The sequence below is a fragment of the Phoenix dactylifera genome, chromosome 6 (assembly GCF_009389715.1).
Source record: "Phoenix dactylifera cultivar Barhee BC4 chromosome 6, palm_55x_up_171113_PBpolish2nd_filt_p, whole genome shotgun sequence".
In the NCBI taxonomy this organism is placed as follows: Eukaryota; Viridiplantae; Streptophyta; class Magnoliopsida; order Arecales; family Arecaceae; genus Phoenix; species Phoenix dactylifera.
In genome coordinates, this window is record NC_052397.1 from 3,866,966 (window position 1) to 4,140,076 (window position 273,111).

The following is a 273,111-nucleotide window of genomic DNA, read 5'->3' on the forward strand; positions in this document are numbered from 1 at the left end:
GATGCTGTCTTTCTGTATGCATTGGCTCCTGTGAAGCCATCCTGTCCACTCGTAAAGTGCCACTTTGGCAGTCATGTTTCTCTTAGGTGCCATGGTTTAACAGGTCATACAAGAGCAGATGATATCATGGACTTGCAAAGCTAGCAGAAGATTTGCTGCCTGCAAGATATTAGTTTCCTGCCATATGCAATGGAAAGTAGAATCTAAACACTGCTCAAACTCCTAAATGTCAATAAAAGGGTGTAATTTTGAAAGAATGATTCATCTAATGACCAAGCCACACCTCTGCTGCTTTTAAAGTCCTTGACTCTCGGAGTTAACCACATAAAAATTGGTGCAACTTCCTTAGGTGTGTGATCCTTTACTCTAGGAATTGGGTGTTTGTGGCAGAAGCAGAGAAAAGTAGAGTTGCTTGCCCAGAAATTACTAGATGCATCCCCTTCTCCAAATTTGTGGATACCTTCTTTTTTTTTAAAAAAAAATAAATAAATGATAAAAATTGTTTCATAATATATATTGGTCATGACTTGGTTGAAAGCTTGGAGCCATGCCAAACTGCACTTGGTTTGTGTCCCACAGTGAACCACTTGCACTGAATTAAATCAGCTGATATGTCCAAGCATTGGATCTCTATGGTATGCATGCATGTATTTGCATGTACGCATGCATGTGCATGCACGTGTGTGTATGAGAGAAAGAGAGAGAGAGAGAGAGAGGTTGGCTCAGCTGGTTTCATCTCACGAAGTGTAGGAAAGATAAGTGCCAAGACAAACATGTTCACTCTTGACCTGTAGATATAACTCGATTCCATATCCAAACGCGTGCACCATTGACAAATGGATTTAAAGCTGAGGTACAGAAAACTGGTTCTCCAGCTACCCATAGAAATGTTATATCATTGGTGATCAACTTTTTTTTATAACTTTGTAACCTTATATTTGGGTTTTTATTTGACTGTAAAGTTTTTATAAAGTAGGTCCTGAGAGAAGACCTAAATGTCGTGGAGATACTGCAGTTGTTGCTTCATTTGGAGGTTTAAATTTCTGCACCTACCCATCGATGTTGACCTTGTCCCTTCATGACATCAACTGATATTGATTTAAAGTGTAAAGAAGAATAGAAAGGGGTTGGAAAAAAAAAAATCAGAAAGAGACTAAGAAGAGGAGATTCAGAAAAATCTTCAGTAGTTTTACATCAAGAAGAATAATGATTGCTAGAAAGTTGCATCACTTGGCATGTATACGCTTACTGTTGATAGATTTCGTCTTCAAATTGCTATGCTTTCAGACTAAGTTAAGTTAGCAAATCTTCCATAGACACCACTGACAGTAAAATGAAATCTGAATGATTCTTTTGATTGTGCTTGAAATCCCTTGCAAATCTTGCTGATGTGTACAAGTCAGGTACAAGAAGCAGATTAAAATTTTTTTATGACTACAAGAAGTAGACTAGAAATTTTTTTTTTTTATGAGTAATTTGAAATAATTTGGCTGTGAACACATCAATTAATGTAGCACCTATATTGGACCTACGCATGAGGTAACATCTTTTATTCTATATTCCTCTCAAAAACATCTTTGTTCCCATATGCCTCAAGCCAAACCAAAGAAGAGCTTCAACTTTCACGACCCTACATTCATAGCCAATTGTGGAAAGAAATTGGCTGTATTCAGAATTTGCAAAAAGTTAGACTTCAACACAGACTCTGTACAGATATTTGCACCTTCCTAGTGCCAATTTCATCAATTTCCAAGAATCAAATCTGCTCAAAAAAAGAAGGAGAAGAAGAATTTCTTAGAATCAGATCCAGTGTTTGTCACAGTTAAGATTATCAGCTTACTAAAATGAAGGAAACCTAGAAACAGTTGGATCCTGTAGGATCCTCTGAGCCATGTTTATATACATGAGGGGTCAAAAGGTCTAGACAGAGGTCCATTAGTCAAACAGATTGGTCATGATTTCACCAGCCAAGATTTAATACTCACAAAAAATAAGATTATGTAAGTATATTGCATTTGGTATGACTATTTCTATGCAAAATCAGATGGCAGGCCAACTGCAGCTTTAGAAATCAACTCCGTTGCTAACCGTTATCTTGACTACATATAGATGTAATTGTTTTCGTTAGACCGATATGGCAATACAAACACCACACAACTTAATTAAGCATATATATTTTAAAAGGGTCTTGTTTTTCAAAAATAAATTTTAATAGTGAAGCAACAGGGGATGATAAAAGATCTTCATGCATGCGAAGGCTACTAGTTTAATCCTGCTACTGGAGATTCAAACTACACCAAATCCATAGGCATTTAGGATAAAAGCATCGAAACCTCAAGTCTAAAGCATTTTGATCTCTTCTTAGAATCCTAGGCTAGTTCTGCAAAATGGTGCATTCAGGGTTCGCAAAAGAGTCAGATTCATGCACCGGACAGGCACAGGCCAGGCCTAATCCTACAACTTGACCTGCTTTAGGATAGGCCAAAATTTTTTAGCCATGCATCTGGAAATTGATTTGGATTATTTGACTCAACAGCACAAAGAAGGCCACGTCTAATTCTCAAGGGCTGGAGTATTTTGTTATACACTACTCGGGTTTCGAAGACTTTTGTCTAAATAAAATTGCCAGTTCAATCTGCTGCTTAAACCTCTTGGTAGATATTATCACAGGCTTTGATTTGAATCCTAGCTGAGAAGTATGTACTTTGAGTTTTTGATCCTATCTGCCGACTGGAATGGATTTTAAGAAACAAATTAACTATCTTCATTTTGGATTCAAGTAAAGATGATGGTTGGATCAAGCAACAAAAAGTACTCTGGCCTTCCTTTGACTTTAGGCCAAACAGATCCTCATCTATACGAACTCGATCGAACCTGAAGTTATGACTCCTGGATTCATCCTTCACACGACCTTCAATCAAGTTGCAAACATTCTCCTCAAAAAAATCAGGCTGGGCATGATCAGTCAAGAGCGGACCTTTTCTGACCTCGCAAAAATTAATTCAAGAATCTGGATTTAACTCCTTGGACTTATACCCGGTCGAAAGCACGCTTAAAGGAAGATCATCCTGACGCAAATCCATTAAATTGATTCAGCATAAAATAATGGACTCAGAGCTAACTCGAATTAAACATCCATCCAACTAAACTCAGATCTGCTCGGCCCCACTTGCTGCTCCAACCTCCTAAATAAGTCATAGATTTTATTCGAAGCCACAAACGTATATATCCTGACTTGCTACCAAAACCACACGAAGGAAAAACACGCAAGTCACGAGCTATAAAGAATACTGAGGGGCAGGTTCTCGCTAATAAAACATAGAAAGAAAATTTCAAGAAGACATTGGTTGGTGCTCGGCGCTGTTCCATGTTACGTAGCCTCTCTCTTAAAGTTAATCCTTGTAGTTAATTTGAGTCCTTTTGTTTAATTGGTGAACCTTCAACATTAGATGATGCACCCCATTAGAGCAAGGTCAAGTTCTAGAAGCTATAGCTCATCCCTTTTTTATTGTGGCTATAGTCTGCAAGCTACGTGCAGCGAATCCGTTGAAAGGGGCATATAAAACATGTTTAAAACTTAGGGGCCGAAAGACACAGATAGGCCAAAACTTCATCTAAAGTTCCTTTGTTCAAACCACCTAATTTCTTTGTCTTTACACTAAAACGATAAGCTGTCTCTTCCCATGGATGGATGTGTCATCCGTTGCGCAACAGCAGAAGAAGGTTCTAATCTTGGTGGCCTGTCCATGTCTGAAATTCATTGTGGAACAAAATCCATATTTGTTTAAATTAAATGTATATTATAGCATTTTCAATCATTCAATATTTGTTCGTATGAAAATAATTTAAGGAGAATAAATTCCTTGCCATTTGAGTAGAGTCTTTAATTTCGTTCTTTCTTCTTTTTAGATGTCGATGATAATGTTGATTTTAGTGTAAAAATTTTAAGTCTAACATGTACAACTTAGCACTTCCTTAGATGGTATTGGGGGGCTACAATTTGGTTGGGGGTAGCTTCCAAGGATGGGAGGAGTATATAGTATCTCAAGTTTAATATTATAACTAAATTAGCGCATCGATTTATGAAATATATCATGCCTCCATCATCAAACATAACTATGATGATGATGCGATCGATATAACTAATACCATATCGCCAAGTATAATTCAAATTAAAAAGATAATGCAGTGAGAGATATATTGTTGAAATAGACCCTCTACTTTACCATCTTTTAGTATGCATATGTAGTATGAAACCCGAATTGTTAGCATACAACCATGTTTACCTTTAAATGGTTTAAATATACAAATATTGTCAAGAAGATTAGAAACTCTTGCATGCTATTTTGGTTGTATGGAAAGTACGCACAAAGCGCATAAGGAAAAGCCAGTTTGGTAAACTGGCCTTGAAGACCAAAATCTCATTCGTATCTTTTATACTCTCCAAATTGTTTTGTGATTGCCAAAGAATGAAAGGCGAGGGTCAGCAAAGACATTTCCCTCAAACCCATGAAGAAGGAACGATTATATATTTGGTAAGAGTAGTTGGTAAGCTCTGAATAATTGGCTCCCACTTCCTTTTTAAGTCTTCCATCCTCTCCTCCTCCTCCTCCACCCAATGACAACTTCAACTCCATCTCCCCAACCTCCTCGCCTATTTTGAGGTGACCATTTATCAAACACTTAACAACTAAAATCTCCTCAAAAACTTTGAAGCCAAAGAAGGCACTTCCACAGCAGCAGCGGCCATTGCTTCCGCTTATATATCTGACCAATTCGATCGCCCGTGATCGATCAGCGCTGCATGGATTGAGCCGGCAGGGAGAGTTGCCGGCTTAATTCGACATGTCCCGGAAGAAGTCGAAAGCTTCATGGTGGTCTCTCCTGGCTTCATGCTTCGGGAGGGGAGACGAACTCTCGCAAATCCGGGCTAAGAAGCTTGTAACGAAGCAGAAGTCGCTCCAGAGGCTGTCCTTCTCCGATGTCAGCCACTCCACTGGCATGTTATCTCCTGAGGACCTATCAATATCTCTTGTTGGATCCAATCTCTACGTCTTCACGCTTGCGGAGCTGAAGGTGGCGACGCAGGGCTTCTCTATGAGCAACTTCCTTGGCGAGGGCGGGTTCGGCCCCGTCTACAAGGGGTTCGTCGACGACAAGGTCAAACCCGGGTTGAAGGCCCAATCAGTTGCAGTGAAGCTCCTGGACTTGGAGGGGGGGCAAGGCCACAAGGAATGGCTGGTGAGAACTATTTTTTACATGGCTTTGGCTCCTCAAACCATTTACGATTTTTGTTTTTCGTGCATATGCCATCTCGTATACTGGTACAGAGTTTGGTATTGAAATGATGAACCTTGGAGATCCTGATGCATTAAAATCATGATTTCAATCTATTAAAAAGTTGATTCTTAGTATATCTGACATGATTAATTAAATGGCAGGCCGAGGTTATATTTCTCGGGCAACTGAGGCATCCCCACCTCGTGAAGTTGATCGGTTACTGCTACGAGGAAGAGCACAGGCTACTGGTCTACGAATTCATGGCTCGAGGCAGCTTGGAGAACCATCTCTTCAAGAGTAAGCCACCCAACACTTTGAACATTCTCTCTTCCAGTCGCCATCTAGGTTTGGTAGGGCTCTTGATATAAGTTGTTCTAGTGCTCGTATGACATATCAGTATACATCATTAAGTTCTAAGGAAAAGTATGACACAATTTAACTATTAAGCAAGCTAGACCCATTCGTTTCTTGTCCATTTTCTTGGAATTTGTAGTTATTTTATTTCTTATTATTATTATTCAAGAAATATGGTGGGAAAGGAGCTCTTTGTTTTTATAATTGTTAACAGCGCATGGACTGAAAATTGTGCCTATTGCTGAGTCATAGTGCTTTTGAGAGTTTAGTGGGGTCCTTTTGCTTATTTTTATATGTTTTTAGTAAAAGTTTTAACGAGTGGTAACGTGTAAATAGATATAACTTTGCGGAGTCTCATTCCATCAGTTTTTTGCCCGGCTGCATGAATTCTGGAATAAAAAAGAGAGAGAAAGAGAGAGCTTCTTGAAATAATTTGTGGATTTGAAAAGTTCAGAGAGACGTGGGTATGTCGACAGCGTTTGTGGGCAAACAAATACCAAGAGACTGGCCACGTCTTTCCCACTATCGCGTGTGTGTGTGTTTTGAGCATGGCCACGTTTCCGTATTTTAAGGTGTTTAAGAGCAACATGTCAATCTTTAGGTTCTTTTCCTTGCTCTCATCCAAGCCTCCTCTCTCCATATTTGTTTTCTTTCTTCATGCCTTTGAATTTGTACTGGGGATTCTTCTTTGATGCACTATGTTATGATGTTTTCTTCTTAGTGCAGTATCGAGCACCACCCCATCATTTGCAAGAAATAATTTTAGAAATATCCATGTCTTTTTCTGAAATAGTGAAAAATATTCATGTCAGAAATGTGGGAGAAAGCCTTGTAGATTTTGAACTCCAAACTTCCTCCCTGTACTCCATTTATCCAACAGGAAGTTTTCTTTTGATCATTTATTGTTACCACCAAAACCAGACCCAGTCTACGGTCTAACCTTATAGCCTATGGTCAAGAGTCCACTTCCAAACTGGATATATGCTATGTTAGTGGGAAAACCCTAGTTGGACACCGACATTAGGCTTCACAATTGCGTACAGCCACGGGTAAAAGAAATAGCATCTAACTTCTTCACTTCATGATGGTTGATGAATTGAAGTCTAAAGTTGATCGTTACCTAGATATTAGTCCATGTCATCATGGATACTAAGACTAAGGCGTGGGATGCCGTCTTACCTACATCACTTGGAAGACACAGGAGATAATGGCATCTAGAGCTAACAAACTCTTAGTCTTTTTGAGAGAGAACAAAGCTTCTACATCTTTCTTCCTTTCTTTTTTCATTTTTTTTTGCTACGACAGGTGATTTACACCATAAAGTACGTCCAAGAGAATTAGAAAATAAAATATTCTGAGTTTCTGTATCTTTCTTAAGCATTAATCATAATTCATAGCTTAAGTTTCTATGAGTTTATTACCTCATGTGCAGGGTTTTTTGCTCCTTTACCGTGGTTAACACGGCTAAGGATCGCCGTCGGAGCTGCCAAAGGCCTCGCCTTTCTCCATGAGACTGAAAAGCCGGTGATATACCGAGATTTTAAAGCTTCAAACATCTTATTGGACTCGGTAATTCTCTTTCGATATTCTCCTTTCTCCTCTCAAAAATCACAGTATCAAGTTCTAATCATGCTTAGAAAATTAAGGTTTTGCCTTTCCAAGCGGCAACTTGATAACCAGAGTGGTGAGAACAGTCAACTTGGCCGAGTCCGGTTGGCAGGGTCTGACTGCATATATATTAGAAAATTCTGCAAACGTAGAACCCAGGGCTAATGAGAACGATGGAGGCCAACTCGAGCACTTAGTCTCACCTTTATTCAACTAATTAACATTGATATCTAACCATATATAACTATTTTGAACTACAGCACTTGAAAACAATCATCACATCATGAACTCCTCAGAAATACTGAAAAAATCATATAAATCAAATTAAATTAGCCAAGTCATTTTATTTCAAATGTTTTGACTTTTCGCTCTGAGTATACCAAGGTTTGACAGGTTCATAATTCTTATCCAGCTCTTTCAAACCTTCAGCCATCGTGCAACTTATGTTTTGAAATAAGCAAGCCTTACATTTATAAACTTAGCATATGGATACTTCTACGGTTTCCACTGCCTTGACCATTCTTGTCCTTGAGATTTTTTGTTGGATATGACTACAAAATTTGAAAACTGATGCAAGGATCAAAATATGAACCAACGTAGCAAGAGATGTTATTATAACGTTCAGATGCAGGAAGCTAGAACAATTTTGACAAACATAAGGATAACCACTAAAATTTTGGTTTCCATGTTTTCGTGGCATAGTGAACCATGCCATGCTTTTAGCCAACTCCAATCTGAAAGGATTTGCCAAAACGCTGGCTTGATGTTTGACTTACAGATTAACTACCTTCCCTCGACCAAACAGAAAGAATAGACATCAAACCTGACCTTCCAAGCCTCATCCCTGGAGCATTAATTGGCATCTATCAGATTGGAAACAATCACCAAAATATGAGCTAAGGTCATGGCTGAACTTCAGTGTAAATATGTCTGTGTTTGGTCAGGCTCTGCTTCATGATTCTTTTTAAAAGATAAGAACCGGCTCCATTAGTAAAGCTTAGAAATCTTCGACTGCTTGCAGTTCAAATATACTTTTGAAGTACTCCATATATTTTACATAACCTCTGCTTTAGTGAAGGTTAAGATCTCACCATTTGAATGACAATATGCTTAATAAGGACATTCTTGAATAATTCTTAGGACTACAAAGCAAAGCTCTCAGATTTTGGACTTGCAAAGGATGGTCCAGAAGGAGATGATACCCATGTTTCGACCCGGGTCATGGGCACGCAGGGCTACGCCGCACCAGAGTACATCATGACAGGTATGCCACAAGATGCAGCCTTCAACATGATCTGGTTCCCTTCTTGGTTTAACTTTGCACGAGTTCTTGATCAACTTGCTTTGTTATTAGGCCATCTCACAGCAAAGAGCGATGTGTATAGCTTCGGAGTTGTGTTGCTTGAGCTACTGACTGGGAGGCGGTCTGTCGACAAGAGCCGGCCAAGCAGAGAGCAAAACCTTGTGGAATGGGCGAGGCCATGTCTAAACGATGCACGGAAGCTAAACCGCATCATGGAGCCCAGCCTCGAGGGCCAGTACTCCACCAAGGGCGCCCAGAAGGCAGCTGCTGTGGCCTACCAGTGCTTGAGCCAAAACCCAAAATCCAGGCCTCAGATGTCAACCATTGTCGAGATCCTGGAGCCTCTCTTGGAAATGGATGACATAACGATTGGCCCCTTTGTCTACACAGTATCAGCAGAGAATGGTAATGAAGAGGACTCAAGGAAGACAGAAGCAACAGAGAATGGACAGCACCACCATGGTCACAGGCACAAGCTAAGGTCCCCCAGGTCTGGGAGTCGCTCTGAGACCCTTTGCCGGGATGTAGGCAATGCGCTGTACAGAAACTCACCAAGACACCTTCGAGAGAGTAGAGCACAAATCACGACAAAGGAACTGTGTTGTACATAGAGAACTTTAGATCATCTTGCTTGATATCTGTCATTCTTTCTGATAATTTGAAATGAGATATGGGGTTTGATTGGAGCGTAAGACTCTGCTAAATAAAACCGTGGAATTAGTAAAGCTCTTGAACGACCAGTCAAGAAGAACAAGAATGCTTAACATTAGGAAATGATAATGTAGTGGTAACCAACATGATCTGATGATATTTTCCACTGGGTGCCTTTGTGCTTACTCTGACAAACTAATAACAGGACATAATTGAGTCCTATGGTGATTATAACTTTAAAACATAATGAGAAGTACCCCAATGCACATGTTTTCTTAACTCTGACATAATAATATTTATTTAATCATTAATATCTTTCCATCTTCTACAGCCTATGCTTTTTGTTTGTTCTTTCCTTGCTTTATCACTAAAGCACTTCTTATGTAGAGTCGAACAGAACAGAATAGGACTGATAAAAGGATATGGCTATTTTTGCCACTTCAACAGAAGTTGTTCGAACGAATACAAGAGCACTACATACTCGATTGCATTGATGCAGGAGGGAAGTTGATGACTTTCATATCAAGGGTACTTGAGACTGGGTTAACTACATATGATAGAGGCATGGCGTAACCATTAAATTCCCTAGATAATTTTATTTAAAACAAACAAAAATCTCAGAGAAATTTAGGGGAAAGAATCAGTGAGAGTTTACTTAAGTTGGACCTTCCACGTAAAGCCGACAAAATATAACTGCAATACTGTTCAATGTCTTCTCATAGTTGGCATTTTGTGCAATCCTTCCAATAACAGGATTTATAAAGTAAATTTTCCCTTAAGACTCAAAAGTGATGACTTATGGCAATTATACCCACAAGAACACTCCAAAAGCGCCTTTACGAATAAATTTTGACATCTTCATCACAAGACTATATATCATTCCAATATTTTAGTGAACCTTAATATGGATCAGTATATAAACTACAAAGTCATCAATCTAGGTGTCGTCTTACTTGATATCTCTTCATGTCAAAAATGTGAAAGTGCTCACCTTATTTTACGGCTATGGGAAGAATATTGGGTAGTACAGGTGAAGTTTCGGGAGATGATGGCAGAAATGCAAGTACCCACCCAAAGCAGCTGAAATAATCCATCTGGCATGGTGCCAAGCAATAAACAACAATTTAAGACCTTGGCGGACTCCAACTGCAACACACGCAAAGAAATGGTCTCCTTAAGCCACAAACATTTGCACCACCTCACTGTAAACACACCCATAAGCAACACAAAATAAAGAGATAACATAAGACTGCTAAGCATAAGAACAATAAATAGTGGTGCATGGTGACCCTATATCATCACCATGAATACCTTTTGATGGCATCAAACCTCATCATCGCTCTGAATTTAATTTAATTCAGCTTCCTTAAGCTCCTTATCACCATTTCTAAGACCTCCTTAAGAAACTTTCAAACAAATTGCTGTTGGTCACAATTGACGCCCAAACATCTTCCTGATTTCAACCCTATCATCTTCTTCTGGCGAGACATACATGGTTCTCTGTTCATGTCAATGTGGCTTTGGACAAATCCTTCCTATATTATCTTCAACTATTTTCCCAATACACCCCACTATATCCAATAGCGCAACCTAGCTAAAATCTGTCAGTCAAAACTTCCCATCAAATCTTATTGATACGCAACGACCAATTATTGCACAAGGCTCTAGAAGTAATCTTCACCAGTTTTTCCCAGCCTATATACTACTTTAAACCTATCAATTTTTGCATGAGAGAAAATGTATTGCTTCAAGGCATTGCTTAGCATTTACTGGTGTTGGGACTTCAGAGATATTTCTATGTACGATCTTTACTTATATAGGCAAGAAAGGTACTTGATACAATTCTTTTTTTTTTTTGAGCACATTGACAGAATTTAATTTTACGCACTGTTTCAAAGCAAATCTTTTTATCTCCAATGTCATAAAATAACTCACATAATTCACAAATAAACATCACCAAGTGACTTACACTAACATACCAACAATCCATGCATCCATGTCCAGAATAAAGTCATAAAATGATTCATCGTGGCATTTGGAACAGAATATATCACATAAATGACACCCCAAAATAATGGAAGTATATAGGCTAATCTCCTTCCTTTATTGGTGCTTTATTTATTTATTTTTTTCCTTTTGTGTATGTCTGTTCCTACTCAATATGTTGGTTTTTTTTACCCCTCCTAGAATAACTAAGGAAGGAAGGTTCAAATCATACATTTAATTTCGGTGAGGCAAATTCTCAAACAAGTTGTGCTCAAACCGATAAAAGTATCGAGAAAAAAATCCCTTCGTCCCTTCCTCCTTACTGCCCACTCAAGATAGTAAGAATTAAATTAAATTAAACAATTAGATTTCCAAAAATAAAATATCGAAAAAAATATAAATAAAAGGAGGGAGAGAGAGAGAGAAAGCATGTACCGACCCCGCAAGGAGAGGGGAGGTCCGGTGGCATGCAGAACTAGCCGGTGCTCGGAAGGCAACGTTTTAATTTGTGAGAGAAGAGCTCCATTAAGGTACCGGACGGTGACGGAACATCATCGCTAAGGATGGAAATGGAATGCGGTCTGGGCCCCTCTACGCCGTGCCCTATTAGAAAAAGTAGCCGAGCTCAAGTGAACACCCACCAAAATGAGGTTATAATAAATTTAACTAAAATCTAAATTCTAAAGAGATCCAAAATAATAAACTTTAATTAACTCTTTTAGAAGTTATAATCTTTTTTTGCAAGTTCTTAGAATTTAGATATGCTATTTTTTTTTTTTTTGAAACTTCCGAAATCTTTTTCTTGTTGAATTAAATTTTTCTATTACATGTTGATTTTCGATAGAGCTTAATTATGATTATATTTAGAATGAAAAAATCTAAGGATAAATCTTTACTAGAATAATTTAATTATGATTATTTTTAGAATTAAAAACTAAACTATTGTTATGTAATTTAAGGACAAGGATTTAAGGAAAAGCGATAGCTTAAACTCAAGGTCTAATGTTTTGGAGTTTGGAGGTTATGTTACTAGTTGTAGGATTGGAGGGCGTGGTTCGCACGCATGAACATGCGGAGGCTGTATCTTTTGTATGAAAGAATGATAAATTTTCGTTCACAACATTGGCTATTGGATTGCATGCTATATAGATCTTGAGGCACTCCGAATGTTATGATTCATGCATCTATACAGATCTCGAAGCGAGCATTGCATGAACCAATGGTGGACTCGTGCAAATGAAGGTGATATAACCCCCGTCCATTGTAACTTCTCCAGTGGGCAACCCTAAAGCTGGGCTCACTTGCAGTTCTAACTGGATGGAAAACCATGTGAGGCCCTATTAAGTTGTACAATTTTCTTGTTTTCTAGATACTTTGGACTTGACGTTCCGAAGATTCTCCATCTCTGAAATTATGGCGTCAAGAGCAAACTTCCAGTTGGTGTTAGTCCTTTTTGCCTTTGGTCTTGGTCCAAACTCTGAGTTTGTTTGCGGCCTGGACCAAGAAAGAGGCCAGGACCAGCAGAGAGGAGTGGGTGGTTCCTTCCTTGGCATCCACCTTTATTCTTCAGTCTGGGCCCCATGCATGAAAGAGCCAGAGCCGACCACATGTTCGAAAAAGACAAACTCAAAGCTTTTTCCAAATTTCAGAAAAGCACAACTCTCAACGGAAGTAAGTAGGATTTGAAGTCATTCTCCTTAATATAATAATGAATAAGGTATGTGGATCCAAATGATAAACTCACTGTGAAATTCCATAATTAGTTTAGCAATAACAAAGGGTTGCGTATAGGCAATTCCATAACAAAAGAGGAGCAACTAGAACCCTCTCTTCTTTAACTTACACATTATCTACGTACAATTTTTTTCGCTTTACCTGCCATTAATTGGCTAACCATGTACAGGAAACAGTGGTAATTTTATTTAATAAGTTTGGATCGGTTGCAGGCTGTGAAGAACCTCCACAACCACAGTACGCTGCAATCCATGCTTGAGAGGCAATCCCATGGACCGAAGCATGCTCAGCTCCCGCATCCAGCTTCTACTGTACAACTTCCAACTCCTTCTGTATTGGTCTTCCTTCTATTCCCATCAACACCTGGTGGACTCCCCATGTATATTGTCAAGAATAGCTATCACTCCGATAACGAAGGCCTGGTCGTAGCCTGGTTGCACCACCACATGGTAGAAATCCTTGTTTGCCATCGTCTCCTTCAGACCCACCTAACCCAAAAGACGAACAAGCTAAATTACTGTCTGTCTCATGGTTTGTACTGTGCACACGAATATTGCATGGTTTGCTTACCTGGGCAACGACGTTCCCTCTTCGATCCATGATGGTGCAAGCCCTCTCGCTGAAGGATCCCTTCACTTCAAAGTTCCCATCTTTGCCATTCTCCTTTGCATCAATCGAGATCTTTATAGCACTCTTCGTCAGAAGACGCGATTTCGGCTCTCGCAAGCTAAAGACTAGCTTGCTTGGTCTTTCATAGTCCATTAGGTAGCTGTTCCATCGGTTGTGAGCACTTAGTGCTTGCACGACGCCTCCCTGAGAGTTTGAAAGAGCTCAGTGCATGGAGGCAACAACAGTAACGAGAAGAAGGAGTAAGAGTGATCACCTTCTTACGAATGAAGAGTACCGGAGCTCCATCACCATCTCTTAGAATCAACTCTCCCTTGACGCCGAGGATCCCACAGCCATCGACCGAGAAAACCACTTTCTGGTTAGAATTCATGACCACCAAGCCGCCTCCGTTCACGATTTGAGGCCGCCTCCTCACCATCAATGTAGTCTGGGAGGAGAAGCAATAGATCTTGCTGACAACCGGTGTAATGTTTGTAACTGCACCCATGCCTCCTTGCCTCAGATTGAGATAAAAACGACACTGCAGGCCAAGGCTTATATTGAGAGTTTAAGGGGAGGTTTGGAGAAGAAGGCTTCCTCCTTGTCCAAATGGTTGGCGCGCCTATAGGAGGCAAAAAGAGTACCTTGACCATACTAAAGACTGATATCAGTGGAAGAATCCTTTGAGTGTGGAGAACTCAATGCGCCACACTAGCAAGTTTGTAAGGGTGGGCAGTGGTTTTCTCCACACGAGTTCGAGAAAATTTCTATGAAGTTAGAGATGTTGTGGAAATTGGTGGCTCATTGAAGAGAATATTTCTACTTGCAACTGGGTGCAGCACAAAGTAGCATCTTTGAAATTTGAATGAGGTTGCTTTAAGGTACCAACTACCTATCATATTAAGAGAATCCCTTTGAAAGGAGCCTAAAGGCCAAACTTGCTTCGTATATTGCTACCATATTTGATCGCTTCAATTATTGCATAGGGATACTTCTATCATTCCAAACTTAACATTTTGGGTTTTAATTATCCATAAGTTCTTATTTTCAGATAAGGCTTCATTCTTCGTTTCTAGCTTTTTTGGTTAACCTCATAGAAATTATTCCAGTAGCAAAGCTTGAACATGTATCAATGATTTTTAAACATAGTTCATTGGAGGCCTAAAAATTCATCAATTGGTTACCAATTTTAATACGGAGACTTAGGAAGCTTCCACATCACAACGGCATTGAAAAGACTAGTTTGTATAAATCCTCAGAATATCGCATCCAGTTTCGAATTCATAGACATATAATATATTTACTAGGTGTTTTTCTTTTTTATTTATGGGATATGGAGGATTAAGTGTCCAATCCTTCAGTACAAAAGAATTATCATTCTGGGGCTGATTTCCTTATGTTTTCTTGATCAATTAGCAGGTTCTTTTTATTTCACTATTTTTTAATGAATAAAGCATCCAACACCCAGACTCAGGATTGGATTCACACACTCGCTAGACCTATAGCAGACTTGGTTGGTGATCTAATCTGGTTAAATTAAACCCAAACCCATAAATTTAGATCCTAGACATGAGTCAAATAGATCTGTATATCTAATGGCTTTTTAGTTCAAAAAGTTTAAGCATACTAACACGTAATTGGGCAGCTTTGCATTTGCCTAACACTAAGGAATGGGGAACCTAGAGGGAGAGAATAAGAGTGTTCCACCTAACAGTCAAATAGTCTTAATTGCGTGAGATTAGACCACTTGATAACATCTGTTTGCTTGAAAGAATACCTTTCGTAACACCCTCATTTTAATTAATACATAAGAAAGATGCTAGTCTATCAAACTGGTAAAGCCTTTAGAGGTTGTACTAAGTGATTTGAGATTGAATCCTCCTGTTCACCCAGGTTTAGGGAATAGGGGCATTTGAAAGAAGGCTACCTACCGTTATATAACCCATTGCTTACAGTTCCTTTCTACGTGTACAAAAAAAAAAAAAAAAAACGCATGAGAAGAGGAGGACTTGAAACCTTTACATAATGAAGATTTGATACTAGTGGTTGAGAGAGAGAGAGAGAGAGAGAGAGAGAGAGGTATTCGCGACAATTTCTTTTCCAAAGTGAAAAAGTTTTACACAGTACAAGAACCCAATTAAGAACATAGGTCTTAAAAGAAAAGGATTCCATCCTTTTTTTTCAATGGCTGATGATGGTAGTCTGCCGACCAAAAGAAAGATCATGGACAACGGGTGGTGAATGGCCAAACCTTTGATTATTTCTTTATTTTTGGATGATTATTGGTGTCTACACTGTTCGGATTGTTGGTGAACTCATTCAGTTGAAAAAAAAAATTATTAAAATATTTTTTATAAAAATAATTTATAAAAATAGTATATTTGGTTGATCATAAAAAAAAAGGGGCACATATCAAAAATGAGTTAAGTTTGATTAAGCATCAATTTTTTAAAAAAAAATTATATAAAATACACATGATATCCATAATGAAAAAAAAAATTATTCATAAATTTTAGTGTCCATTGGAAAGAAAAAAACTCCAATTCTCCATAAAAAAAGCTTTTTTATTTTCTCCATAATTTTTTGATAAAAATGTAATCTTTTTTATAAAATATATAATTTTTTTTAATTCCAATCTGATATTTTTTTCTCTTGAAAGTATCGACCACTGTAGACTCTGAAACTATAAGATAGTCATTGTTGTCGCAAGTGACAAACATATCATGCTTTCTTCTGGTGATGGAACAAAAACATTAATGCTCAGCGAACTTCCGCACAAGAAAACAGAGGTCACCCATGGTTCACTAAAATTTCTGGTATAAAGCCATAGCATGGCCTCGTCAAAATTTATTGCTGCTGTCATTTGATGCAATGTGGTATCATTCAAGCCCCGATAAATAAAGTTAATATATATATATATACACACACACACACATCACTGCTGTTTTTTTTTAGTCCCATTGGTTTCTCTTTTGAAAAAAGAAAATTCTATTATACCGTGAGGCTGAAAACTATGCCGGAAGAGACATTTCAAGTCAGAACAGATCATAAAGTATATAGCATAATAGATTGCTCAAATTTTTGACAAAAAAGTACACAGCAGAATGTTCCATTTGATGGAACTTAATAACCTCGGTTACCAGGACATATTTGGATACTGGATTGTGTTATTAGGCGACAGAAATAAACTTTCCATTTAGAGTTCTTAATTGGAAAATGGTAGCATATAGGAGAGATACAGGGGTGGTCACCAAGGCTTGGCATCCATTAATTTGGGTAATGTATTCTGCTAAAAAAAAACATTTTAACTCATCTCTAAATTTTAAGAATAATAAATTCAATGATCTTTAATGCAATTTAAAATCCTTCTTAACTCACTACCTGGTTAGCCCTTTTTCCGGTGTATATAGCTTATCACCAGATAATAATAATTTCATGTCGCTCTAACAAATTATTTAGCTATAATTTGATATGCTGATAGTGCAGGCTCCAACAAATTTACAGCTCTATATGACTGTATTGGAGATAAGTATTAAATCGATGAAAAAAGATTAGCCTAGGTTTATTTAAGTGCACCGTACTATATTTGCTCGGCCACACACCATTCATCTTCTATATCCGAGTCTTCAAAGGATGCCACATTGATGAATGGTGCCTTCATGCATATGAATTTTAATAAATTATAAATATCATAAATTTAATATATGAAGCATAGAGTGGCGTTTGTGATCAGGGATCAGAATTCTGAGTTGATTGCCGCAGGGAGCGTCGAACCTTCGAGGTATCAGCTTTTGGGGCGAAGCTTAGGAAAGCGTAGAAGGGACTCTTCTATGCGAGACGTGTGCTAGAAGCGGAGTGCATCATCTTCAAGGGGGACTCGGCCAAGATGATTGAGCGCATCCTAAAAGTAGGGTTGGCTGCTGAGGAAGTGTTGTGCATATATTTCATAAGACGAACAGAGCTGCTAATTGGGTTGTCTTATTTGCTGCCCACCATTCTGAAGAAATCTTCCGGATCCAACATGCTTATGTCCTCCACTATTGTGTAGTTTTTTTCTATTGATTCAGCTGGTTGTGCTCATGGTAAATTAGTGTGAGCAGCCGATGTACCAAAAAAGATATGAAACATGTCAGCAAATCTTATGGCAATACCAAAGAACCTTAGCAGACATTCACGGAGAGATTAGAAAAACCGAACCCTTGCACATGAACTTGACCTAACAATTCATAATTAAATACTTAGACAATTATCTTCTTACTGTAAGAAATTAACAAATTATTCATTATGGAAAGATATGCATGAGTTATTCTACTTGGGCAAAAGACTAAGGGCTTGTTTGGTTCGCGGGAAGCATTTTCCCTCTTAGAAATATGATTCTTGGAAAAAAGATTTCTAGGAAAAAAATGCCTAGGAATGTACTTTTGGCATGTTTAGTTAAACATGGAAAAGTGACAGATTTCCAGAGTGCTTATATTTGGTTGACCATCCACTTTTCTGTGAAAGTTATGTGTAATTCCTATTATACCCTTAATAAAGATTAGGTCTTTAATGCCTCTTTAATAATGAAGGGCTATTTTGGGAAAAAATAAAGATGGAGTGATTCCCAATATTTCTCATGGAAAAGACTTTTTCATGAAATGTGGGAATCATATTTCTATGAGAATACAATTTTTTCATCTTTTTTTTTTGAAAACTTCAACCAAACAAGGGTATCTCATTATTTTTTTCATTGACCATTTTTTTTTTTTTTTTCACGCGAACCAAAGGGCCTGAAGGTGACAGAGCTTGGGGCAACCGCGGGCGACACGTGTTGCTGCCCCGGATGCGTTGTTTTTAACTCCCATGCACCTGGCCGGACGCGATGGCACGTCAACCGGACCAACTGTCGAGGTCTCGTGGGCCCCAACCGCGACCGCCCAAATATTGTTTGACGGTGGGGCCCACGAGGGGGCGAAAGAATCCTGGCCGAATGATCTCGTGGGTATGTGTACCAAAAAAAAAAGAGGAGATCTCGCGGGTACCCTACCCTATGGTCTATGGATGCCCCTGCCCAAACACCCGCGGGTCTTGTCCCGAGGACTTGTTTTGGAAGCCGGATGGTGATGGGAAGGAACCGCGTCCCCACGTTGTGACTCGGGGGTACTTACTCATGTCTTGCGGGGGGTAATGGCTTTGGGGTACTTCCCCGCTGCGGATCGCTTGGAAAAGTGCCGAATCTAAAATCCTATGCATTGAGGTGACCTGCTTGTATGGCATCTAGCCCTTGGCATTTTGCATCAACCAAAGAAAGAAATGGAACAACAAAAGGTTTTCCGTTCAAAGCAAAAGAAAAAAAAAAAGGTTTTCCGTATGGCATTGATGGCTGTCTGTAGCAGTAGCAGCCACGAACCATGAGTGAGGTATCTAATAGAAAATTACAGGATTTCACTGGCAGGTCGGTTCTTTCTGGAACTGCTCATGTAATTTCCATCCTCCTGTTCATTGAAAAACATATTTTTTAGATGGGGTTGTTGATGTTAAAATTAATATACATATATACTTTGAAGTATTATTTAAGTTTTTTTATTTTATACAAATACTCAAGCTTATGTATAGCTAATATGGGTCTAAATATAGACTCTTATGGATTCTCATAATTTTTTTTTTGTTTATGCCTCGATATTATTATCAGATTAAAGATATAAATTCATTTAAATTTACTTAAAATCACCACAATTGATTCATGATCAGCTTCAATCTAATGCTACAATGGGTCGGATCCACTCTGATATCGTTTATAATAATCTAAGATCTTATTCAGAAAAATTAAATATTATGTATTATTTATATTTTTTAGTTCTGTATAAGTATCTAAGATCTATTCAGTGCATAGTTAAAGTAGGACTAAATATATGCTCATATGGGATATAACTATTTGCTCGTCAAACTTACTTAGATTAACTTATGGTTATATGTTTCTCTCTTCCCCAACCTTTTTTGATCATGTCCGAGGAAATCATGTTGTGCTGCTAGCTTCTATAACTACAGGTCATACAGATAGGGGTTGTTGCTGGAAATTGGACCCGGGGGGCAGTCTTCGGTCGAGGAGAGGGAGCGGCGATGAGTTTCTCACGGCGGGGCGGCGGTCCGTCGGCGAGCGGCGTCCTCCGTCTGGGGCGGTCGGAGAGAAGGGGCGGCAGGTCCTCGTGGCGAAGCGGCGATTCCGTCAGTTGGCGGCGTCCTCCGTCCGGGTGCCTGCACACGAACCGGTGGCCGGGTTTTCCGGCGCCGGCCCTCCGACGCTCAAGTCAGGGAGGGGGCAAATAGTGTAGAAAGGGAGATAAATAATGTCTGTAGAGTGTATCAATCTTCCAACCCCCTCCTGAGAGGCCAAGGCTCCCTTTTATAGGCGGGGGTCGGTTTTACCTGCGATGTAAACAGGGCGAGGCCGTAGTACGGCTCGGCATGTTGTTCAGGTCGGTTCGCATGGTCCAGGCGAATCATTGCTCTGATGTCGGCGGTGAGGGCGTCGTATAACCCGAACTAGCACGCTGTCAGACGATTATTGCATTGGTGTCGGAGGTATGGCCGAGATCGGAGACTTATCATAGTTGACTAGACTCTGCTGGGCTGATTTGCCGTGGAGAGCTGAGAGTCCGTAGATGACAGGAGCCATGCGCATTTATGGTGGAGTAAGCCGGAGATCCGCATTTATTGTGGAGTAAGCCGGAGATCCGCATTTATTGTGGAGTAAGCCGGAGATCCGCATTTATTGTGGAGTAAGCCGGAGGGTTACAGCGACCATGCCGCAATAAATGCCAGAGGGGCGTTAGGGTATGGTCCTCGGCCAGACCTCTGAGGCGCACGGCCGTAGTAGGTGGCTGACAAGAGTAGACCTCGAACATCGGGGTTTTTCTTAGGTCGGAGGTCTCGAGGTCGGGCGTTCCGAAGTCGGACGCCGACTTCGACCGTCCGGGGTCGGAAGTTGTACGGTTTCTTAGGGGCATTTATGTCATTTGGGAAAAAATCTTATTCCCCCCAACACTACCCCCAACTTCCGAGTTCGAGCGACTTGTGGGCTCGGACGTGGGAAGTAAAGTCTGTCACTGAGGTTGGGGGGCGAGTCTCGTCCGCCCCCTTGTGCTTCTCGGAGCTTTCATGGTGAAACCTGCGCCCTTTGGCGTCTCGAGGCTGCTTTATTCAGTGAGCTTATGATGAAGCTCGTATCATTACGCTTCTTGAAGCGGAGGTGGCGTCTCTTGAATCGCCAGGATCGCCTTACGGCGGATTAATGATGGGGGTCCTCGAGCTCGTCGAGGTGGTGCCTCAATCCCGTAATCGAGGCTTCTCGCTCATTAATGAGTGTGCCGTTACGGGGTTTAAAACGGACACGCGGCGTGACCCAAGGTCGGACGCTTCCGATTTCGTGTTACTGGATCACAATTCCGGAGAGGTGGAGGCCACATCGAGGCTCCACGTGTCCCAGATCTTATTAAATGAGGGGAGCGGGGCGGCGTCCGCTCGTTCCTCAAGACGATTTGATTTTGCAGACTCATGATGAGGCCCCGAGATCCGACGGGACAACGCTTCGATTTCGTACCCGATTTATTAATCCGGAGTGAATACGGTGCCTCGGCTTACGAGGTCGACACGTGGCGCAACCCGATCGGGGGATGGGAACCGACCCCATCGATCTGGGCCGTCAGGGGGGTCTATATAAACCCCTCGAGGTTGCCCTAAAGGTCTTGTTTGGCTGCTTCTTATTTTCGTTGCCTTTCTCCCTTGCTTCCTTTCTCAACCGAACCTTGCCGTCGGTGCCCGGAGCGATTTCCGGCGATGTCCAGTAGGTTTTCACCCTGTTTTCACTAGGGTTTCCTCTTTTGTTCTCCTCCCCAGCTTCCATTTTCCGCTTTTTTTAACTTTTATTTCGTTCTTCTGTGGGAATGGGTTTGGGTCCTGAGGAAGTGGGATCGAGCCTGTCGGGGGAGGAGTTGGAGCTGATCCGCTCCCGGTTCTTCTTCCAGCCCGGGTTTCGTCTTGAAACTGCGGGGCCGGAGGACAGGGTGACGCAGCCGCCCCCAGGTCGGATCACGGTCTACCGCGAGACACTTTGGGCTAGCCTGCGTTTTTTCCGCCCACGAGTTCGTGAGCCAGCTGCTGGCCGAGTACCAGCTCGTCCCGGCGCAGTTGGCTCCGAACTCATGGAGGACCATAATCGGGTTCTTGTCCCTGTGCCTCGGGCACGGGATCCCGATCTCGGTAGGCCTCTTCCGCCGGTGTTTTCTGTTAAAGAAGAACCCGGCGGATGCAGGGTGGCTATACTTCGCCTTTCGGGGCGGTATGTCACTCTTCCAGGGTGCCCCTTCCTCGATTCATGAGTGGAAGGGGAAGTTTTTTCTTCCTGGCGTCCGAGGCGCCTTGGGGGTTCGACCCGAGGTGGGGGAACCCTCGGTTGAAGACCCTCAATAAGCTCGCCGAGCCCTCGAGGAGGGAGCTGAGGACCCTGGACTCCGTGCGAGCCCTCGGGAGGGGCAACGACCTGACCGAGCTCCTGCGGGAGGACGCCCTAGCGAGCGTAGGTCTGAGCTCGGCGCGCCCCGAGGGTAAGGGTGGTTACATTCTTTTATTTTTTCTTCGTTCTTTGCTTTTACTGTCACTGGTCTGACACTTAACGAAATTTTGATTTCAGATATTTCCCGCCTGCCGACCAGCAACACATCACTTTTCTCTCGCCTGAGGAGGCGAGAGGCCGAGGCCGGGGGAGCTAGGCCCCAGCCCTGGAAGAGGGCGAGGTCGGACGGCGCCTCCAGTTCAGCCGGCACGAGTGGCCCCGAGGCGGGGGCCCCTGCAGCCGACCCGAGGCGGGAGCGGGTCGTTAGTGATGCGGGCCCGTCGGCCCCTCCTTGCCCTGCCCCCGTTGCCCAGCGGGGGGAGTCGTCCATGGCCCCGCAGCAGCCAGAACCTGGGCTTGCTCGAGGCCCCGAAGCGAGCGGCTCCGGGACCTCGGGCCCGGTCGTGCCGAGCTCTTCCCGGGCTTTCCGAGAAGAGTCGGTCGAGCCGGACTCCCCTATTCCCGAGGGGAGCTCGGCCTTTCAGGATGCCGAGGTCGCGCGCTCCATGTTGCGGCGTGCGGTACTTCCAGCGGACCGGGCCGTGTTCCGGAATGTTTCGCTGGAGGAGGTCGTTGGCAGCGCTTACTGCAATACCGCCCGGGTAAGCTTCCTTCTTAATTTCCTTGAGTTACTAGCGTACTTGTGTGCTTTTCAACTCACAATACCCTCGTTTCTTTCTTTTCAGCATATTCTCGAGCTCGACACCTTGGCGTTCATCGCCCACGGGTGTCGGAAAGAAGTCCGACAGCTCGGCCGACAGCTGGAGCCGGCCAAGAAAAGAGTCACCGAGCTGGAGGCGGCGTTGGCCGCGGCCGAGGCTCGGTGGGCGGCCACCGAGGCTGAGCGCCTCGCTATGGCGGAGGGGCTCGGGGAGGAGAAGGCCGCCCACGCCCTAACCAGGTCGGCCTTGCGCGGCACGGAGGCGCGCTTAGGGGAGGTCCAGGCCGAGGTCGCGGCGCTCAGGTATGAGGATGGGGTCTCCCGCCTCCGAATCGAGCAACTTGAGGCCCGGAAGAGGAGGGCACTCGAGCGAGCCGAACATGCCGTGGAGCTCTTCAAGGAGTCGCAAGAGTTCCGCGACATGTTGGAGGAGGAGACAGTGGACGGGTTCCTCCAAGGTTTCGAGAACTTCCGGGCTCAGATGCGCCGGTACTGCCCTCAGTACGACCTCTCGACGGTCCGTCCGAGGGAGGACCTGGGCCTGGGGTCCGACGTGGAAGCTCTCCCCGCCATTTTGACATCCGAGGCGGGGATATACGAACAAGACCCCGCCGAGCCTTCGACGGGGGCGGCCGAGGCGGTTGGCACCATAGAGGCGGCTCTGGCGGCCGAGACGGACGCCGTCCCGGAGGCGGTACCCGAGGCCCCTGCCCCCGACCCCGAGCCTGTGCCGGCTGAAAACCTCGAGATCATCAATGTGCCGGACGACCCCCCAGACGTTGCTCCCGCCGCTTAGGACTTAGCGTATTTTTCCTTTCTTTTTCATTGTATCCGAGGTCGGCTCTTAAATGGTCGACCTCCAATTTTGTAATCGGCCTTCGGCCTTCTGTTAATGAAAAACACTTTCATCATTATGTGTTTGCCTTTCTTTTTTGTTGCGAACGAGGCTAGAGCCTTAGCTAACTGCCTCGACGACCTCTAACTTCACATCTTAGTTTTCGGGTTGCTTAACGAAGTCGTCCCCTTTTCCCGGGCTATGTCTTAGCCTTCTCGGGTTCCAGTCATTCCGACCAAAGGAGCTCCGAGTCTTAGGTTTTTTAGAAAATTCCTCTAAGTCCCATAGCTCGAATCTAAGAATCGTGGAAGTCATCACGTTTAGCCTTTAGGGAAATCCCAAGGCATCGAGGTCGGGCCTTAGCCCTTCAAGTAAGACCGGACTAGGTCTATGCCCGCTGCTATTCGGAGATTTCAGTCGGGTTTCCGAACTTAACTCCGAACCCCTCGTAGGGAGCGCGGGCTAATAAGTAAGTCATCGTCGAAGGTTTTCGTAGTTATCGTTCTCGGACTCTGCCGAGATCTCGGTGAGCAAGGCTGGGATTTCCAAAAATTGCCTTGGTATCCATGTTTGGCTGATACACTCGTGGTCGGGACCACTTTCTCAGCTAGATGTCGGAGTTTATGTAGAAGAGCCGAGTTGGGCCCTAATTTATGAAGCCTTCATACAGATTGCGGAGACTTGACGAACGGAGCCTGCATAATGTAGTTAGGGGGTCGATCTTAAGCCGACCCATTGGAAAGGCCCGACTTTGGGGCGAGATAAGACTCCAACGTTGGGATTCCGCTCAACAATATGTAGATAAAATTTAACAAGGAGGGCGTCTAGCTGGATGTACCTCTTGCATTCTCCGAGTCACGCTTCGCATGGTGGAGTAGGTTGCTTCCTTTCCTCGTTGACCTCCGGAGTCATTTTGACTTAAAGGGGGGCTCGGGTTTCTCACGGACCCAACAGCGCCCACCGAGGTTGAGAGGATTTGGCGAGGCTTTATTGAATTGTAGCTCTCTGCGAGGTCGAGGGAGTTTCAGACCCCATGGTAGGACCTCGGGCGCCTCAACCTTGGTTGAGGGATCTTGCGTCAGGTCGGCGAGTCCGTGGACGCTTTGCTGACCTGTGGTGCCTCCCGTGGCCGAGGGAGTTTGGGACTCTACGGTCGACCCTCGGGGCATCCCGACCTTAGTCGAGGGATCGTTCGTCAGGTCGGCGGGTCTGGGCACGCTCTACCGACCTGCGACGCTTTCCGAGGTCGAGGGAGTCTGGTTCTCTACGGTCGACCCTCGGGGCATCCCGACCTTAGTCGGGGAATAGCTCGCTTCGGGGATCGGGGATCGTCGACCGCTCCCGGGGGTCCACGTCGTGGCGCCCCGGGTGGAGCCACCCTTTCCACCCCTTACGGCTTCTTCCCGAGGTCGAGGGAGTCTGGTTCTCTACGGTCGACCCTCGGGGCATCCCGACCTTAGTCGAGGGATCGTTCGTCAAGTCGGCGGGTCTGGGCACGCTCTACCGACCTGCGACGCTTCCCGAGGTCGAGGGAGTCTGGTTCTCTACGGTCGACCCTCGGGGCATCCCGACCTTAGTCGAGGGATCGCTCGCTTCGGGGATCGGGGATCGTCGACCGCTCCCGGGGGTCCACTTCGTGGCGCCCCGCGTGGAGCCACCCTTTCCACCCTCACGGCGCCTTTCCGAGGTCGAGGGAGTCTGGTTCTCTACGGTCGACCCTCGGGGCATCCCGACCTTAGTCGAGGTAGGAGAACGAGCCGAGCTCGTCTGGTCAGAGAGGACCGTGCTCATAGATGGAAGTTGATGGAGAATGAGCCGAGCTCGTCTGGTCAGAGAGGACCGTACTCATAGATGGAAGTTGATGGAGAACGAGCCGAGCTCGTCTGCTCATATCTTGACGTCTCGAGCATCCCTATAGCCGGGGCATCCCGACGAACCGGGGCATTCTGACCTTAGTCGAGGGAATTTCGCGCCAAGTCGATATTTCGTCGTCCTGCGATTCTTCCCGAGGTCGAGGGAGTTTGGGACTCTACGGTCGAGCCTCGAGGCATCCCGATTTTGGCCGGGGAATCTGAGGATCACAGACGACCCAATATTAGAAGAGAATTACAGCCATCAAGATAAGAGAATTGTTTGCAAAAAGGAAGCTGAGTCCATTGTCCTGATTGTCTTGAACCCCTAGGGGTTTTACTGGTAGTACATTCGTAGATTCTCGGAGTTCCAGCTTCGCGGGATCAGGGTCCCCTCTAGGGACTTTAATTTATACGCCCCTGGTCGTTGTACCCGGGCGATCTGATACGGCCCCTCCCAATTTAGGGCGAGCTTTCCTTGCTCAGTCGGTTGAGAAGCCTCGGCTCTCCTGAGGACGAGGTCCCCCACTTTGAAGAGCTTGGGCTTGACTCTAGAGTTGTAGTATTGGGCCGTTCGCTGTTGGTATCTCGCCATGCGGACCCGGGCAACCTCTCTTGTCTCTTCGACGAGGTCCAAGTTGCTCCTGAGCTGGGAAGAATTGGTGTCGGGGTCGTAATGCTCCACCCTTGGAGAAGGCAGGCCGATCTCCAACGGGATGACGGCCTCAGTGCCGTATGCTAGGTTGAAGGGGGTCTCTCCCGTGGGCAGTCGGAACGTGGTCCGGTACGCCCAAAGGACATTGTACAAGTCCTCGACCCACTGTCCTTTGGACCGATCAAGCCTAGCCTTGAGCCCCTGCAAAATAGTGCGGTTAGTTACCTCAGTTTTTCCGTTTGTCTGGGGTGAGCGACTGAGGTGAAACGGTGATCAATGCCGAGCTCAGAGCAAAATTCCCTGAAACGAACATCGTCAAATTGTCGACCATTGTCAGATATAAGGATACGGGGTAGCCCGAATCTGCAGATTATGGACTTCCACACGAAGTCTCGCATCTTTTGCTCGGTGATCCGGGCGACGGGTTCGGCCTCGACCCATTTGGTGAAGTAGTCGATGGAGACGACCAGGAACTTTCTCTGTCCGGTGGCCAGGGGAAAGGGCCCCAGGATGTCGATCCCCCATTGGGCAAACGGCCAGGGGGCGATGATGGAGGTCAGCAGAGCTGAAGGTCGGCGCTGGACATTGGCATTTCGCTGGCACCGATCGCACTTCCGGACGAAATCCGTTGCATCCTTCTGGAGTGTGGGCCAATAATATCCTTGTCGCAGGACCTTATGGGCTAATGCCCAACCCCCCAGGTGATTTCCGCAGATCCCTTCATGGACCTCTCGGAGGGCATAGTCCGCCTCGGAGGGGCGGAGGCATCTGAGAAGGGGAGAAGTAAATGATCGCCGGTAGAGTCTATTCTCGTATAAGACATACCGGGGGGCCTGGCGCTTGATTCGGCGAGCTTCCGTCTCGTCGTGAGGTAGGGTTCCGTCCTGAAGGTAGCAGACGAGCCCATCGATCCAGCTTGGCTCGGAGTCGATGCACATGGTGGGCTCGGGTTCCTCCGTGCTGGGGATCCGAAGATACTCGAGCGCTGTTCCCTTGGGAAGCTCGCTCATGCGGGAGGTTGCCAATTTGGATAGCTGGTCTGCCCTGAGGTTTTCCGCTCTGGAGATGTATTGAATATTGAAAGAATTCAGGGCAGATATGAGTTTCCGCACCTTTTGGAGATACTTTTGCATGGATGGCTCTTTAGCTTCGAAGTCTCCTTGGACCTGGTTCACTACCAGCTGGGAGTCGCTGAAGGCCGTCAGGTCTTCCACTTTTAGTTCTTTTGCCAGCTTGAGCCCGGCGATGAGAGCCTCATACTCGGCCTCATTGTTCGAGGCCGGAAATTCGAGGCGCAAAGCTTGCTCTGCCACCACTCCGTCTGGACTGGTGAGGATGAGTCCGGCCCCGCTACCCCCGAGGTCGAAGACCCGTCCAAGTGCAGGACCCATGGCTGCCTCGGGGCCTCCTCTAAGGATTCGGGTGGCCTCTCGGGGTCGTCCGGAAGGGTGCACTCCACGATGAAGTCGGCGAGTATCTGAGCTTTGATAGCCGGCCTGGGCCGATATTCGAGGTCGAATTCCCCGAGCTCGACCGCCCATTTGGCGATCCTCCCCGCACGATCCGACCTCTGCAGTATTTGCTTCATAGGCTGGTCGGTCAATATAGCTATCGTGTGGGCTTGGAAGTAAGGCCCGAGTCTCCGAGCCGAGATGATGATAGCGAAGATGGTCTTCTCAAGTTTAGAATATCGGGTCTCAGGATCCCTGAGAACCCGGCTGGTGTAATAGACCGGCTTTTGGAGCTTGTCCTCTTCCCGGACGAGGACTGAGCTTACTGCAGCTGGGGAGACAGCCAGATATAAGTAAAGGACCTCGCCTTTCTGGGGCTTGGTGAGCAGCGGGGGAGAGGCCAGAAGGCTCCGAAGCTCTTCAAAGGCCTGCTGGCATTCTTCTGTCCACCGGAAGTCTTTCGGCCGTTTAAGGCTCTTGAAGAAGGGGAGGCATCGCTCGGCTGACCGAGAGACGAACCTTCCCAGGGCGGCAACCCGCCCCGTGAGCCGTTGCACCTCCTTAACTGTCTTTGGAGGCGACATCTCTTGCAGTGCCCGGATTTTCTCCGGGTTGGCTTCAATTCCGCGCTGGGTCACTATGAAACCCAGGAACTTGCCCGAGGTGACCCCGAACGCGCACTTCGCCGGATTGAGTTTCATTTGGTACCTTCTGAGTTTGGCGAATGTCTCGTTGAGATCGGCTATGTGGTGCTCCGCCGCTCGGCTCTTTACCAGCATGTCGTCCACATAGACTTCCATGTTCCGGCCGATCTGGTCTTTAAAAATTTGGCTGGCCAGTCTCTGATATGTGGCCCCAGCGTTTTTCAGGCCAAAGGGCATCACCTTGTAGCAGTAGGTGCCCTTGTCGGTGATGAAGGCCGTCTTCTCCTCGTCTTCTGGCGCCATTCGGATTTGATTGTACCCTGAAAAGGCATCCATAAAGGTTAGCAGCTGGTGTCCTGAAGTGGAGTCGACGAGTTGGTCGATGCTCGGGAGGGAGAAGCTGTCTTTCGGGCAGGCCTTGTTCAGGTCGGTATAGTCCACGCACATACGCCACTTCCCGTTGGCCTTCTTTACGAGGACTACGTTGGCGAGCCAGTCCGGGTAGGAGACCTCCCGGATGAAGCCGGCCCCGAGGAGTTTGTCCACCTCCTCAGCCGCAGCTCATTGTCGTTCCGGGGCGGAGCCTCTTTTCTTCTGCTTTACAGGCCTGCTGGTCGGTCTCACCTGGAGTCGGTGGACCATGACCTCAGGGTCAATTCCTGGCACGTCCGCGGGCGACCAGGCGAAGACGTCAGCGTTGTCCCGCAGGAAGCTGACGAGGCAATCCCTCTCGCGGGCGCCGAGGCCGGAGCCGACCTGCACAGTTAGCTCGGAAAAATTTTCTTGTAGTGGGATTTGAATAAGGAGCTCACCGGGCTCTACTTGCTTCTTCCAGAGGGTGTCCCTCGCATCGAGGGTTTCTATGGGCAGCGAAGGGCCCATCGGGTGGTCCGGCGCCTCGGCTGGTTGCTTTACTGTGTGGGCCGCCATGTAGCATTGCTTGGCGACCAGCTGGTCTCCGCGGACCTCGCCTACTCCTTGGTCGGTGGGGAACCGCATGAGCAAATGGCGAGTTGAAACCACGGCTCGAAGGGCATTTAGCCCTGGGCGCCCAAGGATGGCGTTGTAGACCGAGGGCAGACGGACCACCAGGAGGTCCATCCTCACTGTGCTCTCCCGGGGGGCGAGGCCGACTGTGACAAGGAAGCTAGCCTCACCTTCAACCGGGACTGCATCTCCGGTAAACCCAACCAACGGGGCATTGACTCTCCGGAGGTGCCCTTCTGTCAATCCCATTTTTTGGTAGGCATGATAATACAAAATGTTGGCTGAGCTTCCATTGTCAACTAGGACACGCTTTACATCAAACCTATTTACAATCATAGAGATGACCACAGCGTCATCATGGGGGGTTTCGACCCCTTCTAAGTCCTCATCCGAGAACGAGATGACTTCACCAGTACGTGGGCGCTTCGGGGGTGCTCCCAGGGCGGCCGTTCCTGCCGAGGCCCGCCCGATCATGTTGATGGTGCCGGCGATGGGCCTGTTGTCGCCCGGATTTTCGGTTGGTGCGACATTCTCCGCCGGCCTCCTTCCCTCAGGTCGGTTCCTCACGAACCGGTTGAGTACTCTCCGTCGGATGAGCACTTCTATCTCATCCCGGAGTTGGTAGCAGTCCTCCGTGTCGTGCCCACGATCTCGGTGGAAGCGGCAATACTTCCTGGGATTCCGGGGGAATCCCGTGTCTCGCATAGGAGGCGGGGGTCGGAAGAAGTCCTGACCCTCGATTTCCATCAGGATTTCGGCCCGGGGAGCGTTGACGGGTGTGTAGTTCTCGTACTTTTCCGGGTACGTCCGAGGCCGTGGTGGGGACCTCGGCCGAGGAGGGGTCCTTTGCTGAGATCGCCTCTGCTGTCGGGGCGGACTTCTCAGTCTGGAGAGGTTCTTCTCTCGGCGGGGGGATCGGCTCCTTTGTCGGCCGCGCTCCTCGCGGCGTTTCTTCTGCTTCTTGGAGGCGGGCTCAATTGCCCCCCGCCTGGATGCAACTGCCTCCTCGGCCTTGGCATACTTCCGGGCTCGGGCCAACATTTCAGTGAAGTCGGCCGGGAAGCTCTTCTCGATGGAGAAGAGGAATCGGTAGGAGCGAACCCCAGTCTTCAGAGCCGACATAGCCATCGACTGGTCTAGCTCGCGAACCTCCCATGTGGCGGCGGTGAAGCGGTCCAGGTACTCCTTGAGGGGCTCCCCCTCTTTCTGTTTGATGTCGAGGAGGGAGTCTGACGTCCGTCGCTGGCGCCGGCTGGCAGCGAAGTTGGTGGCGAACTGCCTGCCGAGCTGCTCAAAAGAGGACACCGTATTCGGCTTCAGTCCAGAAAACCAAAGCCGAGCGGTCCCTCGGAGGGTCGCTGGGAAGGCCTTGCAGAGCATGGCCTCCGAGGACCCTTGTAGGGCCATGAGGGCCCGATAGCTCTCCAGGTGGTCGAGAGGGTCAGTCGTCCCGTTGTAGGGTTCCACCTGAGGCATTTTGAACCTCGAGGGAACCGGCCCATCCTCGATCTGGCAGGAGAAGGGGGACTTGGTGGTGAACTCAAAGTCTCCCTCTTGTCTTGCCTTCTTGCTGTGGAGCGCCGCAATCTGACGCTCCAGATGCTCAACTTTCCGGTCGAGCTCCCCCACCCGTGGGATTGTCGCTGTGGTTTGCGCCGGCTCACGGTGATCTGGGGCTGACTCTGCCTCAGAAAGTTGGGGCCTCCGATCGAAACCTTCTCCCGGTAATTTCCTCCGGGGAGAAGCTCGTTCTCCGTTGTTGGCTCTAGAAGAGCCATGCAAGTTTTGGCTTGGGAAAACCGGGCCGTTGGGGAGACACTCCGGCGGGGCCTGAGCCCGTGGGGGGAGCGTAGGTAAGGCTTCCTCGCGCCGCAAACTCTGAACGACGGCGGCCAGGGCCTGGACTTGCTGTACCAAGGCGTCGAACTGTTCCGGCTGGACCAGAGGAACTGGGTCAGCCGGAGTTGGAGAATTCTGGACAGAGTGTCCAGGGCTTTGCGGGGGACGCCAGGAGATGTTAGAGGCTCCCTTACTCCTCAACTTCATGACTGCTACTCGGGCCCTTCCTCTAGCGCCAACTGTTGCTGGAAATTGGACCCGGGGGCAGTCTTCGGTCGAGGAGAGGGAGCGGCGATGAGTTCTCACGGCGGGGCGGCGGTCCGTCGGCGAGCGGCGTCCTCCGTCTGGGGCGGTCGGAGAGAAGGGGCGGCAGGTCCTCGTGGCGAAGCGGCGATCCGTCAGTTGGCGGCGTCCTCCGTCCGGGTGCCTGCACACGAACCGGTGGCCGGGTTTTCCGGCGCCGGCCCTCCGACGCTCAAGTCAGGGAGGGGGCAAACAGTGTAGAAAGGGAGATAAATAATGTCTGTAGAGTGTATCAATCTTCCAACCCCCTCCTCAGTGGCCAAGGCTCCCTTTTATAGGCGGGGGTCGGTTTACCTGCGATGTAACAGGGCGAGGCCGTAGTACGGCTCGGCATGTTGTTCAGGTCGGCGCATGGTCAGGCGAATCATTGCTCTGATGTCGGCGGTGAGGGCGTCGTATAACCCGAACTAGCACGCTGTCAGACGAATTATTGCATTGGTGTCGGAGGTATGGCCGAGATCGGAGACTTATCATAGTTGACTAGACTCTGCTGGGCTGATTTGCCGTGGAGAGCTGAGAGTCCGTAGATAACAGGAGCCATGCGCATTTATGGTGGAGTAAGCCGGAGATCCGCATTTATTGTGGAGTAAGCCGGAGATCCGCATTTATTGTGGAGTAAGCCGAAGATCCGCATTTATTGTGGAGTAAGCCGGAGGGTTACAGCGACCATGCGCAATAAATACCAGAGGGGCGTCAGGGTATGGTCCTCGGCCAGACCTCTGAGGCGCACGGCCGTAGTAGGTGGCTGACAAGAGTAGACCTCGAACATCGGGGTTTTTCTTAGGTCGGAGGTCTCGAGGTCGGGCGTTCCGAAGTCGGACGCCGACTTCGGCCGTCCGGGGTCGGAAGTTGTACGGCTTCTTAGGGGCATTTATGTCATTTGGGAAAAAATCTTATTCCCCCCAACAGGGGCGTATGCTACTCTCGCTTCCTTTGATACGCCGAGTGTGAATTACAAAAGCTCGCAGGTTTGCTTGCAGGTGCTCAACTAAGCTTGGAAACAAATTAAGGATTGTGATGGCTCTTTCACGGCCGCCTCCTTATACTATTTTCGAACTTCCAGAGAAATCAAGTGGAAAAAAACATCATGTCCGTGGAAGCTCAAGGGCTCTACTTCATTGGCTGGTTTAGAGACTGATCTTGTTCTTAATCTTTTTCTTGAATCCTCTCTATTATTTCCTTTCCTGCTTCTATATTCCGATCCTTGCTTTAAGGTCTCTAAACTGTTGTCTTGTAAGCAGCTCCATTAACAGACAACTTCCCGTTACTTCCTGCAAATATCACTTGTACATTAACTTTGTTCATCATAAAAGCTGGGCGGTTATTCGTTTCCCTTAGCACAAAGAAAAAAGAACAAAAAATTATGGTTCTAAATTAGTGAAGTATTAAATTCAAAGGAACATTCCTTTTTCCCCCCCTCTTATAGCAATACGAATCCTGGAAGTCATAGAGGGCAAGTCCTCATGAATGAGATCCAACCAACTTGGCAAAGCAACATTTTTGTAGACTTCTCCATGATCTCCAATTTCCCCCTTCTTATTTCTCTTCTCTCGTCCTGCCCTCAATCTTGATTCCCGCCTCTTGTGAACTATGTCATCTTCCCCACCCCTAAGTCATTCCCTGTCATTCCATGGATCTTATCCTTTTAAATGACTTAAGATCAGGGAGGGAGGGAGCAACAAGGATGACTAGGTTAAACCCTTCTCTCTCCCCTTTATCTTGGTCAATCATGAAACCATTTGCAGCACTTCATGGTCTCCAAACATGCCTTCAACTTTTTCTTTGCAAGCCAATTGCCATTCATGTAAATTATTCTGTCCATCACAATTCCAATTAGATGGATAGATCAAGGTAAAGACTAAGGGTGCTTTACAAAAGCAGGCAAAAGAAGAACAAGGAAACTTGGAATTGAACCAAAGATACGATACTATTAATCGAAACCAAAGCTTGTACCAAGAGGTCCATTCCAACTTAGACATGAGCTGCTTCTCATATCATGCAGACCTTCCTTCATAATTTAATTTCATATTGAATGGATGTGGGTTTCATCATCAGAGACCATAAAGTCAAACTAGTAGCGGCATGACGGTCGTCTGTGCTGAGCTCAGAGCTACTTGGAAAGGCATTACTTTTGCGAGGCGCGTTCTGGATGTAGATCATCTCCTTCTCGAGGATAACTCGACCACGGTGATTGAGTGGATTCGGAATCGGAGAGGCGCTGCAGAGGGAAAGGCACTGCTCTACGACATCTGCAGACTCCTAGGAGAGTGTGGCTTCTACATGGCCATGCATGTCTATAGGGAAGCAAATGGTGCGGCCGACTGGGTTGATTCCTTTGCTGTTTACTATTCTGGTGGTTTTTTATCGGAAAACTAAGGCTCTTTGCCGGAGCCCTTTAGTGAACTACTGTTTTTTTATAGCCACATTCATATTAGTTGCGTATGAGCCACCGTTGTACCAAAAAGAAGGAGAATAAGAAGTAGGTTCTATTGGTTTCCAAGGGTATCAACTTTTCATGCTTTTGCCCTCCTATGCATCAAAAAAGAAAAAAAAAAAAAAACTTAGACGTTAGGTGGCGCGGATGCAGTATGCTTGTGTGTATTTTTTGTACGAAAAAAATAATTTATTTTTTTTTGGGATGCTGATTACCGGATCTGGCATTTTGCAAATATCTCAAAACACTCCAAACATTCTAATTTATTTGTCTGCACAGATCTTAAAGTTGCTATGGAGCTAGCAGCCAACGGTGAATTTGGAGGAAGGTGAATCCTTCCATCACGCGAACGATGCAACCTCTGTGCGTGGTGGTATAGGCCTTACTCTCCTTGGCTTCGCGGCTGCTGTTGGAACAGTCGGCCAACCGCAACCGACAGCTCATACGCGACATCCACGTGCGGTCTGCCAGTACAGCGGCGCGTTCCCTCCCTCCCCCTCTTTTTTAAGCACACTCTCTCGCTCAGTTACCAAAAAAACAAAAAAAAAAACACGCTCTCTCTCTCTCTCTCTCTCAAACTTAGTAGATTGGAGAGAGAGAGAGGGAAAGTGACGCGGTGCGCTGCATCTCTTCGGTTCCTCAGCCACGCTTTTTGTACGAAACTGGCAGGCCCATATTGGGAAACCATGATAATCTCACCCACCCTTCTTTGCCTCTACTTTCCATGCTGTTACTGCTGCTGCCGAAGCGAGGCAATCAAGGGCCCTCGATGCGAGGGGAGAAATAGGGGAAGAGAACGAGGAGAAGGCTGGGGATGGGCGGTAAGCCTATCGCGCTGGTTCCCGTCCTCCGCAGCTCACCGCTTTTATTTCCATCCCTCTCATGCCACTCTGCTCCACTACCGTACCGGCTGACGCTGCCACAGTTCGCTGCCTCGCGGGTGCAACTTACCCCCGCGCTCGAGGCACCACCCCCTGGCCCCTGCGTCGAGACTCGAGCGCTTCTCCTGGCTTGATATTTAGACCCCCGCTCTTTTATTATTATCCACGCTCCTTCTCGTTTTTGGTCTGGGCTTCTGGGTGGCTCGGCACTGGCCAATGGAGGCGGCGGCGGCGGCGGGATCGGAGGCTCCGCCACCACCGGCGCCGCGGTCGCCGCCAGGGTACCCAGACCTGTGCGGGCGGCACCGGTTGCAGGTGGAGGTCCAGATCTTGAACTGGGAGATCGGATTTCTTGGGGTAATGTGGCTCCGATGCTATTGTTTTTAGTGGAGAGTTTGCATAGTTTCTTTGTTTATTTGTTACCGGGCGGAACTGTGATTCCAGGTGTTGTCCAATTTACTCCTTTTCTACTTCTTCTCAAGTTCTTTTGATACCTTATAATTAAATGCGCCACCCAATCCGTATTGTTGGGTCTGAAGAAAATTTTCCAATTTATAAGCTTACAATGTAAGTTTGTAAACAAATTACAGACCAAGATCAGCTTTTGGAAGGTAAATAGTTTGTTTCTTTTTTCATTTTTCATTTTCTTTTTTGCAGTTCACCTTTGTTATCCACTAAAAATTTGTTTTCTTCCTACTAAACATTCTTGAAAACCTTCAGACAATTAAAGTCATGTCTGCAGTTTAATAATTTAAGGTGTTTTGATATATCAAGTTGTTTAGCGGCTTGGTATTGAATGGAAGGTGGAGGAAAAAAGGCATTCTGTTTTTGTTGTGTTAATCTTCTAAAGAGTGATGAAGATTGCTAGAATGGTTCATCATGGATTGGTGTTTTGTTTTGGTAGATTAATTCATGTTAAGGACATAGATTGTGATGATCGTGATTTCACTTAAAGGCTATGAGATTTCGTTGCTTATAGTTTAGAAGATTGCAAACAATTAGCTTTTGTGACATTGAAGCACCAAGAAATTTGCAAAAAATTCCATCATCATTCTTAATGTCTATGGAGGTCCTTCTACTTAATTTTGCACCTTATAATTAGCATATGCAAGTGTTGGATTGTTGGTAGCAATTGAAATAATATTTCTTTTTCCTTTCAAAAAAAAAATAAATAAAGCAAACTTTTGTGGAAATCATTTGCCGGTTTTAAAGGAGGATGCCTTATTTGTGATTGTGGTGGAGTAAGCATTTCACACATATTATACACAAAGAAGTGCTTTACTCTTCTGTTTTTCGTACAACTAAAGTCAAAGTCTATTTATACATCATAATATTTTGTCTCCTTTGCAACAACAGAAAAAGTCTCATAGAAAATTTTGTTATAAGCAGGAAGAGTTGGAATCACTTGAAGGACTTCAGTCTGTCTCTGGATACTGCAAAGAGTATGTTTTATAATTTGTTTCCCTTCAATTTTACATAGTTTCCTGCATTTTGTTATTCAAAAAAATTGTAAAACTCAAATTGATGATCCAATTGAGTTCGAAATCAAGACTATAACAATATTATCTTTAGCAAGCTTACTGTGCATGTATGGGCCCTAACGAAGAAATAGCTGCCAACCTGCCATTGATCTCTTGCTTTTTGGTGGAGGGCCAAGACCTGCATTGACTTGATATCTGTTGACAAATGATGGTTTGAACATTTTCTAAATATTTTTGTTAATGAAACATTAATACAACTCAAAGTCAATTTATAAACAAGAATGCACCACATCATGTAGAGTAAATTTATGAAGGTCAAGCAATTTTAGAATTTGCAGCAAAGGATCAGTTAGAGATTCAAAACAAAGTTAAACTACAGGTTCTTAAATTTTGCCAAGGAAATCAAGTTTTGTTAGGCAATATGTCTTTCTCTTTTTCTTTCTATAAAATAAAAATTGCAAAAATTGTTTATTGATTGGCACATTATGTACAATGATATTTTGGCAGGGTCAATGAATATGTGGGTTCACATGCGGATCCATTAGTACCGCTGTATGATACTCTGACTTCACTTTTTATCTTCAAAGGTTTATGGTTATCATATTTATTTGTTTATTTATTGTTGTTAAGCAGAACTAAGAAGAGACGCAAATCCTGCCGCATTTGGAGGTGGCTTTGGTACTTTCTGGTTCTTTTTGCCTCCTTGCTCGATTTCTATCTAGGCTTCTGAAATTCCTCACTAATCTCATGCAGACAAATAATTTATTTCCCCTGTGACTAAATGAATATGTATAAAACAAACATTGAGGGAACGAGATCAGACACAGCTTAACTATTAAAGAAAAACTGCAGAATATCATTTAGTCTATTATCAAGGAACGATGGAAATAAAATAATTCTTGCATTTTTAAAATAATGCAACATTTATGTATCAGCATCATTCTGTAGTCCTTGTCCTACCTTAGCTTGGATGGTAATCCTCTTGCAAATAACAAACATTAGACTGGAATGGCCAGCTGTGTCTTGCTGCTTTTTACTACCATATCAGACGAAATCCATGCTTCAAATTATGTTTCTTGCTGGTGCTCCTTGCGGGTCACATGCTTTCTTGGTCTCTCAAAGTTATCTAATACTCGTTAAAGCTAGAGCATACACTCAATATATGTGGAAATTCATGTTAGGTTTAATGATTCTAAGGATAGAGGGTATTATAGTTATTATCAGATGTTGTTCAGTTTTCTCTATTCATGATGACCAAGAAAGTATCTATGACTTGTCTAATTTTGTTCCTTCACTAACAGGCTGACAGGACATCAAATGTAAGCATCCTATCATTCATGAGGAATGAAATATTGTCAAGATGAAGTTAGGTGTTTTATGCAAAGATGCAAGAATAAATTTTTACCCATCTAGTATGGATATACAGTCATTTATCAAAGAGATCATGATGACCAAGAAAGTATCTATGACTTGTTTAATTTTGTTCCTCGCTAACAGGCTGACAGGATATCAAATGTAAGCATCCTATCATTTCATGAGGAATGAAATATTGTCAAGATGAAGTTAGGTGTTTTATGCAAAGATGCAAGAATAAATTTTTACCCCCTCTAGTATGGATATACAGTCATTTATCAAAGAGATCATTTATCTTATCTACATTGACCATCTCAAGAATTCAGGGTAGCTGGTGTTCTAGTGTGTTAACTAAATATCAGTTTGTTGATTTAAGCTGATCTCTGTCACTCTAACAAATCAGTAATAATTCCTGGGCAAATAAGATTCTAATTTTGACTATTAAATTGTTAAATAGAACATACTTGTGTGCGGGTGGGTGTGGATGTGTGACACGTGCATGCATGCTTGTGTGATAAGAATAATAGCCAGAATAGTTACATATAGGGCTCATTCTTTCTATGCGGTGTTGCCCCTAGAAATCTTGCTGTGCCACTCAATCCCAACGATGTCTTTTGTTTAACTAGTTTTTGCAATTGTTGTCTGGGGTCTATTGCTGACAAATAATGAACCAATAATTGGTTCATTATTTTTGTCAGTAATAGACCCCAGACAACAGTGGGAATGCAAAAACTAGTTAAAACAAAACAAACATCGTTGGGGTCGATCATTGACAAAATAATGAACCTTTCCTTCAAAAAAACAAAACAAGAATGGCAAAATAATGAATGAAGTCTCTACCTATATTTTAGGCTCTTATTTTTGCTCTGCATGCGCCCTCACTCTCTGCAAGAATGCAGCTGATAAACGAGTATTGGTTCACTTATGTCACATATTTATAGCCTACATATTTAATCCATAAATTATTTTCTGCATTGTAAGGGATTTTAAGTAAATTTCTTAACAAACTTGACTATAATTAAAATTATACATCACCCCATGGTTATCAAAAACGACCAGGAATATGATTGAAAGGATGGATCATCAAATATTATTTTTGAAATCTTGCAGTAAGACTTGCTGAAAGTTCGGTATGGGCTAACTGCTAGTGTAGTAAGTTAATTCTATCCCTGGCTCCTAATTGTTATTTGCCACATTTGCAGACAAAAAATCAGTCCGTCTCTAACTTTGGGGTGATCTTCTAATGTTTCACGTTTGATTAACATGTTAAGAACTATGGTTAGGCCAAAACAGTTAGTGCCTACCGACTGAAATAAGGATATTCTCCTTGGTTGTTGAACTATTGAATCCTTTGCTTCAATAATCAACAGTCGATGTAATATCCATTCCTACTTAATAAAAATCTTGCTCCGGCCAAGCGTATCAGGGATTGACCAGACCTGAACGACCTGATGCTGGATCATATAGTTACCATTTTTCAGATGATGCTTGAACTGCTACCATATTAAAATTATTTTTGTTAATTTGAAAATTTTGAGTAATATTGCTATCTAATCTACCAAAGTCATGTCATTGATTTTAGTTGGTTTCCTTCATATTCTTTTTATTTAGCATTACCTTTCGGGTTTGTAGTTTATTTATTCTCATATGCTGACATCTAAATCATGGAGGTTCCTTATGAGCAGGGCAAAGCTTTGTTTCAACATGTCATGGATTTGCTGCTTCTGTGGGTGCCCATGCCCGCAGAGAAGACCAATCTGCACTTGTAGGCATGTAAAAAACTGCTGTTGCCGCTGCCGCCATTGTGGATGTCCCAACAAAAACTGTTGGAAAGCTTCTTGTTGCAGACCATGTTGCAGCCTTCGAAGCCTCTCATGCCCTGAATGTTCTTGTGGCTGTGTTTGGTCCTGCTCAAAATTCACAGAGACATGCTCTTGCCTTAAATGCAGCAGTACATGTTGTATGAGCAGATGTCTATGTGAATAGAGGCAATGTCTTGTACTTCTTTCTCACCTAATTTATCAACTTACAATATATAGTTCTACTTGAATTTTGAATAATGATTCTCATCATAAATGTCTTCTATTCTCCAGTCTCATCACATTTTGCCAGAGTTAGATGAGCTGTTTCTATTCCAGACCTTGTATTTTCATCATGCAAAAGTAGGATTCACCTTCCTTCATGCGAATCCACCATCGGATCATCCACTGCTTGCTTTGAATCCGTATAGTGAATGATCTAATGGTGGATTTGCATGAAGGAAGATGAATCCTTCTTTCACGAAAGATACAACCCGTTTCCATCAGAGATGAGCATCAGATAGACAGCCTCATGTTTTGGGCATGTTCAATAATACCATTACTAGGGGCATTTTCCTTTGAACACGAGACACAGGGACACCATCTACGCTGCGGTTGTTTTTCTAAAAAATATATGACTGGTAAAAATAATGATTAAAAAGCTAAATTTTTATAGAATGTAGGTCTCGACTTCTATGACAATTTTATTTTCAACCATATCACTTAATTCCGGCTTTTTTTTAAAAAAAAATATTTTGATGGTCCAATTCAGGATTTAAATAATGGAATTTGATCATGGTGTCGCTAGATAGATACAGTGAACCATTAAGGGCCCCAATCTCTATTTACCTGACTAAAAAAAGCATCTCAGGTCCAACCCATCCAGGTCTACCTTTAGCAACCAAAGTACTTGCATTATGATCAATCGTGATTTACTTTGTCCTGATCTCGCCGAGAGATCATAATTTATTTCATTGATTTCCCTTTTTTTTTTCATTTGCATGTCTCAAGTCCTGAAGGCAACCTATTCCCCTGTTGCAAGCTTACATTGAAATTGCAGCATCTGACATGTAGTAGAGGAATTTGGACATTGTATCATGTATGCATGTTGGACCATGGATATAAAGAGGGGGTTAGCACGAAGAAGGTGGTGGAACAGGAGGAAGCCATGATCCATCAACTCCAAGAACTTTGGGATTCCAAAAATCACCTTGATGGATGCAGTCGGTACCCTGCACCTCCCGGCATTCATCAATCTGAACGCACGATGACCAGTCTTAAACAGTGTCCATGATCCGCAGGCCAATTTTTTCCACGCAAGCGAATTCAGTGTTTCAGAATCTATAAAAGAAACTCACCTCAGACAGAATTACAGCTTCAAACACAGCACAAGATAATTAGCTGTATACTCAAATCACAGAATATATGATACATCCCTGTAGATTTGTATAACATATAAAATTAATTCCACGAACAATGACAGCAACAACAACAATAATAGACAAATCACTTTGATTGTTTTTAAGCTTAACATGCAGACCACCTACTTTTAGATGAGAATTTTAATCAGTAACAAATACAACTCAAAATCATCGGTGTTTTCAATCGTGGCTCACACAAATTTAAGCAAGTCAATTAGAGAAATGCCAGCAGTAATGCAAACTAAAAGGGCATTTATCAGTTTCCAATCAATTCATTCACCCATACATGTCTGCATGCTTGCAGATGAACAAGCAGTACCTGTTAAAAAGCATACACTCTTCTGTGTCTGCATGAGAAAAAGGCTTTCCAAATAGCTTAAAGCAAATATGGGGCCACTATGGTTGCAGTTGTAATGCAACTCCATTAAGCTATCAGTTTCATGCTTTCCAGCAACTGCCTGATACTTTGCATAGATTCTCTTTGTCAAGCAACTAAAAGAAACATCATCCTACAACTTGAATTAATGGCAAATGAAGCGAAATAACTCTATTCCTGCATCACACTCTTCAAACAGAGATTAGGTAGAATATTTGAACGGTAAGTGTGAGGAAATTCGAAAAAGCAAACATTTTTCACATCTTCCAAGTATAGGCAACTGGACTCCGCACTTTGTGCTGCTTGTTACTCCAAGAAATCCAACCAAATGCTGCATTCTTTGGTTTCCTCCTTTCTTTGATGCAAATATAACACTGTACTTCAGCTTCTGGCCTACATGTTTGAATATTAGTTTCGCGGGCTTCACTGTCACGCTAATATTTTCAGGCCCCGTTATTTCACACTGTACACAGACCCAGCGGAGCCGACATTTGTTAGCTCCCGTCTGTACTTCACAACCTTCCTTGATTTCTTCTCGAAGATCACTGAGAAAGATGGATAATTGAGGTCACCTGGGTTCGAGAACCTCCTCGAGCAGGTGACGTTGGGCCGCTTGACAATCACTTGAATGTGTTGGATGGTGTAGTCTAAGGAGCAAAGAAAAGCAATGTAGTCATCAGTTGTGATGTCGTAGACAAGGCCGGGGAGAGAGCCTTCCGGGGATCCACATGTCCAGCACCAAAGGCGAAAGGGTGGCAAGCGAACCACCAGCAGAATCGCGGAGGGGGGAATTGGTGTTGTCAATATTGTAAGCAGTAGTCGTGAGAGCAGACTTGATGGCAGCCGGACTCCAGTCAGGATGCGCTGCTTTAAGCAGTGCAGCAACCCCACTAATGTGCGGGCACGACATAGAAGTTCCTAATATGTATTACAATGGATCACAAGTCATAACACAGATAAAAGTTTGAAAAGAGTAGCATTTATCAGGATGACATGGTATATTTTATATATAAAAGCACATTGCACATTATACTTGGCAGCTTCTAACTTGAATTGGTATTTGCTTAATGTGCCTCTCTTCATGCGAGGGGTTCAGTATACTTTCCTACTTAGTCTAGTGTCGGGAAGCTGCCTTGACAGGTAGCTTCTTTCATCAGCGAAAATTTGTGAGGCACTGATAGAATGTGCAGTGTCTCATATCATGTGCAATTTCGTAGCATTATCCCTTATCTCTCCTCTGGTCCTGATATATCCTGTCCTCGTTCACATTAAAATTTTGAGTGTGGACACAGACCAGTAATGATCTAAGCAGGTTGGGTAAATGAAGATGAATATGGAGGAAGACTGTTTGAACTGAATCTGTCAAGGATATTGGAAGTTATTTTCTTAGGATAAGCATACAGGAGGAAGTTATTAGCCAATTACACTTATCGAGACTAATGTAACATATTTTGAAACATTATAAGATTAAAAAGTAAGAGTAAACTTCAGAAATGGATGTTAAATTATGAGTTGGGACCGGGATCCTCTGCAATGCATGTTCTGCACCACAGAGGGCTGCATAGCGCTAGATAGCCACCATGTCATCCATCTCGGTGATGGACGGTTGTTGTTTAGCTTAGGACATGCCATGTTTGGCACCGAACGTGCCCTGTTCCATTCGTAAGAAAAATGACAGCCGTCTATCTCCGAGATGGATGATATGGTGACTACCCAGGGCTATACAACCCTCTGCAGTGCAGAACACGTACCGCAGTGGATCCAAACTTGCTCATTCATTTTCCCTGCATCATTTCTCATCTGTTTGGCAGCCTTGCACAACTCTACACCAGCTAGCAGATGGTTTAATTCGACATCTCGACCTCGATGATCCACAATCTATGTTGGATAAAACGATAAGGAGCAATTACTGCATCCTATTTGAGGAAAGAAGCATTCACAGTTTAATTGAATGGCAACCTACTAATATAAGATACTGGAAGGTCTTTAGAGAGTGATTGGCTCATACTACTATGTAACTGGATGAGAGTATCTGCAAAGCCAGTTAACAAGTGATAGGCATGTGATGTTCCTATATAGGTGGGAATATCAAAGCTTCACTAGTTTCCAAAGAGTAACCAAGTGATAGGCTGGTGAAATTCCTATATGGGCTGGAATATTAAAGCTTCAAAAAAAAAAAATCAAACCCACAGTTGATGTTGCTAAAGGTAAAGAGAAACTTTCCATCAAGCAATGGGACATATCTTTTGGAAGACCTCAAGGACAATAACATTTTTCTACAGATGATGACGATGAAGAGAGGACTTCGAGTTCAACAGGTCAAAAATTGCAGGATTCTGATATTTACAGTTGCTTGCTTTTGAAGTTGGTATCACCTACTACTCTTTCATTATCTCATCCTCTCTGAATAATACAATATAAGCAACATTTCTCCTATTGTATGACACAGCCAAATGGTGAATAACACACGAATAATAAATAGACAGAAGGTGAAAGTGGCAAGCAAAAGAATTGGACAGTACTTAAAAAGTAACTGGAATATTGACATGCTCAAAAACAGTGCATATTAGTTTTTCAATCTGGCTTTTAAGAAAGATGAGAAAATTTCCAAGATACCAAAAGCTCTAGCTTTCTGATATTTTAAAGTTAAGATATTACGAGATTTATATACTTTAAACAACTTTCTTTGATCCCCATAACTGTTAGTAAAGTTGGTAGGCACCTCATTTCTAAAGGCTTGCTTTTCAAGAGAATCTTATTTTATATATTGATCGACCAGAACTTTGCATTAAGATGGAGTTGGCTATAAACCGTAGTTGAGAAGACGATAAGGGATTGAGCACAGATTCTTATGACAATTTTCTAAGTCAAAATTCACTCTATACAATCATGGCCAAATTTTTAAACCAAAGTTGCATCAAATAACAAAGGGACTATGCATGAATTAATCAGCTTTTGATTGGTAGCCAAGAAGCCTAATTTCTTTGATATGATCGAAGGAAATACACAGGTGCTAATCAAAACTAGACATATGACACATCAATTAATAATAAATCATCAAAAAGAAATTAATATTGAATTGAGTATAAACAAAGATTGAAGAAAAAACATCATGTATGCTAATTGATATATAAATATATATACGTATGTATGTATGTATTTGATAACGTCAAAAAAATCGAAGAGTAGAGATTCAGAAAGTGGACGAATATACCGGACATAATGTTGAAGGCTGTTCTACGGTCATCCTTGGTCAAACCCGGTCGGCCCGATAGACCCGGACCACCCGGCCAATATGTTGACCCCTGGCCCGATGAAGTCCGGCTTGAGTATCTCCGGCACCACCGTGTTCGTCCACGGGAGCTGAACGCCGCCACCACCGGTGACGGCCGTACCCCGAGCACCGTCCCGCCGAAGCTCAGCACCCCCTCTCGGCCGAGGATCCCTCTTCACGTACTCCCTTATCTTATCCCCCACCGACTTCCCCACCGCCACCGCCGGCAGCAGGTGGCTGTCCGCCACCAGCTCCTCCCCGTTCACCGCCGTGTTGGCCAGTATCATCCCCACCCCTCCTGCCGCCTTCACCACCGCCCCCTTCTGCACACGTGCGGTGATCCCCCGGTCACAGAAGACCAACTTACCTCGCACGTACGACGGGTCCAGTGTGCCCGCTAGGCAGAGCTTGCTCGAGTTGTCCTTACCCCCGCCGTAGACCATGGGGACTAACTTCTTCCCCATTCCCTTGCCGCTGTACAGCGACACGCCGGTGTACCGCGCCCCGGAGCCGAGGCGGGCGAAGGCCGGGAAGTCGCGGTCTAGGGTTCCGGCGCCGACGGTGGCGATCCAGGGGGCGGCGTTCGCGAGGGTGCCAGCGCCGGGGCCGCTGTTGCCGGCGGAGCAGGCGACGAAGACGCCGCGCTCGGCGGCAGCGAAGGCGCCGACGGCGATTGGTGTCGCGGAAGTAGGGGGCGGAACCGCCGCCGATGGAGAGGGAGAGAATGTCGACGCCGTCGGTGAGGGCGGCGTCGATGCCGGCGAGGATGTCGGATCCGAAGCACCCGGAGGTCCAGCAGACCTTGTAGGCGGCAACACGGGCGCCTGTGGCCATCCCTCGGGCTGTGCCGGCGGCGTAACCGAGGAGGCTGGCGTTGGCCACGGGGAAGCCGGCTGCGGTAGAGGCCGTGTGGGTCCCGTGGCCATCGCGGTCGCGGACGGAGGCATACTCTTTGGTCCGTCCGCCGGCGCGGCCGTCCTCGGCGGCGACGCCGGCGCGGAAGCCTCGGGAGAAGCTCCGGGCGCCGATGAGCTTGCGGTTGCAGAGGGAGGGGGGGAAGTCGACGCCTGCCTCGCAGGCACCGCGCCAGCGTGAGGGGACGGGGGGAGGGAGGCGACGGCGGAGGAGGAGAAGCTGGGGCTCTCGGGCCAGACGCCGGTGTCGAGGACGCCGACGACGACGTCCTGGGAGGCGGCCTCGACGGCCTGGATGGGGCGGGCGGCTGGGGGGGCGAGGCCGAGGAAACTGGGGGGAGCGCGTGGTGGTGAGGGGGAGGCGGGGGTCGGGGTGGAGGTGTAGGACGGCGGGGGTGGCGGCGGAGGAGGGGGAGGTGGTCAGGGAGGAGACGGGCGGCGAAGCCGTTGGCGGCGGCGGAAGTAGGAGTACAGGAGGTGGCGGTCGGGGTCGATGGCGAGGGACTGGAGGTGGGCCCGATACCAGTGGGCGTGGGTCGGGTGCACCGCTGGCCTGTGAGCCGGGTTCATGTACACGATGTATGTCCGGTTACCTTGGACATGTGTAGCCGAAGAAGAGAACAAGAAGAAGACTAACACCAGTGTGACTAGATCCACAAGAATAGACCTCAAATAGAGGAGGCCATGGTTGGAAGAGGAGGAGAACAGAGAGAGAGGGTATCAGAAGGTCTAGTTAAAGGAGAACCATAGCATGGTACTCACTGGAAAGGCTGTGAGATTTTGAGTGGTGGTAGTAGAAGAAGATGAGAGGGAATGGTATTGGTTTTAAAGAGAGGATGGTGGCTTTTTGTTGAGAGAGGAGTGGAGAGGAAATGAGTGTTGCTTGGAGTGAGGATGGCGTGGGTCTTTAGAAGTTAAAAAAAAAAGAGGAAGAGCATGGATCTTTAGGGTGCACGATGAGTAGCGTGCAAAAGATGAGATTAAACTTATTCTGGTGGGAGGTGAGGGGAATTTTTTTTATAGAGAGGGGAGTGAGGAGCGGAGAAAGGCGAGTGGGGAAGTGTGAGACAAAGAAAGGAGAGTGGGGTTGTCGAAGGGAGGAAAGCAATTGGTCCTTTGGAGAGTCCCTTTTGCTGTTTCTGGGGGAGAGGAGAAAGGCGATGCTTCTTCTCCGAGCTTTCTGCTCTGCACTGCTCTGCTCTGAGACTGGAGCAGCCTCAGGAAAGAGCCCATTGAATGTTTGAATTGAAACGGATGGATAAAGACGGCAGCAGGATTGGCCTCGGTCAGACCATTGTTGGGTTTCAAATCGGGGGATGACTTTGAGAGCCCTGGCGTTTGGCATATTTACTAAAATGCCACTTAATTCTCTACCATTTTTTTAATTTATTTTCATGACAGATATCCTGATGCCACCCATTCAACCGCTCTATTTGCTTTCGGGACACGAGTGATATGGGTATCTAGACATTCTGCAGAAAGCTATAGGTATTATACAAAAAGAGGATGCTCGACACCAGCCCTGGCATGACCTTGGATCCATTAGATAACAATCACCAAAATTCCCTTCAAGCTGAATCTGATCGGCCCTAGTACAGGTGAGCATAAGAGATGCTCTCCTAGATTGCCCTTATCAAGCTAGAGTTGGGGCTTCTGATGACAAACCCAGCCGCACCTCTTCTTCCATCATCCACTACATTGCCATCGAAGTTTACTCTGAGAAAGCTCGAAGGATGGGGGCTCTCAGGTAATAAATATCGCCCAAGATGCCATCAGAGCTAAATGAGAGCCCCAGGTGTCACAATTCTGATTCCATCAACAATCTCAACATGAGCATGCTCTGCTGCATAGATAAGCACCACATCTACTATAATCCTCACGTTCTGTCGTCTGCCCTCAAAGACTCACAGCATTTTTATTCAATTAGCTATGATAAGCAACATAGGCGCACCTGCTACCACTAGCCAAATCAGCATGCCTCCTCACGGACTCCTTCAGGTAATCAAGAAAAGCCACAACTAGGATAGGAGATTGCAAAAAATAGTAGATTGCACTTATCAGGCGCCACACTAGGACTGCCCTCAAGCATCCAAATAGAATATGCTCCACTGATTTCTCTACCTTTGGGCAGCTATCATAACTTGGGAGAGTCTCACCCCTCTTTTATAGAGCACATCTATGGCCAACAAACTGCCCCATGCTATCTTCCATAGAAACAAAGCGACCTATGAGTGGATGTGAAGTCCCTACGACCAACTGTCATCAATCGATCACGACATTGCACAGCTGTTCAAGATTAGAAACTCTTACCTTGGACCGGCAAGCCGAACTTTTAGATGCTTCTGTCCACTCTACCCAACCTCGGAAACTACGGGGCTAAGACATCAACAGCAAGCCAGGCAGTAGGAAACTCTTACAACTTGGGTTTGAAGGTAGATTTTGACAAATCGAAGAAGATTTGGACCCCTTCTGAAACAGAGAATAACGAATGGCTTGATCTTTCACCTCTGGTGCTTTACAAACTCAACAAACTACTATGGTGAATTTCTCTCCCTACCCTTAAATTAGTGATTTTTTATATTAAATATTTTTCTTTTTAAGAGGAAGAGGGAAAATTTGTATGTATTATAATTATGCAGATGTAGATTTTTCGAAGTTGCAACACCCAAAAATCAAAATCAAGAATAAATCTTAAATTTTTTTTCTTCCTTTTTTTCAAGAAAATGCAGAGAGGTTTAGCCCTTCCTAATGGAGAGATTCTTTTTTTCCTTAGCCGACAAGGCTTAGATTTATATTCCAAAATTTACACCCCTCCATTAGAGCTTGGGTTAGCGTCTTTCAGTTGTAGAGTTTCATCCTATACTCGGAGAACACAAGGCATGAAGAGAAAGTATTGTTTGATGTCTTCTTGGTCTAGGTCATCACTCGCATAGTTTAATATTTAAACTTACCTAGGGCTATCTATTAACAATTGTTCATGGTCAAATTGGATTGGACTCCGTTCAATCTTTTTTCTCGGAAACAGCGGTTGTTGGTCAGCCACCGAATGAGAGCTTCATTGTGCTTCATTGCAGTATTGAATGGACCAACCGCCGCCTTAAAACATAATTGCATGCAGCAGTGGGTACAGTAAAGCTTTCTCAACGGCTACTATTCATCAGAGTGAAAGGAATTAATGAGGCGCTCCTCAGAGAAAGCTACTGGAGCAGTCATTTTGTGCACTTTGATGCATACAATTCTTGCCTAATTTATTTTATATAAATTATTAATACTATTTTATTCTTTTTTTAATGCGAAAGAAGTTAATAACATGGTAGCTAGATTCATGCCAAATCTATGTAACAACTTAGGACCTCACCTAAAATGACTAGGTGTGTGTTTAAATAGGTTTGGAATATGAATGGGCCAGTTCACTAACAAATCTATTTAATAGGTTGGGTTTATATTTTCTATCTTTACTTGTCTAATATTTTTTCGTGATTTAAAAAAATAGATCAAGTTAAAACTGTGTCAATCCAAGCCACTAAAGTTGCCAACCTATTTATAATTCATTTTAAATGTTTTTGTTATAAATTGAGGTTGGATTAACTTGCCGTCACAAACCCGACTCGGCCCAATCTGTAAGGATCTGTACGGGCGTATATATAGTTTCACATCAATTATTCGCTGAAAAGATCTTGGATAATTATATAGAACCAAATAACTCAAATAATACCTTTCAACTAGATTTTTTGGATGAGATCTTAGATTGTGATAAAATGATATCAGAGCGGATCTAGTCCATTACCTATGCAGCCTAGAGCGCACTACAACAAAGTATATTTGAGCTGACCGTGGTTTTTGTAATTAGATTTGAATGGATTTGGATTCTTAGCCTGGCGAAAATATCGAAGCTTAAATGAAAGAAATATATGAGGATTGGTGCATATGTGTGTTTAGTTCTATATCGATTATTTATTGAATAAATTTTAAATATTTATATAGAATTAAAAAATTTAGATAATATCATTCTGTTTTATTTTTTTGAATGAGAGAATATGATAATTGCTGCCTTCGATCCTCAGGCCTAGAGCGTCGAGGCGAAGCCTTTCATAATTGGGGTTCAAGGGGAACGGTTGTGACCATCTATTGCTCCGGAACATTTGGGCTATGGTGAGGGTTGGTGGGGGCCTTTCAGGCCAAGCAAATATACCGCGAAATCAATGAAACTGCGGATTGGATGGCTGCTTATGTAGCTTGTCATTCCGGTGGTACCTTGTGGACTGGAGATGGAGAGTTGCCTTTAGTACTCCGAGATATTATATTTTTTAATATTATTGGGTGCATTCTTATCCGTCAGATATGTTCCATCCGTTCTAGCAAAAAAAAATTAAAAAAAAAATAAAGCCTTTCGTAATTTAGATCCAAAGGGCTGGGTAATTGGGCCATGGCAAGAGGGAGGCGTTGGGAATTTAGGCTTGCTGCGTTGGGGTCCACCGCGGATCCGGAAGAAAGCAGCGCATCATGCGACATTAAAATATGGCACGCACCTCCGCAACTTTTCTTTTTTATCCCCTTCACCTTTTGAAAAAGAAGAAGCCTTCTATATTTCACCTGCATTAATTGGCAAAAATGCAATCCATCCCGTGCTTCAATTAGCCAGAAAAAGCCTCCCCACCAGAGGCATGCTTATAAGGCGGGGTGTGAGAATTCCTTATTTGGGCACTTTTGGTTCGCGGAAAAAAAAAAAGAAGAAAAAAGAAAAAACAAGAAAGTAATAACATGTTTTTATTTGATTGAAGTTTTTAAAAAAGAAAGATGAAAAAGTTATATTTTTATGAAAATATGATTTCTATATTTCATGGAAAAGTCTTTTTCATGAGAAATATGAGAAATTTACTTTTCCATTAGGCACGAATCACTCCATTTTTATTTTTTTTTCCAAAAAAGCCCTTCAGCATTAAAGAAACATTAAAGAGGCATTAAAGACGTAATTTTTATTAAGGATATAATAGAAGTTATACATTACTTTTCCAAGAAAGTGGATGGTCAACCAAACATAAGCACTTTGAAAATTTGTCACTTTCCTATGTCAACCAAACATGCCAAAAGTACTTTTCTAGGCATCCTCTTTCTAGGAATCTGTTTCTCAGAAATCATATTCCTAGAAGGGAAAATACTTCTCACGAACCAAACGAGCCCTTTAAGTTTGTGTCTGCTCGAAGATAGAAGAGTCTATCTATCATGCTCTCATCGAGTGTCCGCGAGCTAGCCAAATCTGATGGTCCATCCTGACCCGCAATAAGAGTGGACGTCGATTGCGGACTTCCTATGCTACCTAGAGACTTCGGTGCTGGAGTCTGAACTTGAGGAGAGGGAGATATGGACTGCCTATCTGGTCTACTACTACTAGTTGGATAGGAATGTTCGGATCTTCGAGAACGGCAACTCTCATTCGAAGGTGGTGAACAGAGCCTTACTGCATGCGGCAGAGTTTCTTGATACTATTGAGGTATCACCTGTTGAGTTAACTAGAAAAATTTGGAGCCCTTATTCTGCTCTTTTAGCATCTAGGGTACTTGTTTCCTGGGTGTCCCCACCTCTTAGCTTTTTCAAGGTGAACTTCGATGGCAGTATCAACGAGGAAGGGAGCAGTGGAGGTGTGAGATTCGTGATTAGAGACCATAACGCTAGGTTGGTGGCTGCGGAGGGTGGCGGATCTTCGACACGTTTGTTGTCTACATCGAGCGTAGAGCGGTATGGGAGGGCATTACCTATGCGAGGCTGGTGTTGGGCGCGGATCGTACTTTCTCGAGGGAAACTCGAACACAGTGATTGAGTAGATCCGTGGTCGAAGATGTGGTGCAGATGAGAGGCTACTGCTTCACGATGTCCACAGATTTCTGGGAGAGTGTGGCTCCCATCAGGCCACGCATATATATAGAGAGGTAAATGGTACTGCAGATTGGATTGCCTCCTATGCAGTTTGCCACTCTGGAGGTTTTATTTGGGCGAACCATTGCCTGAGCCTTTATGTAGTTTTTTATTTTCTGATTTTATTGGCCATATTCATATACGTCGCGTGAAAGCCGTCGTTGTACCCAAAAAAAAAAAAAAATATGCTCACATTTGTCATGACAGAAATGCAAATTCCATTGAAACAACCATTCTTATTTTTGATCTTACAGTATTTGCACCACTTTGTTCTTTTTTTTTTTATTGTGATTCAGATACGCTCCAGCGCGTAAATTTAAATTGTATACTCAATAAGCGCATAAATTCATCATAAAAATCCATGCATGTTCATTTTAAAAGTATATGCATTCATTATTTTAAAAAAAAGAAATTGTGCATTCAACTCCACATGGGTAGAGTATACCTGTTAGGAAAGAAGGCAGAAGCATCCCGTACGGTGTTTTTCACCTGGGAGCCTCTACTTCCGAGTTTCCTTAAGGTCAACTTTGATGGATCAGTCCTGAACGGTGGCACGAGGGGAGGTGCGGGTTTTGTTATTCAGAACTCGTCTGCCAGGGTTGTGGCTGCTGGGGGCAATCAATTATTTGACACTTTGGTTCCGAGTGCGGAGCTAAGAGCTGCTTGGGCAGGCCTTCGCCATGCTCGGTGCATGTTACAAGCCAAGTCCATCATCCTAGAGGGTGATTCAGCCACCGTTATCAGTTGGATTTGGAGGGATCCAAGAGGTAACGGTTGTGACCATCCATTGCTCCGAAACATTTGGGCTATGGTGAGGGTTGGAGGGGCCTTCTAGGCCAAGCATGTATACCGCGAAGCCAATGGGGTTGCGGATTGGGTGGCTGCTTATATAGCCTGTCACTCCGGCGGTACCCTGTGGGCTGGAGATGGGGAGTTGCCCTTGGCACTTTGAGATATCCTATTTTTTGATTTTATTGGGTATATCCGTGCTCATTAGATATGATCCACCCATCCTAGCAAAAAAAAAAAAAAAGCAGAAGCATCTAAAAATTTCATGTTAGGAAAAAAATCCAAATATTAAAAAATAGGAGTAGACTGAACTTTACAAAATCTATAAGAAAGTTTATATAATTTTTTGTTGTTGAGGAATAATAAAATATTTAAATAACAAATAATAATTACAAAGCCATAATGTTTTGAGTGCTGTTTATGCGCAAGCAAAGAGTAGTTCACCAGGTTCATGAACACTGACTTAACAACTTCATAATTAACCAACCTGCTATTTAGCAACAAATCTATATGTTTTGAGGGGCATGTACCATTGCTCACGAGAAAAGAGGGATTTTGTTTTTTTATCTTGAAAAGGGGAGATTTGATCCAATTAATTTTCTGCTGAAAGTAACAAACCACTTGCCTAGCTGTGTGCCATCCTGTATTAGGCATTTGGGGCAAATTAATTCTGTTTTGCATGAACTATTTCTCAAGATTATTTGTTATTTTTTCATCATGTAGTATATAACTTAATCCCGTAATTCTAAAGCAGTACTGGTAACTTTGTTTTGACCCCGAATTGAAGATAGTTTTGTTGCAAGTTTTCCTTTTAACCTTTCATACACAAATATGTCTTCATACACAAATATATATATATATATATATATATATATATATATATATATATATATATATATATATATATATATATATATATATATTGAAAATAATATAAAACTCTCTCATCATGTTGGATTGATATAACCTAACTTTTTTCTAAAAAATCTCACTTAGGAACGAAAATTGTGGACTAGGTGTCTGCTTATGTAGCTAGTCATTCTATGGACTGATGCTAGGGAGTTGGCCCTAGCACTCCGATGTATTTTATTTTTTTATGTTTTTGGGTGCATCCATACATTCATCCGCCTTAGCAGCAGCAAAAAAAAAAAAAAAAAAAAAAACTGTGGATCGGAAATTCTATTTAATCATAATTTTGAGTTCTGACAAATATATACCATGATATTGAATAAGAGTTCCTACACCGTCTCAGCTTTTCTTCTCAGCTTTTTAAAACCACAAAACTTTTATGTTGGAGGAAAAGAAAAATGGCTCAAGAACTATATTCTGTAACAAAGTGACAAGCTCATTAACCTTGTCTTCACTGGATATACAAATAATAATTATGCTATTGGAATGACTTTTAGACAAAAGGCAACCCGGCCTCAAAAAAAAAAAGAAAAAAAGAAAAACTTCTGCTATTATACCAGCCATTTGAAATGCAACGGCTAGTTTTCCCCAGGATAGCGTGGACCCAGCCTTCACTGCACAAGTGCATTGCACGCCAAGTAAATATAATCATAAAGAGATGTGGGAAAGCTTGGAAGGTTCCATCACGAATTCTTTTGAACGAAGAGACATAGGTACGGCCACTAACAGTATAGAATGATCACATTCCTCGAGTGCCAAAGCCCTTTTTGAGGTGGCCTCTGCCATGAATGAGATAAAGGGTTTAAGTGGAGGTAGGTCTTTGCCACCCACATGCTCTCCTTGAAGTTTTCTACGTTCTTATAAAGCTCAGGTGGGATCCAAATGCCTCTTTACCTCTCTTTAGGGGATAGATCGATCCAATGGCTTTCACTCCAATGTGTTCATGCTACCTGTTTCTGACCAATGTGATGCTGCATTCATGCAGTCCTCCACTCAATCGATATTAATTGAGCACTACCAGCGAAACCAGTCAATGACACCCAAGTGTGTGATATGTAGCTGATGTGGGACAATTATCTTTATCATTATAACATCAAATTAGATCATAAAATAAAATATATTAAGTAGGTCAAGGTCCTCAAGGAGTCGAAAAATTATACGATCAATATATGTGTGTATATATATATAGCACGTTTTGATGCTGCATGTTAGTCTTTCAAGTAATTTTGCTATCAAATTGATGAACGGCGGCTGTCAACAATGTTTATCCACTCTAAGATATTATTGCTTAAACATAACTTTTAATTTTTTAAAATAATCTCATTGCTATATCTATCTGTTCTCAGTTATGGCAACCTGACCATCCTAAAGTTTTATAGGACCACTCAAGTAAATTTTGAGAGGCAACACTGCTCAAATCCTTGTGTGCTAAGCTAATTTAGCAGACAACCAAGCTGGGCTTGGTGTGAGATATGCACTCTAACTTGTAGTATCACATGATTTGTCTAATGTGACTTGATAGGACCAATTGGTAGGCTAACTAGGCTTTGACACATGAGCTCATAAAGATATATTGCATCCTTAATGAGACAACATAGGCCATAGTAAACAACCTAAGCATCACTAATTTTATTTTAGTCTTTGAAGGACCTTCACTTGGCATCTTCTTAGCATGCCTCGTTCCTAGCATGTGGGTTTGGTCCAAGCGCACAGGCGGATCCACTTGCAACAAACAAAAAAGAAAAAGAAAAATTTAAAAGCTTACACATATATCTTTTTAACATAAATGCTCTGGATCTCAGCTACAATACAAAGGTTTCTTGGATTAGGTTTGCCCCATCGGTCTCACCCTTTTACATAGCAATCAGTAATTCTCAGTTTAAGTGCTAGATAATATATTTCTAAATATATGGATTTAGATAAATTATAGCACCTGTAAATCTACCTTTTGTTTCTTTTTCTCTATTTAATAGAGTTGCTTAGAGTGTTCTGGGATGTATTGTTTCTTGATTTGTTTGGATGTGTCTGTACTAGAGTTGTATAAATCATCTGTTTTAGCAAAAAAAAAAGTTAATAAATTCTTTTATTGATTTTTGTAATATAAGAGACTTCCATTATTCATTACTTTTCCTGCTAATTTGTTGGATCATATCCATCGATTCATATGTTGGGTGGCCGCGATATATCGCGAGCTAATCCATTGTCTACAATAAATCATCGCAACTCATAAGATAGTTCTGATTCATAAAGGTTTGTATCGCACACCCTTCCACCAATCTCTCATTAATATTTTATTTATTTATTTATTTATTTATTGCTAAGGTGGGTGGATCATACCTGATAAGTACAGATACATCCAATAAAATAAAAAAATAAAATACCTCGAAGTGCCGAGGGTAGCTCTCCATCACGACTCAATAGACTTTCTTGAATGATGCCATTTCTTTCCTTAAAAGAAACTCGCGTTTTGAAGACGATTGGGGTGCCCTCGGTGGCGCACTATTTGAGCTGGGCTTGGCAACTCCTCCACTTTTTGGTCTGGAAAAGTCCTGGCGGCCCAGGACCATAGGCCTAGTTTGTTGCCCCCCCCAAAAAAGCTTGCTCGTGTTGTAAGCCCAAAAACACCAATCCGGCTGCTAATACAAAACCTAATGATAGCTCATTCAAGTTTGAGATTTGAGCCGATAAGGTTGCACCGGGGCTAGGTGTTGGTATCCTTGGCAAGACCATGGCCCAAGATTTTAATATGAGACCTAGAACCAATCAAGTTGATTGAAACTCTAACCGTAGCCGAAGATCCCTTGTCAGACCTAGAAGGCGATTCCTTCACTGTAAATTTGGATGGAGACTAAGAAAGAAGATCCCCTTCACCATGACCTTTGGCACAAGGCTGATTCCCTCCATTATTACTCCAAAGGCAGGTTGAGTCATTGGTTCCAATTCTCCTTCAAAGGTCCAACTCTCCTCAGCCAAACATGCTCCAACAATAGGCACACATTGAGTGAAGCAAATCAGCCATCGGATTGGTTGGCCAAATGTTGAAAATCATGGAACTCTTGACTACACTTTCAGAGGATGAATGCCCACAACAGCTTGCCGCTTTACTCGGTGCTGTCACCCATGATTGTAATTATATTAGACCTCAGGCCTTCACATTCTGCGTAAGGTTCGCCTCCCTTATAAATCCCCCCATCCCCCAACCCAAAAAAAAATACGAGAGAGAGAGAGATGTTTGCTTGTGCCCTTGTTTTGTTGCAGAAGCCACCAATTGGATAGGCAACTACGACCAGTAATAATAGAGATTGTAGGCATTACAGCTATGCACTACCTCTTGTATGCTTCTTTTATATATATATATATATAAGAGTTAGAAAAATAATTATCTAGATTCAGATTTTTAGGGTTACACTATTCAAGAATAAAACTAGAATATTTGGTTGTTTTATTCCAGAAATGTGACAACGAGGATAAGCCTTGGCTCATCATCTTATGTCATAAGTATAAAAATATTAAGGTTTAACAACTCCCCCTACTAAGGTCTGGGTCTGGTCCAAAATTAGGACCCAAACAAGAAATCAGATTGGGTTGAGGTCACTTAAGATTCGACCTGATCCAGCCCATTTGCACCCTTATGCAAGATTATACTTTGGTGCATTTCATCAGAAAGATGAAACCTGGTTCACTTTGGCAATTACTCAATTAATTCATTGAAGGGTTATTATATATAAATAATTTGATTATGATCTATAATTATTAAAACAGTGTTTCATATATTTCTCTATTATGTTTTGAAGTACTTGCTTGCCTTTTTTATTTTTCCATTTAAATTAGAGAAGTGTTGAATAGTTTTTGCTTTGATTTTCCAACATTGGTGAAAGCAAACATAATAAGCTATAAAATGATGCATTGTGATCTTGAGAACGAGCTCTTTCTCTTAACCTACTTAAAAAAAAACATGCAAAATATAGGATAAAATAAAATATAAATGTTTATTAACTTTTTTTTCTTTCCACATGCCATGGAGGAATTGCATTAAAGACTTTTATTTTTTTAGCAAAAAAAAACCACAGCGATAATTCAAAAATTTATTAAAGAAAAATTTTATTTAGTTAGTTGAGATCATTTTCCTACCACTAGATTTTCCAGTGCACCATTTAATATCGCTCAGAAAGAGCAATAATTATATATTTTCAAGTAATATATCCCAAGTATAGTGATATTCTTGGGTTACATAAATAAATAAATTTTAATAAAAAAAATATCTTATCGTAGGCATGATATAGTTTGGAGACATGTAATCTCTTCTTTTGTTGGAAAAGCAAAGGAGAGATGATAACAAAGCAACTTTATGGTTCAACAGTTGATCAAAGCTAAAAAATATGTGTGTTAAAGGATGACATCATAACATATGTAAACAAAATAGATGTTTTTGTAAATAAGAAGATATTAAAATTTAATCGAATAGTTAAATAATGATAATAACAATGAAGGTGGCGATAATAAATAATAAATAATAAATATTTATACTACAAAAATGATAAAATTATTAAATTTATGTCTGCAACTTCCCACAAAAAGGGAAAAAAAGGGATAAAACTAGAACAACAAAAATGATCAATTGAACTGGAATTTGTGACGCAGCTCAAAATAAAAGAACTGGAAATTGTGATGCCAAGTTTTTATTGTGACTAAGATTAAATTTTAATGAAAAGTTGGGGTAGTAAAATACTTTTCTTTATGATAAAATACTTTTTGAAAACGTACGGAAACGCCGTAAACCGACTTTCGCTTACTTGCTGCTGGGCATCTAGGGTTTCGTCTTCTCGCCTCTTTCGTTCCGCTTCGATTCGCTCATCTTGCCTCGCCTCAAGCTCTCGAGGTACGTGGCCCGTCTCCAATACCTCTCTCGCGCTCTCTTTCTCTCTGATTAATCTAAAGCTTGCTAAAACTTTTCTTTTTCTAATATGTAGTTGTGATCTTCTTGACTGTGGTTGCTTATTTATAGATCGATGTTTTAGCCGCTCATTAGGTTATGTAATGAACTAGAGTTTTGAGCTCAATCTGTATGGATCAAATAGATCTTTGCCGTGAATCCAAAGTGGCATTTTTTTTCCCATTAAAAACTCATTCTTTCTCCGAAAATATCTGGGTAGATGATTTTTTTTCTTTAATAATACGGCGTATTATTGAATAGGTTGACATCAATGACCAAAGATTTCTATACTTAACCACATCTCTGTTTTCGTTGAGTTGGAAGACAAAGATTGTCTCTTTTTTTTAATTGATTTACTAGTCTTCTGGCCAATGCAATCTGCAATTCATGTCGAAAATTTTTAAAGAGGCAGTGTTTCACTGTGCACTGATTGAGCTTTAGCAGTGATGCAAGGAATGTCTGAGTTGATGATATGAGTTAATTAAGTTTCGCAGACGCGAGGAGCAATGGAGCTTTTAGGTGAGAAGGGGAGGTGGTGATGCAATTGGTCGTCACATTGTCATGTGCTCAACTGCTGGGGGTTTTCCTTGTTTGAGTGATTGAAAAATGGTGGTTCTTTTTCCCCCTTCCTTTTCGAATTGGAGAAGGGGCTGGTTTAGATTTCCTTTCACGGCGTTTCTAGAGATAGGTAGCATATGGAATTATATAGCGGGAAAGCTGTGTGGCGCACTTACCTATTGACATGCATAATGGAGATGTGAATTTGATTTAAACTTCAAAACTTGATTTTTTGGATTATTTTGGCTTTTTATAGATTCTGTTGATAGTCTTGTATGGATTGGCTAGATCAGTTTGCTTTACCATTACAGGCTTAAGCAGGGCCTGAGGAATTCATATGGATCTAAACAACTTCTTGAAAGATCTCAAACTGTGCATGATTTGAGCTGGAAGCTAGAATGGACTTTGTTGCCTAGGTCTTCTAGAGGGAAACCTGGAGGAATTATGGTGCATGGAACACAAGGGATGGTGATAAACCTAATAGAGAAATCAATTCTTGGATGGGAGATTATGATGTTTGTTGCTTGTAGAGAATTGAGTCTTCCTCCTCTTGGTCTTGGCGTCTATCTCTCCAAGGGATTTGAAGTTTTGTGGGCCTTAATTTTGTTGAATATTAGTTGGTGCATGTGAGTTAATTGAAACTAGTGCTTCCTTGTTCCAGGCTCTTTGTCTTTGTTCTGGAAGGGGAAAAAAACCTGCTAATTAGTGGACAACTCAGACAAACAATACAAAACATATGAAACAGAATTAGTGCCAGATAGTCATGCTTTGAGTGATTAGTTCAGCGGCGTAAACGCTGTTTCATGTGAATCTCTATGTGTGTTATTCATTAATACGGCGCTGCTATTTATTTATAACAACGTAATGTGTCCAAGCTTGAATAAAGCATGGTCGAATAATTGACCTAGCTGATTAAATTTGTCTTATTATGAACACCAAACCATCTACTAAGCCTAAATGAGACACTATTGAAAGAGGAATCCGAAAATTACTCCCCTATTCTTATATCCTTGTCCCAGTACATACCGGAGTTATAATCCTTGTTTCAATTCAACCTTTTCAACATAGAAATGGAGGTTAACATGCCGGTTCAAGGTGCCTCAAAGCCCTGCATGCCTCATACGGGCTTCAAAATGGTTCCTTGGCTAGCATATCGACTTGGACATTATCCAATTGCGAGGTGCATGGGATCGGTATAGGCCCACCTTATTTTTGATGAATTATCCTTGAAATTCTTAACTCTTTTGGTCTCGTGTAGCTTGGTTGAGATGGGTGATTTTTAAAACTACAGTCAACCAGTCTTGTTTTGGGAACAAAATATGACCCACTAATCAAAGTTGAGTTGGACCCAAATTGGGGCGCCTTGATTGATCACTGTTGTAGCTGTATCTTTTTCAACTGTAACTTTAATCTGCCTATGATGTGTAGTTGTATAATATTTCTCAATAAAAAATTCTTGATTAATGCTAACAATTTTGGTTTTTGTCCTGTTATGTATTATGTGTTGTTTGGTTATAAATCTGATGGACAACTACTGCTGTCACCTGCAGCCATGTATGACAATCTGGGCAATCAGGCTGGGGTGCAGAGACCTCCTGTAATCCTCAACCAAATCCATTTGGCAATGCATTCTATGGAGCTGGATCTGGACTTATCCGAGGTGGCCTAGGAGCATATGGAGAGAAATTCTTGGGCTCAAGCTCTGAGTTCATGCAAAGCAATGTACAGAATATGTCAATGGAAAATGCACATTAGTACAACACATTATAAATAGAAATTGATAACCTCTCTTTTGCAGTCCGAACTATTGTAGGCGCCATAAATAACAATATAACATGTCATTATACTTTCTTACTTTTGGCCTCTGGTGTAACAGATTAGCAGGTATTTCTCCAATCCTCAGTATTATTTTCAAGTGAATGACCAGTATGTGAGGAATAAGTTGAAAGTGGTCCTATTGCCATTCCTACACAGGGTAAACTTACTGTTTTCTTTATTGCCTTCACTTTCCTAGTTGATTGCTTCTCCTCCTGCTTAAACAAGCTTACAGGACTAATTTCTATTTTCGCTGTATTCTGTTTCATCCAGGGTCATTGGACCAGGATAACCGAGCCAGTTGGTGGCCGGCTTTCCTACAAACCTCCAATCCATGATATAAATGCCCCAGATCTATACATCCCTTTCATGGCCTTTGGCACCTACATTGTTCTCGCAGGATTCTCATTCGGTCTTATGGAAAGTAAGTCATGTGTATCGTGGCATTTCCCTGCATCTCCGAGCAACAACGGTTACTGATCATAGTTGAATCTCTTGCAGGTTTAGTCCAGAAGCTCTGAGTTTGCAGTTCACAAGGGATTGGCTGGGTGGTTTATGCAGGTTGCCCTCCTAAAAGGTTTCTTATATTCATTAGGTAGCGGGGAGGCGCCACTGCTTGATGTAGTGGCATATGGTGGGTATGCTTTCACAGGATTGTCCTTGGCTGTGATGGCGAAGATCTTCTGGAGTTACTCGTATTACTTCCTGATGCCATGGGTGAGTGTGTGTATCGGGGTGTTTTTAGTGAAGACCATGAAGAGGGTACTTTTCACAGAGATGAGGAGCTACGAGAAGCCCTCAAGTAGGCAACACTATCTACTTCTTTTCATGGCCATTGCTCAGTTCCCGTTGCTGTTCTGGCTTGGCAATTTAGGGAGCGTGACAAAGTTTGTCCCCGACCACTTTGTTTAGATGATACCTAATAATAATTCTATAATAATTCTTTCTCCTTTTATCTATGTGTGGTTGTGTGCGTGTGATTGTCCTCCTAGATTATTGGGGTAATCATGGTGTACAGTGGCAGGTAGATATTGCTAACTGAAAAGTTCAGGCTATAACAAGTAAATTGTCTTCCGAAATTGGGATTGATGCTATGTGATGTGTTCTCAGTTTCCTAATATGTGATGTGTTTTAATGTTTGCCGATTGCCTTAATTGAGTGGGTTCGAATATGAAATGAAGAAAAAAACTTTAATATGTTTTTTAATATGTTCTGGAATTGCGGCTTGAGTTGTGAATGCTGATTTAGTTGAATTGACAATAATCATATGGGCTGGTTCTCTTCTAGCAATATATTCAGCGGAGAGGTGGTTTAACATCCTCAGAGATAGTTTGTGATCTAATGTTATCTCATGTTCTAGGTCAAGCACTTCCATATTTATCTCACTTTGGATTGCTGCATTTGAGTGCCGGGGTTTAGAAAAGTGACTAACTATTTCAATCGCTTCGATCGTTCCAGCAAAGACTAACACTTCATGAATTTATTGAATAAATATTTTTGAGTGGAAAATGTGTAATTTTTTTCTTTTTTACATAATTTCTAAAAATAATTAATAAACTCTATTTTTAATTTTTTTTTTTGAATTTTGAGAGCTGTTGAGTTTTCTCTCTCTCTCCTGTCCATTTAATAGGTATAAAGATCTTTGTTAAGTAATACATGCTATGTTTTTGCCACATACTTTCATTTGGAGCTAGAGCCGATCATGGTCCGAGTTTGAACATAGAAATATCAACTTTAAGCCCGATTAATAATGAACATAGTTTAGGCTTAAGGTCTGATCCATGATCATCTCTACAATGATTAGGATTGTAGCTGAGAAGAAGAAGAAGACGGCAATTGTCTAGATATATTGAAAAGAAGAAGGAGACAATTGTCGATATATTGGAAAACAATTAGGTCCCAAATCTTGCTACCACATATAGTTGAATGCATCTAATTTCCAAAAGTAAAGTCCATAATATACCTTCCTTTATGTCCCAACTCTCAGCAGACATTCATTCAGAAATTGATACTACAAGATTTTCATCACCATGAAAAGCGCTTCAATAATACTACTTAAAAGTATATGTAGATCAGAGGAGAAAAATCACAACCAATCTTAGTGCATGGTCTTCAATATGTTTCCCCCATTTTTACAACATGGTTTGCCAACAACCAATTGCTATCATGAGCTCCTTCACTTATTTTCGTGGGTGGCTCAGTGACAAGGACGCAGGACCAGGTGGCAGGCTGTATCCTGGACTTTCTCTGTGGTGCCTCTTTTCTTTTCTGGTCCCATCCTCCCCTTCTTTTGCTGGCTCACTGAGGCATTATTGGGCACTTCGCACCGTCAACTTTATAATGCATCTGTCATGTCACATTAAAAAGACGTCCTTTTGATCTACCAAAAAAAATAAACATCCATTTGATGGTGCCTTGCATTCCCTATAAGGAAAGCTCTGGTTTAGGATCATTGAAAGAGTTTTTTTAAAAACTTTTTTTTTCTTTTTTTTTTGGTGGCAATATCATCGTAACTATGTATAAACATAGATAGAGTCTTGGTCCTCCATCACATAAACATATTAATAACAGGATTGTACTATAGTACACATTGGATGTTACGTGAGCATCCAAAAGTAATCATGTTGTTGGAAAGATGGAATTATATTATTATTTTTTTTTTCATAAATACCCTTTTAAAAATTTAATTTACATGGATACCTCTTCAAATTTATATTTATTTATGTAGCCGCACTATTTTTGCACAAATGCCCTTTATATAATAGTTCTTCTAACACTGTTATATTTATTTTAATTAAAAATAAAATAAAATTTTTGAAAATTATTTTTTTATCTTCCATTAAGATCGCCTTATAAATATTTTTTTTTGCACAATCTATTTATTTAAGAATATTTTAATCATTTTAATTTGAAAACCGTTAATTTTTTAACGGTATTAGGTGGGTGGGTACATTATGCAAAAATAAGGATAAAAAAAGATAGAATATCAAAACAAGTGTAGACATATTAAATATTAATTTAAGAGAGTATTTATGCAAAATTTGATATTTAGGAGTATATTCATGCAAAAAGATTTTTTTTGTTTTATTTATTGATAAAAGTAGGAGGATTGGCTGCCCGACATTTATTGCTTAGAGATTATATCATCAAAACTTAGATGAATAACACCTATTAACCTCGAAAAATGTTTGCATTGTATCTTGTTTTTATAAAATAGTTTTGCCTAGAAACACTCTTTAAGGGGAGGCATAAAGTCATGCATGCTTAGCAGTCTAGTTAGATCATAGTTATCTAAGTTGCTTAGGATATATATTATTTGTGAGTTGGTATGATAAAGTGTATTTAATTCACAAGAGGATTCCCTAGCTTCATAAAATGGGACGATTTTATTTGTAAAGTGCTGCACAATATGTTACTCTTTTCCGCGGGTAAGCAGCTAAAGATGATGAATCCAACTCAAAACTATGGTTTTTAGTGCTCAAGTAGGAACAAAAAATTGTCGGAGCTCTACGTGATATTTGAACAGCCTGATGAGGAAGCAAAGAAAAAATGGGTTTCTATATTTATAATGAGTTTAAAAGCCTACGGACTGCTGTGAAATAAGGTTAGGTAAGATAGTAAGGGGAATATTTTTGTGCGGCGTGTGTGAGCAATTAAATTTTTATTGTCTAGGAATTAAATTTGATAAATACTATTATTTCTATTCTTTATAAAATTAATGATTTGTTAATGGTACCATATAATACGACTTATAAGGAGCAATGATGTGGTGGCTACGTAGTCATGATCACTTTCAATATATAATTAGACTTGCACATACTGTGTGACACAATAATGTTTTTTGCAACTTACCATATAATAGCTCAATTTTATAGTAGAATTAGCTCGGCCTTTGGCGGGAGCCGAAGTCGGCCTTGCCAGCTTGGCAGGGCACTGAGGTCGGGCCGACATAGAGGCCACGATGAATATTCGATGTGGTCAGCTTGGTGGGTTCTGATATCGGCCTAGTCTTCTTGACTTTGAGGTCTGCTCAACAGGGCGCCCCGAGCTCAGGTCGGGGTGCGTCATCGCATAGTGCGTCATCGCATAGGGCGCCTCGAATTTGGTCGGAGCGCGTTATCGTATGGGCACCTCGAGCTCCGTCGCGGGTGCGTCGTTGTATAGGACGCCCCAAACTTGGTCGGAGCTGGTGTGTCGTTGTAAACTCCAAAGAGGTTGTTGCAGATCGTAGCAGTGGAGAGATCCAGGCTAAACCTCGATCCTCCTAAACAGGTCTTTAAGTTTTTCGAAGGCAGAGTTGGGCAAGCCTAACCAGTCCCATTTTTATTAACAAGAAAATGGGAGAGGAGGAGACAACTCATGTTGAGAAGATGGGACCAACTATTTTAACATTAAATCGTATCAAAATGCTGAGCATTTGATAAATGGCAATGCTTTTGTTAAGAGCCAACGTCACCAACCTCGCAGTCAACAAGAAACCTTAAACCATTGGCTATACATTTGAATCCGGCTAGAAGTTTCCAACCGAGGGTCACATTCAAGAGGCTTCAAGTCCTCAAAATCCATGTCCATTTAATAGGTCCAATGCTTACTGTTCTCCGTCAAACTCGTTTATGGTCACTCTCCAGTGACCGTATAAATTAAAACGAGGCTCCATAAACTCCAAAAGATCCAGGTACACCATCCACAAAATAATTTGTCTATTTCCGATGGATCACAATAGGTTATATTTGTACCGAAGAGAGCAAGAACGCACCGTACAGGTCAACTTCTGATGGTCGTGGCCATTTACCAGGAGTCCCGTCCGATAAAGGAAAATTGGCAAGAATTTCTTTAAAGTGGGTAATGGACGCTTGCCCACGTTTTTGTCCAAAACAAGCGGGCCTCCGGGCTGCCACGTGGGCGGAGTTTGTCAACGCAGCGCCGGACCGAAAAACCGGAGAACTTTTTTTTTGGAAAATTGTACACGGTGGTGGAGGGTGGGACGAAATTCTTAAAATGCCCCTACTCATTATATATGGCATTAATCCTCCAAACCTGATGTGTCCTTTAACTTTCCCAATATCTTATAAATAAAACCAAAATAATACAATAAAAATATCCAAAACTATTATATTTTATTCTTGAATTAGATGCGGCTAAAAAAAGCATAGCTGTTATCTTGATAGTTATAACATAAATTGTCAATTACTACTGAGCATTTGTCTGAATTGTACTAGGGCACAAAATTTGTAAATTCGATTTAGTTGAATCCTCTTCAAGTATAATGTAGATACAAAAATAGAAAATATTGAAATTAGCTCCTCTTAAACTTCAAAAGAAGAATTATGATTTTTCTACTGATAATATGAAGATACTTCAAGCCGGTTAAAAGTTTCTACTAGTATGAATGGTTTATTGAACTTCGCTAGTATCAAAAAAAATACTTCAAGCCGATTTTTCCCAGATAATTCTTATGGCTAATTAGTTGTAATATAATTTAACTTCTATTTTTATATAAATGAAACTTCTATTTCTCTGAATATATTTGCACAAGATTTTAAGGAAAAAAAATGAATGCCTTTCAATTATAGCTTGACCTAGCTCTTTCACTATACGATGAGCTATGGTAGGTGAGTTTCTTTAAACGATACTAACACTTACACAACCAAACTAAGTAATTAATCATAAATGGATTTCTTGTATTGCAGAGTCTTTGATTCAGGTAGTATAGTTGCTATATTGGCAAACCTGAGTTATATATTAATTAAGATATATAAAAGAAGGATGTCTGGAACATCATAAAAAAATTTAATGAACATGACTGAGTTTTGTACCCCATTAAACTTTTCGTTTTGGCCATACATTTTCGTAGGGGACCATTACAGCATTAATCTAAATTTTTGTGGGGGACCTTTACAGCATTAATCTAAGCAATAAGAACATGATCGTCATTCAACCTGCCAAACCGTAATCCCCACTTCGTAGAAATATCCGTTCCCTCACAAATTGACTACTCCCCTGAGGTCTCTCACAAGAAAACAAGAACATTAAACGTGCGGGATTTGGAAACCAGCAGCCACTTTCCACCCTTCCCATCCTGCCCCTCTTCCCCTTCCTCTATTAAAAATCCATCCCACCCCCTTCATCGGCTAAACACTGCGAGATATAACTCCTCCCTCTTTCCCCTCCTCCACTCTTCCAACGCTAAGAAGAACAGAGCAGGAAGAGAGAAGAATAAGGCTGCAAACTTTTCCCTCAGAATTCCTTGAAGAGGAGAAGAAGAGAGAGAGGAAGAGAATGGCTGTTTGCAACGAGATCATGGGCTTCTCACAGATGGAGAGATCATCTTTGGTCCCTGCCCCGAAATTGGATCTGCTCCGAGGTAAACAGAGCAGGCTCTGTTTTGCCTCCCCTGCTCTGGTTTCCGTGGAGCAGACGAGGAGGAGGAGGAGGAGCTCTCGGTCGACGAAGGTGGTGGCGGCAATCAGCGAAGATGTGGTGAATCTTGTGGTGGGCAAGCCGGATCCCGTGAAGTTTTCGGTGAGGGCGGCGTTGACCGTGAGGAGGAAGAGCAAGGAGGATTTTAAGGAGGCTATTGCCAACCACCTCGATGCCTTGTCCGATAAGATCGGCAGGAACGTAGTCTTGCAGCTCATCAGCACTGAGATCGATCCAAGTAAGCTCCTTTTTTTTTTTTTATGTTTTTGTTTTTGTTTTTAGTGCCTATGGTTCTCCTCATCAAATTATCTTTTCTTCTTCCTCTTCTGATGCTTTCGATCAATAACCAAAACAAAAAGTTGGAGCTTTTGGGGTGCTCTTTTAAGCCTAAAACAAGTCTCTTTCTTAATCTGCTTTCTGGTAGATCTGTAAAGCGCAACTGGATTTGGTTTTCCTTTTCAGAACTCAAATCAACAAGAACATTATTTATTGTAGGACATTAGATCCTCTTATCCTACTAGCTGTTGGACTTTTCGACAGTCTCCTTCTGTACTGATTAATTCCATCATCTAGGAACCAAGAAGCCGAAGAAGAGCGGCGAGGCGGTGATCAAGGACTGGTTTGAGAAGAAGAATGTGAAGGGGGAGCGCGTGGTCTGACACCGCAGAGTGGGGTTGTCGGGGACCTCGGCCTTGTGTGAGCCTGGGGCCATCACCCTCACTATCGCCACCAGAGAGATCTTCTTGGAGACCGTGTCGTTCGTCGAGGGGCTTCTCCTCGGCCCCGTCCACTTCCTTCTGCACTCATGTGGTCGAATCTACCAAGGACCTGCCCCCAAGAGAGTCTTCTTCAGCACCAAGTCCAAATCCATACCCACCTTTGTCTTAATTAACAGCATGACATAGGTGTTGAGTGTCGACATCGATGACTTCGCCATCTTAGTGTTTGTGGTGTAGAGCAACTGATCTAGAGACATCTATCTAACTTAAACTAGTTTATTTTCTGGACAACTTGTATCAGTTTTTAGTGTAGGACTAGTCTTCACAGGATAACATGTCACCAAACTCCACATGCTCGCCTTTAGCTTAATATATGGTGCTTCCTGGTATTTAAATGACAAAAAATTTGTGGAAGAGCTAGCAGTCAGGAGTCCAGCATTAGTTACATAGATTAATGTTTTTGTTATAGGACTCGATGCTAATGAACTACAATATATATGTTGCTTGTTAGATAATTAATAAATGTATACATGGTCATATGGGACGCTTAAAAATGTCAACTTTTCTCAATTGCCTGTCATTACAACCAACATGAAGCCACTTGTCAAGTTGAAGCAGATCTGGCTCTAGGAATTCAGTTGTTGATAGGCCTGTTATGAACATTTGCAGCCTTATTTGCCATCGGAGACGCCGGCAGGACTGAAAGAGCTGAGGAAGGAGGAGCTGAAGGAGCTGAGGGGTGATGGAAAGGGGGTCCGAAAGCTGTCTGATAGGATCTATGATTATGCCACCTACAATGACTTGGGCAATCCGGATAAAGGAATGGAGTTTGTCAGGCCAATTCTTGGGGGAGAGAAGGTGCCGTACCCGCGACGATGCCGGACCGGTCGGCCTCCTACGGATACTAGTGAGTCTTCTTTCCTCTCCATTGCTATCACTGAAAAATTGGAATATGGTGATGGCGTTAGGGAAGTTAATGGGAACTATAACTTGCAGTGCTCCGACAAGCTTTCTCAAAAGTCTGAAAATATTTGTAGATTCTTATATGCGTTCACAAATAGGTGTGAAAATGGGAAAGGTGGTGGGTGTCATGTAGATTCTTGGAACTTCGGTGTTTTTGACCGTCAATGTCTTCCATCTTGAAGTAGTATTACATAGTTCTTGACATTTGACCGAGTTTCATCTAGGAACAGGTCGTGCTCATTTTGGTAAATGGCTCTTCTAGTCAAGACTGCGGCCATGAATATTCCTAGCACCATCTTCTCCACCAAACTACACACTTTCATCTGTGATTCTGACCCATATAAAATTGGTCGTCACAAATTCATTTGATTACCTCATTTCTTAGGTAAGCTTTCCAAAATATCAACCACAGATAAACAAAATGAAATTGTCAAATGAAAAATAACCTTGCATCCCCAAGATCATGCTAAAAGCCTAATGACTAATTATAAACTGGACTGAATATCCTTGTTTTTATTTTACCTTCTCTTCTAATCTCTGTCTTTTTATTATAACCTTGCATCTTTTCTTTGGATCCACAATATCTGTGATAATTAACATAGATGATCATATTGAACATGGAACAGATATGCTAGCTGAGAGTGAGTTGAGAAGCGCGCATCCATTATTGTGCCCGCGTGGTTGAGGCCCTTTGAAGGGCCGAAGCCAAGGTCGCCCTTCTCGGCAGGAGGCTCAGCGCCTGCGTGCTCCCATGCCTCATCCCCTCACTCATTGCTTCCATCTCCATCGAGAACTGACTGATCCAGGGCCTCGCACCCATTGACACTCTACAGCAGGAGGGTCTTATCTCATGCTCGGGCCTCCCAGGAGCACACCTCAGGGAAGCTACCTTTTGTTCAGTAGATATCAAGATGTCGAGGCAGAGAGGCTTCTACGCTAGTGACACCCAATATCCTCTCCAGTAGTACAATCAATTCTACTTGTATTTCATTGTCAAACCCGTTTATCCAATTAGAAGATTGAGCCATCCCACCTGTTTTTTTTTAAATTATTATATTAGTTTTTGCCCTTAATCAGTTGCCATCACTCGGCAATTGTTGGGATTGTGGAGGTCTAAATTGGCCAAAGATGTCACGTCCATCTTTTTTCTTATTTCAGTTTTCAACTACGATTGTGACACATCTTTGAAAGATTAAGCAAACTAAAATATTAAAAAAAGACTTAATAGACCATGTTGAAATCACCTGTTATTCTAAAAATTAAAGCTGATAGTATGAGATAAATCAATTACCATTTGTTTTAAAAACTTAAGCTAATAAAATGGAATAGATTTATTTATATATTTTATATTTTTTTTAATAGACCACAATATCGTATAATACATGCTGAACTGTCATTCGATGCGGCAAGATTGTACTTGCATGGCCACTCGGTCAAGCTAACGTAGCCAATTTAGTGGCATTTGTGTTATTTGACATAAATCCAAGGTTCTATGTTTAAGATATAACTATCTTGCAGAGGACAAATTCGCGTGGCTCCGAGACGACGAATTTGCCCGGCAGGTGGTCGCCGGCATCAACCCCGTAAGCATCGAGAGGCTTCAGGTATTACTAAGAAATCATCAGGGTATTTTTGTCATTCAAATTGTACAGGCCCAACTGTAGTTAACTGAAACAGGAGGGGCATTTTCGTCCACAGGTCTTTCCCGGTCAGCAAACTGGATCCTGCAGTCTACGGTCCCCAGATCCGCCATAACGGATGCCCACATCGCGGGCGCTTAATGGGCTGACGTCAAGAGGTAACCCGATCGAAACCACCCTATCTTTCAATCGAATTACATGCAACGCCATTATCTTATCTATATCCAACTTTCCTTTTATATTTAATAAGGCATTGGAGGAGGGAAAGTTGTTCATGGTGGGACTACCACGACATATATCTACCGTCATTCAAGCGGATCAACGGAGCTGGACGGCCGGAAGCATATGCCACCCGGACCTCTTCTTCTTGACACCCATGGGGGACATTGAAGCCCGTGGCGATTGAATTGGGGCCTTCCTCGGCGCTGCCTGGTGAGGCCCGCCCAGCATGGTTTTGACACCGCCCTGCGACGCCACCACTCATTGGCAATGGATGCTCGCAAGTCCCATGTCTGCTTCCAATGACGCCGGCGTCCACAGCTCGTCAACCACTGGTATATAAAATAAATATTCCTTATTAGAATGAAATGATGACCATTTCATCTGGAAATAAGCATGAAGAGTTACAATGGATGTTATTACCTGCTAATAGCCGTTGTTATTTTTAACTTTTTAATGCTAATCTCATATATATGGATTTGTACGTCTTAATTACGTAGGTTGAGAGCGTGCAGCATCATGGAGCCGTTTATACTGGCAGCGCACAGGCGTTGAGCACGCTGCATCCGGTGTTCAGCTTGCTGCATCCCCACATGAGATACACGCTGGAGATCAACGCGCTGGCGAGGCAGCCTTATCAACGCGAGGGGGTGATCGAGTCGTGCTTACTCGCTGGCCCCTACTGCATGGAATTAGTGCGGCCTACTACCGGGGATTTATGAGATTCGACTTGGAGGGTCTCCCGGCTGATCTAATACGCAGTACATGCCATTCCCGTCTCTCTCCCTCTCTTTTCTCTGATCGGATGACACTGAATCCATGGCTGGAACAATATCAAGTTTTGCATGCAAACGTTAAGAATTGGACGTGTAATAAATATTAAGGTACGTATCATGTAAACTTTGATCACAGGGGCATGGCTGTCGAGGACCCGACGCAACCCCACGGGCTCCGTCTCCTGATCGAGGACTACCCCTACGCCGACGACGGCCTACTCCTCTGGTCCGCCATCCAGAGCTGGGTCGGTCCTACGTCGAGTGCTACTACCCGGACCCGGCCCGCGTCCGGTCCGACACGGAGCTCCAGGCCTGGTATCACGAGTGCATCCACGTGGGCCACGCCGACAAGCGCCACGCCCCCTGGTGGCCTCCGCTCGACTCCCCCGCCGATCTCGTCGCCGTCCTCACCACCCTCATCTGGCTCGCCTCGGCTCAGCACGCCGCGCTAAACTTCGGCCAGTACCCGCTCGGCGGCTACGTCCCGAGCCGCCCCCCTTGATGCGCCGATTAGTTCCCGATCCCGAGCGGGACCCGGCCGAGGTACCGGCGTTCCTCGCCGACCCGCACGGTTTTTCCTCTCGGCGATGCCGACTATATTGCAGGCGACCAAGTTCATGCGGTGGTGGAACGTTGTCGACGCACTCGCGGACGAGGAGTTTGGGGGAGAGGGCAGCAGCCGGGGACGTGGACGGCCGACGCGGCGGGCGGTGGCGGGGTTCCGGGAGTTTTGCGGCGGAAATGGGAGCGGGGTCGAGGAGGAGATTCGCCGGCGGAACGGCGACCCGAGGCGGGCGCAACGGTACGGGGCCGGGTGCTGCCATACTACACTGCTTGCCCCCACCTCCGCCCCGTCGCGTCACTGCCGCGGCTGTGCCCAACAGCGTCTCCATTTAGACTTTCGCAGGCGGTGACTGGAACTACGATTTTTTGGTTTCTTATTAATTTTAGGCAGAGGGGTTTTTATTTATTTTCATCATACTTCTTAAGGAGGCTATACAGTAATTACAAACCTGGCGAAGGACTCAGATTGTAATTATGTAGATGGTACCCGGGAAATTGGCTCGAACTTACTTGTGGTAATGCAGCCTGGTAAATTGATTGAGATATACGTGGGCATTTAAATAGCCTCAGTGGACCTTTCTAGTGCTGTGACAGTACACTATGAAAAATTTAGGTCAGTAATCTTTGCTTCTTCCACCGAACATTTTGGTACAAGTAATCACAAATCATATTTTGTTCCCAAATTCTTCGGATCCCGGCATTGATGAATGGTGTCTTTGCTATACCACAAAGCAGTCGTCGTTATTCCAGCCAAAAAGCAAGCAGAGAGTGAAGAGTCCAGCCATGTACAATCAAACAAAATTTGCTTAACACCAATATATAATATGTAGCACATGCAATGTACATATCTTATTGGTGGAGCTTGGAACAAAAAAACATAAAAACAATGTTGTGAGATTTTTATTTTAAGAGAACAGAAAGGAGAGCTGTTCAAGGGATGCGAAAGATGCATCAAAATCAATTGTCTTAAAAGTAGAGATTGAAATTGGGTTTATACAAGCCATGACAAACAGGGATTACACAAGCAGAGATGTGGTTTTGTGATGAGTATATTTCTAGTAGCATGATGTTGGTGTCATTGATCGATGTCATATTCATCTTAAGGAAGGCCAGCATTTAAGATTTTGCTGACAGGCTTAGCATATCAGAAGAGCATGCAGAGCTGTAGAAGCGCATGGATCCTTTGCTTCATCAAAGAAGATGGAAACGTGAGAAAGCACGAGAAAGAATGAGATGAAGAGGGAAGATGACAATTAACAGTAGCTTCCATTCAATAGCTTTGTGCAACATTTGCAAGCTTTCACCCTATTCCCATTCAAATTCAAAGACAAAATGTCATTCCAATCGTCAGACAATATATCGATGAACAGACAGCTATTGGAAGATGTAATTTGGATTTCATGACCTGGAGGAGGATAACAATATATCAAGGTTTGAAAACAAGGGCATATTTAAGTGGTGATCTGAATTTGTCTGCCTACACAAGGGGGCAAATATAACCATGCAGCAAGATGTAGAAAATAGATGACAAAGGATGTCATTTTGGCAACTTGAATGCTTATGAAATGTCAAGATGGACCTTAAGACATGTCCCATGGTTAGATGATTTGCTTCCTCTGGTTGCTTGAGGTGCAAAGCTATAGAAAGCTGATGACTGGATGCCTCCGGTAGATGCAGGGGTCCAGTTTGTCCCATGATTCCTTGGAGCATATCACATAGTCTGTTGTGGCAGACAAGGATTAATTATGATCGACATAAAGTTAAAAATGTGTTGAAGAAAGGCCAAATTGTCGAAACATTGTATAAGAAACAAAAATATCCATAAAAACAAGGAAAATTAATTGTCAGTTGCTGAATAGCTGATCAATAGAAAAGTATTGTGTGATCAACCCACACATGATAAGTAGAGGCGTCCAAGAGTACTTCAAAGCTTTCAGGAATAAAGAATAGTTAAGCTCATAAGTTTTTGTGGCTTCCTAGAATTTAGCATCTGCTCCATCTCTTTGATTGCAGTCAGCAGATCCGTAATTTTCAAAGGAAAACAACATCAACTTGCTCCTTTCAAATGCCATTCCTCACATTTTTTCGAACACAAAGAATACACATAACTCCCTTGCTTCCAGACACCAATTGAATTCATATGCTTACGTAAAGTGAATATCCATGAATCTGTTCAGATCTGGAATAAACTGTGCAAAAATATGAAAATAATTAAGATAAGGCTGGAGAAAACTACAAAAAGTCATTGAGAGAACATATCTTTAGCTCAAGGTTGAACAAAAATTTGCAAAAGAATAAGAGAGAACATGAAATGAAAATGTCTGAATTTCTATTCCCGCTGAAAAGTTCTCCGTTACAGAAGCAAGAATGCCTCCCTAATCTCTAAACATCCCTTAATTTCTTGTCAAGACAGGATTCAAGATTCCTAATGGCATAAGGACTCTACGATAAATCTTTTCCGGAGAAAAGAAAAGAATAAAAATATGAACTTTCATAGATGCATGATCAAAAGGAATGGATGGGATATATAGAGCAGCCAGTAAAAGGCTTTCCTCCTAATGCAAGCCCTTCAAGATCTGTCACCAATACTTGTTTCTTTCTCAAGTCCAAGTGGGATCCTGCTCATTTTAGCTTTCCCCTCAGTTAAGTGGATTGGCCCACCCTTTTCAGATTTTTTGTAGAAAAGAAATGAGGGTCCATCATTACCTTAGTACTTACAGATGCCCCCTACCCATGTGAGGGAGCACATGAGAGACAGATCCTTATTCTCAACCATTTATCATCTAACCACCAGAAAACTCTTTAGAAAACCCACAAAGAATTGCGAAATTATATGAATGAATTTCTAATACCCTAAGGACAGCAAATAAAATTGAAAATCGGTGCTTCAATGCCAATTTCATCCTCCTTTTGACCCAACCATGCTCTTTGATCATGACTGCACAGAAAAGGCAACTCTATATCTGACTCTCCATTCTTCTGTATTACTGGAACAAGAGTAGATAAAAATAATGACAATGCCGCAACTTTGACACCAGTTTTGGTTAAATCCTCATTCTCATTTCTCATCCAATTGTGCAATGTGTTTCAGTAATTTTGCAATAATCTAGGTTTCCAGCCTCCTAGTTGGCGTTTTAAGTTCATCACAAAGCCCTCTCTTGCCTGCAATTGCCTTGGCTAGGATTTCAACACCAATTAACCAAAGAGTTCATGTAAAGTTAATTTCTAGTTGGAAAAAATCTACTGGTTCCTTCCATGGATCCTTATTGTGCTAGTATTGTGCTCTCTAGCCAACCCAACATTAATGGGAAAGACGTTGAGATGATAAAACCACTCATGCTTATAGAAGATTCCACCATCATACTTATTCTTCCGATCATCATTCAATCTCCTCACTGTAGAGATCTGATTCAGAAGCTAGTTCACCAAATTTTTCCTCCAAACAAGCTATTTATAAAACCAAATCAGCCTCTAGAATGATTTCATGGTTGCAACTTATTGAAGGTATAATATGCATGACAAGTCTTTGACCTCATTATAACAAGCTAATATTCCAACTAATTATTTATAACAACCATGCTCATTTTACCAGTGATCACTTAAGACTTGCTTTGCTCAATACTAAATTTAGTGAACAAGAGAAATTATCTTCAATTTAACATTTTCCAACTATCTACTCAAGCTAATTGTAATTACAGTTGAGGAAAACATCAACTTTAGGTTTCCATCCTTTCTGATTTCCATTGAGAAGATCATCATATGAAGCAGATTAATTTCTTCATCAGTCATTTTGCCTTTGTATAATTATCTTCGTCTTGTTTTTGCATATACTAAACAACAGATTCATTAATCCAATTTGCTACAATTTTCCTTACTCTTTTAGGAAGGCCTTCACTTTTGATCATGCAAAACTTTCAATGCATTTTTTTCTTTTGGGGCAAAATGCTAAAAATGTTTGAAAACAAGTTGTATATAACATGATCAAGGGTTTAAATCTCAGTATTGGGCCCCATCCCATTATGCTTCTTGGACAATAAGGTCTCAGGATGGAACAGTATAGTCGAGACATACTAAAATAGTCAATAACAACAAGAAGAAAAAGAAAAATAAATAAAAGAATTGCATGCTGATCCATCTCGTTCCAGCCCAATCCCAAGTGTTGGATGCAATTAGAACAATTGGGATGGACCAAAACAATCAGGCATCTCAGTTCAAGAGAATCAATGTCCCGAGTCTCAGTTTCCTGTCCGAATGATACGGTACTGATAATATTGTCCTGTTTCAGTTGGACTTAAATCCTTGCATGAAACTTTTTTTTGGCCATTGTTGGGTCTCTTTGCATGAAGAAGAGTACTAGGATAACTTACAACTCCCAGTTCACCAAGTCCATCTTTGCCTTCTAGCCAATGAATCTTCATGAAGATCATTGCCCTCCAAAAAGATTTGGAACCTGCAGAGGAGCATATACTTCAAGCAAACGTTCACTTTCTTCACCAACCAATGAAAGAACATTTTAGCTCACCATTGAAGATTTCAGATGCCATAGAACTTATTGAAAACAGAATTAGAATCATTATAAAATGAAGTTCAAATGAATTTCATGTCTTGCCCTTAACAAGAAGAAGGTCGTTAATGCCAGCAAGTGGTATTACCAAAAAGTATACAGGATAGACCTTTTTTTACCTTCCATGTATAAGTATGAAAAATTAGCAATAGACACTACTTCCAAATTCCAGTTAAAGCCTTGCTTGTTTATAAGATGAAAGTCACAGACAAAATAACTTTCCTAGAGAATATAAAAATGATGCGTAGTGCTTTATTAATCAATGATTCATATAAGCAGGAAGTTTCGTGAAAATGAAATTTGCTTTAATCAGCAATAAAGGTAAATCTGTTAAGAGGGGAACAAAGCAAAGAGAATCTATCTTGATTCTTTGCTGAAAAACAGTTTGCATGGAACCACTTATCCAATTTGACAGACAAAATATTGACTTAGTCCTTAGAAGATCATCAATACAATAATTATGATGGATAATCTATCTAAAACAAAAGCCACTAAACTAAAACAATGCAAGAAAGCTACCATTTACATGAGAACGGTATTGGAGAAAAAGGCTTACCAGGCCTCATAGGTCAGCACTGAGGGAGTTGTTTATCTACAAATCATAGAACCAACTCAATGTTCCACAACAAGTGCAGCAATTAGAACAACCATTAAGGAAGCCCATGACAAAAGTGCGGAAGGGAGAATAACTGAAATCAGATGTGATTCAAATAAATCTATGCAATCTCTCTCAATTTTCTTATGTATATGCAGCTAGCTAGTTACAGCAATTGTTTGATCAATGGTTTCAATACAACATGATCATCATACACAAAGCTCCATCAAATCATGAGTTTCCTGTTCATGTTGACAAGTGCATCCTGTATGTTAGAGGAATTCATACTCCTTTCCCTGATAGAACTAGAAAGCATCAATATAAACCAGCCAACTAAAAGATTCCATTGCATGGCTCAGCCTAACAGAGAGAAATGTTAGATACAGAGATATTAGGCCAAAACCCAGCATCTTGTTTGGGCGCATGTCGCTCCGTGGTAAGATAACAAGAGCCCAGATGAGTCCTGACATGAGGAAACCTATTGTATAAACCAAGGTCCTATCATGTGGGAGCTCATAAGAAGCAGGCACTGTCGACGATGCCTTGAGTAACATTGACATCCCTAAACCAGCAAGTGTGTTGAACATAGGCCCAGCATAGCATCCCGACATGGCAATCTGCACTCCATCTCCACCATTCATAGCCAAAGCAACATTTGACATCAAATCACCCATTGAATTACCCCATGCCAATACCGTCAGTCCAAGAATAGATGGATTAATGCCCAAGATTACACCAAAGGCCACCAAAAGCGCAACTAACTCATTAGCAACAATATAGAACCACACTATACTCATTATAAAACCTCCTACCACCCATGGAAACAAAAACCTTCTTGGTGGGCGATCAGTGTTCGTGTATAGGAAAGCAAGAGATGCAAGTGCAACACCAATGATACCACCTACGACATAAGCAGCTATACTGCCTTTGGAGCTCTCACTCTCATGATTGTTCAATAGAAATGCCAACAGAAGAGGTGCTAAAAAAGCACTAGCAACCACATATCCTTTTGACCACCTTTCTTCCTCAACAATTGGAATTGTTAACCTTCTTGGAACAGACAAAGGCATCTCCATCCAGAAAATTAACTTGGAACAAGAGAGAAATGAAGTTTCCACCTGTCCTTCATCACTCCAACCCCATAAAGGCCTAGCATTCTCAAAGGAATTAGCCCTACTGCCCTGATTCGAATAAATAGCCACATGTGAAGCCCACATCCACTGAGGTAATGAATTATGCCATCGTGGCATCTCATCGTCAATATTTTCTTCCAGAAGAGAGCTGTAAATAGATTCATTCTCTTCAATACTGTGAGAAAAGATGCTCCCTCTTAGTGGAAGCAATGGAGTCACTATATCCAACTTCAACATCCGAGCATGCTTCCTTAATATCTCATTGGCCGCCACAGTGAATGCATAAACTGCGTAAATGGAAACAAACATGAATGCTCCCCAAACAGGCACACTCCCAACAATCAAGATCACGGACAAAGACACCAACGTCAACATGAAGAAGGCAATATCTCGCATGAAACATTTCCTATCAATCTGAACATTCTTCTCCGCAACGCATAATGAGACGGCCCCAACAACTATGCAAGTAACAAAGACTGCTCCACCCAATACACTATTGAGACCAACATCTCCATTGCCGGTCCCACGAAAGATGCTATGCTAGCAAAGACATCAGGAGCGCCGTTTCCAAGTGGGAGGAGGGTAACCCCAGCAACGGTCGCAGGAAGCTTCAGTAAGCTGGAGAGCTTCTCAAGATTACAACAGAAGTAATCGGCAGCCGTATTTCCCAGCATATAGAACAGAGCTGCTAGCCATAGGCCAAGCATGGCGAAGCCCAAAGCACGAAATTTCTCGCAGTTGCAGTAGAAAAAGGTGAGGTAATCAATGAATCCACCGGAATGGCACTGCCGATGGGCCATCAAGAAGTCACACTGGGTGGCAAATCCCTCGTGCTGGGCTAGTCCAATGCACGATTCCGTGGGATTCCCAAAGGATTCAGAATTCTCATTCATCCCATCAATTTGGGCGGCCCCATTGGTTGAGTTGGTGAGAGGAACCTCCAAGATCCGGCGATGAGGAAAAAGATTGGATTTTGAAACCCAAGAAGAGGAAAAATTGGACTTTCGGTGGAGGAAAGGGTTCCTGAGAACGTCCTCTTTGTTGTAGAAGAAAAAGAGCAGTACCAGAGCACATAAACCATTGAAAACCGCACGAAATCTCCCAGGACGCCTGGCGATCACCCCCATTCCTATATCTCCAGCTGATTCCGTAATAACCCTAAATCAGAGATCTAGGGTTTGGATGCATGCGAATCCCAAAGAATCAAAACCCTAGGATTTCGAATGGGAGGATCGTGCGATGGGGGAGAGAGTGGATTCGTTGGAAAATTTAGAGATGTAGGAAGCAAAAGAGGGGGGTTTGGGATGGAATTAGGGTTTCGGAGAAGCGAACCGAGGCGACGAGAGGCGAAGCTTCTCACGTGTTGAGTCGGAGGGGACGAAAGGGAACGCTTTTGCCTCTTCCGCCGCGTGTTTTGCGTGTAAGAACTTGGAGGCGAGGATGGTATAATTACCTGCCGGTTAGCAGAAAATTTTCCGCAGGTCCATATGGGCTGGGCCTGGGGACAATATCCAAGTTTTTGGGCACTTTGCAGAAGGAGCCCAAAAATTTGAGAGAGATTTTGTTTTATTAAAAAAATCAACCACTTGAAAACGTTATTGAGATTGATTTAATACCAATTAACTCTTTGTATCTCTTCCTTTGCCTTGTTCCTTTCATAGGCGAGTTTTAGGTGCAATTAGGCCAAGAAATCATTCTGTTATCCCATGGTGAATCACATCCCATTGTCCACATATTTTGGGAGAAGCTAGAAAATCTAGCTTCTGTGTTTTCAATCTCTTTTTATAAAGCAGAAGCAACACCAGTTACACCAGACATGCCCGAGCATCATTGTAGCTGCTGCATATGCAATCCATCCTCGTTAATGCATGCCTTTCAACTCATGCTCATGATCATGACAAGCCTAGGCATCATTGTGGCTACTGCATCCTTAATCCACTCTTAATTCATTATACCTTGGAAGCTTTTCAACTCATGCTCATAATAATACGCATTATAACTTCAGCCATTGCCATTCCCTACGAATAATGTAAAGCTAGAACAAGATAAAGCATCCTTTTTATTTGCTGAGTTTTGTGTTCACCATGCAAACAATATGCAGGACTCGAGGTTCGGTAAGCAACCAACCCTAGGATTCGGTGCATGATTTTCATCATCTTCAATCCTTACATTGCATGGAAATTTAAGTAGTATTGTCTGCGCATGTGATGAATAAATTATGTTTACTTTTCGAGAAAAATATTGTTATGTGGCCCAACACATTTCCTCCACCCCTGATTCTCAGCATGGCATGGTATGGGGAGAGGTTTGGTGCCATGTGCATGGAGTTGATTGCTGGCCCTTTTTGAGTGTCACACCAGAATCATGTTCAAATGGAAACAAAATGGAGACCTGCATTGAGCTCTGTGGGTTTTCTCTTTATATGTATATAAAGTACAAGAAGATCTCAAATCAGGCCTATAAATAAGCCTTAAACATGTAAGTCCAATGAAAGTTTAGTTTGGAAATTATTTAATTTGGAGGAAGTCAAGGGATTGATGCTTGTTAAGGTCCCTTGGAATTTATAAAATTTTCTAGGCCATGGTGCCTTTTGTCATAGTAACAAACATCATAGGAAATCTAGCAGAGCATAGCTAATTTAGCCTATTTAAGTTCTGCCTTCGCATCTCTTTCAAGACTCAATTATTACTCCCTCCACCCCTGACCAAAAAATGAAATGCTAGAATTCAGCCACCCCTGATACTAATTTATGTCTCAAATGGACCAACTTCTAAAGACTCTTGTAATCATTCTGCGAGACCCATTAATTCATAGATTACTTTCAAAAATCTATATTGCATCCATCAAAATTTGTTGATATTGTTGAGGTTGTGTTCTTTTCTTGCACATACTATTCCATAGGAATAGGATGGTATACGCTACATCAATCTTTTGTTGTACGTTTATATGACTCTAATTGTTTTCACTTTGCAACTTGACCTAGAGTTCATTTCCTAACTGCCTGCAAACAAGTGCTTTTCCCACCTTAAATTAAAATTTGTCATTTATGCTGATAGCTGTTCCATAATGATCTTTTGCATTGTGTGGATGTTTATTTATAAGAACTAGATCCTGAACAGACATTCCTCTAGACATAATGAAGGAATCAAGTTTTGCGAGCCAGAGCCAATAAAATTAGTTGGCGAGTTCAATCAGATTTCTCCCTGCGACTTTTAATGCTACTTGTGTCCTTCAATATAGTGCCAGCCAATGATCTCTCAAGTTTCATTGCCACTTCAATCGTCTCACTTCCAACTTGTAAGCCAAGTTCTGGTTCAACGGTTTGCTTGTCTTCGTTCCAAGTGTGTGATATGTAATTTGTGTTGCGTGGAGTAAAGAAACAAGCAGCCTCTCCATTACATCTTAATAATTTATATCAAAAATTTTTGTTTGCTTTATGTAAGATCGACCAATGCCATGGTTCGCATTCAGCATCCATGACGTAGTAGATAAACATTGAGTAACATTTTAAATGAGACTTGCGAGAAAAACGACAGAATACTTTACATCTAGGAACTCAGTGAACTTCTCACTAAAGTTCAGGAAACTTAGTCATGGTCTCATGGAATTGTCTATAGAAAAGCTAGTATTATACTCGATTATTTAACGATGACAATAATGATATGATTAAAAAAGCTGGATATTGTTTTTTTGTTGCAGTTTATTCAGAAGTTTGAACTCCATTCTAATAAAATACATCCACATTAGTAGGCTGGAATATTGAATACTGTATCAGATATTGAAGATTCCCCACATGATATTTGTCCTCGATGACAATGGGTTGTCCCGTGCATGTCAAATGGAAGGTTTCGTATCCACATCAAGTGGGCTCCATGCTGATGTGGATCCATCAATGGCACGTTCTGAGGAAATTTCTTCAGTGGAAGTTGCAACCAGCCTTCTCCATCTATTTATAAAGGAATATCATGGTTGTGGTATGTGACAAGTTTTCATTAATGAGGATCAATATTGACAAGTAGAGAATGACTAAAAAAGATATTCTACTAGCAGGAGCTAGGGATGACTGGATTTTTAATAAGTAATGATTGAATGATGAGTCACGCGGTTGCTTTAGGTTTATTAATTAAACCTAATGGCGTGCAATATACTTGAGCAAAGAGGAAGCATGAGTATATTATATGATCAAGTTTGATAACCATTGTAATGCAAAGGTTATTAATGCTGTGAGACCCATACGGGCATGGTTTAGTTTAATCAGTATTCGTTGGATAGATTTGGGTACTGATACAGGATCAAAGATCCAAATAAAACTTTCCGACTAGCTATTTTGGGTGAGGTCCTAGGTTGTGACCGATGGTATTAGAGCAAACCCTACGCATAACTATGTGGACTAAGGAACACCTCATACTGATCCATGGGGCTGACCACAGACCGATCGTAGTGTTTGTGATTATATTTGAATAGATGTGAATCCTTAGCCTGACGAGGATCAGGCTTGAACGAGGGGAGTATGTGAGGACCCATGCGGCATGTGTTTAGTCCTCATCGTTATTCGCTGATAGATCTTGGTATTATACAGAATCAAGGATCCAAATAAACCTTCCGAATAGCCATTTTGGGTGAGTCCTGGGTTGTGACAGATGTTGGGTTCTGGTTGCTTTTTTTGGTTGCTAAGACTTGTAATTGTACTAATATCATTATCCTAAGCTAAGGAAGCAATGATGTTTAATTCGACGAGCCGTTATGTTGGTAGAGAAAGAGGTTGAGCCTCTTTAGAAATGATCAAACCTAAGGAATCCATGTATAATCTTGTTGCAGCTTATAGCTCTCATGAAACTCTCTCCTTTCCTTTTTTTTTTAATAATTTCTTGTTGATCAGAATGTAAAACTGATTACCCTTAATGCAAAAGATTACCAAAAATCTGCTTCATTGCGACGACTAAAAGGATCGCTTTCGCAAAAAATGATGCCATGAGAGTCTCAGTCACCCCCACCCGGATGCCTTCCTTGTTCCAACCTTCTTGCACCGTTTAATGAATGGACATTAAACACTATTCTTGCAATTATCACTTCTTCCATGGCATTTTCAGAATTCAGCTACATAATGGGTTATTTGTTCTCATACACCTACTGGGTGTTGTCGAAGAAACATGCACATCCATGTGACATGCACGAGGCCACATGCATCTTGACTGATATGTAGTTGACCGGCAAATCGAAACCAACCGACCTTAGCATATCAAGCCTAGTATTCTATATATATATATTATATATGGTAAATAATAAGAGGGGAGGGGAGGGACCACCCTACCCGCGTAGCAGCCCCACTACTGGCCCTCCTTCCACCAGAGAATGTTCGTACAGGTCGCAGATTTCGCATGCCTTTCCTGACCTGTGGCTCACCCCACTGAACTCACCGCCTCACATGTAGGTACGTCACCTCAGCGCCACCTCGTACAGGTGGAAGGAAAGCATATCCGCCAACGAGCCATCCGGACATGGGGCATACGCCCGCATGTTTGGAACCTGGACAACTCGGATGGAATTATCGCCCCTTACCACCAGGCTACCTTGGTGGCTAGTATTCTATATGTTCGATCACTTTTCTCTGCTTAACCTTAAACCAATTCATCCACACCTGCCAAGTTGATGATGGTCGAGAACAATAAACACTTTAACTTAATATATTTAGGAAATCATCCTTCGATAAATGAGAAAATTTATCGCTGTTTGGTTGAGAGAGCTGAGATCTGAAATGAAATAGAAGAGTGATCCTCACTCCAACATTAGTTGGAAGGAGTTTCTTCCAATTCACTTCAAGGAGGACCGGATGCTTTAATCTCCAAAATTAGATTCTGACTCTTTGTTTCAATCTTTTTCGCTAGTTTACTAAAACATTTATTTCAAAAACTTTCCTATTTGATTTTTAAAGCTTTTTTTTTTGGACAAGCCATCAACAAGATTAGATCATTTCGATCTCATACCATCCATTCTGATTCTAATCGCAAAACCAAATACAACCTAAAGAGTTAGAAACCATTTCCGTTTAAAAGCGCGCCTTCTTCCTAAATCCTCTTTGCCCTCTTCTTTGATTATTTTTGGTGTCCTCTTCACGCTGCAGTCAACTGAACTTACCCGTAGTCTAATAGATCTAATTATATAGTTACTAGAACTCCAGTAGTTTTAGAATCCAATCACCAAAATTCAACTTGTCAGTAATGGAATTAGACAAATAGGATCTATTTGTCTGGAAGTTATATGACCGCAGTTTCAATTTGATTGGTCTCAATTTGATTGGAAAAGGAGACAGAGAGCATGCAAGGCTTGAGTCTGAGTTTCCCTTGTTCAGAAATTACCATGATAGTTTTCCAGAGCAGAAATATAACATTTGGAAAATGGAATTTTCCATTTTCTGTTCCATTGATCAAATCTTACAAGAACCTCTGCAGGAAAGAAACGAGTAGAATTTGAGTCCCCCAAAAAAACTGAGCTTAAAACTAAAATTCTAACCTTAATTAAGCGTAGAATTAACCAGAGGTTTTGGAGAAAATTTCTGATTTGAGAGTTTATTCCACTTGAATCCAATCACCGCCCGCTTTCAGTCTCGACGGCTTCCCTTTTTTTTTTGGTCTGGAACGCTTGTTTCGCGGTCTTCAACCGGCCAGGTCGAGAAGCAGCTCCCGGTCGGACCAGTGGGGACCGACCGCTGGCGCGCGACGACGGCCCCTCCCTTCCGGGGACTGTTGGGCTGGATCGCACACCCGCGGGAGTCGAGGCTCCGGAGGAGCTGCCGCACAGCAGCGATGAAGTGCTCGCCGGGTCGACTGCGATGCTGCGGCGGCTCGGAATTCCGGCAGAAGCTCACTTGCCGGTCATCGCCTCTCCGTCGAGATCTGCCGCCCCGACGCCCGATCTCGTCCTCCACGCCTCCCCGCAAAGCCCGCACACCCACCTCCCCGCGTATCTCCCGACCCGCGCGATGTACGCCGGCGTGCACTCCTCCGTCAGCCCGCAGCACTCGCACCGCCGCTTCCACACCTCCATCTTCTCTTCCCCCGCCGCAGCCTCCCGCTCATACCGTCGCCGACATCCTTTCTGATCCCAAATCCAAAAAAGAAGCTCAAATCAAACAAAAAAACTAAGAGAAATCGCCCGATCTATATCGATCAACACCTCTGCCAACCCCAAGTGTCAGAATCTTACCGATTTCCGAAGCTTTCCTTTCTATCTCTTCGAAAAAACGCACGATCCACCGGAGATTCTGTCTTGATTCTTCAGCTATCTCTCCTTCTCACAGACGGCGATTCTTCGCTCTGATCCTCTTCTCCGGCCCCGCCGGTGCCGCCTCGTGGTCTCCTCTTCAAGAAGGGAATTCTCCATCTCAAGATCGAATTTTTCGTTTCGATCTATCGTATATAGAAACCAATCACGATAAAAATTTGGTAGAATATTCTCCAATTCGATTCGAATCGATCGCGTACCCTCCTTCCCCGACTCTTTCCGGTTTTTATCCTTCCGTTCCACCCTTCCCTTCTTAAGGACTTCACTGGCGGAGGGAGTGGGCCCGGAGGGGGCATCGGGTGGTGCCACGTATCGAGGAGCGCTGGCATTAGATTCTGGCAATGTGGACGACAGCTGTCGCCAGTTCGGTGCAGATAAGTCGTGGCCTGGGAGGTGGGTAGGCTCTCCTGGTTGGCGGCGAATGGTGATATACGTCTCATCTGTCTCCAATCAGACACGGCTTTGTTACCGACTGATAAGTCTGCGTCTTCTAGTTGCATGTGGGAATCGGTGATGGGGCCGACCCCGTTCATGCACACAAGCTTGCTGAACATACCTTCCATTTCGTGCTAAACTGCTCAACCCCGTATGATTGATTGATGGTTGAGAATGGCACTCAACTCATCTCCCATCATACTCTTACACCCAGGACTTAGGGTTCCTATTACTAGGTTGTAAATTATTTGAGCTATATAAAGATAACAAAAATATACTTCATTTTATTGTGTGTATGTGTGACGAAAATGATTTTGATATCAATGAATTGAATAGTGATGGAATGTAAGTTTCTCGTTAATTTCACAAAATGATATGTCATATACAATCAATGCTCTACATTAAAGCGCAATCCAGAGGTGCTCCCCACTTGAGAGGTGACCACCTTCTACTTTTACGGCATCAATTCTATTTTTTCAAAGAAAGATTTAAATACATAATAAATAAAATAAATTTTATTGGAAAAAAACATCTTGTTTACATGAAACTGTGATAAATATATGTACGCATACTATATATAATATATACACACACACAACAAAATAATATGTTTATGTATATTGTGTGTATATGTATGTATGTATATTTTGTGTATGTATGCATGTATATCTTTGTTATGTATGTATTGAAAAATTAGGGAAAAACTGTGATATAAAACATGACGGCTAATATTTTTCCTGACTTTTGATGTATGTATGTATGTATATATGTATGTATACAGAAAAATTAGAAAAGCTCAGTGTATAAAACATATTCAATTAATATTTTTTCCTATATTTTTATCTCCTTCTTTATGCTATTTTTTGTTTTAACAATGTTTGTGTTTGCTCCTTAAAGTAAAATGACTACATAAATATCTAGACAAAATAAGATCAAAATAATGAACATTATCACCTACAAAAGCTAGAAGATCTAAAAGAAAAAGGATTCTGCTTGTAGCGTAATTACATGCAAATGACTAGTAATATCGTTTGAATTTTATAGTTGGCATTGAAGGAAATGTGGATAATGTTGGATGCGAGGAACGATTGCTTAATAACCGTAAATTCTTGGCTCTACAAGTAGTTTTGTACAATCAATCATGGTCTTTATAGCTTTGATAGAATTATTTTGGAGGAGAATAATTCCGAGGTAAGTATCGATGCTATTTTCTCAGAAGATTCACATTTATATATATAAAGGTTCCTTTTTCTGCTATGTAGAAAATATATTGATTTGTATAATTTATGAAATCAGCTAATATCTAATTTTGGAAAAAAAATCAGAGATGAACTCCTGCAAAAAAATGCTGCTTGTGGATGATGAGTAATATATCTTCATTAGTCATCTTTTTTCTAGTACATATCCATAGTTACTTATCAGAAATTAGGGTTCTTATAACTTTTTCAACATCATTTTTTTTCGAGTTGCAGAGACTCGCTGTGCAGAGACTCGCATGCACAGACAACATATTGTAATGTTTTTTCCTCAACTTCTAATATATTTTTTTCTTTCTAGCAAGGACGACAATATGCGAAGAAATGATGAATGACATAACGACCTATAAATATAGATACGCATGTATTATATTTAGCAATCAATATTATTTAAACAAATAACTGAAAATGCAGCATGGCACATCTTCGGTGAGGATAGCACATGAGATACAATGATAACCATTCAATCAAGAAAATCTATGATTTAGTTCTGCCATAAGGTATCTCTTTCATCCATCTTCTTTCTCTTACTTCAATGTGGTTTAGATTCGCATTAGCACCATTATGATACACTATCATCCATGTGGTGTGTTTGTTTTGAATAAGATGTTTTCGATGAGTGACATATATTTCTGTAAATAATAACTATTAACTAGCTTCTTAAATTTTAGCAGACAAGTGTCAATAACATAGCCATCAATACTACAAGAGGATGGTAGCACTGCTCATGCTACTAGATTCCCTCCCCCCACTATCTGCTTCGTCATCCTCACCCCATCTTATTAGCAATCTAATTTTTATTTCTCTTTTTATAAACTAAACCTTCAACCTCCAATTACTTAGAGTCCAATTCCATCCATCTTTATTCAATGTCTTCTAACCATCCCTTCCTCCGTGTCTCCTTTTGCACGATCGCATGGTCGATCTCCTTTGAATGATCTCCTTTTGGACTTGGCATCATCTTGGTTAATTTGTTCTGAAAGTCAGCAGGCCCAAGTTAGGCCGGCTTGGTCCAAGCCACTTGAATGGACGCGCGTCTGTTACCTAACGCATGTAAGGCTTGTCAAGAGTAGCAGCTTGAATGGACATGGGGATGGTTTGAGATAGGCTGGCCATCCAGATGAAGTATGTATTTCGGGAGACCAATGGGCTACCGCTTGGGTGGCTTCTTTTGTGACCAACATTCGGGTGCATATTTGTGGGTGGGTGAAATGGAGTTGCCTAGTGCTCTCCGAGATGTTTTGCTTTTTGATTTTCTTAACTGTATTCGTACCGTTTAGTATGATACTTCTATTTCAGCAAAAAAAAAAGAAAAAAAATTGTAGCATTCCTTTGCAGCAATTTAGCGACAAGATAAAATTGGTTGGATGCTTTGCAATCAAAGTTGAGTAAGATATGCTTCGACAAAAATTGCTAAACTGGGTGATGCTAGATTTGTCACATCTTATAGTATCCATAAGGAGGGGAACGAGGGGAGACAAGGACAGCAAGCTGCTCTCCATAGCTAGATTTATTTGTCTGTTCTACTTCGGATGGCTTCGTTGCATTTACTATTTCCATTGCCACCTATCAACTACGTGATAAGGGATGGTAATGGTAAAGCCAAAGTAATGGAGGGAATGACTTGTTCTACAATCAAGGAGCCGGCCACACTGACCCTTTCTATAGCGTGACATTACTACTTTATCTTAGTCAGACTCGGACCGTTTTTGGTAGAGGGGCCCTTTTGTTTACCTCTATTAATTAAATGCTTTATCGCTCATTTAATTTAGCATGAGAGCTTGGAATCAACTATCAACGGATTCTGCTGAATTATATTTGAATAGACTAACTCACATACCAAACACTAGGATTGGACCAATAGATGGAAGCTAGGTACCCTTGCTTATGATGGAAAATTCTATCTATGTTTGCTAAAAATCTAGCACGAGTTGACATGGATCGAGAATTTTCAGGACTTGCATCAACCAATCACTGCGCATTGAGAAAATGTTTAGATCGGATCCTAATCAGTTTCAAGCGATAGTTCGTGCTAGGCGTAGATCTAGCTCGACCAACCCGTGCATTCGTAGATAACTTGCTCACAAAATTGGGAAGAATGTGATCGATATCGCAGATTGTGGTTGTATCCTTCGCGAGGAAGAAGGATTCACCTTTTCTTCGTCCCCATCCACCATTAGATCACCTATTGCATAGATCTCAAGTGCCCCAAACTTTGTCATCATCTAATCTACACAAATTTGAAGTGAGCAATACATGGGTGCACAGAAGGGTGAATCCTTCTTTCATGCGAAAATACAACTAAATTTTGTAACATATGGGATCAAAGGATTAAGTAGCATGTTCCTATCCCCACCTCCCTTTTGGATTTGAGTTGGAATGAAGCACTTTAAATGGGAAAGTTCATTGTATCAGAATATGATCCATAGCTAATGATGGGAAACTTTACGTGATGGACATAAAAGAGAAGGTATGATACCAATCGAAATATTTTGCACCTTGAATTTTCTCATTTGCAAAGTTCAAAAGGATGATAGAATCTCTATGGAGAGAGCAAGATCTAGAGGAATGAATTATGATATTTGGAGCATGCTTCCAAAACAATTGTACCTCAATTTTGCTGCAAAGTCAAACAAGGTTTTCATTTCAGACCAGTCCAGGCATACCGAAACGGAACTTCTTTGAGATGTGTGCTTTACCATCATGTGTCAAACTAACATATGACATGCATGTGAAGGGAGCTTTTTCCAAGGTAAGGGTTTCACGAAGAAGAAAGAAGACGAGCGCAAAATAGGAGCAGGGACCGCCTTGGCGCCCGTCGTGCTTGTGATATTGTCCAAGCTTTAGCATGCAACAGCTGCCCATATGGCATGAGAAAAAATAGCGTGAAAATTCATGCTGGCATATGTTTAGTTCCATATCGGTTATTCGTTGAGTAGATCTTACGTATTTATACAGAATCAAAAAAATCAAATAATACCTTTTGGCTAGTCATTTTGGATGAGATCCTGCATTGTTACAAAAAGTATTAGAATGGATCCAGTTCATACTTGTATAGACTATGGAATACTGCAACACAAATCTATTAGAGTTAACTACGAACCAATCATGATGTTTGTGATTAGATTTTAACAAATTTTGAACTTTTAGACTGATGATGACGTCAGGCCTTAAACATGAGAAATATGTAAAGTGGTATTTAGATAATTGGATTCGATCAACAAGAATAAATTGCATTAATGATCTTCTTCGTGGCACAAATGGGTGGTAAACTCTTCATTCGATGATTAGTTAAGATGCTCGTGTGACATTTAATTTCATTTAAGAAGACTCCCGAATTAATTCACATTTTATACACAGACTTGAAAAATCAAACCTCAGACGCTACCGAGGAGGTGGGACGAGATATGATCACCCTCTCATGGTGCGCAATCCTGATACCTCAACTTCCCCTCGAACCTTTTACAGGATATCCCCTCTAGTTTCCAGCCACCCGTTCAGTTGGAGCTCCATTTCAATCCACGTCTTGATCATTTGGCCGAGACCACAAATACGATTCTATCGTCTCTGCGCACCGGCACCACTCGTGTCCAAAACGGGGCCCAGCCCCCCCCCCCCCCCCCCCCCCCCCCCCAAATCTCAACCGTCCATCGCCACCCCTTGTGATGGCGAGAGTGCCACCATGTCACGCGGTGGGGCCCGCGGCCTCGCACTGCGTCCCAACCGGGGCCGCAGGGCACGTCAACCAGTCCGATATCAGACAAACCGACGGCCGTGATTTAAATCCAACGGCGGCCCAGCTGTTTGGACCCCAGCAGCGGATCCCGCGCTTGCTTAAGAGCCGTCCGCGTCCTATCATCTCACAGCAATGCAAGGCCAGGGGTCAACAAACAACAGAGAGAGAGAGGGAGCGCGCGGAGAGAGAGAGAGAGAGAGAGAGAGAGAGAGAGGTGTGATCGTAATCGAGAGGGAGAGGAGGCGAAAGGCTGGGTGGGGTTCTTTCTTTTCTTTTTTCCTCGTTTCTTTTCTCCTATTTCTTGTACGAAGCTTCTTCTTTCCATGGCGGTGGCGGTGGCGGCGAAGGTCGGGACCCACGCGGAGGCGACTAGGATTGAGAGATCTCCCCGAATCCGAGGCTGAGGCAGCTCGGAGAGACGAATCTGAAGGGGATCCGCGTATCGGTTCGAGGCTCGAAGGAGAATTTTGTAGGAGAAATCGGGGAACAAGAAGGCGGAGCTCCTCTTCTCTCGTTTTTGATTCCTCTCGTGCCTCTCTCTTCTTTCATCCATGGGTCGGTTTCCCTCCATTTATCCTCTGATCGATCTGGGGAAAGGTATGATCTCTCTCTCTCTCTCTCTCTTTCTCGATCTCGTTTTCTTGCTCTTTTCCAGGCCTTTTCTTGATTTTTTATAGTACTGCATTAGATCAGTATTTGATGCCGGAATCTGTGAATCTTGATTTGGATTATGTTTTTCTTGGCGAGGATTCATGAAATTAACTTTCTTGATGGATGTTTTTTCTTTGTGGGGGCCAAAGCTGCTGGATTTTAGGATTCTTTGGTCTGAGATCTTGAATGTTGAATTGTTTCATGTTATTTCCGGTCTCCTTTGGTCAGTTTCCTTGTTTTTGGAGATCTGGTGGGATTTTAATCTTACGAAGCGGTCTGGTTGTTTCTGATATACTGTTTTGTCGTATTAGGCAGTTGAGTAAGGAAGCAAGAAAAAGTGAGGGGGAAAGGATCATCATCAAATTTATTAAAGAAGTTAACAACAGTAACTGGCCACCTGTTTGCTCAACAGAAAATTTGATTTTGAGGATGGGTGACACTTGAAGTTTTGGGGTTTTGTTGAAACACTTGGATAATGGAGATCAGATGAACTGACAGGGGTGGTCATGATATGAAGCTTGCAAGATCTGTGGTGATGCTTAATAAGTTTGTGCGATATCTTTGTTTCTTGAATAACTAATGTATTTAAAGCAATAAAGAGGATTTTGAGTTCTTTAAGCTATTTGTATGTGCGTTTACTTTTCTTTTTATTATTTTTGTGAACAATGGATGGAATTGGAATGTAAATATAGCTGCAGGTCAAGATATGGAAAACCTGCCTATACATATAATACACGGGTGAGATTTTGTGGATATGTGATATTTGGGTTTCTTTGGTTGAAATATCTTAAGAAAAGTTGTGTAGCTTTTGGAAAGAAACGACTCGTAAAACTTAGTTCATGTGTTAAGACTGTGCTGAAAGATTTTTGACCAGGATATCTGTGACTTTCTGGGTTGGTTGTTATCAAGCAACCGTAGACAATAAAAAATGTCAGGGCAAGAGAATTGCAGTGTAGAGACAATCAAGAGAACAAAATGACTGTGATTCAGGTCCATTTTCCTGGATTTTGCTTCAGATTTTGCACAGAATTATCTGGGAGCAAATACATATGGAACAGTGAACTTCTCCAAGCAAATTCTCTAGCCCTAGGTAGAAGAATAGAGGATAGGCAAGAAGAAGATAAAAAGAAAAGAGAGCAAAGGACTAAAGGTCACTTCTCCCCTACACTAAGCTTAATCCTAACCATCAGTCTACTCATAAAATGCTAGCCCTTTAATTAGATCTATATTTGTGAAAAAGAATTGAAAGAGACTTACATCCCTGCCCCATGAGCCCTTTCAGAACATGGTATCTTGGTCTGAATGAGTCTTGGTCTGAATGAGTCTGTTTGGTGCACCCAACACATCTAAAAGATGTATCCTGGTGAGGCATTCAATATCGTATATGATATAAATTAAAAGGGTTCCTGAATGGTAATTTGTAGCCCCTGACTGCAACTGTAAGTTTATTCAAAGTAAGGAAATTTGGAAGTATAACAAGTACCATTCCCCAATTAATCCAGGATGCCAATTAAATTCAAATTCTACAACTCTATATATTGTAGGTAAAAAATATGGGGTTTCCACATGAGCAGAAAACATGCAAGATATACAAAGCATTACTTAGCTGATGCATAGTGGTTGGCAGTGTTGTTGAGAGCTTAGCCTTTTCTTTTAGGGATTTGATAGGAAGAAAATGTTGCTTTATATCTAGTGAACTTTCCTATTTCCATTTGAGTTTTGATTGATAAATGATGACAATGATAAAGCTGAAAACTGAGATCTTCCTTTATGTACCTCTCTCAAAGGAGGAAAAAGGGAGGAAACAAGGCCCACCCACCTACACAACACACCACAATTGGACACCCAGTAGGAAAATAAAGTTATCTGGTAGCATTCATCTGCAGATGATTAATAGCAGCATGTGTCTCTGTTTATAACAAATTTTTTAGTGGAATTAGCTTCTGCACGAGCTAGTAATGCTGTTTTTATTATACAGCTATTATCTTTGGATCACCAAACTGCTTTTGCTCTGAGTTTGTTGTACAATTTGATATCTACATCTTTGCCCTGTGAATGGTAATGCTACATTTAGAATTAGATGTCTCTCTGTAGATCATTCTTATTTTGTAAGTTTCTACATACATGATTATTTCTTTGTATATTATTCTGATTTTGTAAGTTTCTACATATATGATTTGCAGGATTGGGATAAATCCTTCCTGGAAAATCTTTATCTCACAAAAGGCACTGTAGATATCGACATTTATTGTACTTCAAATAAAGATGAATTTGTCCATCAAAGGTCTGGCAAACAAGGATGCCAAGTTAAACTCATTGAACAAAGTTACCGCATTAAATCCCCATGCAGCTGAATTTGTTCCTTCAGCCCTTAGAAATATATATGGAAACTCTGAAAGCTCAGATGCAACCAGGCAGGATGTTCCGGGCTCTTCTAAAAAAACAGCCTTAGATCGTTCAGGATCTAGTATTTCAAATAATTCAGATGATGAAGCACATCAGTACTGGCGTTGTCAGCTTCCTGATGATATTACTCCTGACTTCACAGCCTTGGGAGAAGAAGAGCTGCATGGACCCGAACATCTCTCACTTGCAGGTTTATCAATACAGGATAGTGTTGGGACATCAAGATTCTCAGCATCCACTGCCAGTCAGACATTGCGCATGCGACAAAATCTATCTTCACTTTCTAGCGATGGTCTCAACCTGGGGGAAAACATGGGATATTCTGGCTCTAGCTGTGCTGGCGAACGTTTCTCAACTGATTTCATGACTTCGGCTGACAATTCCTGGGGTAAACAATTCATCAATGCTGAACAGCGTCATACCAATGGAAGGGATGGGCATTATTACAATGGAGATTCTGGTGCTGTTTCAGTAAACGATTTAATAGGTGATAGTGCAGTGACCAAGGATGCTGCCATCCATCCCCTAGAGTTTCTGTCATCAAAGTTTCCTGATTTTGCAGCGCAGAGCCTTGCAGATGTTTATTATGGAAGTGGATGTGATTTGAACTCGACGATCAAGATTCTCACTCAACTTGAGGTACCGTTTCTGTCTAGTCAAATTATTGTGCTTTTGGACAAAGACTTTAGGTGTCCCTTTCCAGAACTTCTAATCTTGGATTTCAAGAAATCAGAAGTTCAGCTGTCTCTTCAGGTTTTGCTTTCCCATACATTGCCTGCGTATAAGAATAGTATGTTCTGGCACTTCATTTATGAGAACCAGTAGGACCAGAAAACTCGCTGACAATTGTAGCATGTTGACTGCAATCAAGTTTTTGATGGGAGAGTCTTCAAGAATGCTAACCTAGCTCTAATATATGCAATTATGATACCGAAGAGGTTTTTTTGATGACCAGCAAGAAACCATTCAAAATGGAATTTTGCTTATATTATATATGCATTAGCTTGTTCATAGGCAGAATCTTCAAATCTATTGTTAGTTGGACAATCTGTTTCACTCTTACTGTAAGAATATACATATTTTACTTGATTAAAACTTATTTACCAAAATAATATGTGAACGGATCACTCTGCTATAGGCTTTAAGTAATGAACAAGAAATGAAAAATATGAACATTATTATATCTTATGAAGCATGCTAGAAACATTGCATATGCTTTTTTATTTGGGAGCTGGACTTTTTCTGAAATTGCAGGTGGGTTTCTGAACTTAAAATTCTGCATCCTTTCAAACTGCTCAAAAGAAGTATTGAAAAGGGCAATATTTTTTTTCTATTGTTCACTGCAGAATTTAAATAAGCAGGATATGCCAGTAATTGTTGTTAATTGTGACAAGTTATGGTTTTTTTGCTTACAAATATCGTTCCCAAGAGTATGTAGATTTATATTCTTTATTACTAGGCAACTAGAGAACACGGATAACCTCAGCTTTTGTCAGAAAAAGTTTTGATTGGGTTTGCTTTTTGTGGGTGGTTTCTATGGTCAGTGTACCAAGAAGAGCACTTTTGAGGACAAATGTGGATCAGGGGATTTCTTAAGATAGTTTAGGGGATTGGCTTAGGTTCTGGCAAGCATAGTGACTGCTGTATCATTAAGTTTTAGCAGCTTGTCAAAGGGGAATTGTGAAATTCTTTTATTTAGATTCATCAAGACGTAGTCAAATCTAAACCAGGAATATATGATAGGAGAGAGTTTGACCGTAGGACCTAATTGCTTTGCAAGTTGTCAGCATAACTATGGTTTGATCGATTTTCCCTGCTAATCTAAAGCAATCACTGAATGGCGAAATGTTCTTCCCGTTATGTTTTTTAAATGGAAAACCATACAGAACTTGGGCTTCTAGTTCGTGGTAAGAAATCTGTTTTTTTTTTTTCCGCTAAGGCAAGAAATCTGATATTTTCCACATGTTCTATTCTTCTGAATCTTGCATTTTTCTTTTTCTTTTTTTTTTTTGGGGGGGGGGGGGGTGGTGTTGGAGGAGGGGGGGGGGGGGGGGGGGGGGGGGCATTTTGATAAGACCTTGGTTGGTTTTTTGATATGTATTAGATAGGAAGTGATATATCTTGGTAATGATTATGGGATGTCTCCTGGTTTAGTGAACTACTGAAGTTCTTGCAGTGCAATACTTAAAGTATCAGGTTTTTACATTCAGATCCTACTATACTTGTGGGCAAATACAAAGGGTGTAATTGTTTCTTTTTTTTCTAGTTGCATAATATGCTTCAATAACTGTCATATTGATTTATTTCTATTTTTTAGTAATCTTTTGGAAGAACCGTTTAGGGGCATTAAAACAACATTATTTTACTCACAATGACATCTTCAGGTAGGTGGTGGTTTTAATCAGAAATCATTAGCAGCCCCAAGCTTTAGCATGCTGGATTTTCCTGCTCTGCTGGTGGCAGGTGCTCAAAATTGGCTGTCCAAGTATTCCAGAGAAGATATACAGCAGGCTTCCAGTACATATAGATCTCCTTCCACTATCTTTAGAGGTGATATAGATTTTGCTTCAACTGCTAGAAAACTTGCATCCCATGATAGTGGTCATTGGAGACATGAGATTAATGGTTCTGCTGATGGTGGTGTGGGCTCAAGTAGAAGCTCTCAACTTTTAGCTAGCTCATATGGTCATGGTAAAATGGCTTACGGTAACAAATTGCAAGGTCTCAGTGCAACGCAGGCAGCTCCAGTTTGGCCCGAAACTGGAGAAGCAGTGGGTAATATTCTTAAATTGTTTTGTTGTAGCTGATCAAGAATTGCTCTATAATATCCATTTAATAGGGGTTTTTCCTTATGTATATATAAATCAATGTTGAGATGACAGCAAATATGTATTCGGAGTCAAGGGAGGATGGCCATGATTTTGCACACCTTCAAAATACATACCTTGAACAGGTAGATGCGTTCTTATTGATCATTTCTGTGCCAGAGAAGTAAACATCACACTATTTATGATCATATAAAACATGTATGGATCTTCAGTAATTGATTGCTATCATTGGCTAAATAGGTGTAATGCTTGATGTTTCTGTGTTGAAGCAACATACCCTATATGTTTTGTCTTTTCTTGGTGATATAACAAGGTTAAGGGTACATATGAATGTTAATGGTTGCAATATCTGTTTCTTATTTCTGTCTTTATAATCAGAATATCTGGATATGAAAGTATGTTGGGAACACATTTTTCATTCTCTGTTTTTAAAAACAGTAATTCCTATATACATGATTCCAATCCACTTGATAGTCCGACACTTCCACTCGCTTTACATGACTGTGTCCGCTAACCCAATTCAGTGCTATGTATCATCAGGTGAGGCATCTGAAATTTCCGAAATTTCAGATAGTAGATTCTGTTTTTGCTTGCAAAAAATAATGCAAAGATAAACAAAACACAAATGGCCCTAAGATTTATTTCCTATTTTCAAATTGAAGAACAGTTCTGACTATGAAATAAGTTTTCTGTTTTTAAGAAAGAATAGAAATAAAACAAAAGTAACCGGAAATAAAAGCAGAAAAAGAAAAGAGTAGCAGCAACCCAGTCTAATGGGCCCTGAAGAATCCAATACTTTTTCTGGTAGAAGAATATTCTTTTACTTGCTAATTCTAGATTGCCAAGCATCAAGTTACCTGGACCCTTTGATTTACCTTGAAGTTTCTAAACCTGATGCTTATACATAATATTATCCACAAGGAAAATTGTTGAGCATTGGAAGGATTAGACAACTAGGTGAGAGTTTGTAATTTTATGAAACTTAAGCTTACTCAAACATGTCAAATCGGCTCAACTTGTTTAAGTAATTTTCATCACATGTTTTCTATTTGGTGCTATATCACTATTTTTGGTTATAAACTCTGATTTTGGTTGCTAAATTCCTTCAAGCTATGTGGTTTGATTTCTTCTTGGTATCCACGCCCTGCAACAGCAATTATTTTGAAATTGTATGGAATGATCTTATCCCTCACATTTATTCTAGCTGGGAGTACAAGCTATTCAGGTTGGATCTTTAGTTAACCTTTATTAGTTTATGGCAGGCAAGACAAGCCTATCAAATCGGCAACAAGGCTCTAGCAAAGGAACTGAGTCTGAAGGGGCAGTTGTGCAATATGCAGATGAAAGCAACTCATGAAAAAGCTAAAGAAACAATTTATCGACATAGGTTGGTCTTTATTGCTCTAGAATACATATAGATATCTATGAAGTATTCTGGTTTCTAGCTCCTGTTACTTTTATGCTCAGTACCGCTAAGATCTGAATCAAATTTTCAATGCAAAGTTATTAGTTATTATTTGGGGATAGATCCGATTATCCCCCATGATATTTCTTGTTCAGTAGGTTACTTTTCCTTAACTTTTGTTCGACTGTAGTTTGAATATCGTGTTAGCATGGATATGGTTTTCAAAGCAAATATGTGCAGCATATGCCCAGATGTACTAACACAAGCATACACAAGTTCCATGTGTACAAGTACACCATGGATGCATATATGCGCACTCATATTTCTATATGTCTGTATTTACATGTGCACAGAATCATTTCCATTAGCATCGCACATGCTAATTTCTAGCTTTTCTATGTTAGGGACAAAAAGAAACCTAGTTTTTTTCCTCAAAGCCCAAGAATTTGGTAATAAATCTTGCAACGCATCAAAATTACTTAAATAATAATTTCTAGTATGGGACATCCTCTGTATTTTAAATGTTAAGACTCCTTTCTTCATGGGTTTTGATCGATTTGTAGCAGCAAGGATGTTACATGCCAAATGCTGGGACAGCTGACTGAGCCGGGTTCATCAAAGTCATAATAACCATAACTGTATATTTATCAAGAGTCAAAACTAATTGGATTACCATGACTATCAAGTATTGCTTCAACATTTTGGGGTAGGCTTTCTGAAATTTTTTTTACCAACATATCCTATAAAGGCCTACCTCATTCCATGCATCAATAAGTAAATTATGATTTCTATGATAATTTTCAATGTTTTATGCCAATGCAACATCAGTTCTCCACTCTTTTGATATGTGGTTGGGATGGACGTTAGTGGTTCTACTTTTATTATGATATGATGGATAATTTAGAATTTATGTTTGAAAAGCACTAGTCCATTGTTTTTAAAGGCATGTGTAAGGCATACCTAGGCATGATGTACTGGGCAAGCGCACCCCCAGCTCGTCGCTTCTTTTGAGGCAGAGCCCTTTAATTGGATGCTGGAAAGGTGCTAAAGGCACACTCATTCCAAAATGCAGGCACATACTAAGGCGTACTCGGTAAACCCTAAAAAATGTGGGTGCTTGATTAATATCTAGTCATTGATTCACACCTGCTGATGTGTTGGGGAAGGGGGGGGAAACATAGGAAGAAAGAACGGGGAAATTAGTGTGGAGGTCTTTCAGCAGTAAGTCTCCAGCATTTTCTTTTCCTCCTCCTCCTCCACCTTTTTTTTCTTTTTCGTCATCTCCTTCTCCTTCTGTGTGCAGTCCATCAGAAACAGGGACACCCCTGCTGCTTCTCCTTTTGTCCTCCTCCTCCTGCTCCTGTTATTTTTGTTGTTTCTGTCCATCAGAAACAAACCAGAGGATAGTGGTCTACTTTCCTCTTCTTATTAGGAATTATTTTTAGTTTGCATATAAAATTAAACTCTAATACTTCTTTTATTTGTATTTGTCTTCCAAAACTGATAATTCATGTTTAAAAGCATGTATCTATTATTATTTATATGTATATTAATATGTCTGTGCCTCACTTTGTGAAGATGTGCATCTGTCACTGCACCTTGTGCCTAGGCTCCAACAGACCTTTGACACCTTAGTATGCCTCAGCTTTTGATTATTTTGTACTAGTCAGCATATCTTTCTACCCACCCTCTTGGTTGAGGTATGGAGGATTATCTGCCCTGATGATCATTTGTGCCATTTGAACCCGGGTGCATAGTCTATACATAATGTACATATATATGCATTTGCATAAGTTGCATTGACCCCGTTTTAGATGTTTAGAATGTTGTCATTGTAAAATATCATCAACAGCTTAGGCACACTGCCTGTCAATTTGGCTGATCTTAATCTTCATAGGGGTGGCTGGAAGTTCCTAGGACTGCAAAAGTTATTATGCCTGCAAATTTGAGTCCTTGTTTTTATCTGCTAGAATTTTCCAGGAATCCACTCTCACCTGAGCTTTATCCGTTACAATTTCCAGAAATCCACTCTCACCCGAGATCCAGGGTTGCAGCCTGGGGCAAGACCCTGTGATTGACCTACGTGGACTTCATGTGACGGAAGCCATACATGTTCTAAATCGTGATCTGAGCATGCTGAGGACCAGCGCAAGGTCCACCAGGAAGCGACTGTCGGTCATGGTATCTGTAGGCACCGGTCACTACGCCAAGGGCATCCGAACTCCTGCAAGGCTTCCTGCAGCAGTCGAGCAGTACCTGGTGGAGGAAGGTCTTCCATACACACAGCCTCGGCCAGGTCTTCTCCGTGTTGTGATATATTGACACCCTGTAAGGTATATATACCACACAAAGGTTAAAAAATGGAAAAAAAAAACAAAAAGATCACACACCTAGATTCTTGTATCTGTGTACATCGGCGGAAGAGAAGAGGCATTGATACAGTCTGGCAACAGCAGCTGTAATATTAATAGCACTGGTGGCATTCATGTCACATTTTGTAAGTTCTCTGGCGGAATTCCGCAATACTTGCTTCACATGGTTCTTTGGTTTTTGTTGTGCCCCCAGATTCTTTTAGTATGTTCATTTTATTGTCTCTTTTTTCTCTCCTGTCGCATACTCATGGAAGGTGACAATCATGCTGGTTCTTTGATTTCTATTGCCTTTCTATGTTTTCTCAAGTCATTGGTTTCTTTCTTAATTTTTTGCCTTTTTCTGATGAATTTACTCCGAAGCTTGTCGTTAACATTGGTGAAGAAATTATTGTCCTATTGCATAGTGAAAAAAGAATTGCACCGTTCATAAAATCTGTTTCTTTATTATCCTAGAAATTATAATCTTTTTACGTTGGAAGCTCATGCTTTGTGCAAATCGGCTGAACATGGCCTTGCTCACAATCGTTTCCAGTTCTCAACAGGTGGCGCCAAAGATGAGAAATGTGTGTTTCAATGGAGAAATACTTTCTACAAGTCTACTTTCATGGAAGATGGAAATCTGGAATGAAATATGGTGTTTTTTCCCTCCATTAGAGAATCCTCGTTCGATTTTGTTTTCATGATAGGAGGGTGATTGCTTTGTCCACGGAATTAATTGATACATGATCACAGGGCTTCAAATTTAGTAGGATTTGTTATAGATGATCAGAGATGGACTTTATTTATTTATTTATTTATTTTTTCTCTTCAGGAAGTGTCATTGTTCTATCGCAAGGTGTTTGCTGCGGCTGAGAATGGCGGTAGCATAAGAGGGCAAAAAGCATCACCTTTTAAATTAGTATTGGTTTGGTGGTTTTCCATCGTTTGTCGTTCTTTTCTTTTACATCATTCCAAACTTTTTCTTTTCACTTGCAGAGATCTATACTATTTTGAAAATGAGACTATTGAATTTTGAATTATTCTATCAAGAGTCGTCTATATTTATTTTAATTTTATGATTCTACAATATCAATCTTGTATAAATTGTTTTTTAAAAAAATTACATGTTTCATTTTTAAACTTTATGTTTTTAATAACCGGAATACCTTCCGAAAAATATGAACTATAAAGAAGCTAAAAATTTTATATCTAGAAAAGAGAAAAAGGTAAAGACCATAATTTCGAAATCAAAACCCTTCTCCACAATATATATATATATATATATAAATCAAAACCCTTCTCTTAATTATATTATGCATATCTTGGTGGCTATTTCCTTTACACTTGGCCGATAAAACGAATGGATGACAAGTGCCTTCTCTCTCCAAGAAAAGAAGACAATAAAAACAAAAGCTTCCAATTAAGTATCGTATTCCGTTTTAGATTTTTGTATAGTATTTTTTTCTTTGGAGAGATTTTGTGCTCTATCTATGCAATGGATCTGTTTGAGTCCTATATCTCCTCAAATTTGATGATCCTCTAAAATATATATATATCAAGCCTCATAACCTAGCCGTCAACCTGATCAAGGGGGAAAAAAAGGTTTTGCCATGCAATTTAGGATTTGGATCAAAGGTATGTAGGCTCGCAAAGTTGGACATAACTGGCTTATAGACCTTTTGGTCACTAGGCATGCAAATACGTACACCAATTTATTCTTCCACCACTGTCTCTTTGGGCCCTCGTGCCACCTCAATCACCACTATCCTGTCATTAGCTATCCTCTATCATCCAAACTTTGCCCCCTTCATTTTTTATCCATCTTTAACTCATAGATTCTATGTGCTGCATATTTGTTTAATTATCTCTTTCTATGCCAATCTTTATGTGTTTTATATGGATCGGTACTCTACGTTTTATATGATTTATGACTCTTATGTTGTGCTTTGAGGTGTAGACAGTGAAGAGGTTGGGACAAGGGAGACTAGGGGTCCAGAAGCTGCATGAGTGTGGATGGCGAGGGTGCACTGTGCACTGCCACAAGGGACGGCTGGATCAAAAGGATGCAGCTCAGCGGCTCTTGGACAGCTGGAAGAATGGGTGGAGATCTGCTTGTTTGCAACGTGGATGAGGCGATCCAACATTTTTGTCCATCTTAACGTCCAAAATATTCCTAGCCCGATCGCATGGTCGTTCGATGTCGATCGTGATAGCCTAGATCTTTGATTATTTCATGAGCTTTTATTTTTCTCTTCTTGGTCTACCTTTTCTTTTCCAAAAAAAAAAATCTCAAAGCAAGGAAGAGAAGACCCACTTCAAGTAAGCTGCTTCATATACTTGACGATGTACCATGCTTGCCATCAAGTCTTGAATCCAAAACGTCCACCAACCTGAATACCAGAGCATCACCAGTTTTCTCCTCCGATCCTTTAGAAATTGTTTGCATGATTATTTTATAAGGTAGGTTTAATTGGATACTCTATGTTTTTTTACATCAGCATGGTATTTAGCTGGGACATGTTATCGCAAAATGCATTAGTTGTCTCATTAAGCTTGTTTATGATATCAATCTACACCTTTATACTTTGCATTTGTAGTAAAATTTTATCTTGAAAACTTTCTTCATAAACCTCAAGATTTTATTTATTTATTTATTGCTAATAACATTGCTAAAAAGTGCTAGGTCATCAGGTTGCAACTAGCCATTTAGTTCATCTATCTTAAAACAAAAAAGGAGAAAAGGGACATCTTTAACCATGACCAATAACTTGCCGGTTTTTACACCAAGGTATCAAAGTTCACAATGCTCCGTAATTTCTAAATGCTTAATTAAACCCGAGTAGTCCTACAAGGCTTCCATATAGCCAATATGGACAATTCTCCGGCCAGGTGGCGAGGAGGAATTGGTGCAACTCGTGAACTCGTTGCCATAGTGTGTTGGTTGATTATAAAAATCCCAAGTGACGATTATAGACCTAATAATGGTTGATTATAAAAATCCCAAGTGACGATTATAGACCTAATAAAATTTTTGTGACACCATGCATGCATTTAGAATCATTTTTCATTCCGACTTATTTATACCATATATTCTTCAAAGCTTGAAGACTGAACTTGACCTAGTGCAACAGAAGATACACTTCTAACGGAACTCAAATCGTATTTAATCGGGGGAAAAACTTGGTCATACATTTGTTGTAAAGTTAGCTTTCCTGTCCACCAGAGTTAAACATAAGTGCTTTGACTAACTGCAGGAGCTAAACTTGGTCATACACATTTGTTCAATGTGTATGGTCCACATTTATTGAAATTTATTAATGATTAGTGAAAAAAAACAAGCTATACTATCAATTACTGAAATTAATTAACTTATACCACCATCAGTGCGGTTATCTTATTTTGTGAGCTATATATAAGTGGGACAATGCATCATTATTCTCTGAAAGATAGCATAGTGTCAGAAAACATATTTTGGCTTGATAAACCATGTTTGAAGGAAGGCGTAAGAAGAAATGATAACAACTACTAATATGAAGGCTAATTGATATCAAAGCACTTTAAATAGAATGCATGGATTTGAATCAAATATGGGCAGTTCGCTAACATGCAATTCAATATTACATTTTAGTGAAAAAGGTCGCTGTTATCTTCATACCATAATCTCGAACACAGTTGTGACCAAAAGATAAAGAAGGAGGTCCTCTGAAGCTACAGAAACCAGAATCAAGCAGCTAGCCTGAAGTCTGCCATACTCAATCTCGTTCGCTGATTGCTGTCAGGTGTTCATCAATCTCCTCTGTAGATAACCCCCTAAAAACTGGATCATCTGTCTTCACAACTCCAACCTAGAAAAGCACCAATTCGCAATTAGGATGCCTTAGGAATATAGGGGTAGTTAAACATAGAGATTACAATCTATACATGCCATGGCCAAATAAAAATCTGTAGCAAGGAACAATTCAAAGGCCAGCGAATGCAAATGATTATCGCACAGCTTAACAGCATTGCTGATGGTATGAAAACTTTTGGGCTGTAAATTTAATTGGGCCAGATAGGATAAAGAATTCACTTGTCCCTGATCCACCCCATTTATATTTGGGTCCCAAAACTAGATGCAGCTCAGCCAACTTCTAAATTGGATTGGATCGGATGGGACTAATTTTCCAAATAGCACTAATTTTCCAAATAGTGGTATTGGGACAAGTAGGGTTGGCTAGATGCAAATCCTACCCTATATCTTCGAAATTTGTTTGGTTGGGTAAATTACAGGGTGAAAAGCACTAAAGAAACTACGCAAACTCGACAGCTAAAAGATACTGGTTTTTTGATAGAAGAGGTGGGTATTAGGAGACTCTGGTAATAGACAAGAAACTTAGAAGGTACAAGGGGAGACATCATAGAGTAGAGGCAGCAAAATTTTGTCCAACCTGACCCAGAGAAAATCTAGTTTGGACAAGAGGTACCTCATCAAGAACTAGGTCTGGACAAAAATCTTTGCCCAATTTAGAACAACATCCTGGTTAATGTCTGTATATTCTAATGATGCGAATCATTATTATAGAGGCATAAAACCCATATGATCCGATTTGCTCTCATATCCAGACCAGCTCTCTTACAATTTAGAACCGCATAAAATTCTGGTAGATTTAAGGAGGAAATACTTGGTTCTAAGTTTCCTCATCACCAAAGTTTTGATAGACCACAATCCTCTCCTCTCCCCCCTATTTTTCGCAGTCCCATCCGCAAAGTTTTGATAGACCACAATACTCCTCTCCCTCCCATTTTCCACCACCTTCCCACCCATTGCACCACATTCATTTGAGAACCAATGACCTAACTCAGTCTCAGTCTATGGCCAACAACTGATTCTAGGCTCCTATGATGACCGATGCCTCCTCTCTCTACCTATCTCAACAGCAAACTACCCAACTCCAACATTCCCCTCAATGAACAAACACCACAGTGCTCTCTCTCTCTCTCTCTCTCTCTCTCTCTCTCTCTCTCCCTCCCCTCCCAACCCCCATGTCGCAGTTAACCAAATTGAAGTGTGTTCAGTTTAGAACAGTCAAAACTGTCCAAATTCCAGTCCATGTCAAGTTCAGGTTAAACAAATAGCCAAGATCTGAAACAAGCCAATTCTCATGCAACAACTACCGTAGAGTTATAACACATGGCATAAAAAATTTAAGATCTCAAAGTCTGCTAAGGCCCAAGAAGTCCAATCTCCCAATTTGCTTAGCTCTGCATTTGGATACCCCATGTTTCTAAATTAAGGCAAGATAGCATATAGGTGTTCCAGCATGTTATCCATGCAATATCTCCACATAGGTGCAAGGGCATGGAGACAATTCAGGAGAAGGGTTAGAGAATTTGGAGGATTCTATGATCTTGTAATCTAGAGAGTTACAGGTATCTTGATCATATAGACATTTGCAAGATCTTAACAACTCCCAAATGCAAGAGATATGTCATGCAGATGGGATAGTTGAGTAACCAGAATTGCTCTTCATGGTATTTATTTTCTAAGTACAAAGTATGATAGCTTGAATAGAGTTTAACCCATGCCACTCTTATGAAATAATTTGGCAGATCTAATGAAGCATTAAGTTTGTTGATACTAAAATTGTTATTTTCATTAAAAAAAAGCATGATATCATATATAATTAGGTTGCCTTAGATCTGGTGGTTAACCCATTTTTTTGGTCCATTTTTTGTTTGAGGTCCTAAGTACAAATATGTCTAAGTACAAATATGTCTAAGTTCCGAGCCAACCCAATCCAAAACGTTCACAGAGCTTGGGTAGGAATCCATGTTGGATCTCAGGTAGATCCAATCTGTTTGCAATTGTGGTCAGGTTTGATGGTGCCAAAACATTCCCAAACCTTATGCCTGCTAAAAGTTTGGTAATAATGAAAAGTTATGGTCCTTTGAAAAGTGAGAAACGTTACCTCAATTTCAGTAGCCTTGAAATCCTCCTGCAGAACTGATTGCAGAGCAGATATTGCAGTCTGCAGTAATAAAAAAGGCAAGTACATAATATAGAGAAAGGTGTTTTATGAGCAAGAATGCTTTGAATTGATTAACAACATGCAATTATACTAGAAAATAATTAGAAAAGGAATCATAGGACACAATTCAACAAAAAAAAGGAACAGAAAATCAATGACAATGTAGTAACATAAGGGAAAAAGTAGAGCTATGTAAATCATATTTTTAAGAAAAAGAAATTATACACAACTGCACAATTCAACTCCTCAAAGAATATTTGCAAACTATTAACAGCCATAAACAGCATTTGTCCAACTGCTCATGAGACAACGCCAACTGTAATTTCACAAAGACATGGTATGGTCCCCTGGATCATTGCTTCTAGATTTCAAGCAAATGGATTTACTGAACAATTAAACTCCACAAAGAATATTTATAAATTAATAGCAGCTAAAAACAACATTTGCCCATCTTCTTATGGGAAAAGGCCAAGTGTAATATCACAAAGATATTGTATGATCCCATGGATTATTATGTTTAGAGATCAAGCAAATGGAGTAGAATTCCACACAATCAGAAAAAGGAAATCTAAACTGGAAAATCATACTGTTGTTCCTTAGCCTGAACTTCTCATCAAAACTATGGTTAATCTAAACATACATCTCTACTACATGCATCAAATGTTTAATACATGCCAATACTCAAACGTACAAATTTATTTACCTGCACAGTCTCCTCATATGAGAATGCAGGATCATTCTTCATTTTCTTCTCCAAAAAGTTGATTGCTTCTTGCTCTTTCAGGCCAGCACTTGTAGCCTGGGAATAAAATTTAGGAAATTGTTCAAGAATTGCATTAAAAAATTGCAGCTGAAATCTAAACGATTAACTACAGAATATCAGGACACAAATCAAGCAGTCTCATGGACAAATAAAAATATTGGCCCAAAAATAGTCAGCACTTCACAAAAATATTAATTAAATCCCTGTATAAAAGTCAGAAGAAAAAACCAGTTAACAACAAGCATACTAATTAAATAGATCAATTAGCAAATTCACAAGAAAGGGCCAATGGTTCTCTTCAAAAATAAACGATATCTAACAAAGTTGGAACATTATGAATCAAATGAAGAATGAATCCAGTAATAATCTAATACAAGTATGATGTACTAGCATCTAATAGGCAGTTAAGTTAGATCGGGTGACAAGGGTACTGATAATGTCAGTTTCCGCATGGGTGTTCTAGATTTGCCCTATGGCTAGAGCTCCACGAGCCTGACAGGACTAGTTACTGCTTCAGATACCTGAAAATCATCAGAAGGCCCTTATAAATCCCCATGTAGCATTCGTCATTATTTTGTCCATCATCTCCTACCCCTGATGGTGGCATAACAAGTTACATCTTCATCTTCATATGCTTATGACCATACTACCAGGCTAAGTAGAGTACAAGATCTGAAGAATGCTTGCAATCTCTGTCAACATGCATCTAGAAAATTCATTGCAAAGAAAGCTCTATGTCCCATTGTAACTAGGTAACATGCTGTGCATATGTACATGTTAAATAAATCTCCTATAGGAATCAGTTAACTTAGTCCGGTTGCCAGATAATTCAAGAAAAACCATAAACTCTCAAATATATAATCAGTTAACCAGATAATTCTAATACTATGCAGATGTCAGAAGCCGACACGATCAGGGTATACTATAATATATAATAAGTTACAAGTTGCAAAAGATGTAGCTGAATGATGTTTGCCATGGGTACAGAAGTCAGTTATTGACAGAATGACAGAAATAATTACCAAAGCAGCAACTCATGTTCATGACCATAAACCAATGAGCCTAAGGTCCACCGTACCGGTACCGATCGGCGTACCAATGGCAGCTCGGACCGGTACGAACTGATCCCGTACCGTTCCGAACCGGTCCCGTACCGGTTCTCCAACAATAAACTACCGGTACCGGATTCTATGCTGATCCGGTACCGGCCCCAAGCCGGACCGGCCCGTACCGGTACGGCAGACCGTGAATGAGCCTAATCAATGCTGACAGGTCTGACTCCTGAACCATAATCCCTCCGTTCATACTTCTGAATCCTAATCCCTCCAGTCATTCCAATACTAACCATCTCCCCTACTCCAGAGACCATTTTTAAAGCTTGAAGCCAATGCTAAAAAGGTGTTGCAGGCATCCCATAGAAAACTTCTCTAGCATAAAAATGTAAAGACAAAAGATGCAGCCCACAAAACTTGCATACCTTGTGTCCAAAGAAATGTCCAGCAGGGTCACATTTGAAGAGTTGAGGTCCTTTCTCTTCATCAATACCCAAGATCATAGCAGCTATCCAAAGGGATGTAGCAAGAAAAAAAATGAAAAAAGAAGATAAGCGGAACAAAAAAGTAAAGAGTAAAAAAGTAAAAAGAATGATAATAATAATGATAATGATAATAATAATAATAATAATAATGATGATGATGATGATGATGATGATGATGATAAGAAGAAGAAGAAGATAAGAGGAACGAAAAAATAAAAAGTAATAGCAAGAAAGAACAGCAATCCAGGCAAGTTTGATGGAAAACATCCTAATTCAGATGTACGGATCAAATTTCATTGAACACATTGAAGCTTCACAATGTCAGTAATAATATTTCAGAAACTGACCTACTCCAAGAGGTCTCATATAGGCATGCTGGGTATATATTTGAGATTTGTCGGCTATCCTGTACATATATTAGAGTATATAAGATACAAGACAATTGATAACTGTCTTCAGAAAAATGAAATAGCATACAAGATTCCATAGAAGAAAAAAGAGTTTCATTATTAACAACATTTCATTCTTAATCACTTAGTACTCTAATCAGAGACCAACATGACATTAAAAACAACATCTGGAAGCTCGCCACTATGCAAAGACATAGCTTAAGCATCACCCTCAGCAGCTTTCTCAGATTCAGTAGTTTGAACATGGTATAAAAAGATTGTAATTTGAACTTATTATTTTTAAGAAAACCTGCATATATTCAATCCAAAATTAGAATGGATGATAAAATTTGCAATTATATGGCACCAGTTATTATTGGTGGCATGGTTTTTGAAGAAAAGGATGAAGTAGGATTTTACACAAAATATTCCATGTCAAAGAAGAGGAACTCATATGATGGATCCTTCATCAGGCTGCTGCTCCAACTTCTTACCATCCCTATTTGCTTGCTATCAAACTCTCCACTCCCTGGATTTTGTCCCGCATGCTCTTAGAGAGGGTAATCAGGTTGCTGGTGCCATTGTGTTGCTGATACTGATTCTACCTTGAGGGTCTGGGAGAAACTAAACCTTCTGAGGGAGGGTACAGATCTTGTACATGCTGATCATGAGGGTTGTATTCTTCATAGGAGAGAGAGTTTGTGATGAAGAAGGAGGAGGAGGAGGAGGACTCATGAATGCATATAATGAGCCCAACAAAGACAAATGGAAAGCTTAGTACTTCTATAGCGAGTTGGCCAGCCATTGAAGAATTTGCACTTAGTATAATAAATTGTGCCTTTGCAAATGCAAAATTAAGAATTTGCCCTCAGTAAGCACAACCCATGAGCCTCCACATGCGGGAATCAATATTATATTTTTAGAAATAATCAAACCTTCCCATTATTTTATACAAGACACTAGGTCAGAACTACATGGTAAATTGGCTCATCTGAAGGACACCGAATGATGTTGGAGATGCATATCTTGAGTAAAACAGCAACAGGTGATCATGGAGACACATGACTGGAACACCACAGAGGCATTAAAAACCTTATTGTTCACTCTACGTCAGCTCCAAGGAAGAAAATCTAATAGAGAAAAAGGAACTGAAGGCTTACTTTAACTATCTCATCGAATGTTAGCTTTGTGGTAAGTAACTCACAAGCTTTTCCCCACACAAATTAAGCCCCAACCCACATTTCTTCACCCTCAGGGTTCTGTGAAATAAGAAAGATCTGTTGGTACACCCAAATCTTCATTTCCTTAGCCTCTTCTAGAAGGATCGCAAACCTAGATTTTATTAAGCATATTATATATCAACATTTATGCGAACTGCCCCAGATTGTTCTGGATAGGTAGATAAAGATTCTCAGAAACACATATCTCAATAGAAATTGATTCTCAACCCACATTTCACCTCTTACTATATGTTCACACTAGCATTTAAGTGCCCAGTAATCCTTCCAGAATATATGGGTTAAAAAATTGGCAGGCAAGCTATCAGCATAAGTCAACAAGCATGATTGCACAATTCTCACAAGAAAGGTGTTCCTAGATAAAAATATAAAACATGCATAAATAGCATATAGTCCAAGCATGTTCCACAAATAAAAACACTTATAAACCCATTATATGGCTTTGCCAAAAAATCTCTTGAAACTAGAAAATATTTTTAGGTGTAATCCTAATGGCAATGCACAAACAGTATGCCACAGCATATAGTGCAGAACAAATAAAATTGAATTTATACTTCTGAAGAAAAGGTCATGCTATTCTAAATTGATTGACAATCACTATCAGAAATATTTAACATCACGCACTGAAACACATACCATTTGGCTAATACATCCACAGGCATCTCATATCCCCATTTGAAACGAAACTCAGCTGCTTCATTCCTTGCTTGATGGACCAAAGACCTTGCATCAGCTGGAATAATCAAAGAACGCAGATTTAGTAGTGCTAAATAGAAATGGGTATGTATAAAGCCATTGAGAATGTTAGTCAAATATCCAACTCTAAAATAATCACACAGCAATGTACATATGGGATGTTCTTAACATACATCTCCATAACATAACTTTCCATCAACTGCCACAGAAATACAAATGAACAGAAAGATGTAAATGTACAGAATTGGTTTGACAATCAACTTAACATACATCACAACATGGATCTACCTTTTAATGTCAGAAGGTATGAACTCATCTTGCTATGATAATAGATATCACGTCCTTAATACATCTTCATCACCCTCTTCCATAATATTATAAAGTGGCTCTTAAGTTTAATTCCATGACAGTTAGTACAGTCTTCTATACCATCTTTATTACATAGATGAATTTGGCAAATATTGAATACTTTGCCTTCAATTGTATCGCATTTTCAGAATTTTCTCAATTTTAATATATAATCTAACAAATTAGTTTACTAAATTAACCCCATTGTAACAATTAATTTTATTTTGGTAACATAACTCACATTTCACTGACCGCTAATATCTAATCCTCTTTTCATTTTTTTATACTTAAATAAAAATTATAGACATTTATTAATTCGGGAAGTAAAATTATCCACCTTTCTTTCAACCCCCTATCTTTCAGCAAGATCATACTCTTAAGCTGTTACTCTTGCTCTGCCTCACATTCCTCTTCCTCTTTAAACTTCTCTTTCTTCCGTGCATTTTTTTTCTTTTAGGCAACACTATTGTGGTCTGTACAACATATCTTACTTTCAAAGATATAAAGGCTAAGGATGTGGTGAATTAAAGAGGCTGGTTCATCATTAGGTCGATCGCCAAATTACCATCTACATTTGCAGTCCAGATTCAACGCTGGATGAGAGTATCCGGCGAAAAAATGATGCTATGTATGCAAAAGTCTCGGTGCCATGCCTAAGCTGAAGAAATGATAATAATAAAATTAAGCAAGGAAAAATTAGTAGTTTCATTCTACAATTCGATAGTATACTTGTTTAATGTCTTTAAAAAAGCATACAAGTAATTCGGAACACCAAAAAAACACCAAATTGAACACACATCGTATAAATCAATACAAAGGGGCGTAACAAGAAAACCTGTCATCCCAGTCGCCAACAGTCCAAGGTACTTTGTGAGTGGAAAGAGGTGTGTGACGCTCGTCTGATCCAACAGCTTGTCCTACATTCGATTTTTCATCGCCAAACCCAAATCACACAAAATAACAGCAACAAAGATAACCTTTTTGTATCATCTTATGCGAAATCAGATAGAGAAATACTCACCGGGACCTTCTTCTGAGTGACAACGCACACAGAATCCTTCCCTCGGACTCCAATCGACGTGATCCCAGCGGCCTTCACGGCTTTAAACGCATACTCTGTTTCAATAACCCGGAAACACATACATAACAATCAAAAACCTAATTTTTTTTCCCCTATGGAAACACTGATTTAGATAAATACCCTCGATCTCCCACGACTGATCTAACTATGAACTAGAGAAAAGGATCTGAAGGAGATCGATCTAGTCGGAGAAACACGGGACGGAAATTCAAAATCCTAGAACTCACCAACTTGGTAGAGGCGGCCCTCGGGAGAGAAGATAGTGATGTGGCGATCGTAGCCGGCTCCAGTTCCGCGACTCATCGTGCGATATCTTCGATCAAAACTAGGACTAGGGTTTCCTCGGCAGGCGGGCGAGCGAGCGTCCTTGGCTTGTAAAGAGAGAGCTCGCGAAAGCTGGTTTGCGCTGCAAGAAACCTTAGCAGCGAAAAATTGTCAAAAATGCATTTTTATATAAAAATCCTCTTGAACTATTATTGCAGTCCGTATTTCCACTGAAAAATATATTGGAGTCGAACCATGAGCAATGGAAGCCTAAAAGTATGAGTGTTTAAAATATTTAAAGTTTAATTATGTAAAAATAAATGTAGGAGAGGTAAAAATAATAAATATGGTATTATTACTTTATTGGTTAATGACAGACAATTTTTTAAAAAAGTAATTATAAATAATTCATGAACAAGCCATATGCAGGGTTGAAAATTTGTCCAATAATCCAAAACTATAGTGATTATGGTTAAACTTGATGGTAAACCATGCCTACTAAGCTTGTGTACAATTTGATATAGGCAAATAAATGTAGGAGAGGTAAAAATAATAAATATGGTATTATTACTTTATTGGTTAATGACAGACAATTTTTTAAAAAAGTAATTATAAATAATTCATGAACAAGCCATATGCAGGGTTGAAAATTTGTCCAATAATCCAAAACTATAGTGATTATGGTTAAACTTGATGGTAAACCATGCCTACTAAGCTTGTGTACAATTTGATATAGGCAAATTTGATTTAGAGAAAGTATAGGGATGAAACTAGGACTCAAGTTGGAAGTTTCACTTTTATGCATAACAAAAATAGAGGAGTAGCTTATTTAGCACCGCTCGTATTTATCGTTTTTATTTTTTAGAAGAAAAAGTAGATTGTACGACATGTGTGTTAAAAAAAATTTTTGTTCTTTCAAATTGTTTGTAAAACTTTTTAATTTCTTAAAAGCATATATTTATTGCTTTTGTATAGTGCAAAAACCAATGTAAAGTGAAGCAAAAGTTCCATATAAATGCTACTTTCAATACTTTGCACCTAAGGGCATAAAAGTAAGGAATAATCACAAAATTAAGGATCGATCTTTATCTAGTTTAATGCGATACACAAAAATCAGATGATACACCTCCATGTAAATATTTTTGATTTCTTGAAAGCAAATATTTATTGCTTCATATAGCGCAAAAACAAAAGCAAAGTGTAGCAAAAGTTCTATGTAAATGCTACCTCCAACACTTATCATCGAAGAGAAAAGAAGTGAGAAATAATCACTAAATTAACGGTCGATCTTCATTTGGTTTAATGCAATATACAAAAATCAGATAATACACCTCCAAATTGACATCTTTTGACATAAAAACTCCTCAAGATTCCAACTTTTTGAAGGAAATATTAAGATTGATAGCAGGAGTTTATAAGAAAAAATCGAGAAGAGAAGCACATTTCCACAAAAGAAATTCGCACCTGCTCGCGAGACAATGAGAAAACGTTTTCCTATTTTTTCCAAAAGGATTGCAATCTTTAGGAGGTAGCAGCGTCATGATGCTACCCCGCTTATTTAAATTGAACAAAATTGGAATACAAGAAAATAAATATAAATCGACCATTAAAATTGTTAGAATCGTAAACCCAGCCGATTGACATCTCCACACTACCTCTGAATGCAATAGATCACAACATTTCTCTATTTCTCTACTTTTGAAAAACGATCTTAAAATTACACCAAACTTAATAATAATAAATCATCCTACTTGGCATCGTCATCTCCTACTCCATCCTCACCCTCCTCTTTTCCCTTTTTTACGAGCCGATCTCTTTTATGATTGTACTGTTCTTAAGGTGATTTAATTCGAATTTTTGTAAATGAAAAAGAAATAGAGTTTCCATTTTAATACCATGGGTTTTCTTTATTATGGAAGGTTTAGTATTTTTAGTTAATTGAATATGTATTGTTTTGAGTAATTTAATTTTAATCTTTATCTATTGGCGAGGATTTATGGATAAAAACTGATCACAAGAATGTGCTAAAATGTTGGGTATACTATTGCCAAGTTATCATATAATTTTGCAAATGCACCCACATGCACCATGATTTAAGGCTATGCCATTGTAGAAGTGGATGGAATGATGTTTATTTCATTTTGTTTATTTTTTAATCGAAAAGAAACAAAGCAATATGTAGCAAAATATACTTTAGAAAGCATATTTAGAAAGACAACGGCCGAAGCTATATTTTTTTATTCAGGCAATATGCTGCAAAAACAAAAGCAAATTACCGACAAAAAGTTCGCGAGAGCGCGATGATAGGTTGAAGCTGGAGAAGCGGATATACGCCGAAAAAGACTAGCACTTCGCGCCATCGCAGCCGATTGGCAGGATGGAACGACCACCAGCATCCTTCCTCTCGACTGCATCGATGATGTACGCTATCATTGATGATCTTGAGAACGTCAGCAACCCCAACATCCTAAGCTAGCAGCCCCACGTGTGCGGACATTGAGACCGGCTGGTGCTAATCCTCTCTCGATGAAAGAGCTAATGACTTTTTGGACAAGACTATTGCCACTATTTGCGGCGAGTGGCGCGTCAACTCATCACGAGGAACCAAAGCTATGGGTGCAAATGAGCCGGATTGGATCGGATCATGAGTGACCACGACCCAACCCAATTCCTTGTTTGAGTCCTAATGTGGGACATAGACCCAATCCAATAAAAGATCGGATCGAGTCGGATCGGGGTCGAATCGGATCCACAATTATAATTTTTGATCCAATAGATCATTTGGCTTGGATCGGATCCATATATAACCGTAGGCTTAATTTGCAACCACAAAAATTGATAAATGTACACGAGTTAGCATCTAAATTTTCCAAACAATATGAGACCCATATGGGGAATGAGGGATGGGACTATGGTGGCCGGAAGTAGAGAACAACCATTGCATATGCATGGGTTCTCCTCTTGGATGAAGATACAAGTGAATTGAATGATGAAAGTAAATATCTGGTTCAGGGATAATTATGAATTACTTTGATTATTTTTCTTCTGAAAACGAGGACTAATTGTATCCTGAATAATTAGAACACACTTTTGATTTACATCCAAGAAAGTAACATCTCTTCTTACATATAGTTTTCTGAGCCATGGTTTGGGCATTTTGGTTAACGATGGTTTCTGGATACACCCCAAAAGCTTAGGAGAGAACTATTGATTAATTTTTCTGAGGAGCCTTCACGACATATTTATTTGTTTTGGCAAATTAAATATATCCATAAGGTACAGGATGGTATGGATTATTTGATGAAGGGAAGGACCGTTCTTGTCATAGCACACAGGTTCTTAGCGGTCCAAAGTGCAGACACTGTAGCCATCAAATCTAACGGTCGAATCGCTGAAGGTGGTACTCACAACTAACTTCTGAGAAAAAATGGCATCTATGCCGCACTCCTAAGGAGGCAACTGCAGGGACCTGGTTTTGAATCCAGAGAAGCAACTAAAGAGCAGAATTAAAGACTAACTTGGTTTGTCCATGCCTTAGTAAAAGATCAAAGCAACAATGTCAACTTACATGTAATACTACACTGGTGAGGGAATGGTTGAGATATCATTTCTTGTTTATGGAATGTTGTAATTTGTTATGAAATCAAACCAAAGTTCATATATACAATAGGCAGTATAGCTAGCATAATTCAAGATACCTTTCCTTTTTTTTTTCTCAAGGTTTAGTATCTGCAACTACACCATGGTGCTGCTCCTCTACGTGTAGGACACTGCTATTGAAACTATTAACTGAATGGAGATTAGAAGAAGGGTTACATTTTTCTTCTTACTAGTAGTCTATACATAGGAAAAATTGAGAGTCAGATCCACACCCATGTTATCACAAAACAAGAATGGCGAGGATGGTACTAATAATTAAGATTTCGTAATTAAAGACAAACGTCCCATCAATCTGGAGCTGCTTCTTCCAACATTAATAATCTCAGTGAGCTTCATTCGCTGAAACCAATTCCACAATACAAACTGTATTTGACAGTCATGCAAGCTGATTCAGCTCGAATTAATATTGTTTCACGGGAACAAGCTGAATATTTTGTATGTTCCATTAACTTGACAAATATTTCGCTTGTACTCTACTTCAACTACCAGAGGATGCGGCTAAAACTAGATTATGGATTGTCACGAGCCAGCAGAACAAGTTATCTCCAATTTGCCATGAGGTGAAATGGCTATTTAAGAAGAACGCTGATGTGCACTAATAAGGTTCAAGGGAACCGCAAAAATCAACAAATATGAAAAATAATTGCAAGACCATCAATTTGTAGCACATTGCTTGTGACCATATTAACCATCTTGTATTGCTCCATTCTCCTACATTATTTGTGTTTGCAATCAAGTAATTTGGGCAAAATTTTTTTTAAAAAAAATTGGAAAGCGCCTTAGCAAAATCCCAAAACAATCTAATCAAACTTTTTTTTTTCTTTCACTAATGTAGCGTTCACTACTTAACATGATTAAGAATAACTAGACATGTTAAAAGTACTAATCAAAGAAAGAAGAGGAGAAGGAAACGGGCGAATCTAATCTTGCCGACAGGGTCAACGGTCTAAGTGTGGGAAGCGTGGCGCACAAAACCGCCACCAGGTTTTCCGGATGCCGATGGCCCCGGACGCTACCTGGGTCACAGTCCCGTCCAACGGTCAAATTGCTGTACGCGGACAACGGCTAGCTGTCACGACTATGTAGATCCACGTCGACATCCCGGAGATGTCTTATCTATTTATAAACGAAACTCATAGCTTTTATATGCGGTCGCCAGCTGGGGGCTGCCAGTGAGGCACTCGGAGACGAAAAGAATCGCCTACGTGGCATGGTTTGGTTGGCTATAGTTTACTCTCTCTGTCTCCTTGTCCCCTCCGCTTCCGCCGTGCCAAAACGTTCTTACCATGCATTCCGGACACATTGTTTGGTAAAGATCGTCCCCAATTTCGGAAGAAATTAGATTTATATTTCGGGATAGAATCACCGCCTGTGAGTTCACCGCCTTTTATACCTTCCTCGCCGCGTCCCTGTCGTAGTGCCGTTGTCTCCACGCGATTCGGTGCAAGTTTTCTTGCTCCCACCGAAATTAACTATACCGAAATTTTAATTATTTAATTCGGCATTTAAGTATCCGGGGCGATGTCTGTCTCCTTTCGTCTCTCGGATTTCTCGCTCATTCCTCGCTTCTCCGGCGACCTCTCCTTCTCTCTGCTCCCGATCGCAGGATCCCGATCGGACGGCCGACGATGGCCGACGACGAGTTCGCGAAGGCCGTCGAGGACGGGCTGAAGCTGGCGAAGCGGATATACGCCGGGAAGGATCGGCACTTTGGGCCGCCGCGGCCTGTCGGCGGGATGGAGCGGTCGTTGGCGTCCCTCCTCCCGGCGGCGCCGATGGTGTACGCCGTCGTCGACGACCCCGGGATCGTCGACAACCCTGACATTCCGAGCTACCAGCCCCACGTGTACGGCCACTGCGACCCGCCGGCGCTGATCCCCCTCCAGATGAACGAGATCGCCGTGGAAGCCGACTGCTTCTTGGACACGGCCTTCGTCGCCATCCGCGGTCGGTGGCGCGTACACTGCATCATGCGGAACCGGAGCTGCGACTGCCGCCTCCTCGTCCCTATGGGCGAGCAGGTGCGGACTTCTCTTGCAGAAATGTGCTTCTTTTCTCTATTTTTTCTTATAACCTCTTTCTAGTTTCTGTTAATCTTGACTTTTCCTTCAAAAAGTTGAAATCTTGACGAGCTTTTATGTCGAAAGATGTCAATCTGGAGGTGTATCATCTGACTTTTAGTGATTAACTAAACTCTATCTTTGTATTTTGTATATTGCGTTAAACCAGATGAAAATCGGCCATAATTTTGTCAATTCTTTGATTATATGTTTGTCTAGAAATTTTATTCAAATGTAAAAATCTTGATTAGTTTTTATGTTAAAAGATGTCATCTTAGGAGATTTGATTTTAGTGATTAATTAAAATTTTATCTTTGAATTTTGTCAATGGTGTTGAAACTAATGAAGATTGATTATTATTTGGCAATTTGTTAAAATCTGCTAGTCTTGAGATTTTGTTCAGACGTAAGTATATGTTGTTTAGTTTTATGTTAAAAGTTGTCAAATTTGGAGGTGTATTATCTGATTTTTAGTTATTATTAAATTATATCTTATGGTAATTTGGTAGTATTGAGTCCAGAACTTAAAAATTAACCATTGCTTGACCATCGTGATGATTCATAACATTATGCTTTTTATAATTCCAACTGGTAATTGGATGATGTACATCGAAAGATTTTAATCCTGTCAAGAAATTAAATTAACTAAGTGACCTGTTTGTTAATGTAATAACTCAATGGTTGATCTATTAAACATTTGAAATGGCGATACCTTCATAGGCTATGGTGTTCTTTTTTTGTTTCAAACTATCTTCTTTTCTTTTATTTCTTTGTAGATAATATGTTTGATTGCTGATCTGTCGGCCGTAATGGGCTTGGCTGTTCTCAAGCTAAATATGGTTTGGCTAACAGGGTTCAATTCTAGGTGTCGAGGTTGAAGTAGGTAAGAATTCATACTCCACTCGGGTGATGGATGAAGAAGAAAATCAGAAGATGGAGAAGCCTGAGAGAAATGAAGGAGGGGGCTTTCTGAAACCCGAGCTGTTTTCCTTGACAATCCCCGAGGTGACTTAATAGGGCTTCTTGGTCTCTTTCTGATCATCTACTTTCTAACAGTTTGAATCATAGGCATGTGTTGAAAACCCTACTTTTAACCTCTCTTTTGAAGGTTAGCGGAGGATCTGACATTTCTCTTACAATCAGATGGTCTCAGAAGTTATTCTATGAAGATGGGCAGTTCTCTATCACCGTCCCTCTTAATTTTCCAGAATATGTCACTCCATTTGCAAAAATATTTGCAAAAAAGGAAAAAATTCAACTGAATGTGAATAGTGGTTTTGGAAAGGAAGTTTTGTTGCAGACTACGAGCCATGCTTTGAAGGTGAACTTATCTGCACCATGTTAGTAAAAAGCAACCCTGTAGTTTGATGCGGCTGCAAGTCAAAGCTTAACCATGCTATTGATTGGCACTGCTTCTTGTCATTTCAGGAAAGAAGTCGGCAAGCTGGAATATTGACTTTCTTATATGAAGCAGTTGTTGAGCATTGGTCATATAAAGATTTTCATTTTTCATATAGTGTAAGTACTAAGTACCAAATATCAACTTTTGTTGATAGCTTTCATATTTGTTTTTGATGACCTTAATTATAATTTTGAGGTTATGCTGTGTCTAATCTATCGTTACATGCAAAAACAATTATTGAGATTAGTTATAGATATCATTCTACAACCGAAATGAGATAAGCATAGATCCTTTTTTATATAAGTCCAAGAGGTTATAAGTTTATTTATACTTTTTCTATAAATTTCGTGTGTTCTGTAGATCCTCATTTTACCTTTTGAAACCCATGGTGCAAGTTTTGGAGTTGATACTTTAGCTTTGGAGCATAGAGCCAAACATATACACTTAGATGGACCTACGCCCAATCAAAGAGCACCACAGAAGGCCATGTATCAATATAGTGGGTACATGCATGTTGTGTACATATTCACATAGAACATAGGAATCCACAAGAAGGCAAATGTGTTAAACATGTATATTTAGTATTGTGCACACAATTGATGACTCTGATGTTATTTTTTCTATCCCTTTCTACACTTTAATGTGGATGGTACACCATTTATTTGCAACTAGAGATATTGTATTTGTATATTTGATTACCAGGAAAGCAGCATGGCAACAGTAGAATGAGTAAATTGAATGTAGGAGAGGCAAGCTTTTGAATGTTGAGTTATGACCTTGACTTAGTGGTCCCAAGGAATTACCACTTTAAGATTTGAGCCATAAAGTTACATTTTATATGTTAAAGATCCACAGACAAGCTGGCATGATATAAAGAACAACGTGCACCAAGTTAAGTCAATTGCAATAGAATTGGCAAACAAATTCAGAGTTAAATGAAAGATCTTGATTTAGTTCAAAGTTTAAACAAAATTGATTTGTTGCTGGTCAGTTTGTGCTTTTGAATCAAGATTCTAAACCTTGAGCTGTAGAAGTGGCATGCAGCAGTGAAATTAGAAATGTTTGTTCATTTTGCAAATTAGAGCGTCCAATAGAGTGTTATGCGATGATAAATAGCACAGAGTAGGGTTGCACTTTTTGATAAATCATCATTAATTGATAGATTACATGCTTAATAATATATACACAACCGCCCTTCTTGAAAGAGACTGAGGCCACGAATATACACGATCCTCTAAGAATTACTATTCGCACCGGCTTCAGTCCACATGCCTTATCTTCAAGACTTTCCTTAGCCCTGAATCTCCAGCAACCACAGACCAAAGAGATGCTCTACAAGAAGATCTTGTTTAACAAAACTTGTTTTCTTTTTCTTGGAGAAGGAGGAGCCCTAGGGGTGTTGGCCTTACTTGGCACACTCTCAGATGGAGTGTGCCATCTAATTGATGCAAGATGGAGCAAAGGCGGCGGCCACCTTTCCGTGGTTGGCCACCTCCGCTTGGATCTCATCCAAGTGGTTCCCAAGATTAGTCCAGGGTCAGTCTTACTTGACCTAATCTAGCCAATCTTATCTCCGTTTAAAAATACAAATCTTTCTTGATTCATTCTATGAGTGAATATGCAATTGGAATCTTATTCCAATTGACTTGGAGATAGATGGCATATGTTAGATGCCTTAGTGGATAGGTCAATTTAGGTTCCCATCGCTAATAATTTTCCTCTTTAGGTCTGTTTCAGTCATACATGGTCCGGCATGTGGATATGGTACCCATAAACCGTTGATGACCAATTAACCTTTCTATTCCTGCTTAAGCTATATCATGCAATTTAATCTTCTATCATTCCAGTGTCTTTGTATGATCATTGAGCACTGCACTGCCAAATCCTTAGCCATATGATGTCATGGTCCATAGAATTTTGGAACATGTTAGACACCCTTTTATGAAAACTGTTCATGTGATTTTTTTTTGAAAATAACTAAATATTAACTATAATACTTTTAACAAAATAATTATCATCAAAATTTTTCAACTTATTGCTTGGGCCTTGAGTCTTACATGTCTGATAATGTTTCTGTTCTAATATGAATACTATATAGTTCAGGGTATAGACAACTAGGTTCTCACTCTTATTTGGACTCAGAATACCAATGTACTCCCAATCAAGGATATAGTCCAGGGTATTACTATTGATTACAAATTTAGCCACAAATTTATTGACCTTCAGAATACAGCAAGGTGTCATGTCCTTTAGTTCAGAGACTACTACCTAGTTCACACTTCTATCTCTGACAGTGCTTTGTGACGTGGATTGCCAGCGTTGACTATTCAATATATGATGGCTTAGCTGAGTGTCAGTTCAAGGTCTCATCTCGGCGAAGGGGGAACTCTAAAATGTCATTATCCACCTCAAGAACCTTATAAGTGTGATGCCCACTATCATCCGTAGCTATGAACATTTTTCGAGTACCTAGGAATATCCAATTTTCCTCATGGTAAACACTCTGATTACTTGGATAAATCCCCTATAGTACTCATGCATTTTTTCTGTCTCTAAGGCCGATATGTGATATATATCCTATACTCTTTATGACTGTATGTAAAAGGGAGATAGCCATGATATCTCAATGATTCTTATGTTAAATATACAAACGACTTTTAGTGAATACCATACTTCCAAGTTCCAACAGTTTCAAGCTATATGATTGAACTTAGGTAATCCTTAGTAAAGCAAGAGAAGTTATCAAGGAAGTAGAAATAATAATGGAACTCAATTATAAAAAAGGCAAGGCCAAGAAGTTGAGATGAACAGCATTATGTTAGACTTGATAAAAGAGGGAAGATCTAAGTGCTTAGTCATCTTATACTCCATATAATGTAACAAATGAAAAGAAACATCACTTGGAAGTGCTGATTGGAAAACACCTATGTCTAAGTAACAAAATACTTTATATATGCTCATCTTGAGATCTCTTATGCTGAACTAATTTAAGATTCTCTGAAAGTAAGCTATTAAATTATCTACTTTCTTTAGTTTCCAAATTAATGAACAGGTAAAATTGTTTAATTTGCTATGGGAGAATTACACTGGTAATTTTCTATCTTTGAACTGAAGTTTCAACTTTTGCCATCAGCATTTGTTAGTCACTCTAGATTTTTGATCTGAAAATTTACTTTTCTTCTTTTAAATGTTTTTTACAGGTTTATTCAAATGATTTGTTTGGTGGCATACTCTTACAATCTCCAACGATGTATGACTATGATCAGAGAGAGATGTTCTGCCTCTATCTTTTTCCAGGAAATAACCAGAACAGAAAGGTACATCGATGTTTTGGTCTTTCCTTTTGCTGCAATGCTCATTCGTTTTCAGTTAACAGGCCTATGTTTTCTCATTCTTTTCTCCTATGTTTATACATGTGCATGACTATACCTGTAAGATGTTTCATTCATAAAGGTTGTACATCTGCAGAGGACAGAAACATTTACATTTGTAATGAGAGGCATGGTTTAATATACACACACACATATTCTTCTCAATTATGACATGATGTCTCAAGAGCAGTTGCTAGTTCTGCTGTTACATTGATCTTGTTCACAATTTCAGCTACATGCTTCATTATCTGATTACTCCAACAAACAAACACACATTCCTCTTAGACATGGCATGAAGTCCCAAGATAAGTTGCTCGTTTTTTCTTTTGTTTTTCTTGTTATGTTTATATCATTAACAATTTCAGTCACATGCTTCATAATCTGATTACTAAGTTTGCAATTTTTGATAACTTATGCTGACTCTTCCTCCTAAGGTTCTTCTGAGTTTGCGATGGGCACGAGGCCTCCAAAATTCCATCTTGTCTCTAGATTATCCCTTGTTTCTCTGCCTGACTTCCATGTACTGCTTTCTTTTTTGCAGTTTCATGACAACAACCATAAGATCTAACTTATCAAGTGATACTTATTGTACGAAAAACCCTGTAATTGTTGCTTCGAAATTCACTGGTTGAGTAGCTCATATGCAGGCTGTTTTGTTGCTTAAGCTTCAAGGAATTTATGATGGTTCATTTCATTTATTTTAATATTGTTTAAAATTTTAAATATTTTTCACTTCCAATCCTGACTACATTTGGATCCAATTCTGCTGGTGCGCTCTTTGTTTGGTTTTCTATGTCACAGGTTCCTTGTGGTCTGTATGTCTTATTGCACTTGTGAATTACCCTATAGCATTTCCAAAATACTGAACAATAGCAATTTAAAACCAAGCTTATAACTGCTTAAGTAATAAAGTGGACTTATTTCTTTTATCCTCTAAAGATTGTATATCAGCCTTACAACCTAGATATTATACAGAGTTCGATAGATCAATATCATTATGTTACAAGCATGTTCACATTCTGACATTCTGCTTTTACACCTTGATTGTTGCCATGCCTTTGCTAGAACCTTTGTGAACAATATTCATGTGTTGCACACAAGTTTTCACCACCTTGTACATTTTTTTTGTGCATGATACCCACATCTCTTATATAACATAGTTTATGCTAAATCATGACCAAGTATTGGAAATCTTCTCACCATCTTAACATATGCCAACCATGATAAATCTGGATAGAGTTTCACCTAATTATTTTATAACTGTCTTGGTTTTGTGCCTTTTTTATGGCTAAGAAAACTCTTTTAAATGTGCCTTATCATTCAATTAATGCTATAGGTCTTCAGAAGAGAAGTGGTTTTTATTGTTGATATAAGTGGAAGCATGGAAGGGAAGCCTCTAGAGAACGTTAAGAATGCACTATCTACAGCCCTCCTAGAGCTCAATCCAGTTGATAAATTTAATATAATAGCTTTCAATGATGAGTTACATTCATTCTCGTCATGCATGGAACTGGTGACCGACGTCAAGGTAGAAAATGCTCATGAGTGGATATGCAAAACTTTTGTTGCGGGGGGTGGGACAAACATCATGCACCCCTTAAATAAGGTAAATCCCTGGCTACACAAAATCTGCTATTACCTTGGTATCTTTTAGTAGGACTTGGAGACATATAATGGGCTTATTCATATTTGTCATTTCTGTCCATATTTCTGTAGCTCCTATCCCTTTCTTTCGTACACATTCTCCTGTTTATGCAATGTTGCTGTTTTTCCTGTTTCTCTTTGCTGTTTCCATCAGGCAATAGATTTGCTATTCGATGCTCGAGATTCAGTCCCACATATTTTTCTCATAACTGATGGGTCTGTTGAAGATGAACGTGACATTTGTTCTACCATGAGAACCCGTGTGGCAAATAGAGGATCCATGTCCCCACGAATTTCCACTTTTGGTGTTGGTAATAATTCTATTGAACATGGCTATTCTCCTCTTAAATTTGTTTTTTTTTTGTTATTACTGTTCTTGGGTATAATTCTTATTCTTAAATTGACTTATTCTTAAATTGACTTAGTTTACTAAGGGTGCAACTACATTTGTGGGTAAAGAAAAGGAAATCTTTCAACTTGATTTGTTATGTTGGTCATTTTGTTGGTTAGCATCTTTTCTTTGATACATTTATCTTCAACTGATTGTCTTCTAAAAACAACTCATAAGCTATATCTTTGTACGAATGGCAAATGACATATTTCAGTTTCATTATGGATTACATGCGCTTACTCACAAATCATTACTTTTCAATGATGCAATAAGCAAGGTTCACTGTACCAGTCGGTATCGGTGCGTACGGATTGTACTATTACTATAATGGTATGCGGTATCAGTGCGTACCGATACTTGGTATGCCGAACCGAGTATCATATCGTGCATACCGACACTGTAATAGGATGGCACCGATTCGGGGTCTGATATCAAGACGGTGAACATTGGCAATAAGTGTCCTACTATTGCACTTGAGAATGGTAGAACTATTTATACCGGCAAGTGTAGTGTGATACCTAAATTATAATCCAATAAGTACTCAAGCAGTGAAATTTTTTTGTGTTTTCTCAACCCCCTTCAAAAAACAAAGAAAAAAGAAAGTACTTTGATTTGGTCCAACGACAAGGGAATCAATAAGAAATTAATTGTGTTTTCTTGTTTTTCTCATCATTATGGATCTGTTGGTGATAAATCTTGATTCAATGGGAAACAAATTGACCGTCTATCATATGTCTTTTTCTTTGAACTTCTGTTGGAACACAATAATGAAAGGCATATATTGTTGAGAATATATCGAACATTATTGTATCGGACTACTGTAATCCAAAATTATGCTAAAAATACGTAGATTGAGATAGAAGTTATCCATATATGTATATACATGTATGTTTTTTTCTTGTAGTACTGAAGGAGGAAATTTGAACTAGCTTAGCTTTCTAAGCATGACACTGATTTAAAAGAAAAGAAAACAGCGTCAAGATAAATTGCTTGCTTTTAAAGTATCGTTGATATTATTGAATTAGCAAATTATTACATGTATTTCTTAGCAGCATGTTTAAAACATGTATAATCATTGGGAGTTGCATCTTATATGGAAATGATTTCTCAGGATGCTTGAAGGAGAGGTCAATGCTAGTTTTGCAAACTTTGCCTTGTCAATAGTATGCTCATCCTTGTGCATTAGCAAAATAAGAACCTTATAATCTTTCCTGGTATCTTTTTAACGTCAATTATGCTGTTATAGAAATCACATCTTTGGGTACCTAAGGAAATTGGCCATGTACACAGAAACTTTTCCTTTTGTTTTCTTAAAAAAGAAATTTTGTGAAGCCTATGCTCATAGAACCTGGTTCTGCTGTCAACCATCACGAATGGATAACATGATGTTGTGTGATTATCCTTTTGTTCTATCACTTTGCCGTACTATTATTACATTTTGATAGATGCTCCGTCCTAATATTGTTTTTGCTTTTCTTGTTATGCTGGAAATTTTTTGTTAGGTTCTTATTGCAATCATTATTTCTTGCGGATGTTGGCATCAATCAGCAAGGGGCAGTATGATGCTGCATATGATCCAGGTCAGTTATGTTTTCTTAATAATTCAACTTCTTGAAGCATATTCTTATCCTTAAGTTATCTGCTAGGGACTCACTAGTTTCATTTTGCATTATTTGTTGTATGGATTAGTTTGTTGGTAATGGATGACAAAGCATGACAGAAGATGAGCTTTGAAGAGATGGTGTTGGTGAGGTGGATGTTTTAGAACTTGGAAGGATATAGTTTATGATTGGTGCGTTGGAGGAGGCAGGGTCGGCGGAACTAATATCGAGCACTGTACCGGTTCTCTGGCGGCACGAGTCGGTAGGGGCCGTGCCGGGCCTGTACCGACAGAGGAGATGGCACACAGACCGTGGGAGAGAGAAAAGGAGAGAGAGATAAGGAGATGGAGGGAGCCTGACGGAGGGCTGGCGGAGGCCGGTCTCGGCCGCGGTCTCCGCCGGCCCTCCCTTGCTCTCTCTCTTTCCTTCTTCTTCTCCGGCTTCAGCAACGAGTTTCATTTTCGTTTCCGAAACCGTACCAGTGAACCACGGAAATCGTACCGGTGAGCCATCAGTACGGCTCGGGACGGCCGGCATTGCCTGGTTCAGGACGGTTCCGCCAACCCTAGGAGGAGGCTTAGAACTCGTATTGTTAATTCGAACTTATATTATTAATGTAAGGTAAAACTTGTTGATATTGGTTTGGACATGCTGATCCCAAATGGTTGTTATAACGTTGGATGGTTATAGTTTGGACTTTGGACCAGGTCTGCTGTGCCACTATCGGAGCCCGTACTGGTCGGCCGGCGGCATGGTTCGGTACGTCCCTATGCCGATCCTTGCCAGGCCGATACCGACACAGTAGAGTGGGACAGGAGGACGAGAGAGAGAAAAAGAGAGGGGGGAGAAAAGGAGAGGGAGGGAGGGCTGCCGAAGATGCCCCAAAGGGCCGAAGCAGGGGCTCTGCCCTCTGCACCCCTGCTTTGTTCAACATAAGGGTTCATCGGGGCCGTCGAAGGGCCCCAAAGGACAAACCTATCTCCGACTTCACTTAAAATTTTTAAAATAAAACAGGTCCTGACGGACCTCTGTTTCTTTTGAAACAGGGGTTTGGAGGGCGAAGCCCCCACTCCGACCCTTTGGGGCCCCTCTGGCACCCCTTCCTCCCTCTCCCTTCCTCCCCTCCTCTCTCTCTCTCTCTCTCTCTCTCTCTCTCTTCCTCTCCCTCTCTCCCCACATGCTGGTTTACTATTCTGAATGCCAGAACTGTCCCGATTTACCGCCGGCATGGCTTGGTACGCCTCGAACCGGGCAGTTCGGGACGGCTCCGTATTCCATGGTTTGGACACATGCAACCTAGGCTAAAGATGACCCTAGTGAGGATGGAGATTTATGTACATGTTCAAGAGTTAAAGAAGAGAAGGGAGAGAACTGCTGAAGGCTGAAGGATTATTTATCTAGGAGGTCCTGACCTTTCAAGTTTCGATGGCGAAGATGGATGTGTGAAGCCAATACAAATCGTTGGGATAACATTTATTCCTTCCATTTTTTGTTAAGAATTATATAACAAATAATCATTGTAGACCAATTGTGTTATGAATGAAAGAAAAATAGATCTCCTGGACCAGATTTCACCATTTCATGGTTTTCAGTTTTCACCTACATTTTTTATGTCTCTCCTGTATTAAGTACATAAAAACATATGCTTTTATGTGCATATATAGGTCAATACATGTTATTTTTTGATATATTACATCTTAACTTGTTTCTTTAACAACAAAAAATTGTGCCTTCTTTGAAGAATAATAGTATTATTGTTACTTCATCAAAAAAGTTCATCAAAATGAGGTATGCCTTTTGTAGCAACTTCGATACCTTTGCTCTTTTTCTTTTTTCTGGACCCATTAATTTAGTCATTGAAATCATCACAATACAAAGTCATCTAGATAAGGACTACAATTTAGATGGAAAATGCCTCTATCATTCAGTTTTACTCATATTACAATCTGCTATCACATACATTCCACTATGGTTCATGTAGATGCATCAACTGAGAACGTAATACACATTTAAAAAAAAAAAAAATCAATTCTTGTGCCAAAATCACCGCTAGCTACAAGCATGTCATGCATTCTACACTTTCTTTTGTGAATAAAGGGCAGTTCAGTATTTTTTTACATAGAGGTTGGTCATTTCTAATTAGTTTACCCTCTATACTAATGATGTACCCTTCTTATGGTCGTACTGGATTCCATTTAACCATAATAATCCATGGCTGCCTTGCTTCCTTCCTATTTGAGTTCTCCAATTAAGCCATATAATGCATTCCTTTCAAATTTTTGCTTTATCCATCCTTTTTTCATATTTATGCATGTTCATGTGGGAGCAAGCTTCCCCCAAAACTCTTTAATTTTTTTCCTTTTATCTAATTTTCACCCTTTTAAAAGAACCAACTATTAAGGGTCGGTTTAATGAGTTCTCGTTTTTCCAATGATTCCTATCTAGAACTGTCACGCCCCCGCCTCCGCAGGGCACGTGAGGCACCTAGTGCCCACGTGGGGGCCGCATGAGGGGGGAACATGGGGCTTCCCTGCCAGATATTGTCCGGTTCAGGAGCTTCACGCAAGAGTCCTTCACCCCTTCCCGGTTTTGTTTTCCTCCCAAAACGCATCCGCAAGATTTGGAGATATCCGCCTCATATGCCCAGGCTCTGGAACGAGTCTTTCCGATGTGGGACTATTGGGCCTCACACCCTTCCCACCATCGGACAAGAGCCATCCTCGACTCTGATACCAAATGTCACACCCCCGCCTCCACGGGGCACGTGAGGCACCCAGTGCCCATGTGGGGGCCACATGAGGGGGGAACACGGGGCTCTCCTACTAGATATTGTCCGGTTCCGGGGCCTCACGCAAGCGCCCTTCATCCCTTTCCGATTTTGTTTTTCTTCCAAAATGCGTCTGCAGGATTTGGAGATACCCGCCTCATATGCCCAGGCTCTGTAACGAGTTTTTTCGATGTGGGACTATTGGGCCTCACAAGAACTATCTCTAATGTTGTTGCAACAGTTTCAATGTCCTTTCTCTCAGCTTCCATCCATTTTAATCTAGGTCTTCCTCTCCTCTTCCTAGATCCTTGGAAAAAGATTAGAGTAACTCTCCTTCAAGGCTACTTTTGTTGTTGTTGCAAGCCTTTTGATGTCTTCCTAAATCCTTCAACAAAGATTAAAATAATTCTCCTTATGAGAGCTTCCTGAGATCCTTGGCATATGCATGTACCATCTCAGATGGTGCTCCATCACTTCCTTTCTAATTGGTGCAATTCTTAAGCTTCTCTTAGACTCATCTCAACCTATCCTCCTTAGTTTTACCACATGTCCATCTTAACATTTTGTTGTTGCATACGACAATTTAGAAAAGTTGATTCCACACGGTTAAGACAATACTTGGTGGATTGATTTATGGTACCATGATCTTTCACATGCACTATGTATATGCATATATGTATAAAAACCTTTAAAAACCAGGTTCGCCGTATCGGGCATATTATCCATACTGGTACCAAACCGGTATGTAGTCTCGTAGCATACCGACACTCGGTATATCTCACAATCTCATACCATATTGCATACCGATATTGTAATAAGATGGTACCGATATGGGGTCTGATACCGACATGGCGCACTTTGCTTAAAAGGTTTTACTTGGACATTTCAAATGTAATTTTATTCAAAAAATAAGCATCTTTACCTGTTAATTATACTTTATTTGCGTACATGGATGTATGTGATATTGAGGGTAGTTTCATGCATTGTTAGTACGTATACTACCATGGAGGAGTCAACTTTTTGCAGCCACTGTTAGCTTTTATGATCTGTTTGATTGCCCTGACAAATGTTCATAATTTGTCTCTAAATTCCTCCTTAGCTACACGATACCGGCATTTTCAAATTTAATGGGTTCTATTTGTCTTTTACTAGATCTGATCGAATCCCGAATGCAGAGATGGTTTAGGAGGGCTTCATCCCCGATAGTTACGAATATCATTGTTGACATCTTTAATCATCTTGATGAAGTTGAGGTATATTATTGCAATATTAGTTCATCCACCATGCACATATACACGCATGCTTAAACAAATTTGGTCTTTCAGTCATGGCTATAATACATACACATCAATTCACTATTTCTACAATGTTCCTTTTATTTTCAGAACTCCAGACAGCAGTTTTGCCCATGTATTGTGGCAATTATGTTTGCTGTCTTAGGGCCTCACAAATCATGCAAGTGTCCAGACTAAAGCATATTTACAGGGTGGTTATGAAATATTTCTTTAGTGTTAATTTAAGAAGTTAGAAATGCCTTCAATTTGATTCTTTTTTTAGTTTACACTTTTACTTCAGATATGAATTTAGCTTTGTAGATCAGGCTTTGAGTTCTTCCCGCTTTTTTGCTAATCAAAATTATTTTTCTTTGTTTGACGGGAAAATAAGCCAGATTGGCTGCTCCATTGTTGCTTGAGTACAGATATTTGCCAACGGGTCTTCCACATCTCATTGGATTCCTTTCACATAGAAAACCTGCTTTTTCTTGGAAGTACACACAAAATGTCAAAGGATTACTCTAATCGAGAGCTCCATTGTTGTATGAGTACAGATATTTGCCAACTGGTCTTCCACATCTCATTGGATTCCTTTCACATAGAAAACCTGCTTTTTCTTGGAAGTACACACAAAATGTCAAAGGATTACTCTAATCGAGAGCTCCCTTTGGAAAGTACCGATAAGGATTACTCTAACTAGGATCTTGCTTTAGAAAGTTCTCAAATGTTATTAACATATTTTCATCCAGAAAACTGACCACAGATAGAAGGGATAAACCTTGCAGTAAAGATAGAGTTTTATGTTACTCAAGAAGTGCTAACAGTTACCAGCTGTAATACTAATTCTCACTTTCTAATAGTAACAGTTGCATTGGAGTAGCTCTTTTACATGATGTCCTGCAATTCGACATTCTTTTTTCTTTTTTTTGTTCCATTCATTTTTGCTTTTCTTCTAGTACTCATTTTAGTGTAAATCTTGTAGAATTAGTAATAATTGTCATATGCAGTCATATCTTCTTTACAAATGAAAAAATAATTATAATCAATAAATCCTATCCATAACTGCTTATGGCAGCTTGGTTGGAAAAAATGGAGTAATTTTAGGCTATCATGTAAATGGGCCAGTTGGTGGGGCCTCAGTAGGTTCAGCTTATATATAATGATGGAAAATTTAAATTCTAATCTGAGTAACATGTAATCCTTTGTCCAGTTTACTTAAGAATTTGTTTACATTCTTTTTAGGTGTATCCTACTCATATTCCTGATCTTTCAGTGGGATGCCCATTGATTGTATCAGGCAGATACCAAGGCAAGATTCCAGATTCTCTTAAAGCTAAAGGTATCTTGGCTGACATGAGTGAAGTTGTTATTGACTTGGAGGTGAAAAATACAAAGGATATCCCTCTTGAAAAAGTAAGTTACTGATTTTAGATCTGAATACTTTCTGTTCTTTTAGAATGAACCTGTACATGATATCTCTTGTTTAGTTGAGTATTCTGGCTATTAGACATTATTCATTCTTATTTTCATATTTTAAAATTAATCAAGGCCATAAAAAATGCACGCCGTATGTGCTATGAAGCATGGAAGGGTGCAGGATATGTATGACAAAATAAGACTCATCAATATGCAAAATCTTGGAAAATAAAGAGAATATGGAGTAAGGACACAACAATATGTGCATATACATCTATGTTACATCATGATATGACGTACAACAGACATTAATATTGTTTATTGTCTTGAAAAGATAGAAATTTTATTGTTGCAAACATGGTTTGCCGAACCGGTCCGTACCGGCCGGTTCGGCCCAGTACAGACTGGTCCGGCCTGGAACCGATACCCGAACAACATGGATACCGGTTCCAGCTGTTTTCGGGCTGGTACCGACCGGTATGCATGCGTACCGGCTACATATTCCATTTTTTTTTAACCACAGCGCGCGCTGTGGATTTTAAACCGTAGCGGGCACGTGCTATGGTGAACGGGCCACGTGCTCCCTTGGGGCAGAGTGCCGCACGCGGTTCCATGTTGGAGGGCGTCTCTCGGCCCCGAGCCGCCACACCAAGCCTTGCACCTTGGCTCCTTGCGGATGCCTTAGAACGTAGGAACGCGGGCCGAACGGGTAACGCCGGTTGTGTGCCGAGCACTTAGTAGCCAAGGGAATCAAGGCAAGGGGAGGGCCTACTGGCTGCAGCTTGACCCGACCCTTGGCTTGAATGAAAACAACTCAAGAACACAAGTGGATTTAGAGGAAAGCTTGAGGTGGATTCTATTCCCAAAATGAAGCTTACAAGCATAATCTAGTGGAACTATGATGGGTTCTCACTAGCCCAAGTCCTTAGAGACACTCTAGGACCGAATACAATAGGGCAAAGCCCTCCCAAGCCTAAGGCCGAAATACAAGAGACTACAATGTTCAAAAGATGTTCAAAAGATTTCCCAAAGATGTCCCTCTATGGCTTATTTATAGCCTTACAAGTCTTCATATGGATGCCCAAATGGATGGCTAAGGCATGGCTTCATAGGGCTTAGGCATGGCCAAGGCCATGGTTGCATGTGGCACAAGGCTGCACACTTGGCATGGTTGCTGCAGCAAGGTCCTTGGCAAGGCTGTGGCATGGGCTGGCAAGGCTGGCAGGGCTGTGGCAGGCTGCAGGGCTGGCTGGCAGGGCCATGGCATGGCTGTAGGGCATGGCTGGGCCAAGGCATGGCCTGGCGGGGCTGCAGGGTCTGGCTGGCAGGCTGGGCAGCATGGCTGGCATGGCCTGGCAGGCGGCAGGCAGGGGCTGGGCGCTGGCTGGACGTCTGGCACGGCAGGGCTGGCTGGCAGGGCTCCTGGGCGCGGCAGGGCTTGGCAGGGGCGCGGCAGGGGCGCTGGCAGGGCTCGGCACGGGCGTCGAGGCGCGGCGCACGGCAGGGCGTGGCTGGGCTTGGCACGGGCGTCGAGGCACGGCACGCGCAGGGCGCGCGGCAGGCCCTGCGGCAGGGCGCGGGCGCGCGGGCGCAGGCTGTGGCGAGGTTCGCTGGGCCGAACCTCGCCTGGGGCGCTGCGCGCGGGCGCGCACGGTCAGGTGGGCGCGCTGGCGGTCGTGCGCGGGCGTGCTGACGGGCTGGCGGGCGCGCGGCACTGTAGCTGGCGAGGTTCTGTCCTGAACCTCACCAGGCCTGTCTGCTGGCCTGGGCGCGCCCGGGCACTGTAGCTTGCGAGGTTCGTCCTGCAGAACCTCGCTTGGCGCACCGTAGCTGGCGAGGTTCTTGGCAGAGAACCTCGTCCGGCACACTGTAGCTGGCGAGGTTCTTTGGCCTGAACCTCGCCGCAGCAATGCAGTCTTGTAACATTTGGCCGCGGCAAGCGTGCGGTGGGCTCGGCCGAGGTTGGGCATGCTCGGCCGAGGCTTGGACATGTGCGCGGCATGCTCGGCCGAGGTTGGGCGTGCTTGGCTGAGGCTTGGCATTGATGGTATGGGCCTGGAGCGCGCGGCTGATGTCGGGCATGCGGCGGGCGCGGACGCATGCTGGCGAGTGCGGGCGTCGTCGTGTGCACGGCGGGCCCAATGTAGGGGTGCTTGGCCAAAGTTCGGCCAAGTGTGACGATGCTCGGCCGAGGCTTGGCCAAGCGTGAAGGGGCTTGGCCAAGGCTCGGCCATCCCTCCAAGCAAGTGATTGGCTCGATCCTTGATCTTGGTCTTGGTAGGACCCTCCTTCGGTAGCTTCCGAGCCCGGACCTCTTCTTGGTGGTGGGATTTGACGGTGGTGTATGAGGGAGGTCCGCAACATTCCACCACGCGCGGCGTGCGGGCGCGATTCCCCCGCCTACGCAGGGTAGTCCGCCCGCGCGGGCGCGGGCCACCTCATCCGCGTGGGGCGCGCTGCCCCGCGCAGGTCATAAATGCCACAGCGCACGTTCGGGCGCGTTTGTGAACCAAAATAAAATATATATATATATAAACAAAGACCGGTTCATATGATTCCGGTACGAACCGGTCTCGAACCGGTCCGGTAGGTGACCGGTACGCCTACCAGTGCCGGTTCAGCATACCTTGGTTGTAACTAATGATAATCTAGTAATGATAGCATATAATTTATTCATTAAATAAGAACATGAATGCAGGTCCTCTTTTATCTGGCTTTGATTTGCCATAGGATTCAGAACATGAGAACCTAAACTTAATTGGCAGGGGATGCAGAATGACAGCAGACTATAAGAACCTAAACTCTAGTCATTTAAGCATTCCATATACTCATTTTGTGTACTTGCTGTTATTTGCACAGGTTTTTGCAAAGCAACACATTGATCTTCTTACAGCTGAGGCATGGTTTTCTGAAAGCAAACAGCTCGAGGAAAAGGTTAGTGGCAATTACGGTTAGTGCTTATGTACTTACATTATCCCTATGGTTGTGTTTCGTTTAGGAATAAGAAGAAATGGAATAGGAGAATTTATGCCCCATGGAAAAGATATGCAACAAGTTATTTGACTACAACTTTTGGAATAACTTTTGGCTAAGGTTGTTTTGTCCATTAAAATAAAAGAGGCAGGCAAAAAAAATGGCTTTATGCCAGCTGCCAAGAATAGCTTGAAACAGCTTCACTTTGGAATAGTTATGCCTGGCGTAGGCAGGCTTGACCAGCCTGTAGGGATCAAATGATCATTGATGCCATTCCAAGATAATAGGAAATCATTTTTTTCATGACGCCACCCAAATCCTATTGACCTCTTGTTTCTAATACATGTTTTTATACGTACACATGCATCATTAAATATTTTAATACTTGCATCTGCATATGTGCCTAACTTGATGATGGTTCCTGAATCACTTACAGGTACTATGGTGAAGATCTCATAGCATATTATGCTGATAATCTTTGTTTTCTCATGCAAAAAATGGATAGTAGTAATTGTGGTTAGCTCTCTTTATAAATCTATCTCTCAAAGACTAAAAACATTTCATAACATACGATCAGCTAGTTCATCAATTGCATGCACAAATTTCGACCAGCATGCTTAGATTTGGTCATTGTGTTTCTCTAAAAGATTTGAAGGACTTCCTATCAAAAAGAAAGCTTGGAATAACTGTCAATTATGATCATGGGATGAAGAAGCCTCTCCAGGAGGCCAATCACATTCCAGTAGAAGGCTGTTTTAGGACAATTTTTGAACTACAAGTTTTCAAGCCAGAAAATTTGTTGGAAATAATAACAAATTCTTATTGAGCATGTTGTTTGCCTAGGACACTGACATGATGAATTTTTCAATAAAGATGTAATTACTTGAGAGGAAGAAAATGCCATGAGAACTAGTCTAGATGTTTGGAGAATACTGCTTGGTATAGATATACTTGAGTCAAAAACATCCCAACATTCATTTATTAATGGATAACCATATCACCCTCTCAGTGCAAGTTTGTAAAATATCGGTATGTAAGCATTTTAAGTGTGACTAGCATGCATCAACCTATATTTATCATTTTTTTTAATGCACGGGAATGCAAGGCTTTCTCCAAGGGTTGGTTTTGTCTTATTTTCTTTTTTGTATTTTGTGAGGATGCCGGTATGTTTAAGACTCTGAACAAGCAAGCTGTAGTAATGCCATTGATTGGAAGATACTGCCATATCTTGATCTTGGATTCTCAAAGCAACTGATTATTGATGACTTAATGATTACAGTCAGCCGTTAATTTCTTTCTCAGAAAAAATTTGAAAAATGTTAAAATAACAAATTATCTCACAAACAACTTGAAATATCAGGATTAGCACCTGGCGACTTGCAGTTAAGGTGAAGGGTGGGGCATGGTATACATGGTACCCAAGTTAGAATGGTTAGATGATGCTACCCCAATGCAAATGCTGCCAATTCTACACATATTCTTCTTCTTCTTCTTCTTCTTTTTTCGCATTTCTTTCATTTGGATGATGTCTTGACTTTTGGGTGTTTCCTAAGTGTTTGACGCTTGGACCTAGTTAATTCTCATACCGGTCTTTTTGAAATGATTGCTGGTACTTCACCACCATACTCAAAAAATATGGGGGAAAAACTTGAGATATTGGAAAATAGACACATCTTTCAAAATTTTTGCTAGAAAATCTCCTCTTATTTCTTGGTTAGACACCACTGCATAGTTTCTGATTGGCATGTCTGTACTGGCAACCAAAACAATATCTTTGCATTAACTTTGTACTATATTGCAGTTGTCAGACTCAGAAAACAGAGAATTTAGTGCACTTACATCTTGTACTTGTTTTTATTTTTGTAGATTATTAAATTAAGCATGCGAAGTAGCGTACCATCGGAGTATACATATATGATCTTACTCCAGACTGACACAGAAAAGCAGGATGCTGTAAAACAGGTACTCCATCTTTTCAATAGTGCGTATGCATTTTACCCCACAAATTCTCTTCGTATATATAGCTTTATTAGGTTTTTGCAGTGCATGCATGTCTGCTTCAATATATTCTGTTTCACCATAAAAAGATTCCTGGCTTATTGAATTCTATAAAATTTCATACGAAGTAGCTTAGAATGAGTCTTGTACAATGTCTGCCATTGTTCTAATTTATGTTTAGTCACATGGCTTAGTTTCTTTTTTTCCCGTCCCCACTTTTTTCTGCTGAAAGTCTGGAATAGCCAATATTTATACAATAAAGGTTGACTTCTCATCTCAAAGTTATGAGCAGTTGATAGTAGTAGCAAACTACGAAAAATAAGCTGACATGATAGACATCACACCCTGATGAATTGTTATTGTGTTCCTCATCCTTAATCCATGGCATGTCAGATTCAACAAGTAGAGATTTTAAGTTAATTCATGAGTTTCCTATGAAGGCTCATGCCTTCCTCCTTTTCTGCCAATTTGCAAGGGGAAAATTACCAACTGATCTAAGTATTTTCTATTATTATATCTTCTTTCTAATATCTATTAGAAGCAGACTCCCAAGCTGAACTTCTGAGGCTCCACTCGAGAGGTTATCTGTGTATCACATGAGAAGCCATATGATTTAAATTAAAAATGTGATTGCCACTAAAGTACTTGAACTCTGATGAATCATGTAAACTCATGTTGCAGGCAAAGAAACATGGCTCCCAAAAGCATGCAGGCCCTAAAAACCGCTTATCGATTCTGGTCCATGGCCTGACCATCGGATTTGGAAATATAGTTGCAACCTCGGAAAATCTCCCCACCGGGTTTGGAGAGCCAAAGCTTCCCGAGACCAACGATGTCCTTGAGAAAGCTGTCAGATGCTGTGACAACTACTGTTGCTGCATGTACATCATCAAAGCATGCTCTAAGATGAATGATAAGCTTGCGGTCGTAATGGCTCAGGGCTGTGCAGCTTTGTCATGCCTTGGCTGCTATGAGTGCTGCTGCGCGGCATGCTGCGAAAGCTCCTAGTTATCATGTGTGTTAGTTGTCCTGTGTATAGTTTATAACTTTATACCATCATTATATGTATTTCTTTAGTGTTTGGTTTCCCTCATCACGTGTAAACAACGTTCGCAAAGAGATGAGCGTGCAATGTTTTTTGTAATATACTGCTCCTGCAAGTGATCTTTTCTGAACAATGCTTTAAGCCAATCTTGGTGTAACAATCACATATATCATAATCTATCCATTTCGGCTTCGACCTGATGGGCTTCTGTCCAAATACTTTGGTAAAATTTCTTTTATTTTGCATTCACGAGCTCCTCTTCGGGTCACAGGAAGGGATGGAGGGCAAAGATGCTTCCGCTGATATGCCCCATACTGTAATTGCCATCATGGTGGTGTGTCTACCTTTTGAGTAGTGGTTTATGTTGCTTAAGGTCTGTTGTGTGGCCAAGGTATCCCAAAATCAATCAGTAACTCAAGCATACACAAGGAATTGTGGCTAAGCTCTTCCTCTCTGTATTTCTTCCCACTTTCCTGAACGGTTCTGCAGCTTCTGCTGACCATGGCAAATCCTTGAAAATATACATAATTTCTTACCAAGGTCATTAATTTCATGTTAGTTGCATAGTGAAGCACTATGTGACTGTAAACAATTATCAGAATTCAACAAGTTCCACTCAAAATGACAATGAGCTATATATACAAACCCCAACAGAAAAAAGAACGAGAATCAAACAACTTACAGTAATCCTGCCACCTGAAAAACAAAGCAGCCGCAAATAATTAGCATTAATCTACAGGCATCAAAAACATTTGGCGTGGATGATTTTTTTTTTCCTGTTTCCTTCTTTTATTTGCACATCAGCATTCTTAAAGCTTCTCTTGAAACAAAGAATGAGCAGCGCAGGACACAATGCAGTCTCATCAGTGGAGATTTCCAGTTTTAATTTCCATTTCGGAACTGATCATATGGGGCTCATCTCCCACGACATTCTCCGTGATGTGCTCATCAACCTCAACTTTAGGTTCTTTCTCCTTATCAGAGCCAAAAGAAATGTGATGGAATGTCTCTTGTATCTTTGTGACACCCTTTTCTACAGGCTCTATTGCCTGAGATATGATCAAAGCTACGTCTTTAACCACCTGCATGACAGCAATAAAGCCTCAGGTATGCACATACAGTTAGTTTCCGAGAACTTCTGGACTGATGAGCCTGCAAACAAAAAATTTAGGACTAGGATTGGAACAAAAGTGACATGCAATTGTTTAGGAATTGTGGAATCATGATGATATCTAGGGATGATCTTTTTGCCTACGATATCTTTCTATAAATTCTTAGCATTGTAATAACCAAAAAAAGAAAAAAATCTAAAGGTTATAAGAATTAATCTAATCAGAAAAAACTTTAGATCAAATTATGGTGCATCTGTGCCTAGTAGGGAGGAATATGAGAGAGCTCACATGTTCACCACTCCCTAGCACAACATCCTGAGCACTCTTGGTGATGCTTGTCCCAGGAGATTCAGCATGCGTTTCCTCTTGCTCAACACTAGCAGGCCTCCCCTCGCTACTTTCATTTATTTTCAATTTGGTTTTAGTTTCAAGGGAAGTGACCTTTCCATACTCCGAAACTGACAGAAACCGGTACGGTTTTGCTGAGAAAACATACACATGGGCAACAGCTGCAATAGCCATCTGAGAAGAAAGATACAAACCACAAAGTGATTAGTGAAAAATATTAACTGCATATTAGGCATTCTAAATCATTTGGGAGTTGGAGTTGGGAAAAGATAATAAGGGAGTTATATTGGTTCAGAGAAAAAGAAAATGACTTACTTCAATGCAGATGAGAAAATCCTGAATTCCATTTTGGATCTTCCCCTCCTTTGGCAAGATACCAAAATAACAGACTATTGCGATACCCACACCCTGCCACCAAGTCGCAAAAACAATCGCCTTAAAGCTTATGAACTTTGCCAATGGCTTGATTGGTTGCAACCTATGATAGGTCACATTGTAAAACTGCACAAGACAATACAAAGCCCACATCTGACTGAAGTTTAATACAACTGCAATATATGGGTACCTGTTAGAAATTTCATGAGTCATCTGACAGAAATCAAGGAAAAGATAATCAAGTTTGTAACTAGTGAACGGTATGATGAAGTATTATAGAGACCTTCAAGTAATTTTTTTTTTGAAAAAAAAAAAACCTTACATACCCATAGTACAACTTGAACTCCCCATCTCCATATACTCCAAAAAGCTCCAACAACAATGCCAGAAAGGCACATAATGTCTTGAGAATCATCTGTAGACATGCAATAACTAAGAAACCAAATTGCACAAACACAAACTGTATTAAGGCGTTCACTTACATATTGCACGATACCAAATTTCACAATTGTGTATAAATCCTTTCCCAGCACACTTGGATGGCAAAAAAAATCAAGGAATGAACTTTGATGTGGTGCTCCTTCCTTCTCTTCTTCCTCGAGCAATTGCTTACCTAGCTGTTTATTTGCTCCATTCTCAAGCAGCTCTGCAACTCTTTCTTCACCTCCTAAAATAGTTAGCAGCGTGACTGTTATAGTCAAGACAGTTAGATGAACTGTAGAATGAACGTGCTTTTGAGAAGATGAACTGGAGTTGTTAAGTGAATCCACACTATACTGGCTAGATACTCTCTTCCAGCAATAGATTCTTACACGGAGACAAGAATCTATTTTGCTTCTTGGCAATTTCAGGATTTTAACCAGTACAGAGAACCTTCTAGTTACAAGGTGCGAAATAAGATCAAGAAAAAAACTACAGATGAGTAAATAACACAATAGTGGAAAGTCTAAAGAAAATCTTGTATGTTTTCTCGCATTATGCATGTTAATTGCATCCTTTTCAGATGTAATTTTAATGGTACATGTTATATTGGTGTACTAGATACCATTATTGCTTGTTCTGGTGGTCCCAATCTTATATGTAATGGAAAAACAATGATTTCTGTCTTATAATGTTATATAAGTTTCTAGCAACCACGAGTAAATATTCATCCCTTACAAAGACAGCTGATTTGGGAAACAGTTAACAATCAAGTTAGCTTGTAATAAAATAATAGTTAAATGCTGTTCCAATTCATAAAAAACATGGAAATAAACTTACCAAGGCAGGCAGCCAAGTAGCTTCCAAAAGAATACAGGGCAAATGCTTCATAACAATTTCTTAAGATGTCACAAATTATAGAAAATCTCGAATTCCACAGGGATATTATCTGAAGAAGGAAACATCTGATTGTGGATAATTACCATAAGAAAATGGAATGGAATTATAACAAACAAATATATTAGTACAAAATGGAGACAATATTCTCATACATGCCCACATATCCAAACTATGAAATAAATTTAAAAAAGGCAATTGAAAATGCGATTTTTTTTTTGTAAGTTTGTGACAGAGAGAGAGAGAGAGGGAGCACTTTTAGGAGGGTTGAAGCCTCCAATTTTGTCCGTGCAAAATAAATATTTTACAAAGTCAATAATATACATTCTGAATCAAGGATGAATAAGCTTTTGATCATGATATTTAATAATCAAATCATTAAAGAAAAAGATTATATTTTGGATGTCTGTTATATCTCTACATCAATGGACGATTTAGACGGTAACAGTAAAGCTAGTATGCTAAAATACATTGCAGGTCATAGAAAATTGTGATGCATATGTCATGATTCAGACATCCTATGACACACCAAAATTCAACTGATTTGGTTATTCCTAAACTATAAATCAAGTCAAGAGATCGTCTTATGCCATTGAAGTTACCCATTCAGCGACCACTTCACACATAAGTTGGAAATCTCGAAAACATTTGATTTTCTTGGTTTTCAGGCATCGTAATCTTGTAGATCATTTTTTGCTATATGAATATTCCATTTAGACATTCCATTATTGATTTTGCATTGGTAGGATTGAGGTCTTAGTCCTACTGATAGATGATGGGATTCTAACTCAGTATGAATAAGAGAACTCTTGTATCTGATCAAAGAAGACATTTTTATAAGGACTGGCAATACAAGAAGCAGCAACACTTACAGATTCAGTGGCATAAACAGGAACCATGAATATGATGCCAATAATCCATTTCTGTTCCTACAAAAATATCAAAGTCATGCAGATGTCAAGCTCCTGCAGTGTCTAGATGACTGATAGAGTTTCATCTGCCCAACCTAGCCAAATTTGGTTCAGTAGATATGCATTTATGGAGCAAATAAATCTACTCTGTCAAAGTCTGGCATTCATCAAAATTGTAATAAATTCTGTTGATAGAACAGGATACAGACAAGTTTGCATCAACAGAAACATTGAAGTTGATATCAAATGGCATGTGAAGAGTCCGTGAAAGCATAAAAAAGTTGCCACAAAACATGTGGAAGATTAATGTTGCATACTCCTTGAAGCTACCCTTCACCGTTGAAATTATATTTATCTAAACAAAAATCATCTATAATTTGAATCATCTATGGGATTTGAAACTGAATTAATTTTACCAAAGATGGTATAAAATTCTATCTTTAGGTCAGCATCTATCAATCCAACTTTGGATAAATGGAAAGTGCAGTAGCAGCTGGTTTTCCTTTTCTTGTTTTTTTAATGCTACTAAATTAGGATGATAGTTGATGAGCAGAAACCTACAATTAAACTTGACATTGCAGGCAATTTGGAAACTACATGTTTGAGTTTCGAATTTCACCTGGGATGGTTATAACACCTACTGTTGGGGTTCAAACCCTAAATTGGTGATCATCAAGGTATTCAGTCCAGGGGTTGAGCCACAACACACTTGGTCACTCTCAGATTTGTAGCGGTCAAAGCAATGGCCGATCATGAGGTTAAATGAATAAATGCTTTCTCGAAATTGTTAGCAATTCGATGATAAATATCAATGTGTGTCCCTTGCATAAAATAATCTATGGCCCCTAGATACCCATATGCACAGTTTGGAGCTCGTGCATAGAAAGTGAAAGCACCGTAGATCTCGGTTTCTTATGTAGATGATGATATTGTGATGGAAACTGTTAGCACTCACTTCACCACTTCACTACAGCCCTTCCCTATTTGTTTCAATATGATAAAGGAAATCATAATTATTTCTTAGGAAAATGTGCCCTTGAAAAGTTCTTCAACAAAATCTGACATAAACTGATATGAATTATAGTTTAGCTAACAATAAATCCGACAAACCTCGATCAGCCATATCCTCTAATACAAAACAGAAGTCTGGCTATTGTTTCTGTTAGAACATATCATTGAACTACTAACTGGTTAATAACACAAATGGATGGCAAAGTTACAGAAGGATTAGTGTATGATCTGAGATGTTGCAATATCAGCAAGACAGAAAGGATCAGTGCAATCAAAACAAATCCTGCTCCAATTACTAGCGCCGGTATGTGAAGATTCTTATATACTCCTCCAAAGTTAGATAGGTGATTCAATGCCATTCCACAACCGCACCCCTAAGCTGCAGCAGACCAATTCAGACTCATAAGCCCATGAATTTTCTACAATTAAATCAAACACATAGTCTAGTGCAGAAAATTAAACACAGTGTGGAGAAAAAAACATCTAAGTCTTGATTTATAGTAGCAGAACAACTAGGAGAGACAACAGGAGAAGCACTTCGAATTTAAAGGTAAAGACTTCACGAAACTTAACATCATATCTATTCTTTATCTTGCTAAAAATGGAATCAAATTAGGAAACATTTTCTACTGCTATTAGTAAACTACATAGACTGATTAGAAGGTATATATATGGCTTAGATTTACACATTTTATATTTTAATTTAATTTTTGTTACATGAAAGAGAAGGAAGACTGACCTTTGAGATAGCCTGCGAGGAAAATGGCTTCTCTTGCTGTAGAGAGAAAGAACCCCAGCCTAGAAACGGAAATCCGAAGCGATAGGGGAGGGCGCATAGAAAGTTCTATACGGACGAGGGATCTTCCGCCAATTCACCTCTCTCGTTAGAAGGCGTCGTAAACGAGCGGATGAGATGTACTTGCGCAAATAACGTAACGGCGGTTTTTGATCACGTATAATAAATATTATGCTGACTTTTGGACGATGGCGGGGTCTAAAGGGAGCAGCGGGGAAAAGACACGTGTCTGAGTAGCGAACGTGGCGGCACCGGAGAGCGCGAAGCGTAACGACCTCAGTGGACGGAAGAAGGATGTTCCGCACGAACATTGTAATTAACATGTTTCTCTGCAACATGCTTGATCATCAGCCTTCCATTTCATGACGACAGGTTACGTACCACTTTAATTGAATGAACGGTCCTGATTATCTGGACTCGGTCATCATAGTTTGTTACGGTAGGGGCATCTCGGTCATTTGGACTCCACAAGGGCTTCACGGAGTGGTGGCCAGGGGTGGTTCTATATACACCCCCCTTATTGCTCAGGACACCCCCCAAAAATTAAAAAAAAATTAAATACTCTCTACACCCCCCCATTTGCTAAGGACACCCCTAAAAAATTAAAAATTCCTAAATTACCCCCCACCCTCCCCACCCCCTCACCTAAATTGCTCTCTATACCCCCCAAACCCCCCCCACCCCGCTCTTCCCCTCCAAAACACCTCGCCAACGCCCAAAACCCCCCCGTTCCCCCTTCTCCCTCTCGTCGCCGGCATTCTCCCGATCTCCGACCACCTCGCCGGCTTCTCCCGGAACCACCTCACCGGCTTCTCCCGAAATTTTTTTTTTTTCACAGTTCGTGCTCCGTTCGGCACTGGATCGCCGAACAAAAGGCTTCTGTTCGGCTGAACAGTGCCGGACAGAAGCCTTCTGTTCGGCACTGTGCAGCCGAGCAGATCTGTTCGGTTGAGGGTTGCCGAACAGAAGGCTTCTGTTCGGCACTGTTCAGCCGAACAGAAGCCTTTTGTTCGGCGATCCAGTGCCGAACGGAGCACGAACCGTGAAAAAAAAAAATTTCGAAACAAGGTGGAACACGTACCTTTGCGGCCGATTCTTCGTCCCAAATCACTAGTTGCTTGTCCATGCTTCGAATGGGGCTTAAATCTCCTTCAAAGATCGCCTAAACGATGTAAATGGATCGAGGGGTTTAAGGGGGGTTTGAGGGGTGTTTTTTTTTTTTTCTTTTCAAAACGAAAGGGAGGAGGAGGAAGGGGGGTGTATGAGAAAATTTCAAGGGCAATATGGTAATTACACTAAAGGTTAGTTTGGGTTTTTTTTTTTGGTTTTTGGGGGGTGTCCTTAGCAATAGGGGGGGTGTATATAGAACCACCCGGTGGCCAGCCCTGGTTTCCCGCCTCTTCGTCGAAGAATGGTCAGTCTCCTTCTCCTCCGTTGGTAAGCGAATCTAGGGTTTCCACCCCTTCCTTTCTGTACGAGAATGACGTTTTATTGGAGAAATTTTTGCGATTTTTGAGTTTTTTAATCTCTATTCCTATTTTTCGTTGGGTTTATTCTTTTTTCTTTAAAAAAGAAGGGTCTTTCTTTTTGATTGCATTTTTTTGGGAGCTTTTGATATTATATGCTTAAATTTGATTTAGTTACCGGGCGAAATATCCTCTTTTGATCATGAGAGGTTTAATTTTTCCGTAGTTCTTGAGGTGAAGCAGAAAATTTTCCAATTTCTTCAAGCTCTGTTGTTGCTTCTGGAGAAATATTGTTTCATTCTTGTGCTACGTAGATTGAGAATTGGGATGATTTCTGAAGTTAGCTTCCTCATTTCAACTACGTCTGATATTATATTTTACATATAATAGTGGTGCTATCTTACTGCTTATTATACTGATAATTTGCTGAGGTGGATCCATCATTGTTGAAGGCTCGTTTTTCTTCATTATTTATGATTTCGGAGAAAAGAATTGGGCAAAATATATTGATTGGTTACATAAGACCTTTTCTTTTTCAAATTATTGTGTGCTGTGGCTGCTTGCTATGCTTTGGCAAAATAGATTTTGCAATATATTACATGCTTGTAACAATTGTCTTTGCTTGAATATTGTAATGGCTTAGTTCATGTCTCTTCCGTTTGACGTAACACTGAGGATTGCTTGCTGAGCGTTGCATCATTTTCTTCTGATTTTTGGGCAAATGGTGCGATTTCAGGATTGGACCGATTGTAAAAATAGAAGATGATTTACGCTTGCTCTCTCCATCACTATATTAAACAAACTTTGAAATTGAAAAAGAAAATATTTTGTGATTTTCATGCTTGGAAAAAAAAGATTTATGGAACCCTGGCACCATAGAAATTAGGATTTTATGGGTCCATCCAATAGTCTGATTGGATGTCTCTGAAAGCCATTCTACATCACTCTTTTGGGGAATGCAGCAGAATTTTGATGTTTTACATGATCACGTCCGTGATAGGATTGTGTGGTTAATTAATGGAGGTTTCAAGGAATGGATGAAGAAGTAGGAGAGGATTTTAATCCAAGATGGAGAATACTTCATGCAATCCTTGTTTTGACTGTAAAGTCATGTATTTTACTTCAAGATGGAGAATATTCAAGGTATCCTTGTTTTGACCTTAGGTCAGGTCATCTCCATGTGTCTGCATGCATGCGCATGTGCACACCCATATGGTTGCGCTGGAAGTTATCGTTCCATCATATCAGTTGGGCTTAAAGAGCTCATGCTATAGTTAGCTTCTAATACTATCTGCTTGGCACTGGATTATACCAAACCCATGCCCCATCTGTGCAGATTTTGTGGGAGTCAAGTTTGGTCAACCTTGACCATAACCAGGCCCATTTGCATCCTCATGTTATTCCATGGATCCAACTGTATGAATTGATGTGACTTCTAAATTATTGTTCTTTGTAAATCGATCGATCGAGCAAGTGAGAGAGAAAGGGGGCGGGGGGAGGGGGGGAGAGAGAGAAGGTTTACTGTACTATCAGTATGCAATGCATAGGTTTACTGTACTAAGATGCATAATAATCCCCATGCAACAAGGTTGGTTCTAGTGAGAACAAGGTTGGTTCTACTCATATCATTAATAACCAGTGTACAGTATTTTCGGCAACACAACATATGGGTACTTCTACGGTTCTACCTCTAAACTTTTATGTTTGCTTGTTTGCTTGTTTCCTTGTATTAATTTCAAAACAAAAGAGTGCTTCACCATTTTATAATCAGCTTCATCTAAATGCTTAGCATTTTGTGGTCCTCTTTCTTCTTCTCTCTTATTCTCTTTTTTGTCATAGTAGTAGGTATTCTTTATATCATCCAATTATTGGCTTCATGTACCAGCTTTTTTACCTATACAAAAATAAAAATTGTAGCTCTGGCTATTTTAGACTTCATTTATAAAGGGTTTGCTGTTGTCCCAATTGTTGAAACAGAATACCATAAACTTTTGGTTGAGGTTCTTGAACATTAAATCCTCTTGTAAGATTCTTGTGTATCATAGGGCTACCTATTACATCTTCCGTCATCTGATGTTCGAAACCTGCCATGTCATTTTCTATTGAAGTTCTCAGACAATGTTTATACTTCACCACTGGCATATATTGACATGCTGATTCTAATCTATAGTTTAGATAACTTGTTCATGTATGATTCAAGTTTTTATTCATAGTTGCAACAATAGAACCCTATAAACCCCAGGATTAAAAGAACTCAAACAGTTACAATGTCTCATTTGAAGATAAACTCTACATTGAAGAGTGAGAGGTTTCATCAGTTCAGCCTACATTGCTTTGATTTATTATACCTGGCATGCTATCAATGCATTGAGCTTGCATCTTTTTTCCTTTCCTGAGTGATTTAATTCACTGTCCATAATGTGAATCTTGTGGATCCTCTTTGATGACATAGACATGTCCACAATCTCAATGAGAGTCAATTCACTTGGATACTAGTATAGGTGATCCGAAGATGGGATAGCATGTGCATTTAATAGATGTCAATCCCAATCGGTTAGATGAACAGATACTAATTTCTCCAATTTCTTATCTAGGAGAGAAAAGGCAGGTTGTGGGGCTCTTTTTCTTTCTTTCTTTTGTCTTTTGAGAATAAAATTGTTGGGTTCTTAGGCTTCTGGTTCAGTTACTCCTGAATTGTGCCGTGTGTGCCCATGTCTGTGTGAAAGCCTGCAGTTGCACACATAGTTTGATGTATTTACATTTGCATACATATGCTTGGTGGGTAGACATGGATATGGTCTGCCTGTGTCTAGTACAGCAAGTATTATAAATTTTGTAGAAAGGTCTTAAATTCAATCTTTAAAACTGAAAATCATTTAGAATTTCATTAGATATGTGATCACTAAATTTAGGATAGCACATGCATGGTGGTCTTGGAAAATGACTGCACAAAGCACACAGAAGATAGCACAGAAATGACCATACTGCTTTTTGTCCTTCACATCAAACAGTATGGTATGTGCGTGGATGTGTGCGGGCATTTATGCGTTTGTGCTTTTCTGTTTAGTAAGTGGTTGGATTCTAGAAACACAAATTCTCGGGAACATTATGCATGGAGATCAACTATATAAATCTGCTGAATTATGTTCGTTGCCTGTGCATCAAGATAAACTTCTGCACAAAGTCCGTAGGAGGATGCTTGAAATGACTGTAGTGTGTTACTCATGCTGCACATTTTCTGATAAGTTCTTTTTAATGCCCTAATTTTATGCTGAAGTCTCACAGGATTCAACATCCTTCTCATTTATATGGTATTCCATAAAGTAATGGACAATGCATTTTTGCCTTCAGTTGTCTCTCTTTAGGTTTCAAAATTCTCAAAATTCTTTTAGGCATGACACTGCACCTAGTAATGGAAGATCTGTCAATTTTGCATTGTTATCATCTCTCCTCCATTCTTTGGTACATGAATTGACAGGCATTCCAGTTGCTTTGACATTTCACTTAGATGCTTGTAGGAACTTCATATTTTTTAAATTCTATACTGTCATGCCATGTGCTCTCCTTCTAGGAACTTACTTTTAAGTATAAAAGGGATATGGAAAGAGTTTGCATAATTTCAGCCAAAAGATCTAATTACAAGGCATACATAGTCATTTTAGCAAAATTCATGGTTCTTTTGTCAAAGTAATGTTTATTACATATCATCAAGTGGCCTATGTTAATAAATTTTTTTGACAACTAGCAAATACTTGTCTCCTCTTTGTGACAACAACTTTAAAGGTAGTTGATGGTTTACTGCTCTAATGGATGTTAAGTATCATGCATTTGACATTTTCATTGAAACTTGAACTTTTCATTATGTTGATATTATTAGTCAATTCATGAACACTACATGATCGTAATGCCACTTCTTCAATCTGAATAAAGTTTAGTTTTTGAGTTCCCCCTAACCCTTTTCCTTTAACTTACTTCGAGTGGAGCAATGATGAGATTTTTCTTTTTGTGCTTCGAATTATTAAGGGAGAACATGTGATTATTATCACAAAATACGATGCAAAATTGTATTCTAATGACTTGCATAACACGTATATGCTCATGGCCACTAACTCCTTGTTTTTTCAATGTCATACTATCACCATTCATAATAAGACGGTTCCATTTTCAATTCTGCACCTTTGACCATGGTGAATTGGTTACAATATTCTGCATCTTGTTCTAAACTCTTCTAGAAGTTAGCAGAACATTTTCAACTCTCTCTCTCTCTCTCAGAAAAAAAAAAAAAAAACTCAGCATAATACTTGTCTCCTCTATGCAGCAACATCCTAAGGTAGTCGACTATTTTATGCTCTTAATAACTCTTTTCGTTGAAAATCGAACTTTGTAATATGTTGGCATCATCGGCCAATTCATGTAGCTTTTCATGTATGTGCTGCTTCTTTCCTCATTCTGAATAGAGTTATCTGTGGATTTCCTCTCAGCTTTGTACTTAAATTCTTAACCTGGACAGAAGCCAATGCCCCATCCCCAAGCAGAAAAGGAACAGTAAAGAGAATAAGAAAGCAGAAGGAAAGGTCCTTATATTGCTTTAGGGACATTCTGTAAATGTCGTGAATATTGATTGAAGAATTAAGCTGATTGTTTATCTTAATGAAACCAGATTGGTTTTATATTAGGGGAGGAAGCTGGGGAAAGTTGTGACTCCTGAAGAGCATGCAGTAAATGGCTGCTACAAATTTGCAACCTCATGCATCCCTTGTTGGCCTTTGCAACCTCAAGAGCAAGTTGCACATCCAGCCAGCCTGCAAGAAAAGATGCAACTCAGTACATCAAAATGACTTGTAAGAAAGATTTGCAATTTCCCTTGGAAGCGACGTGGCCTACAAGCTTACTGTCTTTCCTTGTATCATTTTATGCTTTGATGTCATTGCTTATGCCTAAGACCCTTTTCCGATAGATAAAGTATAGATTACTTTCAAGCCTCATAAAAATTATCACACACCATGTTTGTGGGGAATGGAAAACCGGAAACGCTTAAATATATATGACAGTTGTGATCTTTCCAATTTAGGTAAGTATCTTTGATACCATCAAGGTGCATGGGTCTGCTAAACCCTGTGAGATGGTAGTTTTGACAAATCACATGGCTTCTTTGTTGATTTTACTTGGGTTGTTGTGTCGTCTAACCCCTCTCTTATTCTACCAGCTTTCTCCTTTTCTTTTGACATGCATCTCGAGGAGGAGTATGGGACTTTGACGGTGGAAAGCTCCAGCAGATCACATGGGAAAGCTGTTCATCACTCGAATCTAGAAGTGGTAAAATTGCTAGCTATCAATATTTCAATAGTGATCGTCGATGCTATACTGATCCCTTTTATTTTGTGAGCAGTAGGCTTTTCTCAGCCACTAGATAAGTGCTATTTTACATCTGATAGCAATGAAAACAAGGCTTGGATTCTATAGAATATACCAAGAAGATTATGTAGTCGTATAAATTGAAATTTTCTTTCGGGTCCAGATTTCATTGGCGGACCTGAAGCTTTCTTGTTCATTCATGTATTAAATAGGTTTACTTTGCATCTGGAGGCTTCATGTAGTTTTATCACCACTGGTCTTTGTCTGCCTTTATTACAAATTTACGACTATAGCAGCAGCATCGTCTAACTCTATACTAGTTTTTTATTTTACCAGAATCTACTGCTTCGATGGCTCTTCAAATGACATCTCTGATGAATCTTGCATGTGGAAAGGTTTTTTACTCTCCCTTTTCCCTCCCCCTCCAGCTTTCTGTAGACAAGCATCGCTGTACTCTTTTGTCTTCGCATATATAAGGTATAATGGCTGTAGTCTCACACTCTCATCTCCTAGGGGCCAAAACTTTTTCACTATATCAAAAGGAACTAGCTTCTTTACACAAGTCTTGCCACAGTTTCAAATATTCATTAGATAGCTAACTAGTTGCTCAAATCCTACTTTTTTTTGGTCATGTGCCGTAAGCCAGTTTGTTCGTTATTATAAATCTTGGAGGAGCGAGGGACATACGTGGAGCCATGGAGAGCGGCGAGCTTTTGCATAGTTTAATGTGCATGGGTCTTTGAGCTCGTAGCATGCATGGGCTAAGTCATGTATGTCTCTCACAGGAAAGAAGAGCCCATTGGGATGCCAAGCTTCACCGCGCGGATCGAAGAAGAAGCTGTTCGCAACCGTAAAATATCTCCACAGGAATATCGATTACGCGGTGCTTAAATGCTGCCGCGTCTCAATGACTCCCGGGAGTCAACCCCGTCGGACACACGTGTCGGTCCGACAAAACGCAATCCGGCAATCACCACCTTGTCGCGACGCTTGTACTGCCTGCTGGCCCCAACTGGGGCCCAGCTCCCACGGCAGCCAATGGAATGACAACTTTGGTGGCGTTGGTGAGTGGAACGGGGAGTTTGTCACCAGCTGGGATGAGTAAACTAGAGGTTCATGCGCCTTTGGGATTTTGGACTTGCCTCCGAGTCTTATTTTATCTCACTTGGAGTGATGGATGATATGGACTATGGAGGCAGGAACCCAACAACTTAAGATGCGTTCGGAGTGGCTCCATATCTATTTCGAGCCTCTGTGGATTCGGTTTTGGAGCATCAAGGAAGATTTACACCCTAAGATCATGGTAGACGGCTTGCTAGAAGGGGGGCTCATTTGCAGGATAAAAGTGTGTGCACTCCCTCTCTCTAGAAGGCTGGAATTGTTCATATTTGAGTTTGAATCTTTTATTTTGTTTCCAAAATTGGCTTCAAAGGAGGTACTGGATGTGGTATGAAATTAGTTACGGAAAATTGACTGTTTTCTGTTTCAAAAATTCTCTCAAGTTAGTCTCTTCTGTGAAATTTGGATCTTGTGGCTATTCTGAATTCTGGTGGTTTTTTTTAAAAAAAAATGTCTTAATTGGATGTAGAAAAGGGTACAACAGCTTGGTTTCCTGAGATAAGCAAAACAGTGCTCTTCATGTTCAAAAGAGGCTGCTATAGCAGGAAGTGTTGGCCTACGAATTTTTATAAAATTGTTTAGAATTTTCAGACAATGAATGTTCTTGCTTGTTGGTCTGAATGAGATTTTCTTTCCTCTACTATTTTTTCTTACAAACATCAACATTTCTTGTCTTGATTATCAGACACTTCGTTTGTAACTATTTAGTTTTTTTTTCACATCCGTTCTTTTTTTTTTAGACAATGTAACTCATCTCTGCTTCTCATCTCTGTTGTAAATACAATTAATCTTATGGTTTCTTTTCACCTTCCTTTACATCAAAAAAAAAAAAAATCTTCTATTTTGTTGCCCGCCGATTGTTGCGTTCGGCAAGTATTCTGAACCCTGTTGGCTTCATAAAATAGCATTTTAGTTTTTAATTAAAATAATCATTATTATAATGGTTGTATGATGGCACGCTGATATATAATAACAGGCATTAACTGTAAAATAATGGTGTCGTATTTTTGTTTACTCTTTTTTTTTATCTGTAAATATTTCCATTCACTTTTTATTAGATTGACATATTATTATGTTCGGAGTGTGCAATCACTTTCGAAGATAATTTAATGCAAAATAACTTAAATTCTAAACAGAGCATTCTATTTATTTAGAGAAAGATGTAAGTGAGAATCCTGCATGTTATTTACATCACGTTGGACTAATATAATGTCAAATAACATAATAAAATAGCTGTTTCGATGGCTGTTATGCTTTTGTTTTACGCATTGCTATCAAATGCGCCTGAGAATAAGTGTGAATGGATGTAACCTTATTTACTCTTCTATCAAATTTATATAATTTGACAAATAAACTACTATTTTTAGCTAGTATTTTTTCTCTCATCCATGATAGCAGTGCCTTGCATGTGTAAACATGCCCACAATATGAAAGAAATAGTAGAAAAGAAATACAAGAATCCAATAACCTTTCTTCACAAAAGCTCATCTCCTACTGCCATAGCTCAAAGGGATTCATCTCTTTAAAGATGGGTCTGTTACTTGCAGTCAAAAAGGAGTTGCGTGGCTTCGCCAAGGTCTAGGAGAAGATCAAAGTTTTCTACTTAAGCTTGGACTAGCTTGGGGAGTAATTGACTCTACATTTGATTTTCTACTGGACCCCTGGCGTGATCCTTCAACCCCTCCTATCTAGCATGGATGTTCTCATATGCAGCCCTATGGCTTTCTACCTCTATTTTGTTTTTTTTTTCCCATGTTTCTCCATGAACATTCTTTCCTCTTCTTTTCCCTGAAAATTTCCTTGCTTTTAATAAATTGGGTGACTATGGTAAACCTAATAATAAAAAGATAATAAAAAAAGTGGAAAAGAAGTTCAAAAAGAAAATAAGAACTTGATGGTGCAAGAATCCAATTTCTTCTAAGTGGTAGACATATACGCCGAAGAATCAGAACACCTTGAAAAGAATTTTTTTTTTTTTTTTTTTGTAGGAGGGAGGCAAGCTCCAAGTATATTAGTTTCTTAGAAGATGCAACACAAGCTGTTGGCACGTACAAGATGAGCAAGTTAGGAGGGAAGGTAATTTATGTCATAAAAAAGTATCGTTTCGCCAAAACTTTCTGCGCAGATAACTAATCAGCTAGCTAGTTACCTTTCCTAAATATATGATGAGCTTGAAAAGTCTGAGTGTTGCTCTTGATATGCCAAATATCACAAAGCACAAGATTGACCTTGTTGTTGATGCATTCATTCTCACCGACCCATTTAATAATAGTGAGTGAGCCTCCCTCCAACAATAATACTATGAAACATGTGAATGACTATATTCAAGCCCTTCTAAAAAGGAATCAATTCGGGCAATCAGGTTATGCTGAATAAGAAATGAATTGGATTGGATACAAGATAGAAAAAAAATCTATCAATTCGAGTCCAACCTATTTATTATATAGATCAAAAATTTAGATCAGAATCTGCTCATTTTATTAAACAGATAATCTAGTCCAATTTATAATGAATTGAAATAAATTAAAATCCATAGATATTGCCACCCCTGGCCTGAAGCGCCTATCTTGAATAGAGAAGTTATGACACAGCACAAAAAAGAGGGCAGCCTTAATGGCCGGCCTCTTATGGTAAATCCAATCCTAGCTTTGGTCGCGACGACCGCACCATCGAAGTCGACCTTCACTGCTCCAGGTGGTCTGGTATCCGTCTTCATTGTTTGGTGGCCCGTTTGAATTCCAAAACCTTTTTTAATTGCTCCATTGTAGATCTAATCTAGAATTCAGAACTTCCCCTGGAAAATTCTTTCATTCCTTGTGCACTAGAGAAACCGTCCAGTATAACATAAGGGCAGCTCTTGCACCATCAGCCATCGGAGCTCTAAGCATTTGCAGCAGCTAACCCAAAGAGTTTACAACAAATTGTTGATGAATAGCACTTGCTGTTATCTTCCAAGTTTGCTGATCAAATGGGCAGTCAAAAAGAACATATTCGATGTCTTCCTCATGATCCAGATATACATCACAGTATATATCATTTTGACGTGGAAGTTCCCTTCAGGATAAAACAAGTTTTAGCTGGAATCCTCTTCCAGCATGCATTCCACCAGAGAAAGTCAAAAAAAAAAAAAAAAGAACATGGGTGGCAGTCTTCGTCTTCCAGATCCAGTTAAACTCTTGAGTTTGTCCTTCTACATAATGGGAATCTTTAATCATCTTATACACCTCCTTCAAACTCACTTTACCTTAGGACCTTGAGGAGATAGTTAATTGGAAGACTTTCCCTTCATGCAATTGTACGCTGGGTTACAACTCATTAGCAGTAAGGATGGTGAAACAGGTGATAGCGAACATCCTTATCTAAAACCAATGGCCGAATGAAACCACCATGCGGGATTGCCATTAACCAACATCGAGAAGGCTTAACACACCCGTCACCCAAGAAAAAAATTCTCAGGAATGAATACCAAAATGCAGCAGCACATCATGCAAAAAATTTCGTTGTACCGTCATATCCCTGTTCTATATCAACCTTAATGGCCATCAGTATGTGTTTTTGAAGCATTTTCCAGCAGATGCATGACCTCTTAAGAAAGCAAACATTATTCTTGTTGAGACAATGTGCCTCGAAACTCGAAACGACTGCAAATTGAATTCGGCTCAAGTTTGCTTGAAAAAGTCTATGCCAACTAAATGGAGTCGACCCCTAGCATCTAGGAGCCGACTCATGTGAAGCTTGAGTCGACCCCAGGGATGAGGGGGTCGACTCGCATCTGCCACAGTGAAGAAACAGAGAGCAGTTTTTTGGGTTGCTTGCAGGAGTCGACTCCAGCTCTGCAGGATTCGACTCCAGGTTGAAGGAGTCGACTCTCTCAGAAAGACAGAGCGTGCCAGTTTCGGTGCTGATACTTGGAGTCGACCCAAGAATGTCCGAGTCGACTCGAACTTATCAGGAGTCGACCCCTGAAAGTGAAGAGTCGACTCCTAATCATGGGATTAATTGAAACGATGGCAAGATGGATTTTTTGACTTAGGGTTTCGTAGGGAAGTTTCCTTATGTGTTGAAAACCTATAAATAGGATTTTTTGGTGAACCCTAGGTGTGATGAGAGCGGCTGTAGAGAATTTCTTTTAGAGTCCTATCTCTCTTGTAAGCTCTAGGTGTGCAATCTCCAACGGGAAAGAGAGATCATTGTAACCCTTGCTGAATATATTGAAATCTGTGTGTGTGGCCTCCGTGGACGTAACCCGTATTGAGGTGAACCACGTAAAATTATTGTCTTTGTGATTGTTTGATTTTATTCTCTACTACTTCTTCTTCTCGATTCGTCTTTCCGCAGTTTGGACGCAGGAAAGGAAACAGTACGATTGAGGGTGAGTCCTTTCATCTTGCAACAATTCTTTCTATCGCAAAAGCTCCTTGCTCGGAGAGATAAGATAGGGAAGCACATTCTTTAGTATATTAGCTAACTTTTCGACAATCTTATTCAAACATATCGTAGAGTCTAATCGATCTATAATCATTTGGTTCCACAGGGTGATCCTTATTAGCGAACAACACAATGAACATAGTGTTCTGGATAGCTAGAATCTCCCCTAAATTGAAGAACTCTTAACAGCCTTCACTATGTTCATCCGGATTATAAGCCAACAGCTTGGAAACCATCCAATCCCGGAGCTTTATTGGGTGACATGTTGATAGCTTGAAAAATTTCACCATTGATACCTTAGTTGTGTGAGTCTTTGATTATCCTCATCTACCACTCTCATAGGAATTGAAGGGAGTTCAGACGAAAGCGGCTGGCATTGAGAAGTCCATTTTTTCAACAAGATAATCTTGCAGTGTACCACGAATATCATCCTCCTCCTTCGCCATTGATTCATCTGACCTTTTTGCAGTAGTAACTCTATTTCTGTTTCTTCAAAGAATAGTTGATCTATGAAAAAAAATTAGTGTTAGTATCTTTGATGCAGGTAAGGATCCTATAGGATCCCTAATCTCATATTGTCTTAATGATTCATTATAGAATTGGATAAGGTGGAGTAATTAGAGATGATCCTTTGAAGTTAGTCCACCTATGTCCCATCCTTTAATTTTTTATCGCAAAATCTCCTCTGCAGCTTCAGTTCTCTGAAAAATATTGCCAATATATTTCCTATTCCACTTCTACAGAGCTTTTTTGACAACTTTAAGTAGCATGGACACCTTGATCATAGGAGAATACCTTCCAACTACCTCATATATCCCATCGCATGTCAATCAGAACCTCTCAAAATCTGAAAGGGGTCTTCATATTGAATCCAGCAACATCCAAGTTAAGAAGAATTGGGTGATGCTCTGAGGCAAACCTAGGTAGATGATTAACTTGAAAATCCGGGTATAATTCAATCCAATCCCACAATAGCAATCACTGTGTATATCCTCTCCCATATCCTCCCTATTGTTCCACCATACATGTTTGGTCCCAAAAGACCCCAAATCAGCAAAACCATTGAGTGCCAAAAAATAAAATAAAATAAATTTAAATTCTTCAATTTCTCTGTTCTCAACATAAGACTTGCCTCCTGCTTAATCCTTTGGTCCACTAATTACATTAAAATCTCCTATGATAAGCAAAGGCAAGTTAAGCTCATGCACCTTCTCAATCTCATTCCACAAGATCCTCCCCTGTACTGCCATAAACAAGCCCCAGGATCCATGGTTTAACACAATTCAGAGTTGCAATGCCATTTGGATGGAGGAGGACTTGAAAAATTTACCTCCTGACCTCATGCTTGGATTCCCTGCTTATTTTATAATTTTATATATTTTTTCCAACTTCTGTCCATATTCTAATATAAAAATGTATAAAAGGTAAAAATACAAGATCAGCTGGACTGTTCAGAGATGGAGCATAGCCTGATCGAGCCAGAGCCTGCCACATACCCCAACCAAGCCTTGTGCTTTTATGATCTAAAAATGCTTTAGAAACTCAAAAATGTCACTAGCCTAAAGGATCCAGGCCGGCCCATTCCGAAGGTATTTCTATGAATTCTATGAATATAATCCTAGCCCGGCCTATGATCATGTGAATCTTGCATTCTTGTAATGTACAGCATAGGGCTGCAAATCGGTCGGGTCGACCTATGACCCGACCCAACCCGAATTTTAGGACCCGATATGGATCGTTTTATTTTTCGTGTCGAGTTGAGTTCACCCAATCTCGACCTGGACCCGGACTCGACTCGACCCTATTTTTTTGGGGGCCAAATTTTTTTTTTAGAGAATGCTGAATTTGAATATCAAAATACATAGACCCGGACCCGAACCCGGATCCGGACCCGATCTGACCCGACCCGTCGGGTCAAAATTTGTAGGCATGGATCCGATCTGACCCGATCCGATTTTCAACCGGGTCGGATTTGGGTCCAAAATTAGAATCCGAACAAGAAACCAGGTCAGATCGGGATCACTCAAGGCCTGACCCGACGCGACCCAACCCATTTGCAACCCTAGTACAACATTATCCAAATAGGTCCTAAAGAGTTTAGAATGGATGGTTCTATTCATCATTTCTATGAAATGGTTAATATGTAGTGCTAACCTTATTCTACATACGGTATTAGCAAAGGGCAAAGTACTTTTTAATTAAAACACTAGTATAGTTGTATCCAGGACTTAGCACAGAATGCTAATTACGTAAAGGCTGAACGTATAGTAGCAATCAACCAAAGAATGGAGTGTTACGTTCATTTTGAACTTTCGGTGAGATATGACATGCAGATGACAAAGCAAAATTGTTGGTTCAGAATAAGAAATTAGAGTTCAAGATCTAGGCTAACAGCTTTGCCTTCGTCGTAATGCTGGTGATACACTTCAATTTTTGAAATTGCTTTTAAAGAATTTATAAGTGTTACATTTTAACTAGAGTTTGGTTCAAGTTATTGGAATATGCGATGATTACTCTAGCTAATGAGCTTTAGTTAAGAAGAAAATGTTTGTTATGGATTAAAACAACCTAGTGATTAAAGTTGCTCTCCTTAAAATTTTTCTTTTTATATAATATGTTTATTTAGTCTATTTCCACCTACTTTTTCTTGATAACGAAACAATTAATCATTCTTGAAGAATATCTCGAAGGAAACTTGCAACATCATATGCGAAAACAACCTTGATTTTGCACTACTAAAAGTTTATTGCTAATTTTTTGAATCTAAAATTAATACAAACAGTAAAAATTTTGGGTTGGTTTTAATCTCCCTCTACATTTCAACAGAGTTAATTTTCTATTTAACTCATGCAAATTGTCATGTAAAGTCCATGCTACCATGGCAAAAAGAAGAGCATGATTCGCAAAGCATGGAGGACTCATCTCATAGTTCTCTTCTACCACATGGCAGCCAGGGATTGGTGTAGTAAGCAGAAGTAAGCTATAAATCACATAGAATTAGGTCATTTTTAATGTGTCACATCGGTGTTACTTAACTAACACATCAGGAACAAGAAATGAAGCCACAATCCATAAAACGATGTCCTTGATAAAATGTTACACATGCATGCGCACAAAGTCAGAAAAAATCTTTTGAGATGTCCTCGTACCAAAAACATGCATGTATTAAAGAAATAATAATAATAATAATAATAATAATAATCTTCTGGTATATATATATATATATACACATCAAATACTCGAGGAGTCATGAGCAGAGAGTGAAGAATGTGCTGCTTTGGTCTACCGGTGAACTCGGGCGATCAGTGTATGACTGTGAGGAAACAAACTGGGAGATCGAAGCTAGTAGCTGATCGCCGGAGGGGTCTGTCGGGTTTTGGCCCCTCAAATGGGCGGCCGTGATCTTACACCACGTGCGATGGTTGTGCGTGATGGGGGTCGGATCACGATTTTCCGGGCAGCCTGACCGGTCCCTGGGTGTCGAGAATGTACCTGCACGAAATCCAATGAGATATAAGAAGATCCCCAGGCTCGTCCCGAGAAAAGATATAGAGAGCAGTGAAAGAAAAAAAAAGGTCAGAGATGGGCAGCGGTCAGCTCTACAAGCATAGAAAAAGAAATGGTTAGAATTGTAACGTCCAAATTTATGGCATGTGGTTAATGGTGCTATGGAGACCATATCATTAAGTGCAATTTATTATCTTCCTATGTTCTTTTTCTTAGGGGGGAAAAATCAAAAATCCTATATGTACATGCTCATCTTCCGCTCGTAGCATTTCTACCATGCAAATTTCTTTTAAGGAAACGTACGTGGGGTCAGTATGCATGGATAAGGTGGTGAAAGTGCTGAATTCGGTAGTAGAAGGGGAGGGAGAGTGGAGATCAGATGATTTGAGGATGGTGGTGTGGAAAGTCGGATATGCAATAATGGTGATGAGTGATGAAGACTAGCAATGGCTGAAGTCATATAGGATAACAAACGTGATGGGGGCAAAATGAATCGTCCTACTCGCAATAATAGGACTATCCTATTTCAGCCAAATAGACCCCAGCACCGATTGAGCCGGATCTCGGTCCCGCTAAGAGCCCGTCCGAGCTCGGACTTCGTCGAGGGCTCAACTGATCTCAGACGGGTCTCTCCGCTGCTACGACTTGCATCAACATCTTCTGATAATCATAGCAACGACCCGAGCCTAAGCTCAGAGCACCCAACTATTCGGATTACGAGCCCAAGAGCTCCAACCACAAGTCTATTCGCCGACACGGCCCAACCGAGTTCGGGGCGCCTCCTTTATATTCGCCGACGCGCCCTGGCCGAGCTCGGGGCGCCCCTCCTTTATATTCGCTAACACGCCCTGACCGAGCTTGGGGCACCCCACTTTATATTCGCCGACGCGCTTTGGCCGAGCCCAGAGCGCCCTAGCCGAGCTCGGGGCGTCCTCTTTATATTCGACGATGCGTCCTAGCCAAATTCGGAGAGCCCCATCTAATAATGCGCCCCGACCCTCGAGCTCGGAGTGCCCTATCGAGCAAACTTCGAAACCGGAAAAGTTGGGCCAACCTCAGCATCCACCAAAATGACCTCGCCGAATGCACAATGCGAACCCTCATCGAGCTCGGTTTCACCCACGATCACACCCACGTGCGGACCCACGCTCGCCTACGTGGCCGTACATTACAACATCACCACACCATGCTTTGCTTGATGGCCAACGACAGTCAAGGACGACACCATACTGCTCCAGCTATACCCCGTCACACCTATCAAAGCCTTACCGTTCACAGGAACGGCCTACGTCGTGCGTCTCAAGCAATCTCTAGCTATGCACCATCTGTTCAAAATCCATCTCCTCCCATGATGAGGACGAGCCATACCTCCATTACCTGAACACCTCTCCGAGGACTATATATAGCCCCATCAGGTAACACTACAGAGACTTTTTGGACTAACTACGATCTATCCTAACATGATCGTCAGAGGGTCCTCACCGAAACCATCGGTGAGGCTTTGGCAGGTACACCATCGCGTGGGAGGTGGCTCTCCTTCTTCCGCTCCAGCCGGCAGCTCACTCGACTCCTCCGGTGTGATCACCCTCGGGCCAAATTTGAACTACAACAAAAGGTATGGTAGTAGTATATACTGAAGGAGACATTGTAATGTTTTGCTTAGGCTTGGTGTGAGCTGCACCATGGAATTAACTTCATTAGGGACTCGTACAAAACTGAGCGTATGATCATCACTGTAATGAGATGTTGACAAGGGAGAGGTGGCATTAAGATTAGCTTTCAAAAATGTGTCATTAGGTTCCCTTAATCGTAGCAAACTCGGTGGCAATAAGGATTCTTACGTTGATATCTAATGATTATTTTAAAAAATATATATAGACGGGGCTATACGGAAAGCTTCTTGTTTCATTTTTTGTGTGGAAGGGGAATTGGCAAGTCAGCCGAGAAGGCAGTAAAAGCTTGAGCGGTAAAAGTATGTGCTTAGGAACTTGAACCGTGCTAGAAGTGTCTTTAGACTCCCAGAATCTAGTCATGGATTCTGGAGCACTTCTCTCTGTCGATCTACTTAACCCTCCCAAAGCTCCTATTGGCAAAAGGAACTTGATGGCTTCTTGTGTCCTTTCCTTTTATTCGCAACACATCTCTTCTTCCTTCGAGATCCTTAATTGTCGTGGAGGCAGGAAAGTGGCGACTACTTAACCATGGAAAAGCTTGAATGCTGGAATTAGAGAGGCTCTGCACATTCTGATGATTCCCATTGGCAGAGGATATTCTTTTCATTTCTTTTCTTAGCAAATCATTGGCAAAGAATTTTGTTGTCCCCTCTGTTTTTCTTTTGAACTTTGATAGCTGCTTGAGTTCCTTCTCCCTTTTTGCAAGGGATCTTTGAAAGTCATCCACTCTCTCTCTCTCTCTCTCTCTCTCTCTCTCTCAATATAAATAGCAATATCAAGTTGCTCGGCGATATGAGGGTAAGGACAAACAACAACTTGAAAAAGCTCCATTGTTAGATATAGGAGAAAAGTTTGCCTTTTGTTTTCTTACTACTCTCGGTTTATTAATGGAATCTGTGGCTTTCATTGGTTCTAGATTCTGAGTTGGGTGCAAAATAAGTTCAACGGGAAACAAGAGAAGAAGAGATTCGATGCAGGTTCGAGTTCAGCTCGTCGTAAGTGATCCACCATTGATTTACATTTATTTTGTTGGATAGGTTTGAATGGCTGTTGCTGGCGTATGGTTGTTTGATTTTGAGTGCCGATCTTCTTCTTTTTTTTCTTTGTTTGTTGTTATTCTTTCCATGGGCGTTTCTCCAAGTCATCTGGTTTTCATTTCCCGTAATGGATTCTCTTGATAACTTAAAGGATTGTGATATAGAAAAAAGGTGGAATCTTGGTTTAATATTATGAACTCTGTTGATAATGCCAAGAAGAGCTTATTTCCCCAAGTGCCATATATTTTCTTAGCACTGAGTTCAGAGCTGAATACCAATCCATGATTACGTAAGCCACGGGTTTTGCTTGGTTAGCTCAGATGAGTCGGTTTTTTCGATCTTTCTATAAAGGAAACAAATGATTTCCTCCAAAAGTTAGATTGCCATATTTTTTGAGGACGGATTGCAATATTATTATTTGCATCCTCACACTGTAGTTCTTCTTAATTTAGATACTTCAATGCCAGACGTTCGCAAAGAAGAATTCGATGATTGGCCTCAGGCATTGCTGTCGATTGGAACATTCGGCAACAAAGAGTTGAAGGAAGACCTACAGGGACACGAGCTCTCAGAAAATCTAGATTCATCAGAAAATTTGGAGGATGCATCCCAAGATTTTCCAGACTTTACATCGGAAGAAGTGAGAAAGTTACAGCAGGAGCTAGCAAACCTATTGTCTCGCAAGCCAAAACCGAGCACACAAGTGGGAAAGGAAGAGAGAGCCAATCTCCCACTTAATAGATTTCTGAACTGCCCGTCAAGCTTGGAGGTTGATCGGACTGGCTCCCTCAGGTTACAAGATGAATTGGATAATAACAAAGGCGACCTCTCCCCCGATACCAAGATCATCTTAAACAAAGTCAAAGATTTATTACTTGGCAACCGCAGTGCAGTGAAGAAAAAAACACTCACATTTCTTCTCAAGAAAATATTTGTGTGTCGAAGTGGCTTCTCACCGGCTCCGAGCTTGAGGGATCCCATTCAAGAGTCAAGGATGGAGAAGGTATGCTTTCATGCAATACCATGATTGCTCTTTGTGTTTCGAAAATAACAAGCTGAAATAAAACTTTATATCAACGAAACTTTAAAAATTAATTGGTTGAAAGCTTGCCCACCGGCCGAGCCCAGCGTGCATGTCTGGTGATCACCAGCCTACCATCCTCAAAGTCTGACTTGGCTTCGTGGGAAAAAATTTCCATTTAAGCAAGAAGACTTGCTTTCGCAAGAGCTTTAAAACTTTCTGAAACATAACTAACAAATAGGGGATAAGATTGGTTTTTATTTTTAAAATTTAAATCTTTTCACGTTGCTACTTGCTGTTCTAAGTTGGTTTCTTCCCTTTATTTTTATCTTCTTTTAAACAAAGATTTTGAGGACATTACTTCAGAAGAAAATATTCGCTCGAAGCTCTGCTTCATCATCGGTGAGGAAGTGCTTGGAGGAGAGACCTGGGGAGAATGTGCAGGCAGAGAAAAAGAAGGAGAAAGGAGAGGATCGATGTAAGTGGGTCAAGACCGATTCAGAGTGTAAGTTCATGTGTCCTCCCAATTCCAATGGAAAAAAAAAAGCTTCGTTTCTGAATCGCTCTAGTTAACATATGTTTAAATGGGCATTAACTAGATTTTTCACCCCTTACTTTGCATCCAGATATTGTTCTAGAGATCTAAACACATTTGATTAAGGCAGTCCTGGTAAGCCCACAGATTTAGCTCTTTCTTTTTGGATTGTTCTTTCAAAAATTCTGAACTAAAATCATAGCAATGCTTACTCCATTTTGGCCTAATTTTCAGGTAGCTTGAACCTGTCGTAATTCAAGCGTCTCGCATCCAAAGCCATCTAGAGGATTGGAGGCATAGTATTAGAAAGGAAAACACAATGGTTTCACAGAATAAGCGATGCACTCAAGCAACCATTGCATTGCTCACGAAGAATACTACGATCATGGGATAGAGGAAACGGAGCTTTGGATCATGCTCGTGCATGTCAGGTGCATGCCAAAGAATGTCCGAAAGCACCATGACGAGATCTTCTGCTTTGATTTACTCGAGATTCTGAGCGTTCACAGGAGAATTTTTTTCTTTTGACAAATGCCACATTTTCATACTGCAATCTAGTGATGGTTTAACTATCTCTTTTGCTTTTGCATGCTATAAGGTGACACACTAAATTTTAAGGCTTTGAGATAATATTTCTTTGTAGGGAGTTGCTTCCAATGTGGTCTTGTGGACAGAAAAATCTTTCGGTCTTTGATGGGAACAATTTGACTCAACATCAAGTGCAAGAACTTGATCATGGCTAACATTGTAGCCTTAGCGCGATCAGAGAAAAAATCCAACTAGAGCTCCAGGTACATGCCAGTAGTAGATCGAGAAGCTCGTGCCCACCATAAGCCTGTAAGTTTGTGCCTTTGGGGGGTCGTAAGGAGTGCAAGAAAAGCGAAGTGCAACGCCTTTGGCAAATGCCAATGTACCTTGACTCCGGAATTCTCTAGTTGGACCTGGTAGTAGAAAATTCCCCCGACTCAATCCGGCCCAAAATTGTTTTGACTGCACTAGTTTGACCGGGAAATGGATCTTGCATCGCAAGTACATTAAGATCTAGGAGAGTATCCAACTCTGGTATTCCTCTAAAAGAGTTCTAATTCTGCTGGACTAGAGATGCGAGTTGGACTTGGGTAGCCTGAACTTAACTGACCTCACCTAATTTAAAGTTGAGTTGCCTTCAGGCTGAAGGTTTGGGAAACCTGACTCAATGCTGGCATGCTTTTCCATTACTCAGACTCCACATTTTATTTTTTCAAACTTGACCCAACCCTCACCGAAAGCAAATTGATGTAGCCCAACCTACTTGACTTGACCCTCCATGAGCCAACGTAAGTAACTCAACCCTATTTATGGTTTGAAGACAATGCATGTTTTAACTTGGGCTGGACCGGGTTCGGGTTGGGTGCTCAAATTGGGTTTGGTATGAGTCTGTCATGCATTGAAGCAATCCTACCCAAGTGGCAACTCTGCAAGACTCTATAATTAATAAGCTAGTCAATAAGTCTGGCTATAGTGCCCTCGGATATGATGTCGTGGATTCATCTCCTTATCTTCGATCGTAAAAATCTGACCTTGAAGAATACGTGTCAGGCCAAACACGGGCGAAACCTGCAGTCCAGCACGTGCAATTGCCTTCCTTGTTTTTTTGGTTCTTGATATGCCCACGGCCACTTCTCTAGGAGCTCAATAGTGGGGGAGAAGTGGAGCTTCTCTAGGAGCTTGGAGATGGGAACCCTCATGGCGGCAATCATGGCAGCCATGGCATCATTGGGATTAACCAATGGACGGTTAGCGATGACTTAAAGATCATGATGGAACTTTCAAGTAGCCCCGGTTCTAAATTAGAGAGAAGGGCAGTTCAGAAATAAAAAGGCCTATTAAGTTGCCATGTGAGTATCACGTGATAAAAAAATCCTCATTGGGATAGACAGCTAGGCCATATTGCAACGAAAAATAAGTTATAGTATCCAATTGTAACTTTTTAAAAATTTAGGGTCGAAGTATTTCTCCGTCTCAACTTGAATAAGTGTCTTTGTAATTTTAGTGACTCTAACTTAAGATTCAAGCAAAGAATTTCATTAGATTTCTAGAGATCATTGTTAGACAACCAGTGTACATTATTTTTTGTATGAATCATTTATACTAAAAATTGTTTTTGGCTGGGTTCCTTATGTTTATTTTTATATGAGAAGGGAGAAAAAAATCCACACTATGATTACTCATGTCCAATGTCCAATATCTAGAAAGGAGAAACAACTCTCAGAAGTCCTCCCTATACAACTGAAAAGATCTCTCCACTCGGCCCAACATAAGAGTCCAAGGAGGGGCCCCAAGCATGCCATACTTGATGTGGCTCGTCACTTGCCCATCCAATGGTTCGGGATGGACCCTAGACCTGGATTTTTAAGATATTTATCTCTCTTCTTTGGGGGGTTTTGGAGTATTGATGAGATTGAATGCTTGGTATTGGCAATTTTTCTCACTTTTCTACTCATCCATCATTAGTAATTATTGATATTTCTTGATTATTAAGTCACCTTTGCTCATGGATGTTGGCTATGGGCTAAACTATGTAAATCGTTATCTCTTGCTATTTTCTCTGATTGATTTACTAACCCTAAATCTAGCTTCCTTGTTTAACAAATAATATTGGAACTATATTGCATGTGCCTCGTCTTCTCCCTTTGTACTACAAATGACATATTGGATATGAGATCAGACCTCTAGTTTCCAAAATTTACTTGTAAGTTGTTACTCAGATATGGCTTTCTACCACTATACCTTACCCAATTGGATGTATTAAGAGCCCCAAAATTAGGCCCAATCATAAGCTATATTAGGCTTTAGACACACTTCTTTTCTTCTTTTTTTTTTTTTTTTACTGGAGGAGGGGTGTTTATTGAGACAATTATTATAATTCTTTTTTTGGTACAATTGAGTCATAATCCATGGGCTAAAATAATGGATAACCTCCTCCAAATATTTGTAATCATTCAAATCTTAGTAAAAGTGGAATTTAAATCTAGATCTTTTTTTATAACCACCAAATACTTTTCTAGCTTTTTGTATTTGCACCTTCTAGTCTGATTTTAATTTATGAACAATGCATGGTGTCATTGCCACAGTCGGCTTAAATTGGCAAAGGACATGCTTGATATTGCTTTTGTTTTCAAAAAAAAGAGGAGTCGGAGACTAGATTTGCTACTTCTCGTTATAGCACATTTATACTTATCTTCTTGTAGAAATGTTGGTTAAGTAATATTATGATTTTTTTAAAAATAAAAAGTGTTTTTTTTTTGCTCTAAAAATCACAAGGCACTTCTTACATGCTTGTCCACTTTCATGGTTGAGCTGCAAATTGCCAAACATGCTCAAGTGAATTAAATGCATGGGATGTTCTCAAAAAAATTAAATGCTTGGAAAGGATGTGCTCGCTCAATTGGAGCAGCTATCTGTTTTGATATCTCTGGTGCCAATATGAAGAGGGCCATGAAATATATAGTGTTATGTAATTAGCCGTTCTTACTATCAATAAGTAAATTTACTATGACTCCTGCACTCCATCCATTTGACATCAGTTCCACATCTTGTGTTCCACTTGATTTGAGCCTTTCTCGCTCGAGTCCACCCATTCACAAACTACTTCTTTCGATCTCTTGATATATATATTATATTCTCTCACATATATAACATATGTTAAAATATAATGCACCCAACTTCCATTCCCTTGGATGGCTATATATAAAACTGGTAAAACAAGCTTGATTCTTTTTTACCTGCCGCCAATACTGATCTAAAAACTTAAATTTACATTAATACTCTCTTAAAATTTATATTTATTTTTATAACTTTATAAAATATTAATTTTGCACAAACTTTCTAATATTTTTTATAATATTATTAATAAAAACTATATTTATTAATTAAAATAAAATAAAATTTTGAAATTACTTTTTTATCCTCTATCACATTTGTCTTATAAATATTTCTCCTTATACATCTACTTAAGAATATTTTAATTATTTTAATTTAAACTGTTAATTTTTTAATGGCATTAGATGGTATGGATATGTATGTAAAAAAAATAAATAAATATTTTATGAGGATATATATATATGTGAATATTAATTTTAAGTGGATATTTATATAAAATTCGGTATTTAGGAGTCGATATATATAATCTAATGAAGGATACGTGTCCCAATTTGAGACGAAGTCCGTAACGCCTAAAATCCCCACTCGGCCGTATCCGATCTAGAAGTTGTTGTTACTCAATCGGGTGGTTCTTTTCCATCTCTGGTTCCACTTCTCCCCCTCTTCTTTCTCTATCTCTCTCGACCGGAGATTGAGAGAAAAGGGCAATCTCTTTTGAGATCGGAGAAAATTTTCATCCTTTTTATTGAATTTTCTTATTTGATTCGTTCTTATTGATCTTCTTTTTCTTGTTCCGTGGAGAAATTTGTGTTTTGCCGAGGCTAGGGTTTCGATATTCCGGTAATTAGAGATTGGATCTGGGAGAGTTTCGGTGGGAACTAGGGTTTTGGCTTGTTGGTGACGGTGAGGGTAGGGGAAGCCAGGGTTTCGCGGAAAAGTTTGATTTTTGAGGGTTCTGTTGGTTGCGAGACAGTGAAGGGGCTTTAATTTGGTGGTGGGGTGGTGAGGAAGTGGAGAATTCGTGCTGCCAATGCGATTTGTCGCTATTTGGGTGGACTCTTCGGTGATTTTTGAGAGGCCGAAAGGGTTGGGGCTCGATGTCGTGGGCTGGACCGGAAGATATCTTTCTCTCTACCTCTCTTGCGAGTTATCTTGACAGTAAGCTTGACCGACTCTTTCCCTTCTTCTTTCTACTCGCCAGTCTGCTGAAAATTGTAGTGTTCATTTGTTTTGAGATTTCTTTTTCCTTGTTTCTTAAGTAATATTTTTTTCTAACTGATTGGGTAAATAGTTGAAAATGATGCAATGGATTGTTGTTTATCTTTAAGTTGTTCGTCGACTTCCTACAAGATAAGAAAGGTCTCTTGTCTTGTTATTTAATTGCTTAAATTTTGGGTGAAAGCTCATTAATGCTGTTGGACTGAGCTAATTAAGTGGTCTTCGTGGTGGGGTTTTCTATATAGTGTTGCTTTCAATTATACAATCTTTTTCTTTTTTCTTTTCTTTTTTTGGTTTGTATGCATGTTGTGAAGATTTGATTTATGATTAGAAGGTTCGTGCTGTGCTCTTGCCTTCTGTAGTTTTCATTAATATTTATATATCTTAAAGACTTGGACTTGAGTTTTATCTTTGATTTTGGATTTGACAAAGTAATTCATACATTGTTTCTTAAATTTAGTTGTTGGTGTTAATAAATGACCTGTCATGTATGTTTAACTCTTGCACAACTAACTGTCTCCGTATTTCAGTACTTAGTACTAGTGTACGGTACATATCTAGTATGTGTGTTGTTTAACACTAACCATTGCAGTATATGTTTAACTCTTGCATTACTTACTGACAGAAAATGTTGTAGACTTGTAGTTCGTTGCATGTTACTCTCATGGATGTTGTTGATGAATCATGATATCATGCTCAAGTTTATAATAGGGAGAGCAGATAAACTTTATTCATGAGGTTAAAGTTTTGTTTTTGAAAAGGAAACCATGCCCTCATATGTTAATTTTTACAGGTTTCATGTTCACTAGCTTCTATCTGTTTGAAGAAAAGGGTTTGGAGTGAAATTTTGATGATCTAGGTCTATGAGGTCAGCAGCATGTATGTCTAAATCTTTTGTCAATGCTTCACTCCATATCTGATCAACTTTTGCTAAGGAGCCCTGATAACTTTACTTCTGGCTTTAGGAATGACTTTTCTTGTATATTTTTGATGTGTTAAGGGTCCTTGTACAAATTGACGACTAGGCCACTTACAGGTGGCATTTATGTAGTTTTTTTGGTCAACCAGGGCCAGATTTCTGGAGAAATCAGCAAGCATGCTTGTATGAAAAAGAAGTCATAATTGGAACAGAAGTGATCTCAGAGGAAAACCTAATGGGTAGCTGTTGTAGTAATAATTTGGAGGATCTTTTTTGACCAATACTAGTGCTTACATATCATGTTTTAGCTTAAGTTGGATCGAGAGACTTGTAGAATCACAAGAATTATGTTTGAGTGGGTTGGTTGTCTTTATATGGTATGATGCATGGATATCATATTTTGAAGGTTAATATAAATACTTGTTTCATTCTAGTTTTTATGGCCCATGATTGAATCCCTGCCAAACAGGAAAGAGGTGACTAAAAATGCAGACTTTCTTTATAAAGTGGTTTTATGTTCTTGAACCATTGATATGAGAGGATTTGGAAATAAATGGTGGGCAAGCCTCCATGGCTTCGTGAGATTTGTGAACAGTATGGATTTGAATCATTTCTTGCATGTCTAATCGTAAGATGGAATAGTTATTAAAGGTGGTTTGTTGTTAGGTTAGATCAAAGTATATGGCATTTATTCCTTTAAGGTCACTGCATTTTCTTTTGAAACCCAAGATTTTGGTGGGAATTTTAGATGTTGAATCATTTAATGCCCCTCCTTGTGTGTAGATGTTGCTAAAGTTGCTGGGGCACTTTCTTACATACTTCACTTCTAGATAGTGCTGAAAAAACTTGTGGGTAGAAAGATTCAAAGAGATCAAAATTGAACATTGTGAGCAGCAAGAAAATAAACTAAGACTTGCCTTTACCTACAAAAATTCGAACAATCAAGGGTTATGCGAATACATCTGGTTTTAATTTGCCAACGATGTGAAAGTATTATTTGGAGTATTAAATGTTTTAACTATTCTAGTTCGAGTTACATTGGGAGCTTGTAGGAATGCAAATGGTGGGCTGAAAGTGGGTCGGGCTGGGTTAGCCTGACTTGACCCGACAAAAACTTTGACTGGCCAAGCATGTTTTAGACCCACCAGGACATGACTGAAGCCCATGTTTTTCAAATTCAGCTTAGTTGTGCATGGCATAATCAAACCCTAGCAAACTTGAACCTAGACCTACCAACCGAGCTGGTTCAATTTGCACTCCATCTTTGCATAATACACTAAATATATGTTGTAGTCAGACTTAAGTCCTGCAGATCAGACACTCAAGTAATCTCACAGAAAAGATAGTGACCCCAAGAAATCTCATGGAAAGGAGAACAAGAGAGGGATTTGTTTACAAGTATTTGAGACAGAGAGAGATGTCTTCTGACATTTAAGTATTTGGGATTGTAGGTATTGGAAGAGATGAGAAATGAAAGGTGATGTAATGAGATGGGAGAAGAAGGCAGATGTTGGGGGGCTTTGGAAGCAAAGATGAGAAATATGAGATTAGTGATGCGGGTAAGTGGGAAATATGTATTGGTGAAGTAGGTATATTAGATGTGAACGATGGGAGAAGAGGCCACACTTTTCAGGATGATTGATAGCTATCCATTGATTAAGTAGGTGGGGAAATGTTGGAATTTTATCCCGCTAAGAAGCCAATATCTCTACAATCTAGTAATCTATCTAAAATTCAAAACAATAACAAATAACAAGTACTGATTCATCGCTTTCGTTGGGTAGGTGTTGATGCAACCTGGCCTGAAATAGTTTTGGCTTCATAATCCTGATGCAACAGAACCCCTTTGTCTGATGAGCTGGTGCAACCCATTTGCATCTTTAGGAGAATCTCTGCATCAAATACTGATGTTACTCTATTCTGCTTGACATGGATTAGGTTATGCATCCAAATGCCTCCTAACAGAGATTTCTCTGTATGTGCCTGTCATGAAGACATCGAAATGGCCCCTTAAATAACTTTGCTTCTCAGTTCTAATTATTTCTTTCCCCCATTTGTTCCTTTACTTCTTCTCTTTGGCATAGCAATTTTTTTTTTTGGGGGTCAAATATATGTGTCTAAACTCAGACAGATAGAAGCATTTTTGGCAAAGGATTATGAGTTAAATCTGTGCATGATTTGGTCAACAAAATCCATGAGAGCCTGATTATGTTGAGAAAAGTTTTCAATAAAGTTAGATGTTTCTTAGGGTCACTATGTGTTAAGAAGAACTGTTCTCCTCTCTATGTCAGATAAAACTGCAAAATGAGTCTTTTTTCTTTTGAAAAAAATCAAAACTTGAGTTAGTGAGAAATTTCTTGTCTGTCCAGAAAAGCACGCTCTCGCCATGTCCTGTTAACCACCATAGTAGGTTTTTTTTTAATGAGGGAAAATAGCACAAATATCAGGATAGATTTGGATTTTTTTTTGTTTGTTACATGGTAAGTGTTCCTCCTCAGTACACTGTTTATTAATTGCTGGTGGCCATATATATTTGCATAGTTATATATGGTCATTTATTTGTAGACATTTTTAAGCAAGCTTTTGCATATACCATGTGATTATCTTTCAGATGACAAAAAAATTTGTATGATGTCCACCAGCTTAAATGATGGCTGGGTAGTAGAGCCCTTTTTTGTGTGGTCAGTGCAAACATTTCTCCACTTGTTATGTAATACATGGTCTATGAACCATCATACATACATAGATACATGCATGCATGCATGCATACTTGCAGCTCGTCTGTTTTCTCATGTAATTTGCTTCATTTGACAGAAAAGCTTCTCGTATTACTTCGTGATGGAAGAAAGCTTTTGGGAATTCTTCGCTCTTTTGACCAATTTGGTATGCATCTATCATGGCCTTGTTTTATAAATGGTATTATATTTGTTTTCTAATGCTCAGTTGCTTATTTCTGGAACTGTCATCTTTTCACAGCAAATGCTGTTCTTGAAGGTGCCTGTGAGAGAGTAATTGTGGGAGATCTATATTGTGATATTCCTTTAGGTCTTTATGTCATTCGTGGGGAGAATGTTGTGTTAATTGGAGAACTGGTATTGATTTCTCCTGGTTAATTGACTATTTATGTGTTTTTTCAGAAATACTTGTATTTTCTCAAATTTGGTTTCTTATCCTGCAGGACTTGGAGAGGGAGGAGCTTCCTCCTCATATGATTGGTGTTTCAGCTTCAGAGATAAAAAGGGTATTTATGCGCACTTGTGTTTTTGCTTGATGTTCACCTTCGTACTTTTGTTTGCTGTCACTTGTGCACATGAACTGGATGACTTTGAGGTTGAACCAGTGTCTATGCTACTATCACCAGGACACTTGGCATGTGGCAAGTGTCTAGATTTCCTGAAGTTTCCAACACTAAAACCTCCAGAAAACCAGAGTGGAGTTGCATATATACGATACAAACATTTGAAATTATATAAACATATCAGGGATACATGTTCAGAACTAGACTAAGTTGACCATTCAGCTGAACTTTACATTAAATAGAAAGTGTGCTTATGTTATATCGTATCACATTATTGAAAAGATAGAAAAATACAAGAAGCTTTGCTAGAGTCTATGGATATTCTGGGCCAAACATTTGAAATTATATAAACTTATCAGGGATACATGTTCCCTACTAGACTCCGTTGACTATTCAGCCAAACTTTGTATTAAACAGAAAGTGTGCTTATATGGTATCATATCATTTTATTGAAAAGATTAGGAAAAAAGAAAAAAAAAAAAGCTTCGCTAGAGTCTATGGATGTCCTGGCCCAGTATTACCTAGCACTTGAGATAGTTGATTGTGAAGTGCTTCTCTTCCAGCTGATTTGAGGATGCCATTTTTTGTAGTGCGAAATTGTATCTTGCTCTGTCATGTCCTTTCAACTGTTCAAAAGTGCCAGCGTCCAGAGTTCTTGGGAATTGAAGTGTATTTTTTATGTATTCCCTTGGTATTTAGTGAACTTAATAATAGTTGCGGTTGTTTGGTGGCACTATTTTTATGATCATGACAATTTGCTAATATACTGTGCACCTAGTTATCTGTTCTTTTTCTTTTATGTATTTTCTGGGTTGCAGTTGGTGCCTAAATTTTAAAGTATAATAAGTAACTGGTTTGTCCAAAACTTGGATGCATAATCTTCATCTTTATAAACTTTTGGCCTGTTTTCCATTGACCTATCTAGAGAAATGCAATTATCTATAAAGTCCACTTGCTTCCATCTGTTACCCTTTTCTTTTAATTTTTCATGTATAAGTTCCCTGGATCTGACAAAACCAGTTAAATTCAGATGGTCAGCTACTATTTTTCTTTTGTATCTCATATTGCAAATGGATATGGTATGCATCTACTTGTAGTTAACCCGCCCCAAAAATCATGTTGCTCATCTTTTTTGAAATGTTATGTCCTTTCTGCAGTAATGATGTTGTTACATTTCAACTGCAGGCTCAGAAAGCAGAAAGAGATGCCACAGATCTGAAGGGCTCTATGAGAAAGAGAATGGAGTTCCTGGATCTTGATTGATAGCCAAGTTATTTCATCATGCCTACACTCTACCATTTTGGTGAGTTTGTGTCACCCGCAAATTTTTGTCGCGGTTTGGTTCGGCGATGCCTCATAGGAGCTGCTTTTCGCCTCTTTTCTTGAATTTGCTGCAATATTTTGCCAAAATGGCTGTAGTATTGTTCCTCGTATTATAACTTTAATTAAAGCTGTAGAGTGGTGCGGAGTGAATCGATGCTTTTATGATGGTGTTTGCGAAGTGATGTTTCTTTTGATTGAATGGAGACTGCCACGTTTCGACTTAGTGGTAGATACAGATAAATTTACCTTGGAGGCTCTCACCCAGCCTATAATACGATTCTTATTTCTAACTTTCATGCCCCCTTGTTTTCTAAGAATTATTATATACAGTTCTTTGTCTATGTCCAATTTAAAACACTGTATTTTTATCGACTGCAGATCCACTGCTGTTATTCCTAGTCTCTAACTAGGTTTGATTTGCTTCGCAAGCAAGAACCATATTGATTATGTTTGATGACCTACAATGGCTTGTCAAAAACTTTTGAGTGCCCTTACAGAACCTTCGTGGAGTTGTTTTGAATCTTTTCTTTGTTGATTGTTCGGAGGGCATTATAATCTGGGAGTTTTGCAGCCATGCGAAGTAGCTGCCAGGTTCTGGCCAAGCGATATCAGTCTCGAACCTTTGCCATGGGCTTCGTAAGTCGAAGCATATGTGACTGAGGTTGACACCAATGATAGATTGCCAAATGCACGAAGGCCAATTTTCTTAATGTGTCCTCTCTCTAGAATTCTGTGTGACTCGATGAATCCCATCCAGGTGGAGTCGGGATTTGAATACGTTGGCTTTCACCCCACAATAACTAAACCAACTTAGATGTTGCAATGCACCATAAATCACTTGTATTCAAATATTATAAATTATCAAGTATAGGAAGTTTTGTACTGCAGCATCATATTTGCTTTGATTTTGAAGTGAATGCAATTCAGCCAAGGGTGAGTTGTGTGTTGAGAAGCTGCTTCCTGACCAAGCAAGCTAGGAAATCTTAGTAAGCATTGATCTTTTCGGATTTTGGAACTGCCAATGCATGCATGCCTTTGTGTTTTCATGTGTGTAAACTTAATTATTCTTCCTTTTCCTCGACGAATCATGAAAAAAGATTATCGTAAATGTTGTTTCCATGATAACGATTTTCTCCTCCGAGAGGAGAGACAGTCTTCGTACTGCCACATGTTGGCTATCCGCAATGTACGCACACCAAAAAAAAAAAAAAAAAAACTCATTTAAAATAAGGGCCCGACTTGGCGTTTTCGAGAAAAAATAAATAAACAAATCCTTGGATCCACCCCCATCTCACCGGCTGCCGGGAGGAAGATCGCCTTCGTTACTGATACGAGCAGGGCCCATTTGGCGGCCAGGATGCCTTGCCGTCGGCTAGATCTGGAGGAGTTAGTACCGGATTTGGAGGCGGCGGCTGAGGTGACGGTCTTATGATTGTTGAACAAGGAGGTGGATGTGAGGGGGGCTACGCTTGTCCTGTTATCCTATTTGATTTAATTGAATCAGTTGCTGTAGATGGGATTTGGTTACTTGTTTAATAATTGTAAGGTTTAAGCCGAAATTCTAGCCCATTCAATAAATAAGTCGGTTTTGAATAGGTAGATTTTTATTGGATCCTAGCCGATTGCTATTTTTAGACTGTGGATGCTAATAGGCTTCATCTACTTTGGCGCAAGGATCATCAAAGAGAAATTTAAAAACAGAGGCGAGAGAGATGGGAGCAGATGGAGGGCCCGGAGGTGCATCAAGGCATTGACGGAGACTTGGAGATGGAAAGAACTCATCTTTTAATAATATTTTCCAAGAAATTAGTACATGGATGGTAGAGTCTTAGTTATTTGAGTGGTCGCAAGTTGGATGGTTGACATTAGGCAATAGAGTTGATCATGGGTCGGATTTGGATATAAAAAATATAACATTTTAATTAGGCTCAGCACAAAGCTTGATTAAAAATGAAAGTAGTTTAAGCTCGAGGCCTGACTTTAGGCAACCGTGTAGGCTGATGATATGGGAAAGTTGGGTATAAAGGCTAATGAGGTGATTGGGCAGTTTCAAGTATTATATTTTTGGAGATGAAATATCGGTCCACATCTCTCATCTCACGAAGTATATAGGAAAAATCGTCGACCCAGACGCTTATGGAGATCATGAGGTCCGGAAATGAAAATACTATTGCTGATTTGCCATCTTCAAAGAACAACAACTATGATAAATTTTTTCAGAATCTTTTTTCGTCCATGAGAAAATATCTTGCATGCATGTCCTTTGGAAAGTCGGAGTAATGGTATTTTGTAAATACTCACTGCCTGCTCACATATAGCATTCTCTCCAACATGCTTGTTTGCTATGTCTCTCTACAGGATTTGAACGTACAGACTGCATTGGATTTTGGTGACCGCTTGAACTTAGCTAAGAGCACTTTCTTAATGCATGAGATGCGGCTGTATTTTTTTTTAAAGAGAAGGTTTTTGTTTATGTCTTGCATAAGTATGTGTTATTGCTAGAAATGGGACCCGAGGGTGATCGCGGACCAAAGGAAGGAGCTTTCGCGGTGGGCGGTTGTAGAAGGTTGTCTCCGGGAGATGGTGACGGCTGATGGCTATTTCCGGAAAACCTGCAAAAAAATCTGGGCCGGAGGTTCCGGCAAAGGCCCTCCAATGCTTAAATCAGAGAGGAATTTGGAGATAGTTTTTTAGTGGAGAATCCCAAGGGTGGAGGAGGAAGAGTCCCCTTTCTTCTTGGAGTTTTTCCTCTTTATAGGAGGTGATGTGGCGGTTACACGCCATCAGGTGTTATGGCGGAGATTTTGGACTGAAAATACGTTACCTCAATTGGCCTAGGAATTTGAATTAGCTGGCCCTTGATGGAGAATGGAAGGATTTGAATTTGGCAGCTGTTGTGGCGTAGATTGCGGGGGTCGATCCCGGATATGGAGAACGTGGTAGCCATTTCGATTCGGAGATCAGCTTGTTTTCGTTGGAGTCGACTATGGGTTTTGACTGGATCCTTTCTAGCCTCGAGGTCGTGTGGGCTTTGCTCAATCAGGGCGCGCTTACCGGGCTCGCATTCGTCGGACTCATGGTTGCCGAGGCTTTTTTAATAAGAAGGTTTTTATTTATGTCTTGCATATGTATGATATGCAAGAAGTGAAAGATTTTTATGCTATCTTAATCGATCTTCATAATTTTTTTTTTGTTACTATCCATCTATAGAAGAAGTAAGGATGGCGAGATCTGAAATGTGACACCATATCCTCTAGGTTGCAACTTGCATGCTAGCCATGCCGATTTCGCTTGTAATTTTTTTTTTGGTAAATACGGCAATTTACATAGCTTAACTTGAGTACATCCTGCCAAATCACGAGAAAGTAAAGAGTACAAAGGAGAGAGAATGTCTCATGTATCCGGTTCAATATTAGAGACTTGTTACGTAGTGTTACCGGAGTATCTGGTTCCAAAAGAGCATGATATCAATATATTCCCTTGGTAAACAAGTACCAATAAGTAACAAAGAAATTCGTGATCAAGAAAACTCGACCATTTCACCAACTTCCATTATTTAGACAGTAGAGTCATTTTCAGGTATATTTCCAGTTGCCGCATAGACAAGCCATCTAGCTTGCAGCGACGGTCGCAAACATTGGGCAGCTTGGTGGGGAAGTGGGAGAAGCATGATACGAGCGCTCCCCCCTTGGCTCAAAGCTCTGCAAAGGCCAAACCGCCCTTGTTTTGTTCACACAAACTCCCCCGTATTGGCGAAAATGGGTCAACAATACGCTGAGCTGAAAAGTTGAGTTGAGTTGAGATAAAATTTCCCATCCAATTAGGTCTTGATCAATCTCATTAAGCTGCAAGCATGTCATCTCCAACCACTCCTAAAATGCCATAACAAATATATAAAGTTAATGGCCTATATGCCATGTATTGCTGGATTAAGGCTACGAATCATTTACCATTTCTCTATCTGACATGGGTTCGGCTTGTTTGGATAATTTAGCAGAATTTTTGGGCTGAATTTGCTGTTAAATCCGTGGATTGGGTCATCCATTTAAGCATGACTCGTGTCATCCGAATAACTCCCACAACTCAAATTATTTAAGCAGCCTTTAACACATGCAGGCTAGACAAACCAACAAATCTGATTTCTATAGGATATCCAATCCAATTTTATCAAAATATCGAAACAGGTTCTCAATCTTATTATAATACCATACTAAAACTTTTTGGTAGGTCAACATGCATGCAATGTATTTCTCGTTTTGCATGGCATTAGAAGATTAGTGCAATCCATGGAGGGTGGTGTGGTTCACAGGTAATGGAGCCGTTATGTGGCACCACTTTGATACCAAACCAGTTTGGTAACTAGCCGAGTCACCTTCTTATTATTATTATTATTATTGTTGCTGGTGGTCCAAACCGAGAACGATTGACACAGCGGTGTGGACGGGGTTCCGTCTGAGTTGTCTTGGTTGGTGTTGGTTACGCTCCACCTTCCACCGGGAAACCTGCGAGCAAGCCTCGCACCACCACTGGGGTAGTGGGGGCCCTCCGACGATCAAGTCAGAGGAGATTGGAGGAGGAGGAGAAATGATAATAGCAAGCAAGAGAGTGCTCTGGAAGATATTGCTTACCCCCCCTTCTCCCCCCAGCCGCATATATACCTGGCTGGGGGGTCTCTCAGGGGGGTTTGTCATCGTGGGGCGCGATGGAGTGGCCACTGACATGGCCGTTACAGGGCGTCGTGGAGCAGCGCTGGGTACGGCCATGACAGGGCGTAGTGGAGTTCCGCTTTGTACGGCTGATACAGGAGATCGTGGAACAGCATCGGATACAGCCGTTGCAGGGAGTAGTGGAGCAGGAGGCCTCGGCGTGCCTCTGGGAAGCAGCCTGTCGTTATCAAAAGATCTCCGACTCGGGGTCGGAGTGCTGGATCAGGGGGCAGCCGACTCGGGGTCGGGCTGCGGTGCTGAGGATATCCGACTTGGGGTCGGATTGCTAGATTAAGGGGCAGCCGACTCGGGGTCGGGCTGCGAAGCCGAAGATGTCCGACTCGAGGTCGGGCTGTGGAGCCGAAGATGTCCGACTCGGGGTCGGATTGCTGGATCAAAGGGCAACCGACTCGAGGTCGGGCTGTGGAGCCGAAGATGTCCGACTCGGGGTCGGATTGCTGGATCAAAGGACAGCCGTAGTCTTCATGGGCGCGCGTGCCGGTCACGTGGAGCATGGCGGCTTAGTTCCCTTGTAACAATTATTATTGTTGTTGTTGTTGTAATGTAAATTAGTGCAATCATGGATAGCCATCTAACTTGGTTGAATTGGGGCAAGTTGGAAGTACGCAAGACTAGGCTTTCTAAAAGATACTTAAGTGTTTTAGCAAAAAAAAAGATACTTAAGTAGGCACTCTACCCCAAAGAGAAGCTTCATCCTAGGAACAGCGTGCCTAATGTGTCAAGTTGTTTTATTTTAATCAAGTTGGCCTTAAGCCGAACATCTGTACCAGCAACCGAGCGTTGAGTTTGCTTCAAGCTAGTTAGATTTAAACCTGCAAAAGGGTTGCGTACAGGCGGGTTTAGGTTTGGGTTTGGGCTTGGGTTCGGGTTTGGGTGCAACTTGCCTGAGGTACAGCAACCCAACCGTTTCAGAGAGACGAGAACAGGACTCAGGGAGTGCTTGGGACCCGGCGGAGGGAGGGGAAGGGGCACGTGGTTCCAGCCGTCGTCACGCATCCCGACCCCTCCCTCCCCCACTAAAGCGGCGCGTTGCGACGCACGCAGTTTCGTACTCTTTTACGTCTTAAAACAATGGCAAAACGTTGGTCAAAATCCTCTCAATCTCTCTCTTGCCGAGCTGTAGACTAGATCCGGCTCTCCCAGAGAGAGCGAGAGGTCGTGGCTCGCTTTGTGCTCTAATGGCGAGGACGGGTCCGTTCCTCTCGCTCGCGTTACCTCCTCCTCTTCTTCTTCTTCTTGTTCTGGTATTCTCTGTCTGGTGCGTTGCTGAGGCGTCGGTCCACGACTACGGAGGGGAGAGTTTCACAAGCCAGGGCAATGCCTTCATCCTTCACGGTGGCAGCGAAGGCCTCTACGCCTCCCTCCCCTCCGCCAACTCTTCCGCCTCCTACGGCGCCTCCTTCATCCGGTAATCCCTTCTCGCTCTATCTCATCCTCAGATGTTGCGTTATTTTCGCTCTTCTGTGCTTGGATCTGAAAGCAGAGCTGTATTAGTGTAGATACTTAAATGGGTTGTTCTTTATTTTAGTGCTGAACTTTCATTGTAATATGATCGTCAAATGTGGGAAGGGGGGAGAATTTGGACAAAGATGGGAGCTTTGTTAGCATTTCGCTATTTAACAGGCAAATGGAATGGAATGATTCATGAGAGCCGAAATTTGGTGACCTGGTTGCTGGCATTTATTTGGGATCTTCGGGGTGTTTTTGGTCTGGGCTGGGTCATTTAGCTCTTACCTTTCCCGGACACCAATTATGGAAAGAGGTTGATCACCCATTGCAGGCGAAAACAGTGAAATTTTTCTGTCAGCTTGAGGCTGTCAGTCGCCTATTTCTGTAGGATGGAAAGGTATAGTTGGGTGCATGGTTGGGCATCCACTCGATCTCTAACTGCAACATGGTAGCATTTAGCATGCACAATTATAGGAGATGGCGTGCAAATGCGAATGAATCCAGTAGGGCAGTTGTATAGTGTGTAGTCCCTGTAAGATGTCCATACTGCAAATCACCTTTTAATTTAATTATGGGTGAGGGTGAGGAATCTGATTCCATCTAATTACTTGTATCACCACCTAGGATACAAGTCTACTAGATACAGTCAGACACTTCGGATATGTTATCCTAGTATGGCATAATAGTGCATTTAGACACCAACAAAACTAAGAAGATGTCAAGAATTCAAAGGATTTAAAGTACATTTTCTTCATTAGATAAACATGCAAATAATCAGTTTTTATTTAAATATAGACATACAAATGGTCAAGAAGAATAGTGAATTTGTACAGATTTGGTTATAGAGCTGTGACTATGAGCAATGATTCTTATAGAAGCTAATTCTGTCATTCTCTTGTTTTTGATTTCCACTTTTCTTCATGAAATCAGATTCGAAAAGATCACTTTCAGAATACCAAAGAAAGCTGCTGCAACAGGGAAACATGAAAGCCCTTGGACAGTCAAAGCCATTATTTTTGAGGTAAAAGATCGAGGGGCAATTGGTGGCTCAGCCTATGGTGGTCAAAGAGCCATTTGCTGCACACCTGATCTAGCAAAAATAGGCGCTTGCACGGAAGGCACAGTCATCTATCGCCTCTCCTCCCACAGCCCTGATTGGCCGCAAGTATTTACTGCTTCCTTTAAGGCTGGCGATCTTGAGGCAACACTACCATCCCAAACCATACAGATCACAAAAACTGGGATGTATAACCTCTATTTCATTTACTGTGATCCAGCGCTTAATGGACTGGTCATAGAGGGGAAGACCATATGGAAGAACCCTACTGGTTATCTACCAGGAAGGATGGCTCCTCTCATGAAATTCTATGGATTCATGTCTCTTGCTGTTGTGGTTCTTGGCGTGTACTGGTTCTCACAATATGCAAAGTTTTGGAGAGAGGTTATGCCACTTCAGAACTGCATAACACTAGTCATTGCTTTGGGAATGTTTGAAATGGCATTATGGTATTTTGAATATGCTGAATTTAATGAAACTGGAGTCCGGCCAAAGGGAATTACTTTCTGGGCTGTAACATTCAGTACTGTTAAACGAACAGTCTCGCGTGTGTTGATCCTTGTTGTTTCCATGGGATTTGGTGTTGTGAGGCCTACTCTGGGTGGACTCACTTCTAAGGTTACTCTGCTTGGAGGCACATTTTTTCTTGCATCAGAGGTTCTTGAATTGGTGGAAAATGTTGGTGCTGTAAGCGATCTTAGTGGAAAGGCAAGATTGTTCTTGGTTCTCCCAGTGGCAATTTTGGATGCATTCTTCGTAATTTGGATATTCACTTCTCTCTCCAAAACTCTTAGCAAACTGCGGGTATGGATTTTCTCTTACTACTATACTTGTTGCTTATTCCTATAGGAGTTTTCAACAGAAATTTACCTTTTTGGCTTCTGCTGTATAAAAGATCCCTATATTTGCATAATTGGAACTTAATTCCAAAAGAATGTATAACTGTTGGTCTTTGTGTGATTGGTGACAGATAAAACGGATGACAGCCAAGCTAGATATCTACAGGAAATTTACAAATGCGTTGACTGTTGCTGTTGTCATATCTGTTGGTTGGATTGGTTATGAGGTGATTCTCTATTAATTTGCATCTTAATGGTTGGTGACCTTAGTGTACTAAAGAAACCAATCATGATTATCAAACCATACTGATTTTTTAAATTTTAGTGCATGCTAGGGTGGTGCTGAATTTTCTTAATTAAAATTAATTTTCTGCTCTTTCTCTCTGTCCAACAACATTATCTAGTAATTGCTAATATTTGGTGTCGAAGACACTCCAAAAAAAAAACCAAACCTTGCTCCCTCATGTTGACTGTTTCCTTATCTCTTTAAACGTAGTGTAAATATTACCATTACCTTCATCAAAACAAGGTATTAGAAAATTTTCACTTCCAAAGCTGACTCTGAAAAGGCCAATTTTTTTTGTCATATCTCAGCACGCACGCTTGTTCTGAATTGCATCATTTTTCCACATGCTTGAGAACTATAATATCTTCATGCCTGTTGTTGTAGAAGTTCCCATATCTAAAATCTCTCCTAATAATTAATTTGACATATTTTGTATCTTAAGTAATTAGGGAGAATCTCCATGCAGATATACTTCAAGTCAACTGATGTGTACAATGAGCAGTGGCAGAACGCCTGGATTATTCCTGCCTTGTGGCAGTTCCTCTCCTTCTCTCTTCTCTGTGTCATATGTGCTCTTTGGGCACCCTCTCAGAACTCAATGAGGTAGAACTTCGATCCCTTAGATTTCATTTCTTTGCTTCTTCAGTTTTCCTTCTGCTTGCCATGTCAGTCAACACAATATGTCCAAATACCTAAACCTCATATGTGTTTCTGTTAGAAATGACAGAGCCTTTCCATTAATTCATTATTTGCTTTGTCTTCATGCTTGTATGATAAGCACTGTTGTTATCAGTTGGTTTTTTCTATATGCGCTTGAAAGCTATAGGCTATTTAAATGATCTAATAGGCAGCAAATCCGAATGAAAATAAAAGAATATTCTTGATGTGAATATTATGCGTTATATGTTACGGCAATATTTGCAATCAGATATGCCTACTCGGATGATGGAAGTGAGGAGTTTGACCGAGAGGATGTCCTTTCACTAATGAAGCCAGGACCATTTACTTCCAAAGAAAGCTGGAGCTTTTCTGTGTCACCTGATGCCAAAATGCCTCCGGGAGTTAATACTGCCATTTCGCACAATGGAGATACTGAAGAAGACAAAAGGGAGTAGTAAAGACTCAGGCTGTTCTGACTTGCATTATCTGCAGCCTAAACTGGTTCTAGTTATCCATCAGCAAGTGTCAAAATTGATGGCATGTTTTATTGGATCTTTCGCAGGGAAAATACACAAGTCTGCTGATTTTAGCTATTGAAGGAATTACCACATGATGACATAAGCATCAGTTGTAGCTTTGTTTCAAATCTCTTATTTATTTTATCCTTTTCTTCTCCCTTGGATTGTACTACGATCTCATAAGTGATCATTATGAAGTCATGCGACTCATTTCAGGGAATCAGTTTATACCACAGCAACAGAGAGACTTAATGTGTTCTGCTTCTTATGGTACTTGACATTGCGCTCATAGATGGATATGGTATCACAGCCTTGTCCAGTCAAGTTCATCTAGCTGGTGCTGTTTCTGAAATGTCTTTGATCAAATAGAAAATTCATAATATATGATGCAGAAGGCGTTTATTACTGCCTGAAGTTTAGGCAGTAAACTAATGATGAGCCTGTTGAAGTTTAAACAAGAAGCTAGTAGTGCATCATCTGAGTGAAACAATGGAGCTTACAAGCATCTAGCATTAAGTACTAACTAGGCTGATGATACTCTTTTGGCGGATTGCAAGTCGCTAGTAGGAATTGAACTTGCTTCACATTTCACAATCAAAGATAATCCTCCAACATTCCCCAGCCATGAAAAAGATCTACAAAAGATAGAATGACCAAGTAATAGAGCCAAATTCAAACCAAACTCAATTTTCACATAATCATCCTCTTTGCATTCCACTCACTCAAAACACTGCAAACATAAGAAGCTGGTCCCTGCATGGCTTGCTTAGAAGGAAGCCAAAGACATGACCATCTTATTTCGCACAAACAACAGCTCTAGGCTTTGCGGCAGGCATCCCCATCACATACATATCCTTCCTCAGTCTTTCCCTGCTCTTCACCATGGTCCTCCTCACCAGTTTTCTTCTTATCCTCCGCTAACGCACACCTAGGGTGCAAATCAAAGTTGCACTCGGTGCAGCGGTAGGACCATTTGTCTCCCAGCCCATCGCATCCATCGCAGCCATATTTGCCACAGCGAATCAGCACAAGCTCGTGCTCCTCATGGAGATCATGTTTCAACTTCTCAGGCCACCCCTTTGCCATCTCTTCGAGCTGATCCTCCAACTCCTTGATCCTTTCCTCTGTGAATGGATAGGCATCAGCTCCATGGATCATCAAGAGAAGCTTCGCATCCTTGGTGACCGTCCGTCCGGTAGGTCCAATGGCAACGAGGGAAGGGATTCCGCGTATTTTGAAGACGCGGTTCAAAGACTTCTTTCGCTCATCCCCGAAGGGGAGCGCCAACCAAGGCATGCCTGAGAAGAAGTCCTCAAAAGATTTCTGGTCTCGATCGCTGGAGATGAAGACCACCTCAAAGGCGCTGTCCTTGTCCTTGATCTTCCTGTATTCCTCTATTAGTTTAGGTAGGAAGGCACGGCAGGGGCCGCACCACTGTGCTGAGAAGTAGAGGAGAATGTTCTTTCCCATGAGCTCCGACACTGGAATCTGAAAAAGAAGAGAAGCAGGTCGAATATGAATTGGCAGTGCTCATTGTAGAAGAAATCCTCATCAATGCAAAGTTGGCTACTGAAAAACTTTCAAATTCTATTGCCCCATGGCTGCACCAACAAGGATACTCGAGCTACACCATTTGCTCAAATTTAAAAAATAAAGCAGCAGTACCATCCTGCGATGCTTTAGAGTAGGGCTGGCAAGAGAGCAAACTACTTGCGGTCTAGATCGGATTTAGCTCGAGTTCGGCTCACTCAGCTAAAGAAACGAACCAAGCTAGATCTACGTCTAGCTCGCTCATGCCTGGCAAATTAACACAAAATACTAATAGATATAGCATATATAGTTTTAATTATTACTTTCTATATAAGTAATAAATAATACAATTATTTTTATAATTATGTTTTATAATTTAATATAGATTGTGTAGAACTAGGCTTGCTTGTCGAATAAAATCTTTACCTGGACACCATCTTTGCCAATGACATAATCTATCTCCCCAGAAACCAGAAGGGACTCCAGCGACTGTGCTGCCAATTTTGCTTTCGCCTTCTCTGCGAGCAGATCCATTTTGTCCTGAGAAAATGGGAATCCCTCCCATGCTTCCTCCCCGTGCTCTTCCACAAGCTCGGCTATATTGGAATGCAGGGTCTTCCCGTCAGAGCCAAGAACAACCAAAGTTGGTATTGTCCTGAGTTCGAAGTAGCGCACAAGCTTCTTGCAGCTCTCATCCCCGAAAGGGATAGCAAGCCACGGCATGCCCGCAAAGCCTTCTTTGAAGGATGATTCTTCATCATCCAAGGACACCATCACAACTTCAAAGCTCTCTCCCTTTTCCTTCAGAGTTCTATATATTTTCGCAAGCACCAGAGTGAACTCGTCGCATGGTTGGAAACCGCTAACTGAGAAGTACAGGCATACTATCTTTCCTTCGAGCTCCGACACAGGCACCTGTTGGCAAACTGACATAACTAAGGGAAACAAAATGACAAAAATACTGTGCGCTAATGGTTACTTAATAGCTCAAGCATGAGGGTACTCATTTCATACAAAGAGATGCAATTATGAAGTGATATAAGAGGAATTTATAGCTACTTGATGAGGATCCACTGGAGAACAATTTTGAAGGCATTAAACAACAATAAGGAGATGAAGATAACCTGATTCCCATTATTCAGAATCAAATAGTCACGGGAGGGCGAAACCAGCACAGTCTGAAGAGTTTGCTCCCTTTTAGCAGCCTCCTCGTCCTCCTTCAGCTTGTTGATTTTCTCAAGAGTGAAGGGGTACCCCTCAGAGCCATAGTCCCCTACGGCCTGGACACCCTCTTCATTAAGAACCTCTCCGCTTGCATCAAGGATGACAAGGTGGGGTATGCCCCTCACCTTGAACACCTCATCAAGGCGATCACGGGCCTTGGTGTCAGAGAATGGAATGGCAAGCCATGGCATCTTTGCGAAGTAACCATTAAATGAATCCTCATCCCTGTCAGCTGACACGAAGACAACCTCGAAGTCCTTCCCCTCCGAGGAGAGCTTACCATAAGTTTCAATCAGCTTTGGGGTGAAGCGCCTACAAGGTGGACACCATGAGGCTGAGAAGTAGAGACCGATAGTTTTCCCTTCAAGATTTGCGATCTTCACCTGAAGAATTCAGCTCCAAATTTCTTAACGTATCAGTAGAATGGTTTCTAATTAAAAGAAATATAGAAATACCAAAAAAATAGTTTTTTTTCAATTGGATTTTTTTGCAAGTGCCTGTGGATATGTAGTTAATGTGATATTCGGCTTTTGATTTGATCAATCATCTGCTAACTGATAGCAAGAAGTCACTGGCCATTTAAATTTTGTTAACATATAGATTCATTGTAATGAATGTCTAAGCGAAAAACAGAGTTCTTTCTCTCTTTTTTTTTTTGAGATTATTAAAATATTACAAATCGACCTCTTCTTCTAATAACTTATGTTAATCACACAACTTCAAGTATAACCAAGGAGTAAAATGCTTGCAGGAATTACGTGCTCTTCATGGTTGTCGGATTATCACATCATCACGAGAAGAAAATTTTGAAAGAAAATAACTGCAGGAACTTCAAACCCCCTCCCCACTTCCCCAGAACATAAAACAAAAAGAAAAGCAGGAAATAGAATTAGATCCTAAATCAATCTGCTGAAGAAAAAAAAACACTTTTTGGAGGATTTTAAAAATCTAATCCTAAATTAATATGCTCTAAGTACCTGATCGCCATTGTTACGGACGAGGAAATCCCTCTCATCGGCGGCGAGCAGCGACTTGAGATCGTGACGGCAAGCAGCGCCGTTATCGTCACCTCCAACTCCGGCCATTCTCTCTCTCTCTCTCTCTCTCTCTCTCTCACAATCGCGTCCGAAACGATGAAAGCGAAGCTCAGAGGTGCTACTTATGTAGACGGAGGGGATTCGCCGTTTCGTTCCCCGTTTCTTGCTTCTTAAGAAAGTAGACGCCAACCAGAGCTACAAAACTGCCCCGGTTCACGCCGTTCGATCCTCAAGAGGACACGTGGCAGTTTTTGATTGGAATAAAGCCGTTGTTGTTCGTTAGTTAATGTTGTCCTGCGAAAGAAGAGAACGAACTAGACGAAGAAACGATTTTGTCTATTGACTTGTGTTGACTTGACTCGTGCGCAAAGCTAAGAGGGGTTCCTTACGTAGACGGAGGGGATTCGCCGTTTAGTTCCCCGTTTTCTTGCTTCTTAAGAAAAGAAACGTCAACCGAAGCCATAACACTGCCCCGGTTCGTGCCGTTGGATCTGCAAGAGGACACGTGGAAGTTTTTGATTGGTGTCAGGTCGTTGATGTTCGTTAGTTAATGTAGTCCTGCGAAAGAAGAGCACAAACTAGACGAGGACAGGATTTTGTTTATTGACTTGTGTTGACTTGTGGTCAAAGCACGACCATCCACGAGTATGAAACCAAAACTTGTATGACGTGGGCGGCCTTCAAAAGCGTGTGTCCACGTCCGCTGGTCACCGAGCAACCATCAAGATAAGTATTTGTTAATTCTCCAGATGCCGGATGTTATCTCTAGGCGGATAAATCCCATGTTACTTTCACCCGCTCCTCCGCATGCACCCAAATGAGCAGCCTCCCTCAAATGGCCGAAAGTAGGAGGGACGTTTGGAAGTATCTGCAAGTCCCATCATCATCACGTATGCCACTGATTCCTTTATGTTCAAATTTTATGCGGAAAAAAAAATAATGGCCAAAATTGTGAGTTGGATGCGAATTTTATATTCTCCACTCGGCACCGTCATCGATTCTTTTATGTTGCATGACTTTGGTTCCGATGCCTTTATCATTTCTTGCTATATTGGAATATATTGCATGACTTTGGTTCCGATGCATGCCTTTTATCATTTCATGTTAGGTTGGAAAAAAAAAAAAAACCAGACTTTAGAGTTTTAATTTTTTTTAAAAAAAATTAAAATTCTAAATTTTATTTATTTTAAATACTTTAAAATATTTTTTCGTGAAATGTTTTTTTCAAATGAACTGTGACTTTTCTAAAAAAAACATTGGTTTTTGAAAAAATATGATGTTTTCGAAACATTATGTTTCTTCGAAATTTTTAGTTTGTGTACTTCATTCAAATAATATTATTTTATAAACAGTGGAATCAAAATTACGTAGATTCAACCAGTGGTATCAAAATTACCATCAAAATTTACTTTGAGATGACCTGGAGGTGGGGGCTCCAAAGAGATAAGAGTCACCAACATAAGGGATTGGAACTTGTTGGCTTTCTTATTTTCCGCTGATATGATGAACAAGATTTGCTTCATCCCTCTCGCGCACGGAAATGACGATACCTCCTGAACAGTCTTGTGAGGATCAAAGGCATCTTTAATCCCGTGGTCCAAGAACTTTCCGCACATCACTAGAATCCATCACAACAACACGCCAGGCCAGTACCTATAACATCCATATGAGGGCCAAAAACGAAAGAGAATTTTCGAGTTTTATTTATTTTCAAAATATGTCATTAAGGGCTTCGGAGGTAGATGGAGAAAGCCACTCAAAGCGAGAGGAACAGCATGAACCCAGAATCTAGCGGATGCCAGATAGATAACAAACCATATCTCATATATCTGGCTCTGATCGAGATGATCATAAGAAGGGAAGAGAAAAAGGAGGCAATCAATGAGAGTTATTAATCAAACTAGCTATGCCTTATGGTTCCCGGTGTCCCAACCAATGTGCATGTTTCTAGTGAAATGTAACCCCAAAAAAAATCAAAAAGGCAGACTGTGAAATGGCTCGCAGATGTAAATTATGTACATAAATTTTGTGCACGAAGTAAAGCTCGGAACAGACAAGGACACAGATCAAACAAGCGAAAGAAAGACAAAGCCAGCTGGTGGAATGATCAGTCACTTTCCTTGTCGAGGGATGCTTCAGATCATGGGTTTCAACAGAAAAAAATGAGTTCAGCCTCTTGAATCTCAAGTACAATAGTATGTTAAAGATAAAGTAGCCTATGAGTTTTAAAACAGGAGCATGAATCAAATCATTCCGAAATTAATGCATGCAAGAGGCAAAGATTGTATAAATAAGTTTGCCAGATAGCTTCTAGAGCAAAGAAGAAAGGCTTCCTTTATTTCTATGTTATGTTTTGTGATTAACACAAAATATTACCGTTATTACAATATGGCTTCCAAATGACAACTTTATATTTAGAACAAGTCTATATCTAATTAATGAAACTAAGTATTTTCTTTCTAGTATCTTTGGTATAATAGATTTAAGAGTAGTTTATATTATATTTAATATTAACTAAATCAAAAATGAGAGTGGTATAATTTTCAACTAATCTCATTGTAAACCTATATCCACACCCTTCGATCCTTGAGTGAAGTTAAACAACAATGAAGGAGAAGGAATTAATCAATTCGAATATTGGATCTTTGAATCGTCTAGCAAAGACTATGAGACATGATATTTCTTATACTTTGGTACATTAGCTAGGTGTACTTACAAGACTCGAAAGATAAGAGACTGATAAGGCATCTTCAAGGAACCATCGAGCCTGCTCTCCCTATTGCTCGAGAGATTCGACAATGCTAATTAGATCTCAGGCTCGGATGACACTATAGACCATGAGTGGATTTGCACGCAATCCAAGAAAAGATGTTGTCTCTTGGAAATCCTCCAAGCACATATTTGTGACTTGCTTCATGTAAGTTACTAGCTTTTGGGACCGCTAGTAAAGAGGCCGAATGTACCCGTTGTATCTTTCTTTCTAAAATTATACCATACAACAGGCCAACATATAAACAATTACAAGAGCAGAAAAAGAAATCCTGCCCATACGAGGTCCAGCACACAAATTAAATTTCTAATAAGAGAATTTGGCAAACCTTCAAAATTGAGATCTGCAATAACCCGGTTTAGAGACATGGAAATCAGAATTGCAAGCAGACCCATGAAAGATTAGTATACCCAACCCAGATGACTAACAAGTGAGGATGGGAAAAGAAAAACTAAGGTGATACAGACTGAAATGTCGATTGATCCAAAATAAAGGGATGGCAACAAAGCTAATGAACTTTGGAGCTACCATATCATAGAACTACGAGAGCCTCGCGCATTTCCGTGTAACATTGGACTTCAGTTTCAAAATGCAGGTGGAAGCATCATCAAATAGGCTATCGATTTTATCCTCCCATTTTTCATAAACTAAGGCTGCGACAAAAATTAGCGGAATACCTGCAGTTAGAGAACAAAGCATGTCAGCTAAATGATGTAGAACCAAATATGCATCATCTTTGTCATACATAGCAGGTTTCTTGATGATGAATTTTTCAAGAGAATCCAGGAAAAAAAGGAGTGAAAAAAAAAACGAAAAGAAAAAATGTTGAGACCTATTTTATATGTGGTCTGCAGTGACATGGCTCCAAAAAGGTTGAGAACCAAAAGGGCGAGAACCACCTGTTAAATTTCATTTGTGAGAAACAAATAAACAGCAAAAACCCTAGAAAGCATCACAAATAGGGGGGTGGGGGTGGAGGGGAATACTGGCACCACTCCCACATATATAGCTCATGCATTGACAAAAAGAAGGCCAGATTATGAAGCAATAAAAAATAAACATGCAGTCATTTAATGGAAAAGACAATAGACTACAAATTATTAGTGTTATATACTTTGAAAAATAGTGGCCAGTCATTTCCCTTGCAAAGAGATCTTAGTATGCCAACTGCAGAATTCCATGAAGAACTGACAGAACAAGCAAGATGATGCGCCTTCTCTTCTGATAAGTGAAAATGTGAAGGTGATAGTTTCTCAATTTTGTAACCAAATCTGCACCAACAGCACTTTTTTTTGTTATGATCAACTAAGTAAACAGTTATCGATAACTGGGTCAAAGAATTCAAATGATATGTCAGAAGAGCCAGAAGGAAATGGAAAAATTAAACAACAGAAATTTGCTCCTATTGTAAAGCTATTTCAGTGTCACTGCAACTATCCAGTCATGAAATATGGAAAAGCATCTGACTGCATGAAATTATTTGTGTGTCTGCCACAAAAATAAATCATATTTGACAAATCATCACCACATCCAAGAATATGTTTGTGAAGGCTGAAAATAATTCAATCTTTTTCTCATATTTAGAAGTAAACAAACTCATAGGCATCCTGTGATTCCTGAATTCCAGGCTATCATTGCTTAGCATCAATTAAAACAAATTAAACCAACAGACAAAGCAAGGAAGGATACTTACACTTCCATAGGTAACATTCCATGCACAAACAAGAACAAAGCAACCACCGAGAGAAGCTTTGCCATTGCTGTAATGATGGTATATCCACATGCAAATAAGTAGTAATAAATGACAGCCAGGACGAACAATGTTGTGAGCGTTTGTTTCTTATCCTTCCAAAGAATAGTGTTGGCAACTGAAAGGACAAAATTAATCAGGCTTTTTCAGTAAATTAAATATGAACAAAGTTAAAAGCATGTCAATCTAACAGATCCATACAATTTCCATTTCCTAAGTAGATGGAAGCCTTCGATGTTCTCTTCTCAGCTCTCAAATTGGGGTATGACTCAATTGTTCTCTTCAGACCATCCTACAATTGTAATGGGAAAATCAAAATATAATTGCATAAGCAATATGCGAACCCAATTACCAGCCCAAAACATAGAGACTATTGAATCATATGTGATGTCATGAATTTAATACCTTAAGTGATACAATAGGTTCATAACCAAGTTGATCTTTAGCTTTTGCACAACTGAAAGTTCTGTTGCATGAGAGAAGCCTAATTCTTGAAGGTGTCAGCTGGGGGACACGCATGCCATACCGAGAGAACAATTTGTATGTCCACTCTACTACATGGGCTATTGGCATCATAACGGAGACAGGAATTTTAATTGTAGGCCTGAAATTCAGAAAACTTGGCACGTATTAGATAGAGGGCAATGCCATGTGCAATCATAATGAAAGAGAGACAGAAGTGATGCATCTGAAAGTTAGAAAGATGTTTCAACTATAAAATTTCATTCTTCTCACTTGACTGTTATTGAAATATTGATAGCATTAACAGAGAAGCCCAATTTTATACATATGCAATTTGGCAGACAGATCGTTGAGAACCTAAATGCTACTTTTTGATATAGGATATGTATGCATTCATGAAGCCTAACTTTATCCATGTAATATGACACAAGGAACATTGAGAACCTAAATCCCACTTTTGATTTAGGATATGTAAGTACCTATGAAGCCTAATGTATGTATTTTGACAGAAGGAACATTGACAAACTGAGAGGCACTTTTAATATAGAATATGTGCATATATATTTATATATGTGTAAAAAAAAACATTCCAACATACTTTCCAACTCAAAACTTATTCTATAATGACAGACATGAAGCATTCTCAATTTCAGTAAACGTTAATCTTCAAGGAAATCCACAGGTTAAAACTCTGATAGCTACTAACGTCTAATGCTAATCCGGAAACATAAAAATTGACAGATCAATACTAATGGCAAAGACAATATTAATGACATAAATTTCAATACCAAGCTTTAATCACTAGAATTCTATGAATGAGATAAATCACTGTGAGGAAAAGTAGTGTGCACCTCTCATATCCCAGACCTTCAATAATAAGTGACATGAACTCCCAGAATTTCATTGGTTCCATATTCGTGATGAAATAAGCCTGCATAAACATCATATTATGACAACTTATAAAAAGAAATCAAGTATAAGCAAAAATGATACCTGTCCTGCAGCTTTCTTGGCACCCACTTCTGAGGCTAGAGTTCGCTCAGCGCATACATGGGCATGTGCCACATTTTCAACATATGTGAAGTCATACATATTGTTTCCATCACCAATTATATACTTACAATCATGGAAAAGGAAGACTGATCAATAACAGTATATTACAGAAGGCAGAAGACTTTTAAAGTCAAAGATAAAAACAAAATGAAATTCATATCTGTTGCTTTCACTACAAGTTAAAGCATATTAATATGCTAAAATGAAGGAAGGTGACAAATTTTTAAAGAATAAATGATTTTGAAATACACATATGTTTGTTTTTGTTTAGTTTGTACAAACATAGCCATTTGGACAAGGGACAGAAAATAGCAATAGTACAACTGAAACATATATTTTTTGTAATAATTTATATCAGTATGTCCAAAAATAGCATGCATTACCTTGGATTTCCCAGCCCTTGCAGCAGCAACTAACGATGGCACCAAAAGTTTATCGCCAGGGCCAAAAATGCTACTAGGACGTATGCAGCATGTCAGAAGGTCAGTCCTACCGTTTGCCTTTATCACCAGTTTTTCTCCTTCTGCTTTAGTCTCAGAATATGAGTCATTAAACTGGAGGATCAAAAATATGAGTCAAAAGGATCCCGTATCTTAGAAAGAAGCAGTGCCACGAAATTGAAAGTATAGACAATATAGCATCATGACCTTATTTGGATATGCCATTGACTCCTTGCCATTACAAATTCCATGAACACCATCAAAGACAACACTAGGTGAGCTAGTATAGATAAGTCGCTTAACTTTGCATTCGATACAAGCATCAATAACATTCTTCGTTCCTGCAGATGCAAAAACAACTCAATAGTAATTAAAGTTTTCCTGTCAAAAACAAATCCACTATTCTCATAATACAATATAACACCAGACAAAAAAATATTTTAAGGAGATCGGCAATTTGAATTTTTATGAATGTCATGACATTGCGAGTCACAGTAGGGAGATGTATAGGCACCAGTTCCATTTGTAACAGGTTGCCAGTGCCCTACCTCAGCTTGTAACTAACAATTATAGAAACAAATTTAAAATCAATAATAAATTCTTCGAAATCTAACCTTCAACATTAACTGAGTGATGAAGGTGGTAATTGTTGATGGATGAGTCAGGAGCAGCCATGTGGAAAACAACCTCTGCGCCCTGAAATGCTGCCCAACAGAACGACAAATAAAAGGAATGTCACGAAAATATAGAAGTGCATCATTTTTTCTTTTTTCGTTTTGTAATTAATGAGTAAGACAAGGTAATGAAATGAACCAAAGCTATCATGGTTGCATTCAATGCTATGATGTAATTAATGATTTCAGGACTCCAAACATCGTGATCTCATCAAGTATTATTTGTTATTAAAAAAATATTTTCTGCATAAAAATAAAATGATGCAACCAAAAGCAAAAAGGTATATGAATAGATGGGTGACAAAAGTATAGTTTTTTTCTCTTGTTCATACTGCCAGTTAGTGGTACCATGCTGGCTAGTACTTCCTATCCTTCACTTATGATGGCTAAGAAGATATCAACATAATATGCAAGAAGAAACAAATAAAAACATATTATCCTTCATACTGCCAGATAGTGGGCTTCAAGTTGCAATTATCACTGTCTTCATTGTAGGACAACTTAGGGAAACTAATACATAACATATTTTCATGAAGTTATGCCATTATAGAAAATGATATTCCAGTTATCATAAACAAGAAATGTGTTCCGTTGCGAACCATAAAATCTCTAGATTACTATATGGAATCAGTAGCATTACAAACACTAAAAGATACAAATCACAACCAACATATGGCAGAATATCATAATAATCACTATTCATAAACCCTGACCTCAAGCATCAAAAGTTGCATGTATCAATAACACTCAAAATGAATGGGCTTGAGCCACCAAGTATCATGTCATCATCAGTCCTTCACAATTTCCAAAATATATTCTGAGCTAAAATATCAGCCAGTTCAAATGCTGCAGCAAGGAAGCATTATGAACAGGTAGACCAACCTGATGAAATCCTACACATTTCATGAAGCCAATATATCATACTTATGACTTATGATCTTACTATAATCTACTAGTACACAAAAGAATTCCAGCACCTAAAGGGCTATGGAAGTATGTCACTTCTTTTGTAAATACTGATATAAAGTCTGAGCAATGAGAAATGCAAGGATGCACCAAGAACATGAGCAGGTAGTGGAATAGCACGGAGACAGAGAGTAGCTTCAATATAATGCTTCTCAAAGCCAGAAAGCACATCTGGGATGGATCTAAAAGAACACTTTTTTTCCAACTGACAAAAGCAAAAACAAGCTCATAGTAGTTAGATTTCCAAAAACCATGCTCGAGAAGAAGATATCCCTTACCGACCAAGTATGCTGAGCAACACATCAGAAGTGAAGGTCAGGTGTAGCGGAAACAAAGAGAAGTAGTTAAGACCGTCAAATTATTAAGTGGAACCCATTCAAGGTACTGGGGTAGTATCCTCTCCAATTTTAATCACCAGTCTGTAAGAAATCGAAATTTAAACGATAGTATCCAGAGTAAATCAAAACCTAATGAGCACCAGTTCAAAAAATATTCCTCCTTTGATGCTTTGAGCTCATGAGCAAGAACCAATAGCGCCATAAAGCTCAAGAGGTTCATCTTTTTAAGCCGATTTATTTCCAGATACCCAACATTGTAGACAGAACCGGAACAAGACATGATCTATCAATAATTCCACCATCAAATCTCCCAATCAATCCAAATGGACGCAAATCCATAGAATAATAACAGAATCGGAAGCATTAAACATACGAAAATTGCAGTCTTTTAGGTCCAAAACCAGCAAAATCTGATTGCATTCCAAGGAAAGAGAGAACGATCCCTTGCGTACTACCTTTGATGACCTGGGCTTTGTTGCGGAGATCCGCGGAGACGTAGGCGGCGCGGCCGGAGCGGAGGGCATGTGCGAGGACGCCGTCCTCCTCGTGGGGATCGAGCTTGATGGAGGGGACCAGATCGGCGACCCGCACGCACCATTCGCCGGAGCGGAGCAGCATCTCCACCAGGTGCCGGGCGGCGAAGCCCCGCCCGCCGGTCACCACGCACCACCGCTCGCCGCCGCCGCCGACTTCGCCCATTCTTCTCGAGACCGCCGGTGGGTATGGAGTGCGAGTTCAGGTATCGCCCGAAATCGGAAGCCTGGTTCCCTCAAAAACTGGGCTTTCTCGACCCAGCACGTGCGTAGCATGTGAGTGATTTCAGAGGAAGGGAGGTAGGTGCAATGATATATAATTTTGCCGTATGCCCGCATTGTAGGGCCCCACCCCACGGCGGAAGGGTGACCAAGAAAACAAGAGATGAGAGTAGATGGCTGGGAGAGATGCTGCCAAACGGGGAGGGGGTAAAAAGAGGAGATGAGGCTGGGGTTTCTTTAAAATTGAAGCTTGAAAGTGTTCGTCTGAGGCATTAGACAATGGACTTGAGGTTTGACACCAATATGGGGGTGAAGGGCAAATAATCTGTGAGCTTATACTAAGCTAAGCCTAGTTTCGCTCAACATATTCCAAGCTATGAGCAAACTTGTTTAGTTTCAGGGTGAACTTTGTGCTTTTCACAATCAAATCTTATGAATGATTTCGTGCAGGAAACAAGTCTTGAGACTTTCATGATTCTCTCATGGATAAATTTTAATCTTGTCTTGGGACTTTCATGATTCTCATGGATATATTTTAATTTTGGAGTCGGTATATATTCTTTGTTGATGCTAAATTATGCTAATAATTGATAAAAAATATTAAAAAATCTGTGGAAGTAAGTAAAATTTTCGTGTGATGTTTTAATATTGATTCATTATTTTTTGTTGAATAGATAAAAAAAAGGGTTTAGTACTGAACAATCCAAACATCACTTATCCATTGTTGCTGCTAGAGTCTAAGGTGAATGTTAAGGCCGAGCTGAAGAGTGAGGTTGGTTTCGCTCCGAGTTAAAGAGTTTCGACTGTTGACAAGTGGGAAGTCAATGGCCAATCTGATCAAACTTTCAAAATCCTAGACGGATCTAAAAATAAAGTCCTATTATTAGAGTTTGTCCAATGAAAGTTTCTGCGATGCTCAAGACAGTCGAACTCCACTCCATAAAAATAGTAGAAGAGATAGGTTTTTTACCTGAAAGTCCCTCAATACCTTTTTAATAAAGCATGGAGACGGCATCCATTACTAAGATTAAAAAAAACATACAATAATTATAAGGTAATAGCTCTCCACATTACACACGTGGGCATAAGTGCTTTAATCGCGCAATAATCGCCGAGTTGGTATGGCCAACATTGATATCGTGGCCATGTTCTCGACGGAAAATGGTCTTCAATAAGATACATAGTATTTTTTTATTGATTGGTCAGATTTGAATAGTATTTCAGCCAGCACCGAGATAAAACACTTCGAACACTACCAAGATCAGACACTTCAATTTATACCGAGATCGGGCTAATAAATATTCACCTCGCCACCCATGAAGGGCTCCCAAATGAAAAAGCTTGCAGAGAAAAGCTTCAACATAGAGTAGTCCTCGGTCTTTCTAAGTTTTAAGCTCCAAGGCTATCCAGAGAGAAGTTTTCTGTGCAACAATGATAGTGCAAGATGACATCCTTGTCATGGATTATTTTATGAATTTTATTATATGTTATGGACCATAGACTGGGTAGAAAGTTTATTTCATTCATGAGGAGATAGATGGACAAAACAGACACATCCAAAAGTATGGAGATTAGAGTACCTTAGATGACAATGGTATAGTCGAAAATATGAAGATTCATACTGCAATTTAGAGTTGGAAGTCGATTACTTAAGTAAAGTACAATACTAAGAGCTTCAACCCAAAATCTAGATGGAACAGATAACTCAAGAAGCAAAGTTCGAACCTCATCAAGAAGAGAGTACCTTAGATGACAATGGTAGAGTCGAAAATATGAAGATTCATACTGCAATTTAGAGTTGGAAGTCGATTACTTAAGTAAAGTACAATGCTAAGAGCTTCAACCCAAAATCTAGATGGAACAGATAACTCAAGAAGCAAAGTTCGAACCTCATCAAGAAGATGACGGTGCTTTCTTTCAGCAACACCGTTCTATTGTGGAGTGGATGGGCAAAATCGTTGAAATACGATTCCCTTTTGTTGGAGAAAATTCTGGAATTCATGAGACATGTATTTTCCACCTGAATCTGATCTTAAGGTCTTGATGCAGGGGAAAAATTGATTTTCAATGAATGCTAAGAAATTCTTAAAGACTTCAAAGACTTTAAATTTTGACGAAGAAAGTAGATCCATGTGAATCTATTGTGGTCATCAATGAATGTCACAAAGTATTTGTATTGAGCATGAGAAACAACAGGTGCAATACCCCAGACATCAGTATGAATCAGATCAAAATAGTTGGTGGAAAGCGTATTATGAGTTGGGAAAGACAGAACTTTGCTTTTGCCCAATTTACAGCTAGAACAATCAAACACAACATCTTATTTTTGATAGCAAAACATGCAAAGGAAAACAACTTGAAATCACAAACAGCAGCTGGTATAGGTATGTGTAAAGAAAAGAGTCATCCGCATTTAGGCCCCCATGCGATCACCTTCTCTGACACCTAATCCTGCACAATACAACCATATCGAGAAAAAAGAACTTCACAGTTATTGTCAACCAATTGTCCAATGGAGATAAGATTACTAGATAAGCCGGGAGAAAGAAAAACATCTTTCAAAGAGGAAGAGACTTCACCAATGGCTGTAATAGGTAGCAAATCCCCATTTGCAGTATGAATTTACATATTGCCATTATAGTTTTTGACATTAGAAAGATTCTTGGAGGAATAGGTCATATGATTCGAGGATGCAGAATCAAAGAGCCAAAAGTTTGAAGGAGATTTACTATTACCAGTAAGTTCAAGTACTGAAAAAGCAGAGAAGATCATCTGTTGAACCATTTCAGATGGTAAAAAACCTGAGGCAGCAACTGTAGTTGAAGAAGTTTGTGAAGACAACGTTGCATTAGAGAGAGAATCCAAGGAATCAAAAGTTGGAGTTCTAACAATAGCTTAAAATGCTCTTTGATTGCGGTTGTGGTCGCATCAAACATGTTGTGATGATGTGCCTTTTCTCCTTGCATTAATTGCAAAATTTCTTCTGAAGTGAGTTGCAATATGGCCAAATTAAATTGCTTACAACTGTAGCATTTAACATTCCTCATATAAAGCAGCGTTGTTCCTCTCACAAAAGCTCACTCAAACAAGTATCCAAAGATGGTGTAAAAGATCGGTTCATTAAGTTAGAACGAATAATTTCAAAATATGGACGCAATTTCATCAAAAATTGATCTCTCTTGCTTATTTCACGGACCTTTTGAATAGCAGACAATGACTTTACAAAAACTTTGGCATACACAATATTAGAGTATTAGTCCACAAATTAATAAAACCAGAGTAGTATTCTTAAATAGACAAGCCCCCTTGATTGTAGTTTGCAATATCAAATTCCAATTGAAACCTTCTAGCATCATTCTCTTGGTTGTAAACCCGTTTCAAATAATCCCACATACCTTTGGCTGCTTCATAGGGGCGGAAATTCAAAACTGCATCCTTCACTTCCCACCCTGCTACTTTAGCACTGTCAGTGGGTCTAGAATAAGACCCATTGTAACGACCCAGGATCTCACCCAAAATGGCTAGCCGGAAGGTATTATTTGGGTTCCTTGATCCTGTATAAGTACCCAAGATCTACCCAGCGAATAACCGATGTGGGACTAAACACACGCCCGCACGGGTTCTCACATACTCCCTCCGTTCAAGCCCTGACGTCCTCGTCAGGCTAAGGATTTATATCTATTCAAATCTAATCACAAACATCACGATTGGCCCGTGGTCAGCCTCAATGGATCTGTGCTGCAGTGTCCCCTAGTCCACATAGGTTATGGGCCGGGTCCGCTGTGATACCATTTGTAACGACCCAGGATCTCACCCAAAATGGCTAGCCGGAAGGTATTATTTGGGTTTCTTGATTCTGCATAAGTACCCAAGATCTACCCAGCGAATAATCGATGTGGGACTAAACACACGCCCGCATAGGTTCTCACAGCCATCAAGGTGTCCCCATAGTTCTTTGCCCTTGACAAATATTTGGAATTGAAATTCCTAGGCAAAATAATTCTTTCCCGAAAAACAGATGCAAGAAAACTCAGATTTTTGAAAAGACATCTTGAACAAAGAAGGATTATGCAACAAATCAGGCCACTAAGACAGAAGACAAAAAGTTTACAAGAGTTGCAACCAAGAATAGTTGGAATAGCAGGGCCAAAATGTATCACAACAACCAAGACAAAAAAATCCCCAAAACAAGACTTAGAATCCTAAAGGATTAGAACACAAAGAAGCACTCAAAGGCAAAACGTACCCATGAAGCTCGAAGAAACTACAGAAGCAATTTTGTAATGTACAGTACCAAGAAGACAAGAGAATCACAAAAAAAATGGCCAAGCTCTGATACCATGTCAAAACAAGGGTTTGCTGGAAAAATGTGCCTCACTTTGAGTCTTCTCTCATTATATAGAATACAGAGACTAATTACAACAATTAAGACTCCTTAATCTAAGCATGTGATAAATATAATACAGCCTAACTATGCAAAGTACATTTCAAAATCAAATCTCTATTTCCATCAATATATACTGGAGATAGGTAGTCATATTTACAACCATATATATGCTGGAGATAGGCTGTCATATTTACAGCAATATATACTGAGATAGGCTGTCATCTTTACAGCAATATATACTGAGATAGGCTGTCATATTTACAGCAATATATACTGAGATAGGCTGTCATATTTACAGCAATATATACTGAGATAGGCTGTCATATTTACAGCAATATATACTGAGATAGGCTATCATAGACAACTAGCTTTGACAGATTGATCCAACATAAAGGGATGGCAACAAAGCTAATGATGGGTTTAAAGACCCAGTGCGGTAACTAGAGTCTGGCTCACTTTGCTCATGGAACTTTGGAGCTGCCATATCATATAACTACGAGAGCCATGGGCATATCCGTGGAACATTGGACTTCAGTTTCAAAATGCAGGTGAAAGCATCATCAAATAGGCGATCGATTTTATCCTTCCATTTTTCATAAACTAAGGCTGCGACAAAAAATAGCGGAATACCTGCAGTTAGAGAACAAAACATGTCAGCTAAATGATGTAGAACCAAATATGCATTATCTTTGTCTTACATAGCAAGTTTCTTGATGATGAATTTTTCAAGAGAATCCAGGAAAAAAGGAGTGAAAAAAAATGAAAAGAAAAAATGCTGAGACCTATTTTATATGTGGTCTGCAGTGACATGGCTCCAAAAAGGTTGAGAACCAAAAGGGCGAGAACCACCTGTTAAATTTCATTTGTGAGAAACAAATAAACAGCATAAACCCTAGAAAGCATCACAAATAGGAGGGGGGGGTATAGCTCATGCATTGACAAAAAGAAGGATAGATTATGAAGGAATAATAAAAAATAAACATGCAGTCATTTAATGGAAAAGACAATAGATTTGTAAATTATTAGTGTTATATACTTTGAAAAATAGTGGCCAGACATTTCCCTTGCAAAGAGATCTTAGTATGCCAACTGCAGAATTCCATGAAGAACTGACAGAACAAGCAAGACGATGCGCCTTCTCTTCTGATAAGTGAAAATGCGAAGGTGATAGTTTCTCAATTTTGTAACCAAATCTGCACCAACAGCACTTTTTTTGTTATGATCAACTAAGTAAATAGTTATCAATAGCTGGTCAAGAATTCAAATGATATGTCAGAAGAGCCAGAAGGAAATGGAAAAATTAAACAATGGAAATTTACTCCTAATATAAAGCTATGTCAGTGTCACTGCCGCTATCCAGTTATGAAATATGGAAAAGCATCCGACTGCATGAAAATATTTGTCTCTGCCATGAAAATAAATCATATTTGACAAATCATCACCGCATACAAGAATATGTTTGTGAAGGCTGAAAATAATCCAATCATTTTCTCATATTTAGAAGTAAACAAACTCATAGGCATCCTGTGATTCCTGAATTCCAGGTTATCATTGCTTAGCATCAATTAAAACAAATTAAACCAACAGACAAAGCAAGGAATGATACTTACACTTTCGTAGGTAACATTCCGTGCACAAACAAGAACAAAGCAACCAACGAGAGAAGCATTGCCATTGCTGTAATGATGGTACATCCACATGCAAATAAGTAATAATAAATAGCAGCCAGGACGAACAATGTTGCGAACGTTTGTTTCTTATCCTTCCAAAGAATCGTGTCGGCAACTGAAAGGACACATTAATCAAGCTTTTCAGTAAATTAAATATGAACAGAGTTAAAAACATGTCAATCTAACCGAACCATACTATTTCCATTCCCCAAGTAGATGGAAGCCTTCGATGTTCTCTTCTCAGCTCTCAAATTGGGGTATGACTCAATTGTTCTCTTCAGACCATCCTACAATTGTAATGGGAAAAGCAAAATAAAATTGCATAAGCAATTAATGCGAACCCAACTACTAGCCCAAAACATAGAGACTATTGAATCATATGCGATGTCATGAATTTAATACCTTAAGTGATACAATAGGTTCATAACCAAGTTGATCTTTAGCTTTTGCACAACTGAAAGTCCTGTTGCATGAGAGAAGCCTAATTCTTGAAGGTGTCAGCTGGGGGACACGCATGCCATACCGAGAGAACAATTTGTATGTCCACTCTACTACATGGGCTATCGGCATGATAGCAGAGACAGGAATTTTAATTGTAGGCCTGAAATTCAGAAAACTTGGCACGTATTAGATAGAGGGCAATGCCATGCGCATTCATAATGAAAGAGGGACAGAAGTGATGCATCTGAAAGTTTGAAAGATGTTTCAGCTATAAAATTCCATCCTTCTCACTTGACTGTTATCGAAATATTGAAAGCATTAACAGAGAAACCTAATTTTGTACATATGCAATTTGGCAGACAGATCATTGAGAACCTAAATGCTGCTTTTTGATATAGGATATGTATGCGTTCATGAAGCCTAACTTTATGCATGTAATATGACACAAGGAACATTGAGAACCCAAATGCCACTTTTGATTTAGAATATGTAAATACCTATGAAACCTAATCTATGTATTTTGACAGAAAGAACATTGACATACTGAGAGGCACTTTTGATATAGAATATGTGCATATATATTTATGTATGTGAAAAAAAAAAACATTCCAACGTACTTTCCAACTCAATACTTATTCTAGAATGACAGACATGAAGCATTCTCAATTTCAGTAAACGTTAATCTTCAAGGAAATTGACAGGTTAAAACTCTGATAGCTACTAAGGTCTAATGCTAAACCGGAAACATATAATTGACAGATCAATACTAGTGGCAAAGACAGTATTAATGACTCAAATTTCAATACCAAGCTTTAATCACTAGAATTCTATGAATGAAAAAGAAATCACTGCCAGGAAAAGTAAGGTGCACCTCTCATATCCCAGACCTTCAATAATAAGTGATATGAACTCCCAGAATTTTATTGGTTCCATATTCGTGATGAAATAAGCCTGCATAAACATCATATTATGACAACTTATAAAAAGAAATCAAGTGCAAGCAAAAATGATACCTGTCCTGCAGCTTTCTTGGCACCCACTTCTGAGGCTAGAGTTCGCTCAGCGCATACATGGGCATGTGCCACATTTTCAACATATGTGAAGTCATCCATATTGTTTCCATCACCAACGATATACTTAAAATAATGGAAAAGGAAGACTGATCAATAACAGTATATTACAGAAGGCACATAACCATTTGGACTAGGGACAGAAAATAGCAATAGTAAAACTGAAACATATACTTTTGTAACAATTCATATCAATATGTCAAAAAATAGTCACGCATTACCTTGGATTTCCCAGCCCTTGCAACAGCAACTACCGTTGGCACAAAAAGTTTATCACCAGGGCCAAAAATGCTACTAGGACGCATGCAGCATGTCAGAAGGTCAGTCCTACCATTTGCCTTTATCACCAGTTTTTCTCCTTCTGCTTTGGTCTCAGAATATGAGTCATTAAACTGGAGGATCAAAAATATGAGTCAGAAGAATCACATATCTTAGAAAGAAGCAGTGCCACAAAATTGAGAGTATAGACAATATAGCATCGTGACCTTATTTGGATATGGCATTGACTCCTTGCCGTCACAAATTCCATGAACGCCATCAAAGACAACACTAGATGAGCTAGTATAGATAAGTCGCTTAACTTTGCATTCGATACAAGCATCAATAACATTCTTCGTTCCTGCAGATGCAAAAAAAACTCAAGAGTAATTAAAGTTTTCCTGTCAAAAACAAATCCACTATTCTAATAATACAATATAATACCAGACAGAAAATATTTTAAGGAGATCAGCAATTTGAATTTGAATGAATGTCATGACATTGCGAGTCACGTACGGTAGGGAGATGTATAGGCACCAGTTCCATTTGTAACTTACAATTATAGAAACAAAATTAAAATCAATAATAAATTCTTCGAAATCTAACCTTCAACATTAACTGAGTGATGAAGGTGGTAATTGTTGATGGATGAGTCAGGAGCAGCCATGTGGAAAACAACCTCTGCGCCCTGAAATGCTGCCCAACAGAAAGACAAATAAAAGGAATGTCACGAAAATATAGAAGTGCATCATTTTTTGTTTCTTTATTTTGTTATTAATGAGTAAGACAAGGTAATGAAATGAACCAAAGCTACCATGGTTGCATTCAATGCTATGACGTAATTAAGGAGTTCAGGACTCCAAACATCGTGTTCTCATCAAGTATTATTTGTTATTACAAAAATATTTTCTGCATAAAAATAAAATGATGAAACCAAGGGCTCATTTGGTTCACGGAAAAAGAAAAAGAAGTGATAAAAGTGTGGTCAACGGGAAAGTAATGAGATGCCTCTTGTTTGGTTGAAGTTTTCAAAGAAGAGAGACGGAAAAGTTGTATTCCAATGGGAATATGATTCCCACATTTCACGGGAAAGTCTTTCCCATGAGGCGGGAATCACTCTATTTTTACTTTTTTCCAAAAAGACCCTTCAACATTAAAGAAGCATTAAAGAGGCATTAAAGATCTAATTTTTATTAAGGACATGATAAGAATTATATATAACTTTCCCAGAAAAGTGGATGGCCAACCAAACATCAGCATTTTAGAAATTTGTCATTTTTCCATGGTCAACCAAACATGCCAAAAGTACTTTTCTAGGCATCCTCTTCCTATGAATTTGTTTCACAGGAATCATATTCCTAGGAGGAAAAATACTTTCCGTGAGCCAAACGAGCCCCAAGAGAAAAAAAAAAAAATATGGATAGATGGGTGACAAAAGTAGAGATTATTTTCTCTTTTTCATACTGCCAGTTAGTGGTACCATGATGGCTAGTACTTCTTATCCTTCACTTATGATGGCTAAGAAGATATCAACATAATATGCAACAAGGAACAAATAAAAACATAATATCCTTCATACTTCCAGATGGTGGGCTTCAAGTTGCAATTATCTTCGTTGTAGGACAACTTGGGGAAACTAATAAATAACATATTTTCATGAAGTTATGCCATTGTAGAAAATGACATTTCAGTTATTATAAACAAGAAATGTGTTCCGTCGCGAACCATAAAATCTCTAGATTACTATATGGAATCAGTAGCATTACAAACACTAAAAAATACAAATCTCAACCAACATATCATAATAATCACTATTCATAAACCCTGACCTCAAGCATCAAAAGTTGCATGTATCACTAACACGCAAAATGAATGGGCTTGAGCCACCAAGTATCATGTCATCATCAGTCCTTCACATTTTCCAAAATATATTCTGAGCTAAAATATCAGCCAGTTCAAATGTTGCAACAAGGAAGAATTATGAACAGGCAGACCAACCTGATGAAATCCTCCATATTTCTTGAAGCCAATAAATCGTACTCATGACTTAGTATCTTACTATAATCTACTAGTACACAAAAGAATTCCAGCACCCAAAGGGCTATGGAAGTATCTCACTTCTTTTGTAAATACTGATATAAAGTCTGAGCAATGAGAAATGCAAGGATGCACCAAGAACATGACCGGGTAGTGGAATAGCACGAAGACAGAGAGTAGCTTCAATATAATGCTTCTCAAAGCCAGAAAGCACATCTGGGATGGATCTAAGAGCACTTTTTTTCCAACTGACAAAAGTAAAACAAGCTCATAGTAGTTAGATTTCCAAATTACCATGCTCGAGAAGAAGATATCCCTTACCGACCAAGCATGCTGGGCAACACATCAGAAGGGAAGGTCAGATGTAGCGGAAACAAAGAGACGTAGTTAAGACCGTCAAATTATTTAGTGGAACCTTTTTTTTTTTTTTGGTACAAGGGTGGAACCCATTCAAGGTACTAGAGTAGTATCCTCTCTAGTTTTAATCACCAGTCTCTAAGAAATCGATATTTAAATGATAGTATATATCCAGAGTAAATCAAAACTTTATGAGCACCAGTTCGAAAAATATTCCTCCTTTGATGCTTTGAGCTCATGAGCAAGAACCAATAGGGCTATAAAGCTCAAAAAGGTTCATCCTTTTAAGCTGATTTAGGCTCTTTTAGAAAAACTTTTAGGGAGCTAAAAAGCACTTTCTGGCCCTCCAAAAGCACTTTTGGATGAAAAAAGATGCTTGAAAAAAAATTTTGAAAGCTGTTTTAGCTTTCCCAGAAAGTTAAAAACAGCTTTTTAGGAGAAGCTCCATTTTGGAGCTTTCCGAAAAAGCTGTTTTGAGCTTTGTTGGAAAGCTATTTTTTTAACTAATGATTTAATATTATGTTATGTTATAAAAAATTAAATTTATGCTAATAATTATAATATTTTATATCTTTATTATTGTACTATATTATAAATAATATATTATATTATATTATGCCATAATACATTAATATGTAATGTTAAATAATTTAATATTATATTATATTATAAAAAAATAATATACGCTAATAATTATGATATTTTGTACCTTTATTATAGTATTATACTATAAATATAATATTATATTATATTAAATTATATAATAATACATTGACATGATATGTCAAATAATTTAATATTATATTAAATTATTATATTATAGTATACAATGTTATATTACTATAGTATAATAATATTATATTACTATATTATAATAATATTATATTACATCATAGTGATATTATACTATATCATATATTTATGTATTAATATATATATTTTATTATATTCTGTTGTATAATACTATGCAATATTCTTTATTGTAATTTTTTCATATAAAATTATTTTCTCAGCTCTTTTACCAAACATATGTTAATATAGTTACCAAACAGAAAACTGCTTTTCATAAAAGCTCTACTTCCAACAACTCTACTTCAAAAAAACTCTACCGCCAACAACTCCTCCAAACGGGGCTTACTTCCAGATACCAAACATTGTAGACAGAACCAGGAACAAGACATGATCTATCAATAATACCACCATCAAATCTCCCAATCAATCCATATGGACGCAAATCCATAGAATAATAACAGAATCGGAAGCATTAAACATACGAAAATTGCAATCTTTTTGGTGCAAAACCAGCAAAATCTGATTACATTCCAAGGAAAGAGAGAAAGATCCCTTACGTACTACCTTTGATGACCTGGGCTTTGTTGCGGAGATCCGCGGAGACGTAGACGGCGCGGCCGGAGCTGAGCGCATGGGCGAGGACGCCATCCTCCTCGTGGGGGTCGAGCTTGATGGAGGAGAACAGATCGGCGACCCGCACGCACCATTCGCCGGAGCGGAGCAGCATCTCCACCAGGTGCCGGGCGGAGAAGCCCCGCCCGCCGGTCACCACGCACCACCGCTCGCCGCCGCCGACTTCGCCCATTCTTCTCGAGACCGCCGGTGAATATGAAGCGCGAGTTCAGGTATCGCCCGAATACGGAAGCCTGATTCCCTCCAAAACCGGAAAAACCGGCCATGTAGCATTTAAACCCGTACTGGGTTGTCTTGACGCGGCACGTGCATGTGAGTGATTTGAGAGGAAGGAAGGTTAGCTGCAATAAAATATATATATAAAAAAAATCAAGTACAAGCAAAAATAATGCCCACCCTGCATGGCACCGATTTCTAACGCTAAAATATGTATTAAAAAACAAACAGAACAGCAGATTAGGTTGCCACCTACACCGTCCAACATTTTGAAAATATATTTTGAACATAGTAGGAGGCTTCTCTTCTATCCTTAAGCTATTTTCTTACTTATAATTCTGTTCTCTGCACCTACTCTAAAGTTGGGTAATCAGTCGTTGTATAAAAAAAAAAAAAAATGGTTAAGCCATCCATATGGTTTCCATCACCAATGATATACTTTACTTACAATAATGGAAATGGGAAAGGAAGACTGATCAATAAGAGCACATTACTGAAGGCAGAAGGCTTCTAAAGTCAAAGATAAAAACAAAATGAAATTCAAATCTGTTGCTTTCACTACAAGTTAAAGCATATAAGTATGCTAAAACGAAGGAAGGTGGCAAAAAATGATTTTGACAAGCAAATATGTTTGTTTTTGTTTAGTTTGTACAAACATAGCCATTTGGACTAGGGACAGAAATTAGCAATAGTAAAACTGAAACATATATTTTTTTGTAACAATTTATATCAGTATGTCCAAAAATAGCATGCATTACCTTGGCACCAAAAGTTTATCGCCAGGGCCAAAAATGCTACTAGGACGTATGCAGCATGTCAGAAGGTCAGTCCTACCATTTGCCTTTATCACCAGTTTTTCTCTTTCTGCTTTAGTCTCAGAACAAGTCATCAAACTGGAAGATCAAAAATATGAGTCAGAAGGATCCCATATCTTAGAAAGAAACAGTGCCACAAAATTGAAAGTATAGACAATATAGCATCATGACCTTCATTGGATATGGCATTGACTCCTTGCCATTACAAATTCCATGAACACCATCAAAGACAACACCATGCGAGCTAGTATAGTTAAGCCGCTTAACTTTGCATTCGATACAAGCATCAATAACACTCTTCGTTCCTGCAGATGCAAAAACAACTCAAGGATAATTAAAGTTTTCCTCTCAAAAACAAATCCACTATTCTAATAATACAATATAATACCAGACAGAAAATATTTTAAGGAGATCGGCAATTTGAATTTTTATGAATGTCATGACATTGCAAGTCACAGTAGGGAGATGTATTGGCACCAATTAACTGAGTGATGAAGGTGGTAATTTTTGATGGATGAGCGAGGAGCAGCCATGTAGAAAACAACCTCTGCACCCCAGCAGAACGACAAATAAAAGGAATGTCACGAAAATATTGAAGTGCATCATTTTTTTTATTTTTTTCGTTTTGTAATTGTTGGGGGGAATAAAGTTTCCCCCCAAATGACATAAATGCCCCTAAGAAGCCGTACAACCTCCGACCCCGGACAGCCGAAGTCAGCGTCCGACCTCGGAACGCTCGGCCACAAGACGACCGACCCCGAAACCTCCGACCTAAGAGAAACCCCGATGTCCGAGGACCGTACTCTAACACCCCTCCGGCATTTATTGCGCATGGCCGCTGTAATCTTCCGGCACACTCAACAATAAATGCGGATCTCCGGCTTACTCCACCATTAATGCGGATCTCCGGCTTACTCCATAATAAATGCGGATCTCCGGCTTACTCCATAATAAATGCGGATCTCCGACTTACTCCACAATAAATGCGCATGGCTCCTGACATCTACGGATCCCCAGCTCTCCACGGCAAATCGACCCAGCAGGGTCTAGTCGACTATGATAAGTCTCTGATCTCGGCCATACCGCCGACATCAGTGCAATGATTCGCCTGACCGAGCGCCGACCTGAACAACATGCCAAGCCGTACTACGGCCTCGCCCTGTTACATCACAGGTAAACCGACCCCCGCATATAAAAGGGAGCCTTGGCCTCTCAAGAGGGGAGGGGAACATTCATACACCCAAAAATCACTGTTTATCTCCTTCTCCCCACTATTTGCCCCCTCCCTGACTTGAGCGTCGGAGGGCCGGCGCCGGAGAACCCGGCCACCGGTTCGTGTGCAGGCACCCGGACGGAGGACGCCGCCAGCCAACGGATCGCCGCCCCGCTGCGAGGACCTGCTGTTCCTTCTCTCCGACCGCCCCGGACGGAGGACGCCGCCCGCCGACAGACCGCCGCCCCGCCGTGAGGACTAACAGTCGCTCCCTCTCCTCGACCGAAGATTGCCCCCGGGTCCAATTTCCAGCAACAGTTGGCGCTAGAGGAAGGGCCCGAGTAGCAGTCATGAAGTTGAGAAGTAAGGGAGCCTCTAACGTCTCCCGGCGTCCCCCGCAAAGTCCTGGACACTCCGTCCAGAATTCTCCAACTCCGGCTGACCCAGCTCCTCAGGTCCAGCCGGAACAGTTCAATGCCCTGGCACAGCAAGTCCAGGCCCTGGCCGCCGCCGTTCAGGGCCTGCGGCGCGTGGAGGCTTTACCGGCACTTCCCCCGCAGGCCCAGGCCCCGCCGGAGTGTCTCCCCAACGGCCCGGTTCTCCCCAGCCAAAATTTGCATGGCTCCTCCAGAGCCAACAATGGAGAACGAGCTTCTCCCCGGAGAGAGTTACCGGGAGAAGGTTTCGACCGGAGACCCCAACTTTCTGAGGCGGAGTCAGCCCCGGATCACCGTGAGCTGGCGCAAACCACAGCGACAATCCCACGGGTGGGGGAGCTCGACCGAAAAGTCGAGCATCTGGAGCGCCAGATTGCGGCACTCCACAGCAAGAAGGCAAGACAGGAAGGGGACTTTGAGTTCACTACCAAGTCCCCCTTCTCCCGCCAGATCGAGGACGAGCCAGTTCCCGCGAGGTTCAAAATGCCTCAGGTGGAGCCCTACAGCGGAATCACCGACCCCCTCGACCACTTGGAGAGTTATCGGGCCCTCATGGCCCTACAAGGGTCCTCGGAGGCCATACTCTGCAAGGCCTTCCCAGCAACCCTCCGAGGGACCGCTCGGCTTTGGTTCTCTGGTCTGAAGCCGAACACGGTGTCCTCTTTTGAGCAGCTCGGCAGGCAGTTCGCCACCAACTTTGCTGCCAGCCGGCGCCAGCGACGGACATCAGACTCTCTCCTGGACATCAAGCAGAAGGAGGGGGAGTCCCTCAAAGAGTACCTGGTCCGCTTTACCGCCGCCACATGGGAGGTTCGCGAGCTAGACCAGTCGATAGCCATGTCGGCTCTGAAGACTGAGGTCCGCTCCTACCGATTCCTCTTCTCCATCGAGAAGAGCTTCCCGGCCGACTTCACCGAAATGCTGGCCCGAGCCCGGAAGTACGCCAAGGCCGAGGAGGCAGTCGCCTCCAGGCGGGGGGCAATCGAGCCCACCTCGAAGAAGCGGAAGAAGCGCCGCGAGGAGCGCGGTCGACAAAGGAGCCGGTCTCCCCGCCGAGAGAAGAATCTCCCCAGACTGAGGAGCCCGCCCCGTCAGCAGGGGCGACCTCAGCAGAGGACACCTCCTCGTCCGAGGTCTCCACCACGGCCCCGGACGTACCAGGCGAGGTACGAGAACTATACACCCGTCAATGCTCCTCGGGCCGAGATCCTGATGGAAATTGAGGGTCGGGACTTCTTCCGACCCCCGCCTCCTATGCGAGACACGGGATTTCCCCGAAATTCCAGGAAGTACTGCCGCTTCCACCGAGATCGCGGGCACGACACGGAGGACTGCTTCCAACTCCGGGACGAGATAGAAGCGCTCATCAGACGGGGAGTACTCAACCGGTTCGTGAGGAACCGACATGAGGAAAGGAGGCCGGCGGAGAATGTCGCACCTGTTGGGAATTGTGTCCCAAAGCCAATTTTTTAATTGTAAGAAATTGAATTATGTATATGTTTTATTAAAATGAATAAAAATTTATTCTGGCAATTTTCTATTCATCACAAGTGTTGCATCTTCAAATTGAACTCCTGTGTATTGTGATGAAGTCCTTAGGACTAATTTAGTGGATAAAAGAGGTTTTATCATTTAGTCCTTAAACCAGTTCGCGACCAAATGACGAGCTATCAATTGGACGATAGCTATGTCAAGTATAGGTCGTTGTGTGCCATTTAGTTGGTTGTCCTCTTAAACCAAGGAGTGTGGAGACATTGTATGGCATACAGGTGAGATGTAGGAGTACATCGTCACTGAATAGTGACTCACCTGCGTAGCACTCCACTGTCGGGAGTTAGCTCGTAAAACGTATGGGCATAAGTACCCCTTAGACCTGAGACTGTCACGGTGACTTGCAAGCAACTCACTGTACTTAGGCACTGGATGACCTGAATTTCTAATTCAGGGATCGGAAGGATGCTGGGTGCAGTCAAGTACTCGCGAAGTCTGTGTATGAGTCAAGATGGGATTGACCGCTCCAGATCTTAGGAGTTGATGTCTCACTGTATTTCAATTCAGTAAAACCTTGGCCAGGGTAAACCAAGTGATAGGTCACTTGATTTGATTATTTGAAATACACTATGGATGACCGGACCCAGAGGTCGACAGTCCTCTCTGAGGTCATCTTGAGCATCGAAGGTCATAGGGATGAATTATGCAACAACCATACGTCTAGGTTCTTGAATGTTGCTTTGCATATTCGACCTATCCGGACGTCGGGTATCATTGCTAGATGGTCACCTCGATTAGTGTATGGAGTAGTCCATGTACTACCGGCTTAGTGTTCGAACCTATCGGAGTCACGCACATAAGTCAAGTTAAGTAGGAAGGACTTGATCCAATTTAATTGAGAATTAAATTGTGGATCATTTGAGATTTGATTTTGTCTATGTTCAGCTAGCACTGAACATGAGGTACATACTGAATTTCATGGATGTGTATTTAATTATGTCTGTATTCTGGCTTAATCAAGTTTCAATTAATGTAATTGAAATTGATTTGGACTCATTTGTTGAGTTTGTTTTGAATTGGATTCAAATGAATGTAATTGGGTTTCATGATGATTTTATTAGAATTTATTCCATATTTATTCTAGTCCAAGTGTGACTTGGATTGATCCGAAAATTGAACTAATTGGAGTTCACATGAATCAGATTCATGTGGAATTTTTCCGGATCTAAAATCTTTCAAATTGGTCTTCAATTTGGTTTAGAACCAATGATGGACCCAAACCCATTTGATTCAGCCCATTTGAATTAACCCATTTAAGTCAAGTATGAAAATTTACGTTTTTGCCCCTCAAATTTAATGACACGGGTTGTTCTGGTTTCTTCCTCGGTCCATGGACCGATTTCTCTGCATATCATCTCCCGTGGACCGCTTTTTCCTTCTTCTTCCGAACACATCATAGGGCGCTTGATCTTCCCTCTTTCGGCTACCATTTGAAGATCCGAAGAGACGTGTCTCTTCGGTTTTGAAACCTCTTTAACATAGGACTGATTTAATTGAAATCAAACGGTTCAAAAAAATTCAATAAAATCGTGAAACGTTTGGCGTTCACTCTTCCCTTTTGCCGTTTTATCTTCCCTGGTTCAGCCTTTTCTTTGCCTATAAATAGGCTGGGGTTCTCTTCATTCTTGGCTAGAGATTTGATCTGGGGAGAGGGGAGATTCGTGATCTTTTGAGTAGCTTGAAAAGAGAGGAAAAGGAAACGGGAAGAAAGAGGAAAAGGACACAGGAAGAAAGAGGAAAAGAAAGGGAAAAAAAAAAGGGGAAGAAAGAATTTTTGAAATTCTTTTCTTCCAGGGGCTTATTTGCAAAAGGGTTTTTGCACTATACAGACATCATCCTACCTTCCTGCATTTCTTGGCGTGCGTGTGAAGTAGAGGGTCCGTACATCCGGGCCTTGCATTGCACCAGATCCATCAGTACCAGATCCGGCACCAGATCCAGTTCCAGATCCAGTTTCCGATCCAGTACCAGATCTAGCATCTGATCCAGTATCTGATCCAGCACTTGGCCCTGTACCAGATTCTGTTCCTGAGTACCTTGACCATCTTCCGCTGCGGGATCGAGGTATGGTAAACATAATATAGTTATGTTATTTATTTATACCTGTTATAAATAAATAGATAAAATTTTAAAACTGATTTTCTGACCTGGCATCCAATTTTATCGGATTTTGCGGGATATTTTCCCTTCAACTGGTATCAGAGCCAGGTTGGCTGATGGAATTGGCCTATAATATCTAGAATTATGCATGATTTAATTTTTAAATTTAGATTAGATCTAGATTTATTGATAAAATATCAATCTTGTGCTGAATTATAAGGTTGTCCTGCTATAAGGTTAACCCCTTATAGTGAAAAGGTTGTCCTAGCACAAAATTGAGATTAATTTGTATCATAAAATAAATAGTTTATTTTTGTGAAATTATGCATAATTGATGTTTATGAAATTTCAGTTTTAAATTTATTATGACCACAAAGTTTAAATATAAATTGTTTATATTTGGAATAAATTGACACCTTGAATCCATGATCATAATACATTTAATAAAGAATTAAATGTTGAATTTAAAATTTAAAATTTGAATTTTAAATAAAGATTTAAAATTCAAAATTTGAAATTCGAATTAAAATTTAAATTTGAACATGGGTTTTGGGGCATGGGTTAGCACAATCAGATTAGTTGATTAGGTTAGACCTAATGTTAGAATTGAATTGGAATCAATAGTTGTATTAGACTAAATTCATTTTTCTAATTTGATCAAACTCAATAGTTTTGTTGATCATGTCCAAACACTTCAATTGGATCTGATTATGGCTCAGTGGTCGAGCCTGAGTTCTTAATGACTATCTAAATCAACTTGACATACCATTTGGTGTCTAAGGCAAGTTGGATCTACGGTTATTAATTGGGGCTACCTCTTTCCTGGCCAACTCTGTTGGTGTCTAGGAAAGACGGTTAATGGCGGAACCCTCCCGTGATCTCTCTTACCTGGCCAAAGTGGTCGTTCAAGCTTTGATTTAGATATCTTGAGACTTGGTACTCACCCATGTCAATAAGGAAATCAGTATGACTGATTTAGATGTCCATAGACCAATGAAATTCTATGTCCTCTATATGACTCAGTGCAGTCAGTGGGAGGATATAGAATTATCAGTCTCTCTAAAATCCTCTAAATTATTAGGTCCTTAAAATGATATAGTTATATAGATAACTAGGTCATAGCCTCCCATTAAAATGGATGATAATTGGTCCAGTATTCCAGTTGGACATGCAGGACGCTTCCGTCTGGTGTTCATCTGAATATTGGAATTATCCTTCATTATATGATAGCTCTTTGAGCTATCTGATTGTGATTAGGTTGGCCGAGCTTTCCTCGGGCCTGATCATACATTAGGTAGTGTCATCGAGTTAGTTCATTAATGGTTGGATCTGACCAGGATTTTCAGTGGAGGCCTCCGCCTACTGATTACCACCTGGGGCAAAATAAAATACTAGAAATTATTTAGTGAAATAATTGGTAATGTACCTACCCTTAGATGCATATGGGTTGGCCGAGCTTTCCTCGGGCCTGTATACAGTCCATGTGGATTCTAGTACCCGCTAAGGAATTAAAGTAATTCCTCGAATTAAAGGTAGAGGCTATTAATTCGATTAAAATAGTGGGAGAAAGCTTTAGACTAAAGTCCAAGTCTTTAGGATTAAATAAATCATATACTGATTAGTTGGGTTTTTCCTTTATTTTTCAGATATGGCTAACTCATTGTCCCTCCGAACACTATTAGACAATGATAAGCTTAATGGACCTAACTTCGATAGCTGGTATCGAAAGATGAAAATAGTATTGGAGCATGAGCGGATCCTGTATGTGATATCGGATCCTGCACCTGAGGAACCTGCAGCCAATGCACCACGTGCAATCAGAGACACTTATCAGAAGTGGCTCAACGATCGCACTACAGTGCGTTGCATCATGAGGGCCTCGATGAATGACGAGTTTAGTCGTAAATTCGAGGAAGCGCAGCCAGTGGAAATCCTTCAAATGTTGAAGGAGTCTTTCGGTACACCTGATGATGTTGAACGACATAAGACCTCCTGCGCTATATTCAATGCCCGCATGAGGGAAGGGGCATCGGTCACCGATCATGTATTGTACATGGTCGAACAAATTGATCGCCTAAGTAAACTTGGCTTTCCTTTGCATGAGCAATTGGGCAAGGATGCCATTTTGAATTCACTTCCTAAGTCCTACCTGACCTTCCTTAGTCATTATAGAATGACTAAACCTGAAGTATCCTATCATGGTTTGCTAGGATTACTGCAGACCTATGAGAAGGATCACCAACTCAAAAAGGAGTCGGTGAATGTGGTAGGTGGGACTTCTGCAGGACTTTCTTCCTTTAAGAAAGGAAAGAAGAAGAAGGTGCAGAAAGCTCGTGCTGGGGTCTCTAAGCCCAAACAGACTATGAAGCGGAAATCTGATCAGAGTAAGGCAGAATGCTTCTTCTGCAAGAAGCAGGGTCACTGGAAGCGGAACTGTCCGGCTTATTTAGCGTCCCTTGATCCAAACAGGCCAAAGAAGAAAAAGCAGCAAACAGTTGCTACACAAGGTAATTATATGATAACACCTTGTAATTTTTCAATTTATGATTCTACCACTTGGGTATTGGATACCGGAAGTCCAATTAATATTTGCAATTCATTGCAGGGACTTCAAGTTAGTAGAAGATTCAAGAATGACGAGAGATTCCTGAACGTTGGAGATGGAAGATCAGTTCCAGTCCTAGCTTTAGGAGTCATTCAGCTTGTTTTTGAATCTAGAGTAGTCATATTAGATGATTGCCATTATTGTCCAACATTTTTAATGAATGTCATCTCTGTAGGCCTTTTGGCCAAAAATGGTTATTGTTTATCAATAAAAGAAAATTTTTGTGATATCATTTTGAATGGTATTAAAATTTTTCGTGGACAATTGAAATATGGCATTTATACTCTATCACTGCCTGTGAATGTAATGTACAACTCTAATAAACGCCTTAAGTTAGATAATGTCAATGAAGCCTATTTATGGCATTGCCGGTTAGGTCACATAAATAAAAACAGGATAAACAGGTTAGCCCAACAGGGCATTTTAGAAATCAATGATTGTGAATCATTGCCAACTTGTGAATCCTGTCTTCTGGGTAAAATGACCAAATCACCTTTTTCTGGAAAGGGTGAACGAGCCAGCGATGTTCTTGGCCTCATACATACTGATGTATGTGGACCTATGAACGTAAGTGCCAAAGGTGATTATGCCTACTTCATAACCTTCACAGATGACCTATCCAGGTATGGGTATGTCTATCTGATGAAGCATAAGTCGGAATCATTTGAAATGTTCAAACGATTTCGTAATGAAGTAGAAAAACAGACTGGAAAGAGTATTAAGATCCTTCGGTCAGACCGAGGAGGAGAATACCTTTCCGGTGATTTCTTGACTTATCTAGAGGAGAATGGGATTCTCTCACAATGGACCCCTCCAGGAACACCTCAGCATAATGGTGTATCCGAAAGGAGGAATCGAACTTTGTTAGACATGGTTCGATCCATGATGGGATTTACTAGTCTGCCTCTATCTTTTTGGGGTTATGCTTTAGAGTCTGCGTGTATAATACTAAATAAGGTTCCAAGTAAGTCTGTTGAGAAGACTCCATATGAGATATGGACTGGGCGTAAGCCGACACTTTCATACCTTAGGGTTTGGGGATGTCCGGCTTATGTTAAACGTTCTCAAACTGACAAACTTGGTCCTAGGTCCGATAAGTGTTATTTTGTAGGGTACCCCAAGCAAACTAGGGGTTATTACTTTTACCTTCCTAATGAACAAAAGGTGTTCGTAGGACTTAAGGCAACATTTTTGGAAAAGGAATTCCTTGGTGAAGGAATTGTTGCCTCTAAGGTTGAACTTAGTGAAGTTCAGCAGGTGGAAAATTTAACACAATCTACTGAACCCACAGAATCGGTTTTGATTAGATCAAACCCGGAGCCCAATGTAGAAGCACCATTAAGGCGATCCGGTAGAGTGCCGCGTCAAGTGGATAGATACTACGGTTTCTTGGTCCATGACGCGGATCCTATTGAGCTCGATGAGAACAATGAGGATCCGATCACCTATATGGATGCTATGCAGAGGTCTGACTCTGAGTTGTGGCTTAATGCCATGAAATCCAAAATGGAGTCCATGGAAATCAATAGTGTATGGACACTAGTTGATCCACCCGAAGGGATAAAATCCATAGGGTGCAAATGGATCTTCAAAAGAAAGAGAGGCGCAGACGGAAAGGTGGAGACCTATAAAGCCCGTCTGGTTGCCAAGGGGTATCGTCAACGTTATGGTATCGATTATGACGAGACTTTTTCTCCTGTGGCAATGCTAAAATCTATTCGGATCATGCTAGCTATAGCAGCATATATGGATTATGAAATCTGGCAAATGGATGTGAAAACAGCTTTTCTAAATGGAGAGCTAGAAGAAGAGGTGTATATGATACAACCTGAGGGTTTCATATCCACAGACGAGTCCAAAGTATGCAAGCTACAAAAGTCCATTTATGGACTTAAGCAAGCTTCTCGAAGTTGGAACATACGTTTCGATAAAACTATCAAAACGTATGGCTTCGTTAAGAACGAAGAAGAACCTTGTGTTTACAAGTGGGCTAACGGTTCAGTGATCACATTCCTTGTCTTATATGTGGATGACATTCTCTTAATTGGGAATGACATTCCTGCATTACAAAATGTGAAACTCTGGCTGTCATCACAGTTCTCCATGAAGGATCTGGGAGAAGCATCCTACATCCTAGGGATGAAAATCTATAGAGATAGATCTAAGAGGTTGCTTGGATTATCCCAATCCACGTACATCGACACTATGTTGAAGCGGTTCAACATGGAGAATTCCAAGAAGGGCTATCTCCCGATAGGCCAAGGAATTTCTCTCTCTAAGAAAGATTGTCCGACAACTTCCGAAGAGAGAGAGCGTATGAGTAGAATCCCATATGCTTCTGCAGTAGGTTCTATTATGTACGCCATGACATGTACAAGACCGGATGTTGCTTACTCACTAGCAGTAGCAAGTAGGTATCAGTCTGATCCGGGTGAGAACCATTGGAAGGTGGTGAAAACCATCCTTAAGTATTTAAGAAATACTAAGGACCAATGGTTAATCTATGGAGAATCTGACTTAAAACTTGTGGGATTTACAGACTCTAGTTTTCAGTCAGACCATGATGACAGTAAGAGTATGTCAGGATTTGTGTTTACCCTGAATGGAGGAGCAGTCTGCTGGAAAAGTTCCAAGCAGCATTCAGTAGCCGATTCCGTATGCGAAGCAGAGTATGTTGCTGCATCAGATGCGGCAAAGGAAGCTGTTTGGATCAAGAAGTTTGTAAATCAACTTGGTGTTGCTCCCTCAATCAATGGTCCAGTTCTTTTGTATTGTGACAATACTGGAGCCATTGCACAAGCAAAGGAGCCAAAGTCCCACCATAGAACCAAGCACATTCTGCGTCGCTACCACCTTGTACGAGAGATCGTGGAACGAGGGTGACGTCAATCTTCAAAAGATCGATGGAAAGGAGAACCTAGCTGACCCATTCACTAAAGCCCTTTCTGTAAAGGAGTTCGATTATCACAAATCGAAGATGGGTATTAGATACTGTACAAATTGGCTTTAGTTCAAGTGGGAGTTGTTGGGAATTGTGTCCCAAAGCCAATTTTTTAATTGTAAGAAATTGAATTATGTATATGTTTTATTAAAATGAATAAAAATTTATTCTGGCAATTTTCTATTCATCACAAGTGTTGCATCTTCAAATTGAACTCCTGTGTATTGTGATGAAGTCCTTAGGACTAATTTAGTGGATAAAAGAGGTTTTATCATTTAGTCCTTAAACCAGTTCGCGACCAAATGACGAGCTGTCAATTGGACGATAGCTATGTCAAGTATAGGTCGTTGTGTGCCATTTAGTTGGTTGTCCTCTTAAACCAAGGAGTGTGGAGACACTGTATGGCATACAGGTGAGATGTAGGAGTACATCGTCACTGAATAGTGACTCACCTGCGTAGCACTCCACTGTCGGGAGTTAGCTCGTAAAACGTATGGGCATAAGTACCCCTTAGACCTGAGACTGTCACGGTGACTTGCAAGCAACTCACTGTACTTAGGCACTGGATGACCTGAATTTCTAATTCAGGAATCGGAAGGATGCTGGGTGCAGTCAAGTACTCGCGAAGTCTGTGTATGAGTCAAGATGGGATTGACCGCTCCAGATTTTAGGAGTTGATGTCTCACTGTATTTCAATTCAGTAAAACCTTGGCCAGGGTAAACCAAGTGATAGGTCACTTGATTTGATTATTTGAAATACACTATGGATGACCGGACCCAGAGGTCGACAGTCCTCTCTGAGGTCATCTTGAGCATCGAAGGTCATAGGGATGAATTATGCAACAACCATACGTCTAGGTTCTTGAATGTTGCTTTGCATATTCGACCTATCCGGACGTCGGGTATCATTGCTAGATGGTCACCTCGATTAGTGTATGGAGTAGTCCATGTACTACCGGCTTAGTGTTCGAACCTATCGGAGTCACGCACATAAGTCAAGTTAAGTAGGAAGGACTTGATCCAATTTAATTGAGAATTAAATTGTGGATCATTTGAGATTTGATTTTGTCTATGTTCAGCTAGCACTGAACATGAGGTACATACTGAATTTCATGGATGTGTATTTAATTATGTCTGTATTCTGGCTTAATCAAGTTTCAATTAATGTAATTGAAATTGATTTGGACTCATTTGTTGAGTTTGTTTTGAATTGGATTCAAATGAATGTAATTGGGTTTCATGATGATTTTATTAGAATTTATTCCATATTTATTCTAGTCCAAGTGTGACTTGGATTGATCCGAAAATTGAACTAATTGGAGTTCACATGAATCAGATTCATGTGGAATTTTTCCGGATCCAAAATCTTTCAAATTGGTCTTCAATTTGGTTTAGAACCAATGATGGACCCAAACCCATTTGATTCAGCCCATTTGAATTAACCCATTTAAGTCAAGTCTGAAAATTTACGTTTTTGCCCCTCAAATTTAATGACACGGGTTGTTCTGGTTTCTTCCTCGGTCCATGGACCGATTTCTCTGCATATCATCTCCCGTGGACCGCTTTTTCCTTCTTCTTCCGAACACATCATAGGGCGCTTGATCTTCCCTCTTTCGGCTACCATTTGAAGATCCGAAGAGACGTGTCTCTTCGGTTTTGAAACCTCTTTAACATAGGACTGATTTAATTGAAATCAAACGGTTCAAAAAAATTCAATAAAATCGTGAAACGTTTGGCGTTCACTCTTCCCTTTTGCCGTTTTATCTTCCCTGGTTCAGCCTTTTCTTTGCCTATAAATAGGCTGGGGTTCTCTTCATTCTTGGCTAGAGATTTGATCTGGGGAGAGGGGAGATTCGTGATCTTTTGAGTAGCTTGAAAAGAGAGGAAAAGGAAACGGAAAGAAAGAGGAAAAGGAAACAGGAAGAAAGAGGAAAAGAAAGGGAAAAAAAAAAAGGGGAAGAAAGAATTTTTGAAATTCTTTTCTTCCAGGGGCTTATTTGCAAAAGGGTTTTTGCACTATACAGACATCATCCTACCTTCCTGCATTTCTTGGCGTGCGTGTGAAGTAGAGGGTCCGTACATCCGGGCCTTGCATTGCACCAGATCTATCAGTACCAGATCCGGCACCAGATCCAGTTCCAGATCCAGTTTCCGATCCAGTATCAGATCTAGCATCTGATCCAGTATCTGATCCAGCACTTGGCCCTGTACCAGATTCTGTTCCTGAGTACCTTGACCATCTTCCGCTGCGGGATCGAGGTATGGTAAACATAATATAGTTATGTTATTTATTTATACCTGTTATAAATAAATAGATAAAATTTTAAAACTGATTTTCTGACCTGGCATCCAATTTTATCGGATTTTGCGGGATATTTTCCCTTCAGCACCAACCGAAAATCCTGGCGGCAACAGGCCTATCGCCGGCACCATCAACATGATTGGGCGGACCTCGGCAGGAACAGCCGCCCAGGGAGCACCCCCGAAGCGCCCACGCACTGATGAAGTCATCTCGTTCTCGGACGAGGACTTAGAAGGGGTCGAGACCCCTCACGATGACGCTGTGGTCATCTCAATGATTGTAAATAGGTTTGATGTAAAGCGTGTCCTAGTTGACAATGGAAGCTCAGCCAACATTTTGTACTACCATGCCTACCAAAAAATGGGGTTGACAGAAGGACACCTCCGGAGAATCAATGCCCCGCTGGTCAGGTTTACCGGAGATGCGGTCCCGGTTGAAGGTGAGGCTAGCTTCCTTGTCACAGTTGGCCTCGCCCCCCGGGAAAGCACTGTGAGGATGGACTTCCTGGTGGTCCGTCTGCCCTCGGTCTACAACGCCATCCTTGGGCGCCCAGGGTTAAACGCCCTTCGAGCCGTGGTTTCAACTCGCCATTTGCTCATGCGGTTCCCCACCGGCCAAGGAGTGGGCGAGGTCCGCGGAGACCAACTGGTCGCCAAGCAATGCTACATGGCGGCCCACACAGTAAAGCAACCAGCCGAGGCACCAGACCGCCCGATGGGCCCTTCACTGCCCATAGAAACCCTCGATGCGAGGGACACCCTCTGGAAGAAGCAAGTAGAGCCCGGTGAGCTCCTTATTCAAATCCCACTACAAGAAAATTTTCCCGAGCTAACCGTGCAGGTTGGCTCCGGCCTCGGCGCCCATGAGAGGAATCGCCTCGTCAGCTTCCTGCGGGACAACGCTGACGTCTTCGCCTGGTCGCCCGCGGACGTGCCAGGAATTGACCCCGAGGTCATGGTCCACCGACTCCAGGTGAGGCCAACCAGCAGGCCTGTAAAGCAGAAGAAAAGAGGCTCCGCCCCTGAGCGACAACGAGCTGCGGCCGAGGAGGTGGACAAACTCCTCGGAGCCGGCTTCATCCGGGAGGTCTCCTACCCGGATTGGCTCGCCAATGTAGTCCTCGTAAAGAAGGCCAACGGAAAATGGCGTATGTGCGTGGACTACACCGACCTGAACAAGGCCTGCCCAAAAGACAGCTTCCCTCTCCCGAGCATCGACCAGCTCGTCGACTCCACTTCAGGACACCAACTGCTAACTTTTATGGACGCCTTTTCAGGATACAACCAAATCCGAATGGCGCCAGAAGACGAGGAGAAGACGGCCTTCATCACCGACAAGGGCACCTACTGCTACAAGGTGATGCCCTTTGGCCTGAAAAACGCTGGGGCCACCTATCAGAGACTGGTCAGCCAAATCTTTAAAGACCAGATCGGCCGGAACATGGAAGTCTATGTGGACGACATGCTGGTAAAGAGCCAAGCGGCAGAACACCACATAGCCGATCTCAGCGAGACATTCGCCAAGCTCAGAAAATACCAAATGAAACTCAATCCGGCGAAGTGCGCGTTCGGAGTCACCTCGGGCAAGTTCCTGGGTTTCATAGTGACCCAACGCGGAATTGAAGCCAACCCGGAGAAAATCCGGGCACTGCAAGAGATGTCGCCTCCAAAGACAGTTAAGGAGGTGCAGCGGCTCGCGAGGCGGGTAGCCGCCCTGGGAAGGTTTGTTTCTCGATCAGCCGAGCGTTGCCTCCCCTTCTTCAAGAGCCTCAAACGGCCGAAAGACTTCCGGTGGACAGAAGAATGCCAGCAAGCCTTTGAAGAGCTTCGGAGCCTTCTGGCCTCTCCCCCGCTGCTCACCAAGCCCCAGAAGGGTGAAATTCTTTACTTATATCTGGCCGTCTCCCCAGCTGCAGTAAGCTCGGTCCTCGTTCGGGAAGAAGACAAGCTCCAAAAGCCGGTCTATTACACCAGCCGGGTTCTCAGGGATGCTGAAACCCGATATTCTAAACTTGAGAAGACCATCTTCGCTCTCATCATCTCGGCTCGGAGACTCAGGCCTTACTTCCAAGCCCACACGATAGCTATATTAACCGACCAGCCTATGAAGCAGATATTGCAGAGGTCGGATCGTGCGGGGAGGATCGCCAAATGGGCGGTCGAGCTCGGGGAATTCGACCTAGAATATCGGCCCAGGCCGGCTATCAAAGCTCAGATACTCGCCGACTTCATCGTGGAGTGCACCCTTCCGGACGACCCCGAGCCGCCATCTGAGTCCGTGGAGGAGACCCCGAAGCAGCCATGGGTCCTGCACTCGGATGGGTCTTCGACCCTGGGGGGTAGCGGGGCCGGACTTATCCTCACCAGTCCAGATGGAGTGGTGGCCGAGCAAGCTCTGCGCCTCGAGTTCCCGGCCTCGAACAATGAGGCCGAGTATGAGGCTCTCATCGCCGGGCTCAAGCTGGCGAAAGAACTAAAAGTGAGAGACCTGACGGCCTTTAGCGACTCCCAGCTGGTGGTGAACCAGGTCCAAGGAGATTTTGAAGCTAAAGAGCCATCCATGCAAAAGTATCTCCAAAAGGTGCGGGAACTCACATCTGCCCTGAATTCTTTCAATATTCAGTATATTCCCAGAGCGGAAAACCTCAGGGCAGACCAGCTATCCAAACTGGCCACCTCCCGCATGAGCGAGCTTCCCAAGGGAACAGCGCTCGAGTATCTTCGGGTCCCCAGCACGGAGGAACCCGAGCCCACTATGTGCATCGACTCCGAGCCAAGCTGGATCGACGGGCTCGTCTGCTATCTTCAGGACGGAACTCTACCTCATGACGAGACGGAGGCTCGCCGAATCAAGCGCCAGGCTCCCCGGTATGTCTTGTACGAGAATAAACTCTATCGACAATCATTTACTTCTCCCCTTCTCAGATGCCTCCGCCCCTCCGAGGCGGACTACGCCCTCCGAGAGGTCCATGAAGGGATCTGCGGAAATCACCTGGGGGGTCGAGCCTTGGCCCATAAGATCCTGCGGCAGGGATACTACTGGCCACACTCCAGAAGGACGCAACGGATTTCGTCCGCAAGTGCGATCGGTGCCAACGAAACGCCAATATCCAGCGCCGACCTTCAGCTCTGCTGACCTCCATCATCGCCCCCTGGCCGTTTGCCCAATGGGGGATCGACATCCTGGGGCCCTTTCCCCTGGCCACCGGACAGAGAAAGTTCCTGGTCGTCTCCATCGACTACTTCACCAAATGGGTCGAGGCCGAACCTGTTGCCCGGATCACCGAGCAAAAGATGCGGGACTTCGTGTGGAAGTCTATAATCTGCCGATTCGGACTACCCCGTATCCTTATATCTGACAATGGTCGACAATTTGACAATGTTCATTTCAGGGAGTTTTGCTCTGAGCTCGGCATTGATCATCGCTTCACCTCGGTTGCCCATCCCCAGACAAACGGGGAAACTGAGGTAACTAACCGAACTATTTTGCAGAGACTCAAAGCTAGGCTTGATCGGTCCAAAGGACAGTGGGTCGAGGACTTGTACAATGTCCTTTGGGCGTACCGGACCACGTTCCGACTGCCCACGGGAGAGACCCCCTTCAACCTAGCATACGGCACTGAGGCCGTCATCCCATTGGAGATCGGCTTGCCTTCTCTGAGGGTGGAGCATTACGACCCCGATACCAATTCCTCCCAGCTCAGGAGCAATTTGGACCTCGTCGAAGAGACAAGAGAGGTCGCCCGGGTGCGCATGGCGAGATATCAACAGCGAACGGCCCAATACTACAACTCCAGAGTTAAGCCCAAGCTCTTCAAAGTAGGGGACCTCGTCCTCAGGAAAGCCGAGGCTTCTCAACCAACTGAGCAAGGAAAGCTCGCCCCAAACTGGGAAGGACCGTATCAAATCGCCCGGGTACAACGGCCAGGGGCGTACAAATTGAAGTCCCTGGAAGGGACTCTGATCCCACGAAGCTGGAACTCCGAGAATTTACGAATGTACTACCAGTGAAACCCCAAGGGGTTCAAGATAATCAGGATAATGGACTCAGCTCCTTTTTCTGCAAATATTTCTCTCATTTTGATGACTGTAATCCTCTTCTAATATTGGGTCGTCTGTGATCCTCAGATCCCCCGGCCAAAATCGGGATGCCTCGAGGCTCGACCGTAGAGTCCCAAACTCCCTCGACCTCGGGAAGAATCGCAGGACGGTGAAACGTCGACTGGTGCAAGATTCCTCGACTAAGGTCAAGATGCCCCGAGTGTCGACAGTGCGTGCCCAGACCCCTCGACACTTCGGGAAGACGGGGTAGTACCTTCGCAGTCCCCCGTGGCGCTCGACACCAACAACGAGGTAGTACCTTCGCAGTCCCCCGTGGCGCCTCCTCGACTAAGGTCGGGATGCCCCGAGGGTCGACCGTAGAGAACCAGACTCCCTCGACCTCGGGAAGGCGCCGTGAGGGGTGGAAAGGGTGGCTCCACCCGGGGCGCCACAAAGTGGACCCCCGGGAGCGGTCGACGATCCCCGATCCCCGAAGCGAGCGATCCCTCGACTAAGGTCGGGATGCCCCGAGGGTCGACCGTAGAGAACCAGACTCCCTCGACCTCGGGAAGCGTCGCCGGTCGGTAGAGCGTGCCCAGACTAGCCGACCTGACGAACGATCCCTCGACTAAGGTCGGGATGCCCCGAGGGTCGACCGTAGAGAACCAGACTCCCTCGACCTCGGGAAGGCGCCGTGAGGGGTGGAAAGGGTGGCTCCACCCGGGGCGCCACAAACTGGACCCCCGGGAGCGGTCGACGATCCCCGATCCCCGAAGCGAGCGATCCCTCGACTAAGGTCGGGATGCCCCGAGGGTCGACCGTAGAGAACCAGACTCCCTCGACCTCGGGAAGCGTCGCCGGTCGGTAGAGCGTGCCCAGACCAGCCGACCTGACGAACGATCCCTCGACTAAGGTCGGGATGCCCCGAGGGTCGACCGTAGAGAACCAGACTCCCTCGACCTCGGGAAGGCGCCGTGAGGGGTGGAAAGGGTGGCTCCACCCGGGGCGCCACAAAGTGGACCCCCGGGAGCGGTCGACGATCCCCGATCCCCGAAGCGAGCGATCCCTCGACTAAGGTCGGGATGCCCCGAGGGTCGACCGTAGAGAACCAGACTCCCTCGACCTCGGAAAGCGTCGCCGGTCGGTAGAGCGTGCCCAGACCAGCCGACCTGACGAACGATCCCTCGACTAAGGTCGGGATGCCCCAAGGGTCGACCGTAGAGAACCAGACTCCCTCGACCTCGGAAAGGCGCCGTGAGGGGTGGAAAGGGTGGCTCCACCCGGGGCGCCACAAAGTGGACCCCCGGGAGCGGTCGACGATCCCCGATCCCCGAAGCGAGCGACCCCTCGACTAAGGTCGGGATGCCCCGAGGGTCGACCGTAGAAAACCAGACTCCCTCGACCTCGGAAAGCGTCGCCGGTCGGTAGAGCGTGCCCAAACCAGCCGACCTGACGAACGATCCCTCGACTAAGGTCGGGATGCCCCGAGGGTCGACCGTAGAGAACCAGACTCCCTCGACCTCGGGAGGTATCACAGGTCAGCAAAGCGTCCACGAACCCGCCGACCTGATGTGAGATCCCTCGACCAAGGTTGAGGCGCTCCGAGGTCCGACCATAGGGTCTTAAGCCCCCTCGATCTCAAAAAGGGCTACAAATCAACAGAGCCTCCCCAGATCCTCTCAACTCCGGCAGGAGTCGCCGGGTCCATGGGAAGCCCGAGCCCCTTTTACAAGTCAAAAATGACTCCGGAGGTCGACGAGGAAGGGAAGCGACCTACTCCACCATGCGAAGCATGACCCCGAGAATGCAAGAGGTACACCCAACTAGACGCCCTCCTTGTCAAATTTTATCTACATATTGCCGAGCGGGATCTCGTCCAATGTTGGAGTCTTATTTTGCCCCAAAGCCGGGCTTCTTCGCTGGGTCGGCTTAAGACCGACCTCCCAACCTCATTATGCCTGCTCTGTTCGTCAAGTCTCCGCAATCCGTACTAAGGCTTCATAAAGTAGGGCCCAACTCGGCTCTTCTAAGTAAACTCCGACGTCCAGCTGAGAAAGTGGTCCCGGCCACGAATGTACCAGCCAAGCACAGGTACCAAGGCAATCTTTGGGAATCCCAGCCTTGTTCACCGAAATCTCGGCAGGGTCCGAGAACGATAACTATGAAAACCTTCGGCAATAACTTGTTTATTAGCCCGCGCTCCCTATGAGAGGTTCGGAGTTGAGTTCGGAAACCCGACTAAGCTCCCCGAATAGCGGCACGAATAGACCTATTCCGGTCCCACTTGAAGGGCTAAGGCCCGACCTCGGTGCCTTAAGATTTTCCTAAAGGCCAAACGTGGCAACTCCCACGACTCTAAGATCCGAGTTATAGGACTTAGAGAAATTTTCTAGAAACCTAAGCTCGGAGCTCCCTTTGGTCGAGACGACTGGAATCCGAGAAGGCTAAGATATAGCCAGGGAAAAGGGCAGCTTCGTTAAGCAGCCCAAAGATTAAAATACGAAGTTAGAGGTCGTCGAGGCGGTTAGCTAAGGTTCTAGCCTCATCCACGACAACAGAGGGAAAGATAAACACAGAATGACAAAAACATTTCTTCATTAACAAAGGGCCGGAAGGCCAATTACAAAATTGGAAGTCGGCCACTCAAGGGCCGACCCCGGATACAATAAAAAAGAAAAGAAAAATATGCTAAGTCCTAAGCGGCGGGAGCCACATCCGGGGGGTCATCCGGCACATTGATGACCTCATGATCTTCCTCCGGAACAGGCTCGGGGCCGGGAGCAGGAGCTTCGGGCGCCGCCTCCGGGACAGCGTCGATCTCGGCCGCCGGAGCCGCCTCCATGACACCGTCCGCCTCGGCTACCCCCGTCGAAGGCTCGGCGGGGTCCTGCTCGTATATTCCCGCCTCGGACGTCAGGATGGCAGGAAGGGCTTGCACGTCGGACCCCCAGCCCCGGTCCTCCCTCGGACGGACCGTCGAGAAGTCGTACTGAGGGCAGTACCGGCGCACCTGCTCCCGGAAGTTCTCGAAGCCTCGAAGGAAACCGTCGACCGTCTCCTCCTCCAACATGTCGCGGAACTCTTGCGACTCTTTGAAGAGTTCCACAGCATGCTCGGCTCGTTCGAGGGCCCTCCTCTCTCGGGCCTCAAGTTGCCCGAGTCGGAGGCGCAAGACCCCCTCCTCATACTCGAGGGCCGCGACCCTGGCCTGGACCTCCCCTAAGCGCGCCTCCGTGCCGCGCATGGTTGCCCTGGTCAGGGCATGAGCCGCCTTCTCCTCCTCGAGCGCCCCCACCATGGCAAGGCGCTCAGCCTCGGTGGCTGTCCACCGAGCCTCGGCCGCGGCCAACGCCGCCTCCAGCTCGGCGACTCTTTTCTTGGCCGGCTCCAGTTGCTGGCCGAGCTATTGAACCTCTTCCCGATACCCATGGGCGATGAACGCCATGGTGTCGAGCTCGAGAATACGCTGAAAAGAAAGAAACGAGGGTATTGTGAGTTGAAAAGCACATATGTACGCTAAAAACTCGGGGAAATTAAGAAGGAAGCTTACCCGGGCGGTGTTGCAGTAAGCACTGCCGACGACCTCCTCCAGCGAAATACCCCAGAACACGGCCCGGTCCGCTGGAAGCACCGCACGCCGCAACATGGAGCATGCGACCTCGGCATCTTGAAAGGCCGAGCGCCCCTCGGGAATAGAAGAGTCCGGCTCGACCGACTCTTCTCGGAAAGCCCGGGAAGAGCTCGGCACGATCGAACCCGAGGTCCCAGAGCCGCTCGCCTCGGTGCCTCGGGTAAGCCCGGGTCCTGGCTGCTGCGGCCGGACCACGGACGGCTCCCCCCGCTGGGAAAGGGGGGTAGGGCAAGGAGGGGCCGACGGGCCCGCATCACCAACAACCCGCTCCCGCCTCGGGTCGGCTGCAGGGGCCCCCGCCTCAGGGCCACTCGTCCCGGCCGACGAAGAAGCGCCGTCCGTCCTCGCCCTCTTCCGAGGCTGGGGCACAGCACCCCCGGCCTCGGCCTCTCGCCTCCTCAGGCGAGAGAAAAGTGATGTGTTGCTGGTCGGCATGCGTGGAATATCTGAAATCAAGAATTTTGTTAAGAGTCAGACCAGTGACCGTAAAGACAGAGAACAAGAAATAAATAAATAGAATAATGCAACCGCCCTTACCCTCGGGGCGCGCCGAGCTCAGACCCACGCTCGCCAGGGCGTCCTCCCGCAGGAGCTCGGTCAGGTCGTTGCCCCTCCCGAGGGCTCGCAAAGAGTCCAGGGTCCTCAGCTCCCTCCCCGTGGGCTCGGAGAGTTTGTTGAGGGCCTTCAGCCGAGGGTGTCCCCACCTTGGCTCGAACCCCCAAGGCGCCGCAGACGCCAGAAAGAAAAACTTCCTCTTCCACTCGTGAATCGAGGAAGGGGCGCCCCGGAAGAGTGACATACCGCCCCGAAAGGCGAAATATAACCACCCTACGTTCGCCGGGTTTTTCTTTAACAGAAAACACCGGCGAAAAAGGCCTACCGAAATCGGGATCCCGTGCCCGAGGCACAGGGATAAAAACCCGATTATGGTCCTCCATGAGTTCGGAGCCAACTGCGCCGGGACGAGCTGGTACTCGGCCAGCAAGTTGCTCACGAACTCATGGGCGGGAAAACGCAGGCCCGCCCAAAGTGTCTCGCGGTAAACCGCGATCCGACCTGGGGGCGGCTGCGTCACCCTGTCTTCCGGCCCTGCGGTTTCAAGGCGAAACCCGGGCTGGAAGAAGAAACGGGAGCGGATTAACTCCAGCTCCTCTTCCGACAGACTCGACCCAACCTCTTCGGGACCGGAACCCATTCTCACGGAAGAGTGGAGCAAAAGTTAAGAGTAGAAAATGGAAGTTGACGAGGAGGAGAAAAGAGGAAACCCTAGTGAAAACAGGAAGAAAACCTACTGGACATTGCCGGAAATCGCTCCGGGCACCACCAGCAAGATTCAGCTGAGGGAGGAAGCAGGGGGGAAAGACGACGAAAATAAGAGGCAGCCAAACAAGACCTTTAGGGCAGACTCGTGGGGTTTATATAGACCCCCCTGACGGCCCAGATCGACGGGGTCGGTTCCCATCCCCCCGACCGGGTTGCGCCACGTGTCGACCTCGGAAGCCGAGGCACCGTATTCACTCCGGTTTAATAAATCGGATACGAAATCGAAGCGTTGTCCCATCGGATCTCGGGGCCTCATCATGGGTCCACAGAATCAAATCGTCTTGAGGAACGAGCGGACGTAACCCCCGCTCCCCTCGTTTAATAAGATCTGGGACACGTGGAGCCCCGATGAGGCCTCCACTTCTTCGGAATTATGATCCAGTAACATGAAATCGAAAGCGTCCGACCTCGGGTCGCGCTGCGTGTCCGTTTCAAACCCCGTAACGGCACACTCATTAATGAGCCAGAAACGTCGATTACGGAATCGAGACACCGCCTCGACGAGCTCGAGGTCCCCCATCATTAATCCGCCGTAAAATGATCCTGGCGATTCAAGAAGCATGACGATACGAGCTCCATCATTAGCTCACCGAATAAAGCAGCCTCGAGACGCCAAAGGGCGCATATCTCACCATGAAAGCTCCGGAAAGCACAAGGGGGCGAGCGAGACCTTCCCCCCAACCTTAGTGACAGACTTTACTTCCCACGTCCGAGCCCCACAAGCCGCTCGAACTCGGAAGTCGGGGGGTAGTGTTGGGGGGAATAAAGTTTCCCCCCAAATGACATAAATGCCCCTAAGAAGCCGTACAACCTCCGACCCCGGACAGCCGAAGTCAGCGTCCGACCTCGGAACGCTCGGCCACAAGACGACCGACCCCGAAACCTCCGACCTAAGAGAAACCCCGATGTCCGAGGACCGTACTCTAACACCCCTCCGGCATTTATTGCGCATGGCCGCTGTAATCTTCCGGCACACTCAACAATAAATGCGGATCTCCGGCTTACTCCACCATTAATGCGGATCTCCGGCTTACTCCATAATAAATGCGGATCTCCGGCTTACTCCACAATAAATGCGCATGGCTCCTGACATCTACGGATCCCCAGCTCTCCACGGCAAATCGACCCAGCAGGGTCTAGTCGACTATGATAAGTCTCTGATCTCGGCCATACCGCCGACATCAGTGCAATGATTCGCCTGACCGAGCGCCGACCTGAACAACATGCCAAGCCGTACTACGGCCTCGCCCTGTTACATCACAGGTAAACCGACCCCCGCATATAAAAGGGAGCCTTGGCCTCTCAAGAGGGGAGGGGAACATTCATACACCCAAAAATCACTGTTTATCTCCTTCTCCCCACTATTTGCCCCCTCCCTGACTTGAGCGTCGGAGGGCCGGCGCCGGAGAACCCGGCCACCGGTTCGTGTGCAGGCACCCGGACGGAGGACGCCGCCAGCCAACGGATCGCCGCCCCGCTGCGAGGACCTGCTGTTCCTTCTCTCCGACCGCCCCGGACGGAGGACGCCGCCCGCCGACAGACCGCCGCCCCACCGTGAGGACTAACAGTCGCTCCCTCTCCTCGACCGAAGATTGCCCCCGGGTCCAATTTCCAGCAACAGTAATTAATGAGTAAGACAAGGTAATGAAATGAACCAAAGCTATCATGGTTGCATACTTGCATGCAATGCTATGACGTAATTAATGAGTTCAGGACTGCGAACATCGCGATCTCATCAAGTATTATTTGTTAGTAAAAAAATATTTTCTGCATAAAAATAAAATGATGCAACAAAAGCAAAAAGATATATGAATAGATGGGTGACATATAATTTTGCCGTATGCCCACATTGTGTGGACCCATGAAGGAAGGGTGCCCAAGAAAGCAAGAGATGAGAGTAGATGGAAGAGAGAGATGCTGCTAAACGGGGGGTAAAAAGAGGAGATGATGATGGGGTTTATTTAAAATTGAAGCAGGATGGAAGCTTGAAAGTATTCATCTGAGGCATTAGACAATGGACTTGAGGTTTGACACCAATATGGGGGTGAAGGGTAAATAATCCGAGCTAATGCTAAGCTAAGCCTAGTTTCGCTCGACATATTCCAGGCTATGAGGAAACTTGGTTAGTTTCGCGCTGAACTTTGTGCTGTTCATAATAAGTTCTTTTGAATGATTTCATGCAGGAAACACGTCTTGAGACTTTCATGATTCTAATGGATAAATTTTAATCTTGTAATCGTTATATATTCTTGGTTGATGATAAATTATGCTAATAATTGATAAAAATATAAAAAAAATATCTGTGCAAGTAAGTAAAATTTTCATTTGATGTTTTTAATTTATTTATTATTTTTCGTTGAATAGATAAAAAAAAAAGTTTAGTACTAAACAATCCAAACATCACTTATCCATTGTTGCTGCTAGAGTCTAAGGTGAATGTTAAAGGCCAAGCTGAAGAGTGGTGAATGTTAAGGCCAAGCTGAAGAGTGAGGTCGGGTCTGCTGTAAATTGAAGAGTTAGGACTTAAGAAGGAGATGTCGATTGCTGACAAGTGGAATGTCAATGGCCAATCTGGCCAAATTTTCAAGATCTCATACCGACCTAAAAATAAGTATTACTGTCAGAATTTGTCTAATGGAAAATCCTACAACGCTCAAACCGGTCAAACTCCAGAGAAATAGTAGAAGAGATCGATAGGTTACTTACCCAAAGATCTCCCAATACCGAGGTCAACTCAACCTAACTCTCATGGCTCACACTTGGATAAAATCCAAAAAGCTACTTTTTACATTTTGTAGATTTTACTGTATATAAAATACTAAATCTAGAATATAAAAGTACAATGATGAATTTTGTTTTATGAGTTTTTTTTTCTTCTTGAAAACATGGCAGGAAAGCAATAGCGAACAGGCTCTCATCTAAACACCCTCTCAAACATTGACCTCGGTTTTACGGCTCACAAAAGGGAATCTAATTGCAGAAATATCCAAGAAATGCAAACGTTTCATAATGGATAAACATGCTCATAAATAGCTGCATCGCCCCCCAGAAATAACGTAAGAAGGCACACCGGGTCCCATCATTTGGCGCCACAGTGGGTGCTTTAGGAAAAGTTGGGGTCTGTTTAACACACTGAACGAAATCATTGAAAGATCACCCACAATGGGTGCTTTCAACAATTACGGTCCCACGCACACCACACCTCTGCCTAACCTCGCAAAAAGAAAAAACTTTAAGAAAAGTTGGGGTCTGTTTAACACACCGGACGAAATCATTCAAAGATCACCCACAGCGGGTGCTTTCAACAATTACAGTCCCACGCACACCGCACCTCTGCCTACCCTCGCAAAAAAAAAAAAAAACTCTCATCTACGGCTTCATCTCATCGATATGATAAAGGCTATTCTCATCATTTGAGTGTGTCAACAAATCATAAGAAAGTAAAAAGTACATATAAGAGAGAATGTCTCATGTAGATGTTTATAGAAAATTTCTAGAGTACCAGACGACGAAGAAGGCGATCCAGTCTGCTGTCCTGTTTGCCTTCCGAAATATATGTGCTGCCTAGATTCAAGAGGCATGAGAGGCGAAGTTATCGATGGTCGATCAAGAGCTCGCCAGTGCTCCCCGACCTCCCCACGCTCTCAAGCCCTGGCGTCGGTTGGCCGAGTGCCACGTCGGCATACCCGTCCCTCAGCAAAGGCAGCGGCCCGAATGGCCCGCCCTTGTCCTTCGTCGGTGCCCCCGTGTCTCCGACAGCTATCTCCTCGATTAACCGGACTACCTCCTCCATATCAGGCCGCTGCTCCGGGTCCACATCGGCGCACGCCGCGCCAAGCTGAAGGAGCCGTACCATCTTCGGCTTCCAGGCCTTATTCCCTGCCGTGATCGCCGGATCCAGCAGCTCGGCCTCCCTATTCTCTGCGATCGCCGACGCCGTCCACTGCACCACGTCCGTGCCTCCCTTCGTGTTGTTCAAGTAGTGCGTCGGGAATTTCCCGGTGAGAACTTCCAACATCACCACCCCGAGGCAATACACGTCGGATTTCGGGGATACGTGGCGGTACTGCAGGGTCTCGGGGGACTTGTATGAGAACATGACCTGCGACGCCTGTGACGGATTGACCAACCCAATGAAACCGTAGTCAACGAGTATTGGGTCAAAGTCGGGGCGAAGGAGGACGTTGCCGGACTTGAGATTCCCATGGGGCACGTCAAGCGCCGCCAGCTCGACGTGGAGGTACGCAATTCCTCGCGCTATTCCTCGTATGATCGTTAGCCTCGTCGGCCAATCCAACGCCATGTGATCCGGCCCCCGATCCCCTTATAAGATAATAAAAAAACTATTGAATAAAACATCGAACAGCATGTTCATCAAATCAGATGTCTGACACGTACTGCATACCGTGAAGGATGTATAGGAGGCTGCCCTTCTGGACGTACTCGGAGACGATGAGTTTCTCCTCTTTCCGGTAATGGAAGGCTAACGGCGTTAGGACGTTGGGGTGACGAAGTCTCCCGAGCCGCCTCATTTGTTCGTCGAAAGCGTCCTTCCCGACGCGATTCATTTCGCGCATGCGCTTTACGGCGACGGCAAGGCCGCTGGCCATGACGGCCTTGTAGGCCGACCCGAGACTGCCATTGCCGAGCACCTCGGCGGAGGCCTTCATTAAATCGGATAGGCCAAAGACGCCCTTCTCCTCGTTGAGCATCACCAGCTCCCCCGCGACTCCGGCGCCATCGGCCGAATCCGACCTGCTCGACCCGGACCGCTTGTGGCTCGACCCAACCGACTTCTGCTTGTAGCTGGACTCCGAGGCAGCTAGCGTCGGGCCGGCCGCGGCCGACGCCTCCAAGGCCTTCGCCTTGGCAACGACGCCGAGAGTGTCAAACTTCCTGTCCGGATGCCGCTGGTGATTTATCAGGAATGCGGCGACCAGCGCGAAGGCCAGCAATGCGGCAACGATCAAAATGACAGCCCTCTTGCCGGACCCGGATTCCCTATCCGATGACGCTGGCGTCTCCGTCGGTGGGGTTGTACTGCATGGAGCGGTGCTGAGCGGGCCGCCGCAGAGGCCGGGATTGCCTTGGAAGGCGGCAGCGTCGAAGCGGGCGAGGGAGTCGGGGATGGGGCCAGAGAGTTTGTTGTTTCCAGCGTTGAAGGCCTTAAGAGCTTTGGAGGAGAAGTCGGGGATGGCACCCTCGAAGGCGTTGTCGTCGATGCGGAGCTCCATGAGATAGGCGAGATTGGCGAGCGACGAGGGGACGGGACCGGAGAAGTTGTTATGGTCTAGCCAAAGCTTCTTGAGGTGGCGCATGGAAGCAAAGACGTCGGAGGGGATGGAGCCGGAGAGCTTATTACCGGAGAGATAGATGGACTTGAGGGCGCCGAGGCGGGAGAGGGCCGTGGGAAAGGGACCGGAGAGGGAGTTGTTATTGAGGTTGATGGAGCGGAGCCCCTTCAAGGAAGCGAGAGCGTCGATGTCGATTTTACCGGAGAGGCTGAGGCCGGCGAGGTTGAGACCGCTGATGACATTGTTGGTGCAGAAGACGCCGGTCCACTTGCATGGGGGGCCGCCGTTGGCCGACCACGAGGAGAGACCCCCGGCGTTGGTGAGAGAGTCTTTTAGTTCGAGTAGGGCCGACTCGTCTGACGTCAGAGAGCGGGAAGGGTCGGCGAGGAGGAGGAGGAGGAGGACGTAGACCAAGGGAAGAACAGCGACCATTTGTGCCGCTGTTCATAAAATCCCTATAATTCTTCTTTCTTTGTTTTAGATTCTTTGGCCTTGTTGCGGCCCCTCTTGCTCTCCCTCTCTCTTTTTCTATGTTCTTACCTTACGTAGAGAATTTGTTCTTCTCGTTTTTTGTGGTGGGTTCTGCCTACGAGAGGGTTTCCCTCTGTTTCTTTTGTTAATTTTAGTATATTTTTATGGTTGGAGGTGTTTGATGGGGTTGGGGGGAGAGGGGAGGAGGGAGGAGGGTGGCGAACGAATCAGGTGCTAAGTATAGAGGAAGATATACAAAACGGAGGACAGAGGAAGGGTTGGAGCTGGAGACAGGTTGACCTCGTTGACCTGGTCAGCGAGGTAAGGAAGTAGTTCTTTTTCTTGATATGACAATGTTGAGCTACATTGTATGGCAGGGAAATGCGGCGCCATGAATTACTGGAGTTCTGCGTGCAAAAATCCAACCGTACTGAAAGACATTCGTTGGTTGGCGTGTCCGCTTGCTAGATAGAATTATAATACGGTAAAAAAAAATCTGAAAATACGGGCAGTATATATAGGATGGGGAGAGAGATATATCACATTGTTTGGTTATCTAAACAAAATAAAAGTTCCAGCTGCAAGCAAAAAATAAATTAAATATTGTTGGACTTGATCCCAAGTTAGGTAGAGTTTTAGTTCAGCAGAAAAAAACCTAAAAAATACGAGCTTTCACTACATAAGAAAGGATATCTCCCGACGATTTTTTTGGTCTCTACCGATGCTTTTAAGCGTCGGCGGATTTCCAGCCCACGCACCACAAAGCGTGGGTCAGAGTCGGGCAGGTGGGCGTGGGTCCGGTTTTTGCCGACGCTAAGAGAAAGCGTCGGCAAAAACAGGACTTTCCCGACGCTAATGAAAGCGTCGCGAAAGTACTCAACGCCGACGCTTATAAGCGTCGGCGTTAGCAACCTTTTTTCAAAAAAAAAATTAAAAAAGAAAGAGGGGAACCAGGGGCTCGCCGGCCTGGAAGGAGAGCTGATGGAGGAGGAGGATGATCTCAATGTCGTCGATCATCGAGATCCTCTTGACTGGTAGAGCTCCATCCGACCTCTGGCCTCCGGCAAGGAGGAGTCCACCCTGGAGTCCTGCACCAAGTGCCCCTGCTTCGAAGCCCAGGCGATCCGGAGGAGCTGGTCGACGACCGCCTTGGCGGCAGGCGAGGTGGGCTTGAAGGCGGAGTGGCGGAGGTCGGGGTTGTGCTCGGCGACGCGGGCCCGCCGCCTCCTCCTCCTCCTCCTCGATCGTGTTCAGATCGATCCTCATCCTCTCCCTCCCAACACCCTACGCCAAAGAGTAGCAGAAAGAAGAACGGAGAAGCCCAAAGGTGCAGTAGATAAAGAAAAGGGGAGAATGGGTGGGGTCTCCGGTGTGGGATTAAAAGAAGAACGTCGGCGGATGGTGGGGTGGGCGGATGGAGCGGCAGAAAAAGGAGGGATCGGGGGAGCGGCTGGGTGAAGAAGGAGGGATCGGGGGAGTTGGGCCCCTTTTGGCCTCCGACGACGCTTTAAAGCGTCGTCGTCTCTAAGATCGGGGGAGCGGCTGGGTGAAGGAGGGATCGGGGGAGTTGGGCCCCTTTTGGCCTCCGACGACGCTTTAAAGCGTCGTCGTCTCTAAGATCGGGGGACCCGCTGGGTGAAGGAGGGATCGGGGAAGTTGGGCCCCTTTTGGCCTCCGACGACGCTTTAAAGCGTCGTCGTCTCTAAATTTCACCCGACCCTATCAAAAAGCGTCGTCGAGTTTCGACCCCCGCTCGAAATTCGCCGACGCTTTTTGATAACGTCGGCGGGGAAGAGTCGGCAAATTAATATTTTTTTGTAGTGTTTGTAGAATGAGGAGGGAGATATATTGTACCTAGGGGCTTCTACTCTTACCATCATGACTATGTGCAATCATTATATAAGAGAAAATGGCCTAACTCATGGAGGCATCACATTTCCAAACATGGCGGACCTGAGAGGGGTATAGGAAGGTCTAGTGTATGCCGGCCCTACATGAAGGGCTAACGAGATTATGACCAAGGGGGATTTTGATATATTTATTAGGTGGATTGTAAGCTTTGAAACCTAGTCTCAAGGAGCTCACTTACTCTTGTTAAATATATGCTTCCAAAAATTTGTGGAAAAATCTATAGTATAAATATTGATGATTAGAATTCTAATTACTTTGAAGCTTGATTCAATGGAGATCGCCCAGTTTTATTATATATCTACTCTCAAAAAAGTTCTAGAAAACTTTATAGTATGAATAATGGTTAGAATAAATGTTCGTATCATGCATAAAATAAGTTTCTTGTACCATGTAGAATATAAGGACTAAATGTAACTTATGAGACATTGGTATGATACAAGCAAGATGGTAGAACCAAGTATGCAATATTATACTTGCCTATTTTTCTCTTTAGTGCCATTATTGCCCTCCCATAAGCACGTGCTCACAAAAATAGTTGGTTAGAAATATGTAATACAATATTTGATGAGAAAGGAAATGTTCATAATTGTCAATACCTAAAGCAAAAAATCAAACATGGTAACACCATCTATAAGTTGAAAGCAAATCAATTCTTATTATACTAAAGAAATACAGTTTGGTGTCATGTTAATAAATTTGTCGATTGAGAAGTCAAAAATTCGAATGCTCGAAGTTTTTAATAACTGAAAAAGGGATAGAGGAAAGGTAATTTCTCGAAAATAAATGTGACAATAGGAATAAGAAAATCATTTGTCTTCATAATTATATTTTCTTGGGAACAATGTGATTGTTATTGATCGTATATACAAAGATTCATAGGAAGCATACTATTGTTACCATAGTAAATAACTCCTTCCTCATGCATGCTGCTCTATCTCGTTCTCTTTTTCTCTTTAATTAATGTCATAGCTAGAATGAAAATATTAAAAAAAAACAAAAGAATAACATATGGTTGTTAAGTTTATAGCACAAAATACCATTTTACAACCAGCATTATAATTTGGAATCAAAAAAAACATTCAACCCTATTTGTAGATCTATCTAGCCAACAGTTATAGTTGGAATCGCTAAAATTGCCGCTAATCATATGAAAGTTTCTAGAAATCAAATTGTTATAGATAGATATACTATGATAATAACCTCTTTCTTATGGTGGGTCTTAAATTTGCCCTCTCTCTCACTCTCTCCCACCCCCACCCCCACCTCCACCCCGTTCCTCACTCTCAAAGTAATACTCTAACTAGAAAGTAAGATCTTACTTGTAAGGTATAATTGTTAGACTCATAGTATAAAATACCATTCTACAACTAGTATTATGAATTAAATTAAATCTAACTGCACCCGCATGCATTTCAAAATTTCATATAATCTATTTGGTCAGTAGAGATCACTATGGTCACTATTGATCGTATAAAGGTGGACTATGTACGAAGCAAAAATTTTGTCCTAAATTAAGGTGCTGCAGAGATGTGCTGTAAACTTCTTTTTGCATGGAACTCAAATTCTTTTCTAAGTAATATTAGAAAACCCAAATTCTCTCCTGCTAATATCACTACCGGACTGGAGAGAAAAGAAGAAAATATTATTATATAATACCATCATATACAGTACGATACGAAGTAAAATTCTATAAAGTCTTATTTAAATCATGCTGGGAGGAAGTTGAGTTCTTAAAGATCAAACCGCTCAATCACAATCGGAAGGCTGCGAGGATAGTTTAAGTTGCAGCTCTCCGGCAACCTCTCGACTCGTCCTCTTCGAAGTCCCGCCCTTTTTGAAACTCCTATCCGATGGAAATCCCTAGCTCTTAAATTCCTGAGTTCCCCAATTCCACGACCCCCATTTTGAATCCGCCAACACAACCCCTCTCCGTTCTCCGGATTCGATTCCCCCTCCGAGACCTCATAGAGAAACGGCGAAGAAATAGATCGCGCTCTCCTCTCCTCCCCTCTGATTCGGTTTGATTTGGATAATGGCGGATATCCATTCCCCTAGCGGCAGATTCCACCTCCACCACCAGCGGCGGCGAGTCGTCGGGACCCTCTCGTACCACCAGATCCTCGTTGTGGTGCTCTGGGCGTCCTTGTTCGCGTGTATTTTTGTTTGGCAGAGGAGCGCCGTGAATGTGCTCCGGGTTTACCGGCGGGGGCCGCCGCCGCAGGCCCCGATGCTCCGTCCGGTGGTGTTCAATTTGACCGATTTCGGGGGGGTTGGGGATGGGGTCACGTTGAACACCATGGCGTTCGAGCGTGCTGTGGAGGCGATCTCGAAGTTCTCGGAGCGAGGTGGCGGGCAGCTCAATGTGCAGCGTGGTGTCTGGCTCACAGCGCCTTTTAATCTCACTAGTCACATGACTCTCTTCCTCGCCGAAGGTGCAGTGATTCTTGGAATCGAGGTGAGGGATATAAAAATTTTATTTTTTTCTCTCTTATCCAAGAAAGATGATTTCCGAGGTTAGTATTGAGCGTTTGACAATCAACCATGCTTTCGTTGCTCAGTTTCTGAGGTTCATAAGATAATGTTATCTATTTTCCCCAATTTGTTCTTATAACTGCATCGAGATTTATCTTGTTGAGTGGAAGTAGAACTTTAGTTGCAAGTACTTGTGTATGGATGAAGCGGTGTCGAGTTAGCATATAGGGATTTTCATGTTCCAGTTTTCATCATGTAGCTTTTTGTCATGGGATTTCTTTGGAGGATCAAGATCCCGTTGTGGAGTACTATTTGGTAGATGGAGGGTATCATAGTCTCGTTAATTGCTTGAATTTTTTTATGGTTTAGCCTTATTCTAATGTTTCTTTTGTGTACTATCTAAGTTCATCTGCTTTGCCACTAGTATATGACCTGCGAAGTTTCTATTCATCAACTGGCTGGACGCTTCCCAAGGCTTCTGATCTGTATTCTTCATTGTTTGCACTTTATAACATCATCATATCTCATCCTTTGAGTAACCTTTTTTTCCTCAGACCTTTGTTGACAACTACTTCATGTACTCTGCCTTTCACCTTATGGCCTTTCTCTGGGAAAACTTTTGGTTCATGCATGTTTCACGTGATTTATATCATTATATATGTTTATAAGCATAACAATGACAATCATCCAGCCTTGTCCCAACTATTTGGGCCAATATCTATGTCCATAAGTAGACAAATTGTGCCACGATAATGGTACTTCGCATGTTAGTGTTTTTTCTTCTTTGGAAAAGAAGATTGTCACCTATCAGATTTCATTGAGTAAATGAAACAGTTATATTCTTTGGAACAAAAATATAGCAAAACACATGTTTTGGCAATGGGGAGAGATTTGGAATGGGAATAAGGGGACGTAGCGAGGTGCTTTGAAACAACTTCAGAGCTTGGAGTTTGTTCTCTAGTCTCAGAACAGACACCCATTCCGAGACTAGAAACCTTGTCCTGCACCACACACCACCCTCATCTGATTTCTTTACTCTAAATATTCTGTTGTTCATCTCATGCCATGTGATCCATAAAAGCACCAGTCACCAGGTCTCAGGGCAGCAGTTGAACTCTAGTCGATGTCTGCTGGTCAGTTTGGATTGATAATCTCAATAAGAGGGAAGCTCATCTTAGTGTTCTAACAACCATTATACAAAACTATGACTTCAAGAAAAGTACACCACTATGTTTTTGAATCAAACTATTTATCTTACGATGTTGGAGATAAAGCATGATGAAGCAAATGGCCTGCTTCTTTTCTTTTCTTTTCATTTTTTTTGTGATCCATTCCTACTGAGCAAATTGTTCACCTTTTGGTCAGTTGTGGTATAACATATTATTAAAATGCTCAATTAAGCGTTAATCAATCTTATGATTTTTTTGGTAAAATTTCTACAAATTTGATGGCTTGAAATTATAGCAAATCATGAAATCAAAAAGACAAAAAGGTTTCATAAACAATCAAATGCTGTGCATATCCTGATTGGGGACTATGGTATGTAGACAAGTTTGCATATGGATTTGTCCTTGTAAATCATAACCTATTACTTATATCACGGATTACTGATAAATTTTAGTTCTGTAAAATAAAGTTAAAAGAATCTGCAATAATTATGAGGTTGACTAGGAGGTTTTGGCGTCATCATATATTTAGATATTGATTATTTTTGGCAGTTAAATCCTTTCTCATTAGCATGATTGTTTCATCTGTTCATGACATTGTTGGTCGAACACCACCTTACCATATAATCTCTTATGAGATTGGGAATGGCTGTTGTAGTTCTGTTTCCAAATGCGATACCTGCACTGTACAAGGGCAATATTTTGATCTTCTGAACATATGAGATAATTTTATCATAAGGAAACTATTATTGGTTTGATCTTGCAAAATGATGCATAAATCATGACAAAGTTATACATTGTTTTAATATTCTTATACTATCTAACTGAACCATAATCAACAAACCTTAACCCATTTCTCTGAGGTATAATGACTTAATTAATAATATGAGAAGTTCTCCCTCTTCTTTTGCTTCTTCTGCTATCATGTGGAAATGAGAATCATCGATCTTCATTTATGAAGTTCTTTTATTTAGTAGAATATGGATATGTCAAGGGAATTATTAAACATTTAATTGGAATTTTTGTTCTGCACTGTAACAGGATGAGAAATACTGGCCTTTAATGCCTCCACTACCGTCATATGGGTATGGGCGGGAGAAGAAAGGACCTCGGTATGGAAGTCTGATCCATGGTCAATATCTTAAGGATGTGGTTATAACAGGTTAGTCAATTATATATGTACATAGACACATATAGATATATATTTTTTTCTAACTGGTCCATCTCCCTCCCTCTCTCTCCCTGTCTTTCTTATATGATATTATTATTTTCAGGTTCTCATCCTTTTCTGTTAATAATCATGCTAGAATGAAAATATAAAAAGACACTCTGCATAAACAAACAAATCAGATAAAAATGTAAAGACAAGGTAAAAAGGGAACCCTCCATAAATTTAAATATAAGTTTGCTTTTGCTCTCTTGCAATCTTAGTCTTAAAAGTCTGCAATCCAAATAGTTCCCAGTAAACTTGCCAAAAACTTGTGTCTCCTTATTTTCACCATCTTAATCTTCCTTAAGTAGAATCTACAAATAGTATAAGCTTGTGAATATACTTTTGCTGTCTAACGGGCAATTCTTTGACATCTGAAATCTAAATTTGTTCCCAGGAAACATGCTGAAAAGTTAGTTGATTCATTTGACAATATGGAACCTCTACTTAAATGCCACTCATTAAAAAATGATAATAAATTCAGAGTGCTTCAACTCACCATTCCTGGAACTATCCACAGTTACTTGATGACATTTGAATGTTTTGAGGCTAGATTGCATTTGAAGTTGTGCATTTGAAGAATCTGCTTCCACTTGGATACCATCGATTGTTTGCTTAAAGAAGATCTTGGATCATTTTAAAATAGTGCAAACTTCAATTTTGTTTGAATCTTTAATTATGCATATGAGTGGCTTTCTTGTGATGAGTCAACCTTAAATGTTAAAACACAAGCTTGTTTGGGGTTTCCGATGGGCCACATGATCAGGTCTTAAGCTTGGGACTGATGTTTACTAGTGCACAGAGCATCTTTTTATTAAGGAAAAGTACAATATCAGTTATGCCTGTTAGCAGAGGGCTCAGCTTGGTCCAGGCTTAACTTGAACTGGCTTCAGGTCTAAGTTTTGGATGCAAATCCAACATATCACTTATTGGGTCTGGGTTGGGTGGGTACGTGTCTAGGCAAGGTCTTAGATTTTAGAGGAAGACCCAGGATTTTGAACTAATTTTTATGGGTAAAATAGGGTCCGTTTGGGTTTGATTGGAGATCCTAATTTGGGATCCATGCCAACTTGCGGGTCTTAATTTCTGATATGAGTTGCCAACATGGGTCTAAGTAGGGTTTGGATTGGGACAGATCCAAGTTTACCCAACCTGCTTGCACCCCTATTATCAACATTTGACACCCTCACCTTTCACATCTTTATATTTAGGAAAAATAATTTTAGCAAGGGGAAGAAAGGGCAACCAGATCACAATATATCCTTCCACCTGCAACTCCCTCTTGTTTAACCTTAGGAGGGAAAGATTTAGGACAAGAGAACTTTTGTTTACAGCTACATATCTCTGCTGTTGTTGCCTTGGATAACGATCAGTATCTTGATTGATAGAGAATGTTGGTGTACCATACAAATTTGAAATTTAGGGGAAAGCATACTAGATTTTACTATTAAGGAAGTTGTCTTGGAGTTCAAGGGCGACTTGATATCTGGTCTACAACATCAGGTTGGACAAGGAAGTAGCTCGGTATATTGTGTACGATTGAGCAAATTTGATTGTGCAATGCATTTTCACTTTTTCATATTTTTCAAGACATTTTAGAAGTTGCTATAAAGTTTAGATGAACCATACATGACCGATCTAAGTCTAACTCTCATAGTCTAGGTTTAGTTCCTATGAGCTATGATAAGTAGCATAAGCATATGAATGAAGTTACCTAGAAATGATGTTTGTAAGCTAATATTGGAATTTGGAAGGGTAAGCTTGTCCAAGTCGGAAAAGGTCACCTTTTCTATACTTATCCTGATATAATATACAAACAAGATTTTCTTATCCTCAGACAGCATTCCAACGGTGCAATAAGAAAACTGCAACCATTACTTGGGATAACAGCATTTATCCGACACAGATTTAAGGCCCTATCCCAACTAAACCTACCCAAAATTAAACTTACCTGGTATAAACCAATAATTTATCCTCAAAAACCCTTTCCGGTTTTCCAAATTGGGCCTAACAAATTGATCACCAATACCTATGTTAGAATAGATGAAGGAGGAGCGACTTTAGTAAAACAAATGCCTCAATGAAAAAGCACTTAATATTCCATCTTCCAGCAGGCCCTAGCTGATCTAAGCTTACCCAAAATTACCAGTATAAGCCAATTTATCCCCCAAAACCCTTTCAACTTTTCTAAATTGGGACTAACAAATCAATCACCAATACCTAACTTTGTCAGAATGGAGGAAACATGAGCCACTTTAGTAACACAAAGGCCTCAATGGGAAGCACATAGCTTTCTGTCTTCCAGCCAGCATCTGTTCAACCTTTTTTCCATTATCAGTTTCATTTTTCATTTCTTCCTTGGTTTACTGACGCAAAAAACTTTCTGCATTATTGTTGAATCTCCCAAGTGTACCGTATACATCCTCTTAAATTTGTTGCTTTTCATCATTTGTTACTTCTACTCATTTACTGAATCCTTTGAAGATATACATGTGGTATGTAAGATAGCTTCTATCTTTTGGGGAAGGTCGAAAGTGGATCAGGAAGCCCCCCTAATTCCATAGTAAAAAGTCCACAATGGGTGGTACCGCTCAGATTGCGGCCAATCCTCCTTTATCTTAGTATTATCTTTCTGCCTGCCTCATATTCATTTGCTTGCCAGTTTGTAGTGTAAAGGGATTACTTCCATTATGATCTTGTCCTCTTTCTACCAGTTAGAAAAAATGGATGACTTCCGCAAGTGTAGAAATTTCGTGTTTTTTGTAGCATCTAGAAGTAGTATAGAGGGTGCCTATCAATAATGATATGCACAGGATTTACTTATTTAAGACACAAGGCAAGATCAAAGTGAGCTTTTGTTTGCTGCTTGGAACAAATGAAGAGAAGAAACATAATATGTTTTAGTAGGATCTCAAAACTGTTGCATTTGGAGGCACAGCAAAAAGAGAAGATTCATACTCCTTTCTAATTCACATGGAATATGTTCTGGAAGGCTCTCATCGCCTATGCTTGCTTCTGCCTAGATAAAATGTCATTCTGTAATTATAAATAAACAGCATTCAGAAAGCCACGTATTATTAGATGGATCTTTTTCCTGTATGTTTTCTTCTTTGAGAATTGAATATTAGTCAATCTAATCCATGTCATGATCTAATTTCAGAAATTTTTTTAACCAACTCCTCCTCGCCTAATGATCAGAAAAATAATCAACTAGTTGCTCTAGAGTTAATTCCTCATAGGATAAACTTTATGAAATCCGACAAATTTTTGCACCTGGTAATCCATTAAAACATTAGTTCTTAAAATTGTTGGTAAGCAAGTTGCTTCTATTGATTAATGTTTTTTCTTCCCTCAAGGACATAACGGAACCATAGACGGACAAGGCGAGATGTGGTGGTCGAAATTTCGAGAAAAACTTCTCAAACATACAAGAGGGCCTCTTGTACAGATTATGTGGTCCAGAGACATAGTAATTTCCAATATAACTCTGCGCAATCCTCCTTTCTGGACTCTCCATCCTTATGACTGCAAGAATGTCACTATTTCAAATGTGACCATCTTGGCTCCTGTTCATAATGCTCCAAACACAGATGGAATAGATCCTGGTAAGCATGTATCCTTTTCTTCAAAGTTGATCCCTTACTTTCTATCTTTTGTTTCACTTATGTGCAAACCCGTTCTCCTTTCGGTGAAATATATGGTTCTTATATGCTTCTTTAACAGGCAGAACAATCAAGTAGAGCTAGTTTATCTTTTAATCTTACATGACTTTGTATGTGTTTATATGCATGTAATCCTTTTTGTATAATTCAGCATAAACATTATCTGCACAAAATTACTGATGATGATCCAAATTAAAACTTCACGTTCAATATGATCCATGATCTTTAACATGTCTAAAGTCCAATGGTCAAATGTTTTGGAGAACTCTTGAGCATCAGGAAGTCACACAAAGGACTGTTTTCATGATGAGATATGATTTATGGCTTGTAAGCATTCAAAGCCTCTAAATCTTGGTTCATGTGTGTTTAATATGCATATGTCATGATCTAGGTGTTCGATGCTTAATTTGTATGGTCCATGTACATTTTACTGTGCATTTTAGCATACCATGCCTATTGATACCATGTGTTTTGTATCCCCTCATACATACATACATATAGACACACTCAGATATATGCAAACACATATATGTCTTGCATGCTCCCTTGCATGTAAGACGGACAGGAACATGCACCTGCACGTATACATGAGCCCATGCATGCATGCATGACCTAATATTTAGCAGTGTGGTTTCACAGTTTGAAGGGTTATCTACTGGTTGTTTGAATTAGTAGGATGTAGGTGATTTGAGCCCTCCTATAAATGGACACATATATTATAAATATATGACCAATTGCAAAAAGCAGTGAGAAAGCCTTCTGGTTTTTTTTCCTCTTGGGCCTCCTCGGCATCCACATGCGCCTAACATTTGTTCACCTTTATTTTACTAGCTTTATCCTTCACTTTCTTTGTTCAAGGCTTCCCAGTAAACTATATCCTCGGGGCATGATGGGTCTCTTGGAAACCCAATGCACTGGGTGATGTGTACCCTGCTCATTAAAACAAACAAAGACAAACATACACACACTCACAGAGAGAGAGAGAGGACGCGTACCCTGCTCAAAATAGAAAAATATCCGGTACTTTGTTGTTATTCTATAGTTAGTGCTAGGATCTCACCATATAAGCTTGGTTTTCAGGAATGCCAGTATAGTTATGGGAAGTGGTGTGATATCCTAGGAAAGTGGAATTCAACAGGAAAATTGTGATTGGATAACATGGTTATGTGATAGGCTCGCTTGATCATACTTGAAATGTTAATCCTGAGATGCATTGTACATAACAAGTTTAGGACAAAGTACTGATGAACTACTTGGAGTCTTGGTTTATATCAATGCAAGGGCTAAGGTATTGTTGGCCAATTAAGAGAAAGAGTATTTGATGGACAGATTTGATCCCATCGACTGACAAAATGCCAGACATCATTTGTGTCATTTTGTATCCACCAGCAGTCAAAAGGAAGGAGCAGTACATGGATGATTGTGATACCATCACCCAACAAGATCATATGGCACATGCAATGCACTCTTACACTTGGATGAATCAAAGGAGTGCTTGATGGACTATTGGTATCCCATCAATTGACATCTGATACACATGGATGAATAGGGGAATGTTTAATAGGCAAATGTGATTCCGGCAATTTATGAAATTTCTTGTGGCATCTGCAATCCTTGTGACTAACAACTGTCGGTCATTTGATGGGCATCTATGACCCCATCAATTGATGAAATATTACTTGGCACATGCAATGGATGCATTGATGCAAGACGAAGGAATATTTGATGGTTGGCTGTTGTTTATGGGGAAGTAATATTAATTGGATCATTCCTAACCGATCCTCAACTAAAATACCAAATTAGATATGGCGCCAATGGGTTTCCTTTTCCTTGGATTGACAAACAAGTCCAACTTTTGTTTGGTGGTTCTATTTCATCTTTGAGACCCCAAATCAGGTCAAGAGGGAAAGAGAAATCCTTTTGTTACAAAGTTATCGAAATGTAGAATTATACTATGGATACATTTTTATTTCTATTTTACTACTATAGCAAGAGAGAGAAATTTAAGGTTATTTAGGTTTTGATGTTTTTACCACGAACGATGAATATAAGTTCTTATTTCAATCCAAAAAGAATTATAGGCAGGGTTGATATCAAGCATGATATTAATATTGCCATTATGGCATATAATGACTGAACGTTGAAAATGTTATTAGCTATTACAACATTGTAATTTACAGGTATATGGTTAAAAAGGTACAACTTAGTACTATATTATCTTACGATAAGCATTGTTTTAGCAATACCATTATAGCTATATAATTGCCACGGCCAGAACCATTAAGTATGCATGCGTTGGGTGGACACATGCGTGCATGCATTGTGTTTATCCATCTTTCAGCCTGCCTGCTGCTTCGTCCTGCATCCAACCTTCTGACAAAAGAACTGGTAAGCTGCCATAAGGACATAGTATATAAATTAAACAATAATGGAAAATATATTTGTATATAAAATATTATTATAATTCATAAATGCTGATAATGTTAAATAATATTTGTACTGTCCATTATATGATGCAGCCATAGTTGTCATTGAATAGAAACAGATCATAATATACAATGATATTATAGCCATTATTTGTAAGCATGTTTCCATCTTATGTCATTATTAGCTGCTATAAAGGGAAATAAATGTTATTGAGTGTTTCATGCATAATCAATTCTGTTTCATATTTAAGGATTATATTATAGGCATATCTAAAGAGGTATTAGTATTAAAAGTAACAGACTATGAATGTTTATTGGTCAAATATTGGTTCTTCTGACCGCATAATATTGCTTTAACAGTGAGAGCATATAATGATGCCTATAGATGGCTGAAATGGGCTGGTAGTCAAATTCCTGAGGATAGAAACTGGAAACAAAAGCATGCATTATCATTCCTCAAACAAAAGTTGGTATTATCAATTATAAAAGAAAGAAAGGACCGGTTATAAATTCCTTGATAGACTTAATTTGCTGGCAAGAAATTATAGCATCACATCCAGAATAGGTGCAGGATTTGCATGTCCTTAGATAAAAGTCACCTAAACAACTTTACAAAAACACTACTTACACCAGTAACTTGGTTGTTTCCATATGGGCCCCAAATCAAAAGTTGGCAGGTCCAAACATCTCAGGGTTGGTGCGGCAAATGGTAATTTAGGTTCTATTCACGTACATGTGATGTAGATTTGGCACAAATCTTGAACTTGATTCAATTAGACTTCTCCTTCAAGAAACTGTTTTGGTCATATTACCAAGTGTATGTGTCTTGGGAACTAGATTAGCTATATGTATAGAAGCCATCATTAAGCTTTTAATTGAGGCAGAAACACTATTTCTTTTTTGAGGAGACAGAAATCTTAACTCTAGAGAACAAAAAATATAAAAAGGCTTGAGGGCCTTGGAGGGGTCGAGCTTTTAGAATGGATTTTAAAGGAGTTTCGATATATTAAGGATTGGAAATGTACCCATTTTTGGAACAGTGGCTTATTGCCCTGCAACTTGGGTCCCCAATGTCGGTAGGCGAGAAGAATTTTTGCTTACTGAAGATCCAGCATGAGTTATATAAAGACACTGAAGGAACCATGTGTTACAAACTTCAGAATATAGTGATATGGGGGGTGAAATAAAATTTTACTTGCTTTTTCCAAATATGGAAAAATTGTTTTTCTTGTTATTGGTTATTCATTATATTGCTTAATTTCTCTCTTTTCAAACTTTTTCACTTAAATCCTTCTACTTATGCTATGAAGACCTGTAGCACATCTTTTAAGACTTTCTTACCAGTTTCTCCACAACCTGGACTCCATCATTTAATCATGATAAGTGCAATAATTATATCTAATCCAGTACTTAACAATGTGATCTTAGCAAACTATTGTAGTTATCCACTTAATATCTGTTTGATATTGCATTCTCTCTCATAGTCATATGTCAAGTATGATTGTTTGTTTTTATTCTTTTTTTAAATATATATATATTCCTTTTATTTTATTATACATTTGTCATTCAGCATGCTTGAGTGCATTTGTACAAAAACTGAGCCAACGAGTTCTCATTGCTTGTGCAGATTCTTGTGAGGATATGGTTATAGAAAACTGTTACATACATGTGGGTGATGATGGAATAGCAATAAAGAGTGGTTGGGATCAGTATGGAATTGCATATGGGCGACCATCGACCAACATTTTAATCCGCAATGTTGTCCTTCGCACTGTTGTGAGGTGAGAAATTCTTCACGTTATTATGTACCTTTATATGGACATGAGAAATGCTTTCTTCCCATCATTATGACCTTTATATGGACATCATGTGCTTAATATGGAAAGCACTGAATTAAAGTGATCGTAAGCACTGATCCTTTGAGCGGCCATGAACATGCTACTTTCCTCATGCATCTAGATTCACTTGTAGCATGTACAACAACTAGATTAAACACACTGATTATGTACATGAACTAGGGACAGAAAACCAAAAAAGGAAAAAAAAATCAAAGTTCCTTTACACGAATCATGGAGGAGAAAATTCAGTCTTCATGTAGTGGAGGAATGAATATCGCCACATTTCGGTCTCTAAGTTGGTTTAATGCTTCTCTTCTCCTCTTTATCTGTCTGAATGCCTTTATAATCATACTGCAGCATTATGGGCTTGACATTCCGAGCAGACATACTGTAGTCTTGCTGTAGACGTTGTTGTTTTTTTTCCTCCTTCAAAGTGGAAAAAAAAAATCATAAACAACCTCTAAGATGCTGCAGAGAGCTATTTCAAGTTTACTTGCAGTAGTTGCACCATCTACTTTATCCTTCAAACAAATGCTTGATATATTCTACTCTCTGAAATCAGAACCCTACCCTTTCAAAGTAACATCCACACAAGTAGATGGCAATATCAGTACTCTAAATCAAGACCAGTAATTTCTGGAAACAACGCTGCACGATTGCAGACAAGGAGCTCGACATCGGAAATCAAATTTTACTCTCTTCTCGCCAAATCACTCAGTAACTCTTTCGTGCTTTGATTTAGGGTCTATTACCATTGAAGATGAATAAAGAATATGTTCATAAGGTGCAATAAGAGTGCAAGACCTTTTAGCCATGTTACTAGTAAAAAAGAACTTAATCTTGGTATCCATATTTCTTCTTATCTATTAGCCTTTTTCCCCGTTCCTCTTGATCTGCCTGCATCCTGTCCCACTAATTCGTGCTCCAGGCTTCCCATTTTTTTGTCTTTGGATTATTTGCATTGTTAGTGTTTTGATTGCTTTCGGAATATTACTTGAACCTCTCTTACGTATTGCAGTGCTGGGGTCTCAATTGGCAGCGAGATGTCGGGTGGGATTTCCAATATCACATTGGAAAATATTCATGTATGGGACTCGAGGCGGGGTGTGAGGATAAAGACTGCTCCTGGGAGGGGAGGTTACGTCCGCGACATCTCATACCGCAACCTGACGTTCGATAACCTCAGTCTCGGAATTGTGGTCAAAACTGACTATAATGAGCACCCGGACGATGGCTTCGATCCTGAGGCCATCCCTTGCGTCGAAAACATTTCTTTCCATGGGATCTATGGGCGGGATGTCCGGATCCCTGTCCGGATCCAAGGCAGTGAGGAGATCCCCCTAAGGGGCGTCAGTTTCAGGGACATGACTGTTGGCGTGACGAAAAAGAAGAAGCGTCTCTTCCAGTGTGCACATGTTTTTGGGCGTGCAATTGGAAAAATCTTCCCAGCGCCATGTGAGAACCTTGACCATTATGACGAGCAGGGACGGCTGGTGAGGCGTTCGACGTCACAGAATTCTACTTTAATAGATTACGACTGAGAATTATTCATTATTCTTTGTCCATACGATACAGTTCTTCGTTTTTTTTTTTTTGATGGCAAATAGTTTCGTTGGCTGCCTGGGCTTCCGCTGACTGGTAGCTTTTTTTCGGGTTTTTTTTTTGGAGTTGATTGATTAGTGTCCATAAAAGCAGCAACTGAATCATTTATTCAGGCAATTGAGGGTCTGTTTGGATAATTTAGTGGAATTATGCTGCATTTCTTGCTGGATTAGTGAATTTGGGTGATGCTTTATCATTTTTGTGAGTTTGAGCAAGTAGCCTTTTTGTGCATGAAGGTAAGGCTATCTGCACGCTACTAAGCTTGCTTTCAATGTACTGCTGTCGTCTTTTTGAATCAAGATGGGATGAAGTTTGCTCTAAAGGGCCTGTTGGAATTCTAGTTGCTTGCTCGTCTAGCTCATGACATATATTCCAAACAAGAGAAGCTTTGATGGATGGTTGTGATCTCAAGAAGGGTGCCCAAGGAATCAGTCCCTCTTAGATACATTTGAAACTTCTGAATGCATCCTTCTTTCTTATGCTTTTTTTTCTTCTTTTTTTTGTTTGCCTCCTTTCTCTTGGTCTCATCTCATCGACATTATAAGAATGATCGTGCCTCTTAAAACTAAAGTCTGGCTACAAACAGTAAATCCAACAGAAGAGCAGGAGGTGACGACAAAGGGCCTTATTTAACGTGTTTGCGTGTTTGGCGTTTTAAGGGGGACGGAGTTTGTCTAAGCAAAGAAAGTTAAAAATAAAGCGAAGAAGTCTAGCTACGGATGGCTTTATATTGGGATTTCATAGGGTTTGGCACAGATTTGATGCTCATTAACATTCAACTCAGAAAAATGGTAAAAGAATTCATTCAACTATCTTCCACCATTTATCTAACGTTATTGTAGACAGAGTTCGCAACGTAAATACAAAGAAAGCAAAAAAAGTACAACACAGCGGCTTGCGGAGAGTTTTATTTGATTACATTTTGGAGTTACTAAAATATTATTGTTAAAAATAAAATGAATTGCCAACAGTACGGCAGATAGGATGGCATTCTATGCGGCTCATCATTTCGAAGATTGAACAATATATCTGTTTCATCTATCTTGCATTATATTTTGTTGTCTGACTCTCTGTGTGAGCTGCTGATGTATAAAATAAAATAAGATGAATTATGTGCAGATGTATAGAATAAAATGTTCCCAATTGTGAAATCAGCTACAGGGGCTTGTAAGGGATAGCTCAAGCTTTTTTTTTTTTGGGGCTTGTATTAAAAATGCAATCATGCAGATATGCACGCGATGAGATCAACTGTTCTTCGTGATTAACACTGCTCTAAAGCAGGACTCACAGGATTCAAGAGATTGGTTGATCTCCCGTGATTCCTCTCTACATCACGAGATAATAATTGAATCGGTTCCATAGCAGTGTGTTTTAATGAACAAACAAAAAAAAAAAAAAGGGTTCCGTACATAATTATTCTATCTAAATCTCAATCTTTTCTTCTCTTTATTGTCGTATTATTTTTGTTTGTTTCTTTTTTGACAATTCTAGAGAGAGATAGAAGAGAGGTGGCGGATCCATTAACTAAAAATAAAAATCTGGAAAAGGGTTTGAAGTTATCTCCATCCTATGTGGATTAGGTAGCACGCAGTGTCAAGGAAACATGGATCACGTGGTGGAACAGGCGTGGAAATGTCCAATCGCGCGCTTCGGGTATCCCCAGCCGTCCGATGCAGATCGAACGAGAGGTCCGATTCTCCACGCAACACGGTAACGTCTCCCAGCCAATCCCGCACGTTCTCGATAGACCTCGAGATGATAACGCGTGGTCCCCCACCCCGCCAAAAGCGTGTGGGGACCGGTTGGAAAGTAACGGCAAATTAATGGCATTATGAAAGTAGGAATCTCTGGCCATGGTTTCTTCTCGCCGCTCCCTCTCTTCTCAGGATGGCTTTTGGAATATTATTAATTGAAAAGAGAGTTATCTGATGTTGGTTATGATTTTATGATCTCATTAATATTTTATTCTCAAGATTATTTTTATTTTTTTATGATAGAGTAAATATACTTCCTCTCTCCGTCTTTTATGGTTTTTTTCTTGAGTTTTTTTTTTTTTTTGCATAAACACCTTCTTAAATATCGAATTTTGCATGAATATCCTTGTCAAATTGATATTTTTATGTATACCCTTCTAAAATTTTCTTTCTACTTTTTTTATCCATATTTTTGCATATGTACTTACGCCATCTAATACCATTATAAAATTAATAGTTTCAAATTAAAATAACTAAAATATTCTTAATGAATAGATATTAAAAAAAAGCATTGATAAGGCGATTGCAATGGAGGACAAAAAAGTAATTTCAAGTTCTATTATATTTTTAATTAAAATAAATGTAATTTTTATTAACGGTGTTAGTGGAACCGTTATATTAGAGATATTTGTGCAAAAACAGTATTTTATAAGGATACAAAAATAAATATAAATTTCAAAAAGGTATCCACGCAAATTTGAATTTTTTTAAGAATATTCATTAAAAAAAAATTTTCTTTGATATTTATAATTATATGAAGCAAAATGAAATAGAAATGGATATAACATTGAATTTATAGTGGTGAATCAAATAAATAGCTTTATCCAATAGAAAACTTTTATATAAATAACTTTATTTTAAAAAATTGCAAAAAAGTAAAAATTTATGGAATACAAGTATTTTGCGCATGTGATTCGCATGACCAGCATGGTGGTTTTCTTGTGAAAAGGAAAAAATAGGGAGCAGCAGAGACCTGCTTAAGTTTTTTTTTTTTTTTTTGGCACATGAGACCTACCTAATTTGATCTCTTTTTTTTAACTAGGATTTGAGCCTATCTTTTAATCAATCTGTTTGATTGAATACAATGCAAGATAAAGATGTGATTATATTTCTACAAGAAGAAACAAGATCGTATAACAACTAGTCAAAAGCAACCGTGAATTTAGACAAATAAACGATAAAGTTTCAAAGAAGTCTATTATTTAAAGTATCCCAATAATTGAAATCTTGATTTAGAAGCAAATACGAACCTGCCAAATTTATGCTGGATTCGTCCCTATCAATTACTTGCCATGCTACTTGCAATGCTTGGACATCATCTGAAACTTTGGGGAGACATGGTCCTACCCACGTTTATAGGACGAGTTTATTCCATAGCATTGGTGGTTGAACTAGTGCTTCGTCTACAAGGTCATTTTCATGAAAGTGAACTAATTTTTTTGGTAAATCAGATGATTCAAATTAATTGAGAATAAACAAGTCCTTAGAAACCAAAAGATAAAATATTAAAGAACTGAATAGAAAGATTAGTTGAGGAAATCCATACTATGGATCCCATGTGGTTCATCATATAAAAAGTCATCCAATCAACAACAAAGTTAGATTTTTTATAAATATGTGTAACTTCAAAAGATAGTGGCGAATGCAACTTAGCTTCACTGTTAGAAGTCAAGCTTTCAAGTACAATAAGACTAGCACCTTCAATTGATTCAATGGCGCATGGCATGCTCTATCTATTTTTTTTTTTTTTCCGTGTAGAAACTAGATAAGTTCTATTGTTTTAGTATGAATGTATTTAAGAAAATCAGAAAAAAAAAGATGACTAGAAGGGAGAAGAAGAAGTCTCAAAGGTATTCGAAAACAAACCATCAATATATTGGGCTATATATGAAGCAACATAGTCAGCTGTCTTATCAGCCTCCTAATAAATATGGATAATCCGAAAGACAACATAGTTTCTGAACAACCTACGATGGTGGATATAGTCACGCGATCCAAATTGGCTTTGAATCTATTCGATCATCGTAGTCCGGTCCTCTTCCATCCATTCACTCTAGGGCAATCGGGCAAGCACGCTTTTGGTGATTTCTAAGCAGGCAAGATCGGTCGGTGTTTTTGCCTTCCGCGTAACCCAGGACCACGGTGCAACGTCTTTGGGCGCTCTTCTCCAAGTACAAGTTTATATCGTGGCAGGTCACGGGGATGGGCAGCCAAAAAGGATAGCGTCACCTGTACCCAAAAGAAAAAGAAAAGGAAAAGGATAGCGTCACCAGCTTATCATACTTGTCCATGTTTTGTTCAGTTAGCTGCTCCGAAAAAGGATTCAACAACGTGCTTTGCTAAGAATCCACGCAAAGATATTTCCAACAATGCAAGTCAGGATCCATTGCAATAATGATCACATTTAGGTAAACCTTTGATTCGAAAAAGCTGCTCTTGATGTATTGTACTAGGAATTCCAATAACTCTAAGATTATCTGTAAGGACCCGTGCGGGCGTGTATTTAGTCCCACATCGGTGATTCGCTGGGTAGATGGATCAAGAAACCCAAATAATATCTTCCGACTAGTCATTTTAGGTGAGGTGTTACAAATGGTACCAGAGCGGATCCGGCCCATAACCTATATGGACTAGAGGACACTGCAACACAGATCTATTGGAGCTGACCACGGGCTGATCGTGATATTTGTTATTAGATTCGAATGAATTTTAACCCTTAGTCTGACGAGGACGTCAAGACTTGAACGGGGGGAGTATGTAAGGACCCATGCGGGCGTATATTTAGTTCCACATCGGTTATTCGCTGGGTAGATCTGGGGTACTTATACATGATCAAGAAATCCAAATAATACTTTCCGGCTAGCCATTTTGGATGAGGTCCTAGGTTGTTACGTTATCTTTACAATGAGAGCAATCAAATGCTCTATCCGTGGAAGCAAACCAAGGTTGGATATGCCGATAATTTGGTGTGTAAATTTAAACATATTGCTTCATGGTTTTGCCTCCATGAGTTTGGCATCATTTGAAGTTGTTTGATACCTTATGGTGGACCATGGATTGTACTCTATAAAATGAAATGGTAAGCCTCCTCATGCTACGCTTAACCATGTAGGAAGCACTAAGCAAAAATCCCACATAGAATATCAAAGTCAAAAAATAATAAGCTAACTACTTAAATCTGTCGCAATACACACATATTGACTATTTCTTCCTTTTAATTCTTCATAGAAATTAAAGAAAAACACCTGCATAACCAGAGACGAAGACCATTAATCAATGGCTTGACATTTAAGCGTAGGCACTATAATGGGTGAAACCAGTACATCAATAGTTTACATAGTTTTCTTAAACTTTGATTAAATTCTGTAGAAATTGTGCGGTTGTATAGTTTTATTTTATTTCATTTTTCATTGTGAACAAGGCACTTGGAAGGTCTTATGCTGTCACCGGACTAATTTGGAGCTCTCCTATCACATCTTTTATATTACAACTATCTTTTCTACCTTGCTTAAAGCAAGATTTCTACGTCCGGCCTTTCTTTTTAGTCGTCACTATAGGGCCGCCACAAGGGAAAATGGATACCGGAGCTACAAACGTGTGAAACTAGGAATGACTCAAGAGTCCTGTGAAAATTATTTAAAAATTAAATATAGGTTGAACTTGTAACGATGCTAGATTACAACAACCGACAAGGAACTCTCGAGTAGTTTCCTGCCGGTTTCTTTGGTAAATATCGTCATATATTTTTCTTCTCTTAATCCAAAGGCACAAGTCAAGCTTGGAACATGTTTGGTAGGCTGGAGCTCTAATCATGATTTCAAATCGTCCAATTTAAGTTGACATATGACAATGACCTTAACCAAGATGGAGATAAACGACTTGTTTCTCTCATGAAACTTGTTTTGTCGTAACTAGATTAATATTCATCATACACAGTGCGCATGACAAGAAATAATGATAGCTGTGATTTTATTTTTTGTGATTCTACTAGAAGGATATCTATTCTGTCTTACTAAAGTCTTAAAATAATTATGATGTTTTGTTTTTGTTTCTCTCTTTTATTAGAGCAAGAACTAAATAACAAGAGATAAGAGTAGTTCTACAAGTAAACAGAGTGGCCACATAATTGAAATGAACTAAGAGCCTTTCAATTTGTCCTAAGAGCTAATATTCGAGTATTTTTCATTTCAAGGAATGATACAGGACTCCTGTCACACGCGTAAGAATAATTCACTTACCATATGGCTTCCAACGTGCATAAACGTCACCTTGCTTTGCATCCAAACGTGTCCAATGGAATCCTACACTTCTCGCTCGTGTATGCCTCAACCAAAGCGAGTGCCACGTACCATATTCTAGGATTTATTTTTTTTTTGGACTTGAACGGATGAATCATATATAACGGATATGAATACACTAATACATTTAAGAAAGTCAAAAAATAACAAGTTTCAGAGTGCACCGGATAATCTTCTCTTCTCTAGCCAAATGATCTTTCCATAATGGTTAGCCACATATGACGCTACCCAATTTGCTATCCTGTTGGACTCTCGATACACATGCTTTGCCTATAAAACCATCCTATTATTGATCATAGTCTGGATATCTCTAAGTAGAGGGTGGTACTCGCCTATTCTTTTCGCTCTTGAGTATGATAGCACTGGCTCGTAGCTCGCGCCAAGCATAGCATACGCAGGCCTAGGTTGCTCACAACTTTGCGTCTGGTACCAAGATGTCAAAGATCTAATAACCGAGATGTCGAAGTTCTGACAACCACCATTGTAATTACATTGGAGTCCGAACATAGGATAATGAAGTCCGCCCCTTTCCTACTTCAGTACAAGCCATTCAGTGTACGTCGGTCGAAATTTGGCTCAAGAAAAGCCGGATAGTCGTATGAGTTATTTTTCGAGGTATGTATGTATATCGTGAGGCTAACAGGGCGGCGGAGTGGGTGGCGGCGTATGTTGCGAGCCACTCAGGAGGCATCCTATGAGTTGTTGAGGATGATTTGTCCGGTGTATTTTGGGATCTTTTGTTTGCAGGCTCTACTCGGTGTATTTATATCCGTATAATATAAAACACCCGCTTTAGCATGATGATGATGATGATGATGATGAAGAAGAAGAAGAAGAAGAAGAAGGAGAGGAGGAGGAGGAGGAGGAGGAGAAAAGAAAAGAAAAGCAAGCCGGGTGGTCATATTCTAGGAGTTCGGCGGCAGTCTAATGCATAGTAGAACTGTAGAAGGCGGGCGTTATCCGCTACTCTGTCCCCACCAGTGCAGTTCTATGCAGATAATACTACAGCAAGTACACGCACATGGTGTCACGCAGGGTTTCCCCATGACGCCACGTAACAACGGGCCTGATGAAATCAAACTAACAAATCGGACGGTAGATCCATCTCCCGCATATTTATTTCTGCGAATCCACGGACAACGATAGCTTGCTTCGTATCAACGCAACAATTCTTATCACGGATATTCCGACAAAGAGCGAGCAACATTTCGAACCGTCCGATCGATGTGCCACCGGCAGCAGATTACAGAATTCGATATCCCCAGGCATCAGCCGCATCCCAAGTTTCCCGATTCAACATGGGCGAACCCCCGTCCCTTTTTCTTCCACGTGCTTCTCCCGGCTGTCACGGAGACGAAAGAAGTAAATAATGTTTTTTATTTCGAATAATAAAATTTGAGATAATATATTTTTTATTCTTTGTTTGATTTATTTCCGGTTTCTTTAAACGTCTCGCCGGTCACGTGCGTAAAATTGTCAGCCACAACCGGCAAATAGGGGAGGGCACTCGCCACTATAAAGAAAGAAAAGGCGAGGGGAACGGAGAGAGAGAAAGAGAGAGCGAGAAAGGAATCGAATTTGGAGAAGAGGGGGGGATTTGTTTGTTCGATATTGGGATCGGCGACGAGGGAGATGGCGGAGATGGGGCGGAAACTTGCGGGGAGATCGGGGGAGAAGTCCAACTTTGCGGTTACTTGCAGTCTTCTGAGGCAGTACATCAAGGAGAAGGGGAGCATCGCCGATCTCGGTCTTGGGATCGCTCCTCGCCCTCAAGAAACCGCCAAAGGTTAGTTTTTTTTTTTTTTTTAAGAAAAAAGATTACTGAATTAGGAGGGTTTTTTTTTTTTTTTTTTTGATATGTTCGTTGGATTCTGAAGAGAATCTTGGAAATCTTTATGGAGATCATCGATTCTGCTAGGTGTCTTAAGTTGGGGTTTTTTACCCAATCTCTTTATCCTCCTATCGCGTTTTTTTCCATCTTTTGTCGAAATTTTAGAAATTTTCTGGTCTTATTTTTCTTTTTCTTTTTTTCTTCTCCGAGTCCGAGATGATGGATCTTTCCTCTTCACATCTCAAAATTTCTCAGTTTGGGATTAGGGCTTAATTGAGTCGAGATTATGGATCTCTTGACCTCCGTTTTTTTCCTTTAAAGAAACTAATTTGGCGAGGAAAATTTGATTTTTAGTCCTCGATCGCTCTCAAGATCCGCGCTCTCCAGCGAGCAGTTTAAAACACTCTGACCGTACTCTTACCCCAAAAAAACCCTCTCACCGTACGATAAGCTGCTTGATTCAACCGGTTGATCTGGATCCTAGGTTCCGATGAAACTGCAGTATCCCAATGTCCCATGTGGGTCCTGATCTGGTCCTATTCCTCTCTCTTTGTTGATGCTGATGATTTTTTTTTTGGTTATTTTCTTTGCAGGCAACACTGAGACGTTTCGGCCGCCGACCACGATGAGCTTCTTGCCGGGCGCCGACGTTTCGGCCGGCGACGACGACGTTTCCCGAGGAAACGCCATGGACCTGTTTCCCCAGCGCGCCGTGTTCGGCGACGAGCCCCGCAAGACATCGGATGTCAGGTTTGAACTCTGAACCCACCCAACTCTATACCCATGAATCTATTCAATATTACGGAAAAAAAGTACCCAATATATAATATCTTTTTACATGAAATTCCTTCGTGAGGTTGTAGTTACACCATAGCCCCCTTAAGTATTATTTCAGAGCTTAAGGGGAAATGGTGTGGAGAAGGCCTTTAAAACAAGAAATTTTTAGGTGGTTATTCAAGACTTCCCCCTCAAAAAAAAAAAAATAGTAGTCCAAAACTTGTGCAAAACTTGTCCGAACTTGGAAAAAGCTGTGGGAAAACTCTAGCGAAAATTGCTTCCCATTTATGGAACAAATATGATCCATTTTCCAGATATGTATATTAGAAAAAGCTATGCAGGAAGCACATGCTTGGCTAGCTACTTTGTTTCTTTTTTTTTTTTTTTTTTTTTTTGAGTTGTTGCTCTATGGGTAGTTGGGTAAGCACTTTTTATGATTAAATACTTCGTAGACTCTTGGGCATGAGGCAATTACTCCGGTCAAATTCACAATTGAATGATGAATGATCCATTGGATGACATAGTACACTCAAACAGCCTTAGTCAGATGTCAATTCTCAATAGCTGGCTGTTGGAAAATACTCTTCTTTGCATTCAATTTGTTAGTGAAGGAAAAAAAACAAACACATGAATGAGATCTACTTCTTCTTTACTTAATGTTGATGTGTATTTGAAGTGAATTCTTATCATCCTTATGGATGCGCTGCAGGGAACGAGAGAAGGCCCAGTTGACCATCTTTTATGGCGGCAAGGTGCTGGTGTTCAACAATTTTCCGGCCGAGAAGGCCAAGGATCTGATGCAGATAGCAAGCAAGGGGACCTCCAATGCCCAAAATTCTGCCCATGTCCCCTCTTCCACTAAAGCTGCCGCAGCGGTGGAGCACACAAATGGTCTCTCTAATGAAACTCCTGTGTCAGCGTCCACCCCTGCTAACCCTTCAGTGATGGCTCAAGGCCATGTTCAAAAGCCAGCCCAGCCTAATGCTTCCAGTGAGAAATCTCTCTTTGTGACAAGATGCTTGTCTATAATAGTATAGCCAATAAGCTAGCAAACATGCAGCTAAGGATGCTAATATTTGTGCTATTTGAATGACAGATCTCCCCATAGCAAGAAGGGCATCTCTCCATCGATTCCTTGAGAAAAGAAAGGATCGGTAGGTAATCCTTGCCCACTATATGAGAAATGCTGAATTATGATGTTTGTTGCCAAATTCATTGTGACTATTGTTCTATCAATCTCATATATGAATCCTTTAAATTTTCTCAGGATCCACGCCAACGTACCATATCAAGTAAATGGCTCTTCGGAAATGGTTGCTCCTGTCAAACAGGAGAGCCAGCCATGGCTTGGTTTGGGTTCACAGATCTCAAAAGTCAACCCAAGCTTAAACTCGGAGTCCAGCAGATAAGATTTGGCGATCCATGATTGCTTACTGAGCTTAGCCCAATATATGTTCCATCCTGCTTGCTTAACTAATATCAGATCTTGAATTCTTGAGAGGGATCCTGACAGGTGACGCAGCCTACTGCACGGGTCTAACATTTGTATTCTGGAGGACATTAGGGTTTTGGTCTGCTTTTCATTTTGGAAGATATTATGTTGTTGCCATCGACGAGTTAGAGTTGAGAATTCTTCCTTTTGTTAACAGATGGCAGCTCATGGCTGCGGTGCAGATGCAAGAATGAAAAGAAACACACACACATATATCTATATGTATGTATGTATGTATTCATGTCTTTCTCTTGGAGACTTTTATAGAATGACTTGTTTCGATCTTTATAGTTGCCAATGTTGTTTTTTATATTTTTATCAGAGTTAACCTCTATTATCGTCGATTGATAATTTCTTTTAAAAAATGTTGCAATTAATGGAGAGCAATGGACAGAAGAAGCTCTATTTCTCAGATTGATGGAGGTGACATGAGGTTATCATGTTACAATTTGAAGAACTGCAGGCGTGTAACTTCAATTCCTGTCTCAAATGACCATATCTTGCAAGATATTGTCATTTGGTCATGGTTTCTACAGCAAACTATTACAACTATATTAATTGGTCAATCAGTGAATTTCAGTTGAACAGGGAGCATATTATAAATTCTGTTGGAACCATCGACTTTGTTGGGTTAAAATTTCTCCGAATTTATGTGCCTCTAACTCAAAGGAGAAAATTGAGTTCGTTTAATCCACATATTAAATTTTAAAACTAATTGTAGATGAACCTCTTGAATATATTGAGTTTTTCATTTTAATCATAAAATTTTTTATGTTATTTATAGGAAGGGAAAAACCTTAACACCTTTCTATATTTAATGGACGGAGGAAATAGCTGAGGCAGGAATCCACCATTTTGTGGATGTGAGTCACACCAGACCTGGAACTGGAAGGATGAGAACATAGCTACTTATTGACAATATACTTGTAAAAGCACATCCCAAACCATTTTTTGGGACTTCATTTAAGATAATTTTCATATATGGGGTGGTGTGGCTTGCTGCATCGCCCGCTACAGCCGTTTTAGAAGACTTTATCAGAGATTTATGACGTGAGATGCCACTAAATACAGTTAGTAGGTGATGGGTCTTCGTTTATTTGCCTGAAATTTGTTTTTTGGCTACTAATTTGCTTGAAAATGTTAATAAGCAATGTTTTGCACCCACAAAGGAGCTTTGAAATATAAACCACTCACACCAGAAATAAGAACTCCAGTTGGAGGCGATGCTATTTATCCCAAATCGACCTTATTTTTCCAAGCAAGGCACTTCACATACCAATTTCAATGCTTAGGGTTCTTTAAAGGTTGCTATTATATATGACCATGCAAAGTGGCAATGTTTAAAACATTGCACATTTCAATAACAGTAATGTCATAGGATAATCAAACATTTTTGGGAGAAGATGAGAACTCAGATGCATTTTATCTCAGTAAGTTGGTGCTTCTAAGCTCTGTTGGGAACAAACAGTCACGTACAATTCCCACTTTATGAGGCTGGTCATTAGTTGCAGCTATAGACGGCAGTTGGGGGGATCGTAAACGGATATTATAATTTTAACTCCACATAATGTCTTCAGTTGCTTGCAACCAAACACAGCCTGAGTATAAACACTGCTGTGATATAGATATGAATTTTGTTCTTTTTTGAGAGAAAAATAGATCTTAAATATACTGTTTATTTGTAAAACTGAAGTTTCTCATAAATATACTATTTATTTGTAAAACTGAGGTTTCTCTTGAATGTACTATTTATTTGTAAAACTGAAGTTTCTCTTAAATATACTATTTATTTGTAAAACTGAAGTCTGGGGACTCTGTTATACTGATGAAGTGATGGATGCTCCTCATCTAAATTTTATTATTCAATTAACCACTTGTAAGCCACGCTGATGACGTGATGGATGCTCTACCAAATATTTCTCTTCATCTAAATTTTATTATTTAATTAACCACTTGTAAGTCACGCCCTGTTCATATCCTCATCTAAATATAGACCCCATGTTGTCACAATCGCTTGATGCTGTCCCTGTGGACTAAAAGCAATTAACAACCAATCGATCTCTAGTTTAATAATGCTCAAGTGGGAGGTATCTTGGAAATTAACTCGCACGAAATAAGCATGTGTTTTGAATAAGGCCTCAAAGGTCCCCGAGACTAGTCATGCCTTCAAATGGACGCAAGAGGAGACGCGCAAGGAGACTTTGATGAAAGAAGAGTTAGGCGTGCTTTTCGAAGGAGTAAATAAAGGAACAGACGGACGAGCAGGCTATAATAATTGTTGGTGGGAAGACATGATCTGTTTTAGGGACCAAGGAATGCGAAGGCGATCCTCCCACGTTTCTACATGTACGCTTGGGTAAAGCACACGACAATTAGTGGTGGGAGAGGCCTTTTGACAGCCACTTGGCCGCACCAACAGAACTTTTTGATTCATTAAAAAAAAAAAAAATTTGTCATTGATTGATTAGGCCCCATCATGGGATACTTTTAATCATTTCCCCTCCAATAATCCTTAATCAATATCCACAAATATCTTCATTTTTTTTAATAATTAAATGATCTCCAACTAGTACAAATATTAGCACCCATATTATTTTTCTTTATCGATCCTTATAATTTATTTTTATTAACGTGATTCTGTATGGGTCAGTGTTGTCTTCTTTTATTAGCCCATGGTTTCATATTTCTTCTCCCAGCTGGCAGGCATGCTATCAACTCTTTTGAAGCTTTTGTTTTGGGGGCTTGCGGCTTTGTGGGGACTCTATGCAATGTACTTGGAGCGGTGATTAATATATTTTGGGTGGGCGTTGGGCCTTCGAGTTTTAAAAAGCATAGAAGAGTTCACATGTTTGCTATATTTGCTGTCGTCCCAGTTGCTACGATTCAAAGATTCTCACTGTATGTGGACAGCCAGCTTGATGGATCACGGCTGTAGCCGGATTAAGCTGCTGGAAACTGTGGGCAAAAATGGTGACCTAGCTCTGCCTCTTCCTCCTCCTTCTTCTTCTTCTTCTTCTTCTTCTTTTCTTTTTTTTTTTTCAAAACGGTATTTCATTTCATATACCTCTAACGTGAATACAATCAGACATATCAAAAAAAAGTAAACAAAATAAGGCGTGTGGAACGCCATCTAAACTAGACCAAAAGACCTCCCCAGTATGCCGAGCAATATAAGAGGCGACCCAATCTGCTGCACTGTTCGTCTCTTGGTAAACATGGGCAATCTGACAGGAGATCAACTACCGCACCAAACTACGAGTGTCCTGTATCAAAGGGTGGCCATCCCCATACATGTCCACACCTCGTATCCAGTCAATCACTGTAGAACAGTCACCCTTGAGAATGAGTCTGTCGGCCCCCAGTACTCGTCTCGCAAACAAAACACCATCCCAAGCAACCTGCAACTCTGCTCCCACCGCCGAACCGCCAAGAGTGCTCCGTCCCCCAGCAACAATAAAGGTGCCTCTGTGGTCCCTGATTACGAAACCCACGCCTCTAGGGGCACCATCCTCCGCCATGCCACCATCGAGAGGAAATAAATAGGTAAAGCTGCTGCTCCATTGGATTTCAGGTGCATGGCGGTGAATGGACTCATGCACACCAGCTATGTGTATTAAATGTTAGTTTGATTGCTAAGTTAAATTTATTGACATGTTAGCATATATTAGGACATATGTCATACATGTGGGTGATTTTTAAGTATTGGGTGCAATTGGTGAAGGTTCAATGCTATGTCTAATATTGATCCAGCCAGGCACATGCGACTTAGCTCGCAATCAAGATCAATGAGGTCGCAAGGCTTTAATTGTCATCGGGTCGAAAATAGGGTTATACATATGTATTTACTAGGAGGAAAAATATTGATGAGCAGATAAAAGATGTAAACATGCATATACATAATACATAGGCAACATGATTAGAAGATTTGAATTTTTGCCATTCATGTCCAGACCAGGGAGGATCTCGGCGAACTATATATTAAGATGGTGCATCAAGTACCCTCAGAAATAACATTTGCCTCAACACATGTTGGGGCCAATCATAAAGTATAGGCACAAATTGGATAAGGTCATTGGATCATCATGGGATCTGATCCACAATCTCATCGAACTGCTATCAATAACAAAGTTTCTGCATGCATGCACACACAAAAAGAAAAAGGTTAAAAGAAAACAGACTGAAAAATCAATATAAATGAATAGCTCGAAGTCCAGATCAATACTGATATATGGACTTTACATAGCCCATGTTCTTCGAGGATTGTTTGGGTCCCTTTGGCTAGGCTTGCACCATGAGTTTAAAGCTCAATTACAACCCATGGCGAACTATGGTCAGAGCTCATCTCATTTTGATTTATTTTTTCCCCTTCTAACTCATAAGTTGCCTCTGATTCTAGCAAGAAAAGGGTTCTGTCTTCTTAGGTCGAAGGAGAATTTGACACTAAGAAATCTGAATATGTGACCCAAACGAGGCTCATATATAACGTGTCCTATAAATCCAGTTGTGATAGGTCAAGGTTTCTGAAAGATAAAAATTTTCTTTTTACTCAGAGAATATACACCAATTTAGCTCTGAAATTGTCAAATGGGCTCAGAGGAGTGGACCAAATAGTGATCATTGAGTTTGGGTTTAGCCCCAAAATGTACCTTTTGGGCCCAGTCCAGACCACTCAGAGTTAAACAGGACCAACTTTGCAAGGCCCAAATAATTACTGCAATCAGTAAGCCTCACAGAAGAAACGATGGGCCTCTATCGCGTCTAAGGCACTGTTTGGAGGAGCTGTTAGTAGTAGAGCTTTTGAAAGTAGAGCTGTCTGAAGCAGAGCGTTTATAAAAAGCTGTTTGTTGTTTGGTAACTAAATTTTTAAAGTACTGTGGCATTTTAACATGTATTTGGTAAACAAACTGAAAAAATACTTTTGTGTGACAAAATGGCCATAAAGAACATTACCAGTATTATATAATAGAGCATAATAAAATATAATATGTATTAATACATAAATATATGATATAGTATAATATTAACGTAATGTAATATAATAATATTATAATATAGTACTATAACATTATGTATTATAGAATAATATTTTAATATAATATTAAATTATCTAACATAACATATCAATATATTATGATATAATATAATATAATATTATATTTATAGTATAATACAATAATAAATATATAAAATATTATAATTATTAATGTAAATAAATTTTTCATCCTTCTAATGACCATTTATCTCTCTAACAAATTTTCTAGCTAGGTGATAAAATTGGTTAAATATTTACTAATATTTTTATTTATTTATTTATTTAGATCAAATTATTTGCCACTCACTCATTATTTTTCTTTTTATTTATTTATTATTTTATTTCATTGAAATATAGAGAGGTCGCTGACCATGAGTGGTAGCCGGCATGGTGGCTGCCACCGTGAGTAGCCACGAGCTCCCAAAACAAAAAAAAAAGAAAAAAAAAAGAAGAGGAAAAAGGAACATAGGCGACGACATTGAGAGGAAGAAGAAGATAGAGAGGGAGAGGGGAGAGGGGAGAGGAAGAGGATAGGTGAGAGAGGAAGAGGTGGGATGAGGGTTTTAGGGAAAATGTGTGATTTAAATGGGGGTACTTTGGTCCAAAAAACAGCTTTCCGACAAAGCTGAAAACAGTATTTTCGGAAAGCTCTAAATTAGAGCTTCTCCCCAAAAGCTGTTTTCAGCTTCCCGCAAAAGCTGAAACAGCTTTCCGAAAATTTTACCAAACACCATTTTTTATCTAAAAATACTTTTGGAGGGCCAGAAAGTGCTTTTTGGCCCTCCAAAAGCTCCCCCAAACAGGGCCTAAGTCTAGCTTGATTGTAGATTTAACCCATATTAACTGAGTTCAAGTCCTGGACCCATGTAATGTTTCGTTTGATTTGAAGCAGTTCTCGTCTAGAAAGGGTTTGTGTTGAGTCCATGTCTAGACCCAGATTATAAATTAACTTTCATTTGAATCAGATCCAAATCTAACTCAAATTGGTCATGGGTCTTCATTTGGGATCTGCGCTTGACCAACGAGTCTTAGCTTCAGGGCTCGTTTGGTTTGCGAAAAAAGAAGAGTGAAAGTGTGGTCAACGGGAAAGTAATGAGATGCCTCTTATTTGGTTGAAGTTTTCAAAGAAGAGAGATGAAAAAGTTGTATTCCTATGGGAATATGATTCCCACATTTTATGGGAAAAGTCTTTCCCATGAGAAACATGGGAAAGTTACTTTCTCATGAGGCGGGAATCACTTTATTTTTATTTTTTTCCCCAAAAAGGCCCTTTAGTATTAAAGAAGCATTAAAGAGGCATTAAAGACCTAATTTTTATTAAGAGCATAATAGAAATTATGCATAACTTTCTCAGGAAAGTGGACGGCCAATCAAACATAAGCACTTTGGAAATTTGTCACTTTCCTATAGTCAACCAAACATGCTAAAAGTACTTTCCTAGGCATCCTCTTCCTAGAAATTTGTTTCCAGGAATCATATTCTTAGGAGGGAAAATGCTTTCCGCGAACCAAACGAGCCCTCAAAGTAACAATCTGGTCCATGCAAAAAAACAGCATCCTATCCATGATGGACGGCCAGAAATTTCAGGATTTGGGATGATCCAGCCATATCCATGATGGACGGCCAGAAGCTTTCGGAGTTTATCTAACAGTACTAACTTTTGGTTTTAGGCCCAAGATATAGAATTTGGTCTGCATATATATCATTAGTTTCTTCCTCTTGACCTGCAGTCTACCAACAGCGAAGCGGCAAACCAGAAGGCTAGAAAACTCTTCATGAGAGGCTCGGAGGGGCACTGCTGAGCTGGGCTGAGCCCTCTCTCAAATCCATTCTTCCGGGCCCAAAAACGGGAGGAGTTGAGAGGGAGGAACAAAACTCGTTATGCATGCCTGCTCTTTCCATGTTTCACATGGATATTAGAAACATAGATGCTTTAGACGCCAATCTGGATATAATTGTGTGATATCTTTTCATATGAAACCATGATACTTTTTCATCGTTGCCTAAAGCCTTGATTTTAAAACAACCACGACTGCGCTGACAGGAGAATTTGGGCTCGTTTTTGCACCCCTAATACCTTGCTCCAAGGCTAGCCCAGCTAAACCATACTGCAGAACTCCTAGCTCCAACCTATTCTGAACTTCTAATGACCAAGATCAAACTAAGCATGTTGTAGTCTGAGATCTGAAGCTTACTTTCAATACAAGCCCAATCATTTGGATCTTATTTTGTCTGGTATGTTTAGACCCCACTTTGATGTGTTATGTTATTTAATGGACTAGTGTAGCTCATTCTTCATTCTTTTTTCTATTTTTTAAATCTTGAATAATGATTGCTTGAGTCTTGGGAGAGTGCACTAGATCTTCTAAAAATATTCGCAATTATTTGGATTTTTAGTTAGTCTAGTTAAACTAGTTTAGTTTAGTTTGAACATTTTATTTTATTTGAATAATAATAATTAGTTAGCATATTTTGACTTATGTTACTTTGGAACAATTAATTATGAATGATTTGTTTATATCTTGATTAAATTGCATGCTTGTATGGTATGTCCTGCAGATATGCAGTGTTGGTTATACTTTGAGTTTGGGACTTTGGGGTGTGACATAATGTCATACCTCATAATCCATAACATGCTTAAAGGGCATGTGATATAGTTGTGTTGGAGTCTTGGCTTGGCTGATGGGCTCTAAATAGCCTACTTTCTTAAATTGAATTGCAGTGAGCAATCTCAAACAATTCATCTTTGTTTTACCATACTTGCTGTGGCTAAATTATTTTAGTATTCCTTTTGTTTAAGCAATACTCTAAAGGGCGTTTCACTGAATCCTTGACAAATGACAACCCTCATTTTACCATATGCATTCTATGCTAAATAACACTAATAAATTCTTGCTGATACAAGAAAGCTGGTTTTTATTTGTATGTATATTAATTTTGCTTATATTCAATGATATCCAAACATTGTTTTATATTAATTTTACTTATATCCCAACAATATTCAACCATTGCACAACATTCTGAATGTGCACGCGTCTGAAAACACACACATAACAAACTTTGATCTCAATTAGTGATGCTTGGTCTCTCCAAATCTTTCTACAAAATGCATGTTTATGAGACAAAAAATATATGCTTACAACTACAAAATCCTATTTATTGGTTAGTCATCTATTCAACCTTAGTTGTTGGCTCGTGCATCGATCCTTCATATCCTATTCCATTTCATGTCAAGATGGTCAACTCCAAAAACTACTTCATCTTGGATCCATTATGGCTTCCATGCTAACCTTCTTTTAATAGACACACTCATTGTATTGTTAATAATTTATATGAAAAGCAAAAGATCTATGCAACTTAGGAGAGTTGTAAATGATCAAAACAAATTTTAGACAAAACGATACAATAGTTGTTCATTTGGTCTATTTTTTTAGTGTCTCTTCGTATTCCTCTTTGCGCAACTTATTTACTAAAAGAATTTTGCAGTGAGAATTCGATTTTTCTTTTTTTGGGTATAAGCCATAATTTTGCTATGAATTTTTGGATCATATTTTAAGTGTAAAATGAACAAAGAAAAGGGTGGTACTCCCCACCTCCTTCTCATAAAATCTCTCTCCAACTTATCACACGTAGCTAAACCACTCTCCACCTTTCTTATATATTTACAATTATAATAAAACATTTCAGTCTAAATAAACAATTCTTTTGTCTCTCCATTTTTCATGGGCAATACATCTGATCATTTTTTATGGATATATTTATTTTAGTCTAGCCCTTTCTATATATGAAGTGATGAAGTGAGATAGGCACTAACCACCTCAAAAACTAAAAATGCGATTCATCAACTTAGAAACATGAAAGCTTACCAAAATGTTGGCGAACCACGTTCGCCCGTCCTTCCCCTCCTGCGCTTCCTGTGAGCCAACCTAACAAGTCGGTCGACCGGTCACCGGTTTAGTGCGGCTTTTTTGCCTGGCCCATCCGGCCCACCATTCTGGTCCGGTCCATTATCGGATTGGAGCCCTTCCCGGACAAGTCCAATGTACCGCAGAA

General features: G+C 41.1%; 17 protein-coding genes, 3 long non-coding RNA genes and 3 pseudogenes across 27 annotated transcripts; 12 read left to right on the forward strand and 11 right to left on the reverse strand.

Annotated features, from left to right (window-relative positions):
• Positions 1-4,586: 4,586 nt before the first annotated feature.
• On the forward strand, positions 4,587-9,237 carry LOC103702075 (serine/threonine-protein kinase RIPK-like). 2 transcript variants are annotated; one of them, XM_008784366.4, is made up of 5 exons: positions 4,587-5,241; positions 5,442-5,577; positions 7,067-7,203; positions 8,383-8,506; positions 8,597-9,237. In XM_008784366.4, the coding sequence occupies exons 1-5, from the start codon at positions 4,846-4,848 to the stop codon at positions 9,154-9,156; spliced, it is 1,353 nt and encodes a 450-aa protein (XP_008782588.2). In that variant the 5' UTR covers positions 4,587-4,845; the 3' UTR covers positions 9,157-9,237. The 2 variants fall into 2 exon arrangements, with proteins under 2 accessions (XP_008782588.2, XP_038983088.1); XM_039127160.1 differs by having other exon boundaries at positions 8,383-9,237.
• LOC113462429 lies at positions 9,110-11,791 on the reverse strand. The gene is made up of 3 exons (XR_003384739.2): positions 11,622-11,791; positions 10,188-10,342; positions 9,110-9,241 (listed from the first exon to the last, which is right to left on the reverse strand). It is a non-coding gene; the product is annotated as an uncharacterized LOC113462429 (long non-coding RNA).
• Positions 11,792-12,860: 1,069 nt separating this feature from the next.
• Positions 12,861-14,173, reverse strand: LOC103702085 (protein LURP-one-related 6-like). Its single transcript, XM_008784379.4, has 3 exons — positions 13,800-14,173; positions 13,487-13,729; positions 12,861-13,404 (listed from the first exon to the last, which is right to left on the reverse strand). Exons 1-3 carry the CDS (start codon positions 14,031-14,033, stop codon positions 13,273-13,275), a joined length of 609 nt encoding a protein of 202 aa, XP_008782601.1. The 5' UTR covers positions 14,034-14,173; the 3' UTR covers positions 12,861-13,272.
• Positions 14,174-34,775: 20,602 nt separating this feature from the next.
• Positions 34,776-39,596, forward strand: LOC103702092 (guanine nucleotide-binding protein subunit gamma 3-like). Of its 2 annotated transcripts, none has more exons than XM_039127161.1 (5): positions 34,776-35,012; positions 36,042-36,097; positions 36,644-36,688; positions 36,770-36,814; positions 39,175-39,596. In XM_039127161.1, the coding sequence occupies exons 1-5, from the start codon at positions 34,872-34,874 to the stop codon at positions 39,473-39,475; spliced, it is 588 nt and encodes a 195-aa protein (XP_038983089.1). In that variant the 5' UTR covers positions 34,776-34,871; the 3' UTR covers positions 39,476-39,596. The 2 variants fall into 2 exon arrangements, with proteins under 2 accessions (XP_038983089.1, XP_026658386.2); XM_026802585.2 differs by having other exon boundaries at positions 34,781-35,012; positions 36,045-36,097; positions 39,175-39,594.
• Positions 39,597-40,900: 1,304 nt separating this feature from the next.
• On the reverse strand, positions 40,901-46,759 carry LOC103702116 (annotated as a pseudogene).
• Positions 46,760-59,927: 13,168 nt separating this feature from the next.
• LOC103702126 lies at positions 59,928-61,269 on the forward strand (annotated as a pseudogene).
• A 4,848-nt stretch (positions 61,270-66,117) lies between these two features.
• On the forward strand, positions 66,118-72,174 carry LOC103702133 (annotated as a pseudogene).
• A 4,557-nt stretch (positions 72,175-76,731) lies between these two features.
• Positions 76,732-79,198, reverse strand: LOC103702141 (cation/calcium exchanger 4-like). Its single transcript, XM_039127162.1, is given in 2 exon segments — positions 76,732-78,310; positions 78,313-79,198. Coding segments are annotated over 2 exon segments (1,953 nt in total). The 5' UTR covers positions 78,911-79,198; the 3' UTR covers positions 76,732-76,955.
• Positions 79,199-84,126: 4,928 nt separating this feature from the next.
• On the reverse strand, positions 84,127-85,304 carry LOC103702150. The gene is made up of 2 exons (XR_005512123.1): positions 84,987-85,304; positions 84,127-84,878 (listed from the first exon to the last, which is right to left on the reverse strand). It is a non-coding gene; the product is annotated as an uncharacterized LOC103702150 (long non-coding RNA).
• Positions 85,305-90,672: 5,368 nt separating this feature from the next.
• LOC103702161 (polyadenylate-binding protein-interacting protein 7-like) lies at positions 90,673-100,459 on the forward strand. Its single transcript, XM_008784479.4, has 6 exons — positions 90,673-91,088; positions 93,326-94,187; positions 95,933-96,323; positions 96,431-96,501; positions 97,639-97,763; positions 99,803-100,459. Exons 2-6 carry the CDS (start codon positions 93,408-93,410, stop codon positions 100,101-100,103), a joined length of 1,668 nt encoding a protein of 555 aa, XP_008782701.1. The 5' UTR covers positions 90,673-91,088; positions 93,326-93,407; the 3' UTR covers positions 100,104-100,459.
• A 3,207-nt stretch (positions 100,460-103,666) lies between these two features.
• On the reverse strand, positions 103,667-112,658 carry LOC103702167 (proteasome subunit alpha type-6). Its single transcript, XM_008784492.4, has 9 exons — positions 112,420-112,658; positions 112,133-112,227; positions 111,947-112,028; positions 110,704-110,800; positions 108,788-108,846; positions 108,381-108,463; positions 106,844-106,939; positions 106,081-106,140; positions 103,667-103,977 (listed from the first exon to the last, which is right to left on the reverse strand). The coding sequence occupies exons 1-9, from the start codon at positions 112,493-112,495 to the stop codon at positions 103,885-103,887; spliced, it is 741 nt and encodes a 246-aa protein (XP_008782714.1). The 5' UTR covers positions 112,496-112,658; the 3' UTR covers positions 103,667-103,884.
• Positions 112,659-117,618: 4,960 nt separating this feature from the next.
• On the forward strand, positions 117,619-138,264 carry LOC103702176 (von Willebrand factor A domain-containing protein DDB_G0292028-like). 4 transcript variants are annotated; one of them, XM_039127163.1, is made up of 13 exons: positions 117,619-118,137; positions 119,028-119,180; positions 119,284-119,496; positions 119,604-119,693; positions 122,778-122,894; positions 124,285-124,554; positions 124,747-124,903; positions 126,486-126,563; positions 130,504-130,604; positions 131,868-132,038; positions 134,901-134,975; positions 136,881-136,976; positions 137,275-137,399. In XM_039127163.1, exons 1-13 carry the CDS (start codon positions 117,745-117,747, stop codon positions 137,332-137,334), a joined length of 1,974 nt encoding a protein of 657 aa, XP_038983091.1. In that variant the 5' UTR covers positions 117,619-117,744; the 3' UTR covers positions 137,335-137,399. The 4 variants fall into 4 exon arrangements, with proteins under 4 accessions (XP_038983091.1, XP_038983092.1, XP_008782726.3 ...); XM_008784504.4 differs by lacking the exon at positions 137,275-137,399 and adding an exon at positions 137,694-138,264 and having other exon boundaries at positions 117,620-118,137; XM_039127165.1 differs by lacking the exon at positions 137,275-137,399 and adding an exon at positions 137,694-138,264 and having other exon boundaries at positions 117,669-118,137; positions 119,041-119,180.
• On the reverse strand, positions 138,092-143,545 carry LOC103705088 (protein LAZ1 homolog 2). Its single transcript, XM_026802733.2, has 8 exons — positions 143,341-143,545; positions 142,082-142,138; positions 141,153-141,261; positions 140,375-140,559; positions 140,219-140,307; positions 139,833-140,082; positions 139,458-139,691; positions 138,092-139,139 (listed from the first exon to the last, which is right to left on the reverse strand). Exons 1-8 carry the CDS (start codon positions 143,488-143,490, stop codon positions 138,921-138,923), a joined length of 1,293 nt encoding a protein of 430 aa, XP_026658534.2. The 5' UTR covers positions 143,491-143,545; the 3' UTR covers positions 138,092-138,920.
• Positions 143,546-145,330: 1,785 nt separating this feature from the next.
• LOC103702181 lies at positions 145,331-152,264 on the forward strand. 3 transcript variants are annotated; one of them, XR_005512125.1, is made up of 5 exons: positions 145,331-145,364; positions 149,875-150,234; positions 150,600-150,709; positions 151,085-151,143; positions 151,534-152,264. It is a non-coding gene; the product is annotated as an uncharacterized LOC103702181 (long non-coding RNA). The 3 variants fall into 3 exon arrangements; XR_005512124.1 differs by having other exon boundaries at positions 149,875-149,967; positions 150,054-150,709; XR_603267.4 differs by having other exon boundaries at positions 149,875-150,709.
• Positions 152,265-162,396: 10,132 nt separating this feature from the next.
• On the forward strand, positions 162,397-164,682 carry LOC103705093 (protein DEEPER ROOTING 1-like). The gene is made up of 5 exons (XM_039127776.1): positions 162,397-162,470; positions 162,965-163,515; positions 163,879-164,038; positions 164,160-164,203; positions 164,303-164,682. The coding sequence occupies exons 2-4, from the start codon at positions 162,973-162,975 to the stop codon at positions 164,177-164,179; spliced, it is 723 nt and encodes a 240-aa protein (XP_038983704.1). The 5' UTR covers positions 162,397-162,470; positions 162,965-162,972; the 3' UTR covers positions 164,180-164,203; positions 164,303-164,682.
• A 3,617-nt stretch (positions 164,683-168,299) lies between these two features.
• Positions 168,300-174,758, forward strand: LOC103702186 (sm-like protein LSM1B). The gene is made up of 5 exons (XM_008784521.4): positions 168,300-168,868; positions 172,662-172,730; positions 172,824-172,939; positions 173,026-173,088; positions 174,331-174,758. The coding sequence occupies exons 1-5, from the start codon at positions 168,808-168,810 to the stop codon at positions 174,406-174,408; spliced, it is 387 nt and encodes a 128-aa protein (XP_008782743.1). The 5' UTR covers positions 168,300-168,807; the 3' UTR covers positions 174,409-174,758.
• A 5,495-nt stretch (positions 174,759-180,253) lies between these two features.
• On the forward strand, positions 180,254-184,293 carry LOC103702230 (transmembrane protein 87A-like). Its single transcript, XM_008784564.4, has 5 exons — positions 180,254-180,603; positions 181,575-182,505; positions 182,672-182,767; positions 183,293-183,429; positions 183,755-184,293. Exons 1-5 carry the CDS (start codon positions 180,374-180,376, stop codon positions 183,939-183,941), a joined length of 1,581 nt encoding a protein of 526 aa, XP_008782786.2. The 5' UTR covers positions 180,254-180,373; the 3' UTR covers positions 183,942-184,293.
• Positions 184,294-184,570: 277 nt separating this feature from the next.
• On the reverse strand, positions 184,571-187,900 carry LOC103702219 (probable nucleoredoxin 1-1). Its single transcript, XM_008784555.3, has 4 exons — positions 187,736-187,900; positions 186,659-187,141; positions 185,961-186,449; positions 184,571-185,492 (listed from the first exon to the last, which is right to left on the reverse strand). The coding sequence occupies exons 1-4, from the start codon at positions 187,841-187,843 to the stop codon at positions 184,821-184,823; spliced, it is 1,752 nt and encodes a 583-aa protein (XP_008782777.2). The 5' UTR covers positions 187,844-187,900; the 3' UTR covers positions 184,571-184,820.
• A 2,906-nt stretch (positions 187,901-190,806) lies between these two features.
• LOC120103893 (3beta-hydroxysteroid-dehydrogenase/decarboxylase-like) lies at positions 190,807-197,061 on the reverse strand. Its single transcript, XM_039127167.1, has 12 exons — positions 196,704-197,061; positions 194,885-194,974; positions 194,478-194,611; positions 194,214-194,384; positions 193,771-193,893; positions 193,629-193,708; positions 192,721-192,919; positions 192,517-192,607; positions 192,259-192,433; positions 191,680-191,836; positions 191,398-191,464; positions 190,807-191,242 (listed from the first exon to the last, which is right to left on the reverse strand). Exons 1-12 carry the CDS (start codon positions 196,945-196,947, stop codon positions 191,106-191,108), a joined length of 1,668 nt encoding a protein of 555 aa, XP_038983095.1. The 5' UTR covers positions 196,948-197,061; the 3' UTR covers positions 190,807-191,105.
• A 4,717-nt stretch (positions 197,062-201,778) lies between these two features.
• LOC103702195 (3beta-hydroxysteroid-dehydrogenase/decarboxylase) lies at positions 201,779-208,898 on the reverse strand. Its single transcript, XM_026802758.2, has 12 exons — positions 208,580-208,898; positions 205,436-205,525; positions 205,057-205,190; positions 204,793-204,963; positions 204,515-204,637; positions 204,373-204,452; positions 203,463-203,661; positions 203,257-203,347; positions 203,001-203,175; positions 202,427-202,583; positions 202,173-202,239; positions 201,779-202,020 (listed from the first exon to the last, which is right to left on the reverse strand). Exons 1-12 carry the CDS (start codon positions 208,818-208,820, stop codon positions 201,884-201,886), a joined length of 1,665 nt encoding a protein of 554 aa, XP_026658559.2. The 5' UTR covers positions 208,821-208,898; the 3' UTR covers positions 201,779-201,883.
• Positions 208,899-235,074: 26,176 nt separating this feature from the next.
• LOC103705101 (pollen receptor-like kinase 3) lies at positions 235,075-237,646 on the reverse strand. The gene is made up of 2 exons (XM_008788719.3): positions 236,228-237,646; positions 235,075-236,145 (listed from the first exon to the last, which is right to left on the reverse strand). The coding sequence occupies exons 1-2, from the start codon at positions 237,546-237,548 to the stop codon at positions 235,415-235,417; spliced, it is 2,052 nt and encodes a 683-aa protein (XP_008786941.2). The 5' UTR covers positions 237,549-237,646; the 3' UTR covers positions 235,075-235,414.
• Positions 237,647-241,329: 3,683 nt separating this feature from the next.
• LOC103705111 (probable polygalacturonase) lies at positions 241,330-254,051 on the forward strand. The gene is made up of 5 exons (XM_008788727.3): positions 241,330-241,953; positions 244,178-244,298; positions 247,703-247,951; positions 252,062-252,215; positions 253,291-254,051. The coding sequence occupies exons 1-5, from the start codon at positions 241,531-241,533 to the stop codon at positions 253,811-253,813; spliced, it is 1,470 nt and encodes a 489-aa protein (XP_008786949.2). The 5' UTR covers positions 241,330-241,530; the 3' UTR covers positions 253,814-254,051.
• Positions 254,052-261,438: 7,387 nt separating this feature from the next.
• Positions 261,439-264,338, forward strand: LOC103702247 (protein TIFY 10a-like). Its single transcript, XM_008784581.4, has 5 exons — positions 261,439-261,712; positions 262,351-262,507; positions 263,244-263,524; positions 263,631-263,688; positions 263,802-264,338. The coding sequence occupies exons 1-5, from the start codon at positions 261,559-261,561 to the stop codon at positions 263,941-263,943; spliced, it is 792 nt and encodes a 263-aa protein (XP_008782803.2). The 5' UTR covers positions 261,439-261,558; the 3' UTR covers positions 263,944-264,338.
• Positions 264,339-273,111: the final 8,773 nt, after the last annotated feature.

Coding starts and splice junctions, on each gene's coding strand:
- LOC103705093 (XM_039127776.1), top strand. CDS start 162,973: ATGCCAGACGTTCGCAAAGAAGAATTCGATGATTGGCCTCAGGCATTG. Junction 163,516..163,878: donor AAGAGTCAAGGATGGAGAAG/GTATGCTTTCAT, acceptor TTTTAAACAAAG/ATTTTGAGGACATTACTTCA. Junction 164,039..164,159: donor GGTCAAGACCGATTCAGAGT/GTAAGTTCATGT, acceptor CTTTGCATCCAG/ATATTGTTCTAGAGATCTAA.
- LOC120103893 (XM_039127167.1), bottom strand. CDS start 196,947: ATGGGCGAAGTCGGCGGCGGCGGCGAGCGGTGGTGCGTGGTGACCGGC. Junction 194,612..194,884: donor TCACTCAGTTAATGTTGAAG/GTTAGATTTCGA, acceptor TTGCATCTGCAG/GAACGAAGAATGTTATTGAT. Junction 192,434..192,516: donor CTACTTAGGAAATGGAAATT/GTATGGATCTGT, acceptor TTGTCCTTTCAG/TTGCCAACACTATTCTTTGG.
- LOC103702075 (XM_039127160.1), top strand. CDS start 4,846: ATGTCCCGGAAGAAGTCGAAAGCTTCATGGTGGTCTCTCCTGGCTTCA. Junction 5,242..5,441: donor AAGGCCACAAGGAATGGCTG/GTGAGAACTATT, acceptor ATTAAATGGCAG/GCCGAGGTTATATTTCTCGG. Junction 7,204..8,382: donor CAAACATCTTATTGGACTCG/GTAATTCTCTTT, acceptor AATAATTCTTAG/GACTACAAAGCAAAGCTCTC.
- LOC103702167 (XM_008784492.4), bottom strand. CDS start 112,495: ATGAGTCGCGGAACTGGAGCCGGCTACGATCGCCACATCACTATCTTC. Junction 112,228..112,419: donor GGGCCGCCTCTACCAAGTTG/GTGAGTTCTAGG, acceptor TTATTGAAACAG/AGTATGCGTTTAAAGCCGTG. Junction 112,029..112,132: donor TCACTCAGAAGAAGGTCCCG/GTGAGTATTTCT, acceptor AATCGAATGTAG/GACAAGCTGTTGGATCAGAC.
- LOC103705101 (XM_008788719.3), bottom strand. CDS start 237,548: ATGGTCGCTGTTCTTCCCTTGGTCTACGTCCTCCTCCTCCTCCTCCTC. Junction 236,146..236,227: donor CCTCCTATACATCCTTCACG/GTATGCAGTACG, acceptor TTATCTTATAAG/GGGATCGGGGGCCGGATCAC.
- LOC103702092 (XM_039127161.1), top strand. CDS start 34,872: ATGGAGGCGGCGGCGGCGGCGGGATCGGAGGCTCCGCCACCACCGGCG. Junction 35,013..36,041: donor GGGAGATCGGATTTCTTGGG/GTAATGTGGCTC, acceptor TTTTGTTATAAG/CAGGAAGAGTTGGAATCACT. Junction 36,689..36,769: donor GCGGATCCATTAGTACCGCT/GTATGATACTCT, acceptor GTTGTTAAGCAG/AACTAAGAAGAGACGCAAAT.
- LOC103705088 (XM_026802733.2), bottom strand. CDS start 143,490: ATGGCATTGAATCACCTATCTAACTTTGGAGGAGTATATAAGAATCTT. Junction 142,139..143,340: donor GATCATACACTAATCCTTCT/GTAACTTTGCCA, acceptor ATATTTTTGTAG/GAACAGAAATGGATTATTGG. Junction 140,560..141,152: donor CTACTTGGCTGCCTGCCTTG/GTAAGTTTATTT, acceptor TAACTATTTTAG/GAGGTGAAGAAAGAGTTGCA.
- LOC103702219 (XM_008784555.3), bottom strand. CDS start 187,843: ATGGCCGGAGTTGGAGGTGACGATAACGGCGCTGCTTGCCGTCACGAT. Junction 187,142..187,735: donor TCCGTAACAATGGCGATCAG/GTACTTAGAGCA, acceptor TGAATTCTTCAG/GTGAAGATCGCAAATCTTGA. Junction 185,493..185,960: donor TTGGCAAAGATGGTGTCCAG/GTAAAGATTTTA, acceptor CTTCTTTTTCAG/ATTCCAGTGTCGGAGCTCAT.
- LOC103702247 (XM_008784581.4), top strand. CDS start 261,559: ATGGCGGAGATGGGGCGGAAACTTGCGGGGAGATCGGGGGAGAAGTCC. Junction 261,713..262,350: donor CCCTCAAGAAACCGCCAAAG/GTTAGTTTTTTT, acceptor TTTTCTTTGCAG/GCAACACTGAGACGTTTCGG. Junction 263,525..263,630: donor AGCCCAGCCTAATGCTTCCA/GTGAGAAATCTC, acceptor TTTGAATGACAG/ATCTCCCCATAGCAAGAAGG.
- LOC103702230 (XM_008784564.4), top strand. CDS start 180,374: ATGGCGAGGACGGGTCCGTTCCTCTCGCTCGCGTTACCTCCTCCTCTT. Junction 182,768..183,292: donor TTGGTTGGATTGGTTATGAG/GTGATTCTCTAT, acceptor ATCTCCATGCAG/ATATACTTCAAGTCAACTGA. Junction 183,430..183,754: donor CCCTCTCAGAACTCAATGAG/GTAGAACTTCGA, acceptor ATTTGCAATCAG/ATATGCCTACTCGGATGATG.
- LOC103702176 (XM_008784504.4), top strand. CDS start 117,745: ATGGCCGACGACGAGTTCGCGAAGGCCGTCGAGGACGGGCTGAAGCTG. Junction 126,564..130,503: donor TGATGCTGCATATGATCCAG/GTCAGTTATGTT, acceptor GTCTTTTACTAG/ATCTGATCGAATCCCGAATG. Junction 130,605..131,867: donor ATCATCTTGATGAAGTTGAG/GTATATTATTGC, acceptor CATTCTTTTTAG/GTGTATCCTACTCATATTCC.
- LOC103705111 (XM_008788727.3), top strand. CDS start 241,531: ATGGCGGATATCCATTCCCCTAGCGGCAGATTCCACCTCCACCACCAG. Junction 241,954..244,177: donor CAGTGATTCTTGGAATCGAG/GTGAGGGATATA, acceptor GCACTGTAACAG/GATGAGAAATACTGGCCTTT. Junction 247,952..252,061: donor CACAGATGGAATAGATCCTG/GTAAGCATGTAT, acceptor TTGCTTGTGCAG/ATTCTTGTGAGGATATGGTT.
- LOC103702161 (XM_008784479.4), top strand. CDS start 93,408: ATGAATTTGTCCATCAAAGGTCTGGCAAACAAGGATGCCAAGTTAAAC. Junction 96,502..97,638: donor AAAATACATACCTTGAACAG/GTAGATGCGTTC, acceptor AGTTTATGGCAG/GCAAGACAAGCCTATCAAAT. Junction 97,764..99,802: donor GAAACAATTTATCGACATAG/GTTGGTCTTTAT, acceptor TACAATTTCCAG/AAATCCACTCTCACCCGAGA.
- LOC103702195 (XM_026802758.2), bottom strand. CDS start 208,820: ATGGGCGAAGTCGGCGGCGGCGAGCGGTGGTGCGTGGTGACCGGCGGG. Junction 203,176..203,256: donor CTACTTGGGGAATGGAAATA/GTATGGTTCGGT, acceptor GTGTCCTTTCAG/TTGCCGACACGATTCTTTGG. Junction 202,021..202,172: donor GCAGACCACATATAAAATAG/GTCTCAGCATTT, acceptor CTCTAACTGCAG/GTATTCCGCTATTTTTTGTC.
- LOC103702085 (XM_008784379.4), bottom strand. CDS start 14,033: ATGGGTGCAGTTACAAACATTACACCGGTTGTCAGCAAGATCTATTGC. Junction 13,730..13,799: donor TACTCTTCATTCGTAAGAAG/GTGATCACTCTT, acceptor TCAAACTCTCAG/GGAGGCGTCGTGCAAGCACT. Junction 13,405..13,486: donor GAGGGAACGTCGTTGCCCAG/GTAAGCAAACCA, acceptor CTTTTGGGTTAG/GTGGGTCTGAAGGAGACGAT.
- LOC103702186 (XM_008784521.4), top strand. CDS start 168,808: ATGTCGTGGGCTGGACCGGAAGATATCTTTCTCTCTACCTCTCTTGCG. Junction 168,869..172,661: donor TCTTGCGAGTTATCTTGACA/GTAAGCTTGACC, acceptor TTCATTTGACAG/AAAAGCTTCTCGTATTACTT. Junction 172,940..173,025: donor TTGTGTTAATTGGAGAACTG/GTATTGATTTCT, acceptor CTTATCCTGCAG/GACTTGGAGAGGGAGGAGCT.